Consider the following 288,358-nt stretch of genomic DNA (forward strand, 5'->3'; position numbering starts at 1 on the left):
GTAAAGGATTGAGCAAGAAACATGAAGTATTGCTTTATGAGTCTTGATAAAGTTGGAGTCTCAGGTTGAAGGCTAGAAGAGGCAAATTAGCTGGGTAGTGAAAATGCTTGTTTTCCTGGTTCCTAGATATGCCATGGGCTTTACATCTTGTGGTGTCCTGTGGTGAGTGAAGCCACTGTTGCCATGGAAAATGATGGCAATTTGAATGAGGTAATTCAGAGTGGCCCCTGGAAAACTGACTGGGCTGTCTGCTTAATGTAGGAGACCTTGTAAGACACTGTTTGTTGTTATTTAGATGGAACACATCTCTAGTTCCCTTCAACTAAAATGACAAATAGGTGAGAAACTAAATAATAATTTGATGGTTTAATATTAAAAAAATAATCTTAGTAAAAATGCAAAATAAGGACCAATTCAGAAAAATTACTGAGTGATTATTCTAAAGATAATATTATTATTATTTGAATAGCATTTAAATTGTAGCTGAGAAGGTACAGGGGTCCCCAGAACTTTCAATCCAATTTCCAAAAATCAAACTTTGTATTTAATGTAAGCTGACACCAAAAATTATAAATCCAGTCTAAATACCTGGCTTATTCCCAATGATTTCTCACATTTGCAAACCTGTTACACTTTGGTTTTACCTGTCATAAAATCTTTTGTATCGTTTTCTAAAAAATCACATCACTTTCTATAAAAAATAATTGGAAGAATCCAAAATTTAAAACATCATGTTTCTCGTGCCCTGAACAGAAAACTCCTAGTTTGGGATTTTCTCAGGGGCGTGCCTAAACTGACCTCTCCGCTCTTAGGTAAATTGTCAGAGGGAGAAGCAAGTGTCAGCCCAAAGGAAAACCCCTATTAAAGGATTTCTTTTTTTCCCTTTAAACTGATCACTTTTTCGGAGGAGTTCCCGCTACATTTCTCTAGTGCAAAGTACTTGCCACCAGATTACCATTTTTTCCATCAATTTGCCAAAGCCTTCATTGGAAGAAACTTCCTCTCTGGTGTCCCCCTATTGCATTCAGTTCCAGTTGCTCCCAACGTCCCCCACCTCGGACTGGCTTTCCCTCTCGCGCCCGGGATCCAGTTCCCCAAACCACTTAAGAGAAAATTCACACCCTTCGCCCCTTTCCCGGGTGTCCGGAGGAGGCTCTGGTGTTGGAGTGGGGGTGTGGACCGAAGGGGCCAGGATATTCCAGGGTTCCCTGGTCCTCCTCACGGCCCCCACCCCGAGGTGTGCAGGGGGGAGGGGAGCGCGGGTGGGTGGGACTGGCCCGGGTGGGGGAAGGGTGAGGGCGAGGAGGAGGAGGAGTGTGTGTGCGAGCGTGTGTGGCTGGGGGAAGCCATTGCCTGTTTAATAGTTGCTGTTGCTGCACTTCCGCTTCTCTCCCAGCGAGAGAGAGACACGAGTGGCCAGGCCCAGCCGCAGCCGCAGCAGCAGCCGCCGCGGCGGCACGGAGGAGCCAGACACAAAGAGAGGTACGGGGATCCCCCCACCGCCCGCCGCCCCCCGGCCGCGCCGCGGGGCCTCGGGGACACCCCTTGCCGCCTCTCCCGACCCGCGCCGCCGGGACCGCGGGGCACGGGGTCGGGGGGGGACGGTGAGGGGCCGAGGAGCCCCAGGGGTCCGGGGCCCGCCCGCGGGGGATGGGTAGGGACCCCAGGCCGCGTGGGGTGCGGGGGCTGCCCGCGTCGGGGGCGGGGGGGGTCATCGAGGCTTGAACTGTCAGCGCTGCCCTGGGAGCCCCCCACTGGCCGCCGAGGGGGCCAGGAGCGGGGGAGGGGAGTTGGGGGAGCCCCATTTTCCCCTGGGCTGGGGGCCCGTGGGGATTAACCCCTCCGGGGAGGGTGGACTCATTGTTATTCCTTCGCTGCGGAGGCCGAGCTTCCCCCCACCCCCCACCTCCCCTGGGGTAGCGATCGGGCGTGGGCTCGGGACCCCCGCCCTGGCCACGCAGCCCGAGCGGGGTGGCCCAGGGGCAGGCCAACAGGGAGGGGCGTTGGGGCGCGGCTGGAGGGGGCGGGGGGCTCAGGCCTCGTCGCCCCTGCCCCCGCCGGCCTCTCCCTTCCCCCACCCGGGCACCAGCTCCCCGCCTCCGTCCCCCCGTTTCGGCTTCCTCTCTTACTCCTCCCTGCCCCTCCTCTCTTTCCGATCTCGCCAAACTCCGCTCCTGGCCCCAGCACATCGCCCGGGCCACCGGCCCCTCGCGACCCTCGGAAAGCGGACAAAAACAGCCCCGAGGCCGACTGGCCGTCGGCACCTTCCCTCCTTGCCCTGCCGAGGCGCCCAGCGCCCCCCCCCGCACTGCTCCTCCGCCCTCTGGGCCTCTTTCCTCCCTGCCCGGAGGGGAGCCCCTGGGGGCGAGGGAGGGGCCGCTTGCTTTACTGCAGACCGTTTTCCCACCGCGTCCCTGACTTGGGCCAAAGATAAACAAACCAGCCATGGCCCTATTTGCAAAAGCCTTAATGGGCCTGGAGACTTCGAAAAGCTAGTGGAGAGCGGTGGGCGGACAAGGGTGCACTCCTTGGCCCGTGCTCTCCTGACAGCGCCCGAGTTCCTTTATTTACACTGCCTGCATGGTTTGTTTCTGTTTTGTTTCCCTTCCCCTGTAGGGGCTGTTTGCGGGGTGGGGTGGGGGGTTCGCTATGTCGGATGACGATTCGAGGGCCAGCACCAGCTCCTCCTCATCTTCGTCCTCCAACCAGCAAACCGAGAAAGAAACAAACACCCCCAAGAAGAAGGAGAGTAAAGTCAGCATGAGCAAAAACTCCAAACTCCTCTCCACCAGCGCCAAGAGGTACCGTACTCCTCCCCACCCCCCCGCAGGCTTCCTATTTTCTGAACCTCCTCTGCTGCATTTGGTCTGCCTCCCAATGAAGGTAGTTTAAGTGTCCCTCATGGTTGTTTATGTGTTCTTAAAATTGAGAAAAGGGCCTTGGAAGCCGTAATTATTTTCTCCATGGCTTCTTCTGTTTTTCTTTTAATCATTGTTCATATACAGCTGCTGTGGTTTGCCTCTCCCATATTTTGCTGAGATTTGTAAGAATCCTCATTACCTTTAATAGTGACCCCCAAATCTGATTTCAAATTACTTGTCCTATTAATCACTAATCTATGACCTTCCCCATGGCTGTCATCCCTCTTCTTAAGTACTAATACCTGCTTGGACAACTCTGTATCACAGAGAATTCTATTACCCTCTTCCTCACCTGTTGCATGTATGATCTTTTTTGAATAGAGCTTTCTCCACAAATTGCATAAGGAATAAATAACTCATATCAGTAGGGTAGAACATTTAGGAGGTGAAAACAGATGTTTTAAAGACAGTTTTCTGATTTGGAGAGTTGAGGCAAATGAATGAATAAATGATTGTAAGATGGTTATTCTAGGTTATTTTGCTATTCTCTTTTCTTCTCTTTGGGAACATCAATTAAGCACATTTCAGGGAGATTCAAATTTTTTTCATCCTGCTGTTATGCTGTAAAATGTTACTTTTTTTTTCCCAAGTTGAGTTCAAGCAGTGACTCTCCTTTACTTCTTTCTTTTCCTCTTATGTCTCTGGAACTTTTTACCTCTGTCATCCATCAGTAATGTTCTCTGATCCTCATGACCCTTAAAATAATCTGGGGACCCCCAGACACTCTTTCATAAATCCTTCTCTTCTCAGGTAAAGAGTCATTAAAATATAAAGTAGTAAACCAGGAAGATTGTAAGGGATCCAAGTTGTGAGTTACATAGAGATACCTTTCTTAAATGAATTTAAAATAAAATGGAACAGGAGGCTTTAGATCTGTCCGCTGAGCAGTCAGCCCAGAACTTAGAGTTTGAGAGTTTGTTTTGTCATTCTGCTGGACTTGAAGTTTGAAAAGTGGTAAAGTACCTGGGTGATCTAACCATGGGCTGAGGAAGGAATGACTGGCTTTTTTAATGGTGTGGATGTCTCAAGTTAAGTGGTAAGATGCCTGTATGAGATTGTTCCCATTTTCAGAGGGTTGGTTTGATTGCATCTCAGTCTCTCATGTGTCTCAACAGGCCTTTATTGATTAGCCCTGTGCTGGTTCTCTCAGAACCCCAACATCTTCCATGCCTACTTTGGATGGGCCCTTCTTTGACCCTGGACAGCTTCTGGGCTCCTTGATCTTCTCTCAGGCCATCTTTGGCCTGATCTGCCTGAGACAAGATATTTATTTGCTTTAGGTCATTAGGTATTTTTATATTTTCTTGGATATACATGAATATATCTGGGATAAAGGCACAGGTACCAAATGTAAAATAGTTTTCATTGTGTCAGTGAATTACAGAGGGGGATTTTTCACTAGACATAATTTGTCCGTTTATACTAAGGAAGTTAAAAACTTATTTGGAAATTGCTGGGAAAGAGTAGGTATAGAAAATGAAAGGTGGGAAGCTACAAATAGTAATTTACTCATAAAGTTAGCATCAGTGTTTTTGTTTGTTTTGTTTTTCAACAGTGAATTTAGCTCTCTGAGTGTTTTGCTGAAAGAGTGGCTATTAGTGTTAAAACAGAACTAAGGTTAGTAGTAACGGTAAAAAACGGAGAGGGACAGTGTACGGAACAGAGCTGGGGGGAGATTGATGTTAGTGGAACCCTAGAGACTGCTCTGTGAATATACTTGGAAGGTACGTGTTGCCCACTGACTTGGAAGAGGCACATATGCCAGGAGATAGAATGAAAAAGAAGCCTGAATTGGCAGACAGGAGGTTATTAACTACACATTGGAAAGTGATTTCTAGTTTTGGGGTAGAGGAAAGTCTTCATTACTTTGTGAAACATATGTATGAATTACTCTTGCAAATCTTTTTGCCCATTCTCTGGAAATGATGCAAATGCTTGTTTTAAAGATGAAATGGATCAAGCTGTCTGGCATTAAAGAAGCAACTACCTTTTCAGTGAATATTTTATAGTAGAAGTTGAGCTGACAAGGAGAAGTGAAGTCAATATGTACTTTTTGTGTGTGTTGTCCTCAGAGGAAATTTTTGCTTGTGTACACAGGACTTAACATACAGTTAAGATGCAGGTAGAGAATCCGGAAACCAAGTTTTCCAAACTTTCAGCCTAACATGTAATAATGAGTCAAACAGCAGGCATGGGAAGGTCTGAGAACAGAAATGCTTATTGGTAGCAGTAGAATTTAACTGAAGGACAAAAATAAGTAGATGTTAACAGAGATGGTGAGCAAACACTTCTTTTAAGTTGACCAGATTTGTAGGGGACAGAAAATGTCCTCAAATACGAAGGCTTAAAGAACTTCGCAATCACCACCCTTAATTTCTTTGTACTTACACATGGAAAAAAAAACCAATGCCTTTTAAAATCTATTTCCCCAGAGCATCCAGCCAGCCACCCTTTCTACCCTCAGAAAATCTTTGGAAGGGGAAAAGCATCCATTGTGATTCAAATTATCTCGTGTATGTGTGTGTGTGTTGTTTAGTTTTTTACTATGGTGCTGCCTCTGCGAAATTTCAAGTTGTAACATATCCTCGTAGAGCTTTATATATTAGGGGGAGAAAAGATTATAAAAATAGGGGGCAGTGTTTAGAAGGTGTAAGAAGCTTAAAGACCCCAAACTTTGTCTTATTAATTGAGGCTCTGAGCGCCTAGGTAAGCTGAAGACAAAGACCGGGGCTTGGTGTAAACTGCCTGGTGGCGTCGGCCTTGGAGTGGGGGATGGGGCTCTTTGTGAAGTCGAGGGCTGGTTCGGAAAGAGACCACTGAGGTTCCTGGGTTCTGTGTCCAGTGTGGGATGGAGAGGGAACCATGGAGAACCAAGTGGGGAGAGCCAAGGGGAAGTTAAAGGACCGCTGGGGAAAAAGCAGGTCGGGAAAGGTGGGTTGGGAGTCTGAGCGAGCCTGCCCGGCTGAGGCCGGCTGCACCTGTGCGGCCCCCGGGCCGGGTACTGGGGGCTGGCCTTTCTGGAGGGGCGGGCGGTGGAGTTCGCGTCCTGGGCCTAGCGCGCGGCGTCGGGGTGGAGGTTCCTGGGCGTCGTGGGAGGCTAGCTGGGAGATCGCGGAGCGTCCACCCGCGCGGGCACCCCCTCCTCTCCTGGCCCGCAACTTTGCCCTGGCTGCCCGGCGCGCGCGGCCCGACCTGTCGGGCGCGCGCGGGAGGCTCAGGGAGTCCCGGGAGGCCCAGTCGGCCGCGGCGGGACGCGGCCGCCGCGGCCGGGGGCGCAGACCCGGACGGGCAGCCCTGCTGCTTGGACTGCGAGTCTCCAGCGACGGCGGGCAGGTCAGTCAGGACCAGAGGGGCCGCACGGGGAGCGGCCATGTTGACTTCGTCACTGAGGACTGGGGCGGCCGTGGTGGGCTGGTGTCGGCGCGTTCTGGGACCCTCGGCCTGGGGGGCGCTCCGCCTGTGGGCGTGAGGGCACGTGGGAGCGCGGCCGCAGACCCTGGCGGACCTCGAGCTTAAAGGGGGCCCGAGACAGTCGCGTCTTTCCCACCCTTCCGACGGCTCTGCTTTTTTTCGTCCAGGGGAGAGGAAGCCCCGACACATTCTAATACAATTCAGTTAATAGTCCGCAAGTGAGGAACCTTAAAATGATTCCCTAGATGGAAAACACCGAGAATAGAACTGTCTTCGTGTGTGAGGCAAGATTCGAACCCCGACGTTGTAGATAAGAGACTCCGGACCGCAGCTTATTACCTCTGTGAAAAGTTGTTCCTACGCTAATCTGAAGCTTTTGATGTGTAGCTTTCCCATGCCTCCATAGAATACAGTTGGGTTTTCTGCCACATCTGTCTATAGGTGTTGTGGGGGGAGGCTACTAAAACTTTAATGATTGTTGTGTTTGTCTCTCTCTCTTCTCTGGCTCCAGGATTCAGAAGGAACTGGCGGACATCACTTTAGACCCTCCACCTAATTGCAGGTGAGTTTTTATTTTTATTACAAATTTTTGCTTTTATTCTTCTGGTTAATGCTTGTTTTGGTGCTAACATCAAGTAACAGCTGAAATTTATTAACCAAAGTATCAACGTTTTGTGGAGCTCTTTCAAGCCCAGTACTTTGTTAAAGTAAAGGAGAAGTAATGGATTTATTTGTGTGGACACTTTTACATACAAAACAGAATTATAAAATAAATTTAAAGGTGTACTCTCGCCTATTTGTGGGTCTTTGACATGTCATTGAGGATGATGGAAAACCTTTTAGATGCTCAAGTACATTTTGGTTTAGAAAACTGCTTTGCCATGTTAATCTCTTATTCAAGCTCTACTAATAGAACGTAGAGTTAAATCAAACACTGGGTCCTTAAACTTATTCCAATGTGTATAAATCGGTGTTGGATGTTTGGCAGACCAATTCAGGAAATAATTTATGGCCTTGATAAAAAGATTTGTTTTAAATTATTTGATAGATTTAAACCCTTCCACGGGGTGTTTTTCCTCCAGTTGCTTTACTCGGACCATATGCGTATGTGTGTTTCAGTTTCAAAGCAGTTTGAAGCTAGTTTTCAAAAGGTTTGTTGATCAGTTAAATTTATTTGGAATAGCCATTTTGCTGTTACTGAGCCAAGGTGGAAGACTTGATGACTCTGCTAAATCAATAATGAAGTGAGGAAGGAGCCATTTATTTAAGGGAGATTAATTGTTCAGTTCTATAACTCCCATAGTTTAATTAAGTATAACATTTAACCTAGTTCTCTTCCATGACTGACATAGAAATGGGATGTGAGAATTCAAGTGTTTTAAACTTACAGGTAGGGGCAGAAAAAGTTACGGACAAGAAGAGATAGATACTCAGTGGCCATATGCAGAATTTAAGATGAGCATATGGAAATACTCAAGTTAGAAAGCTAAATGAAATGTTTTGCTTGTTAACACTGAACTTTCCAAACTTATTTGTGGATAAAATGAAAACTTTAAAAATTACCATTTTGATTACATATGTTTTTAAAGTTGTTGATCAGATGTGGGATGCTTTTTGGTGAAATCTTGTCATGCATTATAAGGAAAGTCATTTTGGGTTTGAAGTGCTCTTGAATTATAGTTTGTAACGGAACCACTTAATCATTCTTGAGAATTAACTGTTCTTAATCATTCATCATAATCGTGGCTAATAAACATCGTTTCAGACTGTTGAGAAAGTGGAGAATTGGGTTAGGTTAGACTTAGGGTTGTGATATTTTCCTCTTTTATTTTAATGGAACAGTTGTTGAGATGGAAGCCTGTAACTTATAGCTCTCCTTGATTGTATTGAAGCCATGTACATCCCCCACAGTAGATTTGTGCTGTGTAGTTACTGCTCCTGTTTGGTATGGTGTCTCTGTGCATCTCTTGTGAGTTCAGACTGCTTTGGCTGGTCAAATTATAAAGTTGTTTAAAGCACAGTTTCAAAACTAATAACATTTATTAAAATGTTCAATGGCTTTCTTGTGAATGAATGCAAAGTTAAAATTGCAAACAATTTTGAAGATTTTCGTGGGATTAATCACTAAAAAAAATAGGTTGTGAGAACTCTGTACTCTGCATGATTTTTCTGTAAACCCACAACTCCAATAAGGAAAAAAATAAAAAATAAAAAAGGTTGACTAAAAAATAAAAAAGGTTTCACACCATTTTAACTGAGTTCACATGTTAGAGATTTGGGTTGCTGAGGGTATGCAGAACTTTTTATCTTTGGAAAACCCTCCATAGTTACCCCTTCAAGGTGTAATCCCTGAACATTACCATTGAACATTCAGAGGAAGTACCAGACTTGATGACTATTGGGGGGAGAGGGACGTGATGAAACCTCAAAATACATAAACATTTTGAGAAAAATCTCTTTGATTTAAATGAAACAAAACACCAGGCATCTTTATTTTGGAAGAGAATGTGTATTACGTTGTCTTTAAAAATAAAGACTGCTTTATTTTCTGAAGACATTTTTCAGTGGGACCATGTATGTAATATGGATTACAATTTCTAATTTTGGTTGGCTTATTAGTGGTATTGTCTTAGTGGTATACAGTAGCCCACAATAGTCAGCTTACTTCAATAAGTTTGGTTTTACAGTTTGGTTGGTATCTATGGGACTCATTTATTCATTTGTTTAATGTACTTTATTGCCAGAAATAGAAATTGATAATTTAGTGTGGAGATACTTTTTGAAGTCAGCTTCTAACTAAAATGTGTGAGCTAAGTGCATGCATGTTCATATTTTTATAACATTTTTCTGTGTTACCCTCAGCAGTGCCATAACTGGTCCTTTTTGGGATTCTAATTTATCAACTATAAATTATATTTTGAATGAGTTAACTAGTTTTCAATTAATATTTCTTATGTGTTAACCCTTCGTAGGACTTCCTTTCTTCAATCAATATTCATTGTGTGTCTTTTTAATTTAAACACATTACTTTAAAATATGGCACTTGGAAAATAGTACTCTCAATAAATGATTGATTATTGCCAATGAATTGGGGAATTGCTTAAAGATGTACTTATTTGTGCTTGTCAATATTAGCTCTTAGAGAAAACATTTAGATTTGAGATTACTGAACAAAACCGTGAAAGATGAAATTGCTAAATATGTTACATAGTATGAAAACAGATATAAAGTTAAATCCTTAATGTTGTATATTATGTTGAGTAGAATTTTTTAGAACAAAATGCAGATTATATTCAATGATCAAGTCAAAAGTATTTTAAGTGAGTGTCTTAAAATTATATTACCATATAAATCAAATTCTCAGCTTTGATATCTGAAATATTTGGGGGGGTATATAAAAAATAGTCTCGCAATTCTTGTGCATTTGGTTAGGTTTTTTTTTCACCTACTATTTTGGGTCTACTCTTTTAGAAATAAAATGTATTAACTAATGTGATGATTCCTTAAAGCATATCCTATCTTGGATTGTAAAATTATGGCTTTTTGATAGCTGATGAACTCTAGGCCAGAAGAGTCAGTTTTGTAGCTATTACTTATATAGCTCAGGGTTAAAGCTTTTCTAAAGCAACTAGTTATAGCTGTGTAACTAGCCCATAGACATAAATGCCTGTAAACAGTATGTCTGTACATAATAAATGGTGTATTTTGCTCAATCCTTTAAACTTTATGTAATGGATATATTTGTATTATGAGTTAACTATTTATATAGTGACTTGAATCCAGAAACCTTGAAACCTAAGGAAAAAATGGTTGTGTGTGTGTGTGTGTGTTTTTTTTTTTGATATTGTTAATTTAGGATAAAATGCATCTGAGAAATCATTAAACATTTCAAGCATGAGGGAAAATGATAAGAAAAAATGTTTTCCTTTCATTTAACTTTATTGCATTTTGGCTATTATTTTCTGTTTCTTGAATATGTAAACTCATCTAAGTAAATGCTTAGGTTTAAAAAAAATTTTTTAGCTCTTTTTTTTTTCTGGGAGAATGTATTTTGTAATAATCTACAGTTCATTCTAAAGTTTTACAGCTAAGTTGCACTTTTTGAGGTTGATTTAAAGGCAAAAGTGAAGACCATTTAAAAATATTTAATGCAGTTTTCTGAGAAGTTAATTTTCTCAGACTTCTTTTCCTTAGATTAAAAGGGCCTAATACCTGACCTGTCTACCTAATTGTGTTGTGAAGTTCAAATGTAATTAGTTTTCTGTTTGAGTTAGGTGGTGATATTATTAGAATTGTTTCTTGCCCATTTAGCCTGCTACTAAGAATTCGTCTTTCTTACTAACATTGTCTTTTGTCACTTGTATTTTAAATGTGGTTTTAAGCCATTGACAATAATATAGGAATGCGTATTTTTGAAAAATTCAAATGCAGAAGTTTGTGACCTTTTTTGATCCTGCTCCCTGCACAGAGATGCTCCAAGTTAGCACTTTGTGTGTATTCTTCCAAATAGTTTCTCTGCATTTACACTGTTGTATTTTTCTGGCCTTACAAAATCTCCTTAATTGGTGGCAGTAGTAATGAGATGTCAATTTAGAAGTCCCAATCTGTTAACTTTGGTTTAGAATGAAAAGGGATCCTTTTCTTGGAACTGTAAAATTTAGTGTGTTATAAATGCTTGTTAGCGTAAAAGAAATGGGTTCAAAAGAAGTCATCCTTTACAAAATCTTTTATTGTCTTTTGTGCTGTAAATGTTCTGCCTTTAAATCTTTTGTTCATCTGATATTATTAAATGCACTAGCATAAAAATATGGCTTAAACATCTGAGTGGTTGATTTTATGCCTTTTATCTGGAATGTTACTGTGGTATAAAGGCAATGTTGAAAGATAGTGAGAATCAGGAGACTGAAGCAACACAATCAAAATAGCACCCAAACCATCTAAATGGCTCAGGGACAGGCTCTTGGAAATTAGATTATCACCTGGGGCCTGATTGGATGGGGAGGAAGGAAACTCCTATCCAGAAGTGAATAGGTTACTGTTTTAGTTTGCTAATGCTGCAGAATGCAAAACACCAGAGATGGATAGGCTTTTATAAAACAGGGGTTTATTTCACTACACAGTTACAGTCTTAAGGCCACAAAACGTCCAAGGTAACACATCAGCAATCGGGTACCTTTACCGGAGGATGGCCAATGGCGTCCGGAAAACCTCTGTTAGCTGGGAAGGCACGTGGCTGGCGTCTGCTCCAAAGTTCTGGTTTCAAAATGGCTTTCTCCCAGGACGTTCCTCTCTAGCAAGCTTGCTCTTCTTCAAAACGTCACTCACAGCTGCACTCTGTTCAGTCTCTTTGAGTCAGCATGTTTTATATGGCTCCACTGATCAAGGCCCACCCTGAATGGGTGGGGTCACACCTCCATGGGAGTATCCCACTAGAGTCACCAAAACGTCTGCCCCACACAAGACCACAAAGATAATGGCATTTGGGGGACATAACACACTCAAACCGGCACATTCCACCCCCTGAACCCCAAAATGACATTATCTTTCCAAATACAAAATATATTCATTCCATCACAATATCACAAAAACTTAAATCATTTCAGTAACAAAAGTTAAGTACAAAATCCCATCAAAATCAGTTTAGGCTTGGTCAGTTCTAAGGCATAATTCCCCTCTAGCTGTGGATCTGTGAACCTAGAACAAGTTATGTGCTTCCAATATACAAAGGAGAGACATTCATAGGATAAACATTTCCATTGCCATAAGGAGAAACAGTAAGGAAAACAGGGTTAACAGGAGCAAAACAGTTCCTAAAACCCACAGGACAAAGTCCATTAGATTTCAAAGTCCGAGAGTCATTTACAGAACAATGTTGCATCCTTGGGGCTTGAGAGAGTGGGAGCCTAACCCTTCCCAAGGGCCTTTTTGGCAGCTGTTTCCTCTCCAAATGCATGGGTGAGTGCTCCAACATTTCCACACATTGGGGAGACCACCTTCTCGGCCCCACCCTCCTCAAACATTGGGGCAGCTCCCGGATTCCCTTCCATCTCCGGGGCACACGCTCAACCCCTTCAGAACAACGTGGTGGCAGCCAGGCTCTCCCCAATTCCCTGGAAATGTGCTCCACCCTCTTTGGGACCTGAGGTGGCAAAACTCTTCCAGAGCATCGAGGCAGAAAGCCCGCCCTCGACCTCCAGGGCAAACTCACCCTTTCCATGCATGTGGGCTGCTCCGCTCTCCCAGCCCTAAACCTCTTGACTCCAGACCTCAACCTCCAAGGCTCTGTCTTTGAAGAGATTTTTCCTTTAATTTTTTCCTTGTCTGTCTCCTCCAGTCCAGACCGGCAATGGCTCTGTCTATAAAGATCTCGCAAAAATTCTGTTGGCTTTGCATGAAGCATGCAGGGGTCAAAGCCATCAGACAATAGGAGTTTCCACAAATCCTTTCTGCTTAACTCCTTATCCAATCTTGGCTTGTCCTCAGGTTGGGCTGTAGCTTCTGGGATTCTACCCACTGGAAGCCCGTAATTTTCCAAGCCATCAACTTCTGGTTTCTTTGAACCCAAGAGTTCAGTTCTAAGTTTATCTCTCTCTGCTCGCATTTTACTATAAGCTGCAAGGAGAAGCCAGGATACGTCCTCCACACGTAGTCTGGAGATCTCCTCAGCTAAGTATTCCAAGTTGTTGCTTCCAGATTCTTCCTTCCATCTGACACCAGGACTCAATTTTGCCAAATTCTCTGCCACTTTAAAACAAGGATCACCTTTCTTCCAGTTTACAATACATTCATCATTTCTGTTCAAGTCCTCATCAGAAGTATCTTTAGAGTCCATATTTCCACAAACAGTCTCTTTAAAGCAGTTTTGGCCTTTTCTATCAAGCTCCTCACAACTCTTCCAGAAATTCCCCCTTATCCATTTAAAAAGCCTTTCCAACATGTTTGGTATCTGCAAACTCAGCAGCAAAAGCACCCCACTTCTCTGGTACCAAAATCTGTTTTAGTTTGCTAATGCTGCAGAATGCAAAACACCAGAGATGGATAGGCTTTTATAAAACAGGGGTTTATTTCACTACACAGTTACAGTCTTAAGGCCACAAAACGTCCAAGGTAACACATCAGCAATTGGGTACCTTTACCGGAGGATGGCCAATGGCGTCCGGAAAACCTCTGTTAGCTGGGAAGGCACGTGGCTGGCGTCTGCTCCAAAGTTCTGGTTTCAAAATGGCTTTCTCCCAGGACGTTCCTCTCTAGCAAGCTTGCTCTTCTTCAAAACGTCACTCACAGCTGCACTCTGTTCAGTCTCTTTGAGTCAGCATGTTTTATATGGCTCCACTGATCAAGGCCCACCCTGAATGGGTGGGGTCACACCTCCATGGGAGTATCCCACTAGAGTCACCAAAACGTCTGCCCCACACAAGACCACAAAGATAATGGCATTTGGGGGACACAACACACTCAAACCGGCACAGTTACCAAATGAGTGGGAACTCTCATGGCTGTTAACGTTTTCTGAAAGACTATGTGCCCTGGGTTGTAAAACTATACCATTATTAAAATATTGTTATCAGTTCTTTGAGAATAATGCTTATAGCTTAGCAAGCAATGCTTCACTTTAATGATTCTTGTAAAGGATGCTGGTGTTATATTCTTGACACAAATCTTGAGTGCCTTTGGGCGTAAAAAGGCACTGCCTTAAAAGGGGTACATAATCTAGTAAGGGCAGTGAGAAATAGCAGACAAAGAATTTGAATAGTACTTGGAAATATAAGTATTATTTGGTAAGTAATAAATGGAAGTAGTATATTATGAAGGTTCAAAGGGAGAGATTATTTTTCCTCTGGATGGGAAGGGTCATAGCTGGAGCCACTTAATGATCTGGGAAGGCTTCATGAAGAAGGTGAGGAAGTGGAATGGGGAAAAGTAGGAGGACATCCTTGCTGAGGAAACTGAGCAAACACTAGCAGAGGGCACTATTCAGCAATGGTGAATAAACCTTTGGCTAAAGGGTAAGAAATGAATGGGGGAATAAATAGGAAATGAATTTCTCAGTGTCAGGCTAGGGCTTTGAATTTTGTTTTATAGATGCTAAGGAATCATTGAAATCTTTTGAGCAGGAGTTGTAGTCTAATTCAGAGCTGAGTTTCTGGATAGAGACAAATCAAGGATTGAACAGAGTATGGCGGAAACCAGAAACTTTGAGATTGCAGCAGTAGCCCAGGTGGGAGGCGTGGGCGTGGGGTGGGGATGGGGGCGGGGTTTGACTATAGGTAGTGGCCATCAGAGTGGCGAGGTGAGAGAAGAGGAAGGCAGTAGAATCCAGAGAACTTGGCCAGTGATTTAGATTTAGAGGATTTAAAAGGGAGTCAAAAGTTCTTTCAGGTGTTGGGTAAAATGGTGGCACCATTAACTGAAGTAGGTAAAGCAGGAAGATGACCTGGCTTGAGGGAGGCAGAGAGGTTTAGATCTGCACCACCCCCCCTTAAAAAAAACCGGATCCATTGTTACTTTGTTGGTAATACATAAATGCTTAGCATATTGCTGCCACTTAGTAGGCCCTGTGTTAATATTTGCAGTTTGATTATATATTTGAGTTTATTATTAATCATTGAACTCTCAAATCTACCTGGCCTAGTTTAGATTAGATTAGAGAAGTTAAGTACAATATAAACTCCCTAAAAGGCAAGGGCCTTGACTTCTGTCTTTTATCCTGACCCTAAATGTCTCTCTTTTTTTTTTAATTTCTTTGAAAAATTCCAAAAACTACAGAAGAGTTGAGAATAGTACAGCAAACACCCACTCTTCACCTAGATTAGCCACCTGTTAAAATGTATATATCTTATCTTTATGTATTTATTTTGCTGAGTTATTTGAATGTAAACCACAGTTATCATGAGATTTCAGTGTTTTTAGGTTTAAACACATTGAATTTGAGGTGGGCTGGTGGGAAATCCAGATGCTGAGGCAGGAATTGGCTTTGGGAGTCCATATTAGATTTGCAAGTTTGGGTAATAGGTAAAGTGTATGAGATTGCCAAGGGAAAGAGGAGGATTGAGAATTGTGCTCTGAGGGATGCCTACAAATGAAGCATGGGAAAATAAAGAGGATCCGTGGAAGGAAGAAGCATAGAAGTAGGAGGAGGGCCACAGGGTCACAAAAGCCCTAAGGAAGACCAAGAAATTTTCTCTGCCGGCTTTAGAAGTGTAAGAACTTATGAGTATGCTTTGTAGGCTGAGAGTTAGAAGCAAGTAGAGAGGAAGAGAATGAAAATGCAAGAGGGGAAGATGTAATGTTTTTAAACTCTTACGAGAAGGAGGTAGAATGTGGAATTGAGGTCTTAAGTGGAGAGTATATGCTTAGAAAGGTTGGTAGCTTGGAACTTTGGCAGAGTGATATTTTCCCAGAGGATTAGAAGGATTTGGGGTGCTTGAGTAGCACTCTGGCTTATTTAGAACTGAAAAGAAGTAGCATTTGCCCCCAGAGTTGTTCTGTTCTTTCTTTCCTTGTGGACTTGAAATTCCTTGAGAGCTGGAATTATGTGTTTACATGCTCACAGTGTCCAAGAATGGATAGATAAGCAATACATATTTGTTTAACTATAACACAAACAAAAAAACCTAATTTGGTTCTGATGGTTTAATAGGACATCTCCATTACCCTCTTCAAAAAATAATGGTAAGAGTGGGGAAATTGCTGTAGCGTTTTACAGCTGTCCATTGCTGGCAGTCTTTCTCAGTTGGCACCCAGTTTTGGCAATTTCCACCTTCCCAGAATCTCAAAGGAGCTCTGGATTTCAGTGTGATATAAAAGACTATCATCTGTTCTGCAGGCTAGATTGAGAAGATCTATAAAGAAAATGTAAATACCTCTATACCTGAATTTGCATGTTTTGATTTTATAAGATCACTGTTTGCCAACAACTGAGCATGGGTCTAGCGAGGTTGTTAAATTTGGCTTCTTGGAGAAGTTCTCCAAAATCATAAAGCCATTCCAGATAGTTGATTATGTTAGTGATGCTGGCACCAGTCTGAGACATCGACACATTCCCCAGTGGAGAGAAACAGCGTTTCATAATAAGCCCATTCTTATTCCGCTTCTCTCATGCTGCCATGCTCTAAAGTGAAACAGATGACCTAGTAACTGGTATCAGAATATGCTTCTAATCCTCTGGGAAACTTTCTACTCTGTAGGCTAAGAAGCTCATCAGAGTTTCTTGCTTGAGAACTATAATCCAGGAACTGCTGTGTGTTAATGGCTCTTCTCTTGGAACATACATGCGACTGATTATGTATTGCTTTGTAGAATCTATGATACTTTACATAGATGATAAACCTGTAGAACACCAAAGTGATGTCCCCTCCTGATAGGGAAAGTGCTACACAAAGCCAAAGGTTTTCATTATGAACAACATAATTGAAAGCTGACACTGGGTCTTAATATATGGGGCAGCATACTGTCCACTAATACTTTAATAAAGTAGTCAAAAACTGAATTCTGTCTGCCTCCTCAAGAGTGTGCAGACCTGAGTGTGACAAAATAAAGTGAAACGCCAAGCCAAAGTAAAGGGACTGGTATTATCCAGCTGTTCACATAGCATGCAAAAGAGAATTTGCCACAAGTGTACCATCTGACTTGTCCGTAGTGACCTTTGTCAGAACTAAATTTTAAATAGTAATAACAGATCCCAGTAGGGTCTGTCAGCATTGGAGTGATGATAATGTGTAATACCTGGACAATAGGGCATTTGTTTCTACTTAAATGTATAGACTATTGGTGTGGGATGAACACTAGTAAGTTTCACAGAAAAACCACGTTTTCAAACAGCAGTAGACAGAGCAGCTTGGAGTGATCTTACTTGGGGAAAAGTTTTAGATGTGATGCAGCTCAAAAAGTCAGAATTAAGGTCAGGAAGCAGTGTTGTACAAGAGTGACAGCAGCATCAGTAAATCAGATCACATTAATTCATTTAAAATATTAGTGTCTGCTATGCCAGGCATTGCTATGTGGATGACAAAAAACGGACCTGGCATCTGAAGTGTGGAATTTGAATTTTAGTAGTTAAAACAGACAGCAACCAAGCGACTACAAGTTGTGTTGCTAGGAGGAAAGAAATTAGGGTGTAGTGATGGAGAATAATTGGTGAGGGGTGGGGTGGTGGTACTTAGAGACAGCTTCCCTAATAAGACATTTAAGCAAAGACCTGAAAGATGAGAAGAAAAGAAATGGCCTTGTGAAAAACATGAGAAGAACATCCCAGAGGGAAGCGCAAATCGAGAACCTACTCCCCACAGGTGGGAGGAGTCAGGTGATGCAGGATCATGTAAACCACGTTTGGATTTTTTTTTGAACAGCAGGAAACCATTCAAGGTTTTGAAGCAAGGAAGTCATACTATCTCAGTAATGATTTAAAAGGCTTTTTCCACCCTCCCTGCTGTATGGAGTATAGCTGGGAGGAAGGCAAGAGTGGAAGAAGGAAGACTAGAAAGGGAGGGTATTGCTACATTCCAGGAAACGAGGATTAAGGTGGTAGCAGTGGTGATGGGCTTAGAACACCTAGACCTGTTGATACATTGCATGTGAGAGATGAGGGAAAGGAACAAGGATGATACCTTGTAAAATGATGGTGACATTTTAGTGATAAACTGAAGACTGGAATAGGACTCAGGGTATGTGTGTGTGTGGGGGGGTGCAGGCAGGATGGAAAACAAGTTCTTTTTAGGTAGGTTAGGTTTGATATAGATGTCCATGAGACAAGTAAATGAGGGTGTCAAATACAAGTTAGATATAGATAGTTGGGGCTCAGGAATATTTTGAGCTCAAGATACATGTATATTTGGGAGTCATCAGCATATAGGGGCTCTTGAATGTCTTTGGGAATGCCTCTGGCTCACGTAAAGAGGAAAGATGTTAAATGAGAAGAAGACCCAGGATGGACACTTGGGCATCTAGCTTTCAGAGGTTCTGTAGACCGGGGGAAGCTTGGAAAGGAGACTGAGATACATGGGGAAAATCAACAGAGTGTAGTTCAGAAAGCAGTGAGTAGATAGTGTTTTGAGATGGTGGTCATCAACCCTGAAATGATTCTGAGGTGGAAAAAGATGAGGACCTGCAAGTAGCTGTTGGGTTTTACAACTTGAACTTTGTCCATGGCCTTCACAAGAGCAGATTCAATATAGAGGAGGTGATGGAAGAAAGGGGATGATTTTCAAGAAGGAATAGATGTTTATTTGTGTTACCTTTCCTCATTAGAAGATTTCATTTTATTTTTCCAGGGAAGTGATTTGGTATTACCTCATTTTTACACTTTAGGAAATAATTTCTTAACATTGTGTATATTGTTTTTCTGGGGCAAAGGCTTATCATTTTCAGTGGGTTCTCAGGTTTTTTAAATGCCTGCCTCACTCTTCACCCCCCACCCCCACCCCCTCACTCCCCAAAAAAGTTTTAGCTTCTACTTTACTTTGTTGAAATCCTTTGTGATCTTTATGGCTAACATGATAGTATGGATATCATAAATAGTGTGGGTTCATATATGATATCTCAGTGAATCCCTTTTGTAGGCTTAATTTGAAATATTGGGCAATGTGCAAATTGGAAAATCAGTAAATTGCTGCTGTTATCCTTAAACATTTTTACATGCTTTGATTTGCATCTACCTTTTGAACCCTGTTCAAACTCATGAATGCATTAGAATGAGTGGATACATGTTTACTTTTAACAGACCATAAGTTATTCATCATATTCAATATTTTTCATCCTTGTAAAATTGGCTATTATGTTAAAATTTTTTAATGTACCTAGACCTTTTAAAAAAGCATCATATAAGCATCATCTTTCCAGTCTTTTACCAATCGCTTATTATTAATTTGTTTCAGATTATCCTAGGTACTCTTCTTCCTACTTAACTTGAGTAATTGAGGTTGTCCCTTTTGCTAAGATTGGTTTTCCTGTCAAGACAGAGACTTGTAAGTTACATGCATTATGCTGAGAGTCAATAAGATACTTAGAGTCGTTGCTGAATGCATTTAACAATTTTCATCTAAGAAAATGTCCCATGATACAAATGTTTATCTCAGCACTTCCCATCAGAATAGTATGTGTACACAGCAGCTTGTGCATAAAAATTCAGATACTATATTCCCATTCAAATTTGGGGTTTTGAGGGGGGTGGGTGGGAGGAAATGTTGCACCAACATCCTAAGTGATATAGCTGGTGCCTTTTTATTCAAATCAGAGAAATTATCAAACTACTAAATTTTTTTTTTAGTTATGCGTTCATCACCCTAATCTATTTTTGCACATATTCCTTATATCAGAAAAAATCAGAATAAGAATAAAATATAAAAGTAAAAAAGAACACACAAATCATCCCCCCATCCCACCCTATTTTTCATTTAGTTTTTGTCTCCATTTTTCTGTTCATCCATCCATACACTAGATAAAGGGAGTGTGATCCACAAGGTTTTCATGATCGCACTGTCACCCCTTGTAAGCTATCTTGTTATACAATCATCTTCAAGGGTCCAGGCTACTGGGTTGGAGTTTGATAGTTTCAGGTATTCACTTCTAGCTATTCCAATGCATTAAAAACCAAAAAAGGGTTATCTATATGGTGCATGAGAATGCCCACCAGAGTGACCTCTCTATTTCATTTGGAATCTCTCAGCCACTGAAACTTTATTTTGTTTCATTTCACATCCCCCTTTGGTCAAGAAGATGTTCTCAGTCACAGGATGCCGGGTCCAGATTCATCCCTAGGAGTCATATCCTGCATTGCCAGGGAGATTTACACCCCTGGGAGTGAGGTCCCATGTAGAGGGGAGAAGTGAGTTCACCTGTTGAGGTGGCTTAGCTAGAAAGAGAGGGCCACATCTGAGCAACAAAGAGGTACTCAGGGGGAGACTCTTAGGCACAATTATTTGCAGGTTTAGCCTCTCCTTTGCAGTCACGAACTTCATAAGGGCAATTCGCATGATAGAGGGCTCAGCACATCAAACCGCCCGTCCTCACTGTTTGTGAGAACAACATCAGCAACAGTCCAGGTGAGGAAATCCAACACTTCTGCATTTTCCCCCAGCTCCTCAGGGGGCTCCTGCATATATTTATTCTCTGCCCAAATTACTTTGGGATGTGTCACTATTTCATTCTAAGCTATACAAACCTACCATATCTCATTAAAGTACTACATTTTTGATAGTCTCAAAAATATGGTATATTTTATTAGAATTAACTTTTGTTTAGAAGTAATTTCTTTGGATTATGATTGATGTTTTTCACATTTTCAAACAATAAAGAGGTTATATTCCAAAATGTATTTACAGTTAATAATTGGAGGAGAAATTATTAATGGTATCTCATTCTAAATAGCTTTTACATGTCTAAATTGAAATTGATTAACAGAGAAATTGTTTTTATTTGTATAACATGAAGCACAGACTTAGAATTCTGGTGTTGGAGGTCACTGGGTGAGACGGAGGCACCCAGACTGTGGATTGTATTGTTTGGCCAAGTCAGTCACGCAGAGCTGTCAGTGGAACAAGGTAGCAGAGTTCTGGGAGAACTGAGGGTAGAATTAAGGACTATTCAGGATTGGGAGACATTTTTCTGTTCAGAATATCGGTTGGGGTCACAAAAGTATTAGGTAATGCTAGAGGAAAGTGAATGTTGACATGTGAAACCAAAGTTGCTTGGCTACATAGGAACTTTGCTCCTCAAATAATTTTAATTTCTGCTACCACTGCTCATAATCTTTCCTCCTGTTTGGGGAGTACGTCTCAGTTTTTTAAGATAATTTATGTGAATTGGCTTTATAAACATTCATTTCTCAGCAGACTTTGCTAGAACACATTTATCCTAAAGGGAAAGAGATCATTGAATTGGTATATGTAAAACATCCTAAATGAAAACATTTGTTTTATTACAAATACTCAGGAAGATTTTTTATAAACACGAACGACAATTTTCCTCTAACTTAAGCAAATATTTCAAAACAAATATATGTTAAAGTTAAATGATTATAGTAATGTGTATGAGGAAACTGGCAGTGAAGTTTGCAATATCATATACTCCTTACTAGTATATGCTGCTGCTTTGGCCTTGCTCCTTTTTCTGATAATGTTCTCTATGAAAGTCCTCAGATTGCAGCATAGCCTCATTCTTCAAGACTGGTAGCCCACCCTCCCCCTTCCCCCCAAAATCCAGTAATTGTTTTTTTCTTCCGAATTTAGTATCCTAAGATGTTTTCACATTCAAAGTGTGTTTATTACATAGTAAACATTGTCAAGTGATACATGCGAATCCTAAAATAAATCACATGTCTAGGACACAATTCTTGCTGGAATTGAAATTTGAAGTTGGTTTCCTTTCTGTCTAGCCATATTACTGGATTCTATGTAGATACAGGAATTTCTATGGCTACATTTTACTGTGACTATTTACATTAATATATTTTAGGGGGGACTGTGTGTTGTAGTACTTGCAAGTTAAAATACATGCTTGTGGGGAGAGGCGGGGAAAGATGGCAGACTGGTGAGCTGTATGTTTTAGTTACTCCTCCAGGAAAGTAGGTAGAAAGCCAAGAACTGCGTGGACTGGACACCACAGAGCAATCTGACTTTGGGCATACTTCATACAACACTCATGAAAACGTGGAACTGCTGAGATCAGCGAAATCTGTAAGTTTTTGCAGCCAGGGGACCCGCGCCCCTCCCTGCCAGGCTCAGTCCCGGGGGAGGAGGGGTTGTCAGCTCCGGGAAGGAGAAGGCAGAACTGCAGTGGCAGCCCTTATCGGAAACTCATTCTACTGATTCAAACTCCAACCATAGATAGACTGAGACCAGACACCAGAGAATCTGAGAGCAGCCAGCCCAGCAGAGAGGAGACAGGCATAGAAAAAAAACAACACGAAAAACTCCAAAATAAAAGCGGAGGATTTTTGGAGTTCTGGTGAACATAGAAAGGGGAAGGGCCCTGAGGCGCATATGCAAATCCTGAAGAAAAGCTGATCTCTCTGCCCTGTGGACCTTTCCTTAATGGCCCTGGTTGCTTTGTCTCTTAGCATTTCAATAACCCATTAGATCTCTGAGGAGGGCCCGTTTTTTTTTTTTGTTTGTTTGTTTTTGTTTTTTTTTTTTTAATCCTTTTTTCTTTTTCTAAAACAATTACTCTAAGAAGCCCAATACAGAAAGCTTCAAAGACTTGCTATTTGGGCAGGTCAAGTCAAGAGCAGAACTAGGAGAGCTCTGAGACAAAACGCAATAATCCAGTGGCTGACAAAATTCACTAAACACCACAACTTCCCAAGAAAAGGGGGGTGTCCTCTCACAGCCATCATCCTGGTGGACAGGAAACACTCCTGCCCATCGCCAGCCCCATAGCCCAGAACTGCCCCAGACAACCCAGTGTGACGGAAGTGCTTCAAATAACAGGCACACACCACAAAACTGGGCGTGGACATTAGCCTTCCCTGCAACCTCAGCTGATTGTCCCAGAGTTGGGAAGGTAGAGCACTGTGAATTAACAAAGCCCCATTCAGCCATCATTTCAGCAGACTGGGAGCCTCCCTACACAGCCCAGCAGCCCAGAACTGCCCTGGGGGGACGGCACTCACCTGTGACATAGCACAGTCATCCCTCAACAGAGGACCCGGGGTGCACGGCCTGGAAGAGGGGCCCACTTGCAAGTCTCAGGAGCCATATGCCAATACCAAGGACTTGTGGGTCAGTGGCAGAGACAAACTGTGGCAGGACTGAACTGAAGGATTAGACTATTGCAGCAGCTTTAAAACTCTAGGATCACCAGGGAGATTTGATTGTTAGAGCCACCCCCCCCCCCGACTGCCCAGAAACACGCCCCATATACAGGGCAGGCAACACCAACTACACACGCAAGCTTGGTATACCAATTGGACCCCACAAGACTCACTCCCCCACTCACCAAAAAGGCTAAGCAGGGGAGAACTGGCTTGTGGAGAACAGGTGGCTCGTGGACGCCACCTGCTGGTTAGTTAGAGAAAGTGTACTCCACGAAGCTGTAGATCTGATAAATTAGAGATAAGGACTTCAATTGGTCTACAAATCCTAAAAGAACCCTATCAAGTTCAGCAAATGCCACGAGGCCAAAAACAACAGAAAATTATAAAGCATATGAAAAAACCAGACAATATGGATAACCCAAGCCCAAGCACCCAAATCAAAAGACCAGAAGAGACACAGCACCTAGAGCAGCTACTCAAAGAACTAAAGATGAACAATGAGACCATAGTACAGGAGATAAAGGAAATCAAGAAGACCCTAGAAGAGCATAAAGAAGACATTGCAAGACTAAATAAAAAAATGGATGATCTTATGGAAATTAAAGAAACTGTTGACCAAATTAAAAAGATTCTGGACACTCATAGTACAAGACTAGAGGAAGTTGAACAACGAATCAGTGACCTCGAAGATGACAGAATGGAAAATGAAAGCATAAAAGAAAGAATGGGGAAAAAAATTGAAAAAATCGAAATGGACCTCAGGGATATGATAGATAATATGAAATGTCCAAATATAAGACTCATTGGTGTCCCAGAAGGGGAAGAAAAGGGTAAAGGTCTAGGAAGAGTATTCAAAGAAATTGTTGGGGAAAACTTCCCAAATCTTCTAAACAACATAAATACACAAATCATAAATGCTCAGCGAACTCCAAATAGAATAAATCCAAATAAACCCACTCCGAGACATATACTGATCACACTATCAAACACAGAAGAGAAGGAACAAGTTCTGAAAGCAGCAAGAGAAAAGCAATTCACCACATACAAAGGAAACAGCATAAGACTAAGTAGTGACTACTCAGCAGCCACCATGGAGGCGAGAAGGCAGTGGCACGATATATTTAAAATTCTGAGTGAGAAACATTTCCAGCCAAGAATACTTTATCCAGCAAAGCTCTCCTTCAAATTTGAGGGAGAGCTTAAATTTTTCACAGACAAACAAATGCTGAGAGAATTTGCTAACAAGAGACCTGCCCTACTGGAGATACTCAAGGGAGCCCTACAGACAGAGAAACAAAGAAAGGACAGAGAGACTTGGAGAAAGGTTCAGTACTAAAGAGATTTGGTATGGGTACAATAAAGGATATTAATAGACAGAGGGGAAAAATATGACAAACATAAACCAAAGGATAAGATGGCTGATTCAAGAAATGCCTTCACGGTTATAACGTTGAATGTAAATGGATTAAACTCCCCAATTAAAAGATATAGATTCGCAGAATGGATCAAAAAAAATGAACCATCAATATGCTGCATACAAGAGACTCATCTTAGACACAGGGACACAAAGAAACTGAAACTGAAAAGATGGAAAAAAATATTTCATGCAAGCTACAGCCAAAAGAAAGCAGGTGTAGCAATATTAATCTCAGATAAAATAGACTTCAAATGCAGGGATGTTTTGAGAGACAAAGAAGGCCACTACATACTAATAAAAGGGGCAATTCAGCAAGAAGAAATAACAATCGTAAATGTCTATGCACCCAACCAAGGTGCCACAAAATACATGAGAGAAACACTGGCAAAACTAAAGGAAGCAATTGATGTTTCCACAATAATTGTGGGAGACTTCAACTCATCACTCTCTCCTATAGATAGATCAACCAGACAGAAGACCAATAAGGAAATTGAAAACCTAAACAATCTGATAAATGAATTAGATTTAACAGACATCTACAGGACATTACATCCCAAATCACCAGGATACACATACTTTTCTAGTGCTCACGGAACTTTCTCCAGAATAGATCATATGCTGGGACATAAAACAAGCCTCAATAAATTTAAAAAGATTGAAATTATTCAAAGCACATTCTCTGACCACAATGGAATACAATTAGAAGTCAATAACCATCAGAGACTTAGAAAATTCACAAATACCTGGAGGTTAAACAACACACTCCTAAACAATCAGTGGGTTAAAGAAGAAATAGCAAGAGAAATTGCTAAATATATAGAGATGAATGAAAATGAGAACACAACATACCAAAACCTATGGGATGCAGCAAAAGCAGTGCTAAGGGGGAAATTTATAGCACTAAACGCATATATTAAAAAGGAAGAAAGAGCCAAAATCAAAGAACTAATGGATCAACTGAAGAAGCTAGAAAATGAACAGCAAACCAATCCTAAACCAAGTAGAAGAAAAGAAATAACAAGGATTAAAGCAGAAATAAATGACATAGAGAACAAAAAAACAATAGAGAGGATAAATATCACCAAAAGTTGGTTCTTTGAGAAGATCAACAAGATTGACAAGCCCCTAGCTAGACTGACAAAATCAAAAAGGGAGAAGACCCATATAAACAAAATAATGAATGAAAAAGGTGACATAACTGCAGATCCTGAAGAAATTAAAAAAATTATAAGAGGATACTATGAACAACTGTATGGCAACAAACTGGATAATGTAGAGGAAATGGACAATTTCCTGGAAACATATGAACAACCTAGACTGACCAGAGAAGAAATAGAAGACCTCAACCAACCCATCACAAGCAAAGAGATCCAATCAGTCATCAAAAATCTTCCCACAAATAAATGCCCAGGGCCAGATGGCTTCACAGGGGAATTCTACCAAACTTCCCAGAAAGAACTGACACCAATCTTACTCAAACTCTTTCAAAACATTGAGGAAAATGGAACACTACCTAACTCATTTTATGAAGCTAACATCAATCTAATACCAAAACCAGGCAAAGATGTTACAAAAAAGGAAAACTACCGGCCAATCTCCCTAAGGAATATAGATGCAAAAATCCTCAACAAAATACTTGCAAATCGAATCCAAAGACACATTAAAAAAATCATACACCATGACCAAGTGGGGTTTATTCCAGGTATGCAAGGATGGTTCAACATAAGAAAATCAATCAATGTATTACAACACATTAACAAGTCAAAAGGGAAAAATCAATTGATCATCTCAGTAGATGCTGAAAAAGCATTTGACAAAATCCAACATCCGTTTTTGATAAAAACACTTCAAAAGGTAGGAATTGAAGGAAACTTCCTCAACATGATAAAGAGCATATATGAAAAACCCACAGCCAGCATAGTACTCAATGGTGAGAGACTGAAAGCCTTCCCTCTAAGATCAGGAACAAGACAAGGATGCCCGCTGTCACCACTGTTATTCAACACTGTGCTGGAAGTGCTAGCCAGGGCAATCCGGCAAGACAAAGAAATAAAAGGCATCCAAATTGGAAAAGAAGAAGTAAAACTGTCATTGTTTGCAGACGATATGATCTTATATCTAGAAACCCTAAGAAATCGACGATACAGCTACTAGAGCTAATCAACAAATTTAGCAAAGTAGCGGGATACAAGGTTAATGCACATAAGTCAGTAATGTTTCTATATGCTAGAAATGAACAAACTGAAGAGACACTCAAGAAAAAGATACCATTTTCAATAGCAACTAAAAAAATCAAGTACCTAGGAATAAACTTAACCAAAGATGTAAATGACCTATACAAAGAAAACTACATAACTCTACTAAAAGAAATAGAAGGGGACCTTAAAAGATGGAAAAATATTCCATGTTCATGGATAGGAAGACTAAATGTCATTAAGATGTCAATTCTACCCAAACTCATCTACAGATTCAATGCAATCCCAATCAAAATTCCAACAACCTACTTTGCAGACTTGGAAAAGCTAGTTATCAAATTTATTTGGAAAGGGAAGATGCCTCGAATTGCTAAAGACACTCTAAAAAAGAAAAACGAAGTGGGAGGATTTACACTCCCTGACTTTGAAGCTTATTATAAAGCCACAGTTGCCAAAAAAGCATGGTACTGGCACAAAGATAGACATATAGATCAATGGAATCGAATTGAGAATTCGGAGACAGACCCTCAGATCTATGGCCGACTGATCTTTGATAAGGCCCCCAAAGTCACTGAACTGAGTCATAATGGTCTTTTCAACAAATGGGACTGGGAGAGTTGTATATCCATATCCAAAAGAATGAAAGAGGACCCCTACCTCACCCCCTACACAAAAATTAACTCAAAATGGACCAAAGATCTCAATATAAAAGAAAGTACCATAAAACTCCTAGAAGATAATGTAGGAAAACATCTTCAAGACCTTGTATTAGGTGGCCACTTCCTAGACTTTACACCCAAAGCACAAGCAACAAAAGAGAAAATAGATAAATGGGAACTCCTCAAGCTTAGAAGTTTCTGCACCTCAAAGGAATTTCTCAAAAAGGTAAAGAGGCAGCCAACTCAATGGGAAAAAATTTTTGGAAACCATGTATCTGACAAAAGACTGATATCTTGCATATATAAAGAAATCCTACAACTCAATGACAATAGTACAGTCGGCCCAATTATAAAATGGGCAAAAGATATGAAAAGACAGTTCTCTGAAGAGGAAATACAAATGGCCAAGAAACACATGAAAAAATGTTCAGCTTCACTAGCTATTAGAGAGATGCAAATTAAGACCACAATGAGATACCATCTAACACCGGTTAGAATGGCTGCCATTAAACAAACAGGAAACTACCAATGCTGGAGGGGATGTGGAGAAATTGGAACTCTTATTCACTGTTGGTGGGACTGTATAATGGTTCAGCCACTCTGGAATTCAGTCTGGCAGTTGCTTAGAAAACTAGATATAGAGTTACCATTTGATCCAGCGATTGCACTTCTCGGTATATACCTGGAAGATCGGAAAGCAGTGACACGAACAGATATCTGCATGCCAATGTTCATAGCAGCATTATTCACAATTGCCAAAAGATGGAAACAACCCAAATGTCCTTCAACAGATGAGTGGATAAATAAAATGTGGTATATACACACGATGGAATACTACGCGTCAGTAAGAAGGAACGATCTCGTGAAACATATGACAACATGGATGAACCTTGAGGACATAATGCTAAGCGAAATAAGCCAGGCACAAAAAGAGAAATATTATATGCTACCACTAATGTAAACTTTGAAAAATGTAAAACAAATGGCTTATAATGTAGAATGTAGGGGAACTAGCAATAGAGAGCAATTAAGGAAGGGGGAACAATAATCCAAGAAGAACAGATAAGCTATTTAACGTTCTGGGGATGCCCAGGAATGACTATGGTCTGTTAATTTCTGATGGATATAGTAGGAGAAAGTTCACAGAAATGTTGCTATATTAGGTAACTTTCTTGGGGTAAAGTAGGAACATGTTGGAAGTTAAGCAGTTATCTTAGGTTAGTTGTCTTTTTCTTACTCCCGTGTTATGGTCTCTTTGAAATGTTCTTTTATTGTATGTTTGTTTTCTTTTTAACTTTTTTTCATACAGTTGATTTAAAAAAGAAGGGAAAGTTAAAAAAAAAAAAAAAAAAAAAAACAAGGAAAAAAAAAAGATGTAGTGCCCCCTTGAGTAGCCTGTGGAGAATGCAGGGGTATTCGCCTACCCCACCTCCATGGTTGCTAACATGACCACAGACATAGGGGACTGGTGGTTTGATGGGTTGGGCCCTCTACCACAGGTTTTACCCTTGGGAAGACGGTTGCTGCAAAGGAGAGGCTAGGCCTCCCTATGGTTGTGCCTAAGAGCTCCTCCCGAATGCCTCTTTGTTGCTCAGATGTGGCCCTATCTCTCTAGCTAAGCCAACTTGAAAGGTGAAATCACTGCCCTCCCCCCTACGTGGGATCAGACACCCAGGGGAGTGAATCTCCCTGGCAACGTGGAATATGACTCCCGGGGACGAATGTAGACCTGGCATCGTGGGACGGAGAACATCTTCTTGACCAAAAGGGGGATGTGAAAGGAAATGAAATAAGCTTCAGTGGCAGAGAGAATCCAAAAGGAGCCAAGAGGTCACTCTGGTGGGCACTCTTATGCACACTTTAGACAACTCTTTTTAGGTTCTAAAGAATTGGGGTAGCTGGTGGTGGATACCTGAAACTATCAAACTACAACCCAGAACCCATGAATCTCAAAGACAGTTGTATAAAAATGTAGCTTATGAGGGGTGACAGGGGGATTGGGAAAGCCATAAAGACCACACTCCATTTTGTCTAGTTTATGGATGGATGAGTAGAAAAATAGGGGAAGGAAACAAACAGACAAAGGTACCCAGTGTTCTTTTTTACTTCAATTGCTCTTTTTCACTCTAATTATTATTCTTGTTATTCTTGTGTGTGTGCTAATGAAGGTATCAGGGATTGATTTGGGTGATGAATGTACAACTATGTAATGGTACTGTGAAGAATCGAAAGTACGATTTGTTTTGTATGACTGTGTGGTATATGAATATATCTCAATAAAATGAAGATTAAAAAAAAATACATGCTTGTGGAAAAAAGTAAAAAGCCATGAGCATCCTGAAACCCAAATTTTTTTCTATTATGTAATTTTGTGGCTAGGAAGGACTAGATGCTCCCTTCTCTGTTTCTGTGTTCTGTTTCTTGTGAGGTGTGTATTGTTAGCGAATTTGTGAAGAAAAGCATCCTTTGAAATAGTGACTTAGCAGAGAGAAAAGTTAACAGTAAGTCATTTTATCTATTCTCTGCTTTCTGTCACCAGGTGGCTGTTTCTGACTGTGTTTCCCTTTCTATTTTTGTTTTTCCAGAGCCACTCTTGAATCTTTTCCACAGTTAGTGGATTGTTACCATTGTTTCCCAAAGATCTGAACTTCCCAACCTAATATCAGGCCCCTCCAAAGCAGTCATTTTCCAATTCTCAAGCTTCTCTGATATTCTTCAGCCGCTAATCCAGTGTTAGGGAGAGTAAACCATTTACTAATTGTCATTTCGCTTGAAGATGCATAAAAAGAGATGCGATCTGTTTAATGGGTTAAATCAAATCTTAACCCATTAATGCGGGCTTAATTAGCATTTTCTTTTCTGGTTGAAAGCTTAGTTCACCCTTGCATGTCTGGCATTCTACACTGGTGTGCTCACGCCTCTTTCAACCCCTTCAGGAATAAAAAAGGGATCGCCACTTGGGTGGATGAAGCGCTCTCAGAAATTTCTTCTGGATATACTCACTTGAGACAGAAAATGAATAGTCTGTGACACTTGACTTTTCAAAAGAGAGATATGATTTTGTGTACCCAGACTATATATATGAATTGTTACGAGCCTAAACTTTGAAGTTATGATTCATTCCCAACAGGTATTTTCCAAGTCCAGTAGAATTAATAATTATGTTCCTTGAATGAGTTTTTAAAATATGTTATACTGAACGTATATCACTTTGCATCATGAGAAATATCTGTACTAATAATAGATTTTTTGTTTGTTCTAGTTAAATTTTATTGCTAATTTTGCAACTCTGGCAGAGGTATCAGTGACACAGCTAAGGTGAGTGGGGCAGTTTTCTACCTGCCCCACCTGTGCTTTTCAGCCACTGTGACCCATGCTGAGTAATACAAATCATTGACAACACTGCTGTCTCACCTTTTCTGGTCCTGTGGCCCTTTGACTTAAGATGTAGCTATAACGTGCATCTCGTCACCATATTCAGTCATTTATTCTAACATTTACCTAGTCATTTGTGCCTGGTTCTGAAGATGCAGCAGTGATACAGACTATGTACCTGCTCTTATGGGGCTTACATTCATATGGAGGGAGGGAGATGGACAATAAAATAAATATGCAAAAGTAATTTCAGATAAAAGTACTCAGAAAACAGAATGGGGCAGTAGCATACAGAGTGACTGGGAAGGTTGGGGCATTGGTTGGTGCCACTTTGGGGAGATGGCTCTGAATGATGACAAGGACCCAGCCATGAGAAGGGTATTTTAGGCTGAAGGACAGCAGATAGAAAGGCCCTGAGTGAAGAAGATCAGTGTGGCTGTACATAGTGAATTGAGGGTGAGATTGGGAGGAGTTGAGGTAGGCAGGGCTCAGATTTTATTCATAAATTGTAGTAGAAAGCCGTGAGAGAGTTTAAAGTGGAGGAGTGATATGCCACCAGAGTTGACCTATACTTGAAAAATATCTCACATAAAATTTCCGATAAAAATAGAAATTATGGAGATACTTTTTGTAAATTTTATTATTTGCAGTATGAATGGGTTCACTGACATTTCTTTATGTAGTAGTTCTAGTACATCTACAAATAAAGTTGTACAAAAATTAAAGACATGCTACCCACAATTTGTATCTTATCCTGTGAATGGAAGTACAGTAGTACTCAGCTTGTCTTGACATAATGGTTTGGGGATAGTGTGAATGTTTTGTAATGCATATGTAGCATTCAAAGTGAATAAAAAAACAACTCCTTAGTTGCCTTTGTAGCTTGCTTGTCTGTGTTCCTAGCTGTCCATCTGAAGTGAAAGCTGCCAAAGAAATCTGTCAGTAATGAAGTTTCAAGATCCATCTAGCTTTTCAGAGCAAGAAAAGCGAATGAGATGGTGAGTGGGGTGGACCTAGGAGAGTTGTGCAGCTTGGAAGCAGTCAGGGAGCCTTGGTGGTCTGGGAGGCAGTTTTCTAGGTCTCCCACCAGTCCCCACTTGGTTGCCTATGGTATTTAAAAGATTTATGTGTACTATGTGAAGCCTCATCTGCTTGGTATGACTATAAAGAATGCCTTTCCAATTTCCTTGATTTGGTAGATGCTTCAGTGGAATAAGTTAAAATAGTTGAAATATGTGGTCTAAAGGGGACTCCTAGACTGGACATGGGTGATAGGGCTAATAAACAGATAGCAGTGAGTGTGTACCTGAAACTTTCAATTACTAAAACTTATGTGTATAGTCTATTGAAAAGGCTTATAAAATGAAGTGTAATTACAGCATCTCTTAATAAACTGTTGCAGGAGGTTTTGGGGTTACATTGATAAGAAATTTTACAATTTCTTATAAAAGGGTTGTTTTTCTTACTGAAGGACTAGTTTCTCATGTTTTTTCCTCCCTGAGTTAATAAACAGCTACAAAAGTCCCCCACTCCCCCCACTTACTCATTATAGAAAGTTTACATGCCATTCAAAATTCTTAAGGGGGCAGAATATCAATGCAAAGATTGCTTATAGGGAAATGATAACCCCAATAATATAAAATAACCAAATTCAGAAAAAGATGCAAGTAATTTATATTTGACTTTGAAGTGAATTTTGATGGTTATATTTTAAAATGATGTGAGTGAGTATGTTCAATATTCTGGGTATTCATTTTATACAAAATAATGAAGGAACAGAAGAAAGCCTGATTTATAATAGTCTGGACAGCTCTTCAGACTTCATACATATCTTACCTCAACTTATTTTTGCTTCATTTTCTGTGCTGTGGAAATTTGGAAAATAGAATAAAACTTAATAATGATAGTAGTTAAACCTTATGAAGTGTGTCAGTATGTTTGTTGTTCTCATTTTATAGATGAGGAAAGAGAAGCTTAAAATGGTTAAGTACCTTGCTCAAGGCCACTCAGCTCTTAAGTGGTAAGGCTAGTTAGTGTTTTAGCCCTGGCCTTCGAAGGCTGTATGCCTAAGAATTATGCTCTACTGCTTCTTGTACTAGCTCTATGAATTGTAGACTTCACTTCGAGATACTGGCAGTTAAATCTTAATTCATCTGCAAAACTGTATTTAAACTTAAGGCAAGCTTATTTCACAACTTAGCCACTGGCATAGCTATCCATCATTACGTGTTCTCCAACACAGGTTTGGTCATCATGGCATTCCTGTTTAAAAATCTTGGGCCTTTAATTGCTCCTAGAATTAAATATGCAAAATCTTTATATGCTATACAAATCCCTTTGTAACCTGATTCCAATCTACTATATCCTCATCTTGTTATTCCTCCCCTCCATAACTTACTATGTTCAATCTATACCCTAGATTGCTACCTCTCCCAACTTCTTATTATATTTTAGAGCACAGATAAAAATGAGACCCCTAGATGGCCCTCTAATCTTTGTCCTTGTGGCACTTTATACATGCCTCTTTACATTTATTATATTCATTTACAGTCATTTTTGTCTGTTTCTCCAACAAACTAAGGTCTTTTGATTGTTTAGTTTTTATTTCTTGTGTCTAACACACAGAAGATGCCTAAAAAGTTTGAATGAATTACTGAAACAAGTTAAAGTACAGTATTTGATTGGTAGTAGTCATATAAATGTTATAAGTTTGTTTCTTTGGATGTTAACATCAATCACTGGGAAGTATCACGGTAAGGTTGAAGTGATGAAATCACTAAATAAGTCTGTTTGGTAAAAACTCCATCTCTGCCATTTTTATATAAATTTTAAATTTATCCCTAATGCTTAATTTTTTTTTTAAATATGTGTTATTCGCAGTGCTTAGAAACTTAGATCAGCTTTGCAACATGAGAAAATGGGATCATTATTTGGATATTTGCCAATGCTACTTGAAGCAATTGTTACTTTGGCCATAAAATGTTAGGGTAACAACCCCCATCAGAAAAGAACACTTGAAAAATTTTATTTGACAAAAATTCCAGGCTGAACATTAAGCATGTGTCTTGGTTGTGTGCATAGCACTGAACTAGATCATGTGGAGATACTAAAGTGTGGTAGATGCTGTTAACATAAAGTGAATGTAAAACAGCCAGTGAACAAGACATTGTATATTAAGTTTCATTAGCAACCCAAGATATAAATTTGTTTATAATTTTTATCATAATTTCCTTCTATCTAAACTTTGACATATGTCTCACCCTTCAATGAAGTATTTCCAGTCATTTCCCTGTCTGGGCCCACCAGAGGAATCCCTGAAATAACTCCCCAATAACGGTCTTACTTTGCACTGATGAGGGTGGAGTGGGGGAGAGATTAGTGAGTTTGGGGATGGAAATAAAAGGACTGTGGTGATTCTGAAAAGCTCTAGATAGGGGTTGGTAGGTAGCTGGAGAGTAAGTCCTTCCCTCTTTTCTTTCTTGAGGGAAAATTGGGGAAAGAAGTGCTCAAGTGGGAGTGTTGACAGATTTGGGGAGTAGGAGGGAGGGCGAAAGAAAAAAGGAACTGAGAAAGGAAAGGGCCATATGGTCTAGAAGAAAGATTACATGTTTCTTGAGGTTAGAAATAGGGTCTTAACTGATTTTCCCCACAGGCTTGGTTTCCTACTTTATACAAATAAGAAACATCTGAAAGAGGAAAAGGAGAAAGCCTCTGGAACCCTGTTTATGACCATTAACATGGATTGGTTGGTTTTGTTGGGTCTAGCTGGGTTGCTGGGAAAAAGATCCCATTTATTTCATTTTTTTCGGAGTTTTGGTAGAGGAACCCTGAAGTTGTCAGGATATGGACATTCTACATGTTTCCCTTCCTCTTCCCTCTCACCCCCCCCTTTTTTAATGCAATTTTTTTGATACGTATTCACACACCATACAATCCATCCAAAGTATAAAATCAGTGACTATTGTATCATCACATAGTTGTGCATTCAACACCACAATCAATTGAAAACAAAAGAAATAAAGAAAAAAAAAAAACAAAACCCAAAACATCCCATGCCCCTTATTCCCTCCCCCCATTATTGACCCCTAGTATTGGCATGGTGAATCATCAATGTTTTTGAAATAATATTAAGATATTACTGTTAACCGTAGTCCATAGTTTGCAATAGGTGCATTTCCCCCCATATGCCTCTCTGTTACTGACTCCTTGTAAGAGTGTCATATATTTGTTCTAATATCATGAAAGATTCATAGTCATCATCCACCACAAGATTCACTGTCTTATACATTACCTACTCCTTTTTATATCCTAGCTAACTAGACACCTGTTATTTTGGCTCCAGAATAACTTAAAAAGTATTTTTGATAAGACAAAATATCATTGGAGAAAATCATATGTGTGTGTGTGTGTGTATTTATACCTACATACATACATACATACTTCTGGCCCTTTAGAATCCTTCATTATTAAATTCAGGTGCCTGATCTCTGGGCCAGGCTTAATGATCATAAGATGGGTAGAAAGTCTCAGTCTTTACATATTGTAGATTTAGGTTTCACAAATGCCAGTAGCCTTCATTTCTTGCTCTACTTCCACCACTCATCAAAATAAAAATCACAAATATGAAGAATTAAAAAGTTTAGATATCAGTCAGGATCTGAAGTGATTTTTGGCAAGTTGAAGTCACCTGTTTGAATCTAAGCATGTGGAAGTCCTTAGGTTTAGAACAACAACATCCCAGAAAAAGGAGAGCAGTGTGACTAAATATTGAGGTAGGGCAGGCTTGGGGTTTTGGTTGTTTGGAAGCTCTTTATGAAAGAATGGTGTGGTGCTTGGAGCTGTTTTTCTCTCCTTTGTGACTCTTTTCACTTAGGTGAGGAACTTGTCCCTGCCTAGAGTGGCCTTGCTGGTTCTCTGTTGCTCTTGGGTGTCACGCAGCAGGGAATGTGCTGAGCCGGATTAGTCGTCAGTCAGGAGTATCAGCAACAGTCAGTGTTAGATCCCCGGTGAGGGTGGTGGAAGTAGAATAACAAAAGTAATAGGTAATGCCTTTTGGCGATTACTGTGGGTCAAACTCTGTTCCAAGGGCTTTGAATGTAGAAACTCTTAAACCATCCCTGTTAGTGTGTATTGTTATCTCCACTTTATAGATGATGAAATCAAGGCATAATGTTATATAACTATTAAATGGAAGATCTGGGAGAAGAACCCAGGCAGTCTGGCTCCTGGACCCATGTTCTTAACCCCTCCACTTTCCAGAGAAAAGAAGTTCAGTTTGACACTACTTTTGTTATTAAGACTCTAACATTGCAGGTGTAGTTGGCTTTAGGTTTCCTGAAGTCTTTGATTTGGGTTCAGTCTCTTAAAACTTTTAAAAAGGGGTTGCACAATCCCATGTCACTTCCCCCTAAGTTATGGAGTGAAATGTGTTTTAAAAATTAAATTGAGTTTATATTGAATTCTGTTTTGAAATTTGTGGTATTTTCTGGAATGCAAAAAATTAGTGTGAGGAATCACTGTTCCAATTGATAATGTTTAAAATATAGAAAAAGAATATAGAAAATAAGTACTGGACCAGTTGTATAATGGTTTAACATTTTTAGGTTTTGCCTGTTAGTTAACCTGCCCACTTACTTAAAGTAATCATTGAAAGCAATCTAGCATTAGAGGAAGGCAATTTAGCATTCAGTGTTATGTTTAGTACAGTGGTCCTGAACCCTGTTATCTTAGTTACATTTAGTGTTTAAAAAAAATTACAAATACCAGAGCCCCACCTCACTGAATCATCATCTCCAAGGAGAAGCCCAGGCATCTGCATTAAAACAAAACTCAGAAGCCAGGGGTAAGAACAAAGGAATTCATGCATATTTTGCATATAGTATACCTCTGGCCCTATTTTTTCTGCTTTTATGACATGTAATTTATTTAAACAAAATAAAAAGTCATTCAATCTTAGAAACTTTTTTTTCTTTTTTTCAGACTGTAAGTAAAACCCCAGGGTAAAGATGAGTGTAGCTGCATCAATTGTAGATTATTGTTTGAAGAACCTTGGTGAATTGAGACTGCATTAAATTTCAGTGTGTTATTCTGTGGATAATATACAGAAAATAATCCTTGAAATAAAAGATTCATTTCAACACATAATAGCTTTATACTTAAAGGCATTAGGAAAAAAGGTGAAGTGGGAGGTCAGCATCTCTCTCCTTTGAGTGTCTAATAACCTGTTTTCAGTGGCTTTTATCATTACGTTTATAGCACATCCAAGATGTATATGTCAGGAATTTTTTATGTTAAAAGGGCCTTTTGGAACAAGAGCTGTTTGGAATATAGATGAAATACATTGAAACAGCAAGAAGTTAAAGATTGTAAAGTCTAGTGAATAAATCCTTGAAACAAAATTTTTATGACTAAAATAAAAATGTCTAAAATGAATATCCAGCTAATAAAATTAGCTACCTATTCATAGAATTAAGAAAATAGCTGATTCAGTGTTACATAAAAAATATTTTCTCATTTGACTTAAAATTAGTGCTCACAAGTTTTCACCTATAATGCATGCACCTGTTAAACATTAAGTATCTCCCATGTGCCATATACTGTATTGTAGAAACAAGACAGACTAGGTCCAGGCTCTCATGGATCCCAGGGGAGCAAGGGATGTTAAACAAAAAATAAAAGGGCTCTGAGTGTTATTGTGAAAAACTGCAAGGTGCTTCTATTCCAGTGATCAGTGAGGCAGTCTTTTGTTCTTTCACCAAAATGATGTTGGCTTTTCTTGGAAAGTTAAGAGCTGAAATGGAACTTAATCTGGTTCAGTCCTCATTTTACAAATGAGAATATTCAGATCCAGGAAAGTAATGTGACTTTTCCTAAAATGGCACAGTTGAAGACTGGCATGATTGGGGAATAGAACACAGGATTCTTAACTATGTAATCTCTCTACCCTGCTCTTAGGGCCATGTGATAGTAAGTATGACAAGCAAGATCATGCTGAGAATCTCTTCACCAAACTGTCATTGATCTCCTGCTTTATGCTCTCTTTCTGCTAAATGCTGGTATTACTCAAAATGAAAAAGAGAGCCCTTATTGTTAAGTAGTTCCCAATCTAGGGAGAAAAGACAGGCAGTTATTTTGGGGGAAAAAAAAACTATAAATGAGTTACTTGTTCAGCATATTGATAAAGCAGGCAGGTTCTGCAACCAGACTGAGTTTAAAATCCTAGCTCCCCACTTAATAGCTATGTAAATTTGGGAGAAACATTAAGTCTCTGTATCTCAGTTTCCTCATCTGTAAAATGGGGATGATACCTAGGATTTACAAATATATTTTATGTAAAGCACTTGGAACAGTGCCTGGTAGGTAGTTAACACTCAAAACATAGTAGATACTAAAATAGTAGACTATAAAAATATATATCACTTTTTTAAGTTACAGTGTTCTGTCATAACCACTTTTACAAATGAGGACATTGAAGAATAGAGAGGTTAAACCCTTTGCCCAAACCAGAAAGTTTGGGGGCCAGGATTTAAACCCAGGGAGTCCAGCCCTCAAGCCCATGCTCTTAATTTGTTGTCTGCCCTTAAATGAACAGTACTTCTTTTCCCACTTTGGCCAGGTGTCTACCTGAGTACTCTCTTCAGATTTTGGGTCTGAGCTGAGAGTGTGTTCCAAACCTACCACCAGTGACAGAAAGTCTCTCAATAGCATAAGCATTCTACAGTATTGATGTCTCAAAAAGTTAGTAATGTGATAACTGTGAAATATTTAGTAATATATTTGCTTTCTCCTGAAGAGAGGATAGACTGAATTTGGGGAATGTTAACTGCTTCATCCTGGTCCTAATGATGTCATTTTTAAAAAACATTGTTTATTGTGAAATATAACATATATGCAGAAAACTGATAACTTTCAAAATACAATTCAACAAGTAGCTATAGAACAAATTTCAAAGTATGGTATGGGTTACAGTTCCACAATTTCAGTTATTTCTTTCTAGCTGTTCTAATATACTAGGGACTAAAAAGAAATACCTATATAATGATTCATTAGTCATATTCATTTGTTAAATCCTATTTTCTCTGTTACATCTCCTCCCTCACATTTGACCATTCTCTCAATCTTCAAGGATATTTGGACAAAGCCCATTCTTCTTCATGTTGAAAGGAGTGTCAACATTATGGGGTAGAGGGATGCAACTGGTTGGTAATTTTTGGAGAGATTGCTACCTCTGGATTTCAGGGCTTATCTGGCATAGGAACAAATTGGAGGTTTTAAGTTTCTGAAAAATAAACTAAGTGGGTGAAACTTTGAGTCTCAAATATAGCCCTGGGTATCATTTAGGGTTTTCGGGAATACTATTGGCTGGGGCATGACATACTGTGGCAATTTGCAATATCTGGCTTAAACTAGCGTAAGATTAGCCTCCATAACAGCCTCTCGACTCTATTTGAAATCTCTTAGCCACTGAAACCTTAGTTTGTTACCTTTCTTTTCCCCTTTTTGGTCAGGAAGGATTTCTCATTCCCATAATTCCAAGGCCAGGCTTAATCCCGGGGAGTCATGTCCCATGTTGCCAGTGGGACTTAACACCCTTGGAAGTCATATCCCATGTCGGGGTGGGGGTGGGATGGGGTGGGATAATGAGTTTGTTTGGGCTTAGAGAGAGAGAGAGGCCACATCTGAGCAACAAAAGATTCTCTGGAAGTGACTCTTAGGCATAACTATAGGTAGACTTACCCTTCCCCGTTACAGAAATAAGTTTCATAAGAGCGAGCCTCAAGATTGAGGCTTGGCTTATTCAATTGGGAGGGAGTCCCTAATGCTTGTGAAAATATCAGAAATTTACCAGGTGGAGAAGTTTAAAAGTTTCGTATTTTTTCTCTAGTCCCTCAGGGCACTTTACAAATACTTTTTATCTGCCCAGTGAATTCTGGAACATATCAGGATATTATGTTAAGCTATGCAGAATTACAAGATCTCATTCCCAGTTCTAGGCTCTGTGTGTTTAGGTTGTTTAAATAAACTGGCTACATAGGTTAAGTTAGATTGTTTGCTACAGAAAATTTAAATTTTGGACATATTAAGCATCTCTTCCTTTGGTATCACACAGAGGATAAGTTTTGAAAACAGACAATATCATCCTTTACCCTATGTTCTGATTTATCTTAGTCCCAACATGGTTAGCTTTGTTCATCTCTCTGAAGTCTGATCTCTTTTTTGGCTTTTTTAACAGTTGCAGTATGACGTAATGCTGACTTTCCAAATTGCAAAACTCTTAACATTGAGTCTTAGCTGTCACACAGATACCCAAAGTTCCAGGGAAATACTAGATTATACACATAGAGCACAGCATCTCAGAATGTAGAAATAACATTTAAAACTCAGGAATAAATGTGACTCCCATAAGAGCTTACAATCTAAGCCCTAATTTTCTTGTGTTTCCTAAACGAAAGCATACAATACTTGCCCTTTCATTTCTGTCATATTTTGCTCAACATATTGTCCTTATGGTTTATTCACCCCGTTGCATGTCTCACGACTTCATTCCTTTCTGTAGCCGCACAATATTCCATAATCTGTAAACACCACAGTTCTCCCTCCCATTCCTCAGTCGATGTACCCTTCGGGTACCTCCAACCATTGGCTAATGTGAGTAATGCCGTGATAAACATTAGTGTGCAAATATCTATTCGAGTTCCAGCTTTCAGTTCTTCCAAGTATATCCCTAGGAACAGGCTTGCCTAATCATGTGGTGACCCTATATTTAGTCTCCTGTGGATCTACCACATTATCCTCCAGAGGGGCTGCACTGCACCGTTCTGCTACCCTACCAACATTGAATAGTTATATCTCTCTCTCCACATTTTCCTTAGCTCTTAAATCTTGCTATTTATTTAGAATCAGATTTTATTGAGATATATTCACATAGCATATATTATACCCAAAATAAACAATGTCTCACAGTATCTTCACTTAGTTGTACAGTTATCATCACTCTCGATTTTAGACAATTTTCATTGCTTCAAAGAGAAAAACAATAACAGACACCCTCATGCCAAAGTGAAAACCCACAAAACCGCATAACTCTTATCCCCTAGTATTGGTGTAGTACTAGTGAGGTATTCCTGTTAAATATTTTACAGCACGTAGCAGGTTGTTTCTCCCACATACCACTCTATTATTAACTCTTTGAACCAGTGTTACACCCCCGAAGTAGTTCATGCATGAACTTATTTATATTTGTAGTGCTAATTGTTGGGATACATGATTTGAACAACCCCTTTCAATCATATTCACCTTCAAAATGGCATTGGTATATTCCCGCTAGTGAACCACCTTCACCTCTATCCATTCCCATACATTTGAGTTCAACCTTGTTAACAAGTCTCTATCTATTAGGTAACCACTCCCCCTTGTCTAGCTTCTATCTCTAGGTCCTAAATATTCCACATTTTAAGACTCTGAATTTACTTTTTCTAGAGGGTTCATATTAGTAGAATCAAACAATTGCTATCCTTTTGTGTCTGACTTATTTCACTCAGCATATGTCCTCAAGGTATGTCCATCTTGTCACATGCTTCAGGACCTCATTCCTTCTTACTGCTGCGTAATATTTCATCACACACACACACACACACACACACACACACACATGCACACCACATTTTGTTTATCCACTCCTCTGTTGATGGACACTTGGATTGTTTCCACGTTTTGGCAGTTGTGAATCATGCTGCTGTGAACATCATTGTGCAAATGTCTGTCCGTGCCAGTGCTTTCAGACCTTATGGGTATATACCAAGTAGTGGAATTGCCGGATGATAGGGCAACTCAATATTACATTTTCTGAGGAACCAGGGAACTGTCTTCCACAGCAGCTGCACCATTATAGATTCCCACCAGCAGTAAATAAGTGTTTCAGTTTCTCCACATCCTCTCCAACATTTATAGTTTCGTGTTTGTTTAATGGCAGCCATTCTTATAGGTGTGAGATGATACCTCATTGTGGTTTTGATTTGCATTTCCCTAATAGCTAATGAAGATAAATATTTTCTCATGTGCCTTGTAGCCATTTGTATTTCCTCTTTGGAAAAATGTCTATTAATATCTTTTGCCCATTTTGTAATTGGGTTGTTTGGCCTTTTGTTAATGAGCTGTTGGATTTCTTTATATATACTGGATATCAAATTGTTATCAGATACATGGTTTCCAAATATTTTCTACTGTTGAGTTGGCTGCCTTTTCACCTTTTTGACAAAGTCCATTGAGGCACAGAAGCATTTGATTTTGAGGGGTTCCTGTTTTTATCTATTTTTTCTTTTGCTGCTTGTGCTTTGGGTGTAAGGTCTAAGAAGCTGCCTCCTATTACCAGGTCTTGAAGATGTTTCCCTGTATTTTCTTCTAGGAGTTTTATGGTACTGACTCTTATGTTTGGGTTAATTAAGTTAATTTTTGTATAGGGTGTGAGGTAGGAGTCCTCTTTCATTCTTTTGGATATGGATATCCAGTTCTCCCTGCTCCATTTGTTGAAGACTGTTCTGTCCCAGTTCAGTGGATTTGGGGCCCTTGTCAAACATCAATTGACCATAGATCTGGGTGTTTTTTTTTTTCCCAGACTCTCAATTCGATTAAATTGATCAATATGTCTGTCTTTGGCCACTACCATGCTGTTTTGACTAGTGTGGCATTATAGTAAGTGTTAAAGTCAGGAAGTGTAAATCCTCTCACTTTGTTCTTTTGTAGGATGTTTTTGGCAATTTGAGGTCCCTTTCCCTTCCAAATAAATTTGACAACTAGCTTTTCCAAGTCTACAAAATAGGTTGTTGGAATTTTGGTTGATATTGCATTGAATCTGTAGATCAATTTGGATAGAATTGACATCTGAACGACATTTAGCCTTCCTATCCATGAACATGGAGTATCTTTCCACCTATTTAAGTCTTCTTTGATTTCTTTTAGCAGAGTTTTGTAGTTTTCTGTGTAGAAATCTGTGCCTGTTTGGATATATTATGTCACCCAAAAGCCATATTTTTTAATGCAGTCTTTTGGCTGCAGACTTACTAATCTTTTTGATTAGGGTGTGACCTCTTGATTGAATATTTCCATGGGATTTGACCCTGCTCATTCAGGGTAGGTCTTGATTAGTCTACTGGAGTCCTTTAAAGGGAGCTTTTACAGAAAGCAGAGAGACAAAAACACTCTGGGATATGCTAAGCCAGAACACACAGATGTTAGAGGCTTGGAAGCCGACTGAGATGCTTGCTTGGAGCAGACAGAAGCATTTGGAGATGCTAAGCTAAGAGAAATCCAGAGACATTTTGGAGAATGCCATTTGAAATGTAGCCTGAGAGCAAAGGAACAGCAGATGCCAGCCATGTGCCTTCCCAGCTGACAGAGGTGTTCCAGACATCATTGGCCATTCTTCAGTGAGGGTATCCTTTTGTTGATGCCTTAGTTTGGACACTTTTATGGCAGTAGAACTGTAAATTTGTAGCCAAATAAACCCCCTTTATAGAAGCCAATCCATTTCTGATATTTTGCATAGCAGCAGTATTGGCAAATCTGAACAGATTTTGGTACCAGAGAAGTGGGGTGCTGCTGAGTTTGCAAATACCAAATGTGTTGGAATGGCTTTTTAATTAGATAAGAGGAAGATTCTGGAAGATTCTGTAAGAATCACGAGGAGCTTGATTGCTTCAAAGAGACTGCTGGTGGAAATAATGGACTCTAAAGATACCTCCGATGATGCACTTGGCTGGCATCTGCTGGTCCTGGGTTGTGTTCAAAATGACTTTCTCCAGAATGTCTCTTGGCTTCTGTCTTCACTCGTGTCTGTCTGCTCCTGTGTATCCTTGCTTCTTTCTCCCAGGGCATTTCTCTCTTAAGCATCTGTGGCTCCTCTTTTAGCTTCTCTGGGGCAAACTCTGGGCTTCATCTCTTAGCTTAGCATCTCCAAACGTCAGCAAGTGTCTATGTTGGCTCTTGAGTTCTCTCTCTCTCTCTTTTTTAAAGAAATAAGTAGTAAAGTTTATTAAAGAAAAAGAGAAAGAAGACATGCTAAAGAGATAGCGTGGGCATCTTCCAGGAGAGGCGTGCACTGACTGGGAGTGGGTGTCCCTGGTATATAGGAAAGCTTTGCTGGTAGTAGGTTTCCAGAGTAATCTTTGAACACTAGGGGCTTAAAAGGTTTGTAATAACCATGATTTGCATTAACTAGATGTCTCCTTTGTTCTAGAAGGAGATGGCTTTCAGAACTTGTGATCTGCCCTTGCAGATATTTAACAACTTTTATGACTCCATGCTTTTTTGTCATTAACTGAGAATTTGCTTTGGGCTCATGATTTTACAAGTGTTGATGGTTTGGGGAGACTTTAGAGTTTTAGGGGAAATTTTGGCTCCATGAAGTCTGCAACTGAAGCTTTGCAGGTTTGTGTTAACTCCTTTGAAGCTGAATAGAAAACCAGGGACCACAGCTTTGATGTCCTTTTCTATCCTGCCTCAATTTCCCCATGGAAGTGTTGAACACCCTTAATCTTAAGGGGGTGTTGAGGGGTGAAGATCTGACTTCTCTCACTTCTTCCTGCTGTCTTAAAGGCATGGACCCTACCTACAAGGATGTATAAACTCTTTCTCTATTCTAGTAGGGGTAGGGGTAGGCTGGTCTTGGTCCAGAGCAGGTTGATATTTGCAGGTGAGCATGAGCTTAGTGTGGAATGCTTGCAGTCTGTTGGAAACAAATTTGACAAGTAGGTTAAATATACATGGGCCAAACATAAGAATGAGAACAAAAGGAATTAAAGTACCTAGAAAAGGAAGGATTTAAGGAGTTAGATTAGGTAGATGTGGAAAAGGACTCCAGTAGCTTCCAACATTGTTTTTAATTTGTTGGGATTGCTCCCAAAAGTCCTGTATGTTCTCTTGGATTTCATCTGAGTGGTTGACATACAAGCGGCACCTTTTCTGTGTGAAGAGGCTTTTTGAGGATATTTGGATAGCATGAAAGGTGCAAGGTATAGCATAGCACAAAGGAGAGAGAGTTATACTTAGCTCTGCTTCTTTAGTAGGAGTTTTAATCCATCTAGTGGTTGACAGCTGTAGGATTCTTTTTGTTTAGAAGGGTCTATAGGATCCTGGCTGGGGAGCTTGACCCTGGACAGGTGAATCCAACTGGAGAGTCCACTGACTTTCACTGTTTGGGATGTCTTCTTACTTGAAATCAGCAAAGACGGACTCCTGGAAGCTCCGGCAGCAATCTCCTCCTGGCTCAGTTCACAGGATGTGTAACTGGCACCCTGCTGGCAGTAGTGCCAGGTAGAACCCCATTCCAGGTTCAGGACTCTTGCCATGGAAAGAATTCGTAGATGAGAGAGGCTGGTAGAAATAAGTAGTAAAGTTTATTAAAGAACAAGAAAGAAGACATACTAAAGAGATTGCGTAGACATCTTTGAGAAGCATGCTGTTGAGTTGTCTTAAGTAATCCAGTGAACCAATCAAGACCCTCCCTGAGTGGGTCCATACCTCCGTGTAAATAATTCAGTCAAAGATATTACCCACAGTTGGGTGAGTCACATCTCCATGGAAACATTCAAGAGCTTCCACCCAACAAGATTGGGTTAAAAGATCATGACTTTTATGGGGGAGGCGGGGCATAATATATCCAGTCTGGCACAGCCCTTTATCATGTTGAGAAAGTTTCCTTCTGTTGCTGTCTGTTGAAGTGTTTTTGTCAAGAAGTGCTGCTGGATTTTGTCAAATCCTTTTTCTGCATCTATCTAGATGATCATGTGGTTCTTCTTCTATGTTAATGTGATGTATTACATTTATTGATTTTCTTGTATTGAACCATCTTGCATACCTGGGATAAAACCCACTTGATCATGGTGTGTAATTCTTTTAATGTGCAGTTGGATTTGATTTGCATGTATTTTGTTGAGGATTTTTGCATCTGTGTTCATTAGAGAGATTGGTCTGTAATTTTCTTTTCTTGTAATATCTTTATCTGGTTTTGATATTGGGGTGATGTTGGCTTCATAGAATAAGTTAGGTAGTGTTCCCTCCTCTTCAGTTTTTTCAAGGAGTTTGAGCAGAATTGGTATTAATTCTTCTTGGAATGATTTATAGAATTTGCCTGTTAAGCCATGTGGTCCTGGGCTTTTCTTTGTTGGGAGGTTTGTGATGACCATTTCAGTCTCTTTACTTGTGATTGGTTTGTTGAGATCTTCTGTTTCTTCTGGAATCAGTATAGGTTATACATGTATTTCTAGAAAATTATCCATTTCATCTAAGTTGTCTAGTTTGTTGGTGTACAGTTGTTCATAGTATCCTCTTAAGATGTTTTATTTCTGTGCAATCAGTAGTATTACCCTCCTTTCATTTCCAGTTTTACTTATTTGCAACTTCTTTCATTTTTCTTTGTCAGTCTAGGTAAGGGTTTGTCAATTTTGTTATCTTCTCAAAGAGCCAAGTTTTGGTTTTGATTCTCTTGTTTTTTTGTTCTCAATTTCATTTATTTCTGTTCTAATCTTTGTTATTTGTTTCCTTCTAACTTGCTTTGGGAATAGTTTGCTGTTCTTTTTCTAGTTCCTCCAGCTGTGTAAGCTGCTCTCTGATGTTAGCTCTGTCTTCCTTTTTATGTAGACATTTAGGGCTATACATTTTCCTCTCAGCACTGCCTTCACAACATCCTGTAAGTTTTGATATGTTGTGTTCTCGTTTTCATTTGTCTCGATATTTACTGATTTCTCTTACAGTTTCTTCTTTGACCCACTGATTGTTTAAGAGTGTGTTGTTTAACCTTCAAAAATCTGTGTGTTTTCCGTTTCTGCCTTTTGTTGATTTCCAGGTTCATTCCATTATGATCAGGGAAAGGGCTTTGTGTATTTTAATCTTTTTAAATTTATTAAGACCTGTCTTCTAACCCAACATATGGCCTATTCTAGAGAATGATCCATGAGCACTTGAGAAGAATATATACCCTGCTGTTTTGGGGTGCCTTATTCTGTATATGTCTGTTAGGTCTAGTTCATTTATCATATTTTTCAAGTTCTCTATTTCCTTATTGATTCTCTGTCTAGATTTCTGTCTGTTGATGTGAGTGTTGTATTGAAGTCTCCAATTATTATTGGACATACATCTTTTTCTCCTTTCAGTTTTGCTGGTGTTTGCCTCATGTGTTTCGGGGTACCCTGATTAGGTGCATATATATTTATGATTGTTATTTCTTGGTGGATTGCCCCCTTGATGAATACATAATGTTCTTTTCCTCTTATAACAGCTTCACATTTAAAGTCTGTTTTGTTGGGTATTAGCATAGCTACCGCAGCTGTATTTTTTTATTTTTTTACTGCAAAGGAAGTTTTATTTTATGTATCATTAGCCATGCATTTTGTCATTACTTATTACATAAAAGCTGCCTAGGGCCATTATCCAAATGACATGACCATTTTATGCCCACAATTCACTTCTGTACTTACAAACAGAATTTTCATGATTTACATAGTACAACTTATCAGTGAAGGTTTAAAGTTGAGATAGGTTTGAAGTTGAGATACAATCTAACATCCATAACATCTTATGTTTTATAGATAGCAATGTAGGAGAAATGTATTTTTAATTACCTTTCATTTGAGTGACCTCATGAAAAAAGTACATCAATAGTTTAGAAGTTCCAAGTCTCGAGAAGAGATTTTCAGAAGCACATATAGAAATGGTTACAGACAGGAGATTTCTAAGAAATATCTTCCATGTCCATATCCTGTTGTAATTGCAGTACCATTTTTTCTTCCAGCTGCTTTCCTTTGCCTGCAAGAGGAGCCTGGATAAGATGGATGTTTTGCGTGACTTCTTTGATGTCCTGAACTTTCTGTAGTCCTTTATTTTTCTTTAACCTGTTCATTATAAATTTAGCTTGGCATTTCTGTTTAATTTCTTCTACTCTCTTCACTGCATCAATAGTTTTATTCCATAGCTCTTGCTGGTACTTGACAGGTTCATTTCTACGTTTTTCAAATTCAAATGAATTAGTGACTGCAAGCTCTTTTCCAGCTGCCTTCCGGAATATTTCCACCTGACCTTGAGAGGATTACGCTTCTTTTTATGACATTTGGATTTACAGAATCTGAACACCTTACAATCATTGCAGACAAACATCATGCCGTGGCCGGGATAGATTGGCCCCGAACAGAAATAACACTTCTCGTTACGCATATTGAGCCCACTTGCAAACCCACAGCCAAACGCCGAGTTTGAGGAGAAGTCCGCAGCTTTATTTTTGGACAGTTTGTGTGGAATATCTTTTTCCAGCCTTTCACTTTCAATCTGTTTATGTCTTTAGGTCTAAGGTGAGATCTTGTAGACAGCATATAGATGGTTCATATTTTTTTTATCCATTCTGCCAGTCTTTGTCTTTTGATTGAGATGTTTAATCCATTAACATTCAGTGTAATTACTGTAAAGGCAGTACTTCATCCATTTTATCCTTTGGCTTTTTATATGTCATATCATAGTTTTGTTTCTCTTTATCCTTTTAGTTGCCTTTACTGATACTCGTCATTTCTACACTCCTCTAGGCCTCTCTCTCCTTTTCTTTCCTTTTAGCCTGCAGAACTCCCTTTAGTGTTTTTTGTGGGGGCAGGTCTCTTTTTAATGAACTTTTTCAGCTTCTATTTATCTGGGAATATCTCAAACTCTCCTTCATTTGTGAATGACAATTTTGTTGGAGTAGAGAATTTGGGCTGGCTGTTATTTCTGTTTTACTGTCTTGAATATATCATTCCACTGCCTTCTCTCCTCCATGGTTTCTGATGAGAAATCTATACTCAATCTTATTTATGTAATTAATTGCTTTTTTCTTGCTGCTTTCAGAATTCCTTATCTTTGACATTTGGCATTCTGATTACTGTGCGTCTTGGTGTAGGCTATTCAGATTTATTCAGTTTGGAGTACATTGTACTTCTTGGACATGGATATCAGTGCCATTCATAAGAGTTGGGAAGTTCTCAGTCGTTTCCTCAAATACTCCTTCTACTCCTTTTTCCTTTTCTTCTCCCTTTGGGGTACCTGTGATGCAAATATTTGCATGCTGCTTCTTGTCATTCAGTTCCCTGAGATCCTGCTCAATTTTCCCCAATCTCTTCTGTTTTTTTGTCTGTTTGATTTTGGATGTGCTGTTTTCTAGGTCTCTGATCCTTTCTTCTGCCTGTTCCGATCTGCTATTGTATACCTCTAGCATATTTTTGATCTTATCTGTTGTGCCTTTTGTTCCCATAAGTTCTGTTATTTATTTTATTTTTTTTCATGCTTTCTAATTCTTTATTCCACATGGTATTAATGTTGTTTATCTCTTTAGCCATATTTTCCTTTATCTCCTTGAATTGGGTTTGGAGATTTGTTTGAACATCTTTGATTAACTGCTCCAAATTCTGTTAACTCCTCTGACTTTATAATTTGTTCCTTTGACTGTGCCATATCTTCTTGTTTCTTATTATGACTTGTAATTTTTTGCTTATATCTGCACATTTGATTATCTTGATGAGATTATTTTGAAAGTCAATTTTTGTCTTTTGTCTCATATTTTGTTGTTGATAGGGTTTGTGTTAAGGCTCTTCTTTGACGCTTGGTTCATCAGTATTTCCCAGCCAAAACAGGGCCAGGGACTTACACTGGGGGCCCAGACCCTCTAGGCAGAGGGTCCGGAAAGACAACAAAAAGCCTTTTTTTTTTCATCTGTGCTCTCCTGGCCTGCCCGGCAATGGCACTTTTTGGCAGCCTATTCCCAACATCCCTAAGAAAGCAGGTTATTTTTAGTCATCTGGCAGCTCCGCCTGTGATGTGGGTCAAAACAGTGGGGTGGACAGTGCCTGCCTGGGTCGGGCTCAAGCAGTGGGATCCAGTGGTCTAAATTTGTTGGCCAATAGCTGGATCAGTATTCAGCGTGTCACCCTCTGTTCTTGGGGAGATGGACTTCGTGGCCCTCTCAGTTCATAACAGCCTACCAGGCAGGGACTTGGCTGGCCTAAAGCTGCTTGTCCCAAGTGTGGGGGATAGGCACCAGGAGCCTCAGCCATGCAAATTACTCAGAATTTTCCACAAGTTTCTTAGTTTCTTTGCCCCATTCTTCCCTGTATGCTGTGCAGTACTCTCCTAATCTCCATAGTCCCAGAAGAGTTGTTTCACAGTTTCTGCCTGTCACCTCGCTGTTTTTGTAAAATGAGTGAGCCCTGGAAGACTGTATTCTAACAGCTTCCCAGAAGTCTCAAGTATTTTTTTATGACCCTATATTATATACTTCATTGGATTACTTGCTATAACTTTTGTTTTTTAGTGGTTGCTTTAGAATTTATAGAATATATCTTCCAACCATGAGTCTACCTTCCAAGTGATATTATATCCCTTCACCTATAGCATAAACCCCTTCAACATTCCTTTCAACATTTTCCTTCTATTTCCGCCTCCCCTCCTGGCTTTTATGCTTTTGTTGTCATTTTATTTCCACATGTGCTGCAAACGCTACATTACATTGTGATTATTTTTTGCTTTAAACAGTTAATTATTTTTAAATAGAATTAAGAAATAAGAAAATTTATTTCCCATAAATTTGTTACCATTTCTGGTGTTCTTTGTTCCTTTGTTTGAATCCAAATTTTCACTTATTTTTATCATTTTCTATTGCCTAGGGAACTTCCTTTAGCATTTCTTGCTATCAGGTCTGCTAGTGGTATGTGTTTATTTTCCGTTTGTTTTTGAAGCATTTTTGTTGGGTATAGAATTCTTGGTTGACAGGTTTTTTCTTTAAACACTTAAAGATGTTGCTCATCTGTCTTCTGGCTTGCATTGTTTCCAAGGAAAACACTGCCTTTATCCTTGTCTTTGTTCCTTTATATGTAATATGTCGTGCTGTCCCTCCCTCCCCCCGTCCCCATTGGCTTCTTTAAAGATTTCTTATATCTCCAGTTTAAAGGAAGTTTGATTATAATATGCCTTGGCATATAGTTTTCTTCATGTTTCCTGTGCTTGGGTTTCAGCTTCTTGGATCTGTGGATTTATAGTTTTCATCAGATTTGGAAAATTTGGGGCCATTAATTTCTTAATATTTTTTTCTGCCCTCTCCCCTTTTGTGTTGTGTGAAGTTGTCCTGCAGCTCACTGATGCTCTGTTTCTGTCTGCCCCTTGCCCCCCCACCCCCACTTGTATTAGATTTATAGTTTTAATTTTCAGTAGTGCAAAAACTAACATTTCAATAAATTATTGTGTCCTTGAACATTTTTCAAAAGTTTTATCGTAGAAAATATTTTATTATATGTAATATAAAATATGGTTAAATTTGCCATCTTAACCATTTTTAAGTGCACAGTCTTGACTTTTTAAAAGTCTTTTTTCTTTGTTTCATTTTAATAGTTTGTTGTGTTTTCAAGCTTATTAACCTTTTTCTGTAGCATCTACAATATGATGTTAATCCCATCCAGTGTAATTTTTTTTCACCTCAGACATTCTGTTATTCATATCTAAAAGTTTGGTTTTTGTCTTTTTATAATGTATCTTTTCTGTGATACTATTTAACATGCTCAGGCATTCCTCTGTCTTGTTGAATTTATGGATTATAGTTATAATAACTGTTAATTGTTCTTGTCCACTAATGGAATTCCATTATAGGTGCCATATCTGGATCTGTTTCTCTTGATTGGTTTTTGTCCTTACATTTTTAAGCTCCTTTCGATGTCTGATAATTTTTTTTCTTGGCCATCAGACATTGTGAAGATTAACTTTTTTCAGTGCTGGGTATTTTTTTATTCCTAAAAAATATTTTTGAATTTTGTTTTGGAATGCAGTTTATTTGGAAATAGTTTGATTTTTCTTTTCAAGGCCTGGTTTTGTTAAGAGTGACCAAAGCAGTTATTTAGGCTAATTGTTCCCCACTACTTAGGCAGTACCCTACTGAGTATTCTACCTGATGCCTTATAAATTACAAGGTTTTCCTCTCTGACTGGTGAGAGCACAAACTATTCTCAGCCCTATGTGAGCCCCTGGGATCGTTTCACCTGTTTCTTTTGGGTGCTTTTTTCTCCTGACTCAGGTTGTATCCTCTCATGCGTGTGCTCATCAGTACTTAGCCAAATACTTGAAGAGAGCTCTCTTCAGATCTCATTGTACAGCTTACATTTCTATCTGCAGACTCTTAACCATCTGGGTTCTCCCTTCCTGTACCACTGGGGCAATTGTAGTTCTCATTGTGTTTGCTTTTCCTTTCTTGGGATCACTGCCCTGTCCTGCCTGATGTCCAGTGCCTGGACTTTTGCTTAATATATTAATGTATTTTGTCCTTTTTTTTTTTTTTTTTTTTTTAGTTTAAAGTGGTAAAGTAACTTTGGTCTTTGTTATTAACCCATCTTGGCTAGAGCAGAAGTGACTCTTTAGGCCCTTGACCTTTTTTTTTTTCTTAAACATTTACTTTTAGAAATGTGGGTGAACTGTAGAAAAGATAGAAAAGATATAAGGGATTATTGGATTCTTCCCATAATGAGTAGGGGAATGAAGTTAAGCTCATTCTAAATGGCTTATCTTTCAAATTTTATATGCTGTAAATGAGCAAGACTTAGGTTTTATTTAAAATTCTTCTTAACATTTGAAGACTGCTACTATTTCTGGCCTTGTCAACTGCCCTTTGCAATTAGAATTTTAATTATTTTAGGCTATTTCTTTAGGATAGACTATTGGTTTCTTTTTTTTTTTCTTTTTTTGACTCAGCATTAGGTTTGCTTTGAGTACTTATTAATTCTGATGCGATTACAGGTCAAACCACATACGAAGAATATTTATGTTTTATGCTTTGGTAATAGTAGGATTTGTAATGGCCACATTGTTAGAGATTACATTTCTGCCTTGCACAAATTCTGTTAGACTTGAGAGTGAAATGTTCTTAGTGTAATGGGGAGAAAATGTAGATGTAATATATTCATTCATCCCTCACACCTTGTCATTTTTTAAAATTGTCTTTTCTATATCAGTGCCGTTTAACAGTTCTGGGATTCTGGAGCCACATTTGTAGTCACCATTAACCAAAAAAAACATGACTACTTCCTTTGAGTGTAATATTGAGCTGTTCTGATACAGAAATGTGAAATGCTATGGGTTGGGGAGTGCAAGAGCCACATGCAGCTGAGAGTCCCAGTTTTCATATCCTTGTCCTAGATCTTTTTGTTTTGTGGAGAGTGTTTGGGTAGTAGATAGTTTGGAGCTCTTGTAGGAGAGTAGTGAAGGTGCCCTTCTGGGTAGGAGGTGAGGGGGCACTGCTGTTGGAGGACAGAATAGTAGTTGGCAAGAGTTTCTTTTTAAAGACTTTAGGCACACTTTGATTATCCCAGTGATTGTTTTTTTTTTTTTTTTTTGGCTTTTTTTTTTTTTAATTTTTTTTTAATCATCATTTTATTGAGATATATTCACATACCACGCAGTCATACAAAACAAATTGTACTTTCGATTGTTTACAGTACCATTACATAGTTGTACATTCATCACCTAAATCAATCCCTGACACCTTCATTAGCACACACACAAAAATAACAAGAATAATAATTAGAGTGAAAAAGAGCAATTGAAGTAAAAAAGAACACTGGGTACCTTTGTCTGTTTGTTTCCTTCCCCTACTTTTCTACACATCCATCCACAAACTAGACAAAGTGGAGTGTGGTCCTTATGGCTTTCCCAATCCCATTGTCACCCCCCACAAGCTACATTTTTATACAACTGTCTTCGAGATTCATGGGTTCTGGGTTGTAGTTTAATAGTTTCAGGTATCCACCACCAGCTACCCCAATTCTTTAGAACCTAAAAAAGGTTGTCTAAAGTGTGCGTAAGAGTGCCCAACAGAGTGACCTCTCGGCTCGTTTTGGAATCTCTCTGCCACTGAAGCTTATTTCATTTCCTTTCACATCCCCCTTTTGGTCAAGAAGATGTTCTCCGTCCCACGATGCCGGGTCTACATTCCTCCCCGGGAGTCATATTCCACGTTGCCAGGGAGATTCACTCCCCTGGGTGTCTGATCCCACGTAGGGGGGAGGGCAGTGATTTCACCTTTCAAGTTGGCTTAGCCAGAGAGAGAGGGCCACATCTGAGCAACAAAGAGGCATTCAGGAGGAGACTCTTAGGCACAAATATAGGGAGGCCTAGCCTCTCCTTTGCAGCAACCGTCTTCCCAAGGGTAAAACTTATGGTAGAGGGCTCAACCCATCAAACCACCAGTCCCCTATGTCTGTGGTCATGTTAGCAACCATGGAGGTGGGGTAGGCAAATACCCCTGCATTCTCCACAGGTTCCTCAAGGGGGCACTACATCTTTTTTTTTTTTTTCCTTGTTTGTCTTTTTTCTTTTCTTTTCTTTTTTTTTTTGACTTTCCCTTCTTTTTTAAATCAACTGTATGAAAAAAAAAGATAAAAAGAAAACAAACATACAATAAAAGAACATTTCAAAGAGACCCTAAGAAGGGAGTAAGAAAAAGACAACTAACCTAAGATAACTGCTTAACTTCCAACATGTTCCTACTTTACCCCAAGAAAGTTACATAATATAGCAACATTTCAGTGAACTTGTTCCTACTACATCCATCAGAAATTAACAGACCATAGTCATTTCTGGGCATCCCCAGAACGTTAAATAGCTTATCTGTTCTTCTTGGATTATTGTTCCCCCTTCCTTAATTGCTCTCTACTGCTAGTTCCCCTACATTCTACATTATAAACCATTTGTTTTACATTTTTCAAAGTTCACATTAGTGGTAGCATATAATATTTCTCTTTTTGTGCCTGGCTTATTTCGCTCAGCATTATGTCTTCAAGGTTCATCCATGTTGTCATATGTTTCACCAGATCGTTCCTTCTTACTGCCGCGTAGTATTCCATCGTGTGTATATACCACATTTTATTTATCCACTCATCTGTTGAAGGACATTTGGGTTGTTTCCATCTCTTGGCAATTGTGAATAATGCTGCTATGAACATTGGCGTGCAGATATCTGTTCGTGTCACTGCTTTCCGACCTTCCGGGTATATACCGAGAAGTGCAATCGCTGGATCGAATGGTAGCTCTATATCTAGTTTTCTAAGGAACTGCCAGACTGACTTCCAGAGTGGCTGAACCATTATACAGTCCCACCAACAATGAATAAGAGTTCCAATTTCTCCACATCCCCTCCAGCATTTGTAGTTTCCTGTTTGTTTAATGGCAGCCATTCTAACCGGTGTTAGATGGTATCTCATTGTGGTCTTAATTTGCATCTCTCTAATAACTAGTGAAGCGGAACATTTTTTCATGTGTTTCTTGGCCATTTGTATTTCCTCTTCAGAGAACTGTCTTTTCATATCTTTTGCCCATTTTATAATTGGGCTGTCTGTACTATTGTCATTGAGTTGTAGGATTTCTTTGTATATGCAAGATATCAGTCTTTTGTCAGATACATGGTTTCCAAAAATTTTTTCCCATTGAGTTGGCTGCCTCTTTACCTTTTTGAGAAATTCGTTTGAGGTGCAGAAACTTCTAAGCTTGAGGAGTTCCCATTTATCTATTTTCTCTTTTGTTGCTTGTGCTTTGGGTGTAAAGTCTAGGAAGTGGCCTCCTAATACAAGGTCTTGAAGATGTTTTCCTACATTATCTTCTAGGAGTTTTATGGTACTTTCTTTTATATTGAGATCTTTGGTCCATTTTGAGTTAATTTTTGTGTAGGGGGTGAGGTAGGGGTCCTCTTTCATTCTTTTGGATATGGATATCCAACTCTCCCAGCCCCATTTGTTGAAAAGACCATTATGGCTCAGTTCGGTGACTTTGGGGGCCTTATCAAAGATCAGTCGGCCATAGATCTGAGGGTCTATTTCTGAATTCTCAATTCGATTCCATTGATCTATACGTCTATCTTTGTGCCAGTACCATGCTGTTTTGGCAACTGTGGCTTTATAATAAGCTTCAAAGTCAGGGAGTGTAAGTCCTCCCACTTCGTTTTTCTTTTTTAGAGTGTCTTTAGCAATTCGAGGCATCTTCCCTTTCCAAATAAATTTGATAACTAGCTTTTCCAAGTCTGGAAAGTAGGTTGTTGGAATTTTGATTGGGATTGCATTGAATCTGTAGATGAGTTTGGGTAGAATTGACATCTTAATGACATTTAGCCTTCCTATCCATGAACATGGAATATTTTTCCATCTTTTAAGGTCCCCTTCTATTTCTTTTAGTAGAGTTATGTAGTTTTCTTTGTATAGGTCTTTTACATCTTTGGTTAAGTTTATTCCTAGGTACTTGATTTTTTTAGTTGCTATTGAAAATGGTATCGTTTTCTTGAGTGTCACTTCAGTTTGTTCATTTCTAGCATATAGAAACATTACTGACTTATGTGCATTAATCTTGTATCCCGCTACTTTGCTAAATTTGTTTATTAGCTCTAGTAGGTGTATCGTCGATTTCTCAGGGTTTTCTAGATATAAGATCATATCGTCTGCAAACAATGACAGTTTTACTTCTTCTTTTCCAATTTGGATGCCTTTTATTTCTTTGTCTTGCCGGATTGCCCTGGCTAGCACTTCCAGCACAATGTTGAATAACAGTGGTGACAGCGGGCATCCTTGTCTTGTTCCTGATCTTAGAGGGAAGGCTTTCAGTCTCTCACTGTTGAGTACTATGCTGGCTGTGGGTTTTTCATATATGCTCTTTATCATGTTGAGGAAGTTTCCTTCAATTCCTACCTTTTGAAGTGTTTTTATCAAAAACGGATGTTGGATTTTGTCAAATGCTTTTTCAGCATCTATTGAGATGATCAATTGATTTTTCCCTTTCGAGTTTTTAATGTGTTGTAATACATTGATTGTTTTTCTTATGTTGAACCATCCTTGCATGCCTGGAATGAACCCCACTTGGTCATGGTGTATGATTTTTTTAATGTGTCTTTGGATTCGATTTGCAAGTATTTTGTTGAGGATTTTTGCATCTATATTCATTAGGGAGATTGGCCGGTAGTTTTCCTTTTTTGTAGCATCTTTGCCTGGTTTTGGTATTAGATTGATGTTAGCTTCATAGAATGAGTTAGGTAGTGTTCCATTTTTTTCAATGTTTTGAAAGAGTTTGAGTAAGATTGGTGTCAGTTCTTTCTGGAAAGTTTGGTAGAATTCCCCTGTGAAGCCATCTGGCCCTGGGCATTTATTTGTGGGAAGATTTTTGATGACTGATTGGATCTCTTTGCTTGTGATGGGTTGGTTGAGGTCTTCTATTTCTTCTCTGGTCAGTCTAGGTTGTTCATATGTTTCCAGGAAATTGTCCATTTCTTCTACATTATCCAGTTTGTTGCCATACAGTTGTTCATAATATCCTCTTATAATTTTTTTAATTTCTTCAGGATCTGCGGTTATGTCACCTTTTTCATTCATTATTTTGTTTATATGGGTCTTCTCTCTTTTTGATTTTGTCAGTTTAGCTAGGGGCTTGTCAATCTTGTTGATCTTCTCAAAGAACCAACTTTTGATGATATTTATCCTCTCTATTGTTTTTTTGTTCTCTATGTCATTTATTTCTGCTTTAATCCTTGTTATTTCTTTTCTTCTACTTGGTTTAGGATTGGTTTGCTGTTCATTTTCTAGCTTCTTCAGTTGATCCATTAGTTCTTTGATTTTGGCTCTTTCTTCCTTTTTAATATATGCGTTTAGTGCTATAAATTTCCCCCTTAGCACTGCTTTTGCTGCATCCCATAGGTTTTGGTATGTTGTGTTCTCATTTTCATTCGTCTCTATATATTTAGCAATTTCTCTTGCTATTTCTTCTTTAACCCACTGATTGTTTAGGAGTGTGTTGTTTAACCTCCAGGTATTTGTGAATTTTCTAAGTCTCTGATGGTTATTGACTTCTAATTGTATTCCATTGTGGTCAGAGAATGTGCTTTGAATAATTTCAATCTTTTTAAATTTCTTGAGGCTTGTTTTATGTCCCAGCATATGATCTATTCTGGAGAAAGTTCCGTGAGCACTAGAAAAGTATGTGTATCCTGGTGATTTGGGATGTAATGTCCTGTAGATGTCTGTTAAATCTAATTCATTTATCAGATTGTTTAGGTTTTCAATTTCCTTATTGGTGTTCTGTCTGGTTGATCTATCTATAGGAGAGAGTGATGTGTTGAAGTCTCCCACAATTATTGTGGAAACATCAATTGCTTCCTTTAGTTTTGCCAGTGTTTCTCTCATGTATTTTGTGGCACCTTGATTGGGTGCATAGACATTTACGATTGTTATTTCTTCTTGCTGAATTGCCCCTTTTATTAGTATGTAGTGGCCTTCTTTGTCTCTCAAAACATCCCTGCATTTGAAGTCTATTTTATCTGAGATTAATATTGCTACACCTGCTTTCTTTTGGCTGTAGCTTGCATGAAATATTTTTTTCCATCCTTTCACTTTCAGTTTCTTTGTGTCCCTGTGTCTAAGATGAGTCTCTTGTATGCAACATATTGATGGTTCATTTTTTTTGATCCATTCTGCGAATCTATATCTTTAATTGGGGAGTTTAATCCATTTACATTCAACGTTAAAACCGTGAAGGCATTTCTTGAATCGGCCATCTTATCCTTTGGTTTATGTTTGCCATATTTTTCCCTCTCTCTATTAATATCCTTTATTGTACCCATACCAAATCTCTTTAGTACTGAACCTTTCTCCAAGTCTCTCTGTCCTGTCTTTGTTTCTCTGTCTGTAGGGCTCCCTTTAGTATCTCCAGTAGGGCAGGTCTCTTGTTAGCAAATTCTCTCAGCATTTCTTTGTCTGTGAAAAATTTAAGCTCTCCCTCAAATTTGAAGGAGAGCTTTGCTGGATAAAGTATTCTTGGCTGAAAATTCCTCTCACTCAGAATTTTAAATATATCGTGCCAGTGCCTTCTTGCCTCCATGGTGGCTGCTGAGTAGTCACTACTTAGTCTTATGCTGTTTCCTTTGTATGTGGTGAATTGCTTTTCTCTTGCTGCTTTCAGAACTTGCTCCTTCTCTTCTATGTTTGACAGTGTGATCAGTATATGTCTCGGAGTGGGTTTTTTTGGATTTATTCTATTTGGAGTTCACTGAGCATTTATGATTTGTGTATTTATGTTGTTTAGAAGATTTGGGAAGTTTTCCCCAACAATTTCTTTGAATACTCTTCCTAGACCTTTACCCTTTTCTTCCCCTTCTGGGACACCAATGAGTCTTATATTTGGACGTTTCATATTATCTATCATATCCCTGAGGTCCATTTCGAGTTTTTCAATTTTTTTCCCCATTCTTTCTTTTATGCTTTCATTTTCCATTCTGTCATCTTCCAGGTCACTGATTCGTTGTTCAACTTCCTCTAGCCTTGTACTATGAGTGTCCAGAATCTTTTTAATTTGGTCAACAGTTTCTTTAATTTCCATAAGATCATCCATTTTTTTATTTAGTCTTGCAATGTCTTCTTTATGCTCTTCTAGGGTCTTCTTGATTTCCTTCATATCCCGTACTATGGTCTCATTGTTCATCTTTAGTTCTTTGAGTAGCTGCTCTAGGTGCTGTGTCTCTTCCAGTCTTTTGATTTGGGTGCTTGGGCTTGGGTTATCCATATCGTCTGGTTTTTTCATATGCTTTATAATTTTCTGTTGTTTTTGGCCTCGTGGCATTTGCTGAACTTGATAGGGTTCTTTTAGGGTTTGTAGACCTATTGAAGTCCTTATCTCTAATTTATCAGATCTACAGCTTCGTGGAGTACACTTTCTCTAACTAACCAGCAGGTGGCGTCCATGAGCCACCTGTTCTCCACAAGCCAGTTCTCCCCTGCTTAGCCTTTTTGGTGAGTGGGGGAGTGAGTCTTGTGGGGCCCAATTGGTGTACCAAGCTTGCGTGTGTAGTTGGTGTTGCCTGCCCTGTATGTGGGGCGTGTTTCTGGGCAGTCGGGGAGGGGGGTGGTCCTAACAATCAAATCTCCCTGATGATCCTAGAGTTTTAAAGCTGCTGCAATAGTCTAATCCTTCAGTTCAGTCCTGCCACAGTTTGTCTCTGCCACTGACCCACAAGTCTTTGGTATTGGCGTATGGCTCCTGAGACTTGCAAGTGGGCCCCTCTTCCAGGCCGTGCACCCCGGGTCCTCTGTTGAGGGATGACTGTGCTATGTCACAGGTGAGTGCCGTCCCCCCAGGGCAGTTCTGGGCTGCTGGGCTGTGTAGGGAGGCTCCCAGTCTGCTGGAATGATGGCTGAATGGGGCTTTGTTAATTCACACTGCTCCACCTTCCCAGCTCTGGGACATTCAGCTGAGGTTGCAGGGAAGGCTAATGTCCACGCCCAGTTTTGTGGTGTGTGCCTGTTATTTGAAGCACTTCCGTCACACTGGGTTGTCTGGGGCAGCTCTGGGCTATGGGGCTGGCGATGGGCAGGAGTGTTTCCTGTCCACCAGGATGATGGCTGTGAGCGGACACCCCCCTTTTCTTGGGAAGTTGTGGTGTTTAGTGAATTTTCTCAGCCACTGGGTTATTGCCTTTTGTCTCAGAGCTCTCTTAGTTCTGCTCTTGACTTGACGTGCCCAAATTGCAATTCTTTGAAGCTTTCTGTATTGGGCTTCTTAGAGTAATTGTTTTAGAAAAAGAAAAAAGGATTTAAAAAAAAAAAAAAAAAAAAAAACGGCCCTCCTCAGAGATCTAATGGGTTATTGAAATGCTAAGAGACAAAGCAACCAGGGCCATTAAGGAAAGGTCCACAGGGCAGAGAGATCAGCTTTTCTTCGGGATTTGCATATGCGCCTCAAGGCCTGAGCTCCGCCCTTCCCCTTTCTGTGTTCACCAGAACTCCAAAAATCCTCTGCTTTTATTTTGGAGTTTTTCGTGTTGTTTTTTTTTCTATGCCTGTCTCCTCTCTGCTGGGCTGGCTGCTCTCAGAGTCTCTGGTGTCTGGTCTCAGTCTATCTATGGTTGGAGTTTGAATCAGTAGAATGAGTTTCCGGTAAGAGCAGCCACTGCAGTTCTCCCTTCTCCTTCCCGGAGCTGACAGCCCCTCCTCCCCTGGGACTGAGCCTGGCAGGGAGGGGCGCGGGTCCCCTGGCCGCAAAAACTTACAGATTTCGCTGATCTCAGCAGTTCCACGTTTTCATGAGTGTTGTATGAAGTATGCCCAAAGACAGATTGCTCTGTGGTGTCCAGTCCACACAGTTCCTGGCTTTTTACCTACTTTCCTGGAGGAGTAACTAAAACTTACAGCTCACCAGTCTGCCATCTTGCCCCGCCTCCTCATCCCAGTGATTGTTACACCAGAAATATAAAATCTAAAATGTTACCCTGGAAATGTAAAATGCAGAAAATGCATTTACCTTAAAACATTTACTGTAATTAGGTAAGAGTAATTGTGGTATAACTTTAGGTTTGACAGAATGGATGGTAAATCTCAGATTTAACAGACTTTATGTTGGAGATCAGCTTGTGCTCTCTCTGCCACACCAGGATATCTCTCTATGTCAAGGTTAGCCCATCTTTACCATTTAGCGTCTTTACTCTTTAGCATTTCAAGAATTCCTCACCTCCTCTTCTGCCTCCATTCTCCATTAACCTGACTTCAGCATTTAAAAATGTATCATTTCATTTTATCCTCACAACAACCCTGATAGGTAGCTATTGTTTCTTTCCATTTTTATGGGAAAAAGAAAAGGAGATTTAAAGGTCAATTTAATGGCAAAAAAAAAAATGATGTTTGCATGCACACACAAAACCCTGCACATTAATGTTTGTAACAGATTTATTCATAATTTTCCCAAATTGGAAATAACTAAGATGCCCTTTCCATACCTGAGTGGATAGGCAAACTGGCACATCCATAAAATGGAATAGTATTCACTGATAAAAAGAAATGAGCTATCATGCAACAACAACAAAACCGCCATAGAGGAACCTTAAATACATATTGCTGAGTGAAAGAAGCCAGTCTGGGAAGGTCACGTACTGTTTGATTCCAATTGTGTGAAATCGTGGAAATGGAAAAACTATAGAGACAGTAAAAAGATAAGTGGTTGCCACAAGTTTAGGTTGAGGGGGTGCATGTCAGGGTAAGAGTGACTAGGTGGGGTTTTTAGGGCAGTGCAACTATTCTGTATGATGCCAAAGCAGTGGATACATGACATTAGGCATTTCTCAAAATCCAGAGATGTACCACACAGAGTGAACTCTAATTTAAACTTTGGATTTTAGTTACAAACAATGTGTCAGTTTTGGTTCATTAATTGTAACAAATGTGCTACACCAGTGTTGTAACAAATGTACCAGACTAATACAAGATGTTAATCACAGGGGTAAACTATGTATGTATTTGGGAGAGTATATGGGAACTTTCTGTGCAGTTTTTCTGTAAACCTGAAACTGCTCTGAAAATGAGGTTTATTTAAAAAATGAATCAGGACCACTGTGCTGCATGACTGTGGAGCACTGACACGACAATATAGACTTTTAGTTTTGAGTTTGCTTACATAAATTTGTCTTAAATTTTGGGTGACTGCTATTATTAGAGTAGAATATAACGATATTTGAACAGAAAATGGTGTATCTAGTTCTTATTACACATCATCAACTTCCATGAAATGAGAGCCATAATAATTTATTCCCTACCTTCTATGCTCCCACTTTCCACAGTCATTTCCCTGTGCTTCCTGTTGGTTTATTTTGCTTTAAACCAGCACCTTTCTAAATCCCCCAGAGCTGTTCATGTCATTAGCACTTGAGTATCTGCTACACCACGGCCATTTTTAATAACCATGTTGCAATCAGGACTGTTGACAATCCAAATGACCCTTAAATCTATCTCCTTCCATCCTTGACTGCCCTCCTGAGTCAGTATTTTCACCCAGACACTGGTACATAAACTCAATGTGTCTAAAGCTTAGTTTTTCTTTTACCCAAATGCTTTTCTTATGTTTATCTCTTTAATGGTATCATTTTTCTAGTTACCCAAGTTACAGATATTGCCATCTTTATCCATCATTATAATTGTGCTGACTAAAGGTGTCTTCTTGTTATTTCTTTCACCGGATATATTCTTTAGACTATTTGGGCTGCTTTAATAATGGCTTGTTGTATGCAAAACTGCAGTATGTAAAAACCATCAGTGCTAGAGCCGTCTATGCGCGTGCGCGTGTATTAGGGCAGTATCTCCAAGGTGCTGGCTGCAGCTAGCGAGACTGTTACTAGCACTCCTCTCCACCCCACCACCCCAAAAAGTTGGGCCTAACCAGATAGCTCTCCAGAATGGCTGCACCTGTCTCTTTGCCCACTGGTAGCAGGACATGAGAATTCATATCTGCTTTGGTATGTTTTGATTGAATTTTTGAGGATCTCTAGGTATAAAGTGATACCTTGTCATTTGACTTGCGTTTCTTGTGTTTGGGATATAATGGGATCTCACCTTATACTTGTTAGATTTTTTGTGTGTATCTTATTCTGTATATTGCCTCATCATATCATTTGCCCACTTTTCTGTTCAGGTTCCTTTTTCTTGTTTTACAGCAGTTCCTTGGATATTTCAGAACTAAATCTTCATTCCAGATTTTGTAGATATCTTCTCCCACTCTGATCACTGTCTATTAACTTTATAGGATAAATATTCTCCCCATTATAAATTAATTGTAATACCACTCTAAATTCTGGTTGGATTTTTTAAGGGAATCCTATAAACTTACTCTAACTTTCTCACATGTGGAAAAATTTGAATCTGTGAATAGTTAAGCTGGATTAGGCTTAGAAAAGGAAAAGTAAGCCCAGGAGGCAGGGTGTTCTACCAGATATGAAGATGTGCCCCAGTGCCACACTGTTTTTATTACCCTGACTTTGTGATAAGATAAACAGACCAATGAAACAGAGACTTAAAGGGCTCAGAGATAGAAATGTGTATACTTAGGATTTTTATATATGATTAAGGTGGCACTGGAAAAACAATGGGAAAGGATAGATTGTTTTATTTGCTTCACCATATGGAGGCAAATAAACAGGATTCCTACCTAATACCATACATGAAAGTAGACTCTAGATGGATTAAAGACCTATGTGTGCAAAGTAAAACTATAAAGTTAAAAAAAAAAATGTGATACGTAAGCTGGAAAGGACTTCAGAGCACAAATCTTTAGGCAAAATAAAATTAATTTTATCAAATGAAATTAAAATTTTCTGCTTAATGGACAGGCTGTTTTCTCCTTTTCACTTTTTACCTCAGGATCTAAACATCTGGCAGTATATATTCCATGCTGTTTAGGAGAGGGGAGCCTGAATTGGCTGGGCACATTTGTACTGTCTTGTTGACAAAAGAAAGGAAGCCTCGTTTTATTAAATTGCCCTGATTTGACTCAACTATGAAATGGGAAGCCTCCACATGGCAATTTCCCTTTTTCCTGAGTATTTATAGGGGAAGAGTCTAAATCAGTGTTTCTACTTTGGAATTACTTGAAGTGCTTGTTAAAAATGATGGTTCTGGTTTTCTCCATCTCTCCTTCCCCCACTGTATGAAGTAGGGAGAGAATCTGCATTAAAAAAAAAAGGAAAATTTAAAACGGGCCAGCAGACTTTTTTTTCAGGTCTGGTATGTTGCATGTGTTTATTTGTAGTGCAATTCAATTATTTTCAGTCTTTTTATGGACCATGCAAACTAATTAAAGGTTAGTAATAGCAGTTATATAACCAAGAGATCTTCTGTTCTCTCTCTTTAAAAAGTTTGTTATTTATAACTTTTTTTTATTGTAGGAACATATACAACTCAGAATTCCCCATTTAAACCTCTTTCAAGTGTATAATTCAGTAGCATTAATTACAGTACACAGAATTGCCACCAGTATCCGTTACTTCAACCTTCTCATCACCTCAAACAGAAACTCTGCACCCATTAAGCAAGAAATCTCCTCCTTTCCCTGTTCCCTGTAACCTATAATGCACTGTCCCTCTCTTTGAAATTTGCTTCTTCTAGGTATTTCATGTAAGTGAGAACAATACAGTATTTGTCTTTTTGGGTCTGGCTTATTTCACTCAATGTGATGTTGTCAGGGTTCATTCATGTTGTAACATTTATCAGAACTTAATTCCTTTTTATGGCTGAATAATATTCCATTGTGTGTGTATACCAAAGTTTGTTTATCCATTCAACTATTGATGGGTATTTAGGTTGCTTCTACTTTTGGCTATTGTAAATGAGGCTGCTATAAACATTGGTGTACAATTATCTTTTTGAGTCCCTGCTTTAAATTATTTTGGGTGTATACCGAGAAGTGGGATTGCCTAGTCATATAGTAATTTTAAACTTAACTTTCTGAGTAACTGCCAAGCTGATTTCCACAGAGGCTCTGCCATTTTACAGTGCCACCAGAAGCATATAAGGGTTCTTATTTCTCCACATCCTTGCCAAAACTTAATATTTTCGTTTTTTTTTTTTTAATAGCCATTCTGTTGGGTGTGAAATGGTATCTCATTGTGATTTTGATTTGCATTTTCCTGATGACCAATGATATTGAGCATCTTTTCATGTGCTTATTGGCCATTTTTATATCTTCTTTAGAGAAGTACCCCATTATTTGTTTTTTTTGTTGTTGTTTTTGAGTTGTAGCGGTTCTTTAAATTTTCTGGATATTAAGCTCTTAATGGATACATGGTTTCCAAATATTTTCTCCCATTCTGTAGGTTGTCTTTTCACTTTCTTGATAATGCCCTTTGACATAAAGTTTTTAATTTTAATGAAGTCCATTTTATCTATTATTTTCTTTTGTTGCTCATGATTTACATGTCATATCTAAGAAATCAGTATCAAATCTAGCATTATGAATGTTCCTCCTGTTTTCTTCTAGGAGTTTTATGGTTTTAGCTTTTATGTTTAGGTCTTTGATCCATTTAGAGTAAATTTCTGTATACAGTGTGAAGTAGGGGTCCAACTTCATTCTTTTGCAAGTGAATATCTAGTTTCCCCAGGATCATTTGTTTAAGACACTGTTCTTTCCCCAGTTAATATACTTGGCACTCTTGTCGAAAATTGGTTTGGTTGGCCATAGATGTAGGGTTTTGTTTCTGGACTCTAGATTTTATACCGTTGTTCTATATGTCTCTCTTTACCAGTACCACACTGTTTTGATTACTGTGGTTCAGTAAACTTTTTCAGTAAAGGTCCAGATAGCAAATATTTTAGGCTTTGTGGGCCATATGACCTTTGTTGTAACTGTTCAACTCGACCCATAGTGCAAAAGCAGCCATGTACATTATTTAAATAAATGAGCATGGCTGTGTTCTAATGAAACTGAATTATGGCCATTGATATTTGAATTTCATGTAATCTTCATGTGTCACAAATTAGTAATATTCTTTAAATATTTTTGAATGTAAAAAACCATTTTTAGAAACTGGGGTGATATTAAGCTATATTTGATTATGTCCTGAAGTATACTAGTTGAGATGGAGTAGAGATGAGAAATAGAAAATGTCTTTTTTGCTTTCTAAAGTAAAGGTAGCTGGAGTCTGACTTTTTTTAAAAAATTGATTTGTCAGGATGGATAAATAATTGAAATAGTCCAAGGGCAGGGATCAGGTGTGCAAGTGAGGTCCTCTCTTAGCTTCTCCAGGGCAAACTCTAAATTTCATCTCTTAGCTTCTCTCCTGGTTCTGGTTTCAATGGCTGTCTCCAAAATGTTTCTGGACGTTTTCTCTTAAGAGTCTTTAAACTCTATCCAAAGCGTCTCTGCCTTTTATCTTCTCCTAGAGGATGCCAGCAAGTGATTAAGACCCACCTTGAATGGGTGGAGTAAATCAGAAGGTCTCACCCACAATAGGTCTGCTCCCACAAGATGGGATGAGAAGAGTACATAACAGATCTAAACCAGCATAGTGGTATTTCTGGATCAAAGAGAATATGCATTTTAATAATTAATTATTACTAAACTATATGCCAGAGGATATACCGAGATACACGTTCACCAAGAATGTACAAATGTCTAATTTCCCCCTTACCAATAATGTATTAACACATTTTTGGACCTTGTCATTCTGATAGTTTGGAGCAGTTTTAACAGATAGGTTAAACCTATTTTAACAGATAGGTTAAAAGAAAAGTATCACATTTTAGTTTTAATTGGCATTTCTTTAGTAGGATTCAGTTAAGTCAATCAAGAAGCTTGTCTGTTGTCTCTTCAGTGTATTTTAGCAAATATTTAAATACTTGTTCCAAGACTAATGTGATACATATATTCTTCAAGAGAAACATGTTTAGACAATGTTGCATTCTTGGCTCTTTTCACTTAAGGTATCTTGGACTTACTGTTTTCACAACAGGCTTATGTCGTAGTATCCTTATTAACAAGTGAAGAAACTCAGGCTCAAGAGTTTAAGTAACTTGTTATAAGGTAATGTATATTAAGTATTTAGCTGGTAGGTACTTAATAAATGTTAGGTCCCGTCATGTTCCTGGGCCCAAATAATCCTTATCGTTAAGGTGGTTGGAGAGAGATAATTACAACACAGCTTCAGGAAAAATAAGACAATGTAATTAAATGCCAAAATATTGGATACAGTAAGTAACTGCATTAGCAGCTTCAGACATGGGAGGAATCAATGCATTTTGTTGTAGTCTTTTTTTCTCCTTATCTGGTTAACTAAGGGGTGTTGTTCTAGTTTGCTAATGCTGCCGGAATCCAAAACACCAGAAATGGATTAGCTTTTATAAAAGGGGGTTTATTTGGTTACACAGTTACAGTCTTAAGGCCATAAAGTGTCCAAGGTAACACATCAGCAATCGGGTACCTTCACTGGACAATGGCCAGTGGTGTCCGGAAAACCTCTGTTAGCTGGGAAGGCATGTGGCTGGCGTCTGCTCCAAGGTTCTGGTTTCAAAATGGCTTTCTCCCAGGGTGTTCATCTCTAGGCTGCAGTTCCTCAAAAATGTCACTCTTAGTTGCACTTGGGATATTTGTCCTCTCTCAGCTTCTCTGGAGCAAGAGTCTGTTTTCAACAGCCGTTTTCAAACTGTCTCTCATTTGCAGCTCCTGTGCTTTCTTCAAAGTGTCCCTCTTGGCTGTAGCTCCTCTTCAAAATGCCACTCACAGCTGCACTGAGTTCCCTCTGCCTGTCAGCTCATTTATATGGCTCCACTGATCAAGGCCCACCCTGAATGGGTGGGGCCATGCCTCCATGGAAATATCTCATCAGAGTTATCACCTACAGTTGGGTGGGGCACATGTCCATGCAAACAACCTAATCCAAACGTTCCAACTTACTCCCCACTAATATGTCTGCCCCACAAGATTGCATCAAAGAATATGGCTTTTTCTGGGGGACATAATACATTCAAACCAGCACAGGTGTCAATATGTAAACTTCTGTAAGATGCACTTCCACTATTCATTTGTATTTTTAATTTTAAATTTTACTAAATTTGTACCTCTTTATAATTGATAATGATGTGTTAATTTTTATATATTTGATTTCAGTATTATACCTTCATTAATTATATCGAATTTTAACTATATTAATTTTTAATAAAAAGAAAAGATTGTTGATTATTGGAAAGCCAAAATGCAGCTTTCGATTTTTGTGACAGCATTTATCAATACTCAGTTAAGTAATTGTTATTTCTATGAAAGAATTAGCACTTGTTGCTTTCAAAATGATTCTGTGGATTTAAATAGTGGTGTAGGGTTCCAAAGCGCTTTATGTATAGTATTTTCTTCAGTTCTTGCAACAGTTCACTAGTATGTAAAGTATCGTTAGTCATATTTTCCAAATGAGAAAAATGAGGGCTGAATGGATTTTGTACACTGTTGTGATCTTCAAGTTCCCAGTGCTCTTAGTTACATCATACTATTAAGTGTACTTTTAAAGTGTTTGAAAGCATTGGAACCCCCTATCTTATGATTGATTTCATGGAAATCAGATATTTAAAACATTAAAGACTTTCTCCTGATCTGAAGTATGATTTGAAAATCATTCCTAGTGTGTTGCCAAGGCTCAACAACTGTTAAGACAGCAAGATAAGATTTCTTACTAAAGTTGTGTCCAATGCTGACTTTGCTTTCCTCCTTTCTCCTCCCTTTAATGCCCAGTAAAGTCACTCTGGCCTTCATATATATCTAAGCCCCTTCACTGAAATGCATCTCCCTCTTTATACCTTTCCAGTGGGAGCCCCTATCAGATTTGTCCCAAGGCCCTTACAGATTAGCAAGGCAAGGGCTTTGGGCAGGGTGAGGGTGAGCAGGAGGGAGAGGGGAGGTGAGAATCTGAGGTAAGAGGAGAATGAGAAATTAATATCAGATTGTTGAAGAAAGTTTCAAGGAGGTGGGGCTGGTAAGTCCTTGACAAAAAGGCTGATGAAGAAAATGGAAAATGCCATTTAATTTTGTGGGATTCTGCTGTTCTGTTCGGCCTCCTTGTGAACCTTCTGTTTTATGCTGTGGAAGCTGTTTCCATTGCATGCTGCTCTCCAGAATGAGCCTGAGTGATAGAGGTTCTAGTGGGCTGTGAGACGGCAGCAGTGGCCTGGCCTCAGCTCTGGAGCAGCTGGGAACTTCTCAATAGAGTTGAGACATACTGGGCCAGGAGAGTAGTTGGGAACAGAGACCAAGCTCTGTTCTTTCTTGGTCCTTTCTGGAAATTGCAGATACCACCCAGGGTTACAGAAGCTTTTACCTGCAGTAGTAAATTCTGGATCTCAACATAGAGGGGGCTGATAAAGGGCTGCTAATATTATTTTGTACGGGCATTGAAAACAAAACCACCATCTACTATCATCATTTTATAAAAAGGGTGTTGTTTATCACAAAATAGGAAAAACTTAATTTTTACCGTTTGGTGAAAACTGTCCCTGATGTATGTATGAGAACTGCTGACCTGACCTGTAAAGCACTGAGGCTGTTCTTTTTTGGAAACTTTTTCCTAAATACTTGTCCTCCTTTTCCCCCTCTGCTCTAGTATGTATTTCTCTTTGTTTAGCCAGTCCATTTCTCACAAGTGAAAGAAAGGGAACTTTTCTTGTGGTTTAAAACTGGTGTTGTGTGCATGTATGCACCAGAGAGGGTTGGGAGAAATGAAATTTTTAAACTATAGCTTATATCCACTCAACTTTCCTTTTACCTATCCTAATATTTTGCCTTGCATTTTAATCATTTGACATTGCCACCCCCAGCCACACCCCAAGCTGGGAGTTTTATGAGAATAGGCATATTCTCATTGGGAGTATCTTGAAAGAATTTTGCAACAGAAGTTGAATGGAAGTGAAACTGATTCCTAGCCTATACTGGCTACATCAGTTATGTAGCTAAATATTCTTGGCCAAAGCAATACCGTGTGCCCCTCTAGCTCACACTTCTTGCTTATGGCCAAACCCTTCTGCTGGGCCTATGGAAGCCTGGTTGGTGGATAGGAAATAATGTTTAATCCTTGACCTACTTTTCATCTCTTCTAGCTGGGCTCTTCTCGAATAGTACTGTGCCTGTAGCTATCCTTTCACTTTCTTTTAAATTCTTTTTTTCTTTCCTCTAGGGAAGAATGAGGCATGACATTTTCTTCTAAATCCAGTGCTACCACTCTTCTCTCTTCACTTGAGCACATGCCTCATGTCTCCATTTTACCTGCCGTCATCCTCATGATTTAAATAGCCATATTGATGGCTTTTATCTGTCTGTGCTTACCAGGTTCTTCACTCAGATACATCAGCTCAAATGAAGCTTCACTCACCTCTGAGGGACTGTCAGGCTTTCTGTTTGAGTCCAACATCTGCCGCTTAGTAGCTGAGTGATCTTAGGGGCTTAATTACTTAATGTTTCTGAGCCTCAGTTTCCTCTATTGCAAAATATAGTTATTCTCTCTAAAATGGTGTTTTAAAGAACTTGCTATGGATTTGCTTTACTCATTGCATTGAAATGCAAACTTTTCTCCCTGTATTTTAGGGCCTTGATGATTTGGCCTCAGTCTGCTCATCCAGCAGGGAAATTTCTTTTGTGCTTAGCATAATATCAAGTAAATATTAAGGCCTAATTTAGTATTTTAAATTTTATTGTACTATTATAAAATACATCAGGATTTTTTTTTAATTTTTTAAGTTAAATTCAGTTTTATTGAAATATTTTCACATAGCATACAATCATCTGTGGTGTACAATCAACTGTTCACAGTACCATCATACAGTTATGCGTTCATCACCCCAATCTATTTTTGAACATTTTCCTTACACCAGAAAGAATCAGAATAAGAATAAAAAATAAAAGTAAAAAGGAACACCCAAATCATCCCCCCATCTCACCTTATTTTTCATTTAGTTTTGTCCCCATTTTTCTACTCATCCATCCATACACTAGATAAAGGGAGTGCGATCCACAAGGTCACAATCACACTGTCACCCTTTGTAAGCTACATTGTTATATTCGAGAGTCAGGGTTACTGGGTTGCAGTTGGATAGTTTCAGGTATTGTACTTCTAGCTATTCCATAATTATTAAAATCTAAAAGGTGTTATCTATATAGTGCATGAGAATTTCCACCAGAGTGACCTCTCAACTCCATTTGAAATCTCTCAGCCACTAAAGCTTTGTTTCGTTTCATTTTGCATCCCCCTTTTGGTCAAGAAGATGTTCTCAATCCCACGATGCTGGGTCCAGATTCATCCCTGGGAGTCATATCCTGCTTTGCCAGGGAGATTTGCACCCCTGGGAGTCAGGTCCCATGTAGAGGGGGAGGGCAATGAGTTCACCTGCAGAGGTGGCTTAGTTGGGAGTTGTGTGTGGCACATCTGAGCAACAAAGAGGTACTCAGGAGGAGACTCTTAGGCACAATTTATGCAGGTTCAGCCTCTCCTTTGCAGTAATGAGCTTCATAAGGGCAAGTCCCATGATAGAGGGCTCAGCACATCAAACCACCAGTCCTCAGTGTTTGTGACAACATCAGCATCAGTCCAGGTGAGGAAGTCCAACACTTCAGCATTTTCCCCCAGCTCCTCAGGGGGGCCCTGCAAATATATTTTTATTCTCTGCCCAAATTACTTTGGGATGTGTCACTACTTCACTCTAACCTATACAAACCTACCATATCTCAGTTCCTGTTCAAAGTTCCATGTAATTGTGGTGTTTGAACAAATTGACTGTAGAGTGATACTGTTTATCCTGCACCAAATAGACATCTCTTCCCTTGGTCTCACATGGAAGTTGAAGTTTTAAAACACAGTCAGTTTCGACCTTTACCCTTGGCCTGGTTTGCCCTAGTCTTAACCAGATCTGCTTCATTCATATCACTAATTGAAATCTGGGCTCTTTTTCAGCTTTTTCTTTTTTTTTTAAACAGTTGCTATATATGCTAATACTGACATTCATATCTGCCGAGCTCTAGCTCTGAGTTTCAGGTGTCATACGGATACCCAGTGTTTCAGAGACCAATCAGGTTATACACTAAGGGATCAACGTCTCAGACTTTGGAGGTAGCCATTACAATTCAGGAATAGATTTGACTGCTGTACGAGCTTACAATCTAGGGACCATTACAATAATCATTCCCCTGTTAGGCTGTGTTCTAAGATTCAATTCTGAGTTTACACATTGTAGTTAGTCCATTATAGTGTTTGCCTTTGTTTCTGGTGTACTTCACTCAAAATGCTGTCTACAGGATCCATTCACCTCGTTGTGTGTCTCTCAGCTTCACTCCTTCTCATAGTTGCTCAATATTCCATTGTATGCACACACCACAGTTCACCATTCTGTTCCTCAGTCTATGTACCCTTCGGCCACCTCCACCCATTGCAAATCACGAATACTGCCTCCATGATAAAGGATTTATTTTATTTTATACTCTCACTGCTCTATGCCTAGCACCCCCAACTGCCTGAGCCACTGACATTTTACTCTTACTTCTTTTTGAGGAGGCAGTTCTCTAGAACCATGTTCTGTGTTTAGGTTTAGCAAACAGAGCAGACGTATAAGGGTCTCTTGAAGTGAGGGGATGACTCTAACATTATTACTGCTGAAGGATAAAGCCATTTTGTTCCACCAGACTGCACCTCAGAGGCTCATTCCTTCATCAGTCTGCTCTCACTGCTGTCTTCTTGGTGGCTCCTGGGCACTTTCACATTGGCTGAATGAAGATGAATGTTCTGTCCCCTGATCAGGTTTCTGTGGAGTTGAGACTAGTGCTGCAGTTGCTCCTTCTCCAGTGCTTTTGACTGTTCCTTACTTAGTTGCTAAACAAATCTTGAGTGCTCTGATTTTATCTTTTTAATAGTATCTTAATTGGTATGCATCCTTACTGCTTTGTGTGGCATTCATTGTTAATATAGGTGTGCATTACAAGACAAATACTGATAACACCTTTGGTTAACAAAATTCTGGTAAAGGTGTAATTAGTGGCTAGAAATGCTCTGCATTTTAATGCTATTCATGAGTTTATGTTGGTATTTATTGTGTTGTTATATGTGCCTCTTTGTGAGTTTTTAAACTCATGTGCCTTGGTTCTTAGGAGAATCACAGTGGAACCAGGCTGCCAGAGGAACTGATGTTTTTGATCCTTCATTTTGCTTAAATGTGTTTCCTTCAATATACTGATACTGATTATATTTTCTATAATTCATGAACCCATCAAATAGTGTTTTTCTTTTACCTTTTGAAATAAATTTAGGCATTACCTAAAATAGCATGTACACTGTATTTCAAAACTATTGCATATAACTAATGGGGAACATTTTTTTAACTAAACTTGGGGTTATGTGGTTTGATAGTCTTTTTAAAATGTTAATATATTTATATTAAACCTACAAGTATATATACATAAACTCACATTATTTATTTAGCAAATAGTGACTTAAATAAGTATTGCATGGTAGTGCTTGACAGTGCTTGGGCTGCCTGGTTAACACCACCATTCAGAGACTGGGCAAGCCAGAGAGACAGTTTGTGTTCCTTTCTGCTCTCTGAAGATTGAATGTAGATATTTATGTATATATTTGTGTGTGTATGTTGATGTGTTCAGAGGAGCTGTGGTTTACTGATAAAAATTAGTTTTTATCAGTAAACCACAGCTCTTTTTTCCCAAGAGACAGTTGTGTTCTCAATGCCAACAGATTTCCATAGCTTCTCAGTTTGACTCTCCACTTCATTCATTCATCAAATATTTATTTAACATTTCTTACACTCTGGGCATTAGGCTTACAACACTGAAAAAACAAAGTCCCTGCTCTTAGGAAGCTGACATTCGAATTGCTGGGGGAGACAGAAATGAAACAGAATAGATGTATAATGGTGATAAGCGCTATGGAAATAAAGCAGGATAAGAGGTTCGAGAGTGGGGAGTGATCAGGAAAAGTCTCTCTGATATGATTCTTTTGAGTAGAGAACTTTGCAAAGTAAATGGGTATCTGAGGGAAGAGGTACCACCCCACATAAAAAGGCCTTGAGGAAGGAGTACACTAGGTGTGTTTGAGAAACTGCCAGAAGCTTAGGCAGCCAGAGCAGAAGAAAAAGCAGAAAACTTTTTCTTTTCTCTAGATTTATTCTCTCTCCATTTCTGAAGGGGGGAGTGGAAGCCTGGATGAGAACAGCAAAGCATCTGGGCCAGGTCATCTTGAGGATTGTGAGGTATAGATTTTGTATTTTATTTTGAGTGAGATGGAAAGCCGTTGAAGAGTTTGGAAAGTGACCTCACTAAAGTTTTAAAGGATCATCTGGCTGTCTGTGGAAATTAAACTGCTACAGGAGAGCAAGGGCAGAAGTTAGGAGACTAACTTCTGCCCTTGTTTTATATATATATAAAGTTATATATAAATATATAAAGTTTTATATATATGTAAATTCCAGAAAGGTTCTTTGAAAGTTGAATGTAGTTTCTTATTTCTGAATAGATGGTTGTTTTCAGAAGTGTTTGGGGTTTTCCATTTCTTAACACAGTGACTGTTTCTTGATACTTCATTCTCCTGTAGGCAATGCAAAGCTATTAAAATTCAAATTCCTTAGTAGTCATTAAAGTTCCTCTGTGGTCTCTTCTCTTTTAGTCTCTCCTTCTCCAACTCCAACTATATTCCTGCAGGGGACACACATCTCTGTACCCAAAATTCTCCATTTTGTTTACACCCACTCTGCCTCCCCCCACCCCCCAAAAACGCTTTTCAGTTTTCTAAGCAAAACTTAGATGATATTACACTATGAAACTTTCCCAGTTCTTAGAGTGTATTTCTGTACCATAGCTGGCCCTTTTTAATATTTTTATCGTCACTTTAGTTTGTGCTGTGTGTAGTATGCGTTAGTAAATCCATAATATTAGGCTAATATTTTATGTTTGATTTCTGGGAACCAAGTAGATTATCATTTGGAAAAATAGCTGAAACACATACCACTATATATGGTAGAGGAACTTGAATTGGTTAAAAAAAAAAAGAGCTATTACATGGTTGTAAGTTGTCTTTGTTTTTCCTTTCCATCTTTTTTTTTTTTAGTTTTAATTTTTACTGAAAATATATACATACATAGTTTAAAGACTCTACTAGTTCTACAAGATAACAAAAAAGCAACTGTTCCCAACAGCCTTCCCCATAGTTTGTTTTCTAGTGGCAACTACTTATACCTCTGAGCTGATTATTTTGCTATTTACCTCCCTGTTTTTAGGTAGCATACTTAGATTACTTGATATTTCAATTTTTGGCAGTAGCTCTTGATTCACAACAATGGATGGTGAAAATTTATTTTATTTCCTCCCCAGGCACTTACCATCCTATTTTGTTCAGATCAGTATTCACTATGTATATTATGTGAACAATATTCACAGCTGTACCATGTAGTGAATTATGATTATTTTCCTTTCCTGCATAGCTTTTTCTTTTTTCTAGGCTTACACTTTCTCCCTTTCTCCTTCTCTCCCTCTCTCCCTCCCCTGCCTCCTCCCACCTCACCTCTCCCCCCAATCTACCACATAGTTTTCAACCCGAAATGCTTTCACAATTGTCTAAATTCCTCAAAAGGCATTCAAATGCATTGGGTATTATATTGTCTTTTTTTTTGAAATAAATTCAAAATTATAGGAACAGTTGCAAAAACAATACAAACCCCATACACAGAACTCCAGCATACCCTGACCCCCCTCCCCCAATACCCCGATCCACTAACTTTAACATGTTGTCACACCGCTATTTCTTTCCCTCCCTCCCTCCCTCTCTCCCTATCTAACATCCATCATCTAATGCTCTGTCTTCTGAACATATGAGAGCTAGCTGCACACATCCTTGAACAAACACTATAATTCACGTATACAGTTCCCATGAACAAGAACATTCTTTTATGCAATCCCATTAAGCACAGCTAAGAAGTACAAGAGATTCAACAATGATACAAAGCTTACATTCTATGTTTCCTTTTCCTTATGTCTCAACTGTGTTCCTTTCAGCCTCCTGTCCTCCATCCTCAGATCCCATCCAGGGTCATCCTTGGCATTCATTTGTCATCTATTTAGACTTTTTTTTTCCTCCTTAATTGTGGAAACATATATACAGCCTAAATCTTCCCATTCCACCCCCTCCCTAGCCTTCCATTAGTGGGATTAATCACATTTAGAATGTTGTAATGCTCTTTCCCACCATCCATTACTAGAAATTTCCCTTCACCTCAAAAAGCAACCCTACACACATTTCTTAACTCCCCATTGCCCCTTCCCCCATTTCTCTTAACCCATACTCTACTTTTCATCTCTATGGTCATATTCTCTGATAATTTCTTTATGTTTATTGTGAGGCTTAAAATTAAACTTTTAAATCCATAACAATCTTGTTTTTCTTTGATATCAACTTAATTTCAATAGGACACATAAACTATGTACCTATACTCCTCCATTCCCCTACCTTTATATAGTTCTTGTCAAAAATTACATATTTTACATTGAATTCAAAACCATTGATTTGTCATTAGAGTTTGTGTATTTTATATCATGTAGGGAGTAAATAGTGGAGTTACAATTCAAAAGTTATTGACTTCTATTTGTATTCCATTGTGGTCAGAGATTGTGCTTTGAATATGTTCAATTGTTTTTTTGTGTGTTTGTTTTTGTTTTTGTTTTTAATTTATTGAGGCTTGTTTTATGTCCCAGCATATGGTCCATTCTGGAGAAAGATCCATGATCACTAGATAAAAATGAGTGTCCTAGTGATTTGGGATGTAAGGTTCTATATATGTCTGTTAAAATTCTCTATATCTCTTTCTCCTTTCTTTGTTTCTCTGTTGGTAGGGCTCCCTTTAGTATCTGAAGTAGGGCAGGTCTTTTACTGGCAAACTCTCTCAGCATTTGTTTGTGAAAAATTTAAGCTCTCCCTCAAATTTGAAGGAGAGTTTTGCTGGATAAAGTATTCTTGGTTGGAAATTTTTCTCTCTCAGAGTTTTAAATATGTCATGCCATTCCCTTCTCGCCTCCATGGTGGCCGCTGAGTAGTCACAACTTAGTGTTATGTTGTTTCCTTTGTTGTTTGTGTTTTTGAAAAAGTCTTTTCTGGAGTCTTCTGATCTGGTCTGGACAAGCTACCTGCTATGCCTGGTACACAGGTGTCATACTGGGCTTTCTTTTTACTGTCTTTTTGGGGATTCCCTTTACTACTCTCCATTAAATCTTGCTTTCTTTTTCTTTGTTTACTCCTTTGTTCTGTAGAGTACATCCCCTAGTAACTTCTTGAAAAACATAAATTTTCAGAGACCTCAAATGTCTAAAAAGATCTCTATTCTCCCCTCACACTTCATAGTTTGGCTGGGTGTATGAATTTTGTGTTGAAAATTTTGGAGACATTGCTCCAGTATCAGCTCACTCCCAGAATAGCTGTTGAAATCCAAAGCTAAGCTGATCCTGATTCTTTGTAAATTCTCTCTTTTACACCCCTATCCCCCACCCCACCCCCAGAAATGTGATATGCCTTTGTGGACTTTTTCATCCATTATACTGTGCCATTGTAACCTGGAAACTCATGTCCAGGCAAGTTTTCTTAAATTATTTTTGATCTCCTCTTGACCATGATCACTCTTTTTTTTTTTTTTTTTTTTTAATTTTATTTTGAAATAAACTCACAGGAACAGTTGCAAAAACAATACAAACCCCATACACAGAACTCCAGCATACCCTGACCTCCCTCCCCTGATACCCTGATCCACCAACTTTAACATCTTGTCACACCACCGTTTATTTCTTTCCCTCCCTCACTATCTGTCATCCATCATTTACTGCTCTGTCTTGTGAACATATGAGAGCAGGCTGCACACATCCTTGAACAAACAATATAATTCACATATACATTTCCCATGAACAAGAACATTCTTTTATGCATTTCCATTAAGTGCAGCTAAGAAGTTCAAGAAATTCAACATTGATACAAAAGCTTACATTCTATATTTCCTTTTTTTTTTCCTTATGTCCCAACTGTGTCCCTTTGAGCCTCCTCTCCTCCATCCTCAGATCCCATCCAGGATCATCCTTGGCATTTAATTGTCATTATCTATTTAGACTGTTTTTTGTTTTTTTTGTTTTTTTTTTTCCCAATTGTGGAAACATACATACAGCCTAAATCTTCCCATTCCAACCCCTCCCTAATATTCCATTAGTGGGATTAATCACGTTCTGAATGTTGCAATGCCATATGATCACTCTTTTTATTAAAATCTTGGACCTTCTTATGGTTCTTTAATTTTCATATCTTTTCTTTCCTATTTTCTACTTGTCTTTTGTTCTGCCTTCTAGAGAAATTTCCTCAACTTTATCCTTTATTGAGTTTTTGAAAAATTTTTTTTATTTGCTTTCATTTTTAATTTCCAAAAGTTCCTTTTTCTTCTCTGGATGCTATTTTATTATAACCTTATTCTTGCTTCATCAGTATCTAATGTCTCTCTGGATATTAATGATAAGTTTAATTTGAAATTTTTTTTCTCTCTGTGTGATTTCTGTTTTCTTTCATTTGCCCTATCTTCCAGTTTGTTTTGGTCCTTGTCTTCCATGTTAGATGTTATCTGCTGGTTAGGAAGCTTCAGATGTCAGCAAATTAAAGTCTTTCCTTTGGACTGTTCATATTTCCCAGAAGAGACTCTGCCTGGAGGGGAAGCACAGGCTGTGTCCCGGGAGCTGAGCAGAGAAAGAAAACTGTCTTACTGCCTGGCATTCATAAGCTCATTTAACTCCCCCATTTTTGGTACCACTCTTCTTCCCTCGTTCATATTAACGTCCCCTGGTGCAGAAACCCTTTGTTTTAACTTCTCCAGAAAATAAACCCTCAGTTTTGCAGGATTTCTACTGTTGTGTAACAAGTTACCACACATTTAGCAGCTCAAAACAATATACACATTTAATATCTGACACATAGTATCAGGAGTCTGGGTCCTCTGCTAGGATCTCATAAGGCTTTTCTCAAGATGTCGGCTAGCTTGTGTTCTCATTTGGAATTTGGGGACCTCTTCCAAGATCACATAGTTGTTGGCAGAATTCAGTTCTTTAAAGCTGTAGGATTGAGGCTCAAGCTCTTTAGAGGCCACCCCAGTTCTCTAGCCCTTTCCATAGGCAATTCACATCATAGCAGCTTGCTTCTTCAAGGCCAGCAGGCGAGTCTCTTTCTCCAGTCAACTAAGACTGGGTCTTATATAGCATAACATTATATATAAAACATAACCGATCTACAGAATGACATCCCATCATCTTTGCCATATACTGTTGGAAAGAAGCAAGTCACAGCTTCTGACTGTACTTTAAGTGGAGGAGATCATCCAGTGTACAAGAGGGAGAGGAGATCATGCAATCCATCTTGGAATTCTCCCTGCCCCAGAGGGTCTTGGAGTTTGCTTCTTAAACACACTTTTACCAGTCTTTATTTAGAACCATCTCCTGCCTCACTCCCAAAATCCAGAGGAGCCACAAATTCCTAAGTGTTTGGGCGATTATGTGGCATGCATACATGGGCTCAATTCTTGGCTTTCTTCACTGTCAGGTTAGGATTCAGTCTTCTTGGATGTGCCAAGTCCTTATTACACGTTCATTTGCCTTCTAGCGCCGGAGTTTGCCTGTCACACTGTTGTTGCTAGCTAGTGTTTCTTCTCCCATTCTTTCCTTCCTTGTAAGTTTATGCTTAAAAACAAAGCAAAACAGACCTTTACTATCATTTTGGTAGAGCTTGGAGAAAGGAGTAAAAGTGGATGCGTGTATTCAATCCACCCATCTTTATGCACATGTTCTGAAATACCTTTATTTTTTCCCCTCTGGGCCAATATTTAAGTTAGGCTTATCTTTTCTTATAAAGAAGGAAAAAAATGAGGTTAAAATTTCCCACTTATTTCATTTTTCATATCCTTCTATTCTTTAATCTTATTTTCCAGCCATGCAAATGGGCTTATAGATCCATTTTGTACCTATAAGGCAAACTTCTCACTTTAGGCTCTTTTTTCTTCTTCTTGTTCTTCTTCCTTTTTTTTTTTTTTTTTTTTACTTCATTTTTATTGAGATATAGTCACATACCATGCAGTCATACAAAACAAAGCGTACATTCAGTTGTTTACAGTACCATTATATAGTTGTGCATTCATCACCAAAATTAATTTTTGACATTTTCATTACCACACACACAAAGATAATAAGAATAAAAATTACAGTGAAAAAGAACAACTAAAGTAAAAAAAGAACACTGGGTGCCTTGTTTTTTTTTTTTCTTCCCCCATTTTTCTACTCATCCATCCATAAACTAGACAAAGGGGAGTGTGGTCCATATGGCTTTCCCAGTCATGTTGTCACCCCTCATAAGCTACATTTTTATACAGTCGTCTTCAGATTCATGGGTTCTGGGTTGTAGTTTGATAGTTTTAGGTATTTACTGCTAGCTATTCCAATTAATTAGAACCTAAAAAGGATTGTCTGTATTGTGTGTAAGAGTGCCCACCAGAGCAATCTCTCAGCTCCTTTTGGAATCTCTCTGCCACTGAAGCTTATTTCCTTTCACATCCCCCTTTTGGTCAAGAAGATGTTTTCTATCCCACAATGCCAGGTCTAGGTTCTTTCCCAGGAGTCATATTCCACATTGCCAGGGAGATTCACTCCCCTGGGTGTCAGATCCCACATAGCGGGGAGGGCAGTGATTTCACTTGCCAAGTTGGCTTAGGTAGAGAGAGAGGGCCACATCTGAGCAACAGAGAGGCATTTGGGAGGAGGCTCTTAGGCACAGTTATAGGGAGGCCTAGCCTTTCCTTTGAAGCAACAGTCTTCCCAAGGGCAAATCCTGTGGTAGAGGGCTCAGCCCATCAAACCACCAGTTCCCTATGTCTTTGAGCACATCAGCAACCATCGAGGTGGGGAAGCCCAACACCCCTGCATTCTCCACCAGCTCCTCAAGGGGGCTCTGCATATTTTTTTCATTTGTTTTTTTTTTTTTTTAATTAACTCATTTTTTTTTAAATCAACTATATCAAAAAAAATTTTTTTAAAACATGCAATAAAAAAAAATTTCAAACAAACCATAACAAGGGAGTAAGAAAAAGACAACTAACCTAAAATAACTACTTTACTTCCAACATGTTCCTACTCTACCCCAAGAAAATAACCTAATATAGCAACATTTCTGTGAACTTGTTCCTACCATACCCATCAGAAATTAACAGACCATAGTCATTCCTGGGCATTCCCAAAACGTTAAATTTACCCACGATAGCTTATCTGTTCTTATTGGGTTATCATTCCCCCTTCCTTAATTGCCCTCTATTGCTAGTTCCCCTAAATTCTACATTATATACCATTTGTTTTATATTTTTCAATGTTCACATTAGTGGTAGCATGTAATATTTCTCTTTTTGTGCCTGGCTTATTTCACTCAGCATTATGTCTTCAAGGTTCATCCATGTTGTCATATGTTTCACAACATCGTTCCTTCTTACTGCCGCATAGTATTCCATTGTGTGTATTATCACATTTTATTTATCCACTCATCTGTTGAAGGACATTTAGGTTGTTTCCATCTCTTGGCAGTTGTGAATAGTGCTGCTGTGAACACTGGCGTGCAGATATCTGTTTGTGTCACTGCTTTCAGATCTTCTAGGTATACACCAAGAAGTGCAATCGCTGAATCAAAGGGTAACTTTATATTTAGTTTTCTAAGGAACTGCCAGACTGACTTCCAGAGTGGCTGATCCATTATACAGTCCCACGAACAATGAATAAGAGTTCCAGTTTCTCCACATCCTCTCCAGCATTTGTAGTTTCCTGTTTGTTTAATGACAGCCATTCTAATTGGTGTGAGATGGTATCTCATTGTGGTCTTAATTTGCATCTCTCTAATAGCTAGTGAAGCTGAACATTTTTTCATGTGTTTCTTGGCCATTTGTATTTCCTCTTCAGAGAATTGTCTTTCATAGCTTTTGCCCATTTTGTCTCTTTTCTTCTTAATCAGAACTTCTCTCACCTTTTGCCTTTTCCATAAAACTTGTCCTGAGTAGGGATATAACTACATAACTTAGCAATTAATTTTCTGAGAGTGTGTTTCATGTAACATTAGAAATTACTAGATGACATTTTTGTTAGTCAGGACTCTTCTCTGTTTGGGGATAATGCTTTGCCTTCCCTTGACACTAAACATTAAATGACCATTAGAGTCATTTTATGAAGCGACTGATACCAACATGAGGTAGCCTGTGCACTGCTGTGTGTTGATTTATATGCTAGAGTGGTAGCTGACCAGTGACCACCAATGAAAGTGCTGTGTATCTGCTATCTGTGCCAGCACTTGGTAGAGCTGTGCAGCTGTGCAGTTGCATATGTGAATGCTCATCCTGGGCCTCTTTAGCAGATGCTGCACCACCTAGCTTTGTTAAATCTTTTGTCTCCTCTGCTCAGCTTAGGAGAGTATATGTAGAGTAGGACTGAGAGACACTTAGATGGGAGGGTTGGAGATAAGGAAGAAATCAAACCCTTGCCATCCAAGCCTAGCCCTGTATTTGACATACAGGACATAGCCTCACTCATTCAGTTTCTCAGCCCTTTGCAGATATAAACAGCCTTCCCCTTTTTTTCTGCAGGCCAACGGGGGCCAAGAAAGAAGTCACTGACTCCCCAAGTGCAGTAAATAGCTCTCTTCATCTTCTGACCTTGTTATTTCCTGGTGTTTCTAAACCATAGATCCTGCCATGGCGAGGGAGGGAACAAAGAGTTTGCAGAGGCCTCAGCTTCACAGAGCATTGAGCAGTGGGTGATATTGTATCCTTAGGCAGGGGTTGACCTCTCATTTCAGTGCAGGTCATTTAATGATTGCCGTACTTCCCAGTGACACTGTGAACTAGAATGGAATGGAGTGAATCTGAATTCCTGGACAATGTCCTGGATCAACCTAATTTATGAGCTGATAAAGTAGGTGTTACGTTCTATACCTGCCCCTCCCCTCCTTTTATTTTGCTTATAAAAATTTATGCTTCTTTGTTCTCTCTTTGCCAATTAGTGGCATAACATTTGGACTGTTATTCAATTGAACTAGTGCTTGTTTCTCAAAAACATCTTTGGTTTTCATTAAGCTGGGGATTCTCTGCATTGTTGGAGCTGTCACAGTGTTATTGAAATTCCCTCTACTCCACAGTAAGTTCTTTGTGTAGTGTGATTATTTTCTATTAGTGCATTTCTACAAATTGAACTAATTTTTGTTTTAGGAATTTTTAATAACACATTTATCACTTATCAGATCAGAAGATTTTCTTGTTCCTGTTAATCCCAGCTTCCATCCAAATGTGAAAGAGAAATGAAATAAAGTAGTAAAGGCAGAGCAGTAAAAGTGATAAAACAACTTTTATGGTGAGTTCAAGGGCAGATAACTTTATTGTAAGCTCCATGGATGTAGTAGAAAGAATACCACTGTAGGAAAACCGTGACTGCATTTGTAAGTACTGTGGCTTCATAGCTTTAGGACTTGGCACAAACACATCACTCAGTTTCTCCTGAATCTGTTTCCGCATCTTTAAAATGGGTAGAATGTTACCTTTCCTGATACAGGGGTTTGGATAAAGATAAAAAAGTCAAAGTTCATGAAAGAACTTTGATAATTATATATTTCTCTGTAAAGTAGGGTATTTTTGTACTTTTGATCTGTTTTGGTTCTTGGAATATATCAAATATACATGTATTAGGTCTGAAGAAACTGTCATCTAATAAATTCTGGAGAATTGAATTTAGACTTTATTTTGCTTGTATTTGGACAAATTTTTAATCAGTTTTATTGAGGTATAATTTACATAGAATTAAATTCACCCATTTCAGGTGTTCTGTGATTTTTAATTATTCAGATAAATTGAACAGATTCATCTTAGCTAGCAGCTGGTATTTCTGCATTAAAGAAGGGAGGAAGAACACCTTTCTATAGAAGGATCTCCTGTGAAGGCAGGACTGTGTAGTGCCTCACTCCCACCCCTGTCCTTGTTTAAAAGCTGGTTTGCATCCTGCTATTGGAGAAACTTTGAGTCCCTTTGATTTACACTGTTAAAGGGTTTGCAGTCTTTCCCGGAGGTCAGTCTGTCTCTCAGGTCCATGTCTCAGAACATGGGAAAAGGAAGAGGCTAGAAAAGAGCACCTGAATTGGAGAAGAGGAGGGGGAGGAGAAGGCAAGAGAGCAAGATAGTATCCATTCAGTATAATACTTGGAAGTTTTCAAAATAAATGTCTGTGGGAGCTTTCATCATAGGGCCAAAATCTGTTCTTTAATGTTACCACAGAGCCACAGGAGACCCAAACCCCTTGTAGTCACTGATGGTTTTCATGGGGTTGTAGTTGGGAATGGGAGCAGTCATAAACAATTCCTTTGAATGATTATTTTAGATCCTTCATCAAAATCTGCAGTAAATTAATGGGTCACCATTTGGTAAGTGGTCACTAAAATGCAGGAATGATCCTCAGCAACTTTGTTCACTAAACACCAATCTGTGAAAACTGGGCCTAAGTTAAACAAAGTTATGGCTGGAGTAAAACTGTTGCTAGCCCAGATTAAGTATAACCCCGACTCCCTCCTGCCCCCCCCAGCCCTTAAAGCACTGGCTTTCTAGTGGGAACTCTACTTGTCCCGGGGTAACCATGGTGGGCTCTCTCTCTCCTTCATCTTCTCTCTTATATTATGTAGATTAGATTCTGTCTCTTCTACTGTTTTGTTCTTCAAAATCTAAATACCTTATTATTATAAAGTAATAAAGGATCATTGTTTTTTAAAATCCCAATAATCCAGATCCATTTAAAGGAGAAAATTAAGTCCCCTGCATCTCATCCTGCAGATGTAACCACTGTTAAGTTTGTTTATATTGTATGTCTTATAAAAATGGGATTGTTTTGCATATTGTTATGTAACCTTTTTTCGATTAACAGTACATTATGAATTTCTTTCCATGTTCAGTATACATACCTCAAATCATTTAACAGCTGCATAGTTTACTACTGTATACTATGTACCGTGATTTAACCTAATCACCCATTGATAACTGCACTCATTTCAAAAGTTTTTCATCATACGTAGGAACCTTATAAATATCCTTGTACTACCACCATGTGCACATGTCCAATTATTTCCTTAGGATAAGTTATGAACAGAATTTCTGAGACCCCTTTATGGTCTGATTTTGGGGTACATATTACCTCGTTGCAATCTAGAAAGACTACTAATTACTCTCCCACCAAGAATGGAAGAGTTCTTGTTTCCTCAAATGATTAACACAGATGATTATATCAATTTTTAAGATTTTTGCCAGTCTCATAGGTAAGAGGTACTTCAGTGTTTAATTTGCATTTCTTGAAGTATAAGTATGATTGAGAATTTTCTTATTGGCCATATAAGTTTCTTCATTTGAGAAACGACTCTGTATTTTATCCATTGTTGTTAGAATGTTTGAAGTTTTTTACTGTCAAGATATTAACCCTTAATCTTGAGCTGCAAATATCTTTCCCCTACCTTTTACTGATTTTGCTTATGGTGTCTTTCTTTTAAGAATTTTCAGTTTTTATGTAGCCACATCTGTTTATCTTTTTCTTTGTGGGTTTGTTTTTGTATTTGTTTTTAAACTTCAGTGGAGTCTCAGTTTTGGTTTCACCAGAAACAGATTCTCTAGATGAAGAGTCAAATACAAGTAGTTTATTTAGAGGTGCAAGGAACAGAGGTATGGTGGGGCAGTGAGACAGGGAAGGAATGACAAGACAGTCAATAAAGGGTGTCTTACTAAGTCAACTCCCACAGTCAGAGTTGCCTAAGCAGGAAACTCTGGGAAATGGAGTAAAGCAGTTGCCCCAGAATTATCCCTCTCAGGGATAGGTTATTGGTTGTGGGGCTGGTCTTGAGGAGTGTCCCAGTTCTTGAATTCTATATAACAAAACACTCCAAACTAAGTAGTATAAAACAACAACAGCCATTTATTTTTATTATTATTATAACCTCTAGTTCTGGGGGTTGATTGGGGTTGGTTACTCAAGCCCTCTCCTGCAGTTACAGTCAGAAAGCTGGGGCTGGAGTCTGGGACATGTGTGGGGCATCTCAGGCTTCTCTCTTTGTATGGTCCTTCCATGCGGTATCTGCATCATGGAAAGCAGGACTTCCTACATGAAGACTTAAAGATTTCCAAGGTACGTGGAGAGAAAGTGAGAACTACATATGAATCAGGGGAAAACCATCTCACATTTAAAAAACGACCTGACTTGGGAAGTCACACTGCATCACTTAGAGGTTATTAAAACCAGCCCGTATTCAGAGGGAGAGGAATTAGACTCCACTTCTTATTTTTTTTAATCTTCATTTTATTGAGATATATTCACATACCACGCAGTCATACAAAACAAATCGTACATTCAATTGTTCATAGTACCATTACATAGTTGTGCCTTCATCACCTAAATCAATCCCTGACACCTTCATTAGCACACACACAAAAATAACAAGAATAATAATTAAAGTGAAAAAGAGCAATTGAAGTAAAAAAGAACACTGGGTACCTTTGTCTGTCTGTCTCCTTCCCCTGTTTTTCTACTCATCCATCCATAAACTAGACAAAGTGGTAGACTCCACCTCTTAGAGGAGCGTCAAAGAATCTGTGGACTATGTTGTAAAACCACCATGGGAGTAACTGACCGCACTTCCAGGTAAAGTGCAGCTTTCAGGCACAGAGATTTGCATAGGGGCAGCTGGAAGTTTCCCGGAGCATGCCAGAACTGTGAGGCTTGAAGGATATGGGTGGGTGTTATTGACACCATCTCTGTTACAGGTTGTCAAGAGAAGAATGGTTCCCCCACTCCCAAGAATATAAAGCTGTTCAGTTGTATTTTCTTCTAATACCTATTTGAAGTTTTTAGTCTTTGTTTTATTTTTAAATGTCTGGTGTGGGAGTATGAATCTAACACTTATTTTAATGATTAGTCAATGGTGCATATACCATTTAAACATTATGTACCCAGCAATTCTTAAAACATTTTAGTTTCAGGATTCCATTATCCTCTTAAAATATTATTGGGGACCCCAAAAAGGTTTTCTTTTACATGATTTATAATTCTGAATTTTTGCTATATTCAGAACAAAAACTGGGGCATTATTTATAATTCATTAAAAGACAACAGTAAAACCTGTTAATGTAAATAACATTTTTAAATGAAAAATAATTATATTTTCCCAAACTAAAAAATTTAGTGAGAAGAGTAGCACTGTTTTATGTATTTGCAAATTGCTTCAACATCTGGAATAAGGCAGCTTGATTTTCATATCTGCTTCTGCATTTAATGTATTACCATATCATAGCTCATGTAGACTCAGAAAAACTTCACAGTACAGTTATGAGAGAATGAGAGCTAAAAAGGTACACATTTTAGATTTATGAAAATACTTTTGACCTTGTGAGCTCCCTATAGGTCAGTACGTACTTTGACCAAAATTCTTGAGCAATTGCTACTCTCTATAGACTTAAAATCTGACATAAAAAAGATCGTGCACCCAAATGACTATAGTACCCTGTGCTAAATAACTGCATACAAATCTGTTCTCTTTTGGTTTGGAACAAATTTAAAAAATGAACTCTACAGCCTGCCCTACTGCCATAGGCCACAAATCAGCTTTGTGCTTCGTGAATTCTTTTAAAGGTTTATTGACTTTCTGCTGGAGGACGACAGTAGGCACCGTGTCCTTGGTGTTGGTATAATTGGACTTTGGGGGACTTTGTAGGAAAGCCATTTAGTGGCATGGATCGTGTTGCTTTAGGTCTTAAGTGTCTGGGTCATTCTTTCTCCCATATGTAAGAAACAGGTCTTACCCCTGTTTTGAGCTCATTCTGTTCCAGGATATAACTGCCTAGACACTCTGGATACCACAGATGTGAATTCTTTTGTGGATACCAGCTTTCTGGGGGGGTACTTTCAGGGTGATCTCAATGATACATCCCTACAGTATCAGAGCCTCTCTCTTTCTTCTTCTCCCATCTTGTATAAGAAGGTCCTTAACTTAGGACTGTGACAGTGGTTGTCCTGCCCTTTTTTTTTTAAATTCCATTTTATTGAGATATAGTCAACATACCATACAATCATCCACAGTGTACGATCAGCTGTTCACAGCACCATCATATAGTTGTGCATTCATCACAATCAGTCTTCAAACATTTTCCTTACTCCGAAAAGAATGAAAACAAGAATTAAAAGTAAAAACACACAAAGCATTCTATTCTCCCATCTTACTCTATTTTTCATTTAATTTTTGTCCCCATTTTTCTACTCATCTGTCCATACACTGGATAAAGGCCACATAGTCACACCATGTAAGCTACATTGTTATGTAATCATGTTCAAGAATCAAGGCTACTGGGTTGCAGTTTGATAGTTTCAGGTATTTCCTTCTAGCTATTCCAATACACTAAAAACTAAAAAGGAATATTTATATAGTGCATAAGAATGTCCTCCAGAGTGACCTCTCAACTCCATTTGAAATCTCTCAGCCGCTGAAACTTTATTTTGTTTCATTTTGCTTCCCCCTTTTGGTCAAGATTTTCTCAATCCCACTATACCAGGTCCTGGCTCATCCCCGGGAGTCATGTCCCGCGTTGCCAGGTAGAGTCATACCCCTTGGAGTCAAGTCTCCAAGGGGTGAGACAATGGGTTCACCTGCTGAGTGGGCTTAGAGAAAAAGGCCACATCTGAGCCACAAAGATGTTCTCTGGGGAGGACTCTTAAGCACAATTTTAAGTAGGTTTAGCCTCTCCTTTACAGTAACAAACTTCATAAGGGCAAGCCCCAAGATCAAGGCCTTGGCCTACTAAACTGGTAGTCCTCAATGTTTGTGAGAATATCAGTAATAACCCAGGTGGGGAAGTCCAACATTTCCACATTTTCCCCCAGTTCCTCAGGGGGGCCCTGCAGATTACATTTTTACTCTCTGCCCCAAATTACTTTGGGATGTATTGGGATTTCACACTAACCTGTACAAACCTACCAGATGTCACTTCCTATTCAAAGTTCCATGTAATTGTGGTGTTTTGTCCTGCTTTTTAATAGCACTTACCAAGCTGTGTCACCAGCCTGTTAGTCATTTTAGTGAGGTTTCTGATTTTTCAAGTCCCGTCTACTACTACAAATGATTACTGGTTTATGAAGGGATGCTGAGGGTAGAAAGGTTTTTGTTTTTTGCTTTTAAATAGAATTCCTCTGGATGTTGTAAGGAAAGCTCATGGAGAAGGTGACTTTTCACCCCCTAGAGAATGTGTGGGGATTTCCCCTGGTATAATACTACTTTCATGCTTTTTTTTTTTTAATCATATTCTCCACGAATTTCTAGTAAAAGGATAAAATTAGTTTTTGTCATAGGGAATATAGATTTTATTGGAGATTTCTTCCTTGTAAGCATTTTCTAAATTCTATGTTTGGTATTGATTTTTTTGCAGTCTTAACAGAGCCAGATGTTACCAGGGTTGATAATTTGTTTCTTACGGCAAAGATTTATAGACGGTGGAGGAGAGAGTTAGATAATACAAACAGTAATTTAAATTTAGATGATCAAAAAGTAGAGTTGGTATTCGTTGTCACTTAATATCTTCCATAGACGATTTCTCAAGCTGTAATTTGTAAAGGAATTATTTGGGGAATCTTGTTAAAATGCAGATTATGTTGCTTTAGGTCTGGAATGGGGTCTCAGATTCTGCATTTCTAACAAGCCCCCAGGGGATGCTGGTGTTGCTTGCCAGGGACCATACTGGGAGCAGCAAGAGTTTATAGAACATTTAGGGTATATGCAAATCTAATTTTTAATAACGATAACCATGTATATTGAATAGTCTTTCTATACCAGGAACACAGCAGTAAAACAAAGATTGGGGTCTGACAACAAGGATTTGAATCAAAGCTCTTCTCTTTACTATTTTGACCTTGAGCAAATTATAATTTTTCCAAGGCATAGTTTCTTAACCTCAGCACTACTGACATTTTGGGACAGATAATTCTTTATTGTGGGGTCTGTCCTGTGTATTGTAGGATGTTTAGCAGTGTTGGCTCCACCCACTGGGTGGCAGAAGTACATACACTCTCTCCCCATTTGTGGCAACCAAAACTGTCTCCAAACATTGCACATTGTGCCCTGTGGAGTAAAATTATTTCCAGTTGAGAACCACTGCTCTAAGGCTACTGTTGAAAGGTTAGGTTTTGGTGGAGTTTTGTGGGTATCGTGATATGAGTGATGTATTTTATATAAACAACTAGCTTGCTTTATCATGTACCTCTCATTCTCAAAGAGCTTCTAAAATTGCTTGTGTCATTTGGAAAACCTTGTATAGTTAAAAAACTTTTTTTAAATTATGATAACATATATACAACATAAAATATCCTATTTTAACCATTTCAAAGTATTGTAAATTACATTTACAATATTGTGCTGCCATCACAACCATCTATTACCAAACCACTGCCAGCATCCCAAACAGAAACTCTGTATCAAATAAGCATTAACTTCCCATTCCCCACTCAAACCCTGGTACCCTATAATCTACTTTGTTTCTGAATTTGTATATTCTATAGTTATTTCATATAAGTGAGATCATACAATATCTGTCCCTTTGTGTCTGATTTCACTCAAAATGATGTCTTCAAGGTTCATCCATGTTGTAGCATATATCAGAACGTCATTCCTTTTTATGGCTGAACAGTATTCCATTGTATGTATATACCACATTTTGTTTATCCATTCATTTGTTGATAAGACACATGGGTTACTTCCTCTTTTGGCTATTGTGAATAATGCTGCTGTGAACATTGGTGTACAGATATCTACCCGAGTCCCTGCTCTCAGTTCTTTTGGGGTATACACCTAGAAGTGAAATTGCTGGGTCATATGGTAATTTACTTAACTTTGAGAAACTGCGCAACTGTTTTCCTGTATAATTGTTTATTTGAGCAGGAATCATTGCTCCACAGAACTAAGTATGACAAGATTCAAGTCAGCTGTGTGTGACCGAAAGCCCAAAATAATCACTTAAAAATATATTACACTTAAAAGAAGTTTATTTCTCATATAAATGAGGGCCTAGAAAGGCCCTAAGTTCAGTGTTCTTTGTAGTCATTAGAGATAAAGGTCCCTTCTGGCTCATGACTGCAACCCATAGGCTATGGCCCTTGTCCTCCTGGTCCCATATTCTTGTTCCAGGAAAAGTTAAGAAGCAAAGGTTATACTTCATTTATCTTAAGGTCACTCAGCTGTGACATAATTTGCATCTAAGTTGCCCAGAACTTCAGACTCATCTAGCTGAAATGGAAGCTTGAGAAATGTAGTCTTTATTCTAAGTGGTTATGTTCCAGCCAAAGATTGAAGTTTCTAAGGAAGAGGAGAATAGACACGGAATAGCCAATCTTTGCCACATCTGCCTTCCTGAGGATATTGATAAAGTTTACCCCAAGTGCCAATTCTTTATTTTTATGAAACATTAGTCACTGTCCTGTGGGGATAGTACTAGGGGTTACTTGGGGTGTTCAGGTAGGTAGAATCAAGCTTTCAATTCAAGCCTTTGCCCATGTTTGAAACAAATGAGCCCACTGTTGCTTTTCTGCCCCTTTGTTCCCTCTCACTTGCTGCTATTTGCATGCCTGTTTCTTATCTTCCTATCTTCCCAACCTCTCATCCTCCATGTTTTCTGGAGGCATGATGATTTTGTCTAAAATAATATCTGAATTAGGGACCTACATGTTCATATGCAAGGGTCATCTCCTAATAAAGTTTTAAAAAATTGATTAGATAAGAATATAATTTTTTAAAATTTTGATAATTTTTACTTTGCTTCCAAGATGTTCTTTGTAAGAAATCAATGATTTCATTTGAAAACTGAAATGCAATTTTGATTTCTGCTTGTTAAAATGGAAGAACAACACAGTTGTCTGTAATGTCAGTATTAAGGATCAGAATTGGGGAGGACTTACAAAAGCATAATTTTAAAACAAATGAAGTTTAAATATTATTTTGTGGAGCTATACTAGAAAATTTAAAATCAATCCAGAGAGCATATCAAATTCTAGGAAGACTGCTTTAATGATAGTTTTTAAAAATTGGGTTTATTAGTAATTTCTTAGGATTTTACCTTAAATGGCTTGAAATGATTATATTTCACATGGTTTTGAACCATATGCATTAAGCAAAAGTTACTACCAACTGCTAGTTCTTTGATTTGTATAATCATCAATATAGTATTAATGAGACCTAAGAACTGTGACTGGAGCTGCACTTTCCACTGGGCAATGGAGATAAGACAGGGTCTCTGGGATTATAGGATAAGGCTGTCAGAGGTGAGAGCTCTTGTCATTGAGTTTACTCAATTCAAACATTCCCTGTCAGTCACCAGATCTTCCTGTAGAGACAGAAGAGTGTTACAGCTCATGACAAACCTACTCTTAATGTTTAGGTACTGTCTGAAGTCAGAAGCCATTATAGAAGTAAGATACCATGTGTCAAAGGAAGAAATGTCTATCATTTTTCTTAAATTGTTTATCATAGCAGTATTTATTTTGACTAGAAGAGAAAGAAGCTAAGTGCACATTTTTTTTTTTTTTTTTTTGGTGGGGAAGCACCTTGTGTAACAGTTTTATGTATTATGCTTTTATTTTCTTCGGTTACAAATAAAACATACTCTAAGAAAATCTGAACAGCACAGGCATGCATGTTCTTTATTTGACTTCTAAATTACAGCCTCAGGCAAAGATTCTAATCGGTGTCAAATTTCAGCATCTTCACACTGGGATATATATATATATATATATATGTTTTTAAAAAGAAGTGCATGATTTGTACTAGTTTGTATAACTCCACTGATACTTCAGATAGTTGGCTATTTTTTTTAAAGTTCCAAACACCCTGATTAAAATATGTGCCTCATCAGCATGGTAGACATGCAAACTTGTAAAGTATATCTTTTTGGTTCTCATCTTTCCTTAACACCTTAATTTCAACTTCTCACCACCACCATCACCCCCAGTTCAGGACTTTCCATGTTTTAAAAATCATTTGGATTAATAATTTAAATTACATAATGATTCTAAAGTGACTTCAACCAGCTTTGAAATTGAAGTTGTATTTCTTATTGTGGAACCAAAAAGTATCTTCTGTTAGGCGGGATGAGGGGATTTGATAGAAGGCTGGTCAAGGCATACTCTGCTGATGTGAGAGTAAACTTGGTTAGTCATTTTGTAGAGAAATGTTGGAGGTGTGCTTGAATAGACTTTTCCCTGAACCAAGCCCTGTTCTCACACTGGCCTGCTGAGAGTCAGAAACATTTGGCCTTCCAATCCCTCTAGAACAGGTTTGACTGCCCACTTCTTAAACCAGTAGATCCTAACTTTTCCAGTAAGAACTTGAGAAAAAGCAAAAAATTTGCAGGCCCCAATATCATAACTTTGTTTTATTATTCTCTGCTTAAGAAAATGCGTACAACAAAATCCTTTATGAATTTATCCAGTAGTAGTTTTAAATGAATAGCTGAAGGTTTTTATACAGGCCACAATGCTTGGTCTTTCCAGTGGATTCTCAGACCCTTCACAGTAATTCACAAGTCCTCTGGTTAAAGGCCCAAATTTAGGGATGCCTGCTTTTGAGTCTTCTCCAAGGCTCCTGTTAGGTATTTTATGATTTCAGCTACATTTAATATTATTTCATTTAGTATTTAATTATTTTTCTTATATTTGAAACTTAACCAGAAGGGTAAAACATCCTTTGTTTTTATTATATAGTTACGTTTATGTTGTGTGCTTGACTCCCTAACACCCTTTTCCCCCCACACTTTTTTCTGAACTTTCAGAGAAGTTTATACCTGAACTGAAAGCAAATTACAAAGAAGTGACAGTTTTACTTTGGATTTCTAATTAAAGAACAGGTGACAAGTTGCAAAATGTTAACGCTTATGTTCCTAACTGGTTGTCCTACTTCCAGAACAACCTGTATGAGTGAGTGAGTCTTAACTACAAACCTTCTATGTATTTCAAAATTACCTGGGGAACTTTTTACATGTATAGATTCTTGGGTCTCCCTCTGTATATTTTAAACTCAGTCGGTCTGTGGAGGGGCCCAGGAATCTTTAAGGTCCTACAGATTATGTCAATGAACAATGAAATTTGGGAACCAATTTCTGTACATGTCTATGTTGGATAAAAGGAGTGTATACGGCCACAGGTAGGAATTTTTCCCCCTTTTCTTTCTTTCTTTCTCTCCTTCTTTCCTTACTCTTACTTAAATGGAAGACTTGAACCTGGTTTTAAACCAGTTAACAGAGGGCATCTTGAAGACAAAGATTTTGTCTTGTTCAGTGTTGATGTCCCTGCTATTTTGTACTCTACCTAAGTACATGAGCATTCAGTAAGCAAATGAATCCAATTCACAGCATGCATTTATTTAAAAGAGCTGTGTTTGCCTGCTCGGTAGAAATTATTCCAAGTAAAGACCTTTTTGTTTGGCTGACATATTGTTCTTTGAAGCAGCTGTTAACAGTTAAGGTTTGAGAAGTCTCAGGGATGAAAATTTTTAAGTTAACCACTCAGCACCTTTACCCATGTTACATTCTTTGAGAAGATATTTTAAAATTAATAACAAAGACCATTTCCCAGGCTTTCTGTCTCTCTCTCTCTTCCCAATACCAGCGTGCCACAGTTACTAGTTTGGGTGGGTGTATTAAGCTCTTTGTAGGTTTTAGGGTTGTGAGGGTAAATTATTTAAAAACATTACTAATGTATTTGGATACAAAGCACTCTGGAGACCAGCGTAACTAGTAGAGCAAATGCTTTGGAAGTCATTGTGGCCAAATTATGGTATAACTCATTGTAAATAACGATTTAACAGATAAGGGATGGATTAATGTCCCAATTGTTAATATTTTGACAACCTGATTACAGAGTTTAATTAACTTGTCATCTCCTTCTCCTCCCACTCAACCTGGTTTATAATGAAAAATACACTGTAATCCATTAGATTCTTTTTAGGGTGAGATTATAGAAATACTAGGGGGATGGAAGAGCCATAGTCAGTGGAACAGATAGGAAACTGTTGTGCTTGTAATAGGTTGCTAGAAATGTAGCTCCAAGCATAAACTACTGTCATTGGCACTAATTTAGCATTTATGTCCTAAGAAATGTTTGCATTTTTCTTACGATGCAAATGAGGCATAAAGGAGAGCTTTGAGAATTGAAGAAAAGTTTCTTGCTTATTCTTAGCTAAGTAGGCTTTGAATGCCTTAACATTCTTTTATCATCCAGTTTACTTGATGGGAAGGCTGATGGATTTTCTTGTAGCACTGGGTCAGATTAAAAGCTACTTCTGTTTTGTGAAGAGATTCCACACATTAAACAAAAACGGGGTGGGGGGAGATGAGGGAGTAATCTTTTCCCCCTTTTTAATGCACTGTAAAAATTGGGATGGTGTGACGTCTTTTTATCTGTTGTATTATTTCACAGTGCTGGACCAAAAGGTGATAACATCTATGAATGGAGATCAACCATTCTAGGACCTCCAGGTTCCGTGTATGAGGGTGGTGTGTTCTTCCTTGATATCACTTTTACACCAGAATATCCCTTCAAACCTCCAAAGGTAAGAAATTCCCTTGATTTATGCCAGAATTTACTAATTCCCATGAGAGAGAAAGAACTATTATGGTATTTTAAAAGTGAATTACTAGTGGTTTTTTAAAATTGAATTTTTAATCACAAATGCTAGCAGATTTCTATTATGCCTTAAAGAATCTGGTAACATTTGAACCGATACAAAATACTTCTTTGCATTGATTTTGCCTCATTTGGCAGAAACCATTTCTAGGAGTAAGTGCTTTGTTTTGATGGTGCTTAAAATCAAGCTATTCAGAGGATAGCAACCAAAATTAATTCCCTGTTCTTACCTTACAGGAAAAAAGTTTTGACAGCTAAAAATAGTGTCGAAATATCCATTTATTAAAGCAATTAGAGTCAGAATCTCCTACCAAAAAGCCTTGGGATTCTGCCCCTTGTTCTCTTTTATTCAAATCCTTACCCTCCCGGTCTCAGTTTTATCATCTAGAATAGGTGGCAATTGCCCAAATCACTCATCTTTTGTAACTCTCATACAATCTGTGATTCTCATTCACACTGTCATAACGAAAGCCTCTTGTTGGGTATGGGCATACTACTAGATATAGGTACAACTGTAGAAGCAAGAAGTAATAATTGAAAGTCTTATTTTAAAAAAATGGTTGGTGTGTTTCGCAAATAAAAATGAGGAAATCAAAAAATTTTTAACACAGTTCATGTGGATTGTCTTGATTTGCCTACTGTGGTGGTCCTTACCTCTAACTAAAGACTCTATTATAGCACATTCTGTGCCTTAGGTAGATAGGATGGCTGCAGGATCTGATGTGTAAAGGTCAGAAAAAGCAGAAACAGACTTCATCTTTTTACAGCTTTTTTGGGTCTGTGGTCAGTTTTTTGTTTGTTTTTAAATACCCAAGATATGTATGTACTTCAGTTTGAATTTATGTTTCTAAAGCTCGAGGCAGTGTAGTTCTACCAGCTAACACAAGAGGTCAGCAAACAATTAGCTACTCAAACTTGGCTATATTAGGAAAATATTTAACACATTAAAATTGCTAAAGATGAATTTGAAAAGTTACCTTGCTTTTTGTCAACAGGTATTACTTGAAAATAAAATTGAAAATCCCTGAAATGGTGAGATTTCTAATCTCAGATTTATTAAAGTCCTTTCTCAGTTTTGTGGGGTCACTAATAAAGTTAAACAAGATGTTTAACTGTTACTTTATTCACCAAAAATTAAGTATCGGGCTTTTGTTTGTTTTTAATTAGGGCCACTCAATTGAAAAGGTTAGTAAAAAGTTTCACTGTTTGCTGCTAAAGTATTGGTTAACATTACCTTATTTTTTTAGGTTACATTTCGGACAAGAATCTATCACTGTAATATTAACAGTCAAGGAGTTATTTGCTTGGACATATTGAAAGATAATTGGAGTCCAGCATTAACCATTTCTAAAGTCCTCCTTTCTATCTGCTCACTTCTTACAGACTGTAATCCTGGTAAGGTTAATTATAATTCTTGTTTTGTTCTTCCTCACCTTTAAAATATTTGTTTTTCCAGATCAACTAAGATTTTATTTTTCTAATTGCTTTCATAAGTGCTTTCAAAGGAAAAAATCTAATAATTAAGAGAAGTTCAAGCTACTATAGTTGAAAAATTCAACCAATTTGCCATTAATTGATATGTTCTAGAAACAGGGTAAACTAAAAACATGTAGAAGTTTGCCTTAGGTTTTTACATTTTCAGTCATTCACACACACTTTTTTTTTTTAATGATGCCTTTTAGTATTTCCCATACAGTTCTCTTAAAACAAAGCAAACCACATACTTCCAAACATTGAGTTGTCTGACTGACCTCACTTGTGCCTGAGTGCTTGCCTCATAGCTTGTTGGCTACTTTGGTGGTTCTCAATTTTGAAAATGGCCTTGTTTACTAAATACTGAACAATTTTACTGAATTGTGGCTTTGAGACTCTGTTTCCTTTAATTAAAATTTTGTTTCTAAAGAAACCAAATATAAATTTAGTTATAAAGGTTCAAGTTTAAGAGAAATACCATACTTAATTGGAGGTCCAGGTTTTGACCTGCTGCTTTGTAAGTAAAGTGTGAGAGGTAAATAGTGTTACATTGCAGCAGCCCTGAGGACTTCATTGTTATCATGGTACCATAACATATGCCACTGACTGAAAGGTCATATGTACTCTGCTCTGTAGCCTTGAACATTCCAGGCGCTATTGAATTTAGCCTAATCTGCAAGAGCACAGAAACTCCAATTGGGTGGTGTTTAGGAGGAAAGAAATAAAATGAACTAAGGAGATGAAACCAGACCAGTACTAAACCCTGAGCATTCTTTGGCAACTGTTTCTCCCCCATCCATGGCATGCTTTTAAAGTCTAGAAAGAAAAATACACAGAAAGGTGAGGTGGGTGGTGTTTCAAAGATGAGTTTGATCACAAATAATTCGTTGTACATTTCTACTCAAGCTGTCACTAACTTGCTAAAGCTTAAGGTGTTCTTTTCATTTCTAGGGAATTAATCTACATTCTTTTCTTCCAGCCGATCCCTTGGTGGGAAGTATTGCCACTCAGTATATGACCAACAGAGCAGAACATGACAGAATGGCCAGACAGTGGACCAAGAGATACGCTACATAAATTGGGTTTTCACAATTCTTACATTATTTGTCTGTCACAGAAGAGAGCTGCTTATGATTTTTGGGGGGAGGGTGGGAGTTGGTAAAGAGTAGGGTATTTCTATAACAGATATTATTCAGTCTTATTTCCTAAGATTTTGTTGTAACTTAAGGTATCTTGCTACAGTAGACAGAATTGGTAATAGCATCTTTTAAAACTGTCATTAGTTCTGCAATATGAGCTGAAATGTAGTACAGAAAAGAACGAACATTTAGACATTTGGGTTCAGGTCTTATAGTATATAAATTTAAAAGTCTAATTTTGTACAGGCTACACACATGGCCATTTATGTGAAGTCCTTCCAAGACTACACACTTTTTTGTTTTAAAAAAAAATGGAATTTGTTTTCCCTTCTTGGGAGGGAACATTGGTATTTAACAGAGGTTTTTAGAGACTGTCATCTCATATATATATAAAATGGACACATGGCTATAAGACCATATAGGAAATGAGTAGTTGTGTATTTTATTTTATATACCAATCTACTTTATTGTGAAAAGATTAATAAAGGTTTAAATCAGGGCTTGTGAAAACCTGTAGTGAAATACCTTAAGCTGTTAACTGTGGAATAGGAGTTGCTCAGTGGATTGGTTATATGTTGTAGACTACTTAAGTCTACATTTGTTACTGTGCTAATAAACAATATTAAAAAACCACCACCCAATGCTGCTGCTGTTTACTTTCTTTTGCCTTTTGGGTGCACTCTGCAGATTCTTCTAAAATTGATACATCTTTACAATTAATAAAACAACCCAGAAATAATGCAGACTAAATAAAGGATTGGTATGTTGCTCTAATTTATACAACAGCCCTGCAAGGTAGATTTTGAAGTGTTTTGGATTTTCTAACTTGCAGATGCTGTGGTGGCAAGTACATGGGGAAATGGATTCTCTCATATAGCTGATGGGTATAAAAGGTGGGTACATAAACTGGTACAGCCAGATTAGAGGGCAGTTTAGCATAACTTAAATGTACATACCCCATATCCCAACAACTCTTTCTCTCCCAGAGAAACTCACCCAAGAATGAAGGTACATGTAAATTTATTCTATAATTTAAAAGGAATATGGTTACTCTGTGTATACTAACATAGTTCTAAGGTACATTCAGTAGATAGGGATGACAACCATAGCTGAGTGATAATTTTTTTGACAAAACAAGTATTTGTACATTGTAGTGACAACAGGATTTGTAAGTACCTTACCTTTTATATGCAGTTCTCAGCTTGAACTCACTGAACTCAGTCACCTGAGCTTAAAAGTACTCCATTTAAAATGTTACAGTATACTCATGTTTTATAACATGTTCTTTGCTGAATAGCGTATTTCATATTTTACATTTATTTTAGTTTAACATGCTGTCTACTTTTTAAATACAATTAGCCCCACTGCTCAAATCCTGTCAAAATCTTCAGAAAGCCACTGCACAAACTCAAGGTCTCTTCTCTAATTTTTAGACTACCTATGGCCCAATATTTTTATATTTTTTTTATTTCAAATGACTAGGTATCCAGAAAACTATACTGGAAACTTTACTGTCCATTTTCAAAAGAAGGAAGAAACAATTTGCCTTCTACTATTTGGTTTATCAATAGGGGTTCAGCTAAGGAAAAAAATTGTCTTGGAATGACGAATCAACTTGGTATAAGCCATGCTAAACATACAGTTTGACAAACGTAAATCATGGGTTTTTGTTCTATTTAGCAAAATCTCCACAAGAGAGAAGTTTAGGTTACTCGGTACCCAAATTGTTTACTGTGGTTGATCCACTTGGACACACAAAAATGTCAAGTTCTAGGCAGATGATTAACGAACTTGAAATAAAAAACAACTTATGTTTGAGTGAAGAAGTTTACATGTTACACAGAATCAAGATAGCTTCTGAAACAGGTTAAGGAAAAAAAAATTACGCATAGTACATTGGCATACTACCCAAGCTTTATTTTAGTGTTTTAACAACTGCAACAAATAAAAGTTATTTGTTATTTGTTGAAACAAAGGGACAGATTTCAAACAATGGGAATGAGACTATATCTCATTTCATATCAGGCAGTGATAAATGCAGCCTATGTATTTTTTTCAGTTTTAATTACAAGCTTTAATTTTAACCTAAAGTGCTTTAAATTACTTCCTTAGGGGTTTTTCTAAGGACCAAAGAATAGACACAAATGGCCTATTTTACACAGTAATCTTACTCTATGATCACAGGCTACTGAAGGCAGTCACTATTCAACAAGCAATTAATGAAATTACTGATTTTTAGTTCTCAGAGCTAGAGTTCCCTTTGTTTTTCCTCCCAGGCAAAGGAAAGCTTGATTTGCTCTGGGGTTGGGAAAGTTTACTTGCTAATAAAGTGAACGGCTCAATCAGGGTTTTCCGATCTGTAACAGTTACCTCCCACAGTCTCACTTTCTCACTTTTTGCCCACTGCTGGGCCACTTCAGCGTCCACTTGTCTCTGCTCAGAAAGGTCGATTTTGTTTCCTAATACAACAATTGCTACCTGAAAGAAAAATTGATTAAAAAGATCATACTAATAACTCTGTCAAAGGTAATACCAGGGAAAATGGAGAAATAAGGAAAACTGTCCCATTTAACAAACTACATCATCAAAACTGACTCAGATGTGAACCAAATGATAAGGCCTACATAGGCTAGCATCTCACTCCTCCCTTAAGGCATTTTGTTTAAAAATGCAGATGCTTCATGGGTTGCTAACTAGTAGGTTTAAAAAAAAAATTAACAGGTAAAGTAAGTCAGTTATTAATGGAAGATAAACTTGGGCCATTAAAATCTAGTACATAAATAATGGTGTGACAAAAATGTGTCCACATTTGAGTTTTGCTATGCCTTATGTTTGGGAGATTGGTAATACAGTACTTCAAATTAAACAGGACAACTGGAACTTAGCTAGGGCTTTTCTACAGTGAGAGCTCTGCACCCTTACTCCATGAGAAGAGTTTTCAATCTGTTATTTTCACATTATTCCCAATTCTAGAAAAGTGCCTGGTACCAAGTAAATACTCAAATAATCGTTAAATGTTTTAATCAACTGGAGCATTTTATACTAAATGCAAGTCACTCATTCATCTAAACTCGAATGCTTACCACCAGGCACTTTCTGAGGTGATGAGAACACAGCAGCCACAACACAGGCAAAACCCAGGGAGGTGGAGAATAGAAAGCTATCCAGATTTTCAGACAGTAACTGTAAAGAGGACTATAAAGCAGGATGATGTGACAATGGAAGGACAGCAAAAAATGTCAGAGAAGGCACTTCAGGAATAGCATTGAACTAAAGACTTCTGAACCATGGTTGTGGGCCTGCCTTTAAGTTGAATGACCTGTGCTCCAAGGGAAGGCCACACCATTTAGCATTTTTCCTGGCAAATCTAATTCACCATCCTTCAGCATGGAGCTATCCATTCAAGCCTTCCTGTCACTCTTCATCACCTAGATTTTCATCTTCATGTACATTCCCTAGTACGACCCCCATCTTTCCTACCAAGCTGCAGAAACACTCTAACTCTGCTCTTCAGAACTCAGCAAATCCCTTCCCTACACCCCCCCCCACCCCCCCTGCTTTGAATGTTCCCTTCCCCTTAACTGCCTCACTGAAACCTGGCTCCACCCTGCAGTTTTCTCATGTCTTTGCCTACCACTCCCCTCCTACCACGTCCCCTAGAGATGGAAGGCAGGGGGTGTTAAGGTGTCCTTGTTCCTCAATGCTATCTCCAACAATGTCCTTCCCTAAACACCTATGCGAAAGACTTGGGTTATTAGTCTAAACTACCTACTACCCTTCCCTGTTGCTGCTCTTACAAACCTGGCTCATGGTCACTCACTCCCAATGCCTTGTCCTAATGCCTAGTGATTACGCTAAGCCATATGATCCTTCCAGTAATCTGGTCTGTAGTTCCTTGCCTTCTCCCTCTGATGCTCTTAACCTCAGCCACTGTCATTACCAGTAACTGCTCCCCACTGTGTTCTCAATTCCAAGCATCCCACTCTGACCACCAGCTCCTACTTTCCTAATTCAGCCCCTCAAACCCTCACCACTCAATCCTAAACACAAGGATGTACAATCCATCGGCTTTACCACCTTTCTCACTGTCCTTTTATCCTATCTTATTCACCTGGCAAAACACCTACCCTAATTAAACTTAACTCTTAACCCTATTCTGTGCCTACACCATTTACACGGACCTGACTTGAGAAAAACACACAACCCTGCTGGCTGGTCCCAATTCGTAACTTCTGACCCCAGGTGGGCTAGTGATCTCCAGCAAAATATGTAACACTTCCTCCATTTCCTATATAACTAGACAACATTTAATATCTTGGCTCTCTCTCCAACCACCATCCCTTCTTCCTTCCTCCTCCTTACTGATGACCACACTATTTCAATGAGAAAACAACAAAAAGAAGAGAAGTTCCACATGCTTCCACCACATCTACAACTTACCATCTTCCATGCCCACACAAGGCAGCTCTAGAACCCATTCTCTTTTATTTGGACAAAAATATCACTCACCAATTAGCCCCTCTCTCCAGCATCTTCAGTTTCCTCCTCTCTATTGAATCATCCATTAGCATACAAACAGAATGTTACCTCCCATGTTGTTAAAAACACCCTCTCTAAACCACATCTTCTAGTTGATGTGCTAGTTTCTCTGTTCCCGTTTACAGCAAAACTCCTTCAAACAGCTGTTTGCTGTGTTCAGTTCTCTCTTTAACAGATACTCCAATTAGATTTCTATATATATCGTATAGCAATTTCACTAATACTGTTCTTGTTAAGACCTCCATGGTACCAAAGACAATGGCCAATTCTTAGCCTCCAGCTTTCTTGACCTATCTGCAGCATATGACATAGTTTCATCACTCCCTCCTTTTATTAACATAGTGGTTCTACTTGCCTTCTGGGATATCCTTATTTCTTAGTTTTCTTTCCACCTCATTGGCCACTTCTCAGACTCCTTTGCTTGTTTTCCTCAACTCTCTAACTTGTACATGTTAAAAGTGCCCCAGGGTAACAGCACTTCAGCTGAACGAACTCTTTGATTCTCACCTTGTCTCCCAAAATGTCTAATGTCAACACAGTAAAATAATCATTTTAAAACAAGTGAAAAGATCATTCATATTAAGAAAAATGAAATTACTAAAATGACATTTTCACCCAGCAGATTAACACAATTCAAAATTTTACGCATTATTTGTCAAGACTGGAAAAACAGGCCTTTTCATACCACTCCTATGGAAGGTAACGTAGCAACATGTTTACCCTCCAAGCCACATTTCTGGTGACTGATACACTTACACCCTAAAATATACAATAAAGTTGATAAAACTTTAGCTAGACTGACAAAGGAAAAAAAAAAGGATACAAATAATGAAAATCAGAATGGAAAAGAGGGACTTTACTACCAACCCCACTGAAATAAAAAGGACTATAAGTGAATACAACGAACAACAATATGCCAAAAAATTAGACAGCCTAGCATGAAATGAACAAATTCTTAGAAACACACAAACTATATACATTGACTCAAGAAGAAATAGAAGATCTCAACAAACCAATTACTAGTAAAAAGACTGAATGAGTAATCAAAAAACCTCTCAACAAAGAAAGTCTAGGACCAGATGGTTTCACAGGAATTCTACCAAGCATTACAAGACTTAACTCCAGTTCTGTTCAAATTCATCCAAAAAATTAAAGAGGAGATAACACTCCCTAACTCATTCTACAAGGCCAGCATCACCCTCATACAAAAGTCAGATAAAGATAACACAAGAAAACTACAGACCAATACCTTTTATGAATATAGCTGCAAAAATCAACAAAATACTAGAAAACCACATCTATTAGCATATTAAAAGAAGTATAAACCTTAAGTGAGATATATCCCTGATATGAACATAACAAAATCATTTAACTTAATATACTACATTAACAGAATGAAGGGGGGGGGAACATCATCTCAATCGACTCAGAAAAAGCATGTGACAAAACAGAGCACACTTTCTTGATAAAAACACTTAGAATACTAGGAATAGAAGGAACCTTCCTGAATGTGATAAAAGGCATTTATGAAAAACCCACAGCTAATATCCTACTTAATGGAAAGATTTTCCTCTAAGATCAGGAACAAGACAAGGAAGCCCACTGTCACCACTGTTCTTCAAAACTGTACTGGAAGTTCTAGCTAAAGCAGGCAAGAAAAAAATAAAAGGCATCCATATTGGAAAGGAAGAAGTAAGATTTTCCTTATTTGCAGATGATATGATCCTACATGCAGGAAATCCTGGAAAATCCACAACAACCCTCGTAGAGCTAATAAATTACTTCAGCAAAGTAACAGGATATAAGAACACCACACGAAAATCAGTAGTGTTTATGTACACAAGCAATGAACAACTGGAACAAAAAAATCAAGAAAAAATTTCATTTACAAGAGCAACTAAAAGAATCAAATATCTAGGAGTAAATCTAACCAAGGATATAAAGGATATGTACACAAAAACTACAAAACATTGCTAAAAGAAATTACAGAAGACCTAAACAAATGGAAGGCTATTCCATGTTCATGGACTGGAAGACTAAATATCATCAAGATGTCAATAGTACCCAAAGCAATTTATAAATTCCATGCAATCCCAGTCAAAATTCCAACAACCTTAATTACTGAAATGGAAAAGCCAGACATCCAATTTATACGGAAGGGTAAGAGCCCCAAATAGCTAAAGCCACCTTGAAAAAGAAGAATGAAGCTACAAGGCTCCACTTTCTGATCTTAAAAACTTATTACAAAACCACAGTAATCAAAGCAGCATATTACTGGCACAGGGACAGACATATACACCAATGGAACAGAATTGAGAGCTCAGAAATCAACCCTTACATTTAGGGCCAATGGATTTTTGACAAGGAAACAAAGACTACTCAATTAGGAAAGAATAGTCTCTTCAACCTCTGGTGCTGGAAAACTGGATCTCCATTTGCAAAAGAATGAAGGGGAAGGACCCCTACCTCACATCTCAACTCAAAATGGATCAAAGACCTAAATATAAGAGCTAGAACTATCAAACTCCTAGAAGTAAACAAAGGGAAGCATCTTCAGGACCCTGTGTTAGGCAATAGTTTCTAAAGACTTTACACCTAAAGTATAAGCAACAAAAGAAAAAATAGATAAATGGGGCCTCATCAAAAAAAAAAAACTTTTGTTCCTCAAAGGACACTATCATGAAAGTAAAAAAACAATCTACACAATGGGAGAAAATAATTGGAAACCACATATCCAATAAAGAAATAATATCCAGTGTATGTTAAAAAATCCTGCAATTTAACAAAAATCAACCCAATTTAAAAATGGGCAGAAGACTTAAAAAGACATCTCTCCAAAGAAGAGACAAATGGCCAGAAAACACGTGAAAAGATGATCAACATCATTAGCCAGTAGGGAAATGGCAAATCAAAACCACAATGAGATACCATTTCACACCCATTAGAATGGCTGCTATTTAAAAAACAGAAAATAAGCGTTGAAGGGGATGTAGAGAAATAGGAACACTCATTCATTGCTGGTGGCAATGTAAAATGGTGCAGCTGCTCTGGAAGACAGGCAGTTCCTCAGAAAGCTAAGTATAGAACTATCATATGACCTGGCATTCTCACTACTAGGTATATACCCAAAAGAACTAAAAGCAGAGACTTGAAAGAATTTTGCACACTGGTATTCACAACTGACAAAAGATGGAAGCAACCCAAGTGTCCATCAGCCGATGAGTGGATAAACAAAAGGTGGTATAGACATACAATGGAATATTACTGAGCAGTAAAAAGGAAATCCTGATACATGCAACAACATGGATGAACCCTGAAGATATCATGCGTGAAATAAGGCAGACACAAAAGGACAAATATTGTATGATCTCCCAACGTGAAACAATTAGAATTAGCAAACTCTTAAGTCAAAATCTAGAAGGCAATGGGAAGTTAAGGCTTAAAATGTATAGATTTCCTATTTGGAAAGATGGAAATATTATGGCAATGATGGTGGTGAGGGTAGCATAACTTTGTGAATGAAATTAAGAGCACTGAAATATATATCTGAATATGATTAAAAGAGGAAATGTCAGATTGTATATATGGTAACAGAATAAAATTTTTTTAAGAAATCCATGGAACTACACTACACAGTAAACCCTAAGTTAAACCATGGACTTTAATTAACAATACATCTATAAAAATGTGCTATCACCAATTGTAATAAATGTTCCACACCAATGCAAGGTGGCTGGTGGGTTGGCATATGGGAATCCTGTATTTTATGCATGATTGTTCTGTAAACCCACAATTTCTCTAACAAAGGAAAACAAAACAAACAAAAGGCATGCTTGAGGTAGAGGAACTGTGGGGGTGGGGGGTGGGGTGGGGAACCAGACTTCACTATAGTCCTCTTCATACATTTTTATTTTTGAACCATATGCACATGAAAATAAATAATTGCAAGTTAAGGCAGAACATGCCTTTGCTCAAAACCTTAATGGCTCTCCATCTCAGAGTGAAAGCCAAAGTGCTGGCCTCATCTCCTACCACACTTCTCCTAGCCCATTAACTGGCCTCACTGCTATTTCTTGAACATTCCAAACAAACTCCTTCCTCAGACTCTTGCACTACTTATTCTCCACCTGGAACACTCTTCCTCCAGTTATGAGCTTGACTCCCTCTCTCACTTCCTTCATATCTCTGCTAAAACTCATCAGAGACGCCTTCCAGATCACCTTACAAAAAAGAGTACCCTCACTTCCCACCCTGCTTTACTTCTCTACATAACATCACTCTTCATAATACACACTTATTTGTTTACTGAACTTATTGAACAGGTTCTCCGTTTTCTTTGCTCTATACCCTGCATCTAGAACAATGCCTGGCACATAGTAGGTGCTCAATAAGCATCTATTAAATGAATATGCTCCTTGGAACCCCACAATAACTGTGTGAGGAATGTACTATTATTATCCCCATTTTACAAAGAAACAAGTGGAAAACTTGAGAAGCAGAGCCAAGATTCAAGTATCAAGTATATGAGAGTTCACTAAACTACTCTTTCAACTTTTACAAGTTGTTTTCTTTTTTAGGGGAGAGGAGAGGTGGAATCTGGAAAGATAATCAGGAAGTTCATAATAGAATTTACCTGTTTAGGTGAGAAAAATGGGAGACAGGTGGGAAGGGAGATTTTCATTACTTGCCTTTTTAATATCTTTTGAAGACTTAATACTATTTATATAAATATTCATTAAATAAGTAAGTGAAATATCAACAACCCAGATGTCCTTCAACAAGTGAATGGTTAAATAAAAATGTGGTACATCCATACTATGGAATGCTACTCAGCAATAAAAAGGAATGGATTGGAGAGGCGGGGCAAGATGGCAGCGTAGGGATGTATGGAATTTCATTCATCCTCTAGCGCAGCTAATAAATAGCCAGGAACTTTCTGGAACAACTGTTTGGGGGACTCCCATGACCAGACACATCATACACCAGTCTGGAAAATGTGGAAGGGCCAAGATCACAGCACAGAACTGTAAGTCAGTCTCCCAATCTGTGGAGCATGGTGCCCCACCCCCACTAGCATGGCAGGATGGCCTGGAATCACTTCCCTAGCAGTCTCTACTAGGAGCAAGGGAAGGTAGCTCAATCAAGCTCCAGTTGTAGATTTAATTAACAAATTCAGACTGCTGAATACAAGCTCTGAGCACAGGTAACATAGATAAACCCAGAGAAAGCAGGAAAGGAACCCAGAGTCTCTTTAGGCATAGGAAGCGGGACTGATGGGGGGAAGAAACAAACAACAGAGGTATCTGGGGTTGGCTAAGTGCAGTATACTAGAAAAGGGCTGTTATTTAAGAAAAGGGGCACACAGATCCAGGTACGAACTCCGGCTCTTGATGGTAAACTCGAGGGCTGGGATTGGCTCTGAAAAGGATGTTTATTTTTTGTTTGTTGTGTGTGTGTGTGTTTTTATTTTACTTTTTAGCATAAAGAAAGGAACAGGCTTTTTCAGTTGTCAGTACTGCCCCAAGCAAGGGCAGAGTTAAGGAATATCTGAAAGACAAAGTAACTAGTCAGGTGAAGCAGATAATTTCCTGAACTGAATGTCAAAGAACAGACAGAGAACAAAGACAGCCAACAAGAAAACCATAGGTAAAAGACAGAAAACGACCTCCAGAATAAATAAATCGAGGAAATCGGATGCCAAGAGACCAGCAAGAAATCACGAATCACACCAGGAAACCAGAAGATACGGCCCAATCAAAGGAACAAACTAATACCTCAACTGAGATACAGGAGTTGAAACAACTAATTAAAGATGTTAAAACAAATGTAAATCAATTCAACAAGTTGAAGGAAAATGTGGCAATAGACATGAAGGATATAAAAAAACATTGGGTGTCCACACATAAGAACTCGAAAACTTAAAAAAACAAATGGCAGAATTTATGGGAACAAAAGGCACAATAGAACTGATGAAAAACACAATGCGGACATAAAACAACAGATTTCAAGAGGCAGAAGAAAAGATTAGTGAACTAGATGACAGATCATCTGAAATCCTACATACAAAAGAACAGACAGGGAAAAGAATGGAAAAATATGAGCAGGGTCTTGGGGAACTGAATAACATGAAGCACACGAATATATATGTTATGGGTGTCCCAGAAGGAGAAGAGAAGGGAAAAGGGGCAGAAAGAATAACGGAGGAAATAAAACTGAAATTTACCCAACTCAGGAAAAACAAACTACAGATCCAAGAAGCACATCATATCCCAAATAGAATAGCTCAAAATAGACGTGTACTCTAAGACATTTACTAATCAGATTGTCAAATATCAAAGACAAAAGAGAGAATTCTGAAAACAGCAAGAGAAAAGTGATCCATTACATACAAGGAGAGCTTGCTAAGACTACATGTGGATTTCTCAGCAGAAACCATGGAGATGAGAAGATACTTAAGATACTGAAAGAGAAAAACTGCTAACCAAGAATTCTGTATCTGGCAAAACTGTCCTTCAAAAATGAGGGAGTGTTTAAAATGTTTTCAGACAAACAGACACTGAGAGTTTGTAAACAAGAGACCAGCTCTACAAGAAATTCTAAAGGGAGTACTACAGGCAGATAGGAAAAGACAGGAGAGAGAGGTTTGGAGAAGAGTATAGAAATGAAGACTATCAATAAGGGGGAAAAGAGAGGGGAAAAATAGGATATGACATATAACATCCAAAAGACGAATGTAGAAGAAAGTACTGCCTTTACAGTTATAACATTAAATATTAATTGATTAAACTCCCCAATCAAAAGACACAGAAGCTGTCTACAAGAGAAACACTTGAGACTCAAGGACAGAAATAGGCTGAAAGTGAAAGACTGGGAAAGGACATTTCAAGCAAACAACCAGAAAACAGAGGGGGCAACTCCACTACTATCAGACAAATTGGACTTCAAATGTAAAGCAATTAAAAGAGAGAAAGAAGGACACCATGTATGAACAAAGGGGACAATTCATCAAGTAGAATAATAATCATATATATCTACGCACCAAGCCAGAGTGCCCCAAAATACATGAGGCAAACACTGACAACACTGAAGGGAGAAGTAGACACCTCTACAATAATAGTTGGAGACTTTAATCCACCACTGTTATCAACAGATAGAACATCTAGACAGAGGATCAATAAGGAAACAGAGATTTTGAATAGTATGATAAATGAACGAGACTTAACGGACATTTACAGAACATCGCACCCCAAAACAGGAGTGTTCTAGTTTGCTAATGCGAGACTGCAAACACCAGAGATGGATTGGCTTTTATAAAAGGGGGGTTTATTTGGTTACACAGTTACAGTCTTAAGGCCATAAAGTGTCCAAGGTAACACATTAGCAATCAGGTACCTTCACTGGAGGATGGCCAATGGTGTCTGGAAAACCTCTGTTAGCTGGGAAGGCATATGGCCGGCGTCTGCTCCAAAGTTCTGGTTTCAAAGTGGCTTTCTCCTAGGACGTTCCTCTCTAGGCCGCAGTTCCTCAAAAATGTCACTCTTAGTTGCACTTGGGATATTTGTCCTCTCTCAGCTTCTCTGGAGCAGGAGTCTGCTTTCAACAGCCATTTTCAAACGTCTCTCATCTGCAGCTCCTGTGCTTTCTTCAAAGTGTCCCTCTTGGCTGTAGCAAGCTCGCTCCTTCTGTCTGATCTTATATAGTGCCCCTATAATTTAATTCAGACCCACCCAATGGGCGGGCCAACACCTCCATGGAAATTATCCAATCAGAGTCATCACCCACAGTTGGGTGGGGGGAATCTCCATGGAAACACTCAAAGAATTTCAATCTAATTAACACTGATAGGTCTGCCCACACAAGATTACATCAAAGATAATGGCGTTTGGGGGACATAATACATTCAAACTGGCACAAGGAGTATAGATTTTTCTCAAGTGCTCAAAGAAAGACCACATGTTGGGTCACAAAGCAAGTCTCAAATTTAAATAGATTGAAATAGATTGAAGTTATGCAAAACACTTTCTTGGATCATAATGGAATGAAGTTGGAAATCAATAACAGGCGGATAGCTAGAAAATTCACAAATACATGGAGCTTAACAACAAGGAAGATATAAAAAAGAAATCAGTAACTATCTCGACGCAAATGAAAATGAAAACACAACATATCAAAACTTACGGAGGCAGCAAAGGCAGTGCTGAGCGGGAAATTTATTGCCCTAAACGCCTATATTAACAAAGAAGAAAGAGCAAAAACAGAGGCCTTAACTGTTCGCCTGAAGGAACTAAAGAAATAACAGCAAACTCACCCCAAAGCAAACAGAAGGAAAGAAACAGCAAAGATTAAGAGCAGAAATAAATGAAATCAAGACTATGAAAACACTAGAATCAACAAAACCAGAAGTTGGTTCTTAAGAAAATCAGTAAAATCAATGGACCCTTAGCTATGCTGAGAAAGAAAAAAAAGAGAGGATGCAAATAAATAAAATGAGAAATGGGAGGGGGGACATAACTACTGACCCTTATTAAAGGAGATAATAAGAGGATACTATGAGGGGCATTTGTCCTCTCTTCGCTTCTCCGGAGCACAAGTCTGCTTTCAACAGCCGTCTTCAAACTGTCTCTCATCTGCAGCTCCTCTCTCAGCTTCTGTATAGGATACAATTATATGCTAACAAACTAGACAATGTAAATTAAATGGACAACTTCCTAGAAAAGAATGAACAACCAACATTGACTTGAGAATAGAGACTTCAACAAACCAATCACAAGTAAGAACTTGAATCAGTCATCAAAAAACTCCCCAAAAAGAAAAGTCCAGGACCAGATGGCTTCACATGTGAATTATACCAAGCATTCAAGAAAGAATTAGTATCAATCCTGCTCAAACTCATCAAAAAAAACTGAAGAGGAGGGAAAGTTACCTAACACATTCTTTAGCCAAAATCACCCTAATACCAAAGCCAAAGATACTACAAGAAAAGAAAATTACAGACCAATCTTTTTAATGAATACAGATGCAAAAATCCTCAACAAAATACTTGCAAACTGAATACAGCAGCACATTAAAAGAGTTACACACCATGACCAAGTGGGATTTATTCCAGGTATGAAAGGGTGGTTCAACACAAGAAAATAAATTAATGTGATACACCAAATCAATAAATCAAAATGGGGATGTGCTGGTTTGGATGTATTATGTCCCCCAAAAAGCCATTATTTTTGATGTAGTCTTGTGTGGGCAGGAAACTTATTGGTGTTGATTGGGTTGGAGACTTTTGATTGGATGTTTCCGTGGAGATGTGATCACTCAACTGTGGGAGAGATCTTTCATTGGATAATTTCCATGGAGGCGTGGCCCTACCCATTCAGCCTGGGCCTTGATTAGTTTACTGGAGCACTATATAAGCTCAGACAGAAGGAGCAAGCTTGCTATAGCCAAGAGGGACACTTTGAAGACTGCACAGAAGCTGAGAGAGGAGCTGCAGATGAGAGACAGTTTGAAGACGGCTGTTGAAAGCAGACTTGTGCTCCGGAGAAGCTGAGAGAGGACAAATGCCCCAAGAGCAACTAAGAGTGACATTTTTGAAGAACTGAGCCTAGAGAGGAATGTCCTGGGAGAAAGCCATTTTGAAACCAGAACTTGGAGCAGACTCCAGCCACGTGCCTTCCCAGCTAACAGATATTTTCAGGATGACATTGGCCATCCTCCAATGAAGGTACCCGATTGCTGATGTGTTACCTTGGACACTTTATGGCTTTAAGACTGCAACTCTTTTATAAAAGCCAATCCATTTCTGGTGTTTTGCAAAAAGGCAGCATTAGCAAACTAGAACAGGGGAAACCACATGATCATCTTGATTGATACAGAAAGGCATTTGACAAAATACAGCATCCATTCTTGATGAAAACACTTCAAAGGATAGGATCGAAGGCAACTTCTTCAACCTGATAAAGGAATATATGCAAAACCCAATGCTAACATCATACTCAACTGGGAAAGACTGAAAACTTTCCCTCTAAGACAAGGAGCAAGACAAGGATGCCCACTGTTACCACTGTTATTCAACATTGTGCTGGAAGTTCTAGCTAGAGCAATTAGGCAAGAAAAAGATATAAAAAGGCATCCAAATTAGAAAGGAAGAAGTAAAACTTTCACTGTTTGCAGAAGACATGATCCCATATGCAGAAAATCCCTAAAAAATCGACTAACAAAGCTGCTACAGCTAATAAATGAGTACAGCAAAGTGACAGGATACAAGATCCACAGGCAAAAATCAATAGTGTTTTTCTTACATTAGTAAGCAGCAATCTGAGAAAGAAATAAAAAAAAAATTCCATTTATAATAGCAAACAAAAGAATCCAGTATTTAGGAATAAATTCAACCAAGGATATAAAAGAGCTATGCACAAAAACTACAAAAAATTGCTAAAAGAAATCAAGGAAGACATGAATAAAGGGAAGGACATACCGTGTTCATGGATTGGAAGACTTAATATAGTTAAGATGTCAATTCCACCCGAATTGATTTATAGATTCAATGCAATACCAATTAAGATCCCAACAACTTACTTTGCAAAAACAGAAAAACCAATAATCAAATCTATTTGGAAGGGCAAGGTGTCCCAAATAGCTAAAAATATCTTGAGAAAGAAAAATGAAGTGGGACTTCTCACACTACCTGATATACTGACCAATGGAATTGTATTGTGTGTTCAGAAATAGACCCTCTTATCTATGGACAACTGATCTTTGATAAGGCAGTCGAGTCGACTCAACTGGAACAGAGCAGCCTCTTCAACAAATAGTAATTGGAGAACTGAATATCCATACCCAGAAGAATGAAAGTAGACTCCTATCTCACACCTTATACAAAAATTAACTCACAATGGATCAAGCACCTAAACATTAGTGCTAAGACCATAAGACTTTTAGAAGAAAATATAAGGAATTATCTTAAAAATGTTGTGAGAGCTGGTAGATTCCTAGACCTTACACCCGAAGTGTGAGCAATGAAAGAAGAAATAAAGAAATGGGATCTCCTCAAAATTAAACACTTTTGGACATCAAAGGACTTTGTCAGAAAAGTAAAAAGGCAGCCTATGCAATGGGAGACAATATTTGGAAACCATGTATCAGGTAAGGTTTTAATATAAAGAATATATAAAAAGATCCTACAACTCAACAACAGAAAGACAACCCAATTAAAAAATGGGTAAAAGACATGGAAAGATATGTTTCCAAAGAGGAAATACAAATGGCTCAAAAAACATATGAAAAGATGCTCAACTTCACTGATTATTTGGGATATGCAAATCAAAACCACAATGAGATATCATCTCACAACTACTAGAATGGGCATTATCAAAAAAACCCCAGAAAACTACAAGTGTTGGAGAGGATGCAGAGAAAGAGATACACTTATTCTCTGTTGGTGGGAATGTAGAATGGGGTAACCACTCTGGAAGGCTGTTTAGTGGTTCCTCAGGAAGCTAAGTAAAGAATTGCTGTACTATGATCCAGCAATCCTATTACTAGGCATATACTTGGAGGAACTGAAGGCTAGGACATGAATGGACATTTGTATACCAATGTTTATAGCAGCATTATTTACGATTGCCAAGAGATGGAAACAGCCCAAATGTCCATTAATGGACAAGTGGATCCACAAACTCTGGTATATACAAATGACAGAATATTATGCAGCTGTAAGAGAGAATAAAGGCATGACACATGCACCAACGTGGACGAGCCTTGAGGACATTATGTTGAGTGAAAGTAGCCAGAAACAAAAGGACAAATACTATATGGTCTCACTAATACGAACCAACAATAATGAGCAAACTCTTAGAGTTCAAGTTAAGGACACAGGTTATCAGGAGGTAGAAAGAGGGTAAAGATTGGGCATTTGATGCTGAAGGAGTACCGAATGTTCAACAGGATTGATCGTAAAGATCCAGAAATGAATAGCACAACAGTATCTGATGGTAGCACAATATTCTAATTATAATGAACAAAGCTGAGTGCGAGTATAGTTGAAAGAGGAAGGCTAGGGGCATGAATAACACCAGAAGGACAGACAGGATAAAAACTGGGACTGTATAACTTAGCAAAACCTAGAGTAGACAATGATGGTGATTAAATATACAAATATAAGAAAGTTTTTACATGAGGGAGAACAGTGCAAGGTATTGAAAATGGGATGGTATGTGGAAAAAATATGATCGATGCAAACTAGGGCCTATAGTTAACAGTAACATTGTAATATTCTTCCATTAATTGTAACAAAGTCAATATACCAAAGCTAAACGTCAATGAGAGGGACATAAGGGAGGGGTATGGGATTCTTGCTGTTGTTGTTTCTCCCTTTTTATATAAATATTTTTAATTCTTTATTCTTTTATTTCTTCCCTCTTCTTTCTTTGAAGAAATGGAAATGTTCTCATATAGACTGCAATGGTAAATGCATAATTACGTGATTAAACCAGGAGGTACTGATTGTTCACTTAGGATGGATTGCATGGTGTGTGAAAAAAACTGTTTAAAAAATAAACAGAAAGCTTTTTTTAAAAAAAGGAATGGATTACTGATAAAAGCAACAATTTGTTTCAAAAAAGCTGATCACAAAAGGTTACAAACTGTATGATTCCATTCATTCAAAGTTCTTGTAATGACAAAATTATAGAAATGGAGACCACATTAGTGGTTACAAGGGTTCTTAAGGAGGAAATGGGGGTAGGAGGGAAGTAGGTATGCTATAAAAGGAATCTTTGTGATGATAAAAATGTTTTATATTTTGACTTGTATCAATATGAATATCCTGGTAATGATATTATGCTAGGGTTATACAAGATGTTAACAATGGAGAAAACCTGGCACTCATTCTCTCTGTATTATTTAATACAACTGCATGTGAATCTACAATTACCTCAAAATAAAAAGTTTAATTTAAAAATAAAAGTCTAGGTTAAGAGCATCTAGCCAATGCTCTTACCCAGTACATTATATGGTGGCCAAATAATAATAATTCCATGTGAAGGTCTAGAGAAAGATCTGAGATAGTAGTGTTCCAGGCAGAGGAATGGACAACAGGGTCGGCCCTAATGAGGGAAAAAATTATCATTCTGGGGAGAAAACATGAAGTAGATCAGTGTCATTAGAGTACAACGAGAGAGGAGCAGAATAATAAAAAATGAGGGGAAAAGCGTAGGCAGGGGCCAGGCAGGTTATATAGTACTTTATAGGCCACAGTAGGGTACATAGATCTTATTTTGATGTGGTAAATGTGTAGGATACAAATATTATTAATTGGTTTCCTTTTGGAAAGCTGAAAACAAGAAACCCTATGTAGCCAATTCAACAATAAAGAACCTCAGGAAGCAGTGACCCCAAACAACATGACATGAACCATGTAGTACTCAAGATATGGAGTCATTAAAATCCAACTTGTGCAACAGTAATAAACAAAAGGAAAAAAGTCAATTCCTCCTCCTGATTGAATTCAGTAAGTTCTGCATTTCTTAGACTAAAAAAAAAAAAATCAAGAGGATCATATACTCTGAACACAATTTAATGCTTTTAAATATTTAATCTACCCAAAGCCAATTCTAGTTTAAATCTTATAATAATTCATTTTGATATTTTCAACACAGCCTCTTACCTCTTTTTTATCCTTGAACTTATCAATTTCTTTCTTCAGAAGCTCCACTCTTTGAAAGGATTCAAGGTTATTCACACTGTACACAAGAACAAACCCATCAGCAAATGAAAAATAGTGCTTTGGCAGCTCCACACCTTCCTGTAGGCCTCTGGTATCATAAAGATGTAACTGTTCCTTTACTCCTCGATCTGTTTCCACTGAAGCCATATACACATCTTCCATTGTTTCACAATCTTCCATTCCTGGGAATAAACAGAAATTACTATTTTTGGATAACTCAATATCAATTGTTACTCTATTCACTTTCTTTTTATTTTTTTTTTTTAATTCAGTTTTATTGAAATATATTCACAAACCATACAGTCATCCATGGTATACAATCAACTGTTCACAGTATGATCATATAGTTATGCGTTCATCACCACAATCTATTTCTGAACATTTTCCTTACATCAGAAAGAATCAGAATAAGAATAAAAAATAAAAGTGAAAAGAGAATACCCAAACCATCCCCCCATCCCACCCTATTTGTCATTTAGTTTTTACTCCCATTTTTCTACTGATTTTTTTTCAATTTTTTAACTTTGTTTATCAAAAAATTAAAAACAAACAGGCAAACAACCAAAAAAACCCCACAACATTTCAAACAAAGCAATGGATTAAGGAAAACAAATAACCTAAAATAACTACTTTGCTTCCAATATGTTCCTACCATACCCCAAGAAAATTAATAAACCATGACCAAACAGAGGAGTAAGAAAAACAAATAATCTAAAAGAACTACATTGCTTCCAACATGTTCCTACCATACCCCAAGAAAATTAACAACCCCTAAGAAAACAAAGGAATAAGAGAAAAAAAAACCTAAAATAACTCTATTGCTTCCAACATGATCTTACTATATCCAAGAAAGTTTACAAACCATAATCATTCCTGAGCATTCCCATAACATTGAGATTACCCTCCATAGTTTATCTGTTCTTATTAGATTATCATTCCCCCTCCACTAATTGGTATCTCTAGGTCCCCTACATTCTACAGTATAAAACATTGTACATTTTTCACAGAGTTCACATTAGTGGTAACATACAATATGTCTCTTTTTGTGCCTGGCTTATTTTGCTCAGCATTATGTCTTTTTTTCTTTAATCTCCATTTTATTGAGATATATTCATATACCACGCAGTCATACAAAACAAATCGTACTTTCGATTGTTCACAGTACCATTACATACTTGTACATTCATCACCCAAATCAATCCCTGACACCTTCATTAGCACACACACAAGAATAACAAGAATAATAATTAGAGTGAAAAAGAGCAATTGAAGTAAAAAAGAACACTGGGTACCTTTGTCTGTTTGTTTCCTTCCCCTATTTTTCTACTCATCCATCCATAAACTAGACAAAGTGGAGTGTGGTCCTTATGGCTTTCCCAATCCCCCTGTCACCCCTCATAAGCTACATTTTTATACAACTGTCTTCGAGATTCATGGGTTCTGGGTTGTAGTTTGATAGTTTCAGGTATCCACCACCAGCTACCCCAATTCTTTAGAACCTAAAAAGGGTTGTCTAAAGTGTGCGTAAGAGTGCCCACCAGAGTGACCTCTCGGCTCCTTTTGGATTCTCTCTGCCACTGAAGCTTATTTCATTTCCTTTCACATCCCCCTTTTGGTCAAGATGTTCTCCGTCCCACGATGCCAGGTCTACATTCCTCCCCGGGAGTCATATTCCACGTTGCCAGGGAGATTCACTCCCCTGGGTGTCTGATCCCACATAGGGGGGAGGGCAGTGATTTCACCTTTCAAGTTGGCTTAGCTAGAGAGATAGGGCCACATCTGAGCAACAAAGAGGCATTCGGGAGGAGGCTCTTAGGCACAACCATAGGGAGGCCTAGCCTCTCCTTTGCAGCAACCGTCTTCCCAAGGGTAAAACCTGTGGTAGAGGGCTCAACCCATCAAACCACCAGTCCCCTATGTCTGTGGTCATGTTAGCAACCATGGAGGTGGGGTAGGCGAATACCCCTGCATTCTCCACAGGCTCCTCAAGGGGGCACTGCATCTTTTTTTTTTCCTTGTTTTTTTTTTTTTTTTTTAACTTTCCCTTCTTTTTTAAATCAACTGTATGAAAAAGAAGTTAAAAAGAAAACAAACATACAATAAAAGAACATTTTAAAGAGACCATAACAAGGGAGTAAGAAAAAGACAACTAACCTAAGATAACTGCTTAACTTCCAACATGTTCCTACTTTACCCCAAGAAAGTTACCTAATATAGCAACATTTCTGTGAACTTGCTCCTACTATATCCATCAGAAATTAACAGACCATAGTCATTCCTGGGCATCCCCAGAACGTTAAATAGCTTATCTGTTCTTCTTGGATTATTGTTCCCTCTTCCTTAATTGCTCTCTATTGCTAGTTCCCCTACATTCTACATTATAAGCCATTTGTTTTATATTTTTCAAAGTTCACATTAGTGGTAGCATATAATATTTCTCTTTTTGTGCCTGGCTTATTTCGCTTAGCATTATGTCTTCAAGGTTCATCCATGTTGTCATATGTTTCACGAGATCGTTCCTTCTTACTGCCACGTAGTATTCCATCGTGTGTATATACCACATTTTATTTATCCACTCATCTGTTGAAGGACATTTCGGTTGTTTCCATCTTTTGGCAATTGTGAATAATGCTGCTATGAACATTGGCGTGCAGATATCTGTTCGTGTCACTGCTTTCCGATCTTCCGGGTATATACCGAGAAGTGCAATCGCTGGGTCGAATGGTAACTCTATATATCTAGTTTTCTAAGGAACTGCCAGACTGACTTCCAGAGTGGCTGAACCATTATACAGTCCCACCAACAGTGAATAAGAGTTCCAATTTCTCCACATCCCCTTCAGCATTTGTAGTTTCCTGTTTGTTTAATGGCAGCCATTCTAACCGGTGTTAGATGGTATCTCATTGTGGTCTTAATTTGCATCTCTCTAATAGCTAGTGAAGCTGAACATTTTTTCATGTGTTTCTTAGCCATTTGTATTTCCTCTTCAGAGAACTGTCTTTTCATATCTTTTGCTCATTTTATAATTGGGCCAACTGTACTATTGTCATTGAGTTGTAGGATTTCTTTATATATGCAAGATATCAGTCTTTTGTCAGATACATGGTTTCCAAAAATTTTTTCCCATTGAGTTGGCTGCCTCTTTACCTTTTTGAGAAATTCCTTTGAGGTGCAGAAACTTCTAAGCTTGAGGAGTTCCCATTTATCGATTTTTTCTTTTGTTGCTTGTGCTTTGGGTGTAAAGTCTAGGAAGTGGCCGCCTAATACAAGGTCTTGAAGATGTTTTCCTACATTATCTTCTAGGAGTTTTATGGTACTTTCTTTTATATTGAGATCTTTGGTCCATTTTGAGTTAATTTTTGTGTAGGGGGTGAGGTAGGGACCCTCTTTCATTCTTTTGGATATAGATATCCAACTCTCCCAGCCCCATTTGTTGAAAAGACCATTATGACTCAGTTCAGTGACTTTGGGGGCCTTATCAAAGATCAGTCGGCCATAGATCTGAGGGTCTATCTCCGAATTCTCAATTCGATTCCATTGATCTATATGTCTATCTTTGTGCCAGTACCATGCTGTTTTGGTAACTGTGGCTTTCTAATAAGCTTCAAAGTCAGGGAGTGTAAGTCCTCCCACTTCGTTTTTCTTTTTTAGAGTGTCTTTAGCAATTCGAGGCATCTTCCCTTTCCAAATAAATTTGATAACTAGCTTTTCCAAGTCTGCAAAGTAGGTTGTTGGAATTTTGATTGGGATTGCATTGAATCTGTAGATGAGTTTGGGTAGAATTGACATCTTAATGACATTTAGCCTTCCTATCCATGAACATGGAATATTTTTCCATCTTTTAAGGTCCCCTTCTATTTCTTTTAGTAGAGTTATGTAGTTTTCTTTGTATAGCTCTTTTACATCTTTGGTTAAGTTGATTCCTAGGTACTTGATTTTTTTAGTTGCTATTGAAAATGGTATCTTTTTCTTGAGTGTCTCTTCAGTTTGTTCATTTCTAGCATATAGAAACATTATTGACTTATGTGCATTAACCTTGTATCCCGCTACTTTGCTAAATTTGTTTCTTAGCTCTAGTAGCTGTATCGTCGATTTCTCAGGGTTTTCTAGATATAAGATCATATCATCTGCAAACAATGACAGTTTTACTTCTTCTTTTCCAATTTGGATGCCTTTTATTTCTTTGTCTTGCCGGATTGCCCTGGCTAGCACTTCCAGCACAATGTTGAATAACAGTGGTGATAGCGGGCATCCTTGTCTTGTTCCTGATCTTAGAGGGAAGGCTTTCAGTCTCTCTCCATTGAGTACTATGCTGGCTGTGGGTTTTTCATATATGCTCTTTATCATGTTGAGGAAGTTTCCTTCAATTCCTACCTTTTGAAGTGTTTTTATCAAAAAGGGATGTTGGATTTTGTCAAATGCTTTTTCAGCATCTATTGAGATGATCAATTGATTTTTCCCTTTTGACTTGTTAATGTGTTGTAATACATTGATTGATTTTCTTATGTTGAACCATCCTTGCATGCCTGGAATAAACCCCACTTGGTCATGGTGTATGATTTTTTTAATGTGTCTTTGGATTCGATTTGCAAGTATTTAGTTGAGTATTTTTGCATCTATATTCATTAAGGAGATTGGCCGGTAGTTTTCCTTTTTTGTAACATCTTTGCCTGGTTTTGGTATTAGATTGATGTTAGCTTCATAAAATGAGTTAGGTAGTGTTCCCTTTTCTTCAATGTTTTGAAAGACTTTGAGTAAGATTGGTGTCAGTTCTTTCTGGAAAGTTTGGTAGAATTCCCCTGTGAAGCCATCTGGCCCTGGGCATTTATTTGTGGGAAGATTTTTGATGACTGATTGGATCTCTTTGCTTGTGATGGGTTGGTTGAGGTCTTCTATTTCTTCTCTGGTCAGTCTAGGTTGTTCATATGTTTCCAGGAAATTGTCCATTTCCTCTACATTATCCAGTTTGTTGCCATACAGTTGTTCATAGTATCCTCTTATAATTTTTTTAATTTCTTCAGGATCTGCAGTTATGTCACCTTTCTCATTCATTATTTTGTTTATATGGGTCTTCTCTCTTTTTGATTTTGTCAGTCTAGCTAGGGGCTTGTCAATCTTGTTGATCTTCTCAAAGAACTAACTTTTGGTGATATTTATCCTCTCTATTGTTTTTTTGTTCTCTATGTCATTTATTTCTGCTTTAATCCTTGTTATTTCTTTTCTTCTACTTGGTTTAGGATTGGTTTGCTGTTCATTTTCTAGCTTCTTCAGTTGATCCATTAGTTCTTTGATTTTGGCTCTTTCTTCCTTTTTAATACATGCGTTTAGTGCTATAAATTTCCCCCTTAGCACTGCTTTTGCTGCATCCCATAGGTTTTGGTATGTTGTGTTCTCATTTTCATTCATCTCTATATATTTAGCAATTTCTCTTGCTATTTCTTCTTTAACCCACTGATTGTTTAGGAGTGTGTTGTTTAACCTCCAGGTATTTGTGAATTTTCTAAGTCTCTGATGGTTATTGACTTCTAATTGTATTCCATTGTGGTCAGAGAATGTGCTTTGAATAATTTCAATCTTTTTAAATTTCTTGAGGCTTGTTTTATGTCCCAGCATATGATCTATTCTGGAGAAAGTTCCGTGAGCACTAGAAAAGTATGTGTATCCTGGTGATTTGGGATGTAATGTCCTGTATATGTCTGTTAAATCTAATTCATTTATCAGATTGTTTAGGTTTTCAATTTCCTTATTGGTCTTCTGTCTGGTTGATCTATCTATAGCAGAGAGTGATGTGTTGAAGTCTCCCACAATTATTGTGGAAACATCAATTGCTTCCTTTAGTTTTGCCAGTGTTTCTCTCATGTATTTTGTGGCACCTTGGTTGGGTGCATAGACATTTATGATTGTTATTTCTTCTTGCTGAATTGCCCCTTTTATTAGTACGTAGTGGCCTTCTTTGTCTCTCAAAACATCCCTGCATTTGAAGTCTATTTTATCTGAGATTAATATTGCTACACCTGCTTTCTTTTGGCTGTAGCTTGCATGAAATATTTTTTTCCATCCTTTCACTTTCAGTTTCTTTGTGTCCCTGTGTCTAAGATGAGTCTCTTGTATGCAACATATTGATGGTTCATTTTTTTTGATCCATTCTGCGAATCTATATCTTTTAATTGGGGAGTTTAATCCATTTACATTCAACGTTATAACCGTGAAGGCATTTCTTGAATCAGCCATCTTATCCTTTGGTTTATGTTTGTCATATTTTTCCCCTCTGTCTATTAATATCCTTTATTGTACCCATACCGAATCTCTTTAGTACTGAACCTTTCTCCAAGTCTCTCTGTCCTTTCTTTGTTTTTCTGTCTGTAGGGCTCCCTTGAGTATCTCCAGTAGGGCAGGTCTCTTGTTAGCAAATTCTCTCAGCATTTGTTTGTCTGTGAAAAATTTAAGCTCTCCCTCAAATTTGAAGGAGAGCTTTGCTGGATAAAGTATTCTTGGCTGGAAATTTTTCTCACTCAGAATTTTAAATATATCATGCCACTGATTTCTCGCCTCCATGGTGGCTGCTGAGTAGTCACTACTTACTCTTATGCTGTTTCCTTTGTATGTGGTGAATTGCTTTTCTCTTGCTGCTTTCAGAACTTGCTCCTTCTCTTCTGTGTTTGACAGTGTGATCAGAATATGTCTCGGAGTGGGTTTATTTGGATTTATTCTATTTGGAGTTCGCTGAGCATTTATGATTTGTGTATTTATGTTGTTTAGAAGATTTGGGAAGTTTTCCCCAACAATTTCTTTGAATACTCTTCCTAGACCTTTACCCTTTTCTTCCCCTTCTGGGACACCAATGAGTGTTATATTGGACGTTTCATATTATCTATCATATCCCTGAGGTCCATTTCGATTTTTTCAATTTTTTTCCCCATTCTTTCTTTTATGCTTTCATTTTCCATTCTGTCATCTTCGAGGTCACTGATTCGTTGTTCAACTTCCTCTAGTCTTGTACTATGAGTGTCCAGAATCTTTTTAATTTGGTCAACAGTTTCTTTAATTTCCATAAGATCATCCATTTTTTTATTTAGTCTTGCAATGACTTCTTTATGCTCTTCTAGGGTCTTCTTGATTTCCTTTATCTTCCGTACTATGGTCTCATTGTTCATCTTTAGTTCTTTGAGTAGCTGCTCTAGGTGCTGTGTCTCTTCTGGTCTTTTGATTTGGGTGCTTGGGCTTGGGTTATCCATATCGTCTGGTTTTTTCATATGCTTTATAATTTTCTGTTGTTTTTGGCCTCATGGCATTTGCTGAACTTGATAGGGTTCTTTTAGGATTTGTAGACCAATTGAAGTCCTTATCTCTAATTTATCAGATCTACAGCTTCGTGGAGTACACTTTCTCTAACTAACCAGCAGGTGGCGTCCACGAGCCACCTGTTCTCCACAAGCCAGTTCTCCCCTGCTTAGCCTTTTTGGTGAGTGGGGGAGTGAGTCTTGTGGGGTCCAATTGGTGTACCAAGCTTGCGTGTGTAGTTGGTGTTGCCTGCCCTGTATATGGGGCGTGTTTCTGGGCAGTCGGGGGGTGGGTGGCTCTAACAATCAAATCTCCCTGGTGATCCTAGAGTTTTAAAGCTGCCGCAATAGTCTAATCCTTCAGTTCAGTCCTGCCACAGTTTGTCTCTGCCAGTGACCCACAAGTCCTTGGTATTGGCGTATGGCTCCTGAGACTTGCAAGTGGGCCCCTCTTCCAGGCTGTGCACCCCGGGTCCTCTGTTGAGGGATGACTGTGCTATGTCACAGGTGAGTGCCGTCCCCCCAGGGCAGTTCTGGGCTGCTGGGCTGTGTAGGGAGGCTCCTAGTCTGCTGAAATGATGGCTGAATGGGGCTTTGTTAATTCACACTGCTCTACCTTCCCAACTCTGGGACAATCAGCTGAGGTTGCAGGGAAGGCTAATGTCCACGCCCAGTTTTGTGGTGTGTGCCTGTTATTTGAAGCACTTCCGTCACACTGGGTTGTCTGGGGCAGTTCTGGGCTATGGGGCTGGCGATGGGCAGGAGTGTTTCCTGTCCACCAGGATGATGGCTTTGAGCGGACACCCCCCTTTTCTTGGGAAGTTGTGGTGTTTAGTGAATTTTCTCAGCTACTGGATTATTGCGTTTTGTCTCAGAGCTCTCCTAGTTCTGCTCTTGACTTGACCTGCCCAAATAGCAAGTCTTTGAAGCTTTCTGTATTGGGCTTCTTAGAGTAATTGTTTTAGAAAAAGAAAAAAAGGATTAAAAAAAACAAAACAAAACAAAAAAAAAAAATGGGCCCTCCTCAGAGATCTAATGGGTTATTGAAATGCTAAGAGACAAAGCAACCAGGGCCATTAAGGAAAGGTCCACAGGGCAGAGAGATCAGCTTTTCTTCGGGATTTGCATATGCGCCTCAGGGCCCTTCCCCTTTCTATGTTCACCAGAACTCCAAAAATCCTCTGCTTTTATTTTGGAGTTTTTCGTGTTGTTTTTTTTCTATGCCTGTCTCCTCTCTGCTGGGCTGGCTGCTCTCAGATTCTCTGGTGTCTGGTCTCAGTCTATCTATGGTTGGAGTTTGAATCAGTAGAATGAGTTTCCGATAAGGGCTGCCACTGCAGTTCTCCCTTCTCCTTCCCGGAGCTGATAGCCCCTCCTCCCCCGGGACTGAGCCTGGCAGGGAGGGGCGCAGGTTCCCTGGCCGCAAAAACTTACAGATTTCGCTGATCTCAGCAGTTCCACGTTTTCATGAGTGTTGTACGAAGTGCGCCCAAAGTCAGATTGCTCTGTGGTGTCCAGTCCACGCAGTTCCTGGCTTTCTACCTACTTTCCTGGAGGAGTAACTAAAACATACAGCTCACCAGTCTGCCATCTTGCCCCGCCCTCCCTATTCACTTTCATATCCTTTAGAAGCTGGCTTTCTAGGTCTTATCACCAGCTAGTTTCAAAATCAAGAAACAGACATTTAGGGAAATAAATCCTAGAAGTAACATTTTAAAATATTAAAATGTACAGTGGGCAACAAAAAAGTACAAGACAAAGAAACAGGAGATGATAGCCCATCCAAAGGAAGAGGCTAAAAATCCTGAAAACGCCAGGAAGAAGACCCAAATGTGGTCATAACAAACACTTGAAAAAAAAACAAGTCTTAAAAATGTTCAAGATGAAGGAAAATACAGAGAAAAAACTAAAGGATACCAGGAAATCAATGAATGAGCAATATGAGAATCTTAGTAAAGAGATAGAAATTTTAAAAATAAAGCAAACAGAACTTCTGGAGTTGAAAACTCCAAAGACTGAAAAGAAAAATTCCCAGGAGGGTTTCAACAGCAGAATGAAGCTCACAGAAGAATCAACAAACTCAAAGACAAGAGAATTGAGATGAGTCAGGCTGAGGAGCAGAATGAAAAAAGAATTATAAAAAGCAAAAATACTCTAAGACCTCTGGGACAACATCAAGCACACCAATATATGCACTTGGGGAGTCACAGAAGGAAAGAGAGAAAGGGACAGAAAGAATATTTAAAATAATAATGATAGAGACCATCCCCAAATTAACAAAAGACATGAATATACACATCCAAGAAGCCTTGAGAACCGCAAACAGGATAAACATGAAGAAAAGTACACCCTGTCATATACTGATCACGCTACTCAATGCAAATGACAAGGAGAGAGCTCTGAAAGCTGCAAGAGAAAAGCAATGTGCTATGTATAACGGAGTCCCTCTTAGACTGAGTGCCAATTTCTCATCAGAAACATGGAGGCAAGAAGGCAGCAGTGGTAGTAAGAAAAAAAGAACTGCCAACCAAGAATTTTTTATCCGGCAAGACTTTCTTTCAAAAAATGAGGGAGAGATTAAAACATTCCCAGATAAAAGCCAAGGTAGCTCACCACAACTGGATATGCCCTACAAACAACACTAAAAGGAGTTCTTCAGACTGGAAGGAAAAGACATCATTCAGCGGTTCAAAGCAACATAAAGAAATAAAGTCTACCTGTAAAGGTAACCATTTGGGTATTTATAAATGCCGGTACCATTGTACTGTATTGTTTGGTATGTAACGCCACGTCTTAATTCCTACAGGTGCTAAAATGGAAATGAATGAAACGTAATGAAAAATCCATGATCTTAGACATACAATATACAAAGATGTGTGTTAATAAGTATATAGAATGGTGGTGGGGGTGTGACATCACCAAGATGGCAACAAAAGACAACTCCTGGAAAAGTCATCCACAGAATCAGCTAATAAAAGGAGAAATCCCACTTGCTTAGAACTTTGGAGGACAAGAGAGACTGCAGAAGGACTCCACAAATGTTGAATCAAAGAAAAATAATAATAATCTAAAAGAGCAGGTAGGAAATTTCTGTCCCAGCCCCAACAGTCTGTATTCCTCCCTCTCAGTCCCATACAACTTGAGACAAGTCATGCAGAGTCACCACATCCCAGGTCCCTCCTGCCATGGACATAGATCATAAAGCCACTCAGCAGCAAGTTAGAAGGCTACACAAATCCAGGCATAGGAACTCAAGTCTGCAGAGATTCAGGGTGGAGCACAAGTTGCTAAGTCATGCTGCATAAAAAGGGCCCTAGGGTTGAAAGGGGGGAGGGGGACAGAGAGACTGCGGCAGAGCTGGTGGCAAGATGTGTACTCACTAAAGCCAGGTTCTGTTGGCTGGACTACCTAACTCAAAACAGGCATTTCTAGAGTAACCCTCCTATTCTGGATTGAACCCATCTGGCTCCACAAGGCAGGATACCCTAATGGGGAAGAAACTGGAGGCAGAAAAGCCTCACAGAACAAAAAAAAGGCATATGTCCTGATAATGTACATGTAAAATAAAAAGTGGTAAAATGAGACGAAAACAACATAAAGAGAGGAAACAGAGGGGATATGGGAGCAGAGACCATGTATACTATCAAAGTTAAGTTGGTATTTTTCAAATTAGTAGGTTATAAATGTAGGTTGCGTAATATAAACCTCAGGGTAACCACTAAGAAAATATTTTAAAAATATAAAGAAACAGAAATGAGAAAAGGACCAGTCAGATACATCACAAAAGATCTACTATACAAAAAAAAGGAGGCTGAAATAAAGGAAAAAAAGAGACAAAAAAGATATGACCTATAAAAACCAAAGGACAAAATGTCTGGCTGAAGTACTACTTTCACAGTAGTAACAATGAACGCTAATGGATTAAACTCCCCAATGAAAAGACAGAATGGATAAAAAAGTATGATCTAACCATATGTCGTTTATGAGAGACTCACCTTAAACCCAAAGACACAAATAGGTTGCAAGTGAAAGGATGGAAAAGGTTATTCCATACAAATAGTAACCAAAAAAGGGCTGACATAGCCATAGAAATATCGAACAACATAGACTTTAAGTCAAAAGCTGTTATAAGAGACAAAGAAGGGCTCTATATATTAATAAAAGGGGCAATCCACCAAGAAGAAATAATAATCAAAGATATTTATACACCTAACCATGGTGCCCCAAAATATATGAGGCAAACACTGGTAAAACTGAAAGGAGAAAGACACCTCTACAATAATAGTTGGAGGCTTCAATACACCACCCTCATCAATAGACAGATCTTCTAGTCAGAAGATCAATATGGAAACAGAGAACGTGAATAATATGATGAACGGACTTGACTTAACAGACATATACAGAACACCACACCACAAAACACCAAGATATAAATTCTTCTGAAGTACATATGGACCATTCTCCAGGACCGAGCATGTGTTGAGTCACAAAACAAGTCTCAATAAATTTAAAATTATTGAAATTATACAAAGCATCTTCTCTAAATGCTGGATGAAGCTGGAAATAAATAACAAGGAGAGAAGTGGAAGATCCACAAATATACGGACATTGAATAAAACACTCAAACAATCAGTGGGTGTGCTGGTTTGGATGTATTATGTCCCCCCAAAACGCCATGTTCTTTGATGCAATCTTGTGGGGGTAGACATATTAGTGTTGATTAGACTGGAATCCTTTGATTGAGTGTCTCCATGGAGATGTGACTCAATCAACTGTGAGTGAAATGTTTGACTGGATAATTTCCATGGAGGTGTTACCCCGCCCATTCGGGGTGGGTGTTAATTGGCTCACTGGAATCATATAAAGGAGTTCACAGACAGAAGGACCTCAGAGCAACTGAGAGTGACGTTTTGAAGAGGAGCTGCAGCTAAGAGAGGACAAAATGCCCCAAGAGCAACATTCTGGAGAACGCCATTTTGAAATGCAACCTGGGAGCAAGTGGACACCAGCCACATGCCTTCCAAGCTAACAGAGGTTTTCCGGATGCCAATGGCCACCCTTCAGTGAAGGTACCCTATTGTTGATGACTTACCTTGGACATTTTATGGCCTTAAGACTAACTTTGTAACCAAATAAACCCCCTTTTATAAAAGCCAATCCACTTCTGATATTTTGCATAATGGCAGCATTAGCAAACCAGAACAGTGGGTCAAAGAAGAAATTGCTAGGGATATCAGAAAATATCATAAGACAAATGAAAATAAGAACACAACATAGCAAAACTAATGGGATGGTGGGGATTGTTTTAAAAAAATAAACATAAAACAACTTTCGCTGAATCAATAAATTAACAGTTTTTCACCGACTGGCTCTTCTTGCTGTATGTAGTGACTTAAAAGTTGGGACAGAAATTATGACACCTGTTGGAAAGCTTTGGATAAATCTTCAAGAACCATGGAGCAGACTACTTTGCAGAAAAGCAACACTGCCTAGGTTGTGATCCTTAACAATTGACTACTTCAGACACAGTTGGCCACCTCTCGTTGTATCATTGGATGACTGATGTGTAATTTATGTGCTGCTGCCATTAGAGGAAAGAAAAATGCCATGTTAAATTCTGTTTTCTTAAATTAAAATGTTGACAAGAACCAGTCTTCCCAAGTGGAAGACAAGCCATTGCTATCAGGACCTTAAAAAATTAATGGGATGTGAGGACTTCCAGGAAGGTGATGGAATAGGGAGTTGCAGGGCTCACTCTTCTTCCCCAAACAGCAAATGGACTGGCAGAAATTGTCCAAAACAACTGCTCTGGGACTCTGAAGGCCAGGGTAATATTGCACAGCATCCAGGGAAGAGTGGGACTAAGAACCTGTGATGTAAAACTATGAGCAACTCACATGGTGGGGGCTCCTGATGCCTTGAGGCAAGTAGTTTTGGGTTAGACCGGTCCCTGCCTGGTAGACTGGTGTGGACTAGAAGTCCTCCTCCCCAATAGCAGAGGGGGACACTGCCTAGTACTGATCTGGCAATGGTCCAGTGAATTTAGACTGCTTTAGCCCATCACGGACAGGTGGCAGCCATGCCACTGTTTCCTCCAGTGTCAGAGATAGAAGCCACCACCCACCACAGGGCTAAAAATACTCTGCCTTCTAGGGGAGGTTGCCAAACAGCACCATCTACTGGGCAGGCCAGGAAAGCGCACTCTTGGGGAGCTGAAAAAAAGGCTTTTGAGCATCTTTCCTGACCCTCTCCCCAGGGCCATTTGGAACTGGACTGTACCCCCACATGGATTCCTGGCCCTGTTTTGGCTGGGAAATACAATACTGATGAACCAAGAGTCAAAGATGAGTCTTAACACAAACCCAATCAACAACAAAATCCCAGAAAAGAGAAACCAACTTTCAGAATAATCTCATCAAGATAATCAAATGCCTAGATATAAGCAAAAAATTACAAGCCATACTAAGAAACAAGAAAATATGGGCCAAAAGAACAAATTGAAAAGCCAGAGGAGATACAGAATTTGGAATAGCTAATCAAAGATGTTAAAACAAATCTCATAAACCAATTCAAGGAGATGAAGGAAAATATGGCTAAAGAGATAATGGATATTAAAGAGACACTGTGTGAACATGAAGAATATGAGAGCATGCAAAGAAAAATAAAGCACTTTCGGAATAACAGGCACAATAGGTGACATTAAAAATACACTAGATATAATTAATACAACTAAGGCCTATAGTTAACAGTAACATTGTAATATTCTGTCATTAATTGTAACAAAAGCAATATACCAAAGCTAAATGTCAATAAGAGGGGGATATAAGGGAGGGGTATGGGATGTTTTCTTCTTTCTTTTCGGAAGAAATGGGAACATTCTCATACAAATTATGGTGGTGAATGCATAAATATGTGATTATACCAGGAACCATTGATTGTACACTTAGGATGGATTGTACAGCGTGTAATAAAACTGTTGAAAAGAAAACAGAGGGAAAACAAACAAACAAATATGCTAGAGAGGAGAGACATCATCAACACGGCAACATAAGACATCTACTTAAAAGGAAAGAGTTTTATTGAATAAAACTTGCTCATAACTCTGGAGAAAGGTAGAGAATGAAGAAGATCCCAAGAAAGCAGAATTAAAGAAAGAAAAAAATATCAGGTAGGAAACTTCCATTCCAGACTGGCCAGTCCTCTTCCCTCCCTCATTCAGTAGACCACATTTCAAGAAGTGCCCAGAGGCATTGGCCAAGATACTCTGACTCCCACAGGGACACAGCAGTGAGATAGATCCCCACAGACACCAAAGTTCACCAAAATCCAGGGCAGGACACAAGCCACAGAGGAGCATGGAATACAAGGACACCAAGGGGGAACTCCCAAAATGAAGGGTTAGAAAGGGATCAGCACAACCACTTTTTTCAAAAGCAGCAAGTAGCCAGGCAGAAACTGTCTGAATCAACTGTTTGAGAACCCAGGGAACAGGGGTGGATATTCCAACTCCCAGGTCAGTGTGGGACAAAGAATCTGAAAAAACATAGTCAGAGACTGTAACTGCAGCAGTGGCTCCTGGTGACCATCCCCACCTTTGAGGGAAGCAGAGACAGGCAGCCTGATCCTTGCCTGGGAGATGACTATAGACTGGGGTGGTTGCGGGAACCCTCTGGCCCAAGAGGGGACACAGCCAAATACCAAGCCAGATATTGGCCAGCAAAGTAAAGAAAAAGGGGACCGCTGCAGTTTCAGCCCTGCCAGACACTGCTGGGACCCAAAGAGCACCATCTACTGGGCAGGCTGGAAAGGGCAGGGGAAAAAAGAGCAGGGCTCTTCAGATACTCTCCAGACCTTATCCCAGGCCCATCAGAGCTGGTCTACATGCCCTACCTGGGTAACACGGCCCTATTTTGACTGAGAAATACCAATGATCCAATGGTCAAAACAGTGCCAAAATAAAAGCCAAGAAACAACAAATCCTAGACAAGAGAGAGACACCAATCTTCAGAATAGACCCATCAATATAATCTGATGATGAAATATCAGCAAAAAATCACAAGGCAAACTAAAACACAGGAAAAGATGTTCCCATCAAAGGAACAAATTTAAAAGTTGGAGGAGACACAGAACTTGCAAATAATCAAAGATGCTCAAACAAATCTCCTAAGTCAATTCGAGCAGATGAAGCAAAATATGCATAAAGAGATAAAGGATATTAAGAAGATGCTAGGTGAACATAAAGAAGGATCTGAAAGAATACATAGAAAAATAGCCAACATTATGGAAATAAAAATCACTGTAGCTGAAATTAAAAATATACTGGAGACTTAAAACAGCAGATTTGAACAAGGAGATGAAAGAATCAGTGACCCAGAAAACAGAGCAACTGAATTCAAACAGATAAAACAAAAAATGGGGGAGGGGATGGAAAAATTTGAGCAGGGTCTCAGGGAATTGACTGACAACACGAAGTGCACAAACATATGCACCATAGGTGTCCCAGAAGGAGAAGAGAAAACGGTGAGGAAGAATACCTGAGGAAATATTGGCTGAAAATTTCCCAACCCTTATAAAAGACATAAATATGCAAATCGAAGAACCCAATATACTCCAAACAAAATAAATCCAAAAAGATCCACTCCAAGATAAATACAAATCAGACTATCAAATGCCAAAGAGATGGAGAAAATTCTGAAAGCAGCAAGAGAAAAGCAATTCAACACATACAAGGAAAAGCAAATAAGAATAAGCACTGATTTCTCATAAGACACCATGGAGGCTAAAAGGCAATGGTAAGAAAAACTGCCAGCCATACATTCTCCATCCAGCTAAGCTGTCCTTCAAAAATGAGGGAGAAGAGTGATGATGACTGTACAACTAAGTGAAGATAATGTGAGACATTGATTGTTTATCTTGGACAGAACATATGCCATGTGAAATCAGGAACTCTCTACTTAATATGTCAAGCCCTCGATCTTGGTGCTTGCTCTTATGAAACTTATGGCTATAAAAGGGAGGCTAAGCCTACCTATAATTATGTCTAAGAGGCACCTCCAGAGAACCTCTTTAGTTGCTCAGATGTGGCCTCTCTCTTTCTGAGCCCAACTCTGCAAATAAATCCATTACCCTATCCCCTCTGTGGGACATAACCCCCAGGGGAGTGTATCTCCCTGGGTGTGTGGGACACAGCTCCCACAAATGAGCCTGGCCCTGGCATTAAGGAACTGAGAATCCCTTCTTGACCAAAAGAGGGAAAAGAAAGGTAACAAAATAGGGTTACAGAGGCTAAGAGATTTCAAATACAGTCAACAGGCTATCCTGGAGGTTACTCTTATGCAAGCTCCAGCTAGATAATCCAAATGACCACAGTATGCAAGCCCTAATCAACAGTAGTCCCAAAATACTGAGGACCCTATCTAAGACTCTATAAAAGTTTCACTCACTAAGTTTATTTTTCAGAAACTTAAATTCTCCAGAGTGTTCCTATGCCAAATAAGCTCCTTCAAGATCAACTAGATGCAGCCCCTTCCCCATAATGTCAACATCCCTTTTCAATATGAACAATTTAGGGTGGTCACTGCCTAGATATCCCTGAACTAGAGGAATGCATAGCAACAGACAAGACAGGATTTAACAAAGGATTAGAAATACTAAACCTTTATATAAATATATACTTTTAGATGCTAGGGTATTAGAACAGCAACATTCTCTCCATGATCATTTCAAGAGCTTCCAGAGGAGAAACATAATTGAGCATTGGGAGAGAGTCAAGTTCAAATGCAAGTACAAGGTGAAACTTGTGGAGAAGCAGGACTTCTGTGAGATCCAATTACAGCCACCAGTGGACACCCAAGCTCCCGCCTATTAATAAAGTGCCTTCTGACAAGCAAAAAAAAAAGCTGTTTATAAACGTTAGGCTTTTTTATTATTATTATTACATTGGAGTTACGGCATGTGTGCAAACTTTAAACATAAATGAATAGCTAAATACATTTTTTAAAAAAGGAAGGAAATAACTGAAATGGTGGAACTGTATCCCATAACATTCTCTGAAATTTGCTCTATGGCTACTTGTTAAATTGTACTTTGAAAGTTATCACCTTTCTGTATACATATATCTCACAATAAGGAAATAAATGAAACTGTGAACTGTAATCCATAACATTCTTTGAAATTTGCTATGTAGTTACTTGTTAAATAGTACTTTAAAAGTTATCACCTTTCTGTATATGTTATGTTTCACACTAAGGAAACAACTTAAATTGTAGAACTGTAACAAATAACATTCTTTGAAACTTGTTCTCTAACTACCTGGTAAGATGTACTTTTAAAGTTATCATGTTTCTGTACATATGCTCTATTTCACAATAAAAACTGTAAAAAAAAATGAGGGAGAGTTTAAAAAACTAAAGGGAGTTCTGCTAATTGAAAAGAAAAGACAGGTGAGAAAGGTCTAGAGGATAGTACAGAAATTAAGAGTAATTTAGTAAAGGTAACTAAAAAGATAAAAAGAGGAAAAAAAATGGGTCTGACAAAAGCCAAAGGATAAAATGACTGAAGTACTGCCTTTACAGAAATAACATCAATGTTAATGGTCAAACTCCCCAACAAGTTGGCAAAATGGATAAAAAAATGATTCATCTATATGCTGTTTACGAGAGACTCATTTTAGACATAAAGATACAAATAGGGTGAAAGTGAAAGGATGGAAAAAGATACTCTATGTAATCAGTAACCAAAAAAAAAAAAAAAAGCTAGAGTAGTTATACTAATGTAAGACAAAATGGACTTGAAATGAAAAAATATTATAAAGAAGGACACCATATATTAATAAAGGGAACAACTCTCCAAGAAGAAATAATAATCATAAATATTTATGTACCTAACCATGGTGCCCAAAAAATATGAGGCAAACAATGGCAAAACTGAGGGAGCAATAGATATATCTACAATAATAATTGGAGATTTCAACACACCGCTAACTCCAATTGACACACATCTAAATAGCGGATCAATAAAGAAACAGAGAACCTAAATAATATGATAAATAAACTAGACCTAACAGACAAATATAGAACACTGCAACCCCAAGTAGCAGGAAATATATTTTTCTCAAGTGCTCATGGAACATTGTCCAGGATAGACCATAGTCTGGGCGCACAAAACAGGTCTTAATAAATTTTAAAAGATTGAAATTATACAAAGCACTTTCTCTGACCATAATGGAATAAAGCTGGAAATCAGTAACAGATGCAGAACCAGAAAATACAAAAATATATGGATGTTAAACAACATGCTCTAAAACATTCAGTGGGTCAAAAAGAAATTGCAAGAGAAATCAATAAATATCTTGCAACAAATGGAAACAAAAACACAATGTATCAAAACTTACGGGATGCAGCAAAGGCAGTGCTGAGAGGGAAATGTATAGCCCTAAATGCCTACAGTAAAAGGGAAGAAATATCTAAAACCAGTGACCTAACTGAACAACTGGAGAAACTGGAGAAAGAACAGCAAACAAATTCCAAAGCAAGCAGAAGAAAAGAAATAACAAAGATTATAACAGAAATTAATGAAAAGGGGAAAAAAACCCCAATAGAATCAATAAAAACAACAGTTGGTTCTCTGAGAAGACTAACCAAATCGACAATCCTTTAGCTAGACTGACAAAGACAAAAAAGACAAGCTGCAAACAAAATCAGAAATGAGAAGGGAGCATTACCATGGACATTGAAGAAATAAAAAAGATCATAAGAGGGTACTATGAACAACTGTAAATCAACAAACTAGACAACACAGATGAATGGATAAATTCTTAGAAACACATAAACAACCTACACTGACTTGAGAATAAACAGAAGACCTCAACAAACCAATCACAAGTGAAGAGACTGAATCAGTCATCAAAAACCTACCAACAAAGAAAAGCCCAGGACCAGACGGCTTCACAGGTGAATTTTACTAAGCATTCCAAGAAGAATTCATACCATTCCTACACAAACTCTTCCAAAAAAACTGAAGAAGTGGGAACACTACCTAACTCATTCTATGAAGCCAATATTACCCTAATACCAAAGTCAGATAAAGATACAAGAAAAAACTTCAGCCCAATCTAATGAATATAGATGTAAAAATCCTCAGTAAAATACTTGAAAATCGAATTCAACAGTATATTAAAGGAATTTCACACCATGATCAAGGTATTCCAAGTAAGCAAGGGTGGTTCAACACAAGAAATCAATTAATGTAATACACCACATTAACAAACCAACAGGGAAAAACCACATGATCATCTTTATTAATGCAAAAAAGGCATCTGAAAAAAATGCAGCATCCTTTCATGATAAAAACACTTCAAAAAGTAGGAATCAAAGGAAACTTCCTCAACATGATAAAGGGCATTGTATTAGTTAGGGTTCTCCTTGGAAACAGAATCAATGAGAGATGTCTCTTATTATCAAATTGTAAAAGTGACTCACGCAACTGCGGGAGCGCACGAGTCCAAATTCTGCAGAGCCGTCAACAAGCTGTCAACTCCAAGGAAGACGTCCGACGAACTCCTGAGGAAACGAACCGACAACTTTAACGAACTCCTCAGGAAACGAACCAGCAACTTTGAAGAACGCCTCAGGAAACGAACTGGCAACTTTGAAGAACGCCTCAGGAAACGAACCAACAACTTTGACGAACTCCTCAGGAAACGAACTGGCAACTTCGACGAGCTCCCCAGGAAAAGCTTCACTGAGCAGCTGAAGAAGAAGTGAAGGTTCTCTAACCGTCCGGCTTATAAGCCTCCAACTGATCACCCGGACCAAATCCGGCCAATTGCATTCTCTCACTGTGGAAGCACGCCCCTTGATGAGTCATCAGTCAGCTGCAGTCAATTGACTGATGATCCGACAAACCAACCAGCCTCAAATAGCCTCACAGGAATCGTCAGGCCAGTGCCCGCTTGACCAGACAGCTAGGCCACCTAGCCAAGTTGACACATGAACCCAACCATCACAGTCCACCCCTTGTCAACTTGGCAGTTGTACACATCACCCAAAACCATATCTTCAAAATGAACGTTACAGCTTATGCCATATGATAAGGGGACAAGACAGAGAAGAAAGCAAAAATATTCTCTTCACAGACAAATACAAACATAATCATCACAAAATGAGGAAGAAATATTCATATCATCATAGTCCTCGTTTCTGTAACTGATCACGTGGCCGTAGTTCATATTTATCACGACCTTCTTCCACTACCCATTCCATGTTCCCTTTACCCTCAGCAAGCACTTCAGCTGGCCGTGGTTCTTTGCCTGGTGGGGTGACCCAAACCTTCATTCCTGAAGTTTCTTGGCCATTGGTAGTCCTGCCTGGATTGGGTTGTTGCAGTTTTCCATTGACTTGAATCACAGGGCATGGTAGTACTAAGAGACGCCCCAGGGGATCTCCTGTATGCCAGGAAAACTCTTCTTTACTTCCATTGTGTAGTTGCAGTGCTATTTCCCCTTGATAGTCAGGATCAATCACCCCAGCCAGTACAGTAATCCCCTTACTTGCCTGTTGATTCAGAGGCATAAGAAGCCCAAAGTGGCCAGGTGGCAGCCTTAACTTCCAGTTCAATGGGATTATTGTTGCGTTTCCTGGTGGAAGCACTCCTCCTTTTGGAACCAAGACCTGTAGACCAGCAGAGCTTAAACTTGCAGGGACAGGAAGCAAAAATTTTCCTAGTGGATCACTAGGAGTGACAGTGAGTGGTGCTACTCCTGTTTCCACCCCTTGATTCCTGGACCCATGAATCCTGGCTATGGGAGAAACAGCACCATAGAGTGGACGCTGATTCAGAGCATACACAGCCTCCTGGAGAACACTGCCCCAGCCCTGCAAGGTATTGCCACCTAGTTGGCGCCGTAATTGAGTCTTCAATAGGCCATTTCACCGTTCTATCAACCCAGCTGCTTCTGGATGACGGGGAACATGGTAAGACCACAGAATTCCATGAGCATGTGCCCATCCCCTCACTTCATTTGCTGTGAAGTGGGTTCCTTGGTCCGAAGCAATGCTGTGTGGAATACCATGACGGTGGATGAGGCATTCTGTAAGTCCACGTATTGTAGTTTTGGCAGAAGCATGTCGTGCAGGGAAGGCAAACCCATATCCGGAGTATGTGTCTATTCCAGTAAGAACAAATCGCTGCCCTTTCCATGATGGAAGTGGTCCGATGTAATCAACCTGCCACCAGGTAGCAGGCTGATCACCCCGAGGCATGGTGCCATATCGGGGACTGAGTGTGGGTCTCTGCTGCTGGCAAATTGGACACTCAGCAGTGGCTGTGGCCAGGTCAGCCTTGGTGAGTGGAAGTCCATGTTGCTGAGCCCATGCATAACCTCCATCCCTACCACCATGACCACTTTGTTCATGAGCCCATTGGGCAATGACAGGAGTTGCTGGGGAAAGAGGCTGATTGGTATCCACCAAACGGGTCATTTTATCCACTTGGTTATTAAAACCTTCTTCTGCTGAAGTCACCCTCTGGTGAGCATTCACATGGGACACAAATATCTTCATGTTGTTTGCCCACTCAGAAAGGTCTATCCACATACCCCTTCCCCAGACTTCTTTGTCACCAATCTTCCAATCATGTTCCTTCCAAGTCCCTGACCATCCAGCCAAACCATTAGCAACAGCCCAGGAATCAGTATACAGACGCACCTCTGGCCAGTTCTCCTTCCAAGCAAAGTGAACAACCAGGTGCACTGCTCGAAGTTCTGCCCACTGGGAGGATTTCCCCTCACCACTGTCCTTCAGGGATATCCCAGAAAGGGGCTGCAGTGCTGCAGCTGTCCACTTTCGGGTGGTACCTGCATATCGTGCAGAACCATCTGTAAACCAGGCCCGAGTCTTCTCTTCCTCAGTCAACTGACTGTAAGGAACTCCCCAAGATGCCATAGCTGTGGGCTGGGCAAGAGAAGGTAAGGTGGAAGGAGTGGGGGCCATGGGCATTTGGGCCACTTCCTCATGTAACTTACTTGTACCTTCAGGACCTGCTCGAGCTCTATCTCGTATATACCATTTCCATTTTATGATGGAGTGCTGCTGTGCATGCCCAACTTTATGGCTTGGTGGATCAGATAACACCCAGCTCATGATAGGTAACTCAGGTCTCATGGTAACTTGGTGGCCCATGGTTAAGCGTTCTGTCTCTACTAAGGCCCAGTAGCAGGCCAACAATTGTTTCTCAAATGGAGAGTAGTTATCTGCAGAGGATGGTAAAGCTTTACTCCAAAATCCTAAGGGCCTGCGTTGTGATTCTCCTATAGGAGCCTGCCAAAGGCTCCAAACAGCATCTCTATTTGCCACTGACACTTCCAGCACCATTGGATCAGCTGGATCATATGGTCCAAGCGGCAGAGCAGCTTGCACAGCAGCCTGGACCTGTTGCAGAGCCTCATCTTGCTCCGGTCCCCACTCAAAACTAGAAGCTTTTCTAGTCACTCGGTAAATGGGCCGGAGTAGCACACCTAAATGAGGAATATGTTGTCTCCAAAACCCAAAGAGGCCAACTAAACGTTGTGCCTCTTTTTTGGTTGTAGGAGGGGCCAGATGCAGCAGCTTATCCTTCACCTTAGAAGGAATATCTCGACAGGCCCCACACCACTGAACACCTAGAAATTTTACTGAGGTGGAAGGGCCTTGTATTTTTGTTGGATTTATCGCCCATCCTCTGCCGCGCAAATACCTTACCAACAAATCTAGAGTAGTTGCTACTTCTTGCTCACTAGGTCCAATCAACATGATATCATCAATATAATGGACCAGTGTGATGTCTTGTGGGAGGGAGAAATGATCAAGATCCCTGCGGACAATATTATGACATAGGGCTGGAGAGTTGATATAACCCTGAGGTAGCACGGTGAATGTAAACTGCTGGCCTTGCCAGCTAAATGCAAACTGTTTCTGGTGGTCCTTGCTGACAGCAATTGAGAAAAAAGCATTTGCCAGATCAATAGCTGCATACCAGGTACCAGGGGATGTGTTGATTTGCTCAAGCAATGATACCACATCTGGGACAGCAGCTGCAATTGGAGTCACCACCTGGTTAAGTTTACGATAATCCACAGTCATCCTCCAAGACCCATCTGTTTTCTGCACAGGCCAAATAGGAGAGTTGAATGGGGATGTGGTGGGAATCACCACCCCTGCATCCTTCAAGTCCTTAAGAGTGGCATTAATCTCTGCAATCCCTCCAGGAATCCGGTATTGCTTCTGGTTCACTACTTTGCTAGGCAGAGGCAGCTCTAGTGGCTTCCACTTGGCCTTTCCCACCATAATAGCCCTCACTCCAGGAGTCAGGGAACCAATGTGAGGATTCTGCCAGTTGCTGAGTATGTCTATTCCAATTATGCATTCCGGCACTGGGGAAATAACCACAGAATGGGTCCGGGGACCCACTGGACCCACTGTGAGACGGACCTGGGCTAAAACTCCATCAATCATCTGACCTCCATAAGCCCCAACTCTGACTGGTGGACCAGAGTGACGTTTTGGGTCTCCGGGAATTAATGTCACTTCTGACCCAGTGTCTAATAATCCACGAAATATCTGATCATTTCCTTTTCCCCAATGTACAGTCACCCTGGTAAAAGGCCGTAGGTCCCCCTGGGGAAGGCTGGGAGGAAGATTAACAGTGTAAATTTTTGGCAGTGTGACAGGGTCCTTCTCCAAGGGTACCTGGCCTTCCCTTCATTCAAGAGGCTCTGGATCTGTAAACTGTCTCAAGTCTGGGAATTGATTAAGGGGCCGTGACTCTCTGTTTTTGTAATTCAAGGGAGATTTTTGTTCACGTGGCCTAGAATTCTTCTGCTTATATAGTTCAAACAAGAATTTAGTCGATTGCCCATCTATTTTACTACTTGGTACTCCATGATCCACTAGCCAACGCCATAAGTCTCTGCGAGTCATATTATTTTGATTGCTGCTTTGAGCCTGTTTTCCATTATGGTAGCCCTGTCCACCTTGTCTGTGGCGATTAACTGCAGCCACTTGGCTTCTGCCGACTCGGGACCCGATTATCCCCACTGTGTTTAAGGATTCCAGTTCAGTGACAGCAGTTCCTACAGTAATATCTGACCTACAGAGAAGGGCAACTACAGAGCTCTTCAGGGATGATGGAGCTAGTTTCACAAATTTATTCCTTACAGTCCTGGTAAAAGGTGTGTCCTCTGGACATTCCAGGACTGTGTGAGCAGGTTTTCCATGATAAATCCACTCTAACATTCCAATCTCTCTAAGCCTTTGAATCCCCTCCTCCACATTATACCAGGGCAGTTCTGGCATTTCAACTTCTGGTAATGCCGGCCACCTTTTGATCCATGTTTCAGCCAGCCACCCAAACAAACTGTTAACACCCTTTCTAACCCCTCGAGCTACAACATTGAATGCAGAATCTCTGCTTAGTGGGCCCATATCAGTAAATTCAGCCTGATCCAACCTTATATTCCTTCCACCATTATCCCACACTCTCAATATCCATTCCCACACATATTCCCCTGGTTTCTGTCTGTATAAGTTGGAAAACTCATACAGTTCTTTTGGAGTATAGCGTACTTCCTCATGGGTCACACTTTGTACCTCACCCTTTGGGGCTTGTTGGGACTTGAGCCTAGTTATAGGTCTTGAAACAAAAACTGGTGGTGGGGGTGGGTCATGAAAAGAGTTAGAATTATCTCTCAAGCCATTCACCTCAGGGCACTCTGTTGCATTTTCATCTCTTAAAACAGGATTAGTCTCTCCAGACAAAAGAGTGAGGGCTGCTTCCTCAGGGGAGGTGATTACAAGATTAGCAGGCATTGAAGGGTCAATCTCCTTAGGTGGGAGTTGCGTGGCAGGCTCCTTAGGGCAGACTGGAGGCAGAGAAGCTGTTTCCCCAGGACAGCCCTCTACAGGTAAATCTAACAATGACCCAGCAGAATCCAGGGTTCCAATGCCCTCACCGTTATTATTATCAATCCATATGTCTCCATCCCAAGTTTCTGGGTCCCATTCTTTTCCAATCAATGCCTTTACTTTAACAGCAGACACCCTGAGAGGTTGAGATTTTAGTTTACGCTGTAAATGTGCTACTCGCACAATAAGAGACTGCGTCTGATTTTCAGAAACCTCCAGTCTGCGGGCACAGGAAATAAGATTTTCTTTCAGGGCACAGATGGAACTCTTTACATCTGTCATACGGCATTCAAGTTTTGAATTTGAAGCCTTTAGCTCATCCCTTTCTCTTACAACTGTATCCAAAGTATCTAAGAGCAGCCAGCCAACATCATTATACTTCTTAATACTGCAAAACTCTGTGAAAGTGTCGAAAACGCTGTCACCCAGAGCCTCGCTTCGTACTAGAGCACAATTAGGAGAATCAAATGGTGCTATTTTGCGTATTTCCTTTGCCAACTCCTGCCATGGACTCTTAGTACCCTCTTGATTATTGGAAATAGAGTCATTAGTGCCTCTGAATCTAATCAGAGTAGAAAACAAGTTGTAAAAGCCCATTTTAAGATTCCGTTTCTCAAGAACCACTTCCGGTACCAAGTTGTATTAGTTAGGGTTCTCCTTGGAAACAGAATCAATGAGAGATGTCTCTTATTATCAAATTGTAAAAGTGACTCATGCAACTGCGGGAGCGCACGAGTCCAAATTCTGCAGAGCCGTCAACAAGCTGTCAACTCCAAGGAAGACGTCCGACGAACTCCTGAGGAAACGAACCGACAACTTTAACGAACTCCTCAGGAAACGAACCGGCAACTTTGAAGAACGCCTCAGGAAACGAACCGGCAACTTTGAAGAACGCCTCAGGAAACGAACCAACAACTTTGACGAACTCCTCAGGAAACGAACTGGCAACTTCGACGAGCTCCCCAGGAAAAGCTTCACTGAGCAGCTGAAGAAGAAGTGAAGGTTCTCTAACCGTCCGGCTTATAAGCCTCCAACTGATCACCCGGACCAAATCCGGCCAATTGCATTCTCTCACTGTGGAAGCACGCCCCTTGATGAGTCATCAGTCAGCTGCAGTCAATTGACTGATGATCCGACAAACCAACCAGCCTCAAATAGCCTCACAGGAATCGTCAGGCCAGTGCCCGCTTGACCAGACAGCTAGGCCACCTAGCCAAGTTGACACATGAACCCAACTATCACAGGCATATATGAAAATCCCACAGCTAACACCATACTCAGTGGTGAGAGACTTAAAGCTTTCCCTCCGATCAGGAACAAGACAAGGATGCCCATTGTCACCACTGTTATTCAACACAGTACTAGAAATTCTAGCTAGAGTAACTGGGCAAGAAAAGAAATAAGGCATCTGTTCTAGTTTGCTAATGCTGCCAGAATGCAAAATACCAGAAATGGTTTGGCTTTTATAAAGGGGGTTCATTTGGTTACACAGGTACAGTCCCAAGGCCATAAAGTATCCAAGATCGGGTACCTTCAGTGGAGGATGGCCAATGGCATCCGGAAAACCTCTGTTAGGTGGGAAGGCACGTGGCTGCCATCTGCTCCAAAGTTCTGGTTTCAAAATGGCTTTATCCCAGGACGTTCCTCTCCAGGCTGCAGTTCCTCAAATGTCACTCTTAGTTGCTCTTGGGGTGTCTGTCCTCTCTTAGCTTCTCTGGAGCAAGAGTCTGATTTCAACAGCCCTCTTCAGACTCTCATCTGCAGCTATTCTCTCAGCTTCTGTGCATTCCACAAAGTGTCCCTCTTGGCTGTTGCAAGCTTGCTCCTTCTGTCTGAGCTTATATAGTGCTCTAGTAAACTAATCAAGGCCCATGCTTAATGGGTGGGGCCACACCTCCAGGGAAACTATCCAATCAGAGTCATCACTACAGTGGGGTAGGGTGCATCTCCATGGAAACACTCAAGAATTACAATCTAATCAACACTGATACGTCTGCCCACACAAGATTACATCAAAGATAATGGCGTTTTGGGTTACATAATATATTCAAACTGGCACAGCATCCAAACTGGAAAGGAAGAAGTAAAACTCTCACTATTTGCAGATAACATGACCCCACATTTAGAAAATCCTGAAAAATATGACAACAAAGCTACTTGAGCTAATAAACAAGTTCAGCAAAGTGGTAGGATACAGATCAACATGCAAAAATCAATGGTGATGGGGTACTTATGAAGCCCATATAATATCAGAGATGATGTATGCAAATGAGTTCCTGCTACTGGGGTGGTATTTTATTGGTTACATAGGAAATAATGTGGTGCTGCACAGGGCAGAAAGAGAGAAAAGAGAGTTGTCAGCCTGAACCCTAATTTAAAAATAACCACAAACAACACCAGAACACATGGAACTTGTTACAAAGAATATAGATAATGATAGAAAATGCAGCTAACATATGAATAAAACTGGATACTCAGGCTAAAGACAGGAACAGCTGAAGTGACAAGCAGCCAACATTATATGCAGACATCTGAAGACAGGAGTGCAGAGATTTTTCAAAGACTGCTTGCATACTTATTGAAACTGAAGTCTAAAAACAGGCCTTTATAGTGAGGGACTGAAAATGCCTACTTGATCAAAAGGGGGGAAAAGAAAAATTACAAAATAAGGTTATAGTGGCTAAGAGATCTCAAATAGACTCAAGAGGCTATCCTAGAGGTTTCCCTTATGTAAGCTCCAGCTAGATACCCCAAATGGCACAGTATGTCATGCCCTTACCAACAGTAGTCCCGAAATACCTAGGTCCCTATCTGAGAGTCTATAAAAGATTCACTCACTAAGTTTTCTCTCTCAGAAACTTAAATCCACCGAGAGTGTTCCTATGCCAACAAGTCCTAAAACCCAGAGGCAACAGCCTCTTGAAGAAGAACAATCAGATGCAGTCCCTTTCCCCACACTGTCGACATCCCCTTCTCAATATGAACAAGTTAGGCGGTCACTGTTTAGATACCCCCTGAAGATCGAGAAAGTGATTAAACTAGAGAAAGGGGTAGCAACAAACAAGATAGGATTTAACAAGGATTATGAATACTGAATTTTTATATATATATATTTTAGATGCTAGGGTATTAGAATAGCTAGAAGGAAATAACTGAAATGGTGGAACTCTAACCTATAATATTTTTTGAAATTTGCTCTATAGCTATTCATTGCATTGTGCTTTGAAAGTTTTCACTTTTCTGTGTATACCCTATATTTCATAGTAAGAAAAGAACTGAAACTATGGAACTCTAACCCATAACATTTTTTGAAATTACCTACATAATTGCTTGTTGAGCTGTACTTCGAAAGTTAATACCTTTCGGTATCTATGTTATATTTTACAATAATGGAAATAACTGAAATTATGGAACTGAAACCTATAACATTCTTTGAAATCTGCACTCTACTTGTTAAATCATACTTTAAAAGTTATCACTATTATACATATACGTTAAAGTTCACAAAAAAGAACATTAAAAAAACAGGCCTTTATACAAGTTCAGCTTGTATAAAGTTGTGTAAAAATGCTAGAGAGGTATAGAGTAAATATTTAACACATACTTTGCATAATGATCCGTCTCCTTTAAAGAAAGCAACCTTCAACCATAAATAAGCTTGCTGAAATCAGTACACAGCTAAACTTTCACAACTGAAATTTGATGACCCAATCTTCAGAGGATCTGATGAAACAGAGGAAGAATCTTTATAGGATTTTTCCCCAACTGCTCAACTTTTGGCAGTTAGCTTGTATCACTGGAGTGACATAAGATGAATGATAACAGATTACATATGATTTGAGTCAGGAATAAATTTTACGCCCTGTGATAGCACCACTATCCATTCCCAAGTAACACCTCTAAAAAGAGAAGACCCCTTCCCAGGCATACTTAAATTTGCTAGTTAGAAAATCATTCAGACCAATTTCTAATCCATAGCCAATCACATGGGATGCTAACATTATATAAGCATTCTACCTTCTGCACCCTTATTCCTAAAATCATCCCATTTATAAGACAATCTGAGCCTAGAGTAAAATGTCAACAGAAGCTATCCCTTCCATATTTACTAGCCTTAGTATCACTGCCAATATCAGCAGTACATCACTGTATAAGCTATTTGAGAACCAGATATGTGCAATCATATAGTGCCAATTTTACTAATTCAAGATACTTAAAATGTAATGAGGCTTAAAGATTAAAATTCAAACAGCCAGGGAGGATCCAAGACGGCATATCAGGAGAGACAGAGCAAAATACTTCTCTGTGAAAAACACTAGATAAAAGACAGAAAGCGCTCCAGAATACCAGTTCCAGGGTTGTACCATCTAGACAAGTTCTGCTACATCCACAGTGACTGGAGTCTGCATTCAGAAACGAGTGAGTGAGGCTGCTGGGGAAATGGCAGCCACGTTGCAGTGGGGAGAAAATGGAGTTGGTATTTGGAGGCAGGTTAGTTTAAAAACCCCAAAAGCAGCTGCGGATCCAGCAGTGAGAGCCGCAGTTGAGTATAGCGGAGTGCCTTCCACGCCCCAGGCACCCGCCTCAGTATCTGGCATGGACCATAGCCATTCCCACATCCACAGCTAATTGTCCCCAAGCTGGAAAGACGAGCTGGGAACGCCCCTGTGCCGCTTCCCTAGGAGACTGCATTCGTCTGTCACATTGCACAGTCTTCCCTCTGCAGAGGCCCATGGAGTGCACAGATTGGAGGTGGGTCCCGTACGGAAGTCCCAAGGGCCCTACAACAATCCCAAGGACTTGTAGGCCCACAGCAGAGAGAGACTGTGGGGAGTCTGAGTCAAAGGGTTGGACTCATGCAACAGCTTTAAGTCTCCAGGAACGGCTGGGAGAGTTGAGTCTTAAAGCCGCCTTCCCTCCCTAACTATACAAGGCACACCCTCCACCTTCAGGTCTGGCTGCACCAACTGCACACCGAAATTTGATGTACTGACTGGACCCCCACAAGATTCGGACCTCCACTCACAGCACAGACAAAGTTGGGGAGAACTGGCTTGAAGGTAACAGGTGGCTTGGGGGCGCCATCTGCTGGTAAATTAGGGAAAGTGCACTCCACCAAGCTGCAGCTCTGACAAATTATAGATAATAGTTCAAACAAGCCTGCATACCCCAAAAGAACCCTATCAAGATAAGCAAATGCCAAGAGGCCAAGAGCAACAGAAAATTTTAAAGCATATGAAGAAACCAGAAGATATGGATAACCCAAACCCAAGAACCCAAATCAAAACATCAGAGGAGACACACTACTTGGAGCAATTAATCAAAGAAGTAATCATAGACAACATCATGGCACAGGATATAATGGCATGAAGACCCTAGAAGAGCATAAAGAAGAATTTGCAAGAGTATATTAAAAAACAGATGATCTTATGGAAATAAAAAAAACTGTTGATCAAATTAAAAAGATTCTGGATACGTATAGTACTAGATTAGAGGAAGTTGAGGAAAGAAAAAGTGAACTGGAAGAGTCCAGGCTTGAAAGTGAAAGTACTAAAGAAAGAAAAAATGGAGAAAACAATAGAAAAATTGGAAATGGATCTCAGGGATATGATGGACAACATGAAGCACACACATGTAAGAATCACTGGTGTTCCAGAAGGGGAGGAGAAGGGTAAAGGTCTAGGAATATTCAAAGAACTTGGGGAAAACTTCCCAGCCCTTCTAAACAACAGAAACATGCAAATCATAGATGCCCAACAAACTCCAAACAGAATAAATTCAAATAAACCTACTCCAAGACATATTCTGATCAGAATGTCAAATGCTGAAGAGGAGGAGCAAGTTCTGAAAGCAGCAAGAGAGAAGCAATTCACCACCTACAAGGGAAACAACATAAGATTAAGTAGTGACTATTCAGCGGCCACCATGGAGGTGAGAAGGCAGTGGTATGACATATTTAAAATTCTGAAAGAAAAAATTGCCAACCAAGAATTCTTTATCCAGCAAAGCTCTTCTTTAGATTTGAGGGAGAGCTTAAAATCTTCACAAACAAATGCTGAGAGAATTTGCTAACAAGAGACCTGCCCTACCTGAGATACTAAACAGAGCACTACCAACAGAGAAACAAAGAAAGGAGAGAGAGGTATGGAGAAGGATTCAGAACTAAAGAGATTTAATAAGGGTATGTGCCAGTTTGAATGTATTATGTTCCCCAAAATGCCATTATCTTTGATGTAATCTTGTGTGGGCAGATGTATTAGTGTTGATTAGACTGTAATTCTTTGAGTGTTTCTATGGAGATGTGATCCACCCAACTGTGGGTGATGACTGATTGGATGATTTCCATAGAGATGTGGCCCTACCCATTCAGCATGGACCTTGATTAGTTTACGAGGGCACTATACAAGCTCAGACAAAAGGAGCGAGCTTGCTACAGTGAAGAGGGACACTGAAAAATGCACAGGAGTTGAGAGAGGAGCTTCAGATCAGAGACAGTTTGAAGATGGCTGTTGAAAGCAGACTCTTGCTCCAGAGAAGCTAAGAGATGACAAATGCCCCAAGAGCAACTAAGAGTGACATGTTTGAGGAGCTGAAGCTTAGAGAGGAACGTCCTGGGTGAAAGCCATTTTGAAACCAGAACTTGGAGCAGATGGCAGCCACATGCCTTTCCAGCTAACAGAGGTTTTCCAGATACCATTGGCCATCCTCCACTGAAGGTACCTGATTGTTGAGGCATTACCTTGGACACTTTATGGACTTATGACTGTAACTGTGGAACCAAATAAATCCCCTTTATAAAAACCAATCCATTTCTGATGTTTTGCATCCCAGCAGTGTTAGTAAACTAGAACGGATTTGGGTACCAGAGAAGCGGGATGCTGCTGAGTTTGCAAATACCAAACATGTTGGAGCACCTGTTTACATGGATTAGGGGAAGATTCTGGAAGACCTGTGAGGAGCTTGATAGAAAAGACCTAAACTGCTTTGAAGAGACTGTTTGTGGAAATATGGGCTCTAAAAATATTTCTCGTGAGGACTTGAGCAGAAATGATGAATGTGTTGTTGCGAACTGAAAGAAAGGTGATCCTTGTTTTAAAGTGGCAAAGAATTTGGCAAAATTGAGTCCTGGTGTCAGATAGAAGGAAGAATTTGAGAGCAACGAGCTGGGATACTTGGCTAATGAGATTTCAAAATGAAACTTGTGGATATAGCATGGCTTCTCCTTGCAGCTTATAGTAAAATGCAAGTGGAGAAAGATCAATTTAGAACTGAACTCTTGGGTTCAACAAAACCTGAACACTTGGGTTCAACAAAACTAGAAACTGATGGTTTGTAAAATTCCGGGCTTCCAGGGGGTGGAACCCCAGAAGCTATAGTCCCATGTAAGAATTGAACCAAATCATGGAACCCCACCACCATTTCAGTACAAGCCAAAATTGGAGATGGAGTTATCCAGAAAGGATTTGTGGAAAGTCCTATTGTCTGATGGCTTTGACCCCTGTGTGCTTCATGCAAAGCCAACAGAATTTCTGCAAGATCTTTACAGACAGAGCCGCTGCAGGCCTGGACTGGAGGAGACAGACAAGGAACAAACTGAAGGAAAAATTTCTTCAAAGACAGAGCCATAGAGGTTGAGGTATGGAGTCAAGAGGTCTCAGGTTGGGAGAGTGGAGTGGCTCACACACATGGAAAGGGTGAGTTTGCCCCAGAGGTCGAGGGTGGACCTTCCACCTCAATGTTCAGGAAGGGTCCTCTCACCCTAGGAACCAGAGAGGGTAGAGCACAGGGAATTGGGGAGAGCCTGGCCGCCACCCCACTGTTCTGAAGGCATTGAACGTGTGCACCGAAGACGGGAGAGAATCCAGGTGCTGTCCCGATGTTTGAGGAGGGTGGGGCTGAAAAGGTGGTCTCCCCAATGTGTGGATATGTTGGAGCACTCACCACAGCGTTTGGAGAGAAAAGGACTGCCACGAAAGCCTTTGGAAAGGGTTGGACTCCCACTCTCTCAAGCCCGAAGGATACAATGCCGTGATAAATGACTCTCAGACTTTAAAATCTAATGGAGTTTGCCCTGTGGGTTCTAGGAATTCTTTTGGTCCTTTAAACTCTGTTTTCCTTACTGTTTCTCCTTATGGCAATAGGAACATTTATCCTATGACTGTTCCTCCTTTGCATACTGGCAGCAGATAATGTGTTCTGAGTTTCACAGGTACAGAGCCAGAGGGGAATATTGCTTTTGGACAGACCCTGCCTATAACGGATACTAATGGGTTTTCTACTTACATATTGTTATTGAAATGATGTAATTTTCTGTGATACTGCAATGGGATGAATGTATTTGCATATGGAAAGATCATTCATTTTGGGGTCTAGGGGGTGGAATGTGCCAGTTTGAATGTATTATGTCCCCCAAAATGCCATTATCTTTGGTGTAATCTTGTGTGGGCAGATGTATTAGTGTTGATTAGACTGTAATTCTTTGAATGCTTCCATGGAGATGTGACCCACCCAACTGTAGATGATAACTCTGATTGATGATTTCCATAGAGGTGTGGCCCCACCCATTCAGCATGGATCTTGATTCGTTTACGAGAGCACTGTATAAGCTCAGACAAAAGGAGTGAGCTTGCTACAATGAAGAGGGACACTTTGAAAAATGCACAGGAGTTGGGACAGGAGCTGCAGATCAGAAAGTTTGAATATGGCTGTTGAAAGCAGACTCTTGCTCCAGAGAAGCTAAGAGATGACAAACGCCCCAAGAGCAACTAAGAGTGACATGTTTGAGGAGCTGAAGCCTAGAGAGGAATGTCCTGGGTGAAAGCCATTTTGAAACCAGAACTTGGAGCAGATGGCAGCCACATGCTTTGCCAGCTAACAGAGGTTTTCCGGACGCCACTGGCCATCCTCCAATGAAGGTACCCGATTGCTGATGCATCACCTTGGACACTTTATGGCCTTAAGACTGTAACTGTGGAACCAAATAAATCCCCTTTATAAAAGCCAATCCATTTCTGGTGTTTTGCATCCCAGCAGCATTAGCAAACAAGAACAGGGTACATTAAAGGAAATAAAAAGAGAGGGGGAAAAATATCTGACAAACAAAAACTAAAGGATAGGATAGCTGATTCAAGAAATGCCTTTACAATAATAACATTGAATATGAATGGATTAAACTCCCCAATTAAAAGATATAGATTGGCAGAATGGATTAAAAACTACGAACCATCAATATGTTGCTTACAAAAGACTTGTCTTAGACCCAGAGACAAAAAGAAATTCAAACTGAAAGGATGGAAAAAAATATTCCATGCAAGTTACAGCCAAAAGAAGGTGGGAGTAGCAATATTAATCTCAGGTAAAATAGACTTTAAATCCAAGGATGTTACAAGAGAAAAAGAAGGTCACTAAATACTAATAAAAGGGACAATTCAACAAAAAGAAATAACAAACATAAATGTCTATGTAACCAATCAAGGTGCCCCAAAATACATGAGACAAACCTTGGCAAAACTGAAGGAAGGAATAGATGTTTCCACAATAATTGTGGGAGACTTCAACACATCACTCTCTCCTATAGATAGATCAACCAGACAGAGACCAATAAGGAAATTGAAAACCTAAACAATGTGATAAATAAATATGAATTAACAGACATATATAGAATATTACATCCGAAATCACCAGGATACACATTCTCTAGTGCTCATGGAACTTTCTCTAGAATAGATCATATGCTGGGCCATAAAACAAGCCCCAATAAATTTAAAAAGATTGAAATTATTCAAAGCACATTCTCTGATCACAATGGAATACAATTAGAAGTCAATAACCATCAGAAACTTACAAAAGTCACAAATATCTGGAGGTTAAACAACATACCCCTAAACAATCAGTGGGTTAAAGAAGAAATAGCAAGAGAAAGTTCTAAATATATAGAGACAAATGAAAATGAGAATACAACATATCAAAACCTATGAGATGCAGCAAAGGAGGTTACTGAGGCGGAAATTTATAACTCTAAATGCATACATTAAAAAGGAAGAAAGAGCTAAAATCAAAGAACTAATGGAAGAACTGAAGAAGCTAGGAAATGAATAGGAAACTAATCCTAAACCAAGTAGAAGAAAAGAAATAACAAGGATTAAAGCAGAAATAAATGACATAGAGAACGAAAAAACAATAGAGAGAATAAATAACACCAAAAGTTGGTTCTCCAAGAAGATCAACAAGATTGACAAGCCCCTAGCTAGACTGACAAAATCAAAAAAAGACACAAATAAACAAAATAAGAAATGAGAGAGGCAACATTACTGCAGATCCCAAACAAATTAAAAAAATTATAATAGGTTACTATGAACAACTGTATGCCAACAAACTAGATAATGTAGAGGAAATGCACAACTTCCTGGAAACACATGAAAAACCTAGACTGACCAGAGAAGAAACAGAAGACCTCAAACAACCAATCATAAGCAAAGAGATCAGTCATCAAAAAGTTTCCCACAAATAAAAGCCCAGGGCCAGATGGCTTCACTGGGGAATTCTACCAAACTTTCTGAAAAGAACTGACATCAATTTTACTTAAACGCTTTCAAAACATTGAAGAAAAAGGAACACTACCTAATTCATTTTATGAAGCTAGTATCAGTCTAATACCAAAACCAGGTAAACACACTACAAGAAAGGAAAACTACAGGCCGATCTCCCTAATAAATATAGATGCAAAAATTCTCAACAAAATACTTGCAAATAGAATCCAAGGACACATTAAAAAAATCATATACCACAACCAAGTGGGGTTCATCTCAGGCATGCGAAGATGGTTCCACATAAGAAAATCAATCAATGTAATATAACACATTAACAAATCAAAGGGGAAAAATCAAATGATCATCTCAATAGATACTGAAAAAGCATTCGACAAATCCAGCATCCTTTTTTGATAAAAACACTTCAAAAGGTAGGAAATGAAGGAAATTTCCTCAATATGATAAAAGGGCATATATGAAAAACCCACAGCCAGCATAGTACTGAATGGTGAGAGACTGAAAGCCTTCCCTCTAAGATCAGGAACGAGACAAGGATGCCCGCTCTCACCACTGTTATTCAAGATTGTACTAGAAGTGCTAGCCAGAGCAATTTGGCAAGACAAAGAAATAAAGTCATCCACATTAGAAAGGAAGAAGTAAAACTGTCAGTATTTGCAGATGATATGATCTTTTATTTGGAAAACCATGAGAAATCGAAGATAGCTACTTGAGCTAACAAACAAAGTAAGCAAAGTAGTGGGATACAAGATTAATGCAAATAATTCAGTAATGTTCCTATACACTAGAAATGACCCATATGAAGAGACACGCAAGAAAAATATATTATTTTCAATAGCAACTAAAAAAACCAAGTACCTGGGAATAAACTTAACCAAAGAACTAAAAGACCTATACATAGAAAACTACATAACTTTACTAAAAGAAATAGAAGGGGTCCTAAAAAGATGGAAAAATATTCCTTGTTCATGGATAGGAAGGCTAAATGTCAGTAAGATGTCAATTCTACCCAAACTCATCTACAGATTCAATGTAGATTAAATTAAAAATTAAATTAAATTAAATTAAATTAAAATTCCAACAACCTACTTTGCAGACTTGGAAAACGTAGCTATCAAATTTATTTGGAAGGGGAAGATGCCTCGAATTGCTAAAAACATTCTAAAAGAGAAAAACAAAGTGGGAGGACTTACACTTCCTGACTTTGAAGCTTACTATAAAGCCACAGTAGCCAAAACAGCATGGTACTGGCACAAAGATAGACATATTGATCAATGGAATCTAACTGAGAATTCGGAGATAGACCCCCATATCTATGGTCGACTGATCTTTGATAAGGTCTTCCAAAACCACTGAACTGGGACATAACAAGTCTATTCAAAAATGAGGCTGGGAGAACTGGATATCCATATCCAAAAGAATGAAAGAGGACCCCTACACCTCACACCCTACCCAAAAATTAACTCAAAATGGATTAAAGACCTCAATATAAGAGACAGTACCATAAAACTCCTAGAAGATAATGAAGGGAAACATCTTCAAGACCTTGTATTAGGAGGTTACTTCCCAGACCTTACACCCAAAGAACAAGCAACAAAAGAAAATACAGATAAGTGTGAAATCCTCAGAATTAAACACATCTGTACCTCAAAGGAATTTGTCAAAAAGGTAAAGAGCCAGCCAATTCAATGGGAAAAAATATTTGGAAACCATGTGTTCTAGTTTGCTAATGCTGCCGGAATACAAAACACAAGAGATGGACTGGCTTTTATAAAAGGGGGTTTATTTGCTTACACAGTTACAGTCTTAAGGCCATAAAGTGTCCAAGGTAAACACATCAGCAATCGGGTACCTTCACTGGGGGATGGCCAACAGTGTCCGGAAAACCTCTGTTAGCTGGAAAGGCATGTTGCTGGCATCTGCTCCAAAGCTCTGGTTTCAAAATGGCTTTATCCCAGGACGTTCCTCTCCAGGCTGCAGTTCCTCAAAAATGTCACTCTTAATTGCTCTTGGGGTGTTTGTCCTCTCTTAGCTTCTCCGGAGCAGGAGTCTGCTTTCAATGGCCATCTTCAAACTGTCTCTCATCTACAGCTATTCTCTCAGCTTTGTGCTTTCTTCAAAGTGTCCCTCTTGGCTGTAGCAAGCTTGCTCCTTCTGTATGAGCTTATACAGTGCTCCAGTAAACTAATAAAGGCCCATGCTGAATGGGCAGGGCCACACCTCCATGGAAACACTCAAAGAATTTCAATCTAATCAACACTAATACATCTGACCACAGAAGATTACATCAAAGATAACGGCGTTTTGGGGGACATAATACATTCAAACTGGCACATCATGTATATGACAAAAGACTGATAACTTGCATATATAAAGAAATCGTACAACTCAGCGACAACAGTACAGACAGCCCAATTATAAAATGGGCAAAAGATATGAAAAGACAGTTCTCTGAAGAGGAAATACAAATGGTCAAAAAACACATGAAAAAATGTTCAGCTTCACTAGCTATTAGGGAGATGCAAATTAAGACCACAATGAGATATCATCTCACACCAATTAGATTGGCTGCCATTAAAAAAACAGGAATCTACAAGTACTGGAGAGGATGTGGAGAAATTGGAACTCTTATTCATTGTTCGTGGGACTGTATAATGGTACAGCCACTCTGGAAGACAGTCTGGCAGCTCCTTAGAAAACTAGATATAGAGTTACCCTTCGATCCAGCAATTGCACTTCTTGGTATATACCCAGAAGATCTGAAAGCAGTGACACGAACAGATATCTGCACACTAATGTTCACAGCAGCAATATTCACAATTGCCAAGAGATGGAAACAACCCAGACATCCTTCAACAGATGAGTGGATAAATAAAATGTGGTATATATACACGATGGAATACTACATGGCAGTAAGAAGGAATGACGTCATGAAACATATGACAACACAGATGAACCTTGAAGACATAATGCTGAGCTAAATAAGCCAGGCACAAAAAGAGAAATACTGCATATTACCACTGATGTGAACATTATGAAAAATGTAAAATAAATGGTTTATATTGTAGAATGTAGTTGACCTATGATAGACAGCAAATAGTGAAGGGGGAACAATAATCGAATAAGAACAGATAAGTTATGGAGGGTAAACAATGTTCTGGGAATGCTCATAACGACTATGGTTTGTTAATTTCTGGGGAGTATGGTAGGAACAAGTTTGCAGAAATGTAGTTATTTTAGGTTACTTGTTTTTCTTAATTCTTTTGTTGGGTTATAGTCTGTTTATTTTCTTGGGTAGGGTAGGAACATGTTGGAAGCAATGTAGTTATTTTAGGTTATTTGTTTTTTCTTATTCCTTTGTTTTTTTTTTGAAATTTTTTTATTGTTTTTTTTTTTAATTTTTTGATAAAGTTAAAAAACAATGAATGAGTGTGGCAAAAAAAGTAAATGAACAACGAGGAGAGGAAGGGAATGGAATGTTTTGGATGTTCTTTTTTATTCTAATTTTTATTTTATTTTTTGAAGTAATGAAAATGTTCAAAGATTGACTGTGGTCATCAGTGGACAACTATGAACAACTGTCCACTTTGAAGGACAGTATGTTATGCGAATATATCTCAGTAAAAATGCAATTAAATAAAAAATGTAATGAATATTGGCATTTTAAAAATAAACAATTTTTTTAATGAAAAGGAAAAAAGGATGCTTCCATTCATTAGCTCTCTCCTGAAACACTATTTTTTCCCATTAGATTTCAAAGTTCTTCAGCCAAAAACTCTTACTAATATGTAGTTTGGTAAAATTTAGCCTATTCTTAATTTTTTGACCAAAGGTTATTAAATTTTATAATTTGAATCAACATTAGCATTACATAATCTCACTGTAAAACAAGTTTATTGGTAATGACCTTATATATAGAATTTCTTCTCAATATCTAATGTTACAAACTTTAAGGTCTTTGAGATAGGCACGATCCTTGTATGTAACTGGCATATATAAAAAGATAAAGTTCCTCACACACACACACAAAATCAATGTCTCTATACACTAGTAATGAGCTATCTGGGGAGGTAATCAAGAAAAAAATTCCACTTACAAGAGCAACTAAAATAATCAAATATCTAGGAATAGACTTAACCAAGGATGTAAAGGACTTGTACACAGAAGACTATAAAACACTGCTAAAAGAAATGAAAGAAGACATAAATAAATGGAAAGACATTCTGCGTACATGGATTGGAAGGCTAAATGTCATTAAAATGTCAATCCTACCCAAACTGATCTACAGGTTCAATGTAACACCAATCAAAATTCCAACGGATTATTTTTCAGAAATGGAAAAGATGATTATCGTCAATTTTATGTGGAAAGGTAAGGGGCCTCAAATAGCTAAGAACATCTTGAAAAAGAAGAATTAAGTGGGAGGTATCATGCTTACTGACTTTCAAGCGTATTATAAAGCCACAGTGGTCAAAACAGCATAGTACTGGCATAAAAATAGACATATTCATCAATGGAATCAAACTGAGAGTTCAGAAACAGATCCTCAAACCCATGGTCAATTATTTTTGACAAGGCTGTCAAGTCCACTCAACTGAGACAGAACATTCTCCTCAATAAATTGTGTTGGGAGAACTGGATATTCATACCCAAAAGAATGAAAGAGGACCCCATCTCACACCTTATGCATAAATTAACTCAAAATGGATCAAAGACCTAAATATAAGAACCAGTACTCCTAGAAGAAAACTAGAAGAAAATATAGGGAAACCTCTCCAAGATCTAGTGATAGGCGGTAGTTTCTTAAGACTTAACACCCAGAACACAAGCAACGAAAGAAAAAAATAGATAAATGGGATCTCCTCAAAATCTAATACTTCAGTGATTCAAAGGACTTTGTCAAAAGGTTGAAAAGGCAACCAACTCAATGGGAGAAAATATTTGGAAACCACATATCTGAATACAGATATATATAGAAATCCTACAACTTAACAACCCAATTTAAAAAAGGGCAAAACACATGAATAAGCATTTTTCCAAAGAGTAAATACAGATGGCTAAAAAGCACATAAAAAAGATGCTCAGCTTCACTAGCTAGTAGGGAAATTCAAATGAAAACCACAATGAGACATCATCTCACACTTACTAGAATGGTTGCTATTAAACAAACAAGAAACAAGTGTTGGAGAGGATGTAGAGAAAGACATTTGTACACCAATGTTCATAGTGGCATTATTCACAGTTGCCAAAAAAAGGAAACGACCCAAGTGGCCATCAACAAATGAATGAACAAAATATGGAGTGTATATTTTATATATATACACACACACACACACACATATATTGTATACATGATGGGATATTATTCAGCAGAAAGAAGGAATGAAGTCCTGAAGCATGTGACAATATGGTATTGATCAATCTTGAGGACACTGTGTTAAGGGAAGTCAGTCAGACATAAAAGGACAAATATCGTATAATCTCAGTGATATGAACTAATTATAATATATAAACTCACAGACACAAAACATGGGTTACCAGGGTACAGAATGAGGCTAAAGAATGGGGAATGGTTGCTTAATACATGCAGAATGTTTAACTAGGTTGAACTTAAATGTTTGGAAATGGACAGAAGTAATGGTAGCACGTTATTGTGAGAATAACTAACAGTGCTGAATGTTGTGTGAATGTGGTAGAAAGGGGAAGTTTAGAGTCAGGTACATCACCAGAAGGAAAATTGGAGGTTAAAACATGGGAATGTATAACGTAGTGAATCTTGTGGCAGACAATGTCCATGATTAACTGTACAACTGCAAAAAAAGTTCTTTTATGAACTAGAACAAATGTCTGACACCATTACAAGGATCTAATAATGACTGGTATATGGGGAAAAAATGAACTTATTGCAAACTATGGACTGTAATTAACAGTAATATTTTAATACTCTTTCATCAACAGTAACAAATGTACTACACCAATACTATATGTCAATAATAGGGTGGGATAAGGAGTATGAAAGGATTTGGGTTGTCTTTTTTATCTTTCTTTCTTTTTCTAGAATAATGAAAATGTTCTAAAACTGATCATGGGGTTGAATGCACAACCACGTGATGATACTGTGAGCCAGTGATTGTATACTTCTGATGGTTTGTATGGTGTGTGAATATGTATCAATAAAACTGCATTAAAAATGCTCTGCGGGGAGGGGCAGAGTGAGTAGGCGGGCATGCTCTCAGGGCCCACCTCGGCCACTGCCACTGCTGGAAATAATCTGGTGGCAGCAGGTGGCCCGGCTAGTGGCCGAGTCACTTCTGCAACCACTGAGAGGAAGGACAAGAGAGAGCTGCGGCTAATGTCAGTAAAACACTTCTGGGAAACGGCCTCTAAATATTGGCTGAACTTTTTAATCTTCCTCTGCGAATTAGCAATCGGATTTTTTTTTATGTTCTCAGCTATTTAGTATTTTGTTGGAAGAACAAAGCGATACCCAGCCTAATATTCTTCATAATGCTCCTTATGCTAGACATTCAGATGATAATGGACAGAATCATCCAGAAGGACAGATGAACGTCAATGCAGATGCCAGCAACATAAAGATGAGGACACAGACATCGCTGAAAAATTCTATCAGAAGGTTAAAATTCTTTGCTGGGTTATGACAGGACCTCAAAATTTAGAGAAAAAGGCCAAACACGTCAAAGGTACATGGACCCAGAACTGTAATAAAGTTTTGTTTATGAGTTCAGAAGAAAATAAAGACTTCCCTACTGTGGGATTAAAAACCAAAGAAGGCAGAGACCAACTATACTGGAAAATAATTAAAGCTTTTCAGTGTGGTTATGATCATTATTTAGAAGATGCTCATTAGACAATTTGAGATGGCTTCTTTCAAAATATGACTCTGAAAAAAACATGTACTTTGGGTTAAGATTTAAGCCCTAAGTAAAGCAGGACTACAGGAGTGGAGGAACAGGATATGTACTGAGCAAGGAAGCCCTGAAGAGATTTGTTGATGTATTTAGAACAGACAAATGTACACACAGTCCCTCCATTGAAGACTTATCACTGGGGAGATGCATGGAAATTATAAACATAGAAGCGGGAGATTTCAGAGATACTACTGGAAAAGAAACTTGTCGTCCCTTTGTACCAGAACACCACTTAGTCAAAGGTTGTCTACCCAAAACCTTTTGGTACTAGAATTATAACTATCATCCTTCTGTAAAATCGTTGGAAAAAAAACATGAATGAACAGAAGTAAAATGCCTGACATTGCATTGAAGGACTTCTGCATTTCAGATATATAATACTGGAATCCCAAAGTGGAATTCTTTCTAAATGAACATTCCATTTTAGAAATCTTTCATATGAATGACAGTAAACTGAAGCTTTAATGAAATGTGAAGTCTGTTAAAATGTGTTTTTGATACAATAACAAGTATACAAAGAATATGTGTTTTTAAAATGGTGGCCAGCTAGAGAAACTAGAAGAGAGATTTTGTTGCCTGTTTCTGGCCACAAGTGTTACTGTCACTGAGAAACTAAAACAGTTAAATTTGCTAAAACTACATTGCACCATGTCGGTAACACAAACAATGCTAAAAAGATCTGCCTTAAAGAAAATTTTAGAAGAAAAAATTGTTGCTTAGTATTGTTTGTAAACTCAAGTGAGTTTGTATATGCAGTATGAAATAAATGAAACAACCCTCCCTCCCCTGCCACACACATACACATTGTTTGTCTAATGAAAATTTTCCTGTGATTATTTATAATTAGCAGTATTTCTTCCAAAAAAATGTGGCATATGAATGGCACTTGTCCTAAAGTGCATTAATAAAACCATACTTTGAAATTTACATATATATGTAAACACATAAACAAATCCAAGAAGCACAACATATTCCAAACAAAATAAATCCGAATACACCTACTCCAAGACACATACTAATCAGACTGTCAACTGCCAAAGATAAAGAGAAAATTCTGAATGCAGCAAGAGAAAAACAATCAGTGCCAGTTTGGATATATTACGTCCCCCAAAAGCCATGTCCTTTAATGCAATCTTGTGAGGGCAGACATTAATCTTTTGATTGAACGTTTCCATGGAGATGTGACTCAATCAACTGTGGGTGAGACCTTTGATTAAATTATTTCCATGGAGACATGGACTCCACTCATTTAGGGTGGGTCTTAATTAAATCACTAGAGTCCTCTAAGAGGGCTCACAGACAGAAGGAGCTCAGAGCAGCTGAGAGAGACATTTTGGAGAAAGCCATTGTGACACACAACCTGGGAGCAAAGGATCATCAGAGGCAAGCCATATGCCTTCCAGGCTAACAGAGGTGTTCCGGACACTATCAGCTGTTCTTCAGTGAAAGTATCCCCTTGTTGATGCCTTAGTTTGGACACTTTTATGGCCTTAGAACTGTAAATTTATAACTTAATAAATCCCCTTTATAAAAGCCAATCATTTCTGGTATTTTGCATAATGGCAGCATTAACAAACTGGAACACAATCCATCATATACAAAGACGTTCAATAAGACTAAGTTCCGATTTCTCATTAGAAACCATGGAGATGAGAAGACAGTGGTATGATATATCTTAAACGTAAGATATTTATGAGAAAAACTACCATCCAAGAATTCTTTACCCAGCAAAACTGTCCTTCAAAAATGAGGAAGAGTTTAGGATATTCACAAATAAGCAGAAGTTGATAGTTGACTGTATACTTTGGATGGACTGTATGGTGTGTGGAGATATCTCAATAAAACTGCATTAAAAAAAAAACGAGGGAGACTTTAAAATAGTCACAGATAAAAAGAAGCTGAGAATTCATTAATAAGAGACCTCCCCTACAAGAAATAGTAAAGGGAGTTCTGCAGGCTGAAAAGAAAAGACAGGAGAAAGAGGCTTGGACGAGAGTGTAGAAATGAAGATTATCAGTAAGGGTAACTAAGAGGGTAAAAAAAGAGACAAAATAAGATATGGCATATGAACCAAAGGATAAAATGGTTGAAGTAAGTACTGGCTTTACAGTAATAACACTGAATGTTAATGGATTAAACTTCCCAATGAAAAGACACAGATTGGCAGAATGGATTAAAAAAAAATATGATTCACCTAAGTGCTGTGTATAAGAGACTCACCTTACACCTAAGGATATAAATAGCATTGAAAGCCTAAGGCTGGTGATGGTGGGTATCCTTGTCTTGTTCCTGATCTTAGAGGGAAAGCTTGCAGTCTGTCACCTATGAGATGAGGTTAGCTGTGGGTTTTTCCTATATGTTCCTAATCATGTTGAGGATGTTTCATTCTATTCCTAGTGTCCTAAGTGTTTTCATCAAGAAGCAATGATAGATTCTGTCAGTTTCCTCTTCTGTATCAATTGAGATAATCATGTGGAATTTTTTTTCCTTCATTTTGTTAATGTGGAATATTAAATTAATTAATTTTCTAATGTTGAACCTGGGATAAATCTCATTTGATTATGATATATTATTATTCTAATGTGCTGTTGAATACCTGAGATAAATCCCACTTGATCACGGTGTATAATTGCTTTAGTGTGCTGTTGGATTCTCTTTGCCAGTATTTTGTTGAGGAATTTGGCAACTATATTCATAAGAGATATTGTACTGTAATTTTCTGTTCTTGTGATATCTATCCAGCTTTGGTATGAGGGTGATGTTGGCCTTGAGAATGAATTTGCGAATGTTCTCTCCTCTTCAATTTATTGGAAGAGTTTGAGCATAATTTGGTGTTAATCCTTCTTGGAATGTTTGGTAAAATTACCATGTGAAGACATTTGGTCCTGGATTTTTCTTTGAGAGTTTTATTTATTACTGACTCAATCTCTTTACTAGCAATTCATTTGTTGACATCTACTTCTTCTTTTGAGTCAGTGTAGTTTTTGTGTTTCAAGGAGTTCATCTATTTCATCAAGGTTATCTAGTTTGTTGGGGTACAGTGTTCAGAGTATCCTCTTATACTACTTTTCTCCAATGGGGTTGGTAGTAATGTCTCTGTTTTCATTTCTGATTTTAGTTAATTTGTGTCCTCTTTTTTCCTTCATCAGTCTAGCTAAAGCCATGTTAGCTAAAGCCATGTCAAATTCTGATCTTTTCAAAGAACCAACTTTTTAAAAATTCTCTATTATTTTTTATTTTCTATTTTATCTCTGCTCTAGTATTTGTCCTTTCCTGAAGACAGTGTTCAGAGGGCTATTTATAACTCTAAATGTCTATATTTAAAAAGAAAGATCACAAATCAATAACATACCTAACTTCACACCTAAAGAGATTAGAATAAGAAGGGCAAACTAAACCCAAAGTTAGTAGGAGAAAGGAAACAGTAAAGATAAGAGCAGAGATAAATGAAATAGAGATTAGAAAAACAATACAGAGAAGAAAAGATTGGTTTTTTTAAAAGATCATTAAATCAACAAACCTTTAGCCAGAGTGACAAACAAAGAGAAAGAGGGCACAAATAATTAAAATCGGGAAGGAAAGAAAGTAGGGGCATGTGCCAGTCTGAATGTATTATGTCCCCCCAAACGCCATTAACTTTGATATAATCTTGTGTGGGTGGACCTATCAGTGTTAGACTGTAATTCTTTGAGTGTTTCCACGGAGATGCACCCCACCCAACTGTGGGTGATGACTATGATTGGATAATTTCCATGGAGGTGTTGGCCCACCCATTGGGTGGGTCTGAATTAAATTACTGGAGCACTACATAAGATCAGACAGAAGGAGCAAGCTGCTACAGCCAAGAGGGACACTTTGAAGAAAGCACAGGAGCTGCAGATGAGAGACAATTTGAAGACAGCCGTTGAAAGCAGACTCTTGCTCCAGAGAAGCTGAGAGAGAACAAATATCCCAAGTGCAACTTAGAGTGACATTTTTGAGGAACTGCAGCCTAGACAGGAACCTCCTGAGAGAAAGTCAGAGTTTGAAACCAGAACTTTGGAGCAGACGCTGGCCACGTGCCTTCCCAGCTAACAGAGGTTTTCCGGACACCATTGGCCATCCTCCAGTGAAGGTACCCAATTGCTGATGTGTTACCTTGGACACTTTATGGCCTTAAGACTGTAACTGTGTAACCAAATAAACCCACTTTTATAAAAGCCAATCCATTTCTGGTGTTTTGCATTCCAGCAGCATTAGCAAACTACTGAATTTACAGAAAAAGAAAGGATTATAAGAGGGTACAATAAACAATTATATGCCAACAAATTAGAAAACATAGATGAAATGGACATATTCCTAGACACATATAAATTACCTAATCTGATGCACAGAAAAATACAGAAAATCTCAAAAGACCCATAACAAATAGAGATTGAGCCAGTAATTAAAAACCTCCCAACAAAGAGAAGTCTAGGACTGAATGGTTTCACTGCTGAATTCAAACAAACATTAAAGGAAGACTTAACGCCAATCCTGCTTAAACTCTTCCAAGAAATAAAAGGAGGGCTTACTTCCTAACTCATTCTATAAGGCCAACAATTACCCTGATACCAAAGCCAGATAAAAACAGCACAAGAAAAGATAATTACAGACTAATATCCCTTATGAACAGAGATGCTGTTTTAGTTTCCTTGGCTGCTCAAGCAAATACCATGCAACGGGTCAGCTTAAACAATGGGAATTTATTAATTCACTATTTTGAGGCTAAAAGAAAGTTCAAATCAAGGCATCATAAAAGTGATGCTTTCTCCCTAAAGACTAGCATTCTGGGACTGGTAAACCTTGGTCCTTGGCTCCTCTGTCACAAGGTACATGCTGGTCTCTCCTGGCCTCTCCATTCTCTTCCAGGTTCTGTTGAATTTCAGCTTCTGTCTGTTCCCTGTAGCTTTACTCTCTCTCTGTCTGAATTTCATTCCACTTATAAAGGACTCCAGTAAAAGGATTAAGGTCCATCCTGACTGAGATGGGTCACACCTTCAACATGTAATCTCATCAAGAAGTCCTACTTACAATGGATTCACAGCCACAGGAATGGATTAAGTTCCAGAACATGTTTTTCTGGGGGTACATACAGCTCCAAACCACCAATAATCCAAAAATCCTCAAAAAAATAAAAAAATAAAAAATAAAAGAAATAATAATAAATACTGGCAAACAAAATCTAGCAATATATTTAAAGGATTATACACCATGACAAAGTAGGATTTATTCCAGAAATGCAAGGATGGTAAAACATAAGAAAATCAATCAATTTAATACACCACATTAATAGAATGAAGAAAAGTCACACAATGATCTCAATTTACACAGAAAAGGCATTTGACAAAATCCAACATCCTTTCATAATAAAACACTCATAAAACTAGGAATAGAAGAGACCTTTCTCAACACGATAAAGACCATTTATGAAAAACCCACAGCAAGAATGGTGATGTTAACAAACGTGATTTGGAAAAACTTTATTTTAGTAAATCAATATATTCCAAGTGACCAATATATGATGTTAAAAAATTGTGCTAGTTAACCGATATTGTTTCAGATTCCACATTTTGCAAACTTTAGGTAACCATTACTTGTTGAGATTTAGTGAAATACCAAAGAATATCCGCAATTATACTGAAAGGCTATTAAAATACATCTTCTACCTCTTCTAACTACGTATCTGTGTGAAGCCAGCTTTCTTTCATATATTTCAACCAAAACAACAAATCACAATGGACTGAATATATAAGCAGGCAGATATGATACCCCAGCAGCAATTTATTAAGGCAGACATTAAAAAGATTTTTCAAAAATGTAAAACAATGATAGTCTTTCAAATTTTATTATTTTGGAAATATAATTATTTTTAATAAAGATATGTTGTGTTGTATAATTTTATTACTGTTATTTAAAAATAAAATAATAGGCATTAAAAATTTTTTCTGTTTCAATTCCTAATACAGTAAATAACAAAAGTCACAGCCAACATAACAAGAGCTATTTGAGGTCCCCCATGTTTTAAGAAGGTAAAGGGATTCTGAAACCAAAAACTTTGAGAATTGCTGGCATAAGCATAAAAATAAACACTAAATAAAGATTTAACCAAAAGGTTAAATAATATTTTGGGAAGGTGAAAGAGAAGCAGAACTCATCAAAACGACTAATAAAAGTAAGACAGAAATGCACACCAAGCTACTTGCCTGAGATGAATGTTTTGTAGACCTATGACTTTTTACCTATCTTACTAATGTAAACCTCATTTCATTCTAACCTATAATGTCTGTCTTCCTTACCAAACCATCACTTCTTAAAAGTAAGATGCTGACCCCTTCACCTTTGTATCCCCATAAGGCCGAACTGCAGCCTGTATCATATAGCAAGTGTGCCATTTTGGATATACTATGTCCCCCAGAAAAGTCATATTTAATGCAATCTTGTGGGGGCAGACTGATTAGTCTGTTGATTAGGGTGGAAATGTTTGATTGAATTATTTCCATGGAGATGTGGACCCCACCCATTCAGGGTGGGTCTTAATTAAATCACTGGAGTCCTATAAGAGTAGCTGAGAGAGACTTCTGGAGATGGCCATTGAAAGCTGATGCTTGGAGATGCGGACAGAAGGACTTTTGGAGACACTAAGCTAAGAGATGCTAGCACAGAGTTTGCTACGGAGAAACTAAGAGAGGAACCTCAGACAGTTAGATGCACAGGAATTGAAGAAGCTATGAGAGACAAGCCCAGAGACATTTTGGAGAAAGCCATTTTGAAACACAACCCAGGATCAAAGGAACAGATACACCAACCATGTGCCTTCCCAGCTGACAGAGGTGTTCCAGATGTCATCGTCCTTTCTTCAGTGAAGGTATCCTCTTGTTGATGCCTTAGTTTGACATTTTTATGGCCTTAGGACTGTAAATTTGTAACCAAATAAACCCCCTTTATAAAAGCCAATCCATTTCTGGTATTTTGGTTAACAGCAGCATTAGCAAACTAGAACAGTAAGTATTTAATAATTATTTGACTCAATGATCAAATAAATGAATGAGATAATCCAGTTTACAAAATTAGGTCATACTGCAGCAAACAGCTGTTTCTTCCATTTTTAATATATATACAACACTCTATAATCAATCTTTGAAATGAGAATTCAAAATCATTTGGTGTATTCTTAAGTCAGTTATTCCATGACTTCTAGACAATTATTGATTATTTAAATACACAGGAAACCACATATATGCAAAGGAATACAGATATAGTCAGCCATCTCTTTTTCTTACTTGCTATTACTTACAGTAAGTGCTCTTGAATTTCAATAACAGCATGATTTTTTCCCCTCCCCTATTTTTTTCTCTATCAATCTCTGTTAATTTCTATGAACCTTATGTTCCCTCTGGATTACATGCCACTTTGTGTACCATCACCCATCTTTAGGTTTAGCAAGACCAAGAAAACATCCCCAGCAGTTCAGAGAAGCTACAGAGAGAAACTAGAGAAAAATATTCTTACCAATAGTATGATTCCCATAAAGAAGCTGCTCCAAAATTGCAGTTTTGCCCACAGATAACAATCCACAAACCACAACCTTGCAGCCCTTTCCCATCGTCTCTCTCAGGATCACTGTGAAGAGAATAAAAAGTCTTTAAAATCTTTTATTTTTATGTTAGTTTTTAAATTTAATAAGTAATACATACAGAAGAGAAATTTTCAAATATTAAAAAGGTATACTCTGAGGCTTTATGGTCAACCATGATGGCCACATAAAATGCTTCAGGTTGCCATTTCCCCACAGAATCTTTTAAAAACTAGCAAAAATAGCAGAGTCATCTTCCTCAAAGTTCCACAAAAACAGTTAAAGGGTTGCAGTAACTGGGCAAGTGCCAAATCAACAAAATATAGCTTTAAAGCCAGTAGGAGAAGCTTGGGCACACTTGCTGAACACTACTTTTGGCATGGTATGGAGCCAGCCTGTGCACTCATTGTGGGTCCATGGCACTATTTCAGGGGAGCAGGAAACCCCCATGCACATACTTCGGTGCTTGCATGTCTTTGCCAGTCAATGGGGTGGCAGCCTGAAAGAATGAACCAGGAATTATCTCTGAATCACCCTCCCACAACCTGACCTGCAGACAGAAACAGTTTGCTAACAGCTAAAGCAGTCTAAGAAACAATAAATCAAAATGGCCTGGGACAAAGGATTACCTGCTTTAAATCACACAATAGGGCACCCAGGGCGGGGAAAGAGTCTATTTCACAGGAATAGATGGGTCATTATAATTCCCACAAATAGAATTGTTAAGACCAGGAGCAAGCACAATCCCAGGATATGACACAGGCCTGGAAAAGACAGAGTGCCCAACAAACACTACATTTTCACCTTGGGTTGACTGTCTTGCTAGGAGGGCTAAACTCTGAAGGAGAACACCAGCCAACAGAGAGCCAATTTTCAAGACTGAGAGAGGTGCTTTTTGCATCAATTTGTTTGTTTTTGTTAGCTTCTGCACTAAAAAAAAAAAGTCATATCACTAGCTGGATACAAACTTAAGAAACAGCTCAGAGACTAAATCCCAATGTTAGCACATTAAACTATTAAAATGTACACTGTACAACAAAATATTATAAAACAATCATAGAAAATGAAAATGATACCCCATCCAAAGGCACAAGATAAAAATCCAGAAACCTTCAAAGAAGAATAAGAGATTTTGCATATTGTTTTCATTTCCTAACTGCTAAAGCATATATATCATGCAATGCTATAATGGTTGGGTTCATGTGTCATCTTGGCTGGGTGATGGTGCCCAGCTGTCTGGTCAGGCAAGCACTGGCCTAACTTTTGCTGCAAGGACATTTCGTGACTGGTTAATAAACCAGAAGGCCCCGTTTATTCAATCAGTCAATTGACTGCATCTGTGGCTGATTACATCTATAATCAAATAAGGCAGTGTCTTCCCCAATGAGAGAATACAATCAGTTGCATTTAATCCAAACAGCTGAAGACTTTTAAGGGAGAAGAGAGAACGTACATTTCTGCTTCAGTCAGCCAGCCTCTCCTGGGGAGTTCATTGAAGACCTTCATCAGAGTTGTCAGCTCACGGCCTGCCCTACAGAATTTGGACTCATGCATCCCCACAGTTGCATAAGACACTTTTACAAAATCTCATACTTACAGATATCTCCTGTTGGTACTGTTTACCTAGAGAATCCTAACTAATACAAATGGGTTGGCTTAAACTATGGGAATTTATTGGCTCATGATTTTGAGGCTAGGTAAAATCCAAAATTAAGGCAACATCAAGTCAATGCTTCCATCCAGAAGATTGTAATGTTGTGGGGCTGGCTGCTGGTGATCCCTAGTCCTTGGCTTTTCTGTCAAAAGTCAATGCACATGGCAGCCTTTCCTGGCTTCTCCTTTCTCTTCTGGGTTCCACTGAATTTTAGCTTCTTGGCCACTCCTCTAGTTCTCTCTCTCCTTCTGTGGCCTTCACTGAAAGGCCTTCAGTAGTAGGATTAAGCCCCATCCTGATTCAGTTGGACCATACCTTAACTGAAATAACCTCATCAAAAGATAACCATTTACAAAGGGTTCATACCCACTGGAAAGGATTAAGTTTAAGAACATGTTTTCTGAGGTACGCAACTCCAAGCCACCAGAGAAATATTAGATGAAGACTATAAAAAGATGACCCCCAATATGCTCAAGGAATTAAAAGAAAACATGGAAAAAGAACTCACTGATGTGAGGAAAAATATAAATGAATAATAAGAGAATTTGAATAAAGAAAAATTTGAAAAATGAACCAAACAGAAATATTGGTGCTGAAGACTAAAATAACCGCAATGAAACATTCCCTAAAGGGTTTAAATGCAGATTGGAGATGACAGAAGAAAGAATCAGTGAACTTAAATACAAAGCAACTGAAATGAGTCAGACTGAGAAGCAGAAAGAAAAAATAATGGAAAAAAAGTGAACAGAGCCTAAGAGACATGTGGGACAACATCAAACGTGCCAATATATGCTTATGGAAGCCCCCAGAGAAGAAAAAGAAGTAGAAGGAATATTCAAAGAAATAATGGCAGAAAACTTCTCAAATAAACAAATGACATGAATATGTACATTCAAGAAGCTGAATGAACCCCAAACATGTTAAACTCGAAGAGAATCATGTCCAGACACAGAGTAGTCAAACTGTCAAATTCCAATGAGGACAAGGAGTGAGTTCTGAAAGATTCAAGAGAAAAGCAATGTATTATGTACAAAGGATTGTGTGCTGACTTCTCGTCAGAAACCATGGAGGCAAGACGACAGTAGGATGACATATTTAAAACGCAGAAAGAAAACAACTGTGAATCAAGAATTTTACATCTGGTGAAAACGTATTTCAAAATCAAGAGAGATTAACACATATCAGGTAAAATCTGAGGGAGTTCTTCACCATTAGACTTGTCTCATAAGAAATGCTAAAGGGAGTTTTTCAGACTGAAAGGAAAGAGCACTAGACAATTGAGGCATAAAGAAGTAACTATTGGGGACTGAATTGTGCACCACAGAAAAACATGTTCTTAACAGATTCCTGTGGGTGTGAACCCATTGTATATAGGATCTTCTGATGAGGTTATTTTTAGTTAAGGTGTGGCCAACTAAAGCAGAAAGGTTTGTATAAATCAGGATTCTCCAGGGAAACAGAATCAACCATATATATACACATGCATACACACACACATATATACATGTAGATACATATGTATATATACATATTATACATTCATACATATAATAGGAATTGGCTCACATGACTGTAGCAAAGGGCAAGTCTGAATTCTGTAGGGAATGCCACAAGCTGGGAACTCCAATGAAGACTATCAATGAATTCCCCAGAAGAAACTGGCTGGCTCAAGTAGAGATGGAAATTCTTCCTCTGACTGCTGAAATCATCAGTTCTCCTGTTAAGGCCTTCAACTGATTGCCTGAGACTTCCCACATTGTTGAACCAATCTCTTTATTTGCTTGGACGTGTAATCAGCCACAGATGCAATCAACTTACTAATAATTTAAATCCACAAAATATCCTCACAATAACCATCAAGCTAGTGCAGTAGGAAGCTGACAGAGTAGAAAGCTTCAGAAATCAGCTGTACCATCAAAACAAATATTGAACTGGCAGAAACTGTCTAAATCAACTACTTTGAAACTCTGAAGTCTAGGGAGGAGCAGTAGAAAGAGGCTGGAAACTTGTGATAATGGTGAGTTTCACCATCTCTGCAGCAGCTATCTCCAAACTTTATAGCATAGCAGTAGTGAGAACTGGAGCCTGGGCTACTAGAGCAGCTTGTTGATGCCAGGGTGGGCCACAAAGACCTAGTCTTCTAAACTCCAGAGATCTGTGGCTTAATCCCAGATTTCTACCTCTGATTAGCTACTTCATATCACTGGGGGCTTACTTTGAGAGTGGCCATTTATTTTACTTTCCCAGGCTGCTCAGACAAATACAATGAAATGGTTCAGCCTAAACAATGGGAATTTATTCATTCATGGTTTAAGATTGCAAAGCAAGTCCAAATTAAGGCAATGCTGTGCCAGTTGAAAACTGTTACATAGCCCAGGAAAAACTATGTTCTTTAATGCAATCTTGTGGGAGCAGACTTATTATGGGTGGGACATTTTGATTAGGTTGTTTCCATAGAGATGCGTCACACCCAACTGTAGGTGAGAACTTGGATTAGATTATTTCCATGGAGATGTGACCCCACCCATTCAGGGTGGGTCTTGACTAGCTTACTGGAGTCCTTCAGAGAGCTCAGGGGCCAACAGACCCAGACTCTTGGAAACGCAGAAAGAAAGACGTTTGGAGATGCTAAGCTAAGAGACAAGGTCCAGAGTCTGCCCCGGAGAAGCTAAGAGGGGACCCCAAGACACTTAAAGAAAAATTCCCTGGGAAAGCAAGCAAGGATGCACAGGAGCTGAGAGAGAGAAGCTAAGAGAGACAGAAGCCTAGAGACATTTTGGAGAAAGCCATTTTGAAACCAGAAACCTGGAGCAAAGGACCAGCAGATGCCAGCCATGTGCCTTCCCAGCAGACAGAGGTATTTTGGATGCCATCGGCCTTTCTTCAGTGAAGGTATCCTCATTGACGCCTTAGTTTAGATACTTTTAGGGCCTTAGAACCGTAAATGTGTAACCAAATAAATCCCCTTTATAAAAGTTAATCCATTTCTGATATCTTGCATAACGGCAGCTTTAGCAAACCAGAACAGATGCTTTCTCCCCCAAGACTGTGTGGCATTCTGAGGCTGGATGAAGGTGATCCCTGGCACCTATGTCACATGGCAAAGCACATGACAGCATCTCCTGGTCTCTCCCTTCTCTTCTTCTGATCTCTCCCTCCTCTTCTGTGTTCTGTCAGTGTTCAGCTTCTTGCTTCCTATGGCTTTCTCTCTCTGAATTTCATTGTCTTACAAAGGACTCCAGTAATAGGATTAAGAACCATCCTGACTGAGATGGGTCACACCTTCAACATGTAACCTCATCAAGAAGTCCTACTTACAATGGATTCACAGCCACAGGAATGGATTACATTTAAGTACACATTTTTCTGGTGTACATGCAGCTTCAAACTACCACACCATTGTTTCAATGCCCCTCGGGCAAATGCAATAAAAAAATCTTAAAGACCGTAATCTTTCTCAAAACTGTTAAAGGGCTGCAATAACTGGGCAAGTGGTAAATCAAGAGAACACAGCCTCAAAAGCCATAGAAGGAGCTCCTGGTGCCGTTGCACTCCCACCCTCTACAATGTGGGGTGAAGCCAGCTTGCACTCCCATTGTGGGTCTCTACCCTGTTCCAAAGGGAGCAGAGTGGCCCCTGAGCACATACTGGGGTTCATGTTTATCAGTGCAAATCTATCAGGTGAAAGCCTAAAGACTGAGCTGGGGAATATTCTCAGGCTATCCCTCCCAGAGTTTGTCCTGAGGGCAGAGAAGCACCTTGCAGACAGCTGGGACAATATGAGAAACAATTAAGTTGAAGTGAGTTGGGGCAAAGTACTACCTACATTAAGTCACTCAAGAAAGCCCTCAGAGGAGGAGGTCTACTTCAAAGGAAGAAGAAGAGGCATTCACTCAAACTCCTGTAAATTCTAAAAGGAAATTCCTAAGGCCTCTAGCAAGCACAAGCCCAGGAAAAGAAAGCAGGCTCCATGGCTGCAACTCCACACAAGCCAAGAAAAAAAACAGAGAGGACTCTACATGTTCATTTGCCTCAGGCTGATCTTCTTGATAGGAGGACTATGCTCTGAAGGAGACCGCCGCCAAACCAGAGCCAATGTGCAAAGACAGTGAAAAGTGTTTTTTCTTTGGTTTATTTGAATTAGCTCCTGGCATCCAAATACATCTCTGTGTTATCACTAGCTGGATACAAAATTAAGGAATAGACAGCTCAGAGAAAAAATCTGAGTTAATACTATGGAATATTAAAATGTTAAAATGTGTAACAAAAGATTACAATGCAAAACAACAAAAAGTAAATGACTGTCTCATTCAACGAACAAGATTAAAATCCAGAAACCATCAATGAGGTGGATTAGACTCTGGAATTACCAGATGGAGGCTTTAAAAAAGTGATTCTCAATATGCTGAAGGAGATCAAGGAAAACAGAGAGAGAGAGAACTAAAGGATGTGAGGAAAACAATGAATGAGCAATATGGGAACCTCTTCAGAGAAATACTGAAGTCGAAGATCACAATAACTGAAATGAAAAATTCCCTAGAACAGCAGATTGGAGGAGGCAGAAGAAAGGATTCAGTAATCTCAAAGGCAACACAACTAAAATGATTCAAGATGAGGAGTAGATATTAAAAAATTAAAAAGAAAGAACAGTTCCAGAAGATGGCAGCTAGGAGAGACAGAGCAAAAAAAACCTCCATGAAAAATACTAGATAAAAGCCAGAAAGTGACCCAGAACACTAGTTCCAGCGATGCACCAGCTAGACAAGGTCTGCTAAATCCACAGGGACTGTGCACTTGGTGAAACTGGGAGTCTACGTTCTGAAACGAGTGAGTGAGCCTGCTGAATATCCAGCAGCCACGCTGCAGTGTGGGGAAACCATGGGTTGGCGTTTGGAGTCGGACTAGTTCTTTTTTAAAAAAACCTAAAAGCGGCTGCAGATACGGCAGCAAGAACCACACAGTGAAGCGTGGCAGGAATGGCCTGTACTAATGCCTCAATATCCAGCGTGAATGATAGCCTTTCGCGCACCTGCTGCTAACTGTCTCGGAGCAAGGAAGGCAGGGGAGAGCCAAAAGGGGAAAATAACCACGCCCCTTACAGCCATCTTCCCAGCGTGGTTATGCTCCTGGGAATGCTCCTGCCTGGCACTGGCACCACAGCCCAGAGCCACGCCAAAAAACCCAGTGTGACAGGAAGTGTTTCCAGCAACACATACATGCCACAACATCAGGCGTGGACAATAGCCTTTCGCGTACCCACAGCTAACTGTCCCAGAGCTAGGAAGGCGGAGCTGTGCGAAATGGGGGAAATTAACACGCCCCATACAGGCATCCTTACAGCAGACTGGGAATGCCCCTACACGGCCGGCAGCCCAGAACTTCCCTTGGGGGGTGGCGCTCACCTGTGACGTAGCGCAGCCTTCCCTCAGCAGAGGCCCTGGGAGGGCACAGCTTGGAAGAGGGATCCACTCAGAAATCCCAGGGATCATACGCCAATACCAAGGACTTGTGGGTCAGTGGCAGAGACAATCTGTGGCAAGACTGAACTGAAGGTTTAGACTCTTGCAACAGCCTTAAATCTCCAGGAACAGCTGGGAGGTTTGATTATTAAAGCTGCCCTCCCTCCCTATCCACTCAGACACATGCCCCACATTCAGGGTGGACAGCACCAACAACACATCCCAACTGGATGCACCAATTGGAGCCCCACAAGAATCAGACCGCCACACACCACAAAGACAAAGTTGGGGAGAACTGGCTTGAAGGGAATAGGTGGCTTGCGGATGCCATCTGCTGGTTAGTTAGAGAAAGTGTGCGCCACCAAGCTGTAGATCTGACAAATCAGAGATTAGTCTTTGAATTAGCTTACATATCTTAAAAGAACCCTGACAAGTTAAGCAAATGCAAAGAGGCCAAAAACAACAGAGAATTTTAAAGCACATGATAAAACCAGACGCTATGGAGAATCCAAACCCAAACATCCAAATCAAAATATCAGAGGAGACACAGTACTTGGAGCAATTTATCAAAGAACTAAAGACAAACAATGAGAGTATGGCACAGGATATAAAGGACATGAAGAAGAGCATGGCACAGGATATAAAGGACATGAAGACCCTAGAAGAGCATAAAGAAGAAATTGCAAGAGCAAATAAAAAAAAAGATGATCTTATGGAAATAAAAGAAACTGTTGACCAAATTAAAAAGACTCTGGTTACCCACAGTACAAGAATAGAGGAAGGTGAACAACGAATCAGTGACCTGGAGGAGGACAAAACGGAAAATGAAAGAACAAAAGAAAAAATGGAGAAAAAAATTGAAAAAATCAAAATGGACCCCAGGGATATGATAGATAAAATAAAACATCCAAATCTAAAATTCATTGGTGTCCCAGAAGGGAAAGAGAAGGGTAAAGGTCTAAAAAGAGTATTCAAAGAAATTGTTGGGGAAAACTTCCCCAACCTTCTACACAATATAAATACACAAAGCATAAATGCCCAGCGAACTCCAAATAGAATAAATCCAAATAAACCCACTCCAAGACATATTCTGATCGGAATGTCAAATACTGAAGAGAAGGAGCAAGTTCTGAAAGCAGCAAGAGAAAAGTAATTCACCACATACAAAGGAAACAACTTAAGACTAAATAGTGACTACTCAGTGGCCACCAAGGAGGCGAGAAGGCAGTGGCATGACATATTTAAAATTCTGAGAGAGAAAAACTGCCAACCAAGAATTCTTTATCCAGCAAAGCTGTCCTTCAGATTTGAGGGAGAGCTTAAATTTTTCACAGACAAACAAATGCTGAGAGATTTTGCTAACAAAAGACCTTCTCTACTTCAGATACTAAAGGAGCCCTACCAACAGAGAAACAAAGAAAGGAGAGAGATGGAGAAAGGTTCAGTAATACATTGTTGGATTTGATTTACTAATATCTTGTTGAGAATTTCAGCATCTATATTCATAAGAGATGTTCTTTTGTAGTTTTCCTTTCGTGTAATGTTTTTATCTTGTTTTATCATCAGGGTAAAGCTGGGACTTGTGTAACTTCTCCCCTTCAGTCTCATCAAATATATAATTGGGTTTAAATAATAGGTGCTACCTCATTAGGTTATTATGCAGGTTAAATCACTAAATATATGTAAAGCACCTATGACAGAGCCTAGTACATAATAAGTACTAAATATATATTTTTTAAAGTATTGCTTTCTTGGAAGTAAATTCTACATGGTTAAAATTCAGTATTCAATTACCATGTTGTTAGATTTCACTTGTTAAATGTTTATGACTTTTTCTTTGGTGTTTATAAAGTGATTCGCTTATCATCTTCTATATATATCCTGTTCTTGTCCACCTTTGGTATCAGGGTTTGGCCAACTTCCAAAAGCGAGGTGAATAGCCATTCATCTTTTTCTATGCTCAGGAAGTGTTTACATAATCTAGAAAATCATCTGGGCCTGGGACCTATTTTTGTATTAGTTATATATTGCTGTGTAACAAATTACCCCCAAAACTTAATGGTTTAAAATAACATTTATTACTCATAATTTCTGTAGATCAAGAAACTAAGCATGGATCTCTCACAGGCTGCAATCAAAGTGTTGGCTGGGATTTCAATCATCTTAGGGCTATCTAGGGGGAGGATACATTTCCAACCTCACTCATGTGGCTGTTGGCAAGATGCATTTTCTGTGGGTTGTGTGACTCAAGACCTCAGTTCTTCATGGGCTGTTAGCCAGAGGCCCCCTCAGTTCCTTGACACATGGAACTCTCTCCAGGGCAGCTCACAACTTGGCAACTGGTTTCACTAAGGGAGAGAGTCATGTAGCAAAACAAGAGTGACTGTCTGTTTTGTAACCTAACCTTGAAAGTAATATCCCATCACTTTTGCTGCAGTCTGTTGGCTAGAAGAAGCGAGTTGCTAGCCCAGCCACTCTCTAAGAGAGGAGATTACACAAGGGTGTGAATACCAGTAGGTGCTATTATGGGCCATTTTAGAGGCCGCCTGCAACAAATTTTAAAGGCAGATCTTTGACTACCCTTCCACTTTCTTCTATGACTGTTGGTCCATACTAGTCCTATACCTTTTCTTACACAATTTTGGTAATTCAAGATTTCCTACCAAATAATTATGTTTCTGTTTTGAAAATTTATTTGTTAAAAAATCTAATGTGGAACTGAAGCTTATTCCCATCATTATTTATGTCTCCCCTTTTAATCAGAAACAACATTTGTCCCATTTGTCGGTCATTGCAAAGAAGCAGTTTTTTGTGTATCGTTCAACTCTACTTTTTGTATTTTCTTTCACTGATTCTGACTTTATTAATTACTTCCTTTTACTTTTATTTGAGCTTATTTTGTGTGCTTTCACCTAGATTCTTGAAAGCTTGGTTTCCTTGTTTTCAATTTTGATTTCTAATAAACGCATTTAAGGCCACGCATTTTCCTCTGAGTATTAGTTTGGCTACACCCCACTGGTTTTGATATGTAGAGCTCTTATTGCTTTTCATTTTGCAATGGTTTGTAATTTCCATTTTAACTGATTTCTCCTTAACCAGATTAAAAGTGCAGTGCCCCACCTTCCTTATTTCCATGAACAAAAAATTTTAAACCATCCTTATTTTTTTGTTGTTAAACTGTAATTTTATTGCCCTGTGGTTAACGTGATCCTAGATTTCTTTTAATTTTTATTCAAATAACATATATGGCCTAAAATTCCCCCCTTTTACATATACAATTCAGTACTATTAATTACATTTGCAATTTTGTGTTACCATCACCACCACCTATTATCAAAATTTTACAATAGACCCAAAGAGAAGCTTTGTACAATTTAAGTATTAACTCTCCATTCCCTACCTCCAACCTAGCCCCTGGTAACCTGTATTCTAGATTCTGATTCTATGAGTTTGCTTATTCTATAGTCCTGGTTCTTATATTTAGGTCTTTGATCCATTTTGAGTTAATTTTTGTGTATGGTGTGAGAGAAGGGGCCTTTTTTTGGGGGGGCATATGGATATCCAGTTATCCTAGTACCATGTCTTGAAGAGATTATTCTTTCCCAATTGAGTGGACTTTGCAGTCTTGTCAAAAATAAATTGAAAAAAAAAAAAAAGTAAATGAACAATGGAGGAAAGGAAGGGAATGGGATGTTTGGGATGTTCTTTTTTATTTTAATCTTTATTTTATTTTTTGGATAATGAAAATGTTCAAACTATGATTGTGGTGATAAATGCACAACTATATGACAATGCTGTTAACAACTGATTGTACACTTTGAATGACTGTATGTTGTGTGATATCTCAAAAAAATTGCATTAAAAAATCAAAAAAAAAGAAAAAAGAAAAAAAGGAAAGAACAGAACTTCCAAGACCTGTGGAACACAATCAAGTGTACACATTATGGGTGTCCCATTTGAAAAGAAGAAAGGGGCAGAAGGAATATCCAAAGGAATAATGGCATAAAACTTTCCAAATTTAATGAAAGACATGAATATACACATTCAACAAAACCCAAAGAGAATTAATTCAAAGAGGACTATGCCCAGACACATAGTACTCAAATTCTCCAATACCAAGGACAAGGAAAGAGTTCTTAAAGATGCAAGAGAAAACCAAGTTACATACAAAGGAATGCCAATAAGATTTGGTGCTGATTTCTCACCAGAAACCATGAAAACAAGAAGGCAGTGATAGGAAATACTTAAAGTACTGACAGAAAATAATTGCCAAAAAAGATTATCGTATCTGGCAAAGACTTTCTTTCAAAAATGAGGGAGATAAAGACATTCCCAGATGAATAAAAGCTGAGAGAGTTCATTATAACTAGACGTACCCTACAAACAATGCTGAAGGAAGTTCTTCAGACCAAAGGGAAAAGACACTAGATAGTGAATAAAAGCAGCAAAAAGAAAAAAAAAAGACCTCTGATGAAACTAAACAAATGGGTAAGTCTAAATTCCAGTATCACTGTACTTTTTTTTTTTTTTTGGTTACGTTACCTCCAACTCTTATTTCTCATAGGTGCTAAAATTCAAATTCATAAAAAGTAATGATAACTATATGGTATTATATGCACAATGTACAAAGAAGTAATTTGTAACAAGTAAAAAAAATAAGGTGGGGGATAGAAGAGTATAGGAACAGTGTATGCATATGCTATTGAGGATAAATTAGTATCAGATCAACTATGATTGTTAAATATTTAGGATATTAAATTTTAACTCCATGGTAACCACAGAGAAAACATATGAAAAGTATACTCAGAAATAAATGAGAAAGGACTCAAACTGGTACAGTACAAAAAACAACCAAATAAATATGGAAGCACATATTAACAGAAGAATTAAGAGTCAAAAGGGTTTAAGACTGACAAAGATGAAACAGCAAAATGGCAGAAGAAAGTACTACATTATGGTTGTGACTTTAAATGTAAATGGATTAAACTCTCCAGTCAAAAGGCCAAGACTGGCAGAATGGATAAAAAAGCATAACCGAACCATATGCTATTTACAAGAGACTCACATTAAATTCAAAGCATAAGTAGGTTTAAAGTTGAAAAAAGATATTCCACTCAAACTGTATACAAAGAAGGACATTATATATTAATAAAAGGTGCAATCCACAAAGAAGAAATAACAATCATAATAATAGCTGGTGACTTCAATAAACCACTAACATCAATAGATAAAACATCTGGACAGAGGATCAATAAGGAAACAGATAACCTGAATAATTTGATAAATGAACTAGATCTAACAGACATGTACAGAACAGCAGGATATACATTCTTCTCAAGTTCTCAAGGATCATTTTTTATGATAGACCACCTTTGGGTCACAAAACAGGTCTTCATATATTTTAAAAGACTGAAATTATACAAAGCACTTTCTCTAACAGTAATGGAAATAAATCAGACGCATAAAGACAAGTATTGCATGGTCTCACTGATATGAACTAATTATGATTTGTAAACACACAGACATGAAATATAAGTTAACAGGATATACAACGAGGCTAAAGAATTGGGAGCAGTTGCTTATTATGAGCAGAATGTTCAACTGGGTTGAACCTAAGAGTTTGGAAATAGAAAGAGGTGACAGTAGCACATTATTGTGAGAATAACTAACAGTGCTGAATGGTGCATGAATGTGGTGGAGAAGGGAAGCTTAGAGTCACATATGTCACCAGAAAAAAAGCTGGAGGTTAAAAGATGGAAATGTATAAAACAGTGAGTCTTGTGGTAGACAATGTCTGTGATTAACTGAACAAATATTAAAAATCTCTTTCATGAACTAGAACAAACGTAATAATAGAGGGATATATGGGGAAAAAATATACCTATTGAAAACTATGTACTACAGTTAACAGTATTTTAACATTCTTTCATCAACAGTCACAAATGTACTATACCAATACTATGAGTCAATAATGGAGGGGGGCTGGTTAGGGGTAGGGGAGGAACTGAGTTTTCTTTGTTGTCTTTCTTTTCTGGAGTAATGAAAATGTTCTAAAAATTGGGAAAAAAAATTAATTGTGGGGAGATGCAAGAAGATGGCAGCATAGCGAGGAGTGTATACTAGTTTGTCCCTGTGGAACAACTAATGAACAACCAGGAACAACTAGAAAATAATCTGGAATAACTGTGGGGGAACAAACATGACTGTTCACTCATCATATACCAACCTGAAATGGGAGGAATGACCCAGAGCATAGCATAAAATTTGTAATTAAAAACTGCAGATCCAAGCTGGGAGCCCCCTTCCCCCATGGCCTGAACTGCAAAGCCTCATGGTGCTAGAGAACAGCACTCTCCCAGCAAGTGAATATAGCTCAGCTGAGCTCCAACTGGGGTTTTAATTAAACACGGACTGCTCAATACAAGCTACAAATCCCCAACAAGCAGTCAGAGGCTTCTGGTGATGACTGACCTTGGAGAGCCGGAGGGTGGCCATGAACTGGCCCTGAAGGGGGGATTTCTGTCCATTTTTCGGCTCGGTGGAGAAAGTCTCAGCCATTTTCAGTTCCCAGCACTGACCCAGACAAGGGTGGAGATGCACAGGCAGAGTCTATTCAAATGCTAATGACCTCTCCCTGGCGGGGGGGGGGGGGGGGGGGGGGGGGGGGGGGCGGGTAATCTTCCCTAAGAGGAAGAAGGTGGTGGCAAGCTCTACTACCTGCCTTCCATTCAGAATCAGACCCCAGAGCCTGGGGGAAAACAGCCACAGGCCACACCTCCTTACACCAGTCTGGAGCTACAGGCTGACAGGTGCCACCTGATAGGCAGAAAAGCACAGTGACTTGAGGCCTCACAGGGTGCACTAATTTTCTAAGACGCACCGTCAGGGAGACGTGATACTATTGCATTCTTCTAAGACCTGAGCCTGACTGGGGTAACCAAAGAAACCAGATTACTAAACAACAGAAAACTACAACCTACATGAAGAAAAACGAAGTTATGGCCCAAAGGAACAAAATTATACGTCAACTGAGATACAGGAATTGAAACAACTAATACTAAATGAATTAAAAAAGTTTAGAGAAGATATGGCAAAAGAGATGAAGCATACTGGGCATACATAAGGAAGAAACCAAAAGTTCAAAAAAACAACTGGCAGAATCTATGGAAATGAAAGGCACAGCACAAGAGATGAAAGACACAATGGAAACATACAACAGCAGACCTCAAGAGGCAGAAGAAAACACTCAGGAACTGGAGAACAAGGCACCTGAAAGCCAACACACAAAAAAAACAGATAGGGAAAAGAATGCAAAAATACGAGCAATGTCTCCGGGAACCTAAGTACAAAACTAAATGCAGGAATGTACATTTCACTGGTGTCCCAGAAGGAGAAGAGAAGGGAAAAGAGGCATAAGCAATAATGGAGGAAATAATCAATGAAAATTTCCCATCTCTTATGAAAAACATAAAATTATGGATCCAAGAAGCACAGTGTACCCCAAACAGAATAGATCTGAATAAGCCTACATCAAAACACTTAATAATCAGATTATCAAAAGTCAAAGATAAAGAGAGAATCCTAAAAGCAGCAAGAGAAAAGTGATCCATCACATACAAAGGAAGCTTGATAAGACTATGTGCAAACTATGTGGAGATTTCTCACCATGGAGGCAAGAAAGAAGTGGAGTGATATATTTAAGATACTGAAGGAGAAAAACTGCCAACCAAGAATCCTATATCTGGCAAAACTGCCCTTCAAATATGAGGAGGAGCTTAAAATATTCCTAGACAAACAGACAATAACAGAGTTTGTGAACAAGATACCTGCTCTACAGGAAACACTAAAGGAAGCACTGCAAAAAGAAGGCAACAGACAGGAGTGAGAGGTTGGAAAACAATTCTGGGAGACAGTAGCACAGCAATGTAAGTAAAATGAACAAAGATGACCATCAGCATGGCTGAAAGAGGAAGGTTAGGAGCATGTGGAACACCAGAAGGAAAGAGGAAAGATGAAGACTGGGACTGTATAACTCGGTGAAAGCTAGGGTGCTCAACAATTGGAATAAAAGGTACACACGCTTTTACATGAGGTAGAACAAATGAATGCCAACATTGCAAGGTGTTAAAAATAGGATGGGATTGGGGGGAAATACAATTAATGCAAACTAGAGACTATAATTAACAGAATCATTGTATTATGCGTCCTTTAATATAAGAAAGGCAATATACCAAAGCTAAATGCATATGGCAGGGGGGTAGACATAGGGAAAGGGTATGGCACTCCTTGGCATTAGCATTGGTGATGTGGTCTGAGTCTTTATTCTACTTAAGTTTAACGCTGTCTTTCTTTTCGTTGCTTTCTAGCTGTCATGGTTTTTTTTTTTCTTTTTCTCTTGTCTCTCTACCTTCTTTGACTGTTCCTCCTTCTCTGAAAAAGAATGGAAATGTCCTTATATAGACAGTGGCGATGGTGCTGAATACATAAATACATGACTATACAGGGAACCAATGATTGTTTACTCAGGATGGAATGTATCGTGTGTGAACAAAACCATCTCAAAAAAAAAATGGGTTGATGAAGACAGCTTGAGGGCACTATATTGAGTGAAATAAGCCAAATACATAAGGACAAATATTGCAGGGTGTCACTGACATGAACTAATTATAATATGCAAACTCATAGACATGAAATATAAGTTACCAGGATATAGAAAGAGACTAAAGAATGGGGAGCGGTTGCTTATTATGAGCAGAATGTTCAACTAGGGTGAATTTAAACATTTGGAAATGGAGAGAGGTGACAGTAGCACATTGTGAGAAGAACTAACAGTGCTGAATGGTGTGTGAAGGTGGTGGAAAGGGTAAGCTCAGAGTCACATAAATCACCAAAAGGAAAGCTGGAGGTTAAAAGATGGGAATGTCCACCACAGTGAACCTTGTGGTGGACAATGTCTGTGATTAACTGTACAAATATTAGAAATCTCTCTCATGAACTAGAACAAATGTATGACACTATAACTAGAAGTTAATAATTGAGAGGCATATAGGAAAAAATATACATACCTATTGCAAACTATATACTACAGTTAGTAGTATTTTAACATTCTTTTATCGACTAAGTAACAAATGTACTATACCAGAACCATGAATCAGTAATGGAGGGGGGTGGTTAGGGGTATGGGAGGATTTGAGTTTTCTTTTTTTGTCTTGATTTCTTTTCTGGAGTAATGAAAATGTTCTAAAACTTGAAAAAAAAATTGTGGTGATGGATGCACAGCTGTATGATAGTACCATGGGCAACTGATTGTACACTTTGGATATCTGGATAATTGTATGGTACGTAAACAATCTCAATAAAAATAAAAAAACAATTAATTGTGGTGATGGATGCACAGCTATATGATGGTACCATCGGTAACTGATTATGCAGTTTGGATCTTTGGATTATAGTATGGTATATGAACAATCTCAATAAAATTAAAAAAAAAAAAGATTACCACCCAATAAAAAATAGGAATTCTTTAAAAAAAAAATACTAAGTTTTATGTGAATAACATTACAGCACATAGAAAAACACTACTTTCCATCTATGATGATGAAGACAGGGTCTCACATTACATATAAAAGGTGCAAATGTTTACATAAACTGAAATTTACACACAAAAACTACTAAATGTTTAGTTTTATAAGCATTATAATGTTTTACATTACCAAACACAATAAATGTGCATCGTTTCCTTCCAAATACAAAAAAAAGAGGACATCTGTAGTATCCCGAACAGGCGCTGAATTGCAAGTTACACAGAGATCCTGGGCATGGCCAAGACTCTTAAGTCTAGATTTCAAGAAGTTTAAAAGACTCCAAGTAGACGGATGACCTTTAAGGTTCTTTGCAACACTGCAATGCTATAAGAGAAACTGCTTATCCAGAAAACGTGTGAACACTGAGGCTAATGCAAGAAGCAGTAGTTATAGCTACTTGTCTGCACTCAAAGAAACTGCTGTAAGATAAAATTCCACCTGAGACCTACTTATCCTCATCTAATGTAAATGACTAAAGGAAACAGGGAAGATCCAATGCAGTCTTAAACACATGTTGCTTTGCTTACAAAACCATTCAATACTGCTTGAGAATAAATACGATGTGGTTCATCCCTGTGGAAAACACTGAACTTGGCCAATATTCTCTTTGAAGAGCAGCCAGAAACAGCTTCCAAAATTGTTAGTACTTCTGTCCTTATGTCTAAGGTGATCATTCTACTTTCATAAGTAAAACATGACTTTTTTTAATGAAATCAGAAAAACATTACCACTAAAACACTAACATTAAAGGAGAGACATTATAGATCTTATTAAAAAATGAACATCACATATGTGGACCAATCACTGTCAATTTATTAATATAAACATTTAAAGTTTATAAGGTGCGCCATACTTTTACTTATCCATATAATAAAATTTACACATATAAGCATACATTAAAAGGATTTTTCAAACTATTGCACATAAAAAAATGTAAAAGGCAGATTCCACCTTACCATTCTTTTGTTCATTCAGCAAATACTGAGGAGCTACCACAATGCCAGGCCTTAGGTACAAACCAGGGGGCAAAAACAGACATGCTCCCTGCCCTCAGGAATCTCAAAATTATTGGAAATAAACTCGAATCTTGCAAAACATAGAAATTAGCAGTAATTATTCACAACACCAGAATCTTCTTTCTAAAGAATTCACCCAACTTCATAGTCAGTCATCTACTCATTTCTCTCATACCCCACATCAGTAAATCCTGTTAACTCGACCTTCAAAACACATCCAGGATTGTACCACTTAACTATTTCTATCACTATTGAAGTGGTCTGAACACGATCTTCTCTCACCTGGTTCCCTCCCCAAAGATGTGGCATCCTTACCACAGGAATGTTACCTTTCCTGGTAAAATGGACTTGGTGGATGTGATTAAATTAAGTACCTGCTGTTGGGGAAATTATCTTGGATTATCCAGGTGGGCCCAATGTAATCACAGGGGTCTTTATTCTCACAGAGAATTGAGGATGCTAATCTGCTGATTTGGAAAATGAAGGACAGGGTGGGACCCAAAGGAATGCAGGCGGCTTCTAAAAGCTGGAAAAGGCAAGGAAACAGATTCTTCCCTAAAACCTCCAGAAGGAATGCAGCCCTACTGACACTGTGATTTTAGTCTTGTGAGACTTCTGACCCACATAACTGTAGGATAATAAATCTGTGTTGTTTTAACCAGCAAATTTGCTGTAATTTATTATAGCGGCAATAAGAAACTTAACCTCTTAACAGGTCTTCCTGTTTCCACCCTTTTCCCCCCTTCATTTTAGCATCAAAGAAACAAGCTGGGTTATCCTTCTAAAATGTAAATCACATGAAGTCACCCTTCTGCTCAAAACTTCCAATGATTTCCAATTTAATACACAGTAAACACCCAAAATCCTTTAAAGAACCTTCACTTTCCAAAGGAATTCTCTACCTTCTCCTATTGTTGATTTCAGCCAAATCGCCTTCTTATTCTTCTATTAATCCTCGCATGCTCCAGCTTTGGCACTTTTCCCAGTGCCTGATACTAGCCATTCCCTCAGGGCTCCCATTCTTGAAGTCTTACCCCAAACCTTCCATTTAAACTTGCTAATCCCACAGAATACTCCTTACCCCTGTCCCTTTCCCCTTAATTTTTTTCCGTTGCACTTAACCACACACAAACACAACACGTATCTTATTTATGATATTCAGGGCCCGTTTCCGAGAAGGCTAGAGTTTCTGTCTGCGATGTTCACTGCTGTATCCCCAGCAGGTAGGATAGTTCTGGCACATATTAGACACTTGAAACATATTTGTTGAATGACTAAATGAACCTCTTGACAGCTCTTATAATGAAAAAGCTGCAATTAAAATAAGATAGGAACATATGACGTAGTTGGGGGAAAACAAAACGAAAACTGCTAATGACTTCGAAGGTAAATGACTCTCCTAAAAATTGGCCATATTTAAACCTAGAATTTGGAAGGGAATTAAAACCACAAGTCTGCAAAAATAAAAATATTCTGGAGACGCAAAAAAGCTAGTGAACTATTTTTCAATTAGGAACGCAGCGGCTTTCGCCATCATTTCAGCATTTTCTCGACGATTTCCCAACAAACTCGCACCTGTCAAACAGATCTTGGCAAATAAATATTTTGCTTTTCAAAAAAACCGTGATTCTGAGGTAGCAAATCTGGGACCAAATTGGTATGCAGGAAAGGTACCAAACCGCCCTTCCCCCGCTCCCGGACTCTTTTTAGGGCAAAACCCACCCCCCACACCGAGCGGGGGCCTGCGGGGATTTCAGCCTTACTTGACCGGAAGAGGGGCAGCACACGGCCCCCCAACCAGCAAGGCCTCCGCCACGGCCTTAACTGTGGGTCGGGGAGGCATCGCCGGCGTCTGTCCGAGGCGCGTGAAGCCCCAGAATTCGGCGCCCGCCCTGAGAGAGAACAGTGTCACACGGGGGAATCCGCACCGACGGCTCAAGTGACGAGTCCGCGATACGTGAAACAGAGCCGCAAACCTCTGCGGACCCGGAAGACAGCGGCAGGGACAGCCTCACCGTGCTCAGCGCCCACGGGCTTTGGAGTACCGCCGCCAACTTGCCTCTTATCGGCAGCGGGACTGTCCGACACTCTCGCCAACCGAAGCCTTGCCACAAACACTCTTCGCAACGCGCGAACCTCTTAGGTTCGAGTTATGAGGAGCAAGGGGCGGGACGATGGGGGAGGCTACGCCCAAGTCCGGCAGAGCTCCACCCATAGGCTCCAGGCCGGAACTGCAAATCCCGCGAGCCTCTGGGCGGTCTCAACCTGCCACCGGAAAGAGGTTCGCTGGCATCGGGGAGGAGCCTAAAAGGGATTGTGGGAGAAAAGGTTTTTCTTTTCCGTCTGGCGGCAGCCATCAGGTAGGCTGTGGCAGGGAGGTACCCTCTTTCCATCCGCCGCTGATCGCCTTTCGCTTCAGCCATCCAGACTCGGGGACCCTGCGTTCTCGGAGTTCTTCCTGCCTCCTGTGCGGCGCGAGTTTGGTCAGGGTGCGGGGCAGTGCGAGAGTAGAGAGGAGCCCCGCTGGGCGTGCTAGGGGTGGATGTGATGGCGGCGGGAATTCGCTCTGGGCCGGGAGTCTAAGGGAAAGGGTGGCGTGGGGCTAAGTGGATGGGAAGCCGGGTCCGGGCGCCCTCGAGTGAAACCGGCTGGTGGGGGTGGGGGAAGTGCTTTTTCCTCGGTAGTTAACCCGCCGCGGCGTAGGCGTCTTCTGTGGTGTCAATCCCTGCGTATGCCGCCTGCCGCAGTCACCCGCCCCCTCAGTCCCGAAGCCGAGCTCCATTGATTCGTCTAACAAAAATGTGCCTAGCGGCTCTCCTAAGACGCGGAGGTGGGGGTTGGCCTGCCTGTCCCCTTCAGTTCGTGCAAAGCCATTTCGTTCCCAATGACTACCTTGTGCTTGGTGGGTAACTAAGATGGATGGGTGGGGTCCTCTAAATGGATGCTTATTTTTAAAATACTCGGTTTTATCTCAAAGGTAAGCCAAGATGGGTGCTTACAAGTACATACAGGAGTTATGGAGGAAGAAGCAGTCCGATGTGATGCGCTTTCTTCTGAGGGTCCGCTGCTGGCAATATCGCCAGCTCTCTGCGCTCCACAGGGCCCCGCGTCCCACCCGGCCCGATAAAGCGCGCAGGCTGGGATACAAGGCCAAGCAAGGTGTGTGGTCTCTTTGTGTGGGTGCTTGGGTATAATTTCTCGAGAAAAGCTAGAAACTGGCGATTAGGACAAGGCACTGTGGCCCAATGTCGTCCTTCACGAAGGGCTTTTTGGCAAAAGCCATTTTCTGGTTCAGCTAGAAACACTCAAAGTGTTGACTAGGAAATGACCGAACACAGTTGTCTAAAGTAGTGTGTCTAAAGCAAAAGAACTGGATTGGGAAGAAGTTAATCTACTTCCCTATATGACTGATTAAAAATATCGAATTCGGTAATATAGATAGTACTTTGGGAAATAATGAGGGGGGTGTTTTTTTTAAGGAAGCCTCATAACCTGGTTTTGATTGGTTTTTATTTCATAAGATATGTGAAATCTTATTTGGGGTTGAAGGATTAGTGAGGAGTGCTTGAGTCTCCCACTCCTGTGGCTTTCTATAAAACCATTGTAATCTCTTTTGTATAGGTTATGTCATCTATAGAATTCGAGTGCGCCGTGGTGGCCGCAAACGCCCCGTTCCTAAGGGTGCAACCTACGGCAAGCCTGTCCACCATGGTGTTAACCAGCTGAAATTTGCTCGAAGCCTTCAGTCAGTTGCTGAGGTAAGTGGTTTTATTTCAGTAGTAATAGTATTGACCACCAAGACATGGTGAGGGAGGAGAGGATTTGAGCAACTTTTCTGGTAGTTTATTTGTATAAAATGGGATTTGGGGGAGCTTTACCAATTTTGGTAAAAAGCAGTTGCTGTCAGAGTATGTGAAGACTTCGTCACTAATCTGGTCTTATATACTGGGAATTGTGTGTTATACAATTAGTGTGAACCTGTGGAACCTAAGCTTTTGAAAGATGGGAAGCTTTGTTTTGAACAGATTTCCGAGTTGTATAGATTCTGCATTTATTTATGTCAGCAATCTTCTTAATTTTAGGTATTTTCTCTAGTAAATTAGGCTGTGCCCCTCCCTCCTTGAGCTAATGATATTTACGTTTTTAAAAGGATTGTGCTTTGTTTTGCTTTTACAAGGAGGGGGGCAATGAAGAATATCACAAGACACCAAATGTAACCTGCAAAGCCTAAAATATATCCTGGCCCTTCATAGAAAGATTTGCCAACCTTCCCCAATTGTATTAGAAAAAGATAAGGTTCCAGAATCCTATTTTCTTAACCCGGTGTTGGTACATATCCAGGTCTTAGTTAGGGAGGGGTTAATAATAGAGGGAATGATGTATTTCAAATCTAAGGATGCTTGTATGTTATCCAGCAAGTCTACCATGTTATATTAAAGGTTGTCCCACTGAGCTTTTTAATTTCATACTTAACAGTGCTAGTCTCTAGGGAGATGCTTAGTAAATATTTGAGTAGTTAAGTGTACAACCTCAGTCTCTTGTCTAGTGGTTAGCTATAGTTAGAATCTGGCTTTCTCATTTCCACTGAGACATGGGAGTTAACCTTGTGCCTTTTTTCTTGTTCTAGGAGCGAGCTGGACGCCACTGCGGGGCACTGAGAGTCCTGAATTCTTACTGGGTTGGTGAAGATTCCACATACAAATTCTTTGAGGTTATCCTCATTGATCCATTCCATAAAGCTATCAGAAGAAACCCTGACACCCAGTGGATCACCAAGCCCGTCCATAAGCACAGGGAGATGCGTGGGCTGACTTCTGCAGGCCGCAAGAGCCGTGGCCTTGGAAAGGGCCACAAGTTCCACCACACTATTGGTGGTTCTCGCCGTGCAGCTTGGAGAAGGCGCAATACTCTCCAGCTCCACCGTTACCGCTAATCTGTGTAATGTTTGTAAAATTCATACCTAATAAACAATTTAGGACAGTCATGTCTACTTAAAAGTGTTCTTTGTTAAAGCAGTAGTTGTCTGCAGACTGTTTTCATGAATATATTGTCAAATTATGGAAGTTACAGTGCAATAATGTTTGAAGACTATAAAGTGATGGTGTATCTTGTTTCTAATAAGATAAACAATTTTGTCTTTGCTTTATCTTATTAGGGAGTTATCTGTCAGTGTTTTAAAATGCCATACTGTCTGGTATAATAGGTGTAAAATAAATTCTTTAAAAGAGCACTGAAACTAGCTCTGTAGATTTGTTTGGTGCATGAAAACTTTATTGTGATAAAATGCTCTCCTGGTTTATTCTCATGTGGCTGTTTTTTTGGAGTTTGGCTAGAGGGTTAATTAGGAAGTGTTAAAATTGGAATTTACTTGGAAATTTGTAGGGTGGCAGGAGGATATCCTGACCCTTTTCATCATGTGCAATAAAGTAAAATCTGGACTAGAGCCCACATTTTTAGATTGAATCTGGTATTCGATTCATGTAACTGTTGTTCCTGAAAGGAAAGTACTTCAAAAGAATGCCACCATTTTTTAGAAAAACAGAATAAAAAAAGCTCTAGTACAAATGTAATGAACCTGGGTTGACAATGTAAACAAAATTGCTCAGTCTCCACAGTACCATAAAAGATAAAACTTGGTTCAATTGCTTGCTTCTGTTCATGGCATCTGAAGAATCCTGAATGTGATTAGCCAGCAATTGTCTTTACACATGTATTGGAAGTTGAGCATTGGAAGATGAGATGTTTAACCTTAAGGTTTGTAAGCTAGTAATATGTGCTAGGGTGGGGAAGCCAATGGCCATTAGAAAATTACAACCTTCAAGATTTTACTGTAATGGTAATTTGTGACCATTATGAGGCTCTGGCCTTATTAAGGAAAAACGGTTATATAAAAGTACATCATTGCTTAGTTCAATCTAACCTTTACAAATCATTTTAGATCAGCCTACTTTATCTGTTCCCATAAGGCTACTGAGAAAAATTCATTGTCAGTGCATGTTCATGGTTTCCAACCTAACCTGAAGTATTTACTCATCCCTAGTCAAAATACCATTCTGCAAACTTAGGCCATCAACTGTGTGCCCACTTCAAGTTAGCATACCACTATGTTCTGTTGCATTTATTCTCTTATATCATGTTTTCGACTAGACTAGGCCTCTTTCCCAGGGTGTATTTGAGTAAGAAATTAAAAATTGCCCCCAATTCTTTAAAATTCTGAGTTTGCTGAATTAAGAATGAGTAGTTTGAATTCATACTCTGCTGAATTCCCTGAGCAAATTTCCATTCTTTACATGTCTCAAAAGGCTTAGTTAAATGATTTCCAGAAAACATTTTCAGCAGCCTACATAAAATCTTATGACCTAAATTACTTTCTGTGAAAAAAAAAATTATACATTCTGATGTGTGTAGGGTGGTTCAACTGAAGATATAAATGTCTTAAACTTAAGATAAATAGGACTTCTGTTATGTTTTGGCATCTTCTAGGGCTAAAGTGCTTTAAAGCAAACCAAATACCATAACATACAAAAAAGTGTCACAACTTGATGGCAAAAACTGAAGATAATAATTTAAGAAAAAATGAAATGCATAGTATTTAGTCTTTGCAGCTTTTCACTCTGGGTTATTTGGACATTGCATGAATTAGAAAAAGTCTAACACTATTACAGAAGATTAACAAGGAAGGGGGTGAGGGTTCAGGCCAAAGATTGGCAGCACCTATTCCAAAGGGCTTGCTTACTCCTATCCTTCCTACTCTACTCTTTATCTCCACACAGCAGCTAAAGGGATCCTGTTAAGTTCATCATGTCACTTCTGTGCTGGAAACCAAAGTCATAATTCCATAATTCCACTCACCTTGTTGCTTTGTGTCCTACTGCTGTCTTCACTTGATCTTAGCCCCGTCTCCTTGCTGCTTCTCAACCACTCTTGTCTTAATGCCTTTGCACTTGCTCTCTATGAGGGTAAACTTCCCAAAGTATTAAGTGTCACCTTATTAGAGAGGCTTTCCCAGCCACTCCACAAACCATTCCTATTTGCTTTAATATTTCTATAGCAGCATGTAATTCAAACACATCAAAATCGATGATTCAAATTTTCTTAATACTGCAATTGGTTTCTCACAACCTCATGAGGTGTAAGAACTAAACTCCTTTTTGCCAATATAAAATTTTCATTAAGTAATAAATTAACATGGTTCAAATTCAAAAAATAGAATAGGTTCTATAGTGAAAAGTCTCTCTGCCCCACAGTTTGCTGCTGGACACAATATGATCAGTTTCTTAGATTTTTATCAGTAAATACTTGCATGAATGTACAAATATTAAGTATTTTTTCTTTTTGTTACCCAAATAGTAGCATAATATACACATTGTTTTTTTCACTTAATTATATATTTATTATATATTTTAGAGCTTGTTCATAAAGAGCTTCCTCATTCTTCTTTATTCCTTATGGATGTATTCTAATTGGTTAAATATGGCACATACTGATGATTGATGTTTTTTCAAAATCTTATGCTATTACAAAAAAATGTATTTTTTGCATGTGTCTTAGTTTGTAGGACAAATTCCTAGAAGTAGAATGCCAGGGTTAAAAATTGTGTGTATTTGCATTTTGACAGATTGTGCCATGTTGTCTTCTATAGAGATTGCAAAAATTTACACTCCCACCAGCAATGAGTGAGAGGACCAGATTACCCACATCCTTGCCAACACATTATCAAATTTTTTTAATCTCTATATGCATACCATAGTTCCCCGCCCCCCTTCCTGGGCACACAGATAAACTGTGTTTTACCAACCCTTATATATTTAGGTAGGGGCCTGTGCCAGTTTGAACGTATTATGTCCCCCAGAAAAAAGCCATATTCTTTGATGCAATCTTGTGAGGCAGACATAATAGTGGGGATTAAGTTGGAACGTTTGGATTAGGTTGTTTGCATGGAGATGCGCCCCACCCAACTGTAGATGATAACTGATGGGATATTTCCATGGAGGCGTGGCCCCACCCATTCAGGGTGTGCCTCGATCAGTGGAGCCATGTAAATGGACTGACTCAAAGAGAAGGAACTCAGTGCAGCTGTGAGTGATGTTTTGAAGAGGAGCAAGATTGCTAGAGAGGAACGTCCTGGGAGAAAGCCATTTTGAAACCAGAACTTTGGAGCAGATGCCAGCCATGTGCCTTCCCAGCTAACAGAGGTTTTCCAGACGTCATTGGCCATGCTCCAGTGAAGGTACCCGATTACTGATGTGTTACCTTGGACACTTTATGGCCTTAAGACTATAACTGTGTAGCCAAATAAACCCCCTTTTTATAAAAGCCAATCCATCTCTGGTATTTTGCATTCCGCAGCATTAGCAAACTAGAACAGGGCCTTATGATACTTTTGCCATTGGAATGTGAGCAGAAGTGTTATGTTACTTCATGCAAGGCATTTAAGAGTTGATATGCCTCCTGCAATGTTGCCATTATGCAAAATACCAGAAATGGACTGATTTTTATGAAGGGGGTTTATTTGGCTGCTAATTTTTTTTTCTCCAGCCATACAAGTATCCAAACTAAAGCATCAACAATAGGGTACCTTCACTGAAGAACGGCCGGTGGCATCCAGAAAATCTGTTAGCTGGGAAGGGCACGTGGCTGGTATCTGCTTTCCCTTGCTCCTGGGTTCTAGTTTCAAAATGGCTTTCTCCAAAATGTCTCTCTTAGCTTCAGCACTGAGTTCCTTCTATCTGTGAGCTCTTATAGGACTCCAGTAAACTAATCAAGACCTACCCTGAATGAGTGGAGTCAAATCTCCATGGAAACATTCAATCATGAGGTCACACCCTCATAACTAATCAATCTGCCCCCACAAGATTGCATTAAAGAATATGGCTTTTTGGGGGGACATAATATATCCAAACTGGCACAGACTATAAGAATAAGAAATAAGACTTTATTTATTGTGTTAGTTGCATTAGTTCTTATGGCAGTATAGCCTAGCTTGACCCTGACTAATTCAATAAGTTTAGCATCATTTGTTAGTTGAAGAACCAATTATAATTGCTTTACTGTGTGTGATGATTAGATTCATGTGTCAGCTTGGCTACGTGGTGCCCTCCAGTTGTTTGGTTAAGCAACCACTGGCCTCATTGTTAATGTGAGGACATTTCATGGACTTAAATCATCAGTAAATTGATTGCATCTATAGCTGATTACATCTACAATCATCTTAGGAGATGAGATTGCCTTCAACAAAGAGCACCATCTCATCCAATCAGTTGAAGGTGTTAAAAGGAGAAGTGACGATTTCAGCAGTCAGAAGACAGAATTTCCATCTCTCCTTCAACCAGCCAGCTGCTCTCCTGGGGAATTCATTGAAAACCTTTACTGGAGTTTCCAAGCTAGCAGCCTGCCCCATGGAATTTGGACTTGTGCATCCCCAAAGTAACATGAGACAATTTTTTATAAAAATCTCATAATATTTACAAATATCTCCTGTGGGTTCTGTTTCCCTAGAGAACCCTAACTAAAACACTGTGACTTCACCTTATTATCCTTTGTCCACACTCTTAAGCACCGTGCTATATTAAATCAATTGGGTGATAGCTGCTAGCTCATTGTGCTATGCTTCAACATTTCTCTGCACTTTTGATTCTTGAAGGTGACTTTATGCAGAATAAGTTCTTGAAATTTCAACTGTTCATTTTATCCTTTCAGTTTTAAACTCTTGTGACATTATCTCTAAATTCTGAAATTCCTAAGCCAAATTAGTAGGTGTGTTGTATCAGTTAGGCAGACTAAATTATCTACTGTATTAATAAACAGCCCCAAATCTCAGCAGCTTAAAATAATATAGATTTATTTCTTGCTCAGCTACATGTTCATTAAGGCTCAGTTATGGTCCTCATACTCCAGAAACCAGGCAGATGGCATAGCTGCTATCTGGAACATTGCCAGTTACCTATGGCAGAGGGCCAAAAGTATGGGATAGCACACTTTGGCCTGTAAAGCTTCTGCTTTGAAGGTTGTCCAAAGCAAGTTCCATGGCTATGCCTGAGTTCAAATGGTAGGGGAATAAAATCTTACCATATATGTGGAAGGAAAGACAGAACCAAATATTTGTGACCACTTCAATAGCTACCACATACTCCAATTCATTTGATTTTCTTTTTGCCTTTGTACACATTTAAGACATTGTGGAAAACAGTTGGTGTACCAAAGGGGGACCAGGGGCCAGTGCAGTCCACACTGGCAAAGAAGAGTACTTTATCGCTGACATTGCTTAGAATTGCTAGCATATGATGATAATAAAAACAGACATCTAGTCCATTTTTGTTGTTTTTAAATTATCTACAATGTACCCCCTTATTGCACCTCCACTCAAGATGGACCACTTTCATTGCATCTTCTTCCTTGGTATGCCAATGGTGGAGAATATTTATTTTACATAAACATTCAATAAATCTTTATCAGCCTCAGAAGGACCTAAAAGTTGACTAATTTGACAGGATATAATTATCTGCACACAACTCTGAAACAAATTCATCTTCCACTTTATTATGTGACACACTTTTTTCCCTGAGCCACATATTCACTGAAAAATACTTAAGACCTGTGCTATTCCATTTGGTAGTAACTAGCCACGTGTGGCTATTTAGATTTAAATTAAATTAAATTTTAAAAATTTCAGTTCCTCAATCACACAAGCCACATTTCAAGTGCTTAATGGCCATGTTGGCTACCATATTAGACAGCCCAGAAAATATTTCCACCATCACAGAAGGTTCTATTGTACAGTGCTGATTTAGACTTTCTTTTCCCCTTTTTTTGTGGCATTTGCCAGAAGACAAAACTGAGGCATCTGAAACCTGGTTTTCCATACAAAATGTATAGATTTCATATCAGGATGATATTTGTTGCTACATTTTTTTTTTGAGGTGTACCACTTACAATTTCCTTTGTCAAGTTGCTATTGGGTTTTTGAAAGTTTTTGACAAGAGTTTTATTCCAACAGTACTAACTATAAAAGAAGGAACTGCTGCAACACCTTTTCCAAGAACAAAGGTTTTAGTCTAAGAAGAACTTTGGTTTTCCATTGGCTTCAATGTGGCCTGAATCATTTGCCAAAGTGCTGGATCCTCAAAATCCATTGCATAAAATTTCATCAGAGTACAGACAAATCTTTGGATTTGTCTTGGAAGGGTCACGTTGACATGACATACCAGAACATGGTGACATGCAGCCACAAGCTGCTCCTTGATCATAAGCTGCCCTTGTGCACACAGACTGAATCAAAATGGCAGCTTTTATTTAGCAATAGCATCACCCCCCAGTTCAGCCTTGGGAAGCTTGGCTGGACATTTAGCTTGTTCATAGATTTTAGCTATACTTATTAATATTTCAGTGAACATCATCACTTCCCATTCAATTTGCACCCTATTTTTTTTAATATAGGAAAAGTAAACTGAAAATAGAAGCCCTTAGTAGGAAAAGCTGCTCAAATTTCCTTAAAAAAATCTGCTGCAAAGGTAGCATAGCTGGTCTGTGACTTTCAGCCTCATAATTAAAGCATTCAAACTTGATTAAGTAGCTGGAACATACACTTCACAACTCACTCTCGCAGCTTATTAGTTTATTCTAGTAAGTTTTCCTTTACCCTCATAAAGGAAAACTCAGCCTCCCAAAACTGACTAAATCATTTAACTGAATGATTATACTATGAACATCTGAACTCATTTGCTTGCAATTCTTCTTGTCATCATGCTTGCTTTAGCAGCACATATAGTAAAACTGGAACAATTCTCATTGTTATTTAGAGAGAGGTTCATTATTTGGCAGTCCTACTTAGTTTAGAAAGAAAAATTGATGGTTGATATGATTATCAGTCATCTAACCATGAAACTTCTTTATATTAGAGTGTAAATATGTTTTAGTTTCCAGAGGTTGATTAACTAAGCTAGGAATTTTCACTCATCAGCAAGGAAAAAATTTTTAAATATACCATCCACATTAAAAAAATCTGTACACTGGCCCCCAGTTGGATTCTGTGGGTAGGACCTATAAGAATCTACTGCTATCAACGTTTAAACATATTCAGCATGAAAACTGTGATTAGAATGAAAACTTTTTAAATGCCTCCCTTCAATTTAGTAGTTCTTTAATTAAATCTTATTTACTTTTTGTATAATACAGTTAGCATAATGACTGCTCAGTGGACTTTCTATATCCTCACTACTCCCATGCCTTTTCACCCTTCTCATAGTGAGTGAGAAGAGATCTGGAGGCCTGCCAACATAAGATCAACTCCAAAACCTAGGGATAAGATCAAGATGTGCCAGCCCCAAAGGTGGAAACCGCCATTGAAGATGTGAGCTGCCAACTGTAAAGTTTTCTAATGTAGTCCATCCTACAGTAGGAATTAAGATGTGTAAGGCCACAATATAATTGTTTTCACATGACTTGTAAAATAGTTCTGAAGTTTTCAAAATGCTTTGAGCAATGGTATTATCATGGTTTCAAAAATGGTACTCTTCCTTTAATTACTTTTCATGAATGTCACCAAGTGTTAGAAAGGTGCTGCCTGTTTTTAAATAAAACAAAACTTGCATCTCAAGGTCTGTAGAGAGGGAACAGTTTCCAGTGGGGTTGGGCAGTTGGAATTTTCAAGGCTCCCCTAACCTTTTAGGTCCTTGGTGGTCACCACTGCCAGCATCATGACCTTCCCTTAATTCTCTGTAAGGTAGCTGGGACCAGGAGAAATCATTTAAATAGGACTTTACTGGAACCTAGAAGATAATAAGAGGGAAAGAACCCCCCATACATCCAAGGAGATATAAGGATTGCTCCCTGAGATTTGCCTCACTCCTAAGGGAAGCTTTTTACTCTTTCTTGTGTGTGTTTCCCATCTTAAGCAAGGGAGATTTTCTTGTTCATGTTTCTCATCTTAAACTTGGGAGATAATACTGTGCATTCTCTAGTCAGTAATTAAAAGTAGGGATGCTGGAATCAGACTGCCTGAGTTCAAACTCCTACATTCCTGCTTACTAGCAGGAATAATCTTGGGCCAGTGACTTCATTAAGCCTAAATTCTCTTTTTTGTAAAATGGGTAAAACTAAACCCTGCTTCCTAGGGTTTGTCAGTATTTTTCCAAACCTACCTGGGTAAAGGGAGTGCTCTGAGAGCTTGGATGTCTAGATCAGACTATTTACAGAGAAATATCTCTATAGTGAAACAAAGGAATCTGTCAGGTCATGAGGCCTTGAATGAAATTTCTCTCAATAGTTGATTCTCTTCCCTCAAACTCTATGCTTAACTATCCCCAAGCAACCACTTAATCAATAATTTGGTCTTCCAACTAGAACAGGAATGGCTCTTTTTCTGTAGACCCTAAGTCTGAATTATCCGATTATGTATTACAGATATAAAATGATCTAATTTAAACACCATTAGTGCTTATTAACCCACCCCATGTCTAATAATCTCTTAATGAACTGAAAACATTAAGTTTCTAAATATGTAAACTGTATTTAATTTTGGTGTGTATCAAATTTGCCTTGTACAAAAAAAACTCCTTTTGTACTTTGAACATGATCTAGAAAAAAATTATACCAATATATTCCCTTAGAAAATGTGTGATTTGAAGTAATACCATATTTAGAAGCAGACCCTGAGACAAGGATTCATGTGCAAGTGATTTATTACTGAAGTGTTCTCGGGGGAAACTGGCATGGGGGTGGGGCGGGATCAGGGGAATGGCTAAGGTGAGGTGGGAGTGTGGGAGGATTGGGCCCATGGGGAAGTTGGGGGAGGAGCTGGACAAGGAAATACGCCAAGCTAGAGTGTGATTTCAGCCAAAGTACTACAGGGAGTTGTTTCTGCTTGACCCCATGGGGGACCTTTGGAGTATAAGTTATGTCTCACAGTTTACACCAACTCATGGCAAGGAAAGTGGGCTTTCGTACTCTTGCTTTAGGCAGTCACGGACCCAGCGCCTCTGGGAGGATGTAAACTCCTAGGCACTTGTGGCTCTCTTCTGACAGGCAAAGTAGCTCCAGTAGCTCAAGGGCAGTCCTCTTTTGAGAGTCATGGTGTCAGCGGCTGCCCATTAGAAAGAAAAGCACACATAAAATAGAAGAGGGGACCATAGAAGCAGAAAAAGGATCCTAAGGGATCTGGGCTGAGCACGACAAAATCACAGCTATCCCACTATCCTCTCCCTAATTGTTTTTTTTTCTGAAAGAATTTTCATTATCAACAATTTCTTTGGCAAACATTTCAAGTATAATAAAACCAGTGACAAATTGTGCATTTATTACCTAGCCTTGGATAATTTGGAAGTGTTCTTAAAACTTAACCAATTTGAGAGCCTCCTTTCTTGTGCACACATGCAACATCTCTGCTCAGTGGTGGAGGTGAAGTGAAAGTACAGGCTGTGGGCCCAGAAGTCCTCAGACACTTATCAATAGACAGGTATTTTTTCTACTGTGTGAAGCAAACAACAAGGGTCCAGCTTACGCAAAAAACAAACAAACAACAACAACAAAAAAACATCTTACAGCCAGTGTCTACACTCCAGACAATGGAGCATGTTCTGAGTCCATGTGAACTAACCACAGCCCTGCCAGCACTTGACCAGAGCTATTCCAGTTAAGCCTCCGCACCACTTCCTGAGCCTGTGAGGAACTTCCAGGGAAGAAAGTGGCATAGGGAGCTCCAGGACTCGCTTCTCCTCCAAAACAGATAGTGGGCAGGCAGGAACTGTCTGAAACAATGTTCTGGGTCTGGGGAGGCGAGGGCAGCACTGTACAGCATCCAGAGAAGAGCAGGAAGTAGAGGCTGAGAAATTGCAGTAAACAACTGTGAGTAGCTTGATCTGCAGCAGCTGCCGGCACCCATCCCTCAGGCTTGAGGTGGGCTGCCCCCATGCCTGGTCCCTGGCTGGCTGCTGCAGACAGAGAGGGATGTGAAAGTCCTCTTCCCCAGGAAGGGGGGATGGGAATGGCTGAACACTGATCATGGCTTTTTTATTTTTTTTAATTTTATTTTGAAATAAATTCAAACTTACAGGAATAGTTGCAAAAACAATACAAACCCCATACACCCAACTCCAGCATACCCCGACCCCCCTCCCCTGATACCCCGATCCACCAACTTTAACATCCTGTCACACCACCATTTCTTTCTTTCCCTCCCTCCCTCCCTATCATCCATCATCTATTGCTCTGTCTTCTAAACATATGAGAGCAAGCTGCACACATCCTTGAACATACACTATAATTCACATATACATTTCCTATGAACAAGAACATTCTTTTATGCATTCCCATTAAGCGCAGCTAAAAAGTTCAAGAAATTCAACATTGATACAAAGCTTACATTCTATATTTCCTTTTTTTTTTTTATGTCCCAGCTGTGTCCCTCCCATCCAGGATCATCCTTGGCATTTAATTGACATTATCTATTTAGACTGTCTTTTTTTTTTTCTTTCACTTGTGGAAACATATATAAAGCCTGAATCTTCACATTCCAGCCCCTCCCTAGCATTCCATTAGTGGGGTTAATCACATTTAGAATGTTGCAATGCTATCACCTTCCCACCATCCATTACTAGAAATTTCCCTTCACCCCAAACAGAAACCCTACACTCATTTCTTAACTGCCCATTGCCCCTCCCCCCACTTCTTGTAACCCATACTCCACTTTTCATCTCTATGGTCAGATTCTCTGATACTTTCTTTGTGTTTACCATGGGGCTTAAATTTAACCTCTTAAGTCTATAACAATCTTGTTTTTCTTTGATACCAACTTCACTTCAATAGGACACATAAACTATGTTCCTTTACTCCTCCATTCCCCCACCTTTATGTAGTTCTTGTCAAAAATTACATATTTTACCTTGAGTCCAAAACCACTGATTTATCATTACAGTTTATGTATTTTAGATCCTGTAGGAAGTAAATAGTGGAGTTACAAATCAAAAATAAAGTAGTATTAGTATTTATATTTACCATGTGATCTTCACTGGAAATCTTTATTTCTTCATGTGGTTTCAGTCAATTGTTTAGTGTCCCTTCCTTTCAGCCTGCTCAATTCCCTTTAGCTTTTCTTGTAGGACTGATCTACTGGTAATGAAGTCCCTCAGCTTTTGATTATCCGGGAATGTTTTCATCTCCCCCTCATTTTTATTTATTTATTTATTTATTTATTTATTTATTTATTTATTTATTAAATTCAGTTTTATTGAAATACATTCACACACCATACAATCATCCATGATATACAATCCACTGTCCACAGTATGATAACATAGTTATGCGTTCATCACCACAATCTATCTCTGAACATTTTCCTTACATCAGAAAGAACCAGAACAAGAATAAAGAATGAAAGTGAAAAAAGAACACCCAAATCATCCCCCCATCCCACCCCATTTGTCCTTTAGTTTTTATCCCCATTCCTCCACTCATCCATACACTAGATAAAGGGGGTGTGATCCACAAGGTCTTCACAATCACACTGTCACCCCTTGTAATCTACATTATTATATAATTGTCTTCAGGAGTCCAGACTGCTGGGTTGGAGTTTGGTAGTTTCAAGTATTTACTTCTAGCTATTCCAATACATTAAAGCCTAAGAGGTGTTATCTATATAGTGCATAAGAATGTCCACCAGAGTGACCTCTCGACTCTGTTTGGAATCTCTCAGCCACTGAAACTATTTCGTATCATTTTGCATCCCCCTTCTAGTCAAGAAGATACTCTCAGTCCCACGATGCTGGGTCCACATTCATCCCCGGGAGTCATACTCTGCGTTGCCAGGGAGATTTACACCCCTGGGAGTCGGGTCCCACGTAGGGTCTCCCCCTCATTTTTAACCTCCAAGTGTTTGTGAATTTTCTAAGTCTCTGATGGTTATTGACTTCTATTTGTATTCCATTGTGGTCAGAGAATGTGCTTTGAATAAATTCATTTTTTTTTTTTAATGTATTGAGGCTTGTTTTATGTCCCAGCATATGGTCTATTCTGGAGAAAGATCCATGATCACTAGAGAAGAATGTGTGTCCTGGTGATTTGGGATGTAATGTTCTATATATGTCTGTTAAATTTCTCTATATCTCTCCTTTCTTTGTTTCTCTGTCGGTAGGACTCCCTTTAGTATCTGAAGTAGAGAAGGCCTTTTATTAGCAAAATCTCTCAGCATTTGTTTGTCTATGAAAAATGTAAGCTCTCCCTCAAATTTGAAGGAAAGTTTTGCTGGATAAAGTATTCTTGGTTGGAAATTTTGCTCTCTCAGAATTTTAAATATGTCATGCCACTGCCTTCTCACCTCCATGGTGGCTATTGAGTTGTCACTACTTAGCCTTAAGTTGTTCCCTTTGTATGTGGTAAATTGCTTTTCTCTTGCTGCTTTCAGAACTTGCTCCTTCTCTTCAGCATTTGACAGTCTGATCGGAATATTTCTTGGAGTGTGTTTATTTGGAGTTATTCTATTTGGAGTTTGCTGGGCATTTATGCTTTGTGTATTTATATTGTGTAGAAGGTTTGGGAAGTTTTCCCCAACAATTTCTTTGAATACTTTTTCTAGATCTTTACCCTTCTCTTCCCCTTCTGGGACACCAATGAGTCTTAAATTTGGGCATTTTATTTTATCTATCGTATCCCTGAGATCTGTTTCTATTTTTTTTTAATTTTTTCCCCATTCTTTCTTTTGTTCTTTCATTTTCTGTTCTGTGGTCCTCAAGGATGCCGTCGTTGTTCAACTTCCTCTAATCTTGTATTATGAGTATCCAGAGTCTTTTTAATTTGGCCTACAGTTTCTTTTATTTCCATAAGATCTTCTATTTTTTAATTTACTCTTGCAATTTCTTCTTTATGCTCTTCTAGGGTCTCCTTCATGTCCTTTATATCCTGTGCCATGCTCTCGTTGTTTGACTTTAGTTCTTTGATTAAGTGCTCCAAGTACTATGTCTCCTCTGATCTTTTGATTTGGGTATTTGGGTTTGGGTTCTCCATATTGTCTGGTTTTATCATATGCTTTAAGATTTTCTGTTGTTTTCAGCCTCTTGGTATTTGCTTTACTTGACAGGGTTCTTTCAGGGTCTATAAAATACCAATCTCTAATTTGTCAGATCTACAGCTTGGTGGTATACACTTTAACTAACAAGCAGATGCCAGAGACAAGTCCACAAGTCTCCTATTCCCCTCAAGTCAGTTCTCCTCAACTTTGTCTTTGTGGTGTGTGGGGGTCTGATTCTTGTGGGGTTCAATTGGTGCACCAAGTTTGGGTGTGTTGTTGGTGCTGTCCACCCTGAATGTGGGGCGTGTGTCTGGGTGATTAGGGAGGCAGGGCAGCTTTAATATTCAAATCTCCCAGGTGTTCCTGGAGATTTAAGGCTGTTGTAAGAGTCCAAGCCTTCACCTCAGCCCTGCCACAGATTGCCTCTGCCGCTGACCCACAAGTCCCTGGCACTGTAGTAGGGTCCCTGGGATTTCTGAGTGGGTCCCCCTTCCCAGCTGTGCTCTTCCAGGACTCCTGCCGAGGGAAGGCTGCACCACGTCACAAGTGCACGCCGGCCCTCCAGGGAAGCCCTGGGCTGCCGGGCCATGCTGGGGTGTTCCAAGCCTGCTGTGAAGATGGTTGAAAGAGGCATGTTAATTTCCCCCTCTTTGCACAGCTCCGCCTTCCCAGCTCCAGGACAATTAGCTGTGGGTGCACTAAAGGCCACTGTCCACGGCTACTGTGGCATGTGCATGGTGCTGCGGGAAATAGTCCCCATCACACTGGGACCCTTGGCGCAGTTCTGGACTATGGGTCCAGACCCAGGCAGGAGCGTCCCCAGCCTGCTGGAGAGATGGTTGCAAGGGGCACTGTTTCTTTCTCCTTTTGGCTCCCCTCTGCCCTCCTGGCCCCAAGACAATCAGCAGCAGGTATGGGAAGGGCTGTCCTCCATGCCAGACACTGAGGTATTGGGACAGCCCACTCTTGCCATGCTTCACTGCATGGTTCTCACTGTTGAATCCATAGTTGGCCCCAGGTTTTTCTTTTTTAAAGAACTAGTCCATCTCCAAACACCAACCCATGTTTCCCCACACTGTAGCGTGGCCACTGGACTTTCAGCCGTCTCACCCACTTGTTTCAGAATGCAGACTCCTGATTTCACCAAATGCATGGTCCCTGTGGATTTAGCAGAAATTTCCTGGCTGGTCCATCACTGGAACTGGTGTTCTGGGTCACTTTCTGGCTTTTATTTAGTAATTTTTTGCCCTGTGTTACCTAGCCACCATCTTGGGTTCTCCCTGATAATGGCTTTTGATCAGCAAATTCAGATCTCCAGGTCCTGTCAGTGAGCTACTGTTTCAGCATGCCCTGGGAAGGGATGGCTATGGCCACTGTTTCAACCCCACCCCCAACAGGGGCAGAGGCAGTGAAGGTTTAAAGACACAGGGCCTCCTTAGGGCTACGGGGAACAGTTTGCTGAAGGGAGCCATCTGCTGTGCAGGCAGGAAAGCTCAGCTTCGGGGAGTCATCACAAGGCTTCTGGAATGTTTCCTGACCCTCTCTCCAGGACTCTTTAGAGCTGCTCTGTGCCAGCTCTGTGGGTCCTTGGTCCAGTTTTGGCTAAGAAATTCTGACTTGGAAAAGTCCTTTCTGAGCAACACTCCTCTTAGAATTTGCCCTCTAGGCAAAAGCAGCTAGAAGCAACAAAGGAGCTATAAAAAAAAAGCTATAGAAGTAAAACAAAAACAAACAGGACACATCAAGATTCCCAAAAAGGAAAACAGGGAAGGGAGCTTTTTCCTGTGGATGAGATAGTTGCATAAAAAGTGCAATCTTAAAAATTGTACCACATATCCAGGGCAAGAATCAGATGAAGAAGAGATGAAAAAATCTGATCAATTAAACACAGGTAATTCTAAAGGTCTAGAATAAGTTGGACCAGTGTCAAAGAAGAGACTTAACACAAAACCAATCAACATGAAAACCCTAGGCAAAAGAAACTGACCTTCAGAGTAAACTCATCAAGATGTGATGAGTTGCCTAAACATCAGCAAAAATTGCAAGCTGTCCGGCGCTGCCCCGCTCGGTCCCCGGTTCCCGGCCGGCGAGGGGAAACAGGGAAGGAGAGAGAGAGATGCAGACTGCGCGAACTAACCTGGTCATGAATCACGACTCGAACCACACGGCAGTTGTGAAAGCAAGCCCTTTACTACAGCTAGATGAACATTCTGTGTTACTGGTTCCCACACGGGGCACGGCGCCTCGTGGGAGAGCAGCCTCGATGTGGCCGTCAGGCACGGCTCCTTGTGGGCTGTCTCACCCTACCCCGTCCGGGTAAGACCTTTTATACACAATTAACAACCAATAAGCTTCTAGGCTAGTATCGCGTATACAGGATTTCGATTGGTAGGAGCGGGTGGCGGATACATGCGTCACTATGCGGAAACAGGATGCAGGCGCCATCTTGGCTCACTCGATGGGCGGGGGTAACTCTAGAGCAGGCTGCAGCGCATACGCTAGGCCCGATTCGGGAGGCGGCTTTCCACATCTCCCCCTTTCTTATTTATTTTTGACCCAGTGTCTCCAGTGATGAGCGTGCTCCCGTGAACCCAAATGGTTCACAACCTCTTTGGTGCTTTGGGGAGTCTGGACTAGGCCTCAGCCATCCAGTGGCGGAGCCTCTAGCACCAACCAGAATGCTCACGTCATATGGAGACCGGAGAGTCCGTAAGCTGGAAGCAACGTGACTCTCCCTGCAGTGCTTTGCCTGGCAACTGGGGAACAACGACGGGGGCAGGAACAGCAGTAACCAGAGTCGGGGGTGTCACTAGGTGTCTCTGTGCAATGGCTAGGGTCCAGTCTGGCCACAACTAGGACTCTGCCCTAGAGACCCACCTGAGACAAAATTATGACTACTGGTGTCGCCTTTTACACCCGAGAAACAGCCATGCGATTCGCTACAAATTTTGCTCCAAAGCGCCCCACCTGAGGCGACCAGGAAGGGGTATGGTTAATAAATCGGTCACTATCGGGGGTAACAGAGGTGGGAGTCATAGCCATCATAGTGGTAACACGCAATTGCTGCTGCGCTTGAAACAGGCGTTCTAGCAAACATTTAACAACGACTAATCCCACCAATAATCCCACTGCAATGAGGATCCAATTAGTTAAATTGGGCCAAGAGAACCAGGAAGAAACACTGTGCAATAGTTTCTGTAGAACCTCGCCTAACCCGGAGAGATCGACTTTAACGGGTTTTAACTTGATCCCCCCAATTGTGTCTAAACTAGATTCCACCTGTTGGGAGAGATTAACAAATTCAGGAAAATATGACCTTTTCAGCCAATCAGAGACTCTGGAAATGCTTCCGGTCACGTTGGCCCTGACAGGAGTGACACAGAGTTTAACCGTAAGCCACCGGGTGTCACATGTTTGCTGAAGCACTCTCCAGAGTCCATCTATTTCCAGTCCAAGTTCATCTATCTCCGCTTGGAGTTTCTGAATGGCCTGGAAATTTAAGTTCAGCATCTGATTGTGGCGGCGTAGCACGTCTCGGGTAAGGTTGACCAAGCCATTTACCGTTTCCATCGTTATGGCGAGCTGCCGATCTGTCCATGCTTGTAGCACAGCCTGCCCGATCGTTGGGACAAACAAAGAGGAAGCTACACTGGCAGCATTCGATAGCCATTCTTTTATGCCTCTTGGACGCCTAGACTTAGAGAAGGGGATATTGTTAAGTGAAACAACTTGAGAAACAGGGCCAACCCAGTCGGTTGCCTTGACGGGGAGCCAGACATAACTTGGGCGATACACTAGGATAGCGGGGCGGCGAGGCATCCGGGTCTTTGGAACGGTTGCAGACTGTAGGAGCAAACCCCGGAAGGAAAAGGCACCTTTGAGTCTCCTTTTTACTCAAGATCCCTTCACAAGACTGGCGGCTCTTCCCTGTAACGTTAAGAAATTCAAGCAAGACTCCCTTACTTAACTCGCCATTACCAGTTTCACAAGTAGCATTCGCCGCAACTGTGGTGTTGACAACCTTGACAGAGAGGTTAGCAAAAGAGAGGATCAGTGTGTCATTGGTGAGGGGGAAGGACTCGTTGAAGCTTGTGGAGGGTCAGAAGGCAGGTGGTGGAGACCTAGAGACAGGGTACGAGTGAAAAACACAGGAGAGGCGGGAGACCCAGCAGAGAATGGGGCCAGGGTCGGGGGATGATGCCACAGGCCCCAAAGACCACTCTCCTGCGCTACCACAGTTCCACTAAAAAGAAAAAGGCAGATTAGAAGGATTGCTATAGGAGAGCAAAGAACAGAGTTACCGATCCTCTTTTTGGGCAACCGCGGGGTGGTCAGTCCTACTATTATCGTCTTGTCGGTCGTCGCCATCATCAGCAGGGTCGGAGGCTTGGTCTAATGGTTCAGGTTGTATATTCGTTGGCGTTTCTGACAGCTGTTCCTTGGCTTCTTCAGGTGATGTCACGGTTCTCACCAGTCTTTCCGGAACCCACACTGGTTGACGTCCTGGTTCCTGGGGAAAAAACACAAACAGAGCCTCTGGCCCAGCTGAGCACCGGGTCAGGGCCTTTCCACTGCCCCGACAGGACATCCTTCCAACGGACTAGACCTCTATGCGGAGGACTCGGGGTGGTGTGTTGCAGGGCAGGTGTCATTCCTTGTGAATTTTCGTTTAAAAAATTATATGTGAGCAAGGCTACAGACAGTCGAGCTTTTGGGGACAGGCCGTGGCCTATACCCTCTTTCTGTTTTTTAAGCAAGTCTTTGAGAGATCTGTGCGCTCTTTCAATGATTCCTTGCCCCTGAGGGTTATAGGGGATGCCATGTTTTAATTGGACATCCATGTTGTCACAAAATTTTTGGAAGGATTTACTAGTGTAGGCAGGCCCGTTATCCGTCTTTAACGTCTTTGGCTTACCCCAAGCTGCCCATGCAGCAAGGCAGTGTGCAATGATGTGGGAGACTCTTTCTCCTGGTTCAGCAGAGGCAAATAAAACTTGGGAGCATGTGTCCACCGACACATGTAAGTACTTGATCTTACCATACTCTGAATGATGAGTGACATCCATCTGCCAAGTATCCCCTGGGGTGAGACCCCTAGGGTTGACCCCAACCGAGGGGACTGCTCTCTGCTCTGCACAATTGTTGCAGGCTCGGACAATATCTCGAGCAGCTGCACGTGGTATGCTGAACCGCTTAGCTAGGGTACCTGCGTTGATGTGAAACTTGGCATGGAATTCTCGGGCTTGTTGATATGGTACCAGGGTCGGAAAGATGTGCAGCTGTCGAGTGGCTACATCTGCGCTATGGTTCCCCTGGGCCATAGGGCCAGGCAAACCTGTGTGGGCTCTAATATGGGTTATGTAAAAAGGGTGTTGCCTGGTCCATATAACCTCCTGTAGTTTGGCAAAGAACGTCCTTACTGTAGAGGAATGTTTAACAATGCCCACCGTTTCTAAAATTTGTACAGAGTTCACAACATAAGCAGAATCCGAGACGACATTTAAGGGCTCGGAAAGGCTTTCCAGGACTGCAATGATAACCTGCAGTTCTACCCATTGAGGCTTTTGTGGTTGGAAGAGCACTGTTTTAGGAGTGTCCCCCTCCACACAATACGCCCCTGTTCCAGAGCTGGAGCCGTCCGTGTATACGGTGGGGGCGCCTGCTAGTGGCCTAGGAGAGGTTACTTTGGGAAAAATCACTGGGTGCCGGGTGACAAACTGCAAGAGAGGAGCCTTAGGGAACTGATTGTTAATGGGACCAAGAAATGTACACCGGAGAATGGCCCATTGATCTATGCATCCGGTGAGTATCTCAAGCTGCTGGGAAGAATAAGGCACCCTGAGATTTTTGGGCTGCTGACCGAAATGCTGCACAGCCCTTTTAATGCATTCTAGGGCCAAGTCTGCAACCGCTGTAGGATAGTGCTCTAGGACTTTTTTGGGGGAAACTCCAGGGTGGACCCAGAGCAGCGGCCCCCGCTGCCACAGTACCGCAGTGGGCTGTAATTCTGTCGGCAGCACGCAGGCTTCAAAAGGCTCATCAGGGTCTATTCTCTTCAATGCAGCGCCACTGAGCGCCTGTTCCACCTGGCATAGTGCTCGCCTTGCCTCTGGAGTGAAGCTTCGAGGTGAGTTTATATTAGAATCCCCCTTCAACAGGTCGAACAAAGGTGTTAGTTTGACATTGGGTATTTTTAGGTATGGACGGATCCAATTGATATCCCCCATGAGTTTTTGTAGATCATTGAGAGTGTGTATATTGTCTAGCCTGAGAGACACCTTTTGGGGGGAAACATGAGTGGGTGCGACTTTCGCCCCCAGGAAAGTGGTAATGTCAGTCATTTGGATTTTTTCAGGGGCAATCTCTAGGTTAGCTTCTCTAAGAGTAAGGACTAAATGTGACAAAACTGTTTTAAGAAGATCTGTGTTTCTATGGGCTAAGAGAATGTCATCCATATAATGGATGATTTTCACTTGAGGGAACTGCTGCCGAGTGCTAGCTAGCTTCGCAGCGACATACAGCTGGCACATGGTAGGACTATTAGCCATGCCTTGGGGCAGGACTGTCCATTCAAAGCGTTGACAGGGCTCCTCTTGATTACTAGAGGGCACAGTAAAGGCAAACTTAGGAGTGTCTTCAGGGTGGAGCGGAATAGAAAAGAAGCAATCTTTCAGATCTATGATGAAAATCGACCAGTGCTCCGGTAATGCCGAGAGGAGGGGCAGTCCCATCTGAACGGGCCCTAAAGGCTCCATGCAATCGTTAATAGCTCTTAGATCATGTAGCAGTCTCCATTTACCAGATTTCTTTTTTATTACGAATATAGGGGTGTTCCACGGTGACGTGGAAGGGGCGATATGGCCCTTTTCTAGTTGTTCTGATACTAGGGCGTGCAACGCTGCAAGTTTTTCCTGTGGCAAGGGCCACTGAGGCACCCACACCGGAGCCTCGGTTTTCCATTTTAGTTTTATAGGTGTGGGTGGGAATCTCTCCTCAGTGGCCCCTATGAAAAACCCAAGCCTCGTCTGTCAGACTTGGGGGCAGCTTGTATAGGCTCCGCACGTCCGTGCAGTGAAGCTCCTAAACCCTTGCCGGGGGTATACCCCATTTCTTTTAGCAGTCGCTTAGAGGTTGGGGAGTAGCCGCTAATTAAAGTAACGTCCATTTGGGTCAGAATGTCTCTTCCCCACAAAGACACAGGCAGGGCTAATACATAAGGCTGGAAACTGCCTTGGTGTCCTTCTTCATCGGCCCAATGAAGGGCAGCTGCACTGAGCATGGGCGCTGAAATTTGGCCTATTCCTCTAATGGGCTCTTCCGCCCTGCTCGTTGGCCAGGTGGGGGGCCATTCTTGTTGTCTTATGATAGACCGATCGGCCCCTGTATCGAGCAGGCCCAAGAAAGATCTGCCTTGCACCTTAATGGTTAGCATAGGTCGAGACTCCAGGGACATATGGAGTCCCTCAAAAATCGCTCCACTGGATCCGAACCCTTTTTCCCCTCTCTGTCTGATTCTGCTTGGAAAGACTGCATGTAAGCTGGGTAAGAGCAGGAGCTGCGCCAGCTTATCACCTTCTGCAATGACTAAGGTGCCCCGCTGAGATTGAACCATAACTTGGGCACGGCCTGTGAAATCTGAATCTACAAGTCCTGGTATAACTGTTAATCCTTTCAGGGCCGTGGATGCTCTTCCCAATATGAGCCCTACAGTACCAGCCGGTAAGGGCCCCTTGAAGGAGGTCCCTACTAACTGGACACCCATGGAGGGGGTTAGTACGAGTCTGGAGGTGGCACAGAGGTCCAGTCCTGCTGAGCCGGGGGACGCACGAATTTGATCGGATCCTGTGTTGTCGAATGGCATGCAAGGGGGTCCGTCGAAAGGGCGGACCCCCTCTTCCCGTTTTTTGGAATCTGCTCGGGGCGGCCAGAGAGGCGTCTACCCTGCGCATCGAAAACCGATTTACAGTCTTCTGCGCGGTGGGGGCCTTTGTGGCAACGGCCACACGGCCTGGTTGCTGCACCTGGTTCGCCAAACCGTTGAGTGTCAGGGGGCTGACGTCTATTGGGACAATCTCTCTTAAAGTGCCCTGATTGGCCACAGCCATAGCACCCGTTAGACTTTGCCCCTAAGGTTCTCGGGCTTTTTGTAGCCACCTGTAGGGAGCTGGCTAGCATGGCAGCTAGACCTGCATTAGTTAAAGGGCTGCCAGCATCTCTACAGAGCCTGACCCACTCTGTCAAATTTTTTGCTCTGTTTTGTGCCAGGATAACTTTGCACTCCTTGTTGCACTGCTCAAAATCATTTGCTTAACCACAGTCTCTGCTACTCCTGGATCTGAGAAGATTCTCTCAGCTGCGGTTTGCATCCTGGCTACAAAATCCGCAAATGGTTCTGTGGGGCCTTGGTGTATATTGCTGAGTGAGGCCTGAGCCTCTCCCTCACCTGTTAGCTTTTTCCAGGCACCCACAAAACAGCGGAAGATCTGGGCATAGACCTCTTGTGGGAAACCCGTTTGGTTCTGGGCATGGGCGCCTCTCCCCAACAGCATGTCAGCATTCCACCCGCCACGTCTCCCCGCCGCATTCCTTGCGGCCTGCTCTTCAGCTAACTCCTCAAACCATGCTTTCCAATCTATGAATCGGCCTGACGGCAAGCAAGCACGGGCTAGCTGAAAAATATCTGCGGGTGTATGATTTAGAGCAGAGAGGTTCTCGATCATGTTCAAGGTATAAGGGGCATTGGGGCCATACTGATGGACGGCCTGCCTCAATTCCCTCAATAGTTTGTAATCATATGATTCGTGCCGATTGCCACCTTGGGGATTGATAATAACCGGGTACATTTCTGAGACTGGCTGCGGCTCAAGTGGCTGGTAGCCACCCAGCATGCCAAAAGGTCTAAATGTTGTGAAAGGGTTCCATCTCCAGAAATGTCTCCCACCACTACCTAATGGCAAAGGGTCCTGAGGGCCTGTATACTCGGGCGGGGGGTACGGCAAAGGTTGCCCCTCCCCTGACCGACCCATCGGGGTTTCCGGGTCTGGCAGCAAAGGATAATTACATTTACTGGGCATGGCCACTAGAGGGAGCTCTCGGCGAGGTCCTTTGGTGGGACCGCCCAAGGCGTCAGTTGGGAGCTGGGGTGTCCCTGGGGGTGCAGCGGTAGACATTGGCGGGGCGGAAGGCCGCACGGGTGTGGCGGGAGGCTCCTCCCACTCAATTAGCGGGGATGCTTCCGCCTTCTCGTCAGTATCGCTATCTGACTCTGAGTCAGAGTCACTGGACTCCGGCGGTTTGCCCTTACAGGAGCCGTCTGCTGACGAAACTGACTGGGTTTCTTGGAGCGCGCACCGTGCTTCTTGCAAGACAGAGGACGGGCTTAGGCCGGTAGCCGATTCTAGTTCAAGGACCGCACGGACGGTCTCCCATATGGGTACTAGAATCGGGTCCATACACACGCCCGTCTGGCGCGCTCGGTCTATGTCGCAACCGAGCTTCATCCAAGAGGGTAGGCTAAGGCTGCCGGTGCAGGCAAACCAAGGGGCAAAAGTATCAACATCATCAAGAAAACGCTGAAGGGAGCTTTTCCTGACCGAGATACCCCGTTGTTTCAAAAGGTTCTTTAAGGGAGCTAAGAGAGGTGAACTTCCGGACTGCCCCATGATTGCAGTCGGCACTATACTTCAGTCACTCGGAGAGCTCTTCCGAGTCCCCCGGGGTCACCTGAAAACCCACGGGCCCTAACTATCATGTAATAAGACGCACTCACCTTCTCGCGTTGATCAGGCGCGGGAAGTCCGCCGTAAGCTCGACGCGCAGCGCTGCTCTCCTCACAGAGGGACCGTCGAGAGCGAGGCAGGAGGAGGAGCTTCCCCGTACGGGCCACCACTTGTCCGGCGCTGCCCCGCTCGGTCCCCGGTTCCCGGCCGGCGAGGGGAAACAGGGAAGGAGAGAGAGAGATGCAGACTGCGCGAACTAACCTGGTCATGAATCACGACTCGAACCACACGGCAGTTGTGAAAGCAAGCCCTTTACTACAGCTAGATGAACATTCTGTGTTACTGGTTCCCACACGGGGCACGGCGCCTCGTGGGAGAGCAGCCTCGATGTGGCCGTCAGGCACGGCTCCTTGTGGGCTGTCTCACCCTACCCCGTCCGGGTAAGACCTTTTATACACAATTAACAACCAATAAGCTTCTAGGCTAGTATCGCGTATACAGGATTTCGATTGGTAGGAGCGGGTGGCGGATACATGCGTCACTATGCGGAAACAGGATGCAGGCGCCATCTTGGCTCACTCGATGGGCGGGGGTAACTCTAGAGCAGGCTGCAGCGCATACGCTAGGCCCGATTCGGGAGGCGGCTTTCCACAGCAAGCCATACTAAGGAACAAGAAGATTGGCCCAGGCAAAGGAACAAATTAAAACTTTGGAGGAGATACAGAATTTGGAACAACTAATCTAAGATATTCAAACAAATATTCTAAAGCCATTCAAGGAGATGAAGGAAAATATGGCTACAGATACAAAGGATATTAAGGAGACGCTGGGTGAGCATAAAGAAGATTTTGAAAGTATAAAAAGAAACATAACAAATTATGGGAATGAAAGGCACAATAGAAGAGATTAAAAATACACTAAAAGCATACAATAGCAGACTTGGACAGGCAGAAGAAAGAACAGCAAACTAGAATACAAGACAGTCAAGATCTTACAGACAGAAGGTAAGATATAAAAGAATGGGAAAAATTGAATAGGGTCTCATGGATTTGATTGACAGCACAAGGCACACAAACACACACATGTCCCAAAAGGAGAAGAGAAGGGAAAAGGGACAGAAAGAATATTTGAAGGGATAATGGGTGAAAATTTCCCAACTTTTATGAAAGGCATAAATATACATGTCCAAGAAGCACAAGGTACTCCAAACAGAATAAACTATAATAAACATACTCTGAGATGCATTGTAATCATAATGTCAGATGTCAAAGATAAAGAGAGAATCCTGAAAGCAGCAAGAGAAAAGTGATTCAGCACTTAAAAGGGAGCCACAATAAGACTAAGTATAAATTTCTCATCAGAAATCATGGAGGAAAAAGGCAGTGGTATGATATATTTAAGGTAATGAAAGAGAAAAACTGCCAGCCAAGAATTCTTTATCCAGTAAAACTGTCCTTCAAAAAAAAAGGGAGATTTTAAGATATTCACAGATAAACCAAAACCAAGAGAGTTTGTCAGCAAGAGACCTGCCCTGCAAGAAATACTAAAGGGAGTTCTGCAGCTGAAAGAAAAAGACAGAAGATTATCAGTAAGGGTAACTAAAATGGTAAAAAGAGAAACAAAAATAAAAATATGACATATAAAAACCAAAGGAAAAAATGGTTGAAGTAAGTACTGCCTTTACAATGATAAATTGAATGTTAATGGCTTAAACACCCCAATCAAAAGATACACATTGGCAGAATGGGTATAAAAGAATGATTCAACTATACTGCCTAAAAGAGACTCACCTTAGATCCAAAGACACAAATGGGTTGATAGTGAAAGGCTGGAAAAAGATATTCCATGCAAACAGTAACCAAAAAAGAACTGCAGTAGCTATATTAACAGCTTTAATACAAACAAAATAGACTTTAAATGCAAAACTGTTATAGGAGAAAAAGAAGGGACATTATATATTAACAAAAGGGCAATCCAACAAGAGGAAATAGCAATCACAAATATTTATCTACCTAACTATGGTGCCCCCAGAAATGAGGCAACTGCTGGCAAAACTGAAGGGAGAAATAGATATTTCTACAGTAATAGTTAGAAACATCAATACACAACTCTCATCAGTAGATAGAACATCTAGACAGAGATCAATAAGGAAACAGAGACCTTGTATAATATGATAAATGAACTAGATCTAACAGACATGTATAGAACATTGCAGTCCCAAACAGCAGGATGTACAGTCTCCTTAAGTGCTCATAGAACATTCTCCAGGATGGACGACTTAATGGGTCACAAAACAAGTCTTAATAAATTTAAAAAGTTTGAAATTATACAAAGCACTTATTCTGACTATGATGAAATGAAGCTGGAAATCAATAACAAGCAGAGAACTGGAAAATTCACAAATATATGGAGGTTAAACTACATACTCTTAAACAACGAGTGGGTCAAAGAAGAAATTGCAGAAGAAATCAGGAATATCTCAAGATGAATGAAAATGAGAACACAACATATGAGAATTTATTTGATGTAGTGAAGACAGTGCTGAAAGGGAAATTTATAGCCTTACCTGCCTAAGTTAAGAAGGAAGAAAGAGCTAAAAATCAAAGACCTAACTACACATCTGGAGGAACTAGAAAAAAAAGAACAGCAAACTAATCCTGAAGCAAGAAGGAAAGAAATAACAAAAATTCAAGCAAAAATAAATGAATGAGAATAAAAACAATAGAGAGAATTAACAAAACAAAATGTTGGTTCTTTTAGAAGATCAATGAAATTAACAAACCTTTAGTTAGACGACAAAAGAAAAAAAGTGAGAGAGAAGATATAAATAAAACAATAAGTGTGAGGGGAAACATTACTACTCTCCCCACAGAAATAAAATGGTTCATAAGAGGATACTATGAACAACTGTATGGTAACTAAATTAGAGAACTTAGATGAAGTGGACAAATTCCTAGAAACACCCAAACAACCTACACTCACTCTAAAAGAAACAGAACACCTCAACAGGCAAATTCCAAGCAAAGAGATTAAATCAGTCATCAAAAACCACCCAACAAAGACAAGCCCAGGACCAGATGGATTCACAGATGAATTCTGCCAATCATTCCAAGAAGAATTAATGCCAATCCTGCTCAAACTCTTCCAAAAATTGAAAAGGAGGGAACCCTAACTAACTCATTCTATGAAGCCAACATCACTCTAATATGAAAGCCATATAAAGATACTACAAGAAAAGAAATTTACAGACCAATTTCTCTAATGAATATACACGCAAAAATCCTCAACAAAATACTTGCAAATCAAATCCAGGAGCACATTAAAAGAATTATACACCATATCAGTTAGATTTTATCCTAGATGTGCAAGGGTGATTCAACACATGAAAATCAATTAACGTTAATACATATAAACAAATTGAAGGGGGAAAATTACATGATTGGTGAAGAAAATGACAATTGGTGAAGAAAAATAATCGACAAAAACCAGGATCCTTTCTTGATTAAAAAAAATCAAAACCAAAAACAAAACAACAGCAAAAAAACACTTTTAAAGATAAGAATACAAGGAAACTTCCTGAACATGATAAAAGGCATATATGAAAAACCCACAGCTTTTATCATACTCAATTGTGAAAGACTGAAAACCTTCCCTCTAAGATCTGCAACAAGACAAGGCTGCCCACTGTTACCGTTGTTATTCAACATCGTGCTAGAAGTTCTAGCTAGAGCTATTAGCCAAGAAAAAGAAATAAAAGGCATCCAAATCAGAAAGAAAGAAGTAAAACTTTCACTATTTGCAGATGACATGATCCTATATCTGTAAGTCCTGAAAAAAAGTATGACAAAGCTACTAGAGCTAATAAACAAGTTTAGCAAACTGGAAGGATACAAGGTCAACAAGCAAAAATCAGTAGTGTTTCTATATACCAGTAAAGAGCAATCTGAGGGGGAAATCAAGAAAAAAAATCCATTTACAATAGCAACTAAAAGAATCAAATATCTAAGAATAAATTTAACAAGGGAGTAAAGAACCTGTACACAGAAAACTAAAAAACACTGCTAAGAGAAATCAAAGAAAACCTAAATAAATGGAAGGACATTATGTGTTCATGGATTGGAAGATTAAATATTGTTAAGATGTCAATTCTACCAAAATTGATTTACAGATTCAGTGCAATCCCATTCAAAATTCCAACAGCCTACTATGCATAAATGGGAAAGCCAATTATCAAATTTATTTGAAAGGGTAAGGGATCCTGACTAGCCAAAAACATATTGAAAAAGAAGAACAAAGTTTGAGGACTCATGCTTCCTGACTTTAAAGCATATTACAAACCACAGTGGCCAAACCAGCATGGTACTGGCATAAAGATAGATATATTGACCAATGGGATTGAATTTAGAGTTCAGAAACAGACCCCCACATCTATGGCCAATTGATATTTGACAAGGCTACCAAGTCCACTCCACTAGGATAGAACAATCTCTTCAACAAATGGTGCTGGGAGCACTGGATATCCACATGCAAAAGAATGAAAGAGACCTCTATCTCACACTTTATACAAAAATAAACTCAAAATGGATCAAGGACCTAAATGTAAGAACCAGGACCTTGTTGTAGGCAATGGTTACTTCAGACTTTATAGCCAAAGCACAGCAATGAAAGAAAAACTGTTAAATGGGACCTCCTCAACATTAAAAACTTTTGAGCTTCGAAGGACTTTGTCAAGAAAGTGAAAAGGCAACCTACTCAATGGAAGAAAATATCTGATAAGGGTTTTCTTTTTTCTGTTCTTTAATATGTATTACTTTTTAATTTACTTTTTATTTTTTAAACATTTAAAATTGTGAAATATAACATATATACAGAAAAGTGATAAATTTCAAAGTACAGTTTAACAGGTAGTTATAGAGCAAATTTCAAAGTGTAGTATGGATTACAGTTCCACAATTTCAGGTATTTCCTTCTGAATAATCTTATACAGTAGAAACTAAAAAGAAATATCTATATAATGATTCAGTAGTCATAATCATTTGATAAATCCTAACTTCTCTGTTACAATTCCTCCCTCTCGTTTGGTCATTTTCTCAGTCTTCAGGGTTATTGGGCAATGACATTCTAACTTCTTCATGTTCCAAAGGGATATCGACATTATGGGGTAGGGGAGTGCAACTAATTGATGTTCTGGGAGAGATTGGTATCTCTAAGTTTCAGGGCTTATCTGGCATAGGAACAATCTGGAGGTTTTATGTTTCTGGAAAATAAACTTAATAAGTAAAACTTTTATAGAGCCTTAGATAGAGCACTGGGTTTTCTTTACGGTTGTCAGGAATACTGTTGGTTGGGGCTTGACTTACCATGGCAATTTGTAATATCTGGCTGAAGCTTCATAAGAATAACCTCCAGAATGAACTCTCAACTCTATTTGAATTCTCTTAGCCACTGAAACCTTATTTTGTTGCATTTATTTTCCCCCTTTTGGTCAAGAAAGCATTGTCAATCCCATGCCAATAAGGGTTTAATATCCAGAATGCATAAAGAAATCCTACAACTCAACAACAAAAAGACAATCTAATTTAAAAATGGGCAAAAGACTTGTGTTCTAGTTTACTAATGCTGCCAGAATGCAAAACACCAGAAATGGATTGGCTTTTAGAAAAGGGGGTTTATTTGGTTACACAGTTACAGTCTTAAGGCCATAAAGTGTCCAAGGTAACACATCAACAATCGGATACCTTCACTGGAGTATGGCCAATGGCATCCAGAAAACCTCTGTTAGCTGAGAAGGCACATGGCTGGTGTCTGCTCCAAGTTCTGGTTTCAAAATGGCTTTCTCCCAGAATGGTCCTCTCTAGGCAGCAGCTCCTCTTCAAAATGTCACTCTCAGTTGCTCTGGGGGTGTTTGTCCTCTCCTAGCTACTCCGGAGCTGAAGTCTGTTTTCAAAGGCCGTCTCCAAAATGTCTCTGTAAACTGTAGTACCTCTCTCAGCTTCTGTGCATTCTTCAAAGTGTCTCTCTTGGCTGTAACTGCTCTTCAAAATGTCACTCCCAGCTGCACTGAGTTCCTTCTGTTTGTCAGCTCATTTATATGGCTCCAGTGATTTAAGTTAGACCCACTCTGAATGGATAGGGTAACACCTCCATGGAAATTATCCAGTCAGAGTCATCACCCACAGTTGGGTGGGGCACGTCTCCATGGAAACACTCAAAGAATTACAATCTAATCAACACTGATACGTTTGCCCACACAAGATTACATCAAAGATAATGGCGTTTTGGGGGACACAATACATTCAAACTGACGCAACTTGAATAGACATTTTTCCAAAGAGGAAATACAGATAACTAAAAAGCACATGAAAAGGTGCCCAACATCACTAGCTATTAGGGAAATGCAAATCAAAACCACAATGAGATATCATTTCACACCTACTAGAATGGCCACTATTTAAAAAACGGAGTTGTGGGAGAGTATGTGGAGAAATAGGAACACTCATTCACTGCTGGAGGGAATGTAAAATGGTGCAGCTGCTTGGAAGACAGTTTGGCAGTTGCTCAGGAAGCTAAGTATAGAACTGCCATATGATCCAGCGATCCTACTACTTATTCTTTCATCGATTGTAACAAAAATATCACACCAAAGCAGAGTGACAACAGTAGGGGCATATACAGGAACTTTGTATTTTTTGCATGACTTTTCTGTAAACCTACAATTTTTCTAATTAAAAAAAATAATTTTTAAAAACATTAAGCTAAGTGAAAGAAACCAGACACAAAGTACAACATATGGTATGATTCCATTTATATAAAATGTAAATATAAATAAATTTATAGAGACAGAATTAGATTAGTGGTTATATTGGACTGGGGAAGGATAGAGGGATTGAAAGGTGACTGCTAAGGGATATTGTGTTTTCTCTTTGGAGTAAAGAAAGTGTTCTAAAATTGAGTGCACAACTCTGTGATTATACTAAAAGCCATTGATTGTACACCTTGGATGGATTGTAGGGTAAGTGAATATATTTCAATATATACTGCAAAAGAGAGGCTAGGTCTGCTTATAATTGTGCCTAAGTGTCTCCTCTGAATGCCTCTTTGTTGCTCAGATGTGGCCCTCTCTCTCTAGCTAAGCCAACTTAGCAGATGAAATCACTGCCCTCCCCCCTACATGGGATCTGACACCCAGGAGTGTAAATACCCCTGGCAACATGGAACACGACTCCTGGGGAGAAATCTGGACCCGGCATCCTGGGATGGAGAACATCTTCTTGACCAAAAGGGGGATGTGAAATTAAATGAAATAGGTTTCAGTGGCTGAGAGATTCCAGAAGGAGCTGAGAGGTCACTCTGGTGGGCACTTGTACCCACAATATAGACAACTCTTTTTAGGTTCTAATGAATTGCAGTAGCTAGCAGTAAATACCTGAAACTATCAAACTACAACCTAGAACCCTTGAATCTTGAAGATGGCTGTATAAAAATGTAGCTTATGAGGGGTGACAATGTGATTGGGAAAGCCATGTGGATCACACTCTACTTTATCCAGTGTATGGATGGATGAGTAGAAAAACGGGGGTAAAAACACACACACACACACACACACACACACACACAGTGATCTTATTCACTTTAATTGTTCTTTTTCACTTTCATTTTTATTCTTATTACTTTTGTGTGTGTGGTAATGAAAATGTTCAAAAATTAATTTTGGCGATGGATGCACAACTATACAGCGGTACTGTGAACAATTGATTGTATGCATTGTATGACTGTATGGTATGTGAATATATCTCAATAAACTGAATCATTAAAAAAAATTTAACCAGTTTGAGGTAAATATTTAACTTTAGTATTTCAAAATCTATTTATCATTCTAATGGAGACATAATTATTTAATTACATGTCATCTGTGCTGGTTTGAATGTATTATGTCCCCCAGAAAAAGCCATATTCTTTGATGAAATCTTGTGGGGCAGACATATCAGTGGGGATTAAGTTGGAATATTTGCATGAGGTTGTTTGCATGGAAATGCGCCCCCCCCCCAACTGTGGGTGATAACTCTGATGAGATAATTTCCATGGAGTCGTGGCCCCATCCATTCAGAGTGGGCCTTGATGGGTGGAGCCATATAAATGAGCTGACAAACAGAAGGAACTCAGTGCAGCTGAGAGTGACATTTTGAAGAGGAGCCACAACCAAGAGGGACACTTTGAAGAAAGCACAGGAGCTGTAGATGAGAGAGAGTTTGAAGATGGCCATTGAAAGCAGACTCTTGCTCTGGAGAAGCTGAGAGAGGACAAATACCCCAAGCGCAACTAAGAGTGACATTTTCGAGGAACTGCAGCTTAGAGAGGAGCGTCCTGGGAGAAAGCCGTTTTGAAACCAGAACTTGGGAGCAGACACCAGCCATGTGCCTTCCCAGCTAACAGAAGTTTTCCGGACACCCTTGGCCATCCTCCAGTGAAGGTATCCAATTGTTGATGATTTACCTTGAACACTTTATGGCCTTAAGACTGTAACTTTGTAACCAAATAAACCCCCTTTATAAAAGCCGATCCATTTCTGGTGTTTTGTATTCCAGCAGCATTAGCAAACTAGAACATCATCTCTCTTACATAAAGCAGTTTTCTAATAATCAACTAAATACTGTAATTTCTAGGCCAAAATGTTCTAAAGAACCTTCTTACATATCTTAAAATAAATGAGAGTGTTCTTAACAAGCTTGCCGTAAATCATTTTAACTTTGCATGAGTAGTAAACAAATATTTGACTTAGTGGCTAATTAAGTGTGGAGAATATTCCAAGTAATAGTAGTAAGTGGCTTTAAAATTTTCACAACATTATTTAAGGGAATATTTAAAGTTAAAATTAAAATCAACTTTGAAAGTAATATTTTAGATTATCTGTAAAAGTTATTTCTATGTTTATATGGCTTATAATTTTGTGGGACTCTCAGACATCTTAAGTACAATGCTAACACTCAAGAGCTCTCTTTTTTAATTTTAGGAAATTTGGAAAATACAGAAAATTTAAAATTACTGACTTTCACCACTCAGAGAGGACCAGGTTAACATTTTGGTTTATTTTCTTCCATTCTTCTTACTATTATTTAAAAAAAAAAATAGTATTTATACTTCTTGTAATTGTGACCTGGGTAATATGGACAAATTCTCCCTCTCTCTCTCTCTCTCTCTCTCTCTCTCTCTCTCTCTCTCTCTCTCTCAGGACAATTGGAAAGGCAGAATAAATTATATTTTGAAGGTTCTATATAAAGGCACTGGAGCACTAACAAGCAGTGAAGAATTACAGAATCCAGATCCAGGAAAACATGGTGAATCCAGAGAAGGGACAGCATTAGGGGCTGCTTTGCTCCTTGGGGCATTTGTTGATTCTGAAAGGGGTAGCTGAGAAGCTGAGAGAGGCTGAGCAACAGTCTGACAGCCTCAGTGGCTAGAAGGACAAATACATATGGTCCAGGTTCCCAAGCAGCAGCAGAGGGGAGCATAAACCCTCTATACTTTGGATCAGGATCTCCCACAATCTATTCTTCGCACAGAAGCAAGTATGATCTTCTTCTCAAACAAGGGAGATCATGACACTCTTTTGCTCAAAACTCTCTAACAACTTTCAATCTCATAGTAATAAATACCCTTACAAAGGCTTACAAGGCCCCTACAGTAGCATTTTCCACTCTACTTTTGGGGTGAAGGCACCAACATTCCCTTTTTATAATATAAATTTAGAATGTCCTCTTTGCTATTGTGAAAAGAAATTTATAGATAACAACTAAACTAAATATAATTTATAATTTCAGAAAATTCAATATAATGCCCCAATTGTAATATAAAGGAGAAATAAAAGCAATCTATAATAGAACAATATGTATTTCAAATATGTAAATTTCTGGATACAACTATACCAGAGGACAAAATGAAGTCGTAAGACAGTGTTTAGACCTATATGCAAAAATACTGTGAAAACAGCCGCAAATAGGTGTGTGTGCTACCAGCAACTCGAATACCATGAACAGTGTTGCCATCAGTGACTTTTTTCTAAAATTGTTTGAAAACTCTTGGTATGTTCCAAACAAAACAAACAATAACCTTCCCTTCATTCACAAAGTAGTTACATTCCTTAAGTTTTTTAAAACTGTGCCCAAAATACTTTATATGGGAAATGAAGTTGAGTTCTAGGCTCAGATAATAAATATATATTTTTCCCCTCTGTGAATTTCTGGCAAGACATCTGAAAATCATGTTGAACACAGGATAATTCCCCAGTGAGTGGGACTATTCCACACATCTGCAGGATTTCTGGCATCTCAGGCCACCCACAAAATGCCAGTAGCACCCAGTCTTAGTTATGGCTCTCTAGGGAAACAGAACCAAGAGGAGATAACTGCAAATATGAGATTTTATAAAAGTGTTGCACACAACTGTGGGGATGCATGAGTCCAAATTCCATAGTGCAGAATGCACAAGTCCAAATTCCGTAAAGCAGGCAGCGAGCTGGCAACTCCAATGAAGGTCTTCCATGAACTCTCCGGGAGAGGCTGGCTGGCTGAAGAAGTGAAAGTTCTCTCTCATTGCGGAAGGCATGCCCTTCATTGATGAAATCAGTCACTGTGCTAGTTTGGATGTATTAGGTCCCCCAAAACCATTATCTCTGATGCAGTCTTGTGTGGGCAGGAAACGTATTGGTAAATTGATTGGGTTGGAGACTTTTGATTGGATGTTTCTGTGGAGATGTGATCACTCAATTGAGGGTGAGATCTTTTATTGGATAATTTCCATGGAGGTGTGGCCCTGCCCTTTCAGCATGGGCCTTGATTAGTTTACTAGAGCACTATATAAGCTCAGACAGAAGGAGCAAGCTTGCTACAGCCAAGAGGGACACTTTGAAGAATGCACAGGAACTGAGAAGAGAGTAGCTGCAGATGAGAGACAGTTTGAAGACAGCCGTTGAAGGCAGACTTTTGCTCCAGAGAAGCTAAGAGAGGACAAACACCCCAAGAGGAACTAAGAGTGACATTTTTCAGAAACTGCAGCCTAGAGAGGAACATCCTGGGAGAAAGCCATTTTGAAACCAGTACTTCGGAGCAGACACCAGCCACGTGCCTTTCCAGCTAACAGAGGTTTTCTGGACACCATTGGCCATTCTCCAGTTAAGGTACCCAATTGCTGATGTGTTACCTTGGACACTTTAGGGCCTTAAGACTGTAACTGTGTAACCAAATAAACCCCCTTTTATAAAAGCCAGTCCATCTTTGGTGTTTTGCATTCTGGCAGCATTAGCAAACTGGAACAGTCACAGATGCAATCAATTGACTGATGATTGAATAAACCAGCCATGAATGTCCTTGCAGACCTGGCCAAGTTGAGACATGAACCTAACCATCACACACCCCATTCCCCTATAATCATTGTGACAGTGAAAAGCACCCCCACCAATTTTCAAAATGCCCCTGAGACAGAGGAACCGCTGCCTTTGAGAATCGTCCTCTTGGTGAGCTGGTGTGTAGTTACATCTCTGATCTCATTTCCTACCATATTTCTCCTTGTTCATGCTTCTGCAGTCACACAGGCCTCCTTGCTGTTGCTCAAATTCCATTAAGCATGCAACAGTTTTAGGGTCTTTGCAATGGCTATTCTCTCTACCTGGAATGCTCTTCTCTCAAATATAGACGTGGCTCACTCCCTTCCCTTCCTGGGGTCTTTCTCCCATTACATTCTTGGTGAGCCTTTCACAGATCCTATTTTTCAAATTACAAATTCCCTCACTCTTGGCATTCCCTCTTCCCCCTTCCTTGCTTTATTTTTCTCCATAGCACCATCATCTGTCACTCTCTATGTTTTACTTATCTATTGTTTATCTAGCCACTCCCCCACCCCTCAAGGTTTTAAGCAGTCAGGTTTTTTTCTATGTTTTATTCACTGTTATGCTCAAAGAATATTAGTGGAAGGGAGGGGAAGGAAGGGAAGGGGGAGAGGAAGAAAGAAAAGCAGGGAAGAAGGATGGGTTTCAGGCAGTAGCAAGGGGTCATAAGACCTAGATTTATCTTCTTGCACTCAACCAATCAGTGAGTTCTGATAACTGGAATTGGCTATCGGTTCCTTGCCCTGAAGACTGTCCTCTTTCCTACTCCTGGGAACTGGAGAGTGACAGGGTGGTTTATCAAGTCCAATGCCAAGATGCTTATTATTAGACAGAAGGCCTGCTGCTATTTTTTGAGGATTTTGTGAATGGAGAGGTTGATTTTTAGGGGGAGTCAGTAAGAACCTCTGTTAGTTATATTATCCTAAGGTCAACTAACTACAGATGGTTAGAAAGGAGCATGGCTTGCAGCCCTTCATTCTCTTTCTAATGAGATGCATTTATGGACATGAAAATGCACAGCTAAATGAAATACTCAGAAGTGATTATGATATGGTAGAGTTTGCAAGGGGTGTTTGGGTTAGTCACAGGAAGGCAGCCGTAACTAGAAAATAGAACTCAGTAAAAATGTATTCAATAAACAAAGAAATTACACAATGAAATTCCAGTCATTTGTATAAATTGCTATACTAAATGATTTCCAGAGGTCCCTGTTTTAACCTGAGATTTCATGAGCTGAAGTGTAATTTGTTAACAAAACATCCCACATGTAAAGACCATATATTATTACCTGCCACAAAATAACTTCTAGTGTTTTAGAAAGAGAACTGGCAAAGAGGATTACTGGAACCTCCCACAGGAAACTGCAGGTACTAGAGTTTTTGACTCTTACTTCTTCCTGTTTCTCCAAAACAGGGATATTTTCTTTTTGGTGGGATTTAGTAATGTCAATAAACAAGCCATCATTCCATAAGTATTTGTGGTAATGGAATAATGCATCCCTGCCCCTGCCCCCTGAAAAAAGATATTTAGGTCCTAATTGCAGAACCTGTGAGTGTATTGTTACATGGCAAAGGAGAATTAAGGTTTCAGAAGGAAATAAATTTGCTAAAATCAGCTGGTCTTGGGATGGGGAGAGTATCCTGGATTACTCAGGTGAGCCCAATGTAATTAGGAGGCTCCTTTAAATGCAGATGAAGGAGTCAAAAAGCAGGAGAGTCCAAGTGATGGCAACATGGGGACTTGGCCTGACATTGCTGGCTTTGACGATGGAAGAGGACTACAAGCCAAGGAATGTGGACAACCCCTAGAAGCTAGAAAAGGCAACAAAATGGATGACCTTTAGCGTCTCCTGAAAGGAACACAGACCTGTTGACACCTTGATTTTAGCCCAGTGAGACCCATTTCATCTTCTGACCTCTAAAACTGTAAGATAATAATTTTGCATTGTGTTAAAGCACTAAATTTGTGGTGATTTGTTTCAACAGCAATAGAAAACTAATATGGTGGTGTTCTGCTGTCTGCATGTGTCATTTATTCTCACACACAGATGTCATTCTCCCATCCAGGACCTCCAAACCTTCAGTTCTCCTCCACACCATGGCCAATTTCTTCTGAATCCTATCCCAATGGCTCTCATTGGGAACGGTTTTGTCCCCCAGGAGACATTTGGCAATGTCTGGAGACGTTTTTGGTTGTTGCATCTGGGAGTGGGATGTGCTACTGGCATCTAGTGGGTAGAGGCTAGGAATGCTGCTAAAATCCTATAATACCCAGGACAGCCCCCACAATAAAGAAGTATTCAGCTCAAAATGTCAATGGCACCGCTGTTGAGAAACCCTGCTCTACGCATATATCAGCTTATATATTATGTAGGGTTGAGGGATAAGTGCCTATATGGAAAAATTTCCATAATTTCTGCCACCACGCCCTCCCCCCTTTTTTTAATATCCTTGACCTTTTTTACACCAAGGGGATGAAAATTGGTTCTTGAAGGGCAAAAACCCTTAGATATTACAATAATTTGTGGCCCTCCAAAGCCCAACCCTACCTAACAGAATCTTAAGTATTTAATTTTTCCCATTAGAAGGAATTTAAATTATATTTACTTTTTTTCCTTACGGGGGTATGTTGGCCAGGGTTCTCCAAAGAAACCGAACTAACAGGATATATATACATATATAATTATAGAAATTGGCTCACACAACTGTGGGAATTGGCAGGTTCAAATTTTGTAGGGCAGGCAGCAAGTTGGAAACTCAATGAAAATGATGCTGAATTCTCCAGGAGAAGCCACAAGTTGAAAACTCCGATGAAGGTGATGATGAATTCCCCAGGAGAAGCTGGTTGTCTGAAGTAAAGATAGAAATTCTTACTGCTGAAGTCATCAGTTCTCCCCTTAAGGCCTCCAACTAATTGGATGTGAATTCTGAAAGCAATCTCCTTTGTTGATTACGGATGTAATCCGTCATAGATGCAGTCAACTGACATGACTTAGATCCATGAAATATCCACTCAGTAACGATCAGGTAGTGCTTGCTTGACCAAACAAATGGACACCATAACCTAGCCAAGTTAACACATGAAATTAACCATCACAGGGGGTGACGATGAAAAAAGTTTTGGAAAAAATACTTTTTTTTCAGATCTTTTTGCTAGTTTTAAGGGGAACTTACCTTTAAGCTGTTAGAGTGTTTGTGTTGTTTAACCCAGTGACAAAGAGCTTTAATGAAAAAATGTTTTTTTGCAAGATATTGAAATAATTTTTTATATTTGCCTGCTTATAGAATTTATAAAAATGTACATAAAGACATGTAAAATTGATAACATCTAGTTTAAGATGTTTTGTCCTTTCTTTACCTCTTCCTTTGTTTTTCCCAGGACAGGTCATTGGTTTGAAGAAGGAAAATCTAGTAGTTTGCCACAGTCACAAATATATAACCACAAATTCTAGAAATTCTAAAATAGACGATTTTTAGTTTCCTGTCACATAGTACTTTGCGTTTTCTGTTAGGCAATACTTCAAAATGGTTTATATGATGTATAACTGTAGCTTAACTATTTCTAAAAGAATGAGATTCTTGGCCCTTTCTAATTTACATATTTATATTATAAATGTTAACAATGTCCAAGAGGTTTTTAAATGCAGCTCATCAAAGAATGGCAAAGTAATGAACTGAACTTTATATTAGTCTAAAAGAAATGGGGTCGAGTGCATGTACGTGTTTATCATTTGTTCCTTCTTTCCATCCATCCTTTGTCTTCCTTCCTTTTTCTATCAATATGTACAGAAGTTTATTTTCACTAAGAGAAATTTAAATGTGTTCTCACCTTTCCTTATCCCCAAACTATGCCAATAAACCACACACCACACTTAATTGTATCTTTAAGTTTTGTCATGACATAAAGTAATGCTGTTACAATGACATGTCTCTGGTGATATTGGTCCTTTGAATGATTAAAATGGTTATTCCATTACTTGAATGATGTCATGCTGTTGCAGTTCCTCTGGATAGTTTGCTTTCATACTGCAAATTGTGAAAAATTTAAGTCTCAGCTTGAACTTTATTTATGCTGAGATCAGCCCTGTGGATTGCCTCATTAAACAGTGCCTGCAGAGGTGGCACTTCCAGGCAGGCAGCCAGCGCTCTCGGGTCAGCAGAAACAATTTCAGCTCAATATATGAAGAAAAAGAAAGGGATCCGGTTGACCTACAAGAACTGACTCTGCAAATTAACACTAACCACAGTGGTGATTATTCACAACTTGCGCATCTTGAGAAAATAAAACAATCTCCAGGGATTTTTCCCCCTCCTTTCTTAAAAAGAAAAAACTCTCCAGAGACTGTCAGTATTATTATTTAGCAGATTTAGAAAAATCTATAAGAGATTACCAAAGAGATCCATGTAATAAATGCTTTCCAAATACTGAAAGAATGACAAGGTAAACCCATGGTGATTGCTCAGCAGGATCCATTCTCAACTTATCCACCCACTCTGTCCTTTTGTACCTTGAAGGTGATCTTAAAGATTTCCCGGTCTTGAGGTTGTTTCTCCCGTATTTTGCAAACAAAGATGATCTGTATGAAGTCAGCATTCCAAGAAGGGAGGAATTCACCCTCTCTACAGCTTACCAAACCTCTTCCATATATCAGTCCATTAACTCAAACTAGCTGTAAACTTTGTTTTTTATTTTCTCATTTTACTTGTGGCTTTGTGCGTGTGTGTGTATTGTTTCCTATTGCTGTTGTAACAAGTTACCACAAACTTAGTGGCATAACACAACAGAAATGTATTATTTTACAGTTCTGGAGGTCACCTTTTGAAATGGATCTCACTGGCTAAAATCAAGGTGTTGGCTGTTTTCTTGCCTTTTCCAGCTCTAGAGTTTGCTGGCATTTTCAATGTCTTACATATTACCCCAAAACTTTATGGCTTAAAACAACATTTATTATCTCATAGTTTCTAGGTCAGAAATCCACGAGCAGTTTAGCAGGCTCCTCTGCTTCAGGGTCTCTCACAGGAACAATCAAGGTGTCAGATGGCTTGTAGATATCTTAAGTCTCAACTGTGGGGAGATCTGCTTCCAAATTCACACATATGCCTGTTGGAAGAATCCAGTACCTTGCTGGCTGTGGGCTGAAAGCCACCCTCAGATTGTTTCCATGTGGGCCTCTCTGCTGGGCAGCTCATAACATTGTACCTTGCTTTATTAGAGCAAGAAGGATTAAAAAGTTGGAAAGAGTGTGAGCTAGATGTAACTTGTCTTTTATAACTGAATCTAAAAAGTGATATGCTATCACTTTTTATTTTTTATTGTAACATACATATCATGAAACTTGCCATTTTAGCCACTTCAAACGTACAACTCAGTGGCATTAATTACGTTCACAATGTTATGCTATCATCACCACTATCCATTACCAAGACTTTTTCATCACCTTAAACAGAAACTTGGTACCCGTCAAGCAATAACTGCTCATTTTTCCTTTCCCCAGCTAGCCCTGATAACCTCTAATCAACTTTCTATCTCTATGAGTTTGCCTATTTTAGATATTTCATATAAGTTGAATCATGCAATATTTGTCTTTTTATGTCTAGAATGTTTCACATACTCTAAGATTTTCAAGGTTCATCCATGTTGTAGCATGTATCAGTATTTTGTTCCTTTTAATGGCTGAATAATATTCTCTTGTATGTATATGCCACATTTAAAAAAACCCACTTATTTATTGATGGACACTTGGGTTACTTTCCACCCTTTGGCTATTATGAATGATGCTGCTATTATCATGGGTGTACAGATGTCTGTCTGAACCCCTGCTTTCAATTCTTTACAGTACATACCTAGAAGTGAAATTGGGTCATATGGATAATCCTATGTTTAACTTTTTGAGGAACCGTAAAACTGTTTTCCACATCACTTGTACCATTTTGCATTTCTACCACCAAAGCAGGAGGATTTCACATCCTCTACATCCTCACCAACATTTTCTATTTTCCTTTCCTAAAATAATAGATCCTGGTGGGTGTGAAGTGGTAGCTCATTCCTGTTTTTATTTGCATTTCCCTATAATGGCTAATGATGTTGAGCATCTTTTCATGTGCTTACCGACCATTTTATCATCTTTAGAGAAATGTCAATTTGAGTCCTTTGCCCGTTTTTAAATTGGTTTGTTTGTCTTTTTAGTGTTGAGTTGTAGGAGCTCTTTATATATTTTGGATATTAAATCCTAATCTGATATATGATTTGCAGCTATTTTCTCCAATTATGTAGGTTGTTTTCCCCCCTTCTTGCTCATGTCCTTTGAACACAAAAGTTTTTAATTTGATGATATCCAATTTATCCAATGTCTTGTTGCTCATTATTTTGGTGTTGACATCCCATCACTTTTGCCATATTCTATTTTTAGAAGAAAGTTAATAGGTCCAGTTCATTCTCAGGGGGAGGAGATTACATAAGAAGTGAATAATAGGAGGTGGGGATCATTGGGGCCATATTAGAAGGCTGCCTACCAGAGAAAACTCTTATATAAAGCCTCAGTCTCCCTGGTATAGTAGAGCTATGCTTCTGAAACTTCATTATATATACAAACCACGTGGAGTTCTGGTTGACATGCAGATTCTGATTCAGTGGGTCTAGGGTGGAGAGATTCTGCATTTCTTACTGGCTCCCAGGAGATGCCCATTCTGCTGTCCCAGGACCATACTTTGAATAGTGAGGTAGCAGAAGACCAGTGTTCCTCTTGGCTTGCTCTGAGGAAATTACATTAGGCTCCTCCTCTAAGACTAAGAGAAGACGAATACATAAAAGAGCAACAGTAGACCGTAAGTCTAATACATTAGTCACAAATTGTAAAGACTCTCAATGCTTATCTGCAATGCCTTAAAAACATGGAATCCAGACATATGGATAATCAGCATGCACCCTGCTGAGTAACATATAAGTGGCAAAGTATTTCTCATCCAATTTTTAAAACAGAATTGTATCATGATGGGGAGAATGTGTTTTTTGTATGAATTTTGAAGCTAAGAGATGGTCCTGGATATTAACTGAGATTATATGGCCATCCTATTCTTAACACTATTATCAAGACATTCTGGTTTTTCTTCCTGCACAGCCAGAAAGGAGAAGGGTCTAAACCTTAGAAATAAATTCATTTTCTAGAATTTAGGTAGATAAATATATAGACAGAAAATTAGTAAAGGCTTATTGTTGATAAGCATAACAGGGGAGTTTATTATGCATACAGCTGGTGTCTCTTTAAGCCATGACCAGCACTGTAACCAGGCCTGGAGGAAGAACTGGAATCAGAAGCCCAGGCAATGCCCTGTCTGTTTCTTGTGTTTATGATTCTATCCGGTCATACTGCAAGCAAGAAATCCTGGTCACTTGGGGGAAATCTGGAAGGAAGCAGTCCCAGCCTTCTAAATCTAGTCTCATTACCTTTAGCCCTGGGATACAAGGCTGATCAGTTCTCTGATGGAGATGATGGTGGTTTTTTAAGCCAGTATTCTCAAACTAGAGTGCATCAGAATCACTTGGAAGGCTCCTTAAACTACAATTTGCTGCCCCCCACCTCCAGAGTTTCTGATGCAGTAGGCCAGGGTGGAGCCTGAGAATTCGCATTTCTAACAAGTTCCTGGGAGATAAAGCTGCTGCTGATCTGAACCACACTTTGAGAACCACTGGTATTCCAGGGAGAGAAGAATAAACCAGCTGAGGAGAGTTGAAAAGTGGGTGTTGATTGTTGGAAAGGGGGAATGTGAGGCTTTAAGCTCCCTCTGAGCATTGGTGATAATCTGGAATAGAGAGAGAATTTAGGAGAATGGTAAACTGATGAAAATCACGCTAGGACGGATTCCACTGCTGAAAGAGATTCTAATTAGATGGGTTTTCCAAAAGAATAAATAGGAAGATAAAATAGGAAAAGTAGTGAGATAGTCAGCAGAATGTATTGTTCCTGTAGTGAGATAGCATGTCTGGTTTTAGAGCCAGCTTTAGTGTTTGATGTTTTTGCTTTCTTTTTTCCCCTTCCCAGTGAAAGGTAGTACAATATTTTTAAACTGCAACAGAGAGTATTTCAGATAATCAGACATTTCTTGTAGCATTTTTATTTATTCTGTCATGCATTTTTTTCTCTTTATTTCATTCATCTTCGTTCTAGTTTGCTAATGCTGCCGGAATGCAAAACACCAGAAATGGATTGGCTTTTGTACAAGAGGGTTTATTTGGTTACACAGTTACAGTCTTAAGGCCATAAAGTGTCCAAGGTAACACATCAACAATCGGGTACCTTCACTGAAGGATGGCCAATGGCGTCCGGAAAACCTCTGTTAGCTGGGAAGGCACGTGGCTGGCGTCTGCTGCAAGTTCTGGTTTCAAAATGGCTTTCTCCCAGGACATTCCTCTCTAGGCTTCAGCTCCTCAAAAATGTCACTCTTAGTTGCTCTTGGGGCATTTGTCCTCTCTTAGCTTCTGCAGAGCAAAAGTCTGCTTTCAACGGCCGTCTTCAAACCGTCTCTCATCTGCAGCTCCTCTCTCAACTTCTGTGCATTCTTCAAAGTGTCCCTCTTGGCTATAGCAAGGTTGCTCCTTCTGTCTGAGCTTATACAGAGCTCCAGTAATTTAATTCAAACCCACCCTGAATGGGTGGGGCAACACCTCCATGGAAATTATCCAACCAAAGGTATTGTTCACAGTTGATTGAATCACATCTTCATGGAAACACCCAAAGGCTTCCAAAATCTAATCAACACTAACATGTCTGCCCACACAAGACTGCATCAAAGATATGGCATTTTGGGACACATAATATATTCAAACCGGCACAATCTTTTTTTCAAATTTCTGTTTGGTATGTTATTATATCAATGGAGCACTTAAAAATTCATCTAGGTTTCCAAAAGATAGTATATATTTTTACACTCTATTCAATAAGGCATCTTGGCCAGATGTTTCTGTTGTGGATTGCCTTTGATTTTGATGAAAGAGTGTATAGATTGCACTCTTTACGTGTAGACATAACCTTTTCCCTACTAGATTCTTCTCTGAAGGAGCAATCCCATTCAAAAGCCATATTATTGAGATGGAAAATAAAGGACACAGCATGGATAAGACACTGAGTCTGTATCTGAGCTATCATTTTACTCTCCTTCAGGTCCACTGAGAGACTGATTTTCTCAAAACTAGACTGAACTCATCATGTGGAGTGAGGGCCTTTCTGTATGCCTTTCTTATCTTTTATTCCTTTCTTTGGAGCATCCTTTCTTCTTATAAGATTTAGGAAAATGCTGCCAGATGGAGGGAATGAAAATGCTCACCTTGGGAAGTTCAACATCTTAAAGCTGACACTGTAGCATGGTCCTCAGTCAGGGTGGATTGTGTGTATATGTTATCCTTTAAAATTGTTCCTGCGGAATGATGACGACTGCAATGATATATCCCATTCTCACATGCTACTCAAGATATGACCTTGACACTCCTCTTATGGAAAGTTGAGGTCTATGTCCCCTACCTTCAAATATGGGTGTGCTTTGGTTTCCTTGTAACCAAACATGCAGCTAAATTGATGCTGTGTGACTTCTGAGGCTAGGTCAGAAAACGGGATGAAATTTTGGCCTTATTCCCTGGGACACTTGCACTGTAGCCCTGAGTTTCCCTTGTCAACAGTCTGACTGCCCTGAGGCCACCACACTATGAGGAAGTCCAATCTAGCCCACATGAAGCATGCATGTGGAGAAAACTTGCAACTACCTGAAGAGAGAGAAATGCCAGTCAAATGGATCCAACTCCCTGCTGTTACAGCTCCAGCCATGGTCAGATTGCTACCACCCGAGAGACTGAGCCAGAAACACCCAGCCAAATGCTTCCTAAATTTCCTGACTCATAGAAACAATCAGAGATAATAAAATTATTGCCATTATTTTAACTGCTAAGTTATGGGGTGTTTTAGTTCTCTTCTGCTCAAGCAAATACCATCAATGAATTGACTTAAGCAATGGGAATTTATTAGCTTATAGTTTTGAGGCTAGGAGAAAAGTCCAAATCAAGGCATTATCAAGATGGTGCTTTCTCCCTGAAGAGTGGGATCTGGCTGCTGGAGATCCTTGGTCCTGTGCTGCTCTGTCATGTGTCAATGTACATGGTGGCCTCTCCTGGTCTTTCTCTTCTCCTTTGGATTCCGTTGACCTTTGGCTTCTTGCTTTGGGTGGATTTCTCTTTCTCTTTCTGAGTTTCATTCTGCTTATAAAGGACTCCAGTAATAGGATGAAGACCCATCCTGGGTCACACCTATATGGAAGTAACCTCATCAAAAGCTCTTACTTACAATGGATTCACAACCACAGGAATGGATTAAGTTTAAAAACATGTTTTTCTGGGGTACATATATTTAAAACCACCACGTGGGGTGATTGTTACATTGCATTAGTGTTCTGGTTTGCTACTGCTGCTCTTTTGCAAAAAAAAAACAGAAATGGATTGGCTTTTACATAGGGGGTTTATTTGGTTACAAAGTTACAGTCTTAAGGCCATAAAGTGTCCAAGGTAAGGCATCAACAACAGGTATCTTCACTGGAGAAAGGCCACTGGTGTCTGGAAAACCTCTGTTAGCTTGGAAGGCATGTGGCTGGCATCCGCTTGCCACCAGGTTGTTTCAAAATGGCATTCTCCAAAATGTTGCTCTCAGGGCATTTTGTCCTCTCTTAGCTTCAGCTCCCCTTCAAAATGTCACTCTCAGTTGCTCTCCAAAATATCACTCACAGCTGCTCTGGGTCTGGGCCTTTGTGGCTCTTTTTAAAGTACTCCAGTGATCCAATGAAGACCCACCCTCAATGGGTGGGACAACACCTCCATGGAAATAATCCAATGAAAGATCTCACCCACAGTTGATTGAGTCACATTTCCATGGAAATATTGAACCAATAGGTTCCAACCTAGTCAACACTAATATGTCTGCCCCTACAAGATTGCATTAAATAAAATGGCTTTTTCTGGGGGGCATAATATATACAAACCAGCACAATTAGTGTGCCAGTTTGAATGTATTATGTCCCCCCAAATGCCATTCTTTGATGTAATCTTGTGTGGGCAGACCTATCAGTATTAATTAGATTGTAATTCTTTGAGTGTTTCCATGGAGATGTGCCCCACCCAAGTGTGGGTAATGACTCTGATTGGAAAATTTCCTTGGAGGTGTTGGCCCACCCATTCAGGGTGGGTCTGAATTAAATTACTGGAGCACTATATAAGATCAGACAGAAGGAGCAAGCAGTGACAGCCAAGAGGGACACTTTGAAGAATGCACAGAAGCTGAGAGAGGAGCTGCAGATGAGAGACAGTTTGAAGACGGCCATTGAAAGCAGACTTTTGCTCTGGAGAAGCTAAGAGAGGACAAATGCCCCAAGAGCAACTGAGGGTGACACTTTTGAGGAACTGCAGCCTAGAGAGGAACGTCCTGAGAGAAAGCCATTTTGAAACCAGAACTTTGGAGCAGATGCCAGCCACGTGCCTTCCCAGCTAACAGAGGTTTTCCGGACACCTTTGGTCATTCTCCAGTGAAGGTACCTGATTGCTGATGTGTTACCTTGGACACTTTATGGCCTTAAGACTGTAACTGTGTAACCAAATAAACCCCCTTTTATAAAAGCCAATCCATCTCTGGTATTTTGCATTCCCACAGCATTAGCAAACTAGAACAATTAGTAACTGGAATATTCCCTGTAATTGGTGGAGAATGAGTTAAAGCAGTTGCATCGGTGAGGTTTCCATAGTTAGAAATGAGAGAAATTTACTAGGGCTAACTGAAACAGAATTACTGATTACTGCTCAAATTGGGAAAAATAGAATATCTGATTAAAAGAAAACAGAAGGAAGGAGATCAAGTTAAGAGCAAAAATCAGAGAATTCAATAACATAGTGAAGCAATAAAGCCAAAAATTGAGCCACTAAAAAGGATAACAAAAAAGACATATCTCTAGTAGGACTGATTAAGAAGAGAAAAGGCACAAATAAAATTAAGAATAAATGATAAAGTATTGAATTGGTTGGAATTAAAGAGATAATATTATGAAAAACTTTATTCCAATAAATTTTAAAACTTATACAACACGGACAAATTCCTACAATTACTTTTATTGAGTCAGGAAAAGTGAGAAAGGTTATACATCTATGATGACCAATATGTTAGTAGTAGTGACATGTGGCTATTTTATCACTTGGAACATGGCTAGTGAGACTGAGGGCCAAAGTCTTTAATTTTATTTAACTTTAATTTAAATTTAAATACTGGAGCAGTGTAAAGTATCTTTATCTGTTAAACACAACTTGATTATTTTGACAGGACTGCATTTCACTTTAACCAATATATCCCAAAAGATATTATTTTTGCATTGAAGTGTGCATATTGGATGTGTGTAGCATTTCTAGCATTACACATAAACACATCACTGATCAAGCTGGTGTCAATGGATAGATTCAGTTGGAATGATTTTTTCTATGAACAGATATAATACTGTAATGTGTTTATGTGAACATTTTATGAAGCCTTAAAATAAGACATGATTTACATAAGATACCTATGTATATTGTAATTAGTGATTAAACTGAGGTACTTATAATACAACTGAATTGTTTTTCCAGTTAAAAAATAAGAATGGACAGATTTTTCAATTTAAAATAAAGGCATACTATTGATGCAGAATTGAATGGCAGTGCAGATGCTGTGACTGGAACAGTAAAGAAAAAAGGGACTGGGAAAATGTAAGCCACAAATGATATGATGAATGGCAATTGAATTGGCTGTGGTGGAGGAAAACCCCAAAGCTCTTTGTTAATGTGATGATGCCACAGTTCTGCTATTGGAAAATGTGCTTGTATATGTACAGCCTTGTTTTAAATATTTTTCAGTTTTTATTTCTAGTAGGTAGATACCAATAGATATAACACTCCAAAAAATCTTTTTGTGGACTTCAATAATTCTTAAGATTGTAAAGGGGTCCTAGGATCAAAATGTTTGAGAACAGCTGATCTAGGGCACAGGAAAGGTAAAGTTTAAGTGGAAAGTTTTTGTGGTATCAGGAACCGGCAGGATCCACTAGAAGATTTTTAAAATGAGGAACAACCTTAATGTTCTATGATTGGCCTTATTTTTCAAGGAAACTTCATCTTTTTTTTCAATACCTCTCAGTCATCCAGGTCCTCATACTGCAGTGCTCCACTTGGCCTATTTTACTTGAGTTTGGGATTACAGAATTCTAATATTTAGGCTCTTCTCTCCTTAGCCACATCAGGTTGACCTGTCTTTTGTTCAGTATCTTAAGGCCTGTTGATACTTGAATATAAGGGTTAGGGAGGTAGCTTTCCCAGGGGATAACTTTTAGACACAGTGACTTAATTCAATGGAGTTATATTTTGGTCAGAGGAACAAGTAGTGTGGAATAAGTGGAATGTGCGTGTGTTAGTTAGGGTTCTCTAGGGAAACAGAATCAATGAGAGATATTTATAAATATAAGATTTATAAAAGTGTCTCATGCAACTGTGGGTATGCAAGAGTCCAAACTCCGTAGGGCAAGCAGCAGACTGGCAACTCCAATGAAGATATTTGATGAACTCCTCAGGAAACAAATTGGCAGCTTCGATGAACTCCTCAGGAAATGCTTCACTGGTCAGCTGAAGAGGAAGTGAAGGTCCTCTATCTGTCTCACTTTAAAGTCTTCAACTGATTGGATTAAATCCAGCTGATTACATTCTCTCATTGTGGAAGACATGCCCTTCGTTGCTGTCATCAGTGACAGCTGCAGCCAATTGACTGATGATTTAATAAAGCAGCCTGTTGGGTTACTCACCAGCCACAAATGTTCTCATAGCAATGGTTAGGCCAGTGCTTGCTTGACCAGACAGCTGGGTACCATCACCTGGCCAAGTTGACACATGAACCTAATTCACAGTGTGGTATGAATAGTCTGAGACTTCCAACAGACTGAACAATGGACACCACAGGGTTAATAAATGAAGCTCCTTGGAATGACAGCAGAAGGCAATTTCAACAGCAGCTACAGCACTCTGGGGATTGTCCAAACTGGATGCGGCTCAGCATCCTCCTCTGGCACTGATGAGATCAATGAGTTTCCAGTGGCCAGTCATGTGGCTTAAACTGACCTGGGTTATAGCTCTGTATCATCTGACAGCCAGCAACAAAACTTCATGGGAAAGAAGCAGTATTTAAAAAACCAGAGGCAGAAAAAAAAATGGGACCTCCTCAAAACTGAATACTTTTGTGCTTCAAAGGACTTTTTCAAGAGGGTAAAAAGGAAGTCAGTCAGTGGAAGAAAATATTTGGAAACCACATATCCGATCAGGTTTAATATCCAGGATACATATAGATATCCTACAATTCAACAGTAAAAAGACAAACAACCCAATTAAAAAATGAGCAAAAGACATGAATAGACATTTTTCCAAAGAAGATATAAAAATGGCTAAAAAGCACATGAAAAAATGTTCAACATCACTAGCTATTAGGGAAATGAAAATCAAAACCACAGAGAGATATCATTTCACACCTACTAGAATGGCCACTATTAAAAAAAAACAGAATTTTGGAGAGGATGTGGAGAAATAGGACACTTATTCACTGTTGGTGGGAATGTAGAATGGTATAGCCGTGGGGAAGACAGTTTGGCGATTCCTCAGGAAGCTAAGTATAGAATGCCATATGATCTGGCAATTCTGCTACTGGGAATATACTCAGAAGAACCGAAAGCACCAATGAGAACAGACATTAGCACACTGATGTTCATTGCAGCATTATTCACAATTTCCAAAAGATGGAAACAACCCAGGTGTCCATCAACCAATGAATGAATAAACAAAATGTGGTATATACATAAGATCGAATATCATGCAGCTGTAAGAATAAATGAAGTCATCATGCATGTGACTACATGGTTGAACCTTGAAGTCACTATGTTGAGTGAAATAAGTCAAACACAAAAGGCCAGATATTGTCTGACCTCACTAACATGAAATAAACATAACTAGCAAACTCATGGTGTTAATATGCAGAAGTAAATCATCAGAAGATAGGATGAGAGCAGAGAATGGGGAGCTGATGCTTAATTTGCACAGAATATGTAATACAGTTGATCATAAATGTTTGGAAATGAACTTACTACAATGTGCAATAGCCATAATTAACGGTGATGATATGTGGGTGCAATTGTGGTTGAAAGGGAAAGTTTAGGGTCATGTATGTCACTAAAAAGAAGGCCAGAGGATGAAACATGGGACTATATAACACAGTGAACCCCTTTGTTGGTGAAAATGCTCTATAATTGATTGTGGTGATGAATGCACAATTCTGTAATTATACTAGAACACTGATTGTACACATTAGATGGATTGTAGGGTATGTGAATTTATCTCAATAAAACTGCTTAAAAAACAAACAAACAAACACCCGAAACTCATAAACACACATTTTATTTCATAGGCATTACTGTGGAAGAGAAAGCCTTTACCTTGCAATGGCTTTTCACTCCCATTCTTCCTAGGGTATGTATTCTAGTTTGCTAATGCTGCCAGAATGCAAAATACCAGAGATGGATCAGCTTTGATAAAAGGGGGTTTATTTGGTAACACATAGTCTTAAGGCCATAAACTGTCCAAGGTAACACATCAGCAATCGGGTACCTTCACTGGAGAATGACCAAAGGTGTCCGGAAAACCTCTGTTAGCTGGGAAGGCACGTGGCTGGTGTCTGCTCCAAAGTTCTGGTTTCAAAATGGCTTTCTCCCAGGATGTTCCTCTCTAGGCTGCAGTTCCTCAAAAATGTCACTCTTAGTTGCTTTTGGGGCGTTTTTCCTCTGACAGCTTCTCCGGAGTAAAAGTCTGCTTTCAACAGCTGTCTTCAAACTGTCCCATCATCTGCAGCTCCTCTCACAGTTCCTGTGCATTCTTCAAAGTGTCCCTCTTGGCTGTAGTTCCTCTTCAAAATGTCACTCACAGCTGCACCGAGTTCCCTCTGCCTGTCAGCTCATTTATATGGCTCCACTGATCAAGGCCCACCCAATGGGCAGGCCAACACGCCAAGGAAATTATCCAGAGTCCTCACCCACAGCTGGGTGGGGCACATTCCAAAGAAACACTCAAAGAATTACAAGCTAATCAACACTGATTACGTTTGCCTACACCAGATTACATCAAAGACAATGGTGTTAGGGGGATACAATATATTCAAAATGGCACAGTATGTTTCCTCTTTTATGATTTCTTTTCTGATTTCTAGACTGTTCATTTTAGCCACATTTTACTTGTGAAGAAGCAGATAGTGGTTGACATATAAAATGAAAAAGTAAGCCATAAAGTGTGACCTGGAATCACATAGAGTGATAAAACCCTGAGGCAGGAAAGAAAAGACCACTGTGGTTACAGCACTATGGTTAGAGGGGTTAGGGTAGCAGGAGGGCTGGTGGAGAGGGAAGCAGGGCCCATAGATTGTGTATAGCTTTGCAGGTTAGGGTAAGGCAAAGGATTTTTTTCAAACTGAAATAGGAAGACATTGGAGAGTTTTGAGCAGAGTAATTAGATCCTATTTACATTTTAAAAATAGCACTTTGCCCTGAAAAAGTGACTGTGGTTGAATCCAAGGAGCAGTCACTCAGTTAGGGAACTACTGCAGTAGCTAGAGATGAGGGTGGTTGAGGTCAAGAGTAACAGCAATGCCAATGGTCACAGGCATAGAGAATGGGGATATTTTGAAGATAGAATATTGTTAATGGATTAACTGGGGTATAAGAAGTGGGGGGAGAGACCCAATTTGCTGGCTTCAGGAGCGGGCATATTTACCGAAATAGTAAAGACTGAGATAGGTAAGGAACTTGCAGGTGTGGACATATAGGAGAAGAGGGAGCACTGCACATGTTAAAATATCTTACAGGTTACCCCCACCAAGAATTTTATACTGAAAATTTTCAAAAAGCAAATTGCTAAGAATTTTACAATTACCCATATAGCTACCACCTAGATTCTACAATTAACATCTTACTACACTTCTATCATCTTACTTTTGTAATACATTTGAAAGTAAATCTCAGACATCAATACACTTTCCTCCCAATACCTCTGTATGTATACCATTTGTTTCTAGTTTTTTCCTTTGATGTAAAATTGGCATACAAGGTGAAATGCACAAATACATTTGCTGAGTTTTGACGCATACATACATCTCTTTATGCCTTAAATTTGAGATGCTTGCGGGTCATCCATGGACGCATAATCAAATGGGCAGGGGGATGCAGGAATCTGGAGTTCCAAGGAGAAGTCTCAGGTGGAAATATAAATGTGGGTATCATCAAAACAGCTCAATTTAAAACTATGGGGTTGGATAAGATCTAGGCAGTGTACAGGGAAGAGAAAGGGGCTGTGACCTCAAAGGGTCCAGTCTTCAGAGGGAGGGGAGAGCCGGACCTGGGGGCAGATCAGGGGTTGGACGAGCCCAAGCAAGCTGGACCAACCTCGGGATCCCGGAAAGCACTTCTGCCAAGAGTGACTTTACGGGCAGTTCTTGGTAACCTTCCGAGGTGACCTGAGGTGTCAATGGGGCGTGGAGGGGGCTCCCGGCCCGAGGCGGGAAGGTCAGCCAGACAGGCGGAGGGGTGGGGGTGGGGGTATGGGGAGGTGAGAGACGCGGAATAAAGGGAAGGTAAAGAGTGGAAGGGGGAGGAAGAGGAGAAGGGGTAATAAAAGAACGGGAGGAGGCAGAAGGGAAAGATGGGAAAGAGAAGATGGGGCGGAGTCGCCGCTGCGGCCGGCCTAGGGGCGGGCAGAGGGAGGGGGGTGTGTGCGCGGGTCACATGGTCGCGGCTGCCCTCTCAGTCTGCCGCCCTCGCCGCCGCGGTGCGCTGGCTGCAGGAAGCCGCCGCGCCGCCGCTTTTGTTGTCAGGATTCCCCGCGAGGATCGCCGCTCCTCGCTCGCCGCCGCTCTCTCCCATTGCAGCCTGGTCTCCGGCCTCGGATCCCACGGGCGCCCCGCCCGCCCTGCCTATGAAGGGGCCCCGCGATCACCCCAGCCTCCAGCCCTGGGCTGCGCGGCGCTGAGGCGGCTGCGGCGCTGCCCTTTCTGCGGGAAGCGGGCAGGCTCGGCTCCCTTCCCGAGGGCACTATGGAGGTGAATGCGGGTAAGACCCGGACTGCGGCGGGTGGTGGAACAGCAGAGGAGGCGCTCGGAGTCCATTAGGACACTTAGGGGAGTGGCGGCGGGGATCTCTCCAGGACAGGTGGTATGGGGTGGCTGCTGCGCGTTATTTTGTTCGCCTAGAGCTCAGTTACCGTTGCCCCCCGGGCCTCCCCATGTCTGCCCTCCTACCTCCCCATAACGCCGCAGCGAGGCCCAGCGGCGCCCAGCCATGCCCCCCCTCACATGGCCGGGCCGCGCGAGCCACGTGCGCGCTGTGTTTACGTTCGGTAGCACGCGGGCGCCGGTTGGCTGGGTGGCGCGTGACGCGGTATTACATAATGGGCGCTGAGGCGGTGGCGGCGGGCGGGGACACGTGAGGCCGCTCGGCTCCCTGACCCACATTCCCCAGGGCCGCAGGGACACGTGGGGGTGGGTGCGCGCGCAAACGCGCCGGCTGGGAGCGCCGCAACCTCCCGGGAGGCCCCACCCCTTTGGAACTCTCCGGGCTGTGACGTGACTGCAATCCCCACGCCCCCGCAGGGGTTGCACACTGCGGAGGAGCCTGCGCGTGCGCGTCGGGCGAGCCCCGCGGAAGGGGGTCCTGAGGCGCTCGCGGACGCAGCTGTTCACCGGCCGCCGCCCGCTGGTCTGGGAGGTGCCTCTGCTGCGCGCGGAGCTGGGATGCAGGCATCCGCAGACCTTGCAGTGCCTGTGGAAGAAATACGCGGCGGGGGCGCACCGCCGGCGGAGAGAGGTTCCTAGGGAAAGGCGCGGGACCTCCCGATTCCGAGACACTGATGCTCCGAGTTCTGAAGTGCTTTGCGTGTCGGACCACAGCCTTCAGACTGGACAACATTCGCCATTGTTACGCGGTGTCACTATTTCAAAAAAAAAAAAAAAAAAATTCGTCTAGGATGTGAGCTATCTTACACACCCTTAGTCATAAAAACGGTTTGAAAATCCTCTAGGGCTGGGAGCCTTACTGAAAACGCGTCACACCAGTAGCCAGTCGTTAAGCTCGGATACTAGCAGGATGACTCAGGTGATCATAGGCGACTCGGAGACGTTCTATAACTGGTCACTGTTCATTTAATTTTTTTAAATCTGTAGTTCGCTGGCCATTCCTGAAGCTGTTCAAGAGAATTTTGGTTTTGTAAATATTTGTTACTTATTAATTTCAGAGGAACATTGCCAAAGGACATTACTTTAAAGTACTTTTTCACCTTAAAGGAAGTGAATTTAATACCCAAGGTAGTACTGTTAATAGCCTACATTTAAGACGAGAAAACTACAGCTTCTTGTTAGTAAAAATGTTTTGTTCTAAGTTATGAGGCAAAAAAGCTCGGATTTGACTTGAAATAGAGCATACTTTCCACGATGGTGGACAGTGAGAGGGTTTTGAGGATGGGCAAGCCTAGAATTGGGGTAAGAAAACTCCAATATACGTAGGCACAGTAGGCGTTTCCTAGCAGTACAAAATTGGGTATTGACTACTGGCTTGGCTGAAGTTGACTGCTGCCTAAGCCCTAGCCTGGGAACCCGGCCCAGATCTAGGGTCCCTTTCAACTAAAAATAGAGAAGATTGCCTCAGCTAATTTTAGCCTGAGGTGCCTAAGGTTCTGCCTGTTTCTGGAGGTGTTGGGACTTGCTGGTTTGGGGATTTTACCTTTCCTGCTTTATTGTTCAAAAATAGTATTTGCAAAAAGTGCTTTTAATAACCTCTTTATGAACAATATTTCAATTCATTCCTGTAATAATTCAGGGCAGATATTCCAATTTTATAGCAGATGATTCGAGTTTAGAGGCATTGAAACTACTTGCTTGTCCAGGTCTTCTCAGTAAGAGATAATAGGCTGTACTCTAGAATTAGACAAACTTGGTTTTCAGTCCTGGCTCTGCCACTTAGTAGCTGCATTATTTATCCTCTCTGAGCTCTGTGTTCTTCATCTATAAAATGGGATAATGGAAGTGAATTCACAAGGTTGTTGTGAGGATGAAATGTGATAAGAAAATTGTGTCATTATTGGTATCCAGTAGATACTGGTGACTTGACGTTGTCACTTCCCTTTCTTCATCAGATAGTGGAACTACTAGATATACTTCTTAACTTCTAGGAAATTGAAATTTAACGTGTTTGAGTGCTAATCACCAGGTTGGTAGATTAGTATCTGGTATCAAGAGTAGATGCTAAAACAACTAAATCACTGTAGAATGTCTTGCTAGAAGAATGCAGTTGCTTCTGTGTGGGTCATCTTTGATTCTGTGGTGTCTGGCACAAATGGTTGTTGTAAATGGTTGTTAAACTCTCTTTAAGATAGGAATTAGATCTTAACAATTAACAAGATTGATAATTACCTAGTAATTTTCCTTAGGTTTGTTTTTGGAGCTTTTGCTAAAGGATGTTGTGTGTGAATAATTAAAATACTTTCCATTGCCCAGTCAGTGCTTTTAAGTAGTTCATAAGCCACCTGGATAGCTCGGATTTCTAAAAAGTTTATTTCTAAGCTGAGGTAGTCAGCAGACTTTGTGAACATAAATGGCTGAATCTGAAGCTGGCCCTAGGAAAGTTCTACTTCTAGTAAAAAATATCACTTCTTCATCTTTTGTTCTGAGATATTAGGAAGTGAATTTAATATCCAAGGTAGTACTTTAGGAAAAGACAAATAGCTGCAAGACCTTCATTTGGGAACTTACTGAGGACTAATAATAATATTGTTCTTTGTATTCTATTCTGAGGGGTGACACGTGAAAAAAGTAGCCATTTGCTAACACCTGGAATTTTTAATGTGAACTACAGATCTCCGAAGTCTTGTAAGGATAGATGGCAAAGTGGTTTTACCGAATAACATGACATTAAGTAGGCTTCCAGTTTAAAATTCTTTTTGGATTCACAGCATATTAAAGGTGTTCAAGCAGTTATGTCAATAAAAACATTAACCTTTAAACTATTGGCTTATTTGAGTTTGAATTCACTGATTGTAATCATTCTTAAACTTCAGTATGCAAACAATCACCTGGGGAGTTTGTTAAAAATGCACATTCCTGAGGATGTCTTCTCTGGTCTGGGCAGGGCCGTGGAACAGGGACTCTTGTTTTGAAGGTACCAAGTAGTTCTGATATATATTTTACATAGTTTTCCTGTATGATGGACATAAAGTCAAAGTTGGGAAGTTTTTTCTTTTTATAATTAGAGTCTTAGGAGCGTTTAGTCTTTAAAATCAGTGATACATGAAAATTCCTCTTGTCAGACTTACCTTGGGTCACTTTCTTGCATTGAGGACAAATGAGGTAGTTGACTTGTGGCTGTGATTCTCAAACTTGAGTGTGCATCAGAATCACCAGGAGTGATTAAAGTTTCTCTTTCAGCTGATGTGGGATGTAGCCTGAGAATTTGCATTTTTAACATTTCCAGGAGATGCAGAAGCCCTGGTTCAGGGACCACACTTTGAGAACAACTGGTTTGTGTTAGGGACCACAATGCTGGAAAGATACTCATCTTTAAGTGCTGGCTTCATTCTGGGCAGGTGAGATGCATATGTCAAGAGACCATTTCAGAAGTGAGTCTGACTATAGGAAGAGCAGGTTCATACCACCTACCTCAAGACTGATGCCAGGCATATGCTTAATGAATACAATACTAGGTAAAAATGTTTACATTATTTACATTTTTGTCTTTAAAAATCATATGCATATAGTTGATTTTATGCATATTAAATTTGTGTATGATGAATAACATTCTATGTTTCATTAAGCACCTGTTTTCTCTTCTGGATGGTAAGCAAGCCCCCTGAGAGTTGTAACTGTGCTTTACTCCTCAGGGTTTCCCCAGACTGGGATATATATATTTGGTGTGTAAAAATATGTATCTGGTACCTAATTTCACCATGGCAGACTGAAAGTGACTTAAAATTCCTCTGCCTGTTTTTTCTTGTATGTAAATGGAAATGTCTTTCTGTTCTTTGGACTTCTTTTGTAGTTGTTTTTGTTTCTTTGTTTTTAATTCAATTTTATTGAGATATATTCACATACTATACATTCATCCAAAGTGTACAGTTGTTCACAGTACCATCATATAGTTGTGCATTCATCAATTACCCCAATCTATTTTTTGAACATTTTCCTTGTACCAGAAAAAGTGAAAATAAGAATAAAAAATAAAAGTAAAAAAGAACACCCAAATCTCCACCCCCCCCATTTTTCATTTAGTTTTTTGTCCCCATTTTTCTACTCATCCATACATACACTGGATAAAGGGAGTGTGATCCACAAGGCTTTCATAGTCACGCTGCCACCCCTTATAAGCTACATTGCTATACATCATCTTCAAGAGTTAAGGCTACTGGGTTGCAGTTTGATAGTTTCAGGTATTTACTTCTAGCTATTCCGATGCATTAAAACCTAAAAAGGATTATCTATATAGTGCGTAAGAATTCCCATCAGAGTGACCTCTCGACTCCATTTGAAATCTCTCAGCCACTGAAACTTCATTTCATTTCATTTTGCATCCCTGTTTTGGTCAAGATGTTCTCAATCCTATGATGTCGGGTTTTAGACTTGTTTTTGACTTCAGTATTTGGTTCTGTGGTTTGTTGGTGGCTCCTACCTAAAATAAGAGTGGGGCATCATTTCCGTTTAACAGATGAAGTTTTCATATCAGCAAGAACACATAAATTGCAGTTGTTACTTTGGGAATGTGCAGAATTCCCCTCTTAACTACTCCAGTATAGTCACCTAGATTGTTGTCAGAAATGTTGTCTCTCTCTGTTTGACTTGTGACTTCCTGGTAATGTTTTATACTGCTTGGGATCTGTCCATGTTATTAGATGTGGGCTTCACAAAGGCAGAGAGATAGGTCTTAGAAAATTTTCATGGCAGTCTTATTACCTGTAAAGCAGATGTACAGAGAATTACGAGACACTGTGCATGTAGGTGATCATGGTCTAGTTGAGGGATGAGATGGAAATAGGCAAAAAGTAGAAGGTTTAAATAAGAGTTCAGGACAGTGATGAAGAGATATAACCTTTGTGTCTAATGCATACTGAAAAAAGTCAGTAAATATTTATTCACGATGGAGGCAAGAAGAAAAGAAACCACAGTAGACCCTGGCAGAAAGGATAAGAATTACTTGCTTGGTCTTGGATTTGGAAAAATAATATATTTGTGAGGTCACTTTTTAAAAAAAAAAATTTGTGTGTGTGTGTGAATGTCAATACAACATACATACATAACAGTGATAACTTTCAAAGTACGATTTGACAAGTAGGTAGAGAGCAATTTTCAAAGAATGTCATGGGTCACCCTTCTACAACTTCACTATTTTCATTATTTTAAAATATAACATACATACAGAAAGGTGTTAACTTTTGATGTACAGCTCAACAAGCTGTTATATAGGTAATTTCAAAAGTTGTTACAGGTTACAGTTCCACAGTTTTATTCTTTGCTTACTATGCAATATAGGGTATATACAGAAAGGTGAAGACTTTCAAAGCACAATTCAACAAGTAGCTGTAGAGCAAATTTCAATGACTGTTGTAAGTTAAAGTTCCATCACGTCATTTACCTGTGAGGTCACTCTTGCAGTGTTTATCTTTTTGAAGGAAGAGCTTGAAATTATACCCTAAAAATTTTAAATGCCATTTCTTAAGCAGGGAGGTTTATAGTTGAGAAGAGTTCAAGGCCAGTTTTTAGAGGAGTTGAGGTTGTTGATGAAGTTGTGAATAATGATTTTGTAGTAGCTGTGAAGAGAGAATTAGCTTCAGCTTTGTTTTACTCTCTTCTAGCATGTGTTCTTCCTTCCAGCATCTTTTAACATGTACTGTAAATAAAGAGTCAGAAGAGCAAATAGTGAGTCTGGATTTCTTTTTTTTTTGTGTGCATTAATCTTGTATCCCGCTACTTTGCTAAATTTGTTTCTTAGCTCTAGTAGCTGTATCGTCGATTTCTCAGGGTTTTCTAGATATAAGATCATATCATCTGCAAACAATGACAGTTTTACTTCTTCTTTTCCAATTTGGATGCCTTTTATTTCTTTGTCTTGCCGGATTGCCCTGGCTAGCACTTCCAGCACAATGTTGAATAACAGTGGTGACAGCGGGCATCCTTGTCTTGTTCCTGATCTTAGAGGGAAGGCTTTCAGTCTCTCACCATTGAGTACTATGCTGGCTGTGGGTTTTTCATATATGCTCTTTATCATGTTGAGGAAGTTTCCTTCAATTCCTACCTTTTGAAGTGTTTTTATCAAAAAGGGATGTTGGATTTTGTCAAATGCTTTTTCAGCATCTATTGAGATGATCAATTGATTTTTCCCTTTTGACTTGTTAATGTGTTGTAATACATTGATTGATTTTCTTATGTTGAACCATCCTTGCATGCCTGGAATGAACCCCACTTGGTCATGGTGTATGATGTTTTTAATGTGTCTTTGGATTCGATTTGCAAGTATTTTGTTGAGGATTTTTGCATCTATATTCCTTAGGGAGATTGGCCGGTAGTTTTCCTTTTTTGTAGCGTCTTTGCCTGGTTTTGGTATTAGATTGATGTTAGCTTCATAAAATGAGTTAGGTAGTGTTCCATTTTCTTCAATGTTTTGAAAGAGTTTGAGTAAGATTGGTGTCAGTTCTTTCTGGAAAGTTTGGTAGAATTCCCCTGTGAAGCCATCTGGCCCTGGGCATTTATTTGTGGGAAGATTTTTGATGACTGATTGGATCTCTTTGCTTGTGATGGGTTGGTTGAGGTCTTCTATTTCTTCTCTGGTCAGTCTAGGTTGTTCATATGTTTCCAGGAAATTGTCCATTTCTTCTACATTGTCCAGTTTGTTGCCATACAGTTGTTCATAATATCCTCTTATAATTTTTTTAATTTCTTCAGGATCTGCAGTTATGTCACCTTTTTCATTCATTATTTTGTTTATATGGGTCTTCTCTCTTTTTGATTTTGTCAGTCTAGCTAGGGGCTTGTCAATCTTGTTGATCTTCTCAAAGAACCAACTTTTGGTGATATTTAACCTATTGTTTTTTTGTTCTCTATGTCATTTATTTCTTATTTTTTTTCTTTTTTTTTTCCTTCATTTTATTGAGATATATTCACATACCACGCAGTCATACAAAACAAATCGTACTTTCAATTGTTTACAGTACCATTACATAGTTGTACATTCATCACCTAAATCAATCCCTGACACCTTCATTAGCACACACACAAAAATAACAAGACTAATAATTAGAGTGAAAAAGAGCAATTGAAGTAAAAAAGAACACTGGGTACCTTTGTCTGTTTCCTCTATGTCATTTATTTCTGCTTTAATCCTTGTTATTTCTTTTCTTCTACTTGGTTTAGGATTGGTTTGCTGTTCATTTTCTAGCTTCTTCAGTTGATCCATTAGTTCTTTGATTTTGGCTCTTTCTTCCTTTTTAATATATGCGTTTAGTGCTATAAATTTCCCCCTTAGCACTGCTTTTGCTGCATCCCATAGGTTTTGGTATGTTGTGTTCTCATTTTCATTCGTCTCTATATATTTAGCAATTTCTCTTGCTATTTCTTCTTTAACCCACTGATTGTTTAGGAGTGTGTTGTTTAACCTCCAGGTATTTGTGAATTTTCTAAGTCTCTGATGGTTATTGACTTCTAATTGTATTCCATTGTGGTCAGAGAATGTGCTTTGAATAATTTCAATCTTTTTAAATTTATTGAGGCTTGTTTTATGTCCCAGCATATGATCTATTCTGGAGAAAGTTCCATGAGCACTAGAAAAGTATGTGTATCCTGGTGATTTGGGATGTAATGTCCTGTATATGTCTGTTAAATCTAATTCATTTATCAGATTGTTTAGGTTTTCAATTTCCTTATTGGTCTTCTGTCTGGTTGATCTATCTATAGGAGAGAGTGATGTGTTGAAGTCTCCCACAATTATTGTGGAAACGTCAATTGCTTCCTTTAGTTTTGCCAGTGTTTCTCTCATGTATTTTGTGGCACCTTGATTGGGTGCATAGACATTTACGATTGTTATTTCTTCTTGTTGAATTGCCGCTTTTATTAGTACGTAGTGGCCTTCTTTGTCTCTCAAAACATCCCTGCATTTGAAGTCTATTTTATCTGAGATTAATATTGCTACACCTGCTTTCTTTTGGCTGTAGCTTGCATGAAATATTTTTTTCCATCCTTTCACTTTCAGTTTCTTTGTGTCCCTGTGTCTAAGATGAGTCTCCTGTATGCAGCATATTGATGGTTCATTTTTTTTTTGATCCATTCTGCGAATCTATATCTTTTAATTGGGGAGTTTAATCCATTTACATTCAATGTTATAACCGTGAAGGCATTTCTTGAATCAGCCATCTTATCCTTTGGTTTATGTTTGTCATATTTTTCCCCTCTGTCTATTAATATCCTTTATTGTACCCATACCGAATCTCTTTAGTACTGAACCTTTCTCCAAGTCTCTCTGTCCTTTCTTTGTTTCTCTGTCTGTAGGGCTCCCTTGAGTATCTCCAGTAGGGCAGGTCTCTTGTTAGCAAATTCTCTCAGCATTTGTTTGTCTGTGAAAAATTTAAGCTCTCCCTCAAATTTGAAGGAGAGCTTTGCTGGATAAAGTATTCTTGGCTGGAAATTTTTCTCACTCAGAATTTTAAATATATCATGCCACTGCCTTCTTGCCTCCATGGTGGCTGCTGAGTAGTCACTACTTAGTCTTATGCTGTTTCCTTTGTATGTGGTGAATTGCTTTTCTCTTGCTGCTTTCAGAACTTGCTCCTTCTCTTCTGTGTTTGACAGTGTGATCAGAATATGTCTCGGAGTGGGTTTATTTGGATTTATTCTATTTGGATTTATTCTATTTGGAGTTCGCTGAGCATTTATGATTTGTGTATTTATGTTGTTTAGAAGATTTGGGAAGTTTTCCCCAACAATTTCTTTGAATACTCTTCCTAGACCTGTACCCTTTTCTTCCCCTTCTGGAACACCAATGAGTCTTACATTCGGACGTTTCATATTATCTATCATATCCCTGAGGTCCATTTCGATTTTTTCAATATTTTTCCCCAGTCTTTCTTTTATGCTTTCATTTTCCATTCTGTCATCTTCTAGCTCACTGATTCGTTGTTCAGCTTCCTCTAGTCTTGTAGTATGAGTGTCCAGAATCTTTTTAATTTGGTCAACAGTTTCTTTAATTTCCATAAGATCATCCATTTTTTTTATTTAGTCTTGCAATGTCTTCTTTATGCTCTTCTAGGGTCTTCTTGATTTCCTTTGTATCCCGTACTATGGTCTCATTGTTCATCTTTAGTTCTTTGAGTAGCTGCTCTAGGTGCTGTGTCTCTTCTGGTCTTTTGATTTGGGTGCTTGGGCTTGGGTTATCCATATCGTCTGGTTTTTTCATATGCTTTAGAATTTTCTGCTGTTTTTGGCCTCTTGGCATTTGCTGAACTTGATAGGGTTCTTTTAGGATTTGTAGACCAATTGAAGTCCTTATCTCTAATTTATCAGATCTACAGCTTCGTGGAGTACACTTTCTCTAACTAACCAGCAGGTGTTGTCCATGAGCCACCTGTTCTCCACAAGCCAGTTCTCCCCTGCTTAGCCTTTGTGGTGAGTGGGAGAGTGAGTCTTGTGGGGTCCAATTGGTGTACCAAGCTTGCGTGTGTAGTTGGTGTTGCCTGCCCTGTATATAGGGCGCGTTTCTGGGCAGTCAGGGAGGGGGGGGTGGCTCTAACAATCAAATCTCCCTGGTGATCCTAGAGTTTTAAAGCTGCTGCAATAGTCTAATCCTTCAGTTCAGTCCTGCCACAGTTTGTCTCTGTCACTGACCCACAAGTCCTTGGTATTGGTGTATGGCTCCTGAGACTTGCGAGTGGGTCCCTCTTCCAGGCTGTGCACCCCCTGGTCCTCTGTTGAGGGATGACTGTGCTATGTCACAGGTGAGTGCCGTCCCGCCAGGGCAGTTCTGGGCTGCTGGGCTGTGTAGGGAGGCTCCCAGTCTGCTCAAATGATGGCTGAATGGGGCTTTGTTAATTCACACTGCTCCACCTTCCCAACTCTGGGACAATCAGCTGAGGTTGCAGGGAAGGCTAATGTCCACGCCCAGTTTTGTGGTGTGTGCCTGTTATTTGAAGCACTTCCGTCACACTGGGTTGTCTGGGGCAGCTCTGGGCTATGGGGCTGGCGACGGGCAGGAGCGTTTCCTGTCCACCAGGATGATGGCTGTGAGCGGACACCCCCCTTTTCTTAGGAAGTTGTGGTGTTTAGTGAATTTTCTCAGCCACTGGATTATTGCCTTTTGTCTCAGAGCTCTCTTAGTTGTGCTCTTGACTTGACCTGCCCAAATTGCAAGTTTTTGAAGCTTTCTGTATTGGGCTTCTTAGAGTAATTGTTTTAGAAAAAGAAAAAAGGATTAAAAACAAGGGCCCTCCTCAGAGATCTAATGGGTTATTGAAATGCTGAGAGACAAAGCAATTAGGGCCATTAAGGAAAGGTCCACAGGGCAGAGAGATCAGCTTTTCTTTGGGATTTGCATATGAGCCTCAGGGCCTGAGCTCTGCCCTTCCCCTTTCTATGTTCACCAGAACTCCAAAAATCCTCCGCTTTTATTTTGGAGTTTTTCGTGTTGTTTTTTTTTTTCTATGCCTGTCTCCTCTCTGCTGGGCTGGCTGCTCTCAGATTCTCTGGTGTCTGGTCTCAGTCTATCTATGGTTGGAGTTTGGATCAGTAGAATGAGTTTCTGATAAGGGCTGCCACTGCAGTTCTCCCTTCTCCTTCCCGGAGCTGACAGCCCCTCCTCCCACGGGACTGAGCCTGGCAGGGAGGGGTGCGGGTCCCCTGGCCACAAAAACTTACAGATTTCGCTGATCTCAGCAGTTCCACGTTTTCATGAGTGTTGTATGAAGTATGCCCAAAGTCAGATTGCTCTGTGGTGTCCAGTCCACGCAGTTCCTGGCTTTCTACCTACTTTCCTGTTGGAGTAACTTCAGTGAAGAACGGCCGATGGCATCTAGAACACCTCTGTCAGCTGGGAAGGCTGGTGGCTGGCGTCTGCTGGCCCTTTGCTCCCGGGTTGTGTTTCAAAATGGCTTTCTCCAAAATGTCTCTCTCAGCTGCTCTCCTGGATTTCTTAAGAGCTGCTTAGAAACAAGTGTATCTGCAAGTCCAATGGCAGAAATTGACTGGAGAAGGGAGAGTGTGGAACAGGGGATTAATGGATATTCACAGAAGCCTTCAGGGAGCACCAAAACAGAAAGGGTGTGGGAGCAACAGCCATGAAAGTTCCCCATTTTTTAGATAAATTACTTTATCCAGTGTATCAAATGTTAACATCTGTTCTTGATTAACCTGTATTTTAGCCAAGTGCTGGGGAAGGTAAATGGTTAACTCATTGTTTCTAGGATTGTGTCATGTAAAGGTATAATGGATGAAACAAAGAGAGAACCAGAACCAGATTTCTTCATGGCCACAATTTGTTTACTCTGAGCTATGCAGTCCTTTTAGGAAAAAATAAGAAAATGAAAAGTTTTAGGCTTGGGTCTGCTTGTGTTCTGAACAATTAAGCCAGCAAGTAATTCTTACTTTTTAACTCAGTGGGAGTTAAGTGCAATTTGGGCTTTGTGGAAGCAGAAAGAATAACTTTTACTTTTGTTGTATGCAAACGTTTAATATTGGTAGTCCCTCAGCTTTGCAAAAATAGAAAATATATATTATCTTGTTTGTAATTATCTGATTCCCCCCTCTTTTCTAGGAGGTGTGATTGCCTACATCAGTTCTTCCAGTTCAGCCTCTAGCCCTGCGTCTTGTCACAGTGAGGGTTCTGAGAATAGTTTCCAGTCTTCCTCCTCTTCTGTTCCATCCTCTCCAAATAGCTCTAACTCTGACAACAATGGTAATCCCAAGAACAGTGATCTCTCCAATATTGAAGGTATCCTGAAGAATGATCGAATAGATTGTTCTGTGAAAACAAGCAAATCAAGTGTACCTGGGATGACAAAGGGTCATACTGGAGTGACAAGTAAGTTACTTCAGTTTTCTAAAGGTTTCTACTGATAATTGCAGGTGGGGAAAAATTTGTTAATTTCATTTGTGGGACCATTATATTGTATGTTTTCACTTCTGGATAATCAAAGATCAGTAGTTATACAAGAAATCTAAGGGCTGTTGATTCTTATCCCAGAGCAAGATAATGTGGTTATGTACTCTGCCTGACCTTATTTCTTCCAGGTTACTCCCTTTTACTACAGGTTCAGAGTTACTTTTCTCTTGGACTCTTTGAGTACTGAATCCAGAAGAGAGTACTTGCTGGTTTTAGTAAGGGGTTACTTTAATGAAGTTGGAACTAGGAACATTTTAGATCAGGAAACAAAGCAGGAGTGGGATAACCAAATGAGTAGTAGAGGGATTTCGATTCCTGAGTGAGTATGGAGGTAAGGGGGCCTGGTATAGGGGAGGCAATGGAAGGAATGGCACCTATCTGAACTGAACTGAATTTTTATCTTTTGCACTAATAAAAATTTAATATCATAAAAAGTTTTTTTAAAAATAGCATTTTTTAAGCCATTCACAGTTAAAGTGGAGATGAAATTATAAGGCAGCCATTCATGGAATGATTTCATGTTTACAAAGCTGCTTGTAGGGACACCTCCTTGTACCTTTTATTGATTGACTTCTCTGCCTCACTTCTTAATTCTTATTTATGAGATTTGTTTGCTTAGTTCTGATTGTATATCTGGTTTAAATAAAGTAATTCCAGATTTCCAAAGTTTCAGCGTATGTTTAAAATCATCAGAAAGGGGAGGGAACCCCTTTCTGAGATATTTTTGGCAGTCCCATAAGATGTGTTGAAAAGAAAACTATGATTTCCTTGGATTCGATAATTTGGTATAAAGATTTTTCTTTTACTTTATTAAAGTGGATATATATTTTCTTAAATACTTGCAAGTTGAATGAAATAAAATGTTCATTTGGAAAGAAAAACAGTTGAAGTGTTTCTTCTAGCTTTTCACTTCGGTCTGTTTGTGCCCTAGAATTTAGTGGCATGGTTCTACTGTGTAAAGTCTGTGGGGATGTGGCGTCAGGATTCCACTATGGAGTTCATGCTTGTGAAGGCTGTAAGGTAAAGCATACTTTTGTTTCTTTAAGCTTGAAGAAATTAAAGATTAAAGAAATTGAGGCTAGGTTTTCCAATTTTCACATGTGATTATTTGAAAGGGAGTGAGAAATCAGCTGTTCCTTTTTATTATTTTATGCAATGTAGGAACATAACTTGTTTTAGAAAATATTATTCTTAATTCAGTGAAAGTATTCCTTTTTAAAGATTTTAATTAAGATAAATTTGTGCCTCAGTCAAATGTACTTAGGGTATGAAACTAAGCGCACAAATGCTCGTTCATTTACATGTCGGGCACTGCCCTAGGTGGTGGGAAACAGCAAGGAGCAAAACAGACAAGGCACTACTACCTTGTTGGAACCTAGTTCAAATCAAACTTTGAATTAATTCTTATCAGCTACTTTGACATTCTGACATGTGAGGTACTGGGAGTTGGGAATAATTCCTAGATACTTATAAAAATGTGGTGTCTTCATAAGTAATGCCAATTGAGTAAAACAATTTTGGATATAAATTGAGTACTTGAGGAAGCTACATTTTATTAGTAAATTTAGTATAATATTACTTAGTTATCACTATTGGAGTGTTCATGCAATTAAGAATAAGATAGTCTATACCTCCCTACTTACACCCAGAGCATCTCATTTTTATCTGGCACAATCCTTTCTCCCGAGTATCAAAGCTTAAACTGATCAAGACACATGTTCTTCCTATTTTTGACTTAAAGCCAAAAGCAGGAATCCAGTTTGATGGGATATGGAGGTTGAGCAAGATAATGAAATATACATGATGAAAGAGGAAATCTTTTCTAGGGTGGCTCTGAATGAATTGCGAGTTTGATAGCTCTTAATGGCTGTGTCACTTTGCAAGACTAGTCAGCATTTTAAATAGATGAAGCACTTTCCCACTGTTTTAAACATTCTATAATTTTTTTTTCTTCTTCAAAAATGTGGAGTAATTGTGGGGCAGGCTTTGTTTTACTTTGTATCTAGAGAAACAGAAGCACAAAGCAAAGGGAGCCTACTTGTGCATCTGATAAATACATGTATCTGTTCTGTACCCTTTAAAAATGTGTCTAGTACAGAACTTCTAGTGTCAAAACAAATATAGTACCATGGTAATAAAATATAAAATTGTTGTTTCCCACAACTACTTAATATAAATTCATAAAATGTGTGGTTAATTATGACATTTAAGGAAAAATGCAGTTTAAAATAATTTAGATAATTGTGTTCTTGAGCTTTCTGTTCTTCCCTGGACCATTAAGCTAGAGATCTTTGAAGATCTGTCATAGAGCATGTATTTAAATTGTTTTTGTAATAAAGGTTGCCATTGGTAGCCATCTACTTTCTGGGAACTCTTTTCTTGGATAATTAGTTGGTTTATGGGCTGTAGTGCAACATTTACCTGTTGCTGACTTGTAACCAGGAACATCTGGCCTATTTAAGTAGGACTTGCTGACATTAGCAGGTAAATATCCAGGAAAGACCACTTTCTATTAATGTAATCCTGAGTTCTAGTGGGGGAATTAGAGCTATCAAACACACCTCTCTATCAGCTCTTTAAGAATCGGTCATTCTTTGAAGCTTATTAGAAAGCCGCAGTAGTCAAAACAGCATGGTACTGGCACAAAGATAGACGTACTGATCTATGGAATCGAATTGAGAGTTCGGAGATAGAACCCCAGATCTGTGGTCGACTGATCTTTGATAAGGCTGCCAAAACCACTGAACTGGGACATAACAGTCTATTCAACAAATGGGGTGGAGAGTACTGGATATCCATATCCAAAAGAATGAACAAGAACCCCTACCTCATACCCTACATAAAAATTAACTCAAAATGGATTAAAGACCTCAATATAAGAGACAGTACCATAAAACTTCTAGAAGTTAATGTAGGGAAACATCTTCAAGACCTTGTATTAGGAGGTCACTTCTTAGACCTTATACCCAAAGCACAAGAAACAAAAGAAAAAATAGGTGAATGTGAACTCCTCAAACTTAAAGCTTTCTGTACCTCAAAGGAATTTGTCAAATAGGTGAAGAGACAGCCAGCTCAATGGAAAAAAATATTTGGAAACCATGTATCTGACAAAAGACTGATATCTTGCACATATAAAGAAATCCTACAACTCAGCAACAGTAGTACAGACAGCCCAATTATAAAATGGGCAAAAGGTGTGAAAAGACAGTTCTCTGAAAAGGAAATACAAATGGTCAAAAAACACATGAAAAAATGTTCAGTTTCATTAGCTGTTAGGAATATGCAAATTAATACCACAATGAGATATCATCTCACACCAATTAGGTTGGCTGCCATGAAATAAACAGGAAACTACAAATGCTGAAGAGGATGTGGAGAAATTGGTACTCTTATTCATTGTTGGTGGGACTGTATAATTATACAGCCACTCTGGAAGTCAGTCTGGCAGTTCCTTATAAAACTAGATACGGAGTTACCCTTGGATCCAGCAATTTCACTTCTTGGTATGTACCCGGAAGATCTGAAAGCAGTGACGCGAACAGATATCTGCACGCCATTGTTCATAGCAGCAATATTCACAATTGCCAAGAGATGGAAACAGCCCAATGTCCTTCAACAGATGGGTGGATAAACAAAATGTGGTATATACACATGATGGAATGCTATGTGGCAGTAAGAAGGAATGATGTCGTGAAACATGTGACAATAGGGATGAACCCTGAAGACATAATGCTGAGCGAAATAAACCAGGCACAAAAAGAGAAATATTGTATGTTACCACTAATTGAAAACTGTGAAAAATGTAAAATAAATGGTTTATATTGTAGAATGTAGGGGACCTAGCGATGGACAGCAAATAGTGAAGGGGGAACGATAATCTAATAAGGACAGATAAGTTATGGAGGGTGTATTAGTTAGGGTTCTCTAGGGAAACAGAATCAATGAGAGGTATCTATGACTATAAAATTTATAAAAGTGACTTCATGCAACTGTGGGTATGCATGAGTCCAAATTCTGTACGGCAGTCAGCAAACCGTCAACTCCAAGGAAGATGTCTGATGAACGCCTCAGGAAACGAACCGGCAACTTCAAAGAACTCCTCAGGAAATGAACCGGCAACTTTGATGAACTCCTCAGGAAACGCTTCGCTGGGCAGTCGAAGAAGAAGTGAAGGTCCTCTGTCTGTCTCGCTTATAAGTCTTCAGCTGATTAATTGGATTAAATCCAGCCAATTGCATTCTCTCATTATGGAAGACACACCCTTTGGTGAGTCATCAGTCACAGCTGCAGTCAACTGACTGATGATTTAATAAACCAGCCTGTTGGTTTATTAACCAGCCACAATTGTTAGGCCAGTGCTTGCTTGACCAGACAGCTGGGCACCATTACCTGGCCAAGTTGACACATGAACCTAACCATCACAGAGGGTAAACTTAATGTCTGGGAATGCTCAGGAATGACTATGGTTTGTTAATTTCTGGGGGGTGTGGTAGGAACAAGTTCTCAGAAATGTAGTTATTTTAGGTTGTTTTTTATTCGTTTGTTGGATCATAGTCTTTATTTTCTTAGGGTAGGATGAGGAACATATTGGAAGCAATGTAGTTATTTTAGGTTATTTGTTTTTTCTTAGTCCTTTGTTTTGGTTTTGTTTGAAATGTTTTTTTTATTGTTTGTTTTTTAATGTTTTGATAAAGTTAAAAAAAATGAGTGTGGAAAAAAAAGTAAATGAACAATGGCGGGAAGAGGGGAATGGAATGTTTTGGATGTTTTTTATTCTAAGTTTTATTTTTTTTGGAGTCATGAAAATGTTCAAAGATTGTGTTCATCAGTGCACAACTATATGATATTATGAACAACTGATTGTACACTTTGAAGGATTGTATGTTATATGAATATATCTCAATATAATTGCATTTTAAAAAAAGCCAAAAGCAAGCAAAATTAATTTCAATAATATTTTTATTTAATCAAATATATAAAAAGTATTATTTCAACATGTAAATAGTTTTATGACTATTAAGGTAAAGTTTATTCATATAATGAAGTACATTGTGCATAATTTAAAAAAAAACCAGTCATTCATATTTCAAGAGTTTTGGAATTTGTATGTTTTGAGAGTATGAGATGGAAAATATAGCAGGTGGTACGGTCTGGTAACAGTAAAGTTTTAGTCCAAGATGTGCTTAGGGCAAGCACAAAGAATTTCCAAAAGGAGAAGAGTTTTGTTTGATTAGTAGTCATAGGTGTTTACTAATACCAGTAAGAATCCAATTAAATTCTGTGTTTCAGTATAATATTTACCTCTGTGTGCCAGTTTGAATATATTGTGTCCCCCAAACACCATTATCTTTGATGTAATCTTGTGTGGGCAGGTGTTATCAGTGTTGATTAGATTGTAATTCTTTGAGTGTTTCTTTGGAGATGCGCCCCACCCAGCTGTGGGTGATGACTCTGATTGGATAATTTCCATGGAGCTGTTGTTTCGCCCATTCGGGGTGGGTCTAAGTTGAGTCACTGGAGCCATATAAATGAGCTGATGGATAGGGGAACTCAGTGCAGCTGTGAGTGACATTTTGAAGAGGAGCTACAGCCAAGAGGGACACTTTCAAGCACAGGAGCTGCAGATGAGAGACAGTCTGAAGACAGCCATTGAAAGCAGACTCTTGCTCTGGAGAAGCTGAGAGAAGACAAATAATCCCAGTTGCAACTAAGAGTGACATTTTTTGAGGAACTGCAGCCTAGAGAGGAACGTCCTGGGAGAAAGCCATTTTGAAACCAGAACTTTGGAGCAGACACCAGCCACGTGCCTTCCCAGCTACCAGAGGTTTTCCGGACACCATTGGCCATCCTCCAGTGAAGGTACCTGATTGCTGCTGTGTTACTTTGGACTCTTTATGGTCTTAAGACTGGACTCTTTATGGTCTTAAGACTGTAACTGTGTAACCAAATAAACCCCTTTTATAAAAGCCAGTCCTTTTCTGGTGTTTTGCATTCCGGCAGCATTAGCAAACTAGAACACTCTGTTTAAATCCAAAATTATTTCTCAGGTAGCTGGTGAAGTACTGGATAGTTAGGCATTGGGGCAGTGCTCATAAGGAGTTCATCTGGATAATATTGAATGGATAAATACCTCTTCCTTCGTTTCTAGGGTTTCTTTCGAAGAAGCATTCAGCAAAACATCCAGTACAAGAAGTGCCTGAAGAATGAAAACTGCTCTATAATGAGAATGAATAGGAACAGATGTCAGCAGTGTCGCTTCAAAAAGTGTTTGTCTGTTGGAATGTCAAGGGATGGTATGTTCCCAGTTTAACGATTGTCCTTCTTAAAGGATATGGCTCTTGACTTTTATTCCTTAGCATAAACCAGAACTGTAAGTCACTTAACAGTGATTGTCTTGTGCTCACTGTGAAGCGGAGTTCAGAAAATAGGTCTTTATGTTTCATAGGATAACAAATTCATTGAAGTCAAAGTTTAGCATTATCAATTCAGAAACAGCTTTTGGCTCAACTTCCTTTGTTGCTTCTTGTGGAGACCCATTGTTTTCTATAAAATTTGATTGCTTTTTTTAATTCTAAAAAAAAGATTTAGTTTTTCTTGATGTAGGGATCCTTGGCTCTTTCTTCTTGATTTCTTAGCATTATGTTGGTAAGAAGTTTCTCTCACTTTCTCAGCCCTAAGATGGTAATGTGCTTTTGGGGCTCAGCTCCTGAATGCATGGAAAGGAGATGCAAAATTGAAGGATACAGTAGGGTCTGGAGTGAAGATGGTTTGCTCAATTCTGGCATGATCCATTATCATGGAAAATAAAGGTTGTCGTAATTTGTTGTGGGACTATTAGTGTCAGTATATGACGTCTTTGGAAGATTTGAGTCTTCTTTTGTGCTTAGGGAAATCATTTTTGAATAGCCTCATTCTCTTCTAAGTAACATAACAGAGGGGTATGATATTTCAGGGGGATTAGTCTAATGGAATTAATTAAGAATTGCTAAGAATGGACATGATAAATTATCAGGGAAAGTTCATTTAAATAATCCCTTAGCTTACCCTAACTCTGCTATCTGCTAATACAGAAATAGAGTATTGCAATAAGAAGTTTCTTGAATAACCAATTTTGGTAATTGATGTTTCGGATTTTCAATTACCTGATAATTTTTTATAGCAGTAGAAATGCTAATCTAAAGTTGATGGGTATTGTGCGTTTATCAGAAGTATAAAAATGGCACTCTTGTGAAGGAGGGAGAAGAGGTAGAGTGTGAGACATAAAATTGTCTTTGATAGTGATAATGTCAGAGGCTACAATTAGATTAGTAAGACTTTCTTGCTGGGTAATTATATTGAATTTTTTTAAGAATCTCTGTATAAACATTAGACTAGAAAGAGGCTTTCCTTTTCTTTCTCTCAGGGGTTAGGATTGTTAGAAACAGGACACATTCTAAGAGTAGCTTTTAAAAGAATGGAGGAAGGACAGTCTCATTTTAATTTATTTCATTGATTTTAATTAAAATCTAGCAAGTTTATTTTCAATAACTACATTTCTTTGATCATGTCTTTTGTTGTTCATTTGTTTTGAAGATACCCTTTTTTAAGAAGACAGAAAAGAAGAGAGCAGCTCATTTAGTAGTTATTGGGTCTTGAGAATAAGGCTAGGAAAATGAATTGCCAAGGGTCAGATGTTCAGGGAATGATTGTACCTGTTAGGGTCCATAACATTAATGGATGTGGGTAGCTGAATTCCGCTTGTCTTTTTGAGAACAGAGCCTTCAGCTTTGTTAATAAGGCGCTATGTAATAATGCTGGTCTGTTTAAATTATAGTTTTTATTGAGCAATTTTATATTTCTTTCTTAGATTTAGCTTATAAAGTACCAAAGATACATATCTTCTCCTTAACTTTGTTTTGGGAGACAAATGAAAAATTCTGTCCTCCTCATCCTCTTTGGTACATCAGAAACATAACTAGCAAGTTTAGAATAATTTGGGCCACAGATACATAGACATTCATTACTTATATGACATAGCTATCAAAGATAATTTTACATTATTCTTTTGTACTGACAGGTCTTATTTGGAATATAGACATTAAATATCTTTTTCTTCTTTAGCTGTTCGGTTTGGTCGTATTCCTAAGCGTGAAAAACAGAGGATGCTAATTGAAATGCAAAGTGCAATGAAGACGATGATGAACAGCCAGTTCAGTGGTCACTTGCAGAATGACACAATAGTAGAACATCATGAACAGACAGCCTTACCATCCCAGGAACAGCTGCGACCCAAGCCCCAGCTGGAGCGAGAAAACATCAAAAGCTCTTCTCCCTCTTCTGATTTTGCAAAAGAAGAAGTGATTGGCATGGTGACCAGAGCACACAAGGATACCTTTATGTACAATCAAGAGCAGCGAGAAAACTCAGCTGAGACCATGCAGCCCCAGAGACGAGAACGTATTTCCAAGAATGTGGAGCAGTATAATTTAAATCATGACCATTGTGGCAGTGGGCTTAGTCATTTTACCTGTAGTGAGCAGAATCTCAATGGACAATACAAAGGGAGGAACATAATGCATTACCCAAATGGGCATCCCATTTGTATTGCAAATGGACATTGTATGAACTTCTCCAATGCTTATACTCAAAGAGTATGTGATAGAGTTCCGACGGATGGATTTTCTCAGAATGAGAACAAGAACAGTTACCTGTGCAACACTGGAGGGAGAATGCATCTGGTATAGTGAAATCAATTTTTTTGCTCACCTTGAATCAAAGAAAGCTTTGAAGTTTTTCTTTTATTTGGGGGATATACCAGCTTGGGAGTGTGGTATAGGAAAACCCAAGAGATTTACAGAATCAATTTTGTGCAGAATTTTAGTTCAAGTAATTTTAGTATCAGTTGTTAAATGACTTACATTCACACACAGTCAGGTACAAGTATGTGGTATGACTGAGAATAAGATTGGGATTAGGGTTTTATTTAAGATGTGTATCATGCACAATTGGTTCTTTAATTCTTGGAAATCCCTTTCAAAATTTAAGAATTTTGATTCATCAGCATCTTACTAGCTTTGGGATGTTCACAAAGGGCTGATCTTTTAGCTTGCCACAGTCAGTAGTTCTTTGATTCCATGGAAAGAGTTTTCTTTAGCCATTATAAAGCAAAAAAGTCTTTGAACATAGAATGAGAAGTATTGTTTAAGAATTTAGGGATATTTTAATTTCACAGGCTAGTTTCTGAGGATTTGCTTAGATTTTGTCCTATGAGATTAATTCATATTATTCAAGGTTTTTTTTTTTTTTATTAAATGCTTACAGCATTATACATGAAAATATAATATTCATATTTAGACCCAAAATTTCATCGAAAAACAGCAGTATTTCACCACTTCCAGTTTAAACCATGAGGTCCCTTGATATAGTTCTTGGTATGTTCTACAGACAGGTAATTAAAATTTTTTCTCTTCATTTTCAGAATAGTCTACCCCAGTCCTCATGTTAGATTATTTTTGCCTTGTAAGTATTTGATTCCATTGATCTGAAAGGCAACTTTATGTTAGATTTAGTAAGGGTGGAAAAATCTATAAGCATTTAGGTTCTGGTTTTGTGATGTTCTTTACAGTTACAGAATCATTCCATTCCTGAATTTTCTATGGATTTAGTGAAAATTTTTGGGCTGATTTACTAATAGAGTGTATGGTGCATGTTTCATGATCTTAGTTTTTAACTTCTTTGACATCCTATTTTTCCCTCACCCAGTCCCTCATTTAGAAGGTATACTTTGTATCTCCAGTCGTTGTTTCCTAACTGAACAAGTGGAGGTTAGTGGTCATGCCACTTTTATGAAATAAATGGCTAGTGATTGTTTTATAAAAAGTGAGGCACCTCAATATCCTTTACTTCCTCTTGGAAATTATAACATATAATTCTGCCTATTTAGAAAAAAAGTAGTAGTTTTTCCTAGGCCTATGTTCTGGTTTGCTAAAGTTGTTGTTATACAAAATACCAGAAATGGATTGGCTTTTATAAAGGGGATTTATTAGATTACAAATTTGCAGTTCTAAGGCCTTGAAAATATCCACATTAAGGCACCTCACTGAAGAAAGGCTGATGGCATCTGGAACACATTTGTCAGCTGGAAAGGCATGTGACTGGTGTGTGCTGGTCGTTTGCTCCTGGGTTATGTTTCAAAATGGCTTTCTCCAAAATGTCTCTGGGCTCCTGTCTCTCTTAGCTTCTCTCTCTCAATTCCCATGCATCCTTGCTTGTCCTCCCATGGCATTTCTCTCTGAGTGTCTGGGGGTCTTCTCTTCTCCAGGGCAAACTCTGGGCTTCATCTCTTAGCTTAGCATCTCCAAATGTCCTTCTGTCTGCATCTTCCAGCGTCTCCAATCATCTGGGTCTATATGTTGCTTCTCCTGGGGGCAAACTCTGAATTATGTATTTTATCTTCTCTCCAAAATGTCTTTCTCAGCTTTTCTGAGCTCCTTGTTTCTGTGGACTCTCTTAAAGGACTCCTGTGATCTAATTAAGACCCACCCGGAATGGGCAGGGTCACACATCCATGGAAATAATTTAATCAAAGATCTTACCCACAGTTGGGTGTGTCACATCTCCATGAAAACAGTCAAAAGTTTCCACCCAGCAAGATTGGATTAAAAGATCATGGCTCTTCTGGGGTCCATAACAGTTTCAAACCAGCACAGCCTGTGACTTCTAAATGTTTGGATAAATCACTAAACCTCTCGGAGTGCCATTTCTTCATCTAAGAAATGATTGTATATCTGCCATAATTAACTCACAGGGTTGAGAATCAAATATGTGGGAATTTGTTTTGAAAACTGTAAAGCACTGTATAGCAGCATAAGGTGGCTGTGTTAGAAAATAAGCTCTTAGCCTGTACAACAGGTTTTTCATATAGCTTATTATGGATGTTATTATTTTTTTTGGCTTAGACTACCTTTTTTTACAATTATAAGTTAATTGCTGTTTAACTTAGGTTGCCTTAAGGCTTTCTATAGTAAGGAGAGTAGCAGGGATAAAGTGCTAATATCAGAAGATTGTGCTTGTGTTTGGGAGTCACGTTCATGTTGGAGTTTTAATTAATGGTTGAGATACTGCTTTTGAAATTTATTTACCATCTCTCACAATTTAAGAGTTTTTCTGTTTTGTTTACACTAGGTTTGTCCAATGAGTAAATCTCCGTATGTGGATCCTCATAAATCAGGGCATGAAATCTGGGAAGAATTTTCTATGAGCTTTACCCCAGCAGTGAAAGAAGTGGTGGAATTTGCAAAGCGTATTCCCGGGTTCAGAGATCTCTCTCAGCATGACCAGGTCAACCTTTTAAAGGCTGGGACTTTTGAGGTAGGTTTTATTTATCATAAATTTTCATGAGGGACTGTAGTATTTTATTTTCATGAGAGTTTTCATTATTTTCTAAATAAGTTTTTATTAGTCCAGAGGCTAAAACTACCAACAAAAGAATGACAATTTTGGGATTGTGGGAAGAGACAAGGTAGATCCAGAATTACTTAGGACTTGAAATATAGGTGCTGTGTATCCTAGGATCCACCCAGGTTCTAGTATTGCCTTCAGCTGTGGTCTGAGCAGTTTCTGCAGAGTGTCAGACACCTACTGGAAGCCTTGCCTGGCATTTTACTGTGCTTGGTATAGAATAAGAAGAGTGAATTGAGTGTGGTTTTTGTCTTTTAGAAGATTATAGAATATTTTGAGGATGTATCAGACATGTCTTATGTGCTACTTTGGATTCTCTTAGCCTCACCTTACTCTGGGATCCTTGGCTACTTTTTCTGCTCTGGCTTTTCTTGAAGTGATGCATTCTGCCTGGGCCTCGTGCAGCCACTGCTACCAATCAGTACCTTTCCTTGGCCTTAGCTGCCTCTCACCTCCTGTGTGCCCTAGGGCTTCCCCATTGCTGCTGAAGTGTGGGAAGCCTCAGGACCTGCTCACTTATGCACAACCCAGGAATGGAGGATGGTGGTGGGGAGTTGATGTCCTGAGGGCCAAAACCTTGAACCTTTGATCAAAGATGGAAGGGAGCCAGGACCATCTCTCTGGATGGTCCTACAAGGTTGACTAATCAGTTGCTCTTGATATCACATGGTAGCCAGCTGAGTAAAGCACCCCCTAATATTTGCTCTCCCTGCATCCCTCCCTCATTTCCTTTTTTCTCACACCTGCTTTCACACATACAATTCACTTCCCTCATAAGCTTTTGCCTCAGGCTCTTTTTTCTAGCGAACCTGGGCTAGGACAGAGAACAAGTCATATTTGTAAATAAAGTAGCTATGGAGCAATACAAAGATAACACATAGAGATTAGGAATTTCATTTTAAAAGGAAAACATTAGATACCAGATTTTAAAGCCAGAAGGGATGTTGGTGATCAAGTTCAAGTCACTCATTTTGGAGGTTAGGTAACTAAGGCCCAGAGAGGTACAGAAACATTCTTGTATTACCAGTAAATCATAACATGTACGGGAATAAAACACAAGTCCCTGGTCTCCAGGGCTTATATTCTTTCCACCTGTGATTTGTCTTGGGCTTGCTGTGCTCTAAAGTTAGCACCATCTTTAAAGAAAGCTCACTCTCTTGGATCATCTTGAGTGAAGCAAGTTATTGCTTGGGAATGCTGCAAAGGGAAGGTATTTGTTCAGTGTTCCTCTGGTTGTGAGAGAAATGTGTGACATAAATGCCACCATTTAGTATAATGGAGTGCTGTAGCTAAGCAATATGTAATTTTTGACTGATTTGGTTTGGATTTCAATTATGACTTGATGTTTAGAACACTTTTATTGTATTAGTTCTCTTTGGGTTATGGTTTCTTGAAATAGTCTATTCGAGTTCATCTGGTACATTTGCCATGGCTATATTTGGTGTTCTCATGTTTCCACATGTTGCTGTATTAAAATGTGGCCTAAATAGTTGGTAGCCTAAAGAGTTCCTTTAATGCCTTTGGGCCAGAGCCCAGTTTTAAACTTCTTGGCATTATTGCCAGCTTTATTTCTAATTTTGCATTTCAGAATCTTTATTAGTAGAGTTTCAGAGTATAACAGGACTCAACCATTCTGTCATTGGTGGTTGGAATTTCTTTTGATGTTCTTCTTGGAATATTTATTTCTTTGATAGATAATTTGCTTTAAGAAAGTGATTCTGGATAAAAATAAACTTAGTTTTTCTTTTGCAGCTTTCTTTTATATGTAGGATATTTCTTAACTGACATGAATACTGAGTTATTTCTTTAGTACTATTATTGAACTTCTCCCAATACACTTAAGTCTTTTTCTTTTTCCAGGTTTTAATGGTACGGTTTGCATCATTATTTGATGCTAAGGAGCGTACTGTCACCTTTTTAAGTGGAAAGAAGTATAGTGTGGATGATTTACACTCAATGGGAGCAGGGGATCTGCTAAACTCTATGTTTGAATTTAGTGAGAAGCTAAATGCCCTCCAACTTAGTGATGAAGAGATGAGTTTGTTTACAGCAGTTGTCCTGGTATCTGCAGGTAAGAAAGCTGGGTCAAAACTGTACCACACATAGAATATAGTGACCAAATAGGGAGAAGGTGGCAGTTAAGTAAGTTCAACAATCTATATGGAGGGGAGAAGGTCCTGAGGAAGCTGCTAAATTATGTGAACCTATTGTTTTTACAAAATTAATTTTTTTTCCATCATGATGGTAAAGTCAAAGTGTTATAGTAATAAAATAATGTTTAGACCTGCACCTCACATGTACCACTCTTAGTGTTTAGCGTTTGTCCATAATTTTTAAAAAGTCTAAATATGTATTTCATAAATTTATTTTTTGGACAATTATGTAACTCCAAGTAGGTTATTCTAATATGAATCCAACTTTTAATTAAAATAATCCAGGTTACTTGAAAATTTTAAGCATATCAAAAGATATTAGTGTATTTTGTTACGAAGATTGGTGAATTATGAGTTGTAGGCTTTAGCCTAGCTCTGCCACTGAATTTTCTGTGTGATTTGGAAAAGTTATTTTATCATTTTGGTCTTGGCTTTCTCATCCTGTTAAATGAAGGGGTTGCACCATGTGAGCTTAGCATGGTGTAAGTCATAGAATACACACTGTGAATGAATGACCACGACTTTTGAATCCTTAACATTTAATGTTTATTTATATGACTCATTGGTGATGTTTCCCAATTTCCCTGCCACCTTGCATTTATATTGCAGTTATTTCTGACTAAAGTATTTTAATTCAGACAGTAACAATTAAGGTAGAGATTGTTACTCTCAGTAACACTGAGTGAGGCACAGTGACTTTTCTGGGGATACCTAAGTAAGTGTCGGTCATTTTTAGGTTTATCACTAACTGTATTTTAAAACATTTGTTGAGAATTTTATAGTATTTTGATAGGACTTGCATTGTTTCCTATTTGAATGTTTCCTACTGTGTAAAAAGCGTTGTGCTAGACATTGTGAGAGCTATAAAATATAACTTAGGGCTCCTGATTATGTGGCTAACCTATACATAATAACTTTTAGGGAGTGCAAATTCTTTGTATATCTTAAAGGGCCTGTACACTAGTGATATAAATAAAGGCAATTTATTGAGCCTAATTTGGCTACCTTTCCTGACTGTTTCTTCTTAGGAGCTGAAAACTCATTTATGACTTGGGAATAGTATGAAAGGAATATGTCAATATGGGGTGCCTCTTATCTTAGTAAGCTTATAATGCTTCTTACCATTTTTCTGCAGTTTTGCAGAATTGTCTCTTCATAAGTAATTAGTATTGGTTTGAGAGTTGACATCAGATTAATAAATATTGTGAAATCAGAGGTAATCAATACTTGTAATTTCTTTATTTGATAAATATGCATTACATGCTAGGTGCTTAGAAAGAGACAAAAAAGCATTAAGGCAGAACTTGCTCTCAAAGTATTTGCATTCTATTTGGAGAGACAACTAATACAAAAAGCTTTATGGTAGTAAACCTTGTGATTCCGACTGCAGTAAGAAGGAATTAAAGAAAGGAAGATGAAGTCATCTGAGAAGGCATTGTGGGAAATATGGGAGTGGAGCTGGAATTTGAAGTATGGATTGTTAGGTTTTCCCGATGAAGAAAAGATGGAGAGTCACAAGATAGGATAAGGAAAAGAGGCAGGTGGTCAGAGCTTAAAGTTTACGTTAGGGAGGAGGGGAATAAGATGGGAGTTAGGGAAACACCAGGTTATGGAATAAAAGCTACAAGAGCTAAGCAGAATTTTAACTGAAACACAGGGCAGCAAAAGTCACAGTAACTTCTGAAGTAGGGGAATGATCAGACAGAAACAATGTGATGCTTCAACATCAGTTCTGCATTTTTATTCTGGATAAATTAGATGGGTAGCATCATTAGAGCTGGAGTCAGATTGAAAGGCTGTGGAAATAACGTTAAGTATGAGGCAGTGGAACTAGGTTGTGGCAGGGGAGATGAAGAAGGGACCATGACCCAGAGTTCATTCAGAGGAAGAAATGAAGAAGAAGAGAATAAAGGGAAACTGTAGGCCAGAAACCATGCTACTCACTTCATTTATATTTTCTACTAGGATCATGATTTTTATTTTGTTTTAATCTTTTGAAAAAAACAAAAACAAAAACGTGTTTTCTTCCTGATTTGAAGAATAATATGGATTCTTTAAAAAATTAGATAACAGTAAGATGAAAATAAAGATTATAGTATCACTGCCAAAAAATAACCACTATTAACATTTGGGGTCTCTGTCTATCCATATTTATATGATATATATGACATATGAAAAAATCTTTGAAATACGAAGTGGGAAGGACTAATTATAAAAGGGTAAAATGTATTCTCATTTTTATTGTATCTATATATTAAGATATATAAGCATACACACACAGGTATGTATATAATTCTATGCATTTAAAAAATATTCTTTTCACTTAAGTATATGTTAGTTTTCATGTCAAATTTAAATCTTTATCACTTAAAAGGGACTGTTATTTTTAAAGCAATATCTGGAACCAAATTCATAAAGTACTCCCTGTCTTATTCTTTAGAGAACTATATTTGTAACCATCTTATCTTTTTAATTGTTCTGATCGTTGCCCACCCAATTCTAAGTAATAGGCTTATACCTCTTTTTCTTTAGTAGATAACTTGAAAAATAAAAGTACTCTATTACTTTCCCTCCTAGGTTTTATAACGTCTGTGTTTTTTCAGTTACTTTATTGGTTATATTTATAATTTGAATATACTCACATTCTTTGATCTCATGATTTCTCTTGGATAGTTTAGATAGAATATCCTCACTATACAGGGACACAGTAGCCTCCTTCCTCCTTATCTTGGCTTCTTTAGCTATTCCATTTCTTTTACATCATCAAGAATGGTAACATTTACATTCTGTTCTATAACTATGATTGTATTCCATGCTTTGTTTTAATTCTAAAAATTGAAAGGTCAAACATCAGCATTTACTATATTGTGATTATGTAAATGGTGTTCACTGTAAAACCATGCAGTGGGATTGGAATGAAATGGTTGAAAAGGCTATGTAAATCTCTGCCATAAACTTGTACCACCTGAGGAAAAATGTTCCAAGCATCAGATAATAAATGTATTCTTCATATTCTCTGTCAATTGCTTAGAATTCAGCTACATTTTAGTTTACATCTAACTTAAAGTAGATTTTTTTCCCTTGGAACCTCTAGTTGTTATCCAAACAAAATATTCACCAGAGTACCAACCACTTATAATACTAGTTTCCATTCACATATCCTTTCCCATTTATTTAAAGTTTCTTTCTTTGCCTATCTAGATGATTTTGTTTGTAGGCTCACTGTTACTGTCTCCCAGTGGTTGGTATTATAAATAACTGAGGATATGATGCAAATCATTTATCTTCTTCTGCCAAAATGTAAGCTCCCTAAAGGAAGGAATTTTGGTTTGTTCACTGCTGATTCCCTACCTAGCACCTAGAACAATAACTAGCACTTAAATTCATTAAGTGTGTTTGGTGAATGAATTAATGAATTGCAAGGATATTTGCAAAAACAATTACTTGAATTTCAAAGACGAGAGTGACTCTTGGAAGCATTATTGAAGGCTCTAAGTATTTTTGCAAAGATGGATATGTGGTTTATGGCTGAAGTCAGATGTCAAGAGAAGAAATCTTTTGCCTTTCAAAGAATTTTATTGTACAAATAATGACCTCCAAAACCAGTAGTCAACATTCAATTTGTTTCTCGTTCCATAAGCATTAGCATATAGTTGTAAGTATAATCCAAAGTTTGTGATATAGCTATACATATTTTCATCAATTTTTCTTGAGTTTAGAGTTGATCAAACTTTTTTTGTCCTTTTCTAAATTTTAGTCCTGTTCTAAGTGTTTGCATTGCAAGTGACCCTTTTCAGCTACCAGTTATAATGGATAACATCCTGAGTCTCATTGTAAAAATGAAAAAAGGATATGAATAGTCAGAAAATTTTGCTTGGTTGTAGAAATCTTTTTCTCATCAGTTACAGCTTCCCTATTATGGGGGCCATTGTTTATTTTTTGTGCACTATTACCTCCTTGTGTAAAGGAAGAAAATAGCCCTTGCTGATTGAAAAAGTCCATGGGAAAACTATATAGGGTTTGGCTGATTTTAAAATGCTTTCCTTTATTGCTGGTTTTTGCTAAATCACTGATTTATTAACATTTTGTATGATGAGTTTAATAACATATGATAGGTGAAAGTGAATGCAGAGTAATATAACTAGTGTAGTAAATTTGTAAAGTGTATTATTTATTGTTATATAACAAATTACTCTAAAACTTAGTGGCTTAAAAATGCAAATATTTATTGTCTCATAATTTCTAAGGGTTAGGAATACAGGTGTAGCTTAGATGCATGCCAGAGGCCCAAGGTTTCTTAGGAGGTTATAGTCAAAAAAGCTGTTGGCAGAGGGCTGTGGTTTCATATGAAGGCTCCAGAAGGGAAGGATCTGCTTTTAGGCCTATGTGGTTGTTGGCAGGTTTCAGTTTCTTGTGAGCTGTTGAACTGAGGGACTCAGTTCCTTGCTAACGGTTGGCTGGAGGCCACCTTAGTTCCTTACCACATGGGACTTTGTAGGACTAACATGGAAGCTGGCTTTCCTCAGATTAAATGAATGAGTGAGAGTACCTAGGAGGGAAGCCACAGTTTTTTTGTAACCTAATCTCAGAAGTAATATGTGCCGTATTTTGTTCATTAGAAACAAGTCAGTAAGTCCAGCCCACTCAAAGGGAAGGGTCTACAAAAGGGCCATGAATACCAGGATGAGGGGATTGTTGGAGACCATCCTAGAGGCTTCCTGCCAAACATAGTAACACAGAAATGTGGCTACATTCTGTATGCAGTAAAAAATATATTTCTGTGTTATTTCTATTCATATTTCTACATTATTCATTTTATTTTGCTAATTAGAAGCAGATGAAATCAGTGGATGGCATCTAATTTTAAAAATACGAATCTCTAATTTTTGCAAACAAAAATACCTGAGCACTAAGAATTCCAATTTTTCACATATACTATCTGATGTATGTTTTATAGTATATTTATATATTTTATAATATATTCATAATGTAATATTTTATAATATAAAATTTTGTCATTGAGATTTTTAAAACTTTGTTAATTATCTTTTGCTTTTGTTCCAATTATGAACTCTTGGTTTGAATTCTTCATTGAGATGGATGAGCAAGAAATTATATATTTATATTTAATGTTAATAATGTCCTCTCCTTTATATCTCTCCTTTTCTTACTCCCCATTAGATCGATCTGGAATAGAAAACGTCAACTCGGTGGAGGCTTTGCAGGAAACCCTCATCCGTGCACTAAGGACCTTAATAATGAAAAACCATCCAAATGAGGCCTCTATTTTTACAAAACTTCTTCTGAAGTTGCCAGATCTTCGATCTTTAAACAACATGCACTCTGAGGAGCTCTTGGCCTTTAAAGTTCACCCCTAAGGCCTTTGTTTATCTAAGTATGAACTGATTCATGCTAACTGTACATTTTGTGCTAAAATGCTTATTTATATGTGTGTATATCCTATGTGGAGATAGAAAAGACTTTTAAGACATTACAAGATTGTAAGCTATCTGTGTAATCATGCAATAGCTGTTTGGATTGAGAACTTTTCAGCCATGATTAGACATTGACATCTCCCCAACAGACCAATCAGCTGTGTCACACTTACTGGAGAAGTTATACTGAGTTATAATCACACTGAATGTTAGACTTTTTCATCTGCCAAAAAACCAAAAAAAAAAAATTTTGATCTCCCTGTGGTATAAATATAATGCACAATCTCAATTACATGAGGACTTAGAAATTAATTCTGTTGCTGTAGAAGTTTTATTAATGAAAAATTAATCCTGTTGTTATGGAAGCTCTATTGAACAATGGGAACCTTTTTCAGCTACCAGTTATAATGGAAGACCTTCACAAGACCATTTGATCTGGTAATTGGAGACTTTGGGAGTTAGGAGATCTCCATGTCTGTACTTTACTCTGTCAATTTAAAGTACATGATCTTGGGCATGTTATTTGGTTTTGGAAAATGAGAATTGATAGTGTCTCCAATGCCCCACCTCACACAGATACTAAAAAATGTCCATGAAACATATTTACCTCTTGGGAGATAGGCACTATGTAAATAGATAAAATTTTTGTTATTATATATTCATAATATTTTTTCTTATTTTTAAGCATTTTTTGGAAATCATTTCACAGTCTACCCGATTCTTTTATTCAGGGTTTCCTGCATAAGTGTGGGATATCCTACTGATACACATATTCAATGTTTATGGGTATATCAAATACATAAAATATGTATATAACATGTATGTGAATATAGTTATACATAAATATATTTCTTCACAATATTTTAAACTGTGAAGAACTTTATCATACAATAAACTTAAGACAAGAGGTGTCAAAAGACCCAAATTTAGGTGCATTTTACCTGTTGATGACATAACCATTGCTTTACAATGTTTAGACAGTAGAATATTGAATTTATGCTCTATTTTTGTTAATTTAAGCAACACTTGATGTAAAACTGCAACAGGCAGTTTGAGTCCGTATTAATAAAAATAGGTTTTTTAGAGTTCATCTCTAGTAAAAATGTTGTTCAAGGTACTAGTTGTTTAAAAGTTCTTTCAAATTTTTACCTTGTACTAAAAAAAGGTTGCATTGCTGCCCCTTATACACATGCTACAGCTTGGTGGTAAAGAATTTTGAGTCTTTCTGGAGAACTAATTAATATTTAAGGACACTGTTTAATATGTTAAAGAGTGTGTGTGTGTTTGTGTGTGTGTGTGTGTGTATGTATGTGTGCTCTGAATAATTTTTTCCCCCTAAATAACACTACAGGGATTTTATCAAATTAGACTTAACCTATAATTTGAAAAATCATTTAGTGTGTGACCTGTAGGCTTAGGAATGGTAAAATCAAAGATGTTTCATCCGCATTTCTAATATTGGACTTTATTAAATAGTTAAGATTAGCCTGTTTATGGCAGTAGGAGAAATAGCCAAAGTTGAGGATTTATGTATGCTTTTCTGTTTCCCTGAAAAATAGCAGTTAATTGGATTTTTGGTAACGACTGCCTTCTTTATAATTTTCGAATTATATATAAAATTGCAAAACGGCACACAGCCCATTTTACTATACTAAGCCTGTTACTTTGATGACTTGTGAGCAGAATGCCTTATTTTGTAATCTTGTTTAACTTGTTGCTATTGAATTTCTTTGGCACTAGTTAAGTAAGTTAAAAAAAAAGTTAAATCCTCTCATTATAAAAGAGGAAAGGTGATGGTGATGTCTGTAATACACTATAAACCATAATTGTGATTTACCTTAAGTAGGTATGACTTTTATGGGACATACAGCATAGTTTTGGTGAATTCTTTACATGATAGCAGTATCTTTTTATAATTTTTTTCCCAAGATAAACAATTGCTTAGTTTTCTTCTACAGGGGATAGAAACAGCTTTTTGAAGTGATATTGAAAACCTCAGAAATCATGTTGATTCTTAATTTTGCCTTTTGCCTGTCTCTTTATAACATGTAACTAAAACAATTGCTAAGTCTTTGAGAATGTGTAATCAGAACTATGTTAGTATTGCTTATAATACTTTGGTTAGGTTCAATATATACATGTATACATAGGTATATAGATTCACATTTTGTCTTGTAAAACTTATTTGAATGAATTCTTCCTGTAGGTAATGGGAAAAAAAATTAATAGTTCATATATCACTCATAGCATTTCTATATTTGAAAATAGCCCAATATTGAAAATCTAATTCTACAGTTAAACCAGCAGCCTATTTACAAGCACATTCTTTGATTGAGTTGGTTATAAACTTACTAAATTCAGAGAAGACAACCAGTTTGGGAAACTTCTAGGTTGGTGGGACACTGTTGATTATTTAATAATGTACTGTATGGATTAAGTGATGCTTTAACTCTGATTTTACATGTTGAAGTTAAAATATGGGCATTATGTCAGCATACTTAAGGGCATTATATCAGCAAACTAAAATTTTTTTTTTTCTATGCTTTTAATGTATCTCTACACGATCTGAGAGAGGACACAAGCTTTTTAGAGGGAAATAGCTGAGGGAAAGGGGAAACATCTTGGAATGAAGCTTTTCTTATGGTGATGATTTAATTACAGATTTAAAAAGTAGACAGAAATTTCAGTGGATTAAGTGTATAGTTTCATATCTACATTTCAAGAAATTACCATTGTAACTTGATAAGGTGATTTATTTAAACATCATTGCAAAGCAAGGTGTAGAAGCTCAGCTAGATTTATTACTGTGCACAAAAGTAACGAAAATACCTATCTCAATTCCTTTTCTTTTCCAATGTAAAGTTTGCTGAATATACAAGAGAGTTTATCACTTAGGATATAGAATTTTTTTTTAGGGGTTGGGGGGAGGGGACCTCTGTCAGGAAATTGTTACCTATAAACAAAGATTGTATTGAATTGATCCAAAACAAAACTTGAAGGTATTCTTGAACTAACATGGAAAAATAAAATGGCTATTGTTTTAAAAAAATGGTAGAAATACATATCATTGACAGGATACGAGTTAAGTTTATTTTCTACAAACTGTAATTGATGAGGACATGGGTAATATCCCCATGTTTCTGAAAAGTAATCTGTACATGGAGGGGAGGGTATAATAAATACTATTTCTAACCAAGTGTGGGTTTTTGACGGCTTTCTACCTCGACGTCTTTGTAAAACCATTTATAATTTAACTTACTGTGAGTTATTTTTTCCCTTGAGTATAGTAGGATCTCTTATGTAAATCTCTGATTCAGCATAGGGGAATATATACATCTGGATTTTTTTATAAAAAAAAGAAAATTTAAGATAAAGTTTGTTTAGTAGTTCCAGCAAGGACTGTTGCTGTTTTTTATACTCTCAACTGAATAATGACTCACTGTAACTGATCCAGTAGTCCTTTCGGGAAGGAAGTGGCAAGAGAGGAAGGGGGTACTTATAGGCAAGAATTGGCTTTGGCCATGAATGGCATAAGGCATCTCAGCAAGACCACCTCCTCCTCCCTTTCCTAGTGATTGAATCTACACTGTCAAAGTTAAGGCCATTAATTAAATCAGCATTACCTGTGATGTTTCCCAGACAAGTAATATCCACTGCTTTTCTATAGATAGTTAAGTGGGAGAAATGGGTTCCCTGACCAAATAAATTTGGAAATGTTGCGTTAAACGAGGTTATTGAAATGCCTTTATGAGCTCATGTGCATCATGAATTGTTTAAGGATGGGTTTAGTTTAGTTTCCCTGCACTTCCTCTATCAAGTAATGCTCTTATTTTCCCCCTGTACTGAGTACATTGTGGAGCTCATGGGAGAGGGTGCTGTTAGGAGAAAAGACTTGTTAACCTATCATTGGAAAGGGTGCTGTTAGGAGAAAAGACTTGTTAACATAGTATCCACTCAGTGTTGATCAGGATGTTGATCAAATGCAGAGGGTTATTGTACAAATTTACTTTTTATTTTGCCCCCTTTTTTTGGTATTGGAAATCTAATAAGAAACTCTGAGTTCCAAATAAATGTGTGGTTGATGATGAATAAAATGGATTAAACTTCTAAATCTTGGAAATGCTGCCTGTGAGTTAAATGAGTAAAGACAGCCAATTCATAGATCTGGTTTTAGTTGTGCCTGTGGTAAAATTTGTCACATTTACTTTACTTTTAGTCTAAGAGTTTAGGAATAGCTATGGCCTGTGTTCTAATAACCACATCAGAATCGCTCTCCGCTATGTGAGAGTTATTTGCTATGGGGTGCTTTTCAGATACCGGAGAATCAAATCAGATCCATTGAGAACAACACTTGAATCTAACGGGTATGGAAGTCATGAAGGTAGTCTTGGAGAAATAATGGAAAAAATCTCCAGAATGTAAACAGTGCTCTCAAAGTTAGCATTTCCCATGTATTTAATATGTTACTTACATTAAAGAGAGTGGAAACTGTGTTTTAAAAAAGTTTCAAATACAAACACTCAAGATGAATATAGTGTTTATTTTTTTTCCTTGTTTTTCCTACTGGAATTCATGGTGTTGAATATGATCTTCTAAATTCTCTAAGATAGGTCCTGCACTTACTTTCTTTTCTGTTGTCTCAGTTTCTTCCATATTGCTTATTCTTAACCCAAGATCTGTACAATGAAAAGATAGACTGAGCTAGGGGAAAAAATCCTTACATTGATAGCAAAATATCTTCTACGTCCCATTAGTAACCTGCAATCACTTGCTAGGAAAAAATTTCATAGCCACACAAGTCATGCAGGCATTTTTTTTAATGGTAATTATATATTTTTTTCAAACTGAACACAACAATGCATCTTTTTCTTATATTTCAAAACTACTTATATTCTCCTTCCTATCCCAATCCTTCCCATTACCAAGACAGAAATGAGATAAGGGATGAGAAAAAGATCCTTGGTTTTCTCATTTTTCTCCTTTTCCCTTGGAGCAAACTAAGAATTCATTAAAAATTTTAAGTCAGAAGGATAACAAGAGACTCAATTTTTTGTTTTCAAATAAAAAGAAAATAAGTAAATGGGTATTCAGATAGCAATAATCAAACAGGCCCCCCAAAACAGCTTTAAGGTAATTGCATTTTTTTAAAAATTATTCTTCATAGCTTTTTATTTGTTTTTACATTCATGATTATTGGTAATAGATTCCTCTTGAGTCATGTTTCCCTGCAGAATCTATTATCAGCATTTAGATCATGAGTTAATTAGCCCTGCCCAACAAATGTATAGACAGTAAAGCCAAAAATCAGTTTATCTCTCATTCTAAACTGGAGACTAGCATCTACATAGCACAAATTTTAATTTTTATGTGGGGGTCATAATGAATATTAGCTTTAAAACAAAAAGAGGAAAAGCTACATTTATATGATTTAGGGGAGAGGGATGGAGGAGAATATATATCTGGACCTTTACATAAAACACTGAAGCATCCTATTAACCATATGTTAACTAGAGAAAAGAAAGAGAAAGATGCAAGGGGGAATAGCAGGAAACTTAGTTGGAGCCAAGAGACAACATTGTAACAGTATTACTTAAAGTTAACTTTTCTACATATGATAAATGGTTAATATTGTTAGCACTCTTATAAATCTGTAAGAAAAAGACAAAGACCTATTAGAAAATGACCAAAGAGTATAAACAGGCAGTTCACAACAGAAGATATTCAAATGGCTGAGATAATTTTAAAGGTTTACACTCAGTAATCCTAAAATACAAAACAAACAAACAAACCAAAAAAACAAGAAGATACCATTTTTCCTTCACATGTGGAGTTTGCAAAGACTAGGAAGAATCAGAAAATGTTATATTGGAAATTAGTCTCATAAAGTACTTCTGGGAGTGTTAACTGGCACAAATTTTCTGGAGGGAAAAGTGGCATTATGTTTCAGATTTCATAGAAATGTGCATACCTTTTGACCTAGAAATTCAAATTTTATGAAATGACCAATAGACATAACCAAAGCTTTATTTCCTTGGATGTTTATTATAGTATGATATCATATCAGGAAAGAATTAAAAACACTATGAGTGTCCAGCAATTATATACTGGGTGAAAAATAGTTGTATTAAAAAAGGTGAAATGATATGTGAAAATGTTCCTTACATTTTATTAAGAAAGCATAGGCTTTAAAACTGTATAAATGCTGAGGAGTAGTGTTAAGTCTAAAGATCTGAATTTCTAAGAATCTAGAAGAAAATCCTTCAGCATGGCTGTGTTAAGGTGGGATTGCAGGCCCCTCAGGCCAGTACCAGGCTGCACAGTCCTGTGTTTCAGTGTTCTTGGTAGAGTTGTGTTCTGCTGAGCATAACTACTGCTCTCCACTTGGTCCAGCTCATTGGTTAAGGACTATACAAAAAAAGAGATTGCCCTTGTGGAATAATTTTCTTATTATTCAGAAGAATGACCTGGGGAACACATCTTGAAGTATGTTCTCCCTTCTAAATCTTGGTGGATTTTTTGGGCAAGGTAAGTTTTTGGCAGTTAAAAAAAAATGACTCATAATAATAGGTCACTTTATAGGAAGTAGGTAATGGATGTTAAGAGACTATAATTTTTCTCAGGGACCTGAAACCTGAATTTGGTTAAAATTAAATAAAAAATATTTGTCTTTTGGTTTTTTTAAAAAAACTATATAATTGGTTTCTTGTTTCATTTTGCTTTTTTATTCATTTAGTGAGATTAGGTCAACCATCTAATTGATGTCCAAATCAGGACATTTTTTGAGAGTGAAAAGGGGCATTATTTTTTTTTTTTATTTTGAAATAGATTCAAAGTTACATGAACAGTTGCAAAAACAATACTAGCTCCATACACAGAATTCCATCATACCCTGACCCCCCTCCCTGATAGCTCAATCCAGTAACTTTAACTTGCTGTCACATTGCTATTTCTTTCCCTCCCTCCCTCCCTCCCTGCCTATCATCCATCATCTATTGCTCTGTTGTCTGAACATATGAGAGTTAGCTGCACACATCCTTGAGCATTCACTATAATTCACGTATACACTTCCCATGAACAAGAACATTCTTTCATGCAATCCCATTAAGCGCAGCTAAGAAGTACAATAGATTCAACAATGATACAAAGCTTACATTCTATATTTCCTTTTCCTTATGTCTCAACTGTGTCCCTTTGAGCCACCTGTCCTCTATCCTCCTGTCCCATCCAAGTTCATCCTTAGCATTCAATTGTCATCTAATTAGACTGTCTTTTTTTTTTTTTTTTCCCCAGTTGTGGAAACATATACAGCCTAAATCTTCCCATTTCACTCCCTCCCTAGCCTTTCATTAGTGGGATTAATCATGTTTAGAATGTTGTAATGCTCTTTCCCACCATCCATTACTAGAAATTTCCCTTCACATCAAATAGCAACCCTACACTCATTTCTTAACTCCCCATTGCCCCTTCCCCCATTTCTCTTAACCCAAACTCTACTTTTCATCTCTATGGTTATATTCTCTGATAATTTCTTTGTGTTTACTGTGGGGCTTAAAATTAACCTCTTAAATCCATATCAATCTTGTTTTTCTTTGATACCACCTTCACTTCAGTAGGACACATAAACTATGTTCCTATACTCCTTCATTCCCCCACCTTTATATAGTTGTCTAAAATTACATATTTTACATTGAGTTCAAAACCACTGATTTGTCCTTAGAGTTTGTGTATTTTATATCATGTAGGAAGTAACTAGTGGAATTACATTTCATAAATTATTGACTTCTATTTGTATTCCATTGTGGTTGGAGAATGTGCTTTGAGTATATTCAAATTTTTTTTTTTTTAATTTCTTGAGGCTTGTTTTATGTCCCAGCTTATGGTCCCTTCTCGAGAAAGATCTGTGATTACTAGAGAAAAGTGAGTGTCCTGGTGATTTGGGATGTAAGGTTCTATATATGTCTGTTAAAATTCTCTATATCTCTTTCTCCTTTCCATCTCTCCGCCGGCAGTGCTCCCCTCAGAATCTGAAGTAGGGCAGGTCTTTCATTGGCAAAGTCTCTCAGCATTTGTTTGTCTGTGAAAAATTTAAGCTCTCCCTCAAATTTGAAGGAGAGTTTTGCTGGATAAAGTATTCTTGGTTGGAAATTTTTCTCTCTCAGAATTTTAAATATGTCATACCACTGCCTTCTCACCTCCATGGTTGCTGCTGAGTAGTCACTACTTAATCTTATGTTGTTTCCTTTGTATGTGGTGAATTGCTTTTCTCTTGCTGCTTTCAGAACGTGCTCCTTCTCTTCAGTATTTGAGAGTCTGATCAGGATATGTCTTCGAGTGGGTTTATTTGGATTTATTCTATTTGGAGTTTGCTGGGCATTTATGCTTTGTGTATTTATATTGTGTAGAAGGTTGGGGAAGTTTTCTCCAACAATTTCTTTGAATACTCTTTCTAGACCTTTACCCTTCTCTTCCCCTTCTGGGACACCAATGAGTCTTAAGTTTGGACGTTTTATTTTATCTATCATATCCCTGAGATCCATTGTGATTTTTTTGATTTTTTTCTCTATTATTTCTTTTGTTCTTTCTTTCATTTTCTGTTCTGTGGGCTTCTAGGACACTGAGATGTTGTTCGGCTTCCTCTAGTCTTGTATTGTGAATATCCAGAGTCTTTTTAATTTGGCCAACAGTTTCTTTTATTTCCATAAGATCTATTTTTTTATTTACTCTTGCAATGTCTTCTTTATGCTCTTCGAGGGCCTTCTTTAAGTCACTTATATCCTGGGCCATGGTCTTCTTGATGTCCTTTAAATCCTTTGCCATGTTTTCGTTCCTCGATTGTAGTTCTTTGATTAATTTTGCGAGGTATACTGTATCTTCCGATATTTTGGTCTGTGTGTTTGGAGTTGGATTCTCCATATCTTCTGGTTTTATCATATGCATTAAGATTTTCTGTTGTTTTTGGCCTCTTGGCATTTGTTTTGCTTGATAGGGCTCTTTCAAGTTGTAAAGAAAAAGGGATATCAATCTAATTTTTCAGGAACACAGTTTGGTGATGTACACTTTCTCTAACTAACCAGCAGATGGCGTCTGTGAGTCACCTACATCTCTCAAGTGAGTTCTCAAACCTTTTTTCCACACATTGTGTGGGGAAATGATTCTTGTGGGTTCAGTTGGAGAACTCAGTTTGGGTGTGTTGCTGGACCTATCCGCCCTGAATGTGGGGTGTGTGTATGGGTGGCCAGGGAGGAAGGGCAGTTCTAATGTTCAAATCCCCCAGGATCCCAGAGATTCAAGGCCGCCACATGAGTCTAAGCCTTCATTTCAGTTCAGCCCCAGACCGTCTCTCTCGCTGATCCATAAACCACCGGACTTGGTATAGCGTCCCTGGGTTCTCCAAGCAGATCCCCCCTCCCAGCCCCGCTCCTCCAGGAGCTCAGCCAAGGGAAGGCTGTGCTACGTCACCAGTGTGCGCCGTCCCACAAGGGAAGCCCTGGGCCGCTGAGCCGTGCGGCGGCGCACTCCCAGCCCGAAGCAAAAATGGCCGAGCAGGGTGTCTCAGCCCGTTCCTCCTCGCACGGTTCCTCCCGGGACAACTGGCAGGGCTTTGGGCTGTGGGCATGGCCCCGGGCAGGAGTTCATCCAGCCCTCCGGGGGCCAGCTGCGAGCCTTGGGGTTTCTTTCTGTTTCCGGCTCTCCCCTCCGTTCCCCCGAACCCAAGGGTATCTGCTGCGGGCTATCTTCCCGGCCAGACGGCAAGAGGCCGGCCCAGCCCCCTCTTGCTGTGTTTTACTGCGTGGTTCTCACAATTGCTACTGGAGCCGCTCCTTTTTTTTTTTTTTTTTTCCTTTTAAAAGAGCCAGCTGGTCTCCATATGCTGATCCCTGGCTTCCCCAGCCTGCCGTGCGGCTGCGGGTCTTTCAGCCAGCTTACTCACTCATTTCAGAATGTCGACTCCTGGTTTCACCAAGTATACAGCCCCTCTGGAGCTAGGAGCCCTCATCCAGCTGGTGCATCGCTGTAACCGGTATTCTAGGTCACTTTCTGGTTTTTAGCTAGTGTTTTTCACGGAGGCATTTTTTTCGCCCTGTCTCAGCTAGCCGCCATCTTAGTTTCCCAGGGTAATTGCATTTTAACAGAGAAGTTAGAATAGAGAAGCTGCTTCCTGAGAGGCACTTGTTTTAACACTAAAATTATAGCTTAAAATTATTATTTTGTTAATTATACCCGACAAAGGCAGAGTTAATTTTTTTCTTCCTTTCATGAAGCCTTGTAAGGCTAAAGTACAGTGGCTTACAAATGTCATATAATGGACTGGTAAACTTCCACCATATTGATCAATCATGTTTAAAGTTTTCTTAACATTAGATACTTTTTAGTGGGTGTAAAAAACTTAGTAAACAACCATTTCATTTCTTCTATCCTAGTCACCTAAGCCAGTTACAATAGACGACAGGTTTCAGCTGTAATTTATAAAATATTCAAGGCCTGTCACAGTCCCAAGAACACGAGAAAACTTGCACCCACAAATAAACCGTTAAGGTAAATGTAAATACAGTGTGATTCTGATTTTCATAAATACCTTATGCAAAAACAGCAATTTTTAAACCTATCAAAACTATTTGAAATATTTAAATGCAGAGATCTCAGATTTCCTTCTATCAGGCCAGAAATCATCCCAAAAGTTATGATCACAGTCACAAGTAGAATGAATGGGGTGTTTACATTTAGGACAACCAAAAAAAAAAAAAAGCCCCATGTAACTTTTTAAAATATTTACTCAAGTATACTGTAAATAGGAATGCTGGTAACACAGGAAGCAAACATAAGCTTGCAAGTGAACTTTCTAGAAGCTCATGAAAACAATACCATCCCATATTGCACATGCAAAAGAAAAAACGGCTATGATGGGGTTGAGTCATCTTCGTTTATTTGATAGTGCGAGGTGTTTTAACTATTTTCACTTCCCATGTCCAAGTCCACAGGAAGGGCTGGTGGATCTTGTCCATTATGAGGACTCAGCTTTACAGGTAGTTGGATCCTCTTAGATTAGGAGGGCTCCATAAGAGTAGGATCACTGCAATGACCTATCCAGGCCATCAAGCTCATAGTAATACTGATGCTATTATCACCAGAAGGTCCTGGTAATACCTGAAGACATTCTGTGTCCGTGCAGTAGGACTGGGGCTGCCTCAACACATTGGTCAGTCTTCTCATCGCATGCTCATGAGAGCAAACACACAGGGATCAAATCCGTCTTCTGCCATGATTACTCAGCTTGACTTGACTGTTTAAAACTGCCCGGACAACAACCGACGGGGTGGGGAGTTTGGGAACCCGGGCCGAGGCTCCGCAGAAAGACCGCTTGGAGCCTCTGGAACACTGCGGCCCTTCCGGATGCCACTGCCGCTGCTGCGCTTCTCAGCGCCGCTGGCTTCCTCCCCCTCCTCTGTTTTGGTTCGATCTCAGCATCCACTTTTGACAGATGCAGTCAAGGTCTCCAAAGTGGAAAGCACCTATTTCATTTATCTTGATCATTTGCTCTCTGCAATGGCTTTTTTAAGCTATTTTATCTGACAAGATTTTTGAGGACTAGACTGATGGTTTAGTCATTAATTACATCCACATTACTGAACATCTATCTGTCAGGATTTTTTTTTTCTTTAATGCAGATACAAAAGGAGGTTCCACAAAATTCCAGAGAACTAATCCAGATAGTGCGTGGGAGTTGTGCACATATGGAGCACAGGGTCACCAATAATAGTATCTTTAAAAATAATTGCCAGGCATTGCTATTCTAGCCATGGAGTGCTATAGTCAACTTATAAGGACTTATGAGAGCCAGCTGTTATATTTTAAGAACTTTTAGGGTCTGATTATAAACACAACCATTATTAGAAAGTAAATTGTATAAACTTACAATTAAATTTTATTTTAAAGAATACTCAAAATATCACTTCCTAATTCTTGTATTGTTATTTATACTTTTGAGGTAAATTACCTTCATTTTTATCTGTATGGTAGAAATACTTTATAATGGTGTGCCACTATTTATCTCTTCTTAACTTCCTCAGGAGTGGCAGCACCTTGGTTGCCCAATATTGGTTATGATGAGAATATTTATGTCATGGAAATATGCAAGTGCTATGAATCAGGGCTTGATTTATTGTTTTGTTAATTGTCTAGGCTTCAAGTAATGGAGAAAATGTTAATAATGAAGATTAAATTTAGAAGTGCCATGTCTATAGCTGTGACATTGTGAATAGCACAGAAAATTGAAATATTTCATTTGAAAACTATTAACTGATTCAGCAAACAAGTCACATCATTTGTGAATAAGTAAAGTTCTGACATGGTCTTAATTATTGCATTTTTGTTTTATTAATTAATATAACTTAAAATATCAACCAGAATTAATGTTGGAACTACGTGTGTTCATCAATTGCAAACTTTGGCAAAATCAAGGAAAGCATTCTCTGAGAATTAATTGATCATGTAGAGTTCACAATAAATAGTATTGTGTACTTTATTTATAAATTGTGTACTGTACATCTTTAGAGTAATATCAATAAACATATACACATTTTTCCTACCCAGAGAGCTGCTAGTTAAATATTTACCAGTACACCACTATCTTCATATATGAATTTATTTGATCTCAACCCAATGAGATAATTTTGTTTTCTAGTTAGGGAAACCAAGGCTCTGAAAGTTTAGTAACATACTCATGATCACACAAGTGGAGGGTTGAGCTTCAAACTCAAACATTGGGCTTCAGAGTGTGCTCTTAAGTGCTTGCCATAATGGAAAGAGCACTGACCTTGGAGTCTCCTTCTTAGCCCAGTGGATTTGAATAAGTCTGCTTTCTCTGATCTGTATATACATGGAGATAATAGTAACCATTTCATGGGGTTGTTTGAGAATGGGTAAAAGGGGAAGCTCCAAATCAAGGATTCAGTTCATAATAGGAGTGTCATGTTATCCCCCAGTCCCTAAATAAATTTTTCTCATCTGTAAGAAGGATACAATACTTACGTTGGTTGGAAGACTAAGTGAGAAGATGTATTCAAAGAACTTTTGCAAACAGTACAGCCTTATACACAACATTAGTTAATTGTTTTTCCTTGGAAAATGCTATAAATAGAAGAGGAAGAGATAGGAGGAGACCCTACATGACAAATGAAGTGGGAAACCAAGTGCAAGGCTTTGGGAGGAGATTCTCTATCTCTCTGTTCAGTCTGTGTGGCTTGGACTCTCACAGCACCACTAGATGAAGTGAAGGGATCAGTTACTGTCAGGTGAGGTGGTGGTTCCCAATTTAGACCTTTCTCTGCTGGGAACTGCACTGACAGCTGCAACTTACTATGTATGTAATGGCCTCTAATAATCTTCAGATGCTATTGATTTCCAGTAATGCCTTGTGAATCTGAACAAGTGGCAAGAGATGAACGAGTCTGTGTCCCATTATCAATCTCTCAGACAAGGATATAGGGGGGAAATGACATCAGTAAAATGGAAGAGTAGGCAGTTTCAAACTCCAGTCTCTCCACAAAAAAGTTGAAAAATTAGCAGAAACTCTCAGAATCAACTGTGTAGGAACTCTGAAAACAGCCAAAGATATATAGCAATCTAAGGATGCTGAATCAAGAAAAAGGCAACTTAAAGATGGTAGCAGGAGAACAAATGAATGTCAACCATGCAGAGTGTTGGAAAGGGGATGGTATTGGGGAAAAAATATAATCAAAGAAAACTGGAGTCTATGGTCAACAGTAACATTGTAATATACTTCCATTAAATGTACCAAAGCTAAATGCATTTGAGAGGGGGATATAAGGAAGGGATATGGGATTTTTGGTTGTGGTGTTGTTGATGACCCTACTGTTATATTGCATTGTATGATATTTTATTTTTCTTTTTATTATCTTTTTTATTAATCATTAAACTTTTTTTTCATAGTAATCAAGATGTTTAAGTGCAGACTGTAGTGATAAATGCACAACTGTATGATGATACCATGAAGTACTGACTGTACACCATGGATAATTATATGAATACAGCTTTGTAAAATGGTATGGAAAAACATAAACAGGGATAAAAGTGCTACAGAAAACATGGAGAAAGGAATGTACATATTTACTGTTGGTTAGAGGCAGAATGGTATAGCCTTTCTGGAGGACAGTGGGGTGGTTCCACACAAAGCTAAGTATGTAGGTACCATATGGTCCTGCAACCTCTTTAAGGGGCATTACTTGGAGGATCTGACAGCAGGGACATGAATGAAAATTTGCACACTGCTGTTTACGGAGAGAGTATGCATGATTTGCAATGGGTGGAGGTGGCCTAAGGGTACATTGACTGAGGAACAGAATGGTGAACCGTTGTGTGTGCATACAATGGAATACTGAGGAACTGTGAGAAGGAGTGAAGCTGTGAGACACGCAATGAGGTGAAGGGAACCCATAGACAGTATTTTGAGTGAACTATGCCAGAAACAAAGGCAAACACTATAATGCCTCACCAATATGGACTAACTACAATCTGTAAACTCAGAATTGAAACTTAACACAGCTTACCAGGGAAATGCTTATTGTAATGGTCCCTAGATTGTAAGCTTTTACAGCAGTCACATCTGTTCCAATTGTAATGCCTATCTCCAGATTCTGAGATGCTGATCCCTTTGCATATAACCTGTTCAATCCCTGGAACTTTGGGTATCTGTGTGACACCTGAAACTCAGAGCTAGAATTTGGCAGATATGAATGTCGGTATTAGCACATATAGCAACTGTTAAAAAAACTGAAAAAGAGTCCAGACTTCAACTAGAGATATGAATGAAGCAGATGTGATTAGGACTAGGGCAAATTGCACCAAAGGGTAAAGGACGATATTGACTGTGTTTTAAAACTTCAAATTCCATCTGAGACCAAGGGAGGAGATGTTTAGTTGGTGCAAGATCTATATTTCCTAAACAATTTAACTTGTACAGTTTGTTCAAATACCATAATTACACAGAACTTTAAATAGGAAGTGAGACCTGGTAGGTTTGCATAGGTTAGTGTGAAATAGCAACACATTTCAAAGTAATTTGGACAGAGAATAAAAATATGTATGCAGGGTCCCCTCCTCAGAGGAGCTGGGGGAAAATGCAGAGGTGTTGGGCTTCCTCACCTGGATTGTTGCTGATATTCTCACAAACATTGAAGAATGGCATTTGATGTGCTGACCTTCTCTCATGGGACTTGCCCTTATGAAACTTCTTACTGCAAAGGAGAGGCTAAACCTGCTTATAATTGTGCCTAAGAATCTCCCCCTGAGTACCTCTTTGTTGCT

General features: G+C 39.2%; 4 protein-coding genes and 4 pseudogenes across 9 annotated transcripts; 5 read left to right on the forward strand and 3 right to left on the reverse strand.

The window, feature by feature from the left end:
• The first annotated feature begins 2,622 nt into the window (after positions 1 to 2,622).
• Positions 2,623 to 99,040, forward strand: LOC119541636 (ubiquitin-conjugating enzyme E2 E1). Its single transcript, XM_037845711.1, has 5 exons — positions 2,623 to 2,801; positions 6,844 to 6,894; positions 95,586 to 95,718; positions 97,040 to 97,187; positions 98,245 to 99,040. The coding sequence occupies exons 1-5, from the start codon at positions 2,650 to 2,652 to the stop codon at positions 98,340 to 98,342; spliced, it is 582 nt and encodes a 193-aa protein (XP_037701639.1). The 5' UTR covers positions 2,623 to 2,649; the 3' UTR covers positions 98,343 to 99,040.
• On the reverse strand, positions 47,455 to 47,933 carry LOC119541643 (annotated as a pseudogene).
• A 1,266-nt stretch (positions 99,041 to 100,306) lies between the features above and the next one.
• NKIRAS1 (NFKB inhibitor interacting Ras like 1) lies at positions 100,307 to 186,851 on the reverse strand. Of its 5 annotated transcripts, none has more exons than XM_037845739.1 (5): positions 186,429 to 186,646; positions 167,757 to 167,877; positions 166,889 to 166,999; positions 116,604 to 116,845; positions 100,307 to 100,882 (listed from the first exon to the last, which is right to left on the reverse strand). In XM_037845739.1, the coding sequence occupies exons 2-5, from the start codon at positions 167,851 to 167,853 to the stop codon at positions 100,640 to 100,642; spliced, it is 693 nt and encodes a 230-aa protein (XP_037701667.1). In that variant the 5' UTR covers positions 167,854 to 167,877; positions 186,429 to 186,646; the 3' UTR covers positions 100,307 to 100,639. The 5 variants fall into 5 exon arrangements, with proteins under 5 accessions (XP_037701667.1, XP_037701663.1, XP_037701693.1 ...); XM_037845735.1 differs by having other exon boundaries at positions 167,757 to 167,882; XM_037845765.1 differs by lacking the exons at positions 167,757 to 167,877; positions 186,429 to 186,646 and adding an exon at positions 186,725 to 186,851.
• LOC119510072 lies at positions 158,656 to 159,680 on the forward strand (annotated as a pseudogene).
• A 107-nt stretch (positions 186,852 to 186,958) lies between the features above and the next one.
• Positions 186,959 to 189,964, forward strand: RPL15 (ribosomal protein L15). The gene is made up of 4 exons (XM_037828312.1): positions 186,959 to 187,025; positions 187,643 to 187,824; positions 188,287 to 188,423; positions 189,293 to 189,964. The coding sequence occupies exons 2-4, from the start codon at positions 187,653 to 187,655 to the stop codon at positions 189,596 to 189,598; spliced, it is 615 nt and encodes a 204-aa protein (XP_037684240.1). The 5' UTR covers positions 186,959 to 187,025; positions 187,643 to 187,652; the 3' UTR covers positions 189,599 to 189,964.
• Positions 189,965 to 241,618: 51,654 nt separating this feature from the next.
• NR1D2 (nuclear receptor subfamily 1 group D member 2) lies at positions 241,619 to 277,154 on the forward strand. 2 transcript variants are annotated; one of them, XM_037845776.1, is made up of 8 exons: positions 241,619 to 241,938; positions 253,660 to 253,926; positions 254,939 to 255,027; positions 260,156 to 260,300; positions 262,108 to 262,724; positions 265,171 to 265,356; positions 267,307 to 267,517; positions 272,781 to 277,154. In XM_037845776.1, exons 1-8 carry the CDS (start codon positions 241,923 to 241,925, stop codon positions 272,975 to 272,977), a joined length of 1,728 nt encoding a protein of 575 aa, XP_037701704.1. In that variant the 5' UTR covers positions 241,619 to 241,922; the 3' UTR covers positions 272,978 to 277,154. The 2 variants fall into 2 exon arrangements, with proteins under 2 accessions (XP_037701704.1, XP_037701711.1); XM_037845783.1 differs by having other exon boundaries at positions 241,619 to 241,928.
• Positions 277,155 to 283,978: 6,824 nt separating this feature from the next.
• LOC119526435 lies at positions 283,979 to 284,295 on the reverse strand (annotated as a pseudogene).
• A 3,174-nt stretch (positions 284,296 to 287,469) lies between these two features.
• LOC119526441 overlaps positions 287,470 to 288,358 on the forward strand; it is a 3,742-nt pseudogene continuing 2,853 nt past the window's right edge.

This window comes from Choloepus didactylus, chromosome 1 (genome assembly GCF_015220235.1).
Source record: "Choloepus didactylus isolate mChoDid1 chromosome 1, mChoDid1.pri, whole genome shotgun sequence".
Classification (NCBI taxonomy): domain Eukaryota; kingdom Metazoa; phylum Chordata; class Mammalia; order Pilosa; family Megalonychidae; genus Choloepus; species Choloepus didactylus.

Bases quoted from the DNA above. Each gene is read 5' to 3' on its own strand.
- LOC119541636 (XM_037845711.1), top strand. From the start codon at position 2,650: ATGTCGGATGACGATTCGAGGGCCAGCACCAGCTCCTCCTCATCTTCG. The intron at 6,895-95,585 runs GTGAGTTTTTAT...ATTATTTCACAG, and splicing joins GACCCTCCACCTAATTGCAG to TGCTGGACCAAAAGGTGATA. The intron at 97,188-98,244 runs GTAAGGTTAATT...CTTTTCTTCCAG, and splicing joins TCTTACAGACTGTAATCCTG to CCGATCCCTTGGTGGGAAGT.
- NKIRAS1 (XM_037845735.1), bottom strand. The intron at 167,000-167,756 runs GTGAAAATGTAG...TTCTCTTCACAG, and splicing joins AGCAAGACAGTCAACCCAAG to TGATCCTGAGAGAGACGATG. The intron at 100,883-116,603 runs GTAAGAGGCTGT...TTTTTCTTTCAG, and splicing joins AGTTCAAGGATAAAAAAGAG to GTAGCAATTGTTGTATTAGG.
- RPL15 (XM_037828312.1), top strand. From the start codon at position 187,653: ATGGGTGCTTACAAGTACATACAGGAGTTATGGAGGAAGAAGCAGTCC. The intron at 187,825-188,286 runs GTGTGTGGTCTC...TCTTTTGTATAG, and splicing joins GGGATACAAGGCCAAGCAAG to GTTATGTCATCTATAGAATT. The intron at 188,424-189,292 runs GTAAGTGGTTTT...TTCTTGTTCTAG, and splicing joins GCCTTCAGTCAGTTGCTGAG to GAGCGAGCTGGACGCCACTG.
- NR1D2 (XM_037845776.1), top strand. The intron at 260,301-262,107 runs GTATGTTCCCAG...TTTCTTCTTTAG, and splicing joins TGTTGGAATGTCAAGGGATG to CTGTTCGGTTTGGTCGTATT. The intron at 262,725-265,170 runs GTATAGTGAAAT...TGTTTACACTAG, and splicing joins CTGGAGGGAGAATGCATCTG to GTTTGTCCAATGAGTAAATC.